Consider the following 257,029-nt stretch of genomic DNA (forward strand, 5'->3'; position numbering starts at 1 on the left):
GTGATAGTAAATTGACCAATGATATTTCAGGTTATCTCAAACAGGTTATCTCAAACATCTTCACACACACACACACACACACACACACACACACACACACACACACACACACACACACACACACACACACACACACACACACACACTGCTTTCATGTTTTATGGGGACTTTTCATAGATGTAATTACTTTTATACTGTACAAACTGTATTATTCTATCCCCTATTCTATAGCCCTACCCCTAAACCTACTCATTACAGAAAACTCTGCATTTTTACATTTTCAAAAAACATCACTTATGATTTACAAGCTGGTTTCCTCATGGGGACCAAAATTCCCCCCAAGGACAAGGATTTCGGATATTGCCATGATCTTTGTGGAGACATTTTGTCCCCATAATGTAGGATTTACCAGGACACACACACACACACACACACACACATACACACATACAGCGTATTCGGATAATATGGTGTTTGTACATCTCTGTATGAGCTATGAGCAGCATGGATGTAAATGTGAATTAACTGTTTGTGAATCCATTTGCTTAAGTTGATTGTGACCCAGCAGCATGCTCTGAATTGTTTTTCTTTATTTATCCCCCCCCCCCACTTTGACAAACAGGAGGCAGCTGGGTCTCAACAGTTCTGGTCAGATGAGTGAGGTTTGTTTTGGGGTTAACGTTGGTTTAGAGAGCCCAGCAGGAGATTAATGTTCCTTTATGGGGGACATTAAATCAAGTAAACACTGGAGCACATTGATTGATTTGAGGGCATTACAGATCATTCCACTCTTAAAGGTGAACTCAGTATTTTTTTTTAGCTAATTAGAAATGTTTTGAATAAAGAGAAATTAACAGAACTTTTGAGAAATGGCATTACAAAACATTCACTCGCATGATATGAGGACTTCAGGCATGTCAGTTCTCTAGAAAAAGTTGATTTTATTGAGCGGGTTGCTCTCTCATGGCATGGGTGCCGGCATTTTGACATCATATCAATGTTATGAAATTAATGTAGTTATGGTGTGTTCAACTATATCAGACAGATTGCATTTATGAGTCACAGCAATGTCATAATTACAAGTGGAAAACTCTGGATTTTCTTTGAGCCTTGAATTTCCAAGGTGGGAGCGTCTTAGTTAGAAAACATAGTGGATGGGATGGAGCATCTGTAGTTGATGGTAAATTTATTGAAATGTATGAAATGATTTAATTTACAATAAAACTAGCTAAGTTCCATGAATAAATAGTAAAGATGGTATTGTACAATTATGATAGAAAATACATAGATAACGATTCAGTTTACAGCATCTCCATAAATTTAATAAAAACAAATGATGTTTTATTAACAAAGTTTGGGAGGAGCACGTTCAGATAATTAACATAATTAACATGGGTGGAGAGCATTCAGTTAATCAACGGTAGCAGACCTACCTCCATTCATTGACAGTTTATCAGCATCCCTCCACTACCCCTTCTCCACACTTCTAGTTCTAATCACTTCGATACACGAGGGGAATACTCTGGGTTTGGGCCATATTCCGAGCTCGGAGCCCTCCCCCTGGACAGCACGCCAAATACAAAGCTTTACTCCATCTAATTATATGTAAGTGTCAACTCGTGAAAAATGCAAAAACACACCTGATCTGTACAAGTACAGTTAAAAACCTTGACTGTATTTTTTGTAGAAAAGGTACATTGCCATCTTGCTCTGACCAAAGTGATTTGAACGACACTGACCTTGTAATGATTACACTTCCAGGGAAGACTTGAACTCACAGTTACTGCTACTACTATTTATAACCACAACAACAATATAAACGTGAAGAAATACTGATTCTATTCTGATGAATAACAGCTAAATGTAAACAAAAAGTGCACCTTTAATCCACCCAACAACTTTCGCCAGTATAACTTCATGTTTTAAATCTGGACCTACTACTTGAGGGCTGACACGTTTTTCATTACGACACAGAAACACACCTTGTCCCTGAAAGCCAGACATCACACACACCTGGATTCAAACTCACCTGTGTGACGTCAGAGGTTCTAGTGTGTCATTGGGTTGATTAACACAGCATAGTTAGTCTCACAGAAGTGTGTGATTTTGTCAAAACAGATGTGTGTGATTCCAATATGACAGTTTATGATCTTTCTGTCTGTCTATTGATGATGAATCCATTGTCTAGGTTATACTCTGCTGGACAGCTGGAGCTCTGTGTTTGTGTTGTGAGAAAGCATGTTTTTCCCTTGAACTAGGTTAATATGACATTGCACTCAGACTTTTTCTTTGGATTAACCTAACCCCCCCACAGATTGTCTCCCCCATTTCCATGGGGATAAGTGGAGTCAGGATGAAACGGGCTGTTATTTCATATATCCCGACTCTTTTCCACATGCAAAACACTTTTCAAGTTGCTGTCAGCACTCACTCCAAGTGTCTTTCCCCAAGTGTCAGTCACAGACAAAACCATTAATGTCTGCTTTACATAACTCCCTCCCCCATTAGTTTTTGTCCCCTTTCTCTCCCTCATCACACACGCAAATACCGTCATACTCATTCACACAAACTCTCTACCTCCTAACAAACAACAGATGGCTGTACCCTCCTGGACAAGAGGCATGTTAGTTCTGCAGGGAGGGGACTGGGTGAAAATGGAACATTGGTTACTGTTGGCTCTCATAATTTCATCTGAAAATCTGTGGAGGTGCATGATTTTGCGTTTGCTCTCAGCAGGTGGATTTGATCAAACGAACACAAGTACTTTTTGGTATTGCAATATTGTAGAAAACCAATTCCCTAGATCATCTTTGATTCATACTGGTTCTTTAGCTTTGATTTTATATTAAATTACATGCAAATGATCGTATTTCAGACAGTAGAGAACATCTTCCAAACACTGAGTTTGGACGCAGGGGAGCTCAAGCGTTTTTGAGGAAATGTACGTGCATGAACAGCTTATTTCCATATGCACAAAGGTGTACAGTTTGTTAGAGAAGCAAACATTATATTCAGGTTCTCATTCGGAGTGAAATGCTTCCCACCACCCCCTGTTCCTGTGATATTCTCTAAAACTGCTCGCAAAACAGCAGGAGAGGCAATAAAGACTTTCCTCGTTCACGCAAAGTTAATAGGCCCACAAACTGGTAAACACTACTGTAAAAAGCTTTTTTCTTGGTATTGTCACTGTTGTATTTATAATTAGCTTTCCTCACTCATGGGAAATGCTTTTTTTAGGACCACCATCATGTGACATGAATGCTTACATCAAGATGTTACACTTGTCGTATTGTGGTCTGCGGATAGGTCCAGTTTGTGTGTGCTAGCAGCTAGATAGTCTTGAACTGTGTTTATCTGATCACAGTGTAATGCAAAAAAGTGGTACCCAGAAGAAATGTTATCCCTTTTGAAAAACACACTACTACACTAGGCCCATACAGTATGCTAATTGTAACTACTTTTCATCCTTTTTAATTCAGCTGTTTGAACACCATAGAGGAGGCTGTCACAGAGAATGATAGAAAGGAAAAAAGGTGTGTGCTAGAGAGTGAGATTATTCAAGGTGTTTGTCTGAAGTCTTTATTAGACTCCCACTGACTCCGGCGCATTAGCCGAGCTTAGCTTCCCTGCATGAAGTATACCCCCCCCCCCCCCCCCCCCCAATGCTCTCATTTCCCGACACTCACTAGGCTGGCCTTGTTAAAGCCTCACTGAGTGGATTTTGGTTTTATTAGAAATATAGAGGAAATTAAAGGTGCTGTAAGCATTTTCAGCCGTTTTCTTACACCGTTTTGCTAACTTCAACTAAGCTACACGCCCTTGTCATACAAGATCATACCCCCCTGAAGCATCATATCCGCCATCTGCAATGACTGTTAAAAACATTGCATGTTATTGTGATATTTTTTTTTCTAGCTCATCAAAAAAAAAGCTGTAAGCTGTACTTAGTATGACAAACTAGGCTATAGCTTTCTAACCAAAGGCAAAATGGTCACAAAATGGTGAAATGTGTAATTAGCTTTGCTTATGTGTAATCACATTTCCATAATTAAGAATAAATACACCATCAATTAATTTTCTCCTATTTCTAATTCAGAATCACACAGTGTTCTTGTTTATGGTAAAGCTGCTTGTTTTCAAACTTATTTATTAACAGAAACTGGGAATATTGATATATTAAATTAATTAACCATTCATTTTGTGATGATTTTCATTTAATGTTTTTTTAGCATTAATAATAATAAATCATTTTAAATACTGTTACGTCATCCTGCGGCCCCCTTTGGATGTTTGCTGAGGACCGCTGTTTAAGAACCACTGCCTTAGAGAGATTCAAATTGTGTATCCTTTTGAATTTTTTTCATTAGGGGTCCTATTATGATTTATCACTTTTTCAACTTTAGTTAGTGTGTAACGTTGCTGTTTGAGCATAAAAAGATCTGCAAGGTTACAAAGCTCAAAGTCCACTCCAAATAGAGATATTTATTTTACAGAAAACACTTCAAGAATTATAACAAATGGCTCGTTGGGACTAAGTCACAATGTCACTCATTTAAATAATCCCTGCCCACATAATATGCAAAAAGGGGGCATTGTCTTTATAAAAGGGGGCGAGGGCGGGTTGAGCTGCACTAGAGAAAACAAAGAAGACCTGCTTTAGCGCCTTGCTACCATTCATAGGGATGCTGTTTTTTCCACCCCGGGTCCAAAACCCCTTTGTTTGGTTTTCCTAAGGCGGACAAACTTAGAAAAGTGTGATTTAAATTTATTTTTAACACTGTTCCTGAACATTTTAACCCCAACGTTTATCTGTGTGTTGCACGTTTTACGGAGAACAGCTTCCAGAACCTAAGAGAGTACAATGCTGGCTACACACAAAAGCTTCTCCTGAAAAACAGCAGTTCCCACTTCGTCGGGACAATCAGTTGTTTATGGATCACAACCTGTATGTTTTATTATTTGTTGTTGTGTTTTCTATTATAACTTTTATGTTGTTGCTACGATGTAAACAACAGGCAAAGCTGTTTGGCTCCACTAGCCTGCTAGCTAACATTACAGTGTTGATGTAGTGTTTAGCTACGGGGCTCTTGCTTTTGTAAGACTGTTCACAGTTCTTAGGAACTTACCACTCTGAAACGTCCTGTAAAATCCTGTGCTTGCAAAGGTTCTGCACAATCCTCTTGTTCACAAAGGTTCTCAGCATCTGAATCTGGCTCGAAGGGGTATTACAAAATTGATGCCACCATTAATATTTACACCTGAGCAGATGAAACTCGCGGTTATGGTAAGGGACGTGATTTTACAGAACACACGCAAAGCGGTTCGCCAATAACAACACACTGGGCCAGCTAACCAATCAGAGCACATTTTGTATTTTGGAAGGAGAGGCTTCAACAGAAACTAAACAGAGTGTTTGAGACAGACTGGAAAGAGAGGTGCTGCAATAATGTAAAATATGTGACACGATAATGTGTTTTTGAACAGTCAAGCATGAAAACCTATTCTACACCCCAAAAACAAAATTAAGACTTTGTAAAAGGGCAAAATGCGACCCCTTTAAAGCAAAAACAACAACTTTTTTTCCACAGTACTGTATTCAGCTGTGGTGGCATAGATAGAAAACCCTGGCTTACTCCAAAACTTCCATCTTCCAAAGACCTGTCAGCAAAATTAATCTCAGACAGGGTTTCTGATTGGTTACATAGCCTAGGGCTGTCACAGAGACAGGTTGTCATTACTCAGGACACCCAGTGATGTGAATCAGGTAGAAGATTCCAGAAAATGTAGGCAATCAAACCCAGCACTGTTGTGGTCCTGCATTTCTAAAGTCAATTTTGAAGTTGTGTATCTGTTGTATCTTTTTAAATATTTTTTTTTTATATAAAGTTTAAAATTTATAGATTTATAGATGGATTTGGTCAGAGCGGGGAGGACAGACTGGTTGACTGCTGAAACCGTAATGCTTATTCTATAACCGTGCCATGTTAGCGCTCTATAAAGCCGTCAGTGCTGTTTACACTCAGCATTCAACTTCAACACAATGGAGTTAAGAGTCCCAGTGGTGTGTAAGATTCTCGTAGAACACAGATTGCACAGATACACACTGTGTTCATAGGGACATGGTCATTGCACTCTTTCTCAAGAGGCTATTTACACCTCCCACACAACACTCTGCTATCTTGCCATGGCTCTTCAGTCACTCTAGTGTTACTCAGTTGTTGCAGGACATTGTCGTCCTTCGAAAACCTGACAATGTCATGACAGTTGAAGGAACTCTCAGCTGCCTGACTCCCGAATGACCTGTTGCTCCAGAATGCTGATCCATGAATGTTTAGCTATGAGTGTCTAGCCAGGGTCCCAGGCCCCTATTTGTCATCTGTCTGATACATCCTGTGTACGTTCAGGACTGCCTTGAGATGAGGCCAGCGCTACACGTGTTTATAAATTCATGGCATACTGTTCATTTTCCACGCTTCAGGAGATTATTACCGTGGTGAAGATCTGTAGTATACACTTAAAAAAGCAATTACTTTTCACAAAGTAAAGCTTTTGAGTTATACATAATAAAAATGTGAATTAGCCTACTTTGAATCAACATAATAACCAATATTCTTAAATCTTGTAACAACTAGTCTAACAGAGTTGTCTGAACAAACAATTGCATGTTGAACACTATTGGAGATTTTTTTTAAAGGTTTACAAGCTCCCAGCATGCAGTGTGTATGTGGTAATGTTAAGGGCTTATCTTTTTACATGATGTTTGTTGATTGGTGGAAACTATTGGACATAGGCCTAGTTAGGGCTGGGCGATATGGAGCAAAAAATATATCTCGATATATTTTGCTATATCTCGATATTCGATATATATCTCGATATCTTTACAGCAAAATGGATGTGAATACAACTCAAAATATAGGCCTACAATCAATAGAAAATTAATTTTCCATAACAGAATGTAACCAAATGAGAAAAATTAAACACAGGGCCTGAATTTCGTCATCATTATTAATCACGTGATTCATATACAGAAACTGAATAAAGTAATCAAATGGAAAATAACACTGAGTAGTATTTTAGTCCTGAATAAATTAAATACATAGGTTATTAATCCTGATTCCTTTAACTTAAAGCTATCTTTTGTTGTATTGACAACAAAATGAATGACACACATATGGCTGCCGTCACTTTAAGAGGTAGTGCACGGATCCTGTGTTCATTATACTGGCATGCGTTTTATGCTTATTAAAGACAAAACCGACTATGTTTAGAGTATACTCACGACGACCGAAATTGACAATTTAGCGTGTTAAAGCAATATAATCCGCGAAAAATAACTTTTGTTACTGGCCAGCTGTTCTTAAGGCGGATTTTCTATGAATGTGCGCATAGAAAATAATTTCTCAGAGAGCGCGCGAGGACTGATTAGTTTAAAATCGCTTGAATGTTTAAACTGGTAAGACTTAAAAAGACGTGCAAATGGTAAACTTCAGTCACGATGCACTGCTGGCCCGATTGTGCGAGTGAATATCCATCATGTCCCGACTCCTAAACGCGAGTGTGTTTTATCGCCGCAGCTCTTGATGCTTGCCTTGCACAACACATTATGAGAGACGAGAAAGAACCGGCACCGCTGAACACTCACGCTGTTTGTGAAATTGCGTCTGGCAGATAGTTGTTAAAAGAATGATTTGATTTTATAATCTGTGTGGATTACGATTGCGGGAATTTCCCGCATTATAAATGGGAGACCTGCGGGAATGATTAGAATTATGCGCAATACCCGCGCCGAAATTCGAGCCCTGCAATAGTTTAAAACAAGACGTTTGTAGTAGCCTTCTGATTACTGGAGTCCATTAATCGAACTTCCATGCCTCTTATATAGTAATTATATATTGTAGTATGTAGGCTACCAATTTACTAATGCAATTAATGCTCACACTCGGTTTCTCTCGTGCTCTGTCGCTCGCGCACAGACACACTCGGAGTTCTGTAGCCTCCGGGCTGGTTGCGGACATAGACAGTAAAAGAAATGGACAGAGCGATCTCATTGGAACTCAGTTGAGACAGTTGAAGCCCACTTTTAGCGATTTTTGAGAACTTCCGTTCCTGACGCGCAGACTCAGACCGACTCAAACTAAGCTTGATGACGTGAGCAACCTGTCTGACAGACGTTAATCTTCTAGTAGCTGTGCGTGAAAACTGCCAACGTTAATCTTGCAGAGACGGGGAACTTGAGCAAAGAGTTCTTTGGCGTGAGTGAGCAGGAGTAAGAATTCCGTTGCTTTTATGGACTCATTATCTATGGGCTTCTCCCTTGACGGGACGTCCCCCCGATTGCCTGCGAGCTTCTCCTCCTGTCTGTACGGTAACTTCTGTACAGCGCGACAGAGAGTCGAGTGGTTATGACGCAATCGTTAGCCTATTTTTACTAAATCTGTTTCTACGGGGCCATAGTGTAACATAGAAGGTAATGGAGCCCTTTATACATTGTCGTGTTTCTTTAGAAATAAATAATGGACAAATGGAGTCTTTAAACGCCTCAGATGTAAAGTTATTCGCTGTCAAAGTGACGCAAAAATGAATGGGAGTCAATGGAAATGCTAACGCAAGTGAAGTTCTGCTACAACATGGCGGCACCCGGCCGGCTTCATTTTCCGGTCGATGGATTACCCCCTTGGTTGCGGATGAGACAATTGTTGAATGAGACAACACGCGAGGTGAGGGGGAACAAAAGCAAGGAGGCGGGGGCGAGCACAGCACAGAGAAGGCAAACAAGCAAAGTGGCGAAATCAGGATTAAATATAAACAATATATCGATATATACGATATGTCAAAATCCATATCGTGTTTAAAAAATATCTCGATATATTTTAAATATCGAGATATCGCCCACCCCTATGCCTAGTATCATATTTTATACAAAAATACGGTTAAGAATGTCGGGTCTGGTTTCAGATGGGATCAGACATGTTTACAAGTTTTTTCTCTACATGATGACATGAAGTTTTATTTAAGAAGATGTAAAAGGTCCAGTCATGGATCTGTTGTGTGTATTTGTAGATGTCCCACAGTGGATTAGCTAACAAGGGAAGTGCTTGGAGGCTTGAATTTTGGTTACAGTTTCAGACTGAAACAAAAAGCAGTGGAACATGTAAAAAAATGATCTAAACAGTAATCCAGGTTTGGAGATTTTCACTAGTGATTGAAAGATTTCATTTTCACATATTTGACATATGTATGGTGTGTGTGTGTGTTTATAGCTGTTTGAACAACGTTCTAGAAGAGGGAACGAGTGTTGCGTAAGCCTTAAGTTATTAAGTTAAGTTATCCTTATAATTTGTATTAATTTAAAACGCATTTGCTGCAGCGAGCAGACCTAGGCGAGGCAGTTTGCGTGCCTATTGGCTGCTCTGCGGCAACTGCTGCAACCTATCGAGGGACTGCTCGTGACGTAAGCACCAATGAGGGCGCTGGCGCCCTCAATCGTCATGTCCCGCATGAATGGGCGTGGCTTATGCCTATATAAGCCAGAGCTCGATAGGATGCACCTTGGTTTTCATCAACTGAAGCGAAACCAGATGGTAGTACAAGCACGGCAGGGTTACGCAACACTCTTTCCCTCTTCTAGAGAGAACCGAGGTTACATTAGTAACCAAGACATTCTCTTACGAGAGTACTCTCGTGTTGCGTAAGCTAGCTTGAACAAGGGTGCTTAATACTGTATAACAGTCAGAGAAATCCCACTAGACCAGGCCCACGAAGAGGCAACGCCTCTAGTGGAATGAGCTCTGACGCCCAGAGGGCAACGAAGGCCCTTAGATGTATAAGCCAGTGAGATAGTGTCCACTATCCACCTGGAAAGGCTATGTTTTGAGGCAGCTAGACCTTTAGATCGGCCACCAAAAGAAACAAAGAGCTGTTCTGACTGTCTGAATGCAGCCGAACGTTCCACGTAAAATCTCAGGGCCCTAAGTAACTGGGCAAAGGAGATTCACGTCAGACTCGCTCTCAGATCCGGAGAGGGCTGACAGGGAAATTACTTGCGCTCTGAAAGGAGTGGCAAGTACTTTGGGGACATAACCATGTCTCGGTTTGAGGATGAACCGCGCTAACAGAAAGTGCATAAGTCACCCACCCGCTTGACTGAGGCGATAGCCACCAGAAAGGCGGTTTTCAAAGAGAGATACTTAAGGTCCAAAGACTGTAGAGGTTCAAAAGGGGCACCCTTCATGGCCTCCAGGACCAAAGAAAGGTCCCATACGGGAACCGAGGGGGGTCGAGGAGGGTTCATCCTTCTAGCTCCCCTGAGGAAGCGGACTACAAGGTCGTTCCTACACAGTGAAGATTTTGGTGGCACAGGATCCAGCGTGATCTTGGGCCTGGGTCCCCGAGGAGGTGGCGGCCTGTGGCGGACAGCGGAGCTCGAGCGTTGGCGCTCTCTTGATCGCTGACGCTGAGAAGCTGGCGGTGGAGGCGGCGGGGAGGCTGTTTTCCGGGCAGGCGGCTGTTTCCTAGAGCGTCCTGACGCGGAACTGGACCGTCGAGGGATGAAGCATAGCCTGCGACGTCTTCTGGACCTCTGAAAAACGCTCCACAAAGCCATCAACAGCTTGTCCGAAAAGCCCGGAAGGAGACACAGGCGCGTCAAGAAAGGAGGCTCTGTCAGTGGCCTTCATATCCGACAGCGTCAGCCACAAATGTCTCTCGACAACGGTGGAGAAGTTCGGCGTCTACGCTGGCTCTAATCCCACTGGACTCCTGAAGAGAAGGGGTGGGGACCGGAACGAAACCCGACCATTCTTCACTCCCCGAGGCGAGAAGAGAACAGCCGTCCTCTTCGTCGTCCCCGTCCTACTCGTCACGGGAGATGGGAGCGGCCGAAGTCGGGCGCTGGCCATCCGTGAGTGAAATGGGGGAAAGCGGGGCACGCGGGGATCCCGCCGGCGTGTACTCGTCCACCGGAACCTCCTCAGGCGGCGCTTTTTGCGGCGCAGAAGAGGGAGGCGGAGGCGCGGAATTCACGTTGAAGATGGCCAGTCGAGCTCGCAGGGTCGACAAGGCCATGGTGTCGCACTCGGGACATCCGCCCTTGGACAGCGCGAGGTCTCGGCCCAAGCAGGAAGTGCACAGGATATGGCGGTCCCCGTTGGCGAGAGGGGCTCTGCACGAGCCACAGGAAATACGAGGCATTTGTAGCAACGCCTCGGCTCTTTTAGACAGAGAAAACGTGAGTGTCGCAGCAGCGAACACACACAAAGCGAGAAAGGATATAGGCGCCGGATAGCGCAGCAGGATTAAAGATTCTAACTTTTTTACTTTTGAGATGATAAATGGATGCCACTCAATGAATTAAATGTGCACCCGTGAGGTCATGTGAAAAAGTAGCATACTTGTATTTGAAATGTTCATCTTAGCATAGATGTAGGCACTGGCAGTATAGTTCAGTAGTTTTATAGACTTAATACATCCCAGAAAAACTAATACAACACATTAAACACATTAACAAATGCTATAAAATTAGTCAGATGTAGTGCCAATGCACCAATGATCTGGTAGGGCAAGTAGTATTCTCACTTTTATACACTAAATACACTCACCGGCCACTTTATTAGGTACCCCATGCTAGTAACGGGTTGGACCCCCTTTTGCCTTCAGAACTGCCTCAATTCTTCGTGGCATAGATTCAACAAGGTGCTGGAAGCATTCCTCAGGGAGTTTGGTCCATATTGACATGATGGCATCACACAGTTGCCGCAGATTTGTCGGCTGCACATCCATGATGCGAATCTCCCGTTCCACCACATCCCAAAGATGCTCTATTGGGTTGAGATCTGGTGACTGTGGAGGCCATTTTAGTACAGTGGACTCATTGTCATGTTCAAGAAACCAATTTGAAATGATTAGAGCTTTGTGACATGGTGGAAGTAGCCATCAGAGGATGGGTACATGGTGGCCATTAAGGGATGGACATGGTCAGAAACAATGCTCAGGTAGGCCGTGGCATTTAAACGATGCCCAATTGGCACTAAGGGGCCTAAAGTGTGCCAGGAAAACATCCCCCACACCATTACACCACCACCACAGCCTGCACAGTGGTGGTAACAAGGCATGATGGTTCCATGTTCTCATTCTGTTTACGCCAAATTCTGACTCTAACATCTGAATGTCTCAACAGAAATCGAGACTCATCAGACCAGGCAACATTTTTCCAGTCTTCAACTGTTCAATTTTGGTGAGCTCTTGCAAATTGTAGCCTCTTTTTCCTATTTGTAGTGGAGATGAGTGGTACCCGGTGGAGTCTTCTGCTGTTGTAGCCCATCCGCCTCAAGGTTGTGCGTGTTGTGGCTTCACAAATGCTTTGCTGCATACCTCGGTTGTAACGAGTGGTTATTTCAGTCACTGTTGCCCATCTATCAGCTCAAACCAGTCTGGCCATTCTCCTCTGACCTCTGGCATCAACAAGGCATTTCCGCCCACAGAACTGCCGCTCACTGGATGTTTTTTCTTTTTCGGACCATTCTCTGTAAACCCTAGAGATGGTTGTGTGTGAAAATCCCAGTAGATTAGCAGTTTCTGAAATACTCAGACCAGCCCTTCTGGCACCAACAATCATGCCACGTTCAAAGTCACTCAAATCACCTTTCTTCCCCATACTGATGCTCGGTTTGAACTGCAGGAGATTGTCTTGACCATGTCTACATGCCTAAATGCACTGAGTTGCCGCCATGTGATTGGCTGCTTAGAAATTAAGTGTTAACGAGCAGTTGGACAGGTGTACCTAATAAAGTGGCCGGTAAGTGTATAATGCCCAGTGTTGGGGAAGTTACTTTTAAAAAGTAGTGTTTTCTCGTTACTCGTTACTTCTTAAAAAAGTAATCCGTTACTTTACTTAGTTACCCCCTTTGGAAAGTAACTTTTTATGTTACTCGTTACTTTTACGTTACTTTTATGTTGCTTGACTTTGGGCAGAACCCAATATCTGTTCCTAAATGTGTAGGCCTACATAAAATTCTACCATGAACTCTACTTATTGAAAAACTAGAAAAAAAAACTAAAAAAAGAGAGAGATTTTGAGATAGAAAAAAAAAATATATTTATTTAAATAACATTTGAAAAACCTGTATAAACTGAACACCAAAGCACAATATTAACTATTGAGCGGTGGTGACGCGTTCATGAAAAATGTCACAAAGAACCGGCAAAAGAAATGATTATGAATATCGAATATCAAATATAGCAAGGAGACATTTCAATTGTTTATTAATAAACAAGTGTTTTCTTTGTCAGTCAGTGTCGGCTGCAAAGATAAAGTTGACGATGCTGACTCGCAATCTTCACAGTAGTGAACGCGCCAGAGAGAAATGCACATTTCATATGGATTACATAAGCAGAGAGTCTGTTTTCTCTCGTTTTGAATAGTTTTGTTTTAAAGTACACATTTCAAGCTTTCTATATATTTCTCAGATCTTTGAGGCAAGTAGCTTGCGCTAAGTTTCGGTTCATTTATGAGACGAGCTCAGTCCACGCGCCGGCACGGAGCTCCTGAGAAATCCTGATTATATTGCCTGCTATATTTACTGCTTATTTATTAAAGACAATTGGTTGATGAAACATTGATTAAAATTAAGATACAATTAATACAAAACGAAATTCACTTTAAAGAAAGGCTTTCTACAAAAACAAACTTAATGAAGTGGTCAAAATCATGTCTGCCCACTCCATTTGTCTCCCGATTGCGCATCTTATGCTCTTACTCATGCTTTTAACTTTTCATATAATCAACATTGATGAAATTAAAAAATAAATTATTTTATTTAAACATAAATATGAAACTAAATCGTTTTCTTTAATGACTAGGCTACAACACGCAGGTCTATACAGAGAAATTTAATATCGGAGCGGGATTTGAGCGAACGCCGTCTTACTGTAAGCATGTGGGGGTAGAGGTACGATTTTCGAGCAATCATCGAATATTATTTTGCTTGATATGCCAATCCTTAATATTTGGTGTTTTAAATGCCTGTTTGAGGTCTCTGTGAAAGATTTAAAGCAGTATTTTAGTGCCGCTTTCAGAGCGGTCAAGTCCGAAGAACTGTTACGTCCATATTGTTTCTTTCCTCATACACGAAAAATTCAATACAATTAATATTTTATGTTCTGTGGAGAGCCAACCCTTCTTCATCCGGTGGGAGTATTACTTTTGGTTTGCGCAGTGTAATTCACAGAATTGATTGCTCTGCTACCAGCCTCTGTCACGTACCATGTGGAGCTTGTGACTATTGCAAGCGCGCAGCTGAGGAGACACTGTTGCTGTCAAATCTGTCCATGGGAAAAGTAACGTTGTGCGGAATAGAAAAAGGAACTACGTTTCGTTACCAAATTCTCAGTAGTAACGCGTTACACTACTTTTTACCCGAAAAAGTAGTTACGTTACTGTAACGCGTTACTTTGTAACGCGTTACACACAACACTGATAATGCCTATATAATACAAAATTGGTTCACAGTTCCAATTATTTATTTATTTTGCAAATTGTGCTTGCAAATTGTATAATATCAAATGTAAAAATTTCTAGTAATTGTGCAGTTAATTATCATACTGTTTTTACAGAAAGTTTGGGAATATATCCCAAATGTGTCACTAATAAAACACAATACAAATAATTTAAAGACGAGGGTTATATTGAACTTTTAAGATTTACCATAAGATTTATTTATATGTAGCCTACATATATTTTTGCTATTTTAATAAAAAGGTTACAATTACAACAACAATTAAAATTTTAACTATATTTCAAATGTAATCTTTCTTTGTATATACTAAAGTATACATTTTATCATATTTCACAGTTGCGGATTAATTAGTTTGAATATAGCCTACAATCGAACAAACACTATAATAACATCTTAGCAAACAAGCTTATTTGATGTGGCAGTATTTTACAGTAAAAGCGACATCTTGTCTTTCATATGTAACATCGTTTTTATGATTAGGACATATAAATGTTAATTTGCAGTTTAATACGTTGCTAATACAAAAATATTTTATTTCAACATATTTCAGTCGATTTTTACTCATCTCAGTATTGGAATATAGTTAGGTAAAAGCTGTTCATTTATTCACACACAAAAACGCGATTCAAACAGTCTTTTTGTTTACAGACACTATTCCATATCGCGATTAGAACAAAGCACTTGAAAATAAAGAATGTACCTATTTCCTCGGCTGGATCCGTTGCTCCTCCAAATTAAACTACCTGTACTTCTGAGGTAATTTTTTCCAGGATTATTATTAAGATAGTACTATTATTCCTCACAGCGTCGTAAATATGAGTCTCTTTCGGTGGGTTATCCAGCTGATGTGGGCGTGGATCGCCTCAGAGCATTTGTGTTTGAATAGAGCGCGCGCTCCGTGGGCGTGGTCAAATTAACTTTAATGAGCTGAGACGAGAACGACTATCATCTCTCTCTTTTCGTACAGATTACATAAAATGAGACAATTTGTTTTTTATATAAGTTACTTCATTTAAAAGAAGATAATTCAGGCTTCATGCCTGTGTGCCTGTATACTTGTTTGACTGAGTATTTGCAAAGTTACAGTTCATTTTTCGGACGCGTTTCAGAATGGACTTCACTGAATGAGAGAACGCAGAACGCGCATCATGTTTATTTTTCTTTATTAGGCGAAAAGCACAACACTTTGTTTTTATTATGAGGTTCCACAAAAAAAATACAAACTTAACAGGATCGAATGATGTACAACACTTATATATAAGATCAAAATCAACAGAGTAATTTGAGTCTCTTTTGCACTGATAAGGAAAAAAGTGAGCTGGTATCGCCGGCGAGACCGCCGACCCCAGAGGGTTAATTGGAAAAATATATTGTTCACTCAATGTGTTGATGTTAGATAACGCATTAAGTAATGTTAATGAATGGTATCTTATTGTAGTGTTACCAAAGATAAAATGTGTTTTATTTGACTTGACTGTACTTTTATTTAATCCAAAACTGTGTTCAAATTTAATTTTAAAAGGGCTTTTTAGAACTGCTAAGAGTTATCCAGGCAAGAATAAGCCTAGAACTGCTTTTCTGACGGACTAATATTAATGACATAGGCCTAAATTGGGATGCACCGATACTGATACCAGTACTCGGGTGTCAGTCCGATACTGTGCTCATGTAGGCTACTCGTACTCGTAAAACTACCCCGATACAACCACACCCGAGTCCACTTTAGGGGCCGTTCACATATCACGTTTTTTGCGCCCAAATTCGTTATTTCAATTGTAGGCAAGCGGGCTCATAATAGAAGCGACGTGGCGAGATGAAAACATCTCAACAGGTCATGTGACAAAACCCAACCGATCAGCTTCGGCTTTTCCGTAACAACATCGAAAGCTCGGCCAAACAGCTGATCAGAGCTGTACAGGGCGGCTTTTTATTTCTCATATCCATAATATATCTAGTAGTAAAGCTAATGCAAGGGCTAGAAATCAATTAATTATTTGCTGATACTTCCTCGTCCTCATGGAGAGCGCAGTTCTTACCGCTTTCTCCTTTCCACAAGTGCTTGCTCTCCCGTGGCGTCTGTCGTTGCTATGCAACCATGAATGAGCGCGCTTGCCGCGCCTACATTTGAAATAACAAATGTAGTGACATTAGCCTAATCGAAAATATTTCCATATGTGGCTCTTTCCTCCTTTCTTGTCAACAATTGGATTCAGAGCCACCGCATTAGCAGTGCCGCCGGTTGCCATGTCTCAGTGTTTTTAGGTGTGAGTGAATGAAGTGAATGTCGTGATATTACTGATCATGTGAAGATTTTGCAGCGGCGCTGAAAATCCAGCGGGGAAAATCCTGCTGAATACATGGTAGGGGAAACATTTCATCTCTGTGCGTGCTGTAACTCTGTCTGATGCACCCACCGCTAGACTAGCTTAGCACAAAGACTGGAAGTAAATGGCTTCAGCTAGCATACTGCTCCCAATAAGTGACAATGTAACGCCAACATTTTACATATATGTTGTGATTTGTATAGACACAGTGTGTACAAATAACAAGGTCATATGAGACACAGCCATCTTTTAACCGTATATACTGGGAACTATATTCTCAGAAGGCGAAGCACTGCTACTTGGGCGGAGTGATTAGTGCAACACTCTGAGCGAACTCTCTGCTCCTCACCACGGGACTTCTCAGGTGCTGCGAGCAAATCACTCCGCCCAAGTAGCAGTGCTTCGCCTTCTGAGAATATACACTCACCTAAAGGATTATTAGGAACACCCGTTCAATTTCTCAATAAGGCAATTATCTAATCAACCAGTTGCAGTTGCTTCAATGCATTTAGGGGTGTGGTCCTGGTCAAGACAATCTCCTGAACTCCAAACTGAATGTCAGAATGGTAAAGAAAGGTGATTTAAGCAATTTTGAGCGTGGCATGGTTGTTGGTGCCAGACGGGCCGGTCTGAGTATTTCACAATCTGCTCAGTTACTGGGATTTTCACGCACAACCATTTCTAGGGTTTACAAAGAATGGTGTGAAGAGGGAAAAACATCCAGTATGCGGCAGGCCTGTGGGCGAAAATGCCTTGTTGATGCTAGAGGTCAGAGAAGAATGGGCCGACTGATTCAAGCTGATAGAAGAGCAACTTTGACTGAAATAACCACTCGTTACAACCGAGGTATGCAGCAAAGCATTTGTGAAGCCACAACACGCACAACCTTGAGGTGGATTGGCTACAACAGCAGAAGACCCCACTGGGTACCACTCATCTCCACTACAAATAGGAAAAAGAGGCTACAATTTGCAAGAGCTCACCAAAATTGGACAGTTGAAGACTGGAAAAATGTTGCCTGGTCTGATGAGTCTCGATTTCTGTTGAGACATTCAGATGGTAGAGTCAGAATTTGGCGTAAACAGAATGAGAACATGGATCCATCATGCCTTGTTACCACTGTGCAGGCTGGTGGTGGTGGTGTAATGGTGTGGGGGATGTTTTCTTGGCACACTTTAGGCCCCTTAGTGCCAATTGGGCATCGTTTAAATGCCACGGCCTACCTGAGCATTGTTTCTGACCATGTCCATCCCTTTATGGCCACCATGTACCCATCCTCTGATGGCTACTTCCAGCAGGATAATGCACCATGTCACAAAGCTCGAATCATTTCAAATTGGTTTCTTGAACATGACAATGAGTTCACTGTACTGAAATGGCCCCCACAGTCACCAGATCTCAACCCAATAGAGCATCTTTGGGATGTGGTGGAACGGGAGCTTCGTGCCCTGGATGTGCATCCCACAAATCTCCAACTGCAAGATGCTATCCTATCAATATGGGCCAACATTTCTAAAGAATGCTTTCAGCACCTTGTTGAATCAATGCCACGTAGATTTAAGGCAGTTCTGAAGGCGAAAGGGGGTCAAACAGTACTAGTATGGTGTTCCTAATAATCCTTTAGGTGAGTGTAGTTCCCAGTATGTATACAGTTAAAAGATGCCTGTGTCTCATATGACCTTGTTATTTGTACACACTGTGACTATACACATCACAACATATAGGAAAATGTTGGCGTTACATTGTCACTTATTGGGAGCAGTATGCTAGCTGGAGCCATTTACTTCCAGTCTTTGTGCTAAGCTAGGCTAGCAGTGGGTGCGTCAGACAGTTACAGCACGCACGGAGATGAAAAGGTATGCTATGGACACTCTGGTGGATACGGTGAATAAGCTAAAGTCCCAAAAAGTCGGCGTGTTCCTTTTAAATTAATGGGGTTGTTTGGTGTTTGAAATTGTCCCTGTTTTTACACTTTCATTCTAATACAGAAATTTTTATTATTGGCCTAGTGTTCTATAAAAATATGTGGGGAAAATATCTCTATCATATCCTAGTCTATATAACTTCATCTAGGCCTAACTCCTGTAACCTGCATATAATTTAGAATTAACAATGTTCAAATATACATTTAAACATGCAAGGATTAAAAATTCAAGTTATCTTGATGCACTTCAGATTCTCTTAAAATGTGTTTATAAAGACAGCATGTCCTGGATGAACTCACTATTATGAACATTTTAATGTTTAACTCAAAGTTTTGTTTTAAAAATGTTTGAGAATTGACTGAAGTTTTAGTGTGCTTTATGTTAGGGTGGGAACTCAAATATAGTAAACTGTCCAAAAAAGTGAATATATTTTATTCATGGACATTTTAAAGGAAGTGTGTCATTATGTAATGATATTTATGTATTGACTGTTTTGCCTTGCTATTTTTGTTGATAGGAGTATAGTACAGTGCTGACATAAATTATGGGGAGAAGAGGGGGGGAAGTGAAGCAGAAATGCTACACTTCTCAACGTATTGGAGCATTTGGGCTAACCGCTAAGCCACAACTTTATAGTTTACTTGAATAGTATGCTGGAAGGTTGTGCTATCAAGAGTGAAAAGTCAAGAAGTTTTGTGTGGGTGTGTCACTTTCCAATTGTTCGTCTTTATCAGGTCTACTACTGTGAGACTTTATCAGCTTCAATTGTGTTGTACTTTGAATCACTAGTGTTTATCATGACTCGTGTGTTCTCTCAGGTTCTTTGTTTATAGTTTATTTTTAGTTTTTTCCCTGTGCATTTGTGTGTGCTGGTAGGTGTGTGCTTGCCTGAAGTGGCTCAGATTAGATCTAAACAAAATGGAAACATGCAGCAGGGGGTTGGAGTTGGTAAGCTCTTTTCTGCCCCCCTTAGCTATTATACATGATCTTCGTAGTTGGCTCTGATCCTTGCCTGGCACCTGCCTCTGGCTCTTCCACATTTACAGAAAATCATGGAAGACCAAACCACCTCTCAAGATCTGACCAAGAAACTGAGGCATAAAAAGTCTTTCCTGCATGTTGGAACTCATTCAAGTTGCTTTGTGTTGCAATAACTTCTTTGAATTTCTCTTTAAGAAATCTCCTCCTCCTCCCCCGACCTCCAAACAGCTGAGAACACACACAATTGCTTGACCCCCAAACACCCACACCCCTGAATAAACCCTTCCACCCACCCACACAAGACATTTAAACAATTTAGCACCTAGGGGTGGATGATATGACCAAAATCTTTTATCACGATAATGATATCACAATATAATTATTTTTGCTTTAAATAAGGCTTTTATGATATAAATATTTGATCCCATTAAAATTTCAGAATTTTTGTCACCAATTTCAATATCACAAAAACTTAATACTAGCCCAAGTAAAAAAAACAAAGTAAACAGTGACAAAATTGATCTCAGACAGCGTGCCATGCACATATAGTGAAATGAGTTCTCTGTCACTGCTTATTGCGCTTCAACAGTTTTTAAATTATTTATTTTTAAACCGCAATGCTTGAAATGCATGCAAATGATAAGCTTTCGGGACTGCGCAGGACAGCAATGTCACATGAACAGAATCGCAATAGTATGCCAGTAATCCACATGGATTTTTGGTCATACCGCCCAGCACTAAGTGGAAGCATACTGGATTTTGTTCTTGTTTGTGAGCCCTCTATGAGTTCAAAAGATGTAGCCTAGCAATTTGAGCCAGAACAGACTGAGTTTGGTGGACATAACTTGGAATCTCTAGGTAAAATTACAGTCTGAAGTTTTCATTGGAAACCCATGGGATTTTGCTCCTGTTTGAGGTGCAATCAGCCAAATAAGATGTAGGCTAGCAGTAGGGCTGGGCGATAAAACTATCTCGATATGGCATTGTGATAAGATTTATGTAGACTACGATGATAAACTTTGGACACATTTTACTCAATATGGAGGATAGACCTAACAGCCTTATTACAACGCAGAAATAAACAGACAACAGCCAGTCAGAACGCAGATTTTGGCTTGTGCATCTAAATACATGCCCATTTGCTAGCAGAGCACTGTTTGAGCTACCGGCAGTGAAGAAAGTGAATGTAAAGAAAAAATGAGTGAAAGTGAACTCGCACTATCTTCAAAAGCTGAGGAAATTGTTGACAAAAAAGGTAACAAGATGTCAATTATATGGAAGTGGTTTGGATATCTGAAAAGCGACGAAGCGCAAATAAAGACGGTCTGCAAAATATGCCGTCGGTCGGTGATAAAGTCGGGAAACACAACAAATCTTTTCAGTCACCTGAAAAGGTACCATCCCAGCGACCATATATGAGTCTGACTATTCATTATATTGACGAGGAGTGGGCTCTTCAAAGCAGATGCTTGCAGACGGCCTATTTTCCGGAGGACCATACTGCCGAAACGATCAGCCAGTGGGTGGAGGATGCACTCGCATCTTGGTGCCTTAGCGAAGACAGACAGGTGTGCATCACCACGGACAATGCGGCAAACATGGTCAAAGCTGCTTCCCTTAAAGATTGGACTCGCCTGCAGTGTTTCGGTCACAGGCTGCATCTAGCCATTGGTAAGTTAATGAACACATCTTCTGTGTATGTATTTATGTATGTATGTAATAGAATAATGAGAATAATGACAATAATATTCATACTAATATTTTATATATTAAAGAAGTGTTTAACATTTTTTATTAGCAAGATAATTATATATTTTTATACCCAATTTTTTTTGTATAAGTTTCACAACATGTATTTTGTTATATATTGAAAATATTTTGTTTTCTTTTTTATCTTTAGATGGAAGTGTGAGAGATCAGAGAATCCAAAGAGCCATGGGTGTGTGCAAGAAAGTGGTCAGTGCTTTTTCCTTTTCATGGAAAAAAGAGAGAAAACTAGAAGCCGCTCAAGAGGAGCTCAAACTACCCAAGCACAAGTTGATCACAGAATCACCCACCAGGTGGGGGTCCCGCCATGCAATGATAGCACGAGTGCTGGAGCAGGAGAAGGCCATTGCAAAAGTTTTATCAGCTGATAAAAAAACTTGATGTCCTGGAGTCTGTCCACAAGGCTCTTAATCCACTTGAGTTCACTTATGCTCTTTCTGGTGAAACTTACGCGAGTGTGTCTTACCTGAAGCCTGTGCTGCAGCTCTTCAATGAGGAGGTCTTGAAGCCAGAAGCTGATGACTCAGAGCTCACCAAGACCATCAAGGCTACTGTCATCAGCTATCTGAATGATAAATACGATGATGCTGCCACTGATGACCTCCTGAACATGGCATCCCTAGTTGATCCTCGGTTCAAGACCCGCTACATCAAAGATGACAAGGTTGAGGCTGTAAAAATCCAGGGTTGTGGTTTAGATGCTGGAAGAATTTCAGAGCACATCACAAGCTTCTCTCACATTCAGATGTACTGTTCCAGGGGAGGCAGAGGAGATGCTGCAGCAGCTACACCGTCACCATCCAAAAATGCAGAAGAAGACACTGGGCAGCTTTTTCAAGAAGTCCTACTCTGTTGCTACTTAGGGTCTTACAGACCAACAGGCTATTGAGGCTGAACTGAACAGCTACCTGGTAGCTCCTGATGCAGACAGTGAGACCAACCCCCTGGCATGGTGGAGCATCCGCTCAGCAACTTACCCCAGAGTGAACCTCCTGGCAAAGCGGTACCTGTGTATTCCTGCCACCAGCTCACCCTCAGAGCATGCTTTTAGCACTGGTGGCAATATTGTGACCTGCCACAGGGCAGCTTTAAAACCAGATGCTGTGGACAGACTAGTCTTTCTGGCAAAAAACCTATAATAGGGTTACATATGATGAGCACTTCCTAAAAGGTGTAGCATAGTGACTGGTTTACAATTACAATGTTTACATTTTGCACTTTTTAACTCAGATTTCTACCTCTAAAACATTCAAGATATGTAAAACCAGTACACAATTAATATTTTATTTACCTGACAGTTGAGTACTTAAATGTGCCAGGGACTTTGTGGTCCACTTGTTCACTTTTGTTGTCTTGGTTGTACCTCTACAAACATTTGAAATGTTTGCTGCCCTGCCAAAGAAATTTAATGTGATAGTAGTCACAGCTTTTAGTTTTACATTTTATAATAAGTTACAAGGCAAGCTAACTTGCATTGTTTTGTCAAGGCATATAAAGCATGTTTGCTAAAAGTAAAATGTTAAAATTTAGAGAAAAATTTAATCTTATTTATCAATATTATTTAATAACAAAATATATTCTCAACCAAGCCATGTTTGCACAGTTAAATGTTTGCATTATGTTGTTCAATTTTTCTATGTTAATAAACTATATTAAGTTCAACTATTGAACCTTCTGGTTTCTTCAGGCATCATTATCAGTATACTCTTCAAACGGGTAGCATTATTAAATTATATATCGTAACAAATATTGATATCGATCAATATGGAAAAAAAAAGTGATAATATATTTTGCCATATCCCCCAGCCCTAGCTAGCAGTCTGATTCAGGACAGTTTGTAGTAGGCCTACTCTGCCGATTTTGGTGAATGTAGGTTGAAAGGTGAGTATTAAAGTTTTGTCTTGAGTTAGAGATATTGAAAGAAACCTAGGCCAAATCGTTTGACTTTATTGTGGTAAGAGTTCCTGTATGCCCTTATACCAGATATTTCCAATAGTCCTGACTCGCCTCTGTGTAAGGTCCTGAATACCAGTCACAGAGCCAACCCTAATAATTAGCATCTGTCACTCCTGAAACTGCTTTTGGAAGTAGACGAAAGCCTGACTCTCTTGAGAAACACTGCCATTACTGCTTTAGCAAACCCTAAGCATCTGAGTGATCACACTTTAAAGGACAGAATAAAGCAGTCAATCAGGAGCTGTGTGTTGACAGGGCTTCATTAACTCCGGTTAGTAACTCTGGTGTCTGATTGGTTTTCTTTTAGAACAAACGAGTGAGTGGACGGGCAAAAATGGCAGGGTAGGAACGAGGGTTTAGAGGATAAAGGCTTCTACTTTAGGCCACACTGCCATTCAAAGACAGAACGTGACTGACAATCAGAAGAGACTTAATTAATTGTTAATTAGCTTCCTTTCTAATGTTTTGCTTTATGCCCAAACATGCAGATGGAGATTTTGAGTTGAGTTAAAATCTAAAAGTGTCATTCACACAAGATACTCAAGTTTGGTTTTGCATGGGATTCCAGGTCATCTTTTTAAAAGGAATCAGTCATTAGTTTACTTATAATGATTAAGTGCTTTAAAATGTGTCTACTCGCCCCTCTGTGCTGCCATGTAAACAAAATGGGGCAATGGAAAGGGGGTAGGGAAGAAGTGCTCCTGTAGCAAGTGGGGAGAGGGTCTGTGGGTGGCTAGACTAGACCCTTAACAGACGGGAGTGGATTGGTGATCCCACTGGGATGTGGGGGTACTGTTAAAGCATGGTCGTGTCGACTGGTCACAAACACTAAATATTTTAGCATGTCCACGGAACTGATGGATGGAACTGTGGAGTGCAGTGTCTGCAACCTGCTCATGAATAATTCAAAGAGGGACTTGAGGAACAGTGAGAAGGCCGGTAAGTCTTTGAGTGGGGGTTGATTAAATAAATAGAGTGATAAGATGGGGTGCAGTGAAGAGACAGATTGTTCTTGGTCTTAGTGATTGACCGTAAGTAAGACACATTCCTGTCAAGTAGGGGTTGGGTTTAGGTGCTTTTACTACGCTAGTAACACACTGCATTATCCATAATTTCTCTGAGATTTTAGGGGTTCAGTATGTAATTGTACACATTTACAAAGAACCAGAAATGTCGTACTTGCCTAAATCAAAACTTAAGTTGAGTTTACTTTACAGCCCTGTTATGTCAGTCGAGACATTACCGTTTCCACCTGCTATGAACATGCGTTTCAAATGCATCTTCTGTGACCACTTTTGTTTGGATATTGTCAAGACACTCCTCTCTTGCTTTGTCACTCTATAGCTGTTTTTCTGTTGTCTCTTCTCCCGTCCTGACGATACAGTAAAATTAGCAAGTGGAAGCTACAGTATGATTAATATTGATCTAGACTGAAATTAACTAGTAAATGAGCTAGCCAGATCAATAAATGTTACAGCTACATTTAAAGCATGCAGTTTGAATCACTGCTGACAATTTGAATCTGTTGGCCACTTCCTCTGCCTGTAGCTCTAATGACATTTACTGCTTCCTCTGCCTCAGGATTAAGTGAAAGCTGAAAGAAGTATCTGTGTATTGCAAAATACAGTTTGTGCTTTAGCCTCCCCTATTTATCTTCTGTACCCTGTTATTCTATGATGCAAGAAACTGTTTTTGGAAAGACCTCTGTGCTATGTTTCTTGTTTTGGTAATGAGAATGGTCTACTTAATGGAAGAGTATACAACATTGGGATGCCCATGACTCAACTCTGATATCCTCTGTAAAGTCTTTGTAACAAATGTGCGCAATGAATATTTAAAATGTGTGTATCAGATGTGTAGACGTCAACCTCTCTGTCTCACCTTTGTGTTACACTGTGAAGAGCTAAGTGTTAGATGGCTACATGGATTATTGATGGAGAAAACAGTGCCCAGCTGAGCAGCAGATGGTTCTGTGGCCTGTATGTTCCTGTCGGGGAGGGAAGAAAGATCTCTGATTGGCTGTGTTCGCATTAGTGTTGTCACAAATACTGGAATTTCAACTTCAGTACGATACCTTGAAAAATATCGATTTTTGATACCATGGAGAAAACTGACTACTAACGAATACTAACGCGCTCTATAAATAACAAAAAAAAAAAATATTTTAGCAATATTTATTTTGTTATTTAAAGAGTGCGTTTATAATGTGCACCTATAGACGGGTCCACAACGCGCGTACACTCTGCTTATTACACACACAAGTAGGACACAAACTAGCCAAATATTAAAAATAAAAGGATCACAATGTAAAAGATTAATATTGTGTAAAGATATGGTGGAATCTGGCTTGTCCCGTAGATGGTATGCTTGCGTGCTCTAACCTCGTCCACGAGCAGATCCGTTTGCGCTCTGGAGACGCGTTCAGTCAGCAAATTTTGTCATGTAAATAGCAATCCGCCAAGGCGCGTGCGCAACTGGCTTTTAAAGGGAATGGGAGATGAGACTCTGTTTGGTTTATTTCACGTTACGACCAAAGCACACCCACTACTCATTAAGAGAATAGGGACAACCCTTTTAGACCATTTTAGACCCGCGTGCTGACCATTTTTCCCGTCGTTAAACTATTTGGACACGCCCCAAGTGCAATTGCGACCTGCGCTTTAGACCATGCGCTTAGATCGTTAAAATAGGTCGTCCCAACGTCTGTAAACTCTTGCGTTACCAAGGGAACGACTGACGTTTTTGTATAACATTCTAAGCAGCTGTTATCAGATATACATAATTAAGGCTAGATGTCTCGTCTGCACTGCTGGCCAATGGAGGTCGACGTCCGCACCTGGCGGCCATCTTGTCACAGGCAGCTCGCTCACTCGTAACATTGTGTTTTAATGGTGCATGTACTTTTTAAATAACCATAACTTGCTAAATTAAAGGTTTGTTTTTTCATAAACGTCAGAGATGTAGTTATGACACTGCACACTTTGAATAATAAGTGTATCAATAAATAATCATCCAGAATTATATCAAGATTTCAACGAGATAAGAGTGTGTTCGTGCTGATCACTCATCTTACATCAGGTACCACAGAGCCCGCCAGAAAGCTTGCCTGTGACAAGATGGCCGCCGGTGATGACGATAGAGACTCTGCTGTAAGACATCTAGCCTTTATTATGGATATCTATGGTTATCAGCCCCACAATGGAAAATGAAACCCTAACCGTTACGGTTGGCACGGAATGGCACGGTTAAGCCATAGATATATACACTAGAAGTCGCCTTGGGGTTCTAAGTATGCGTCAAAAACCGGCACCATTTTGGAACAGGGTTCTTGTCATAGGAAGTAGCTAGGTAACGCTGCTATCTCCGCCTGTACTTCGAATTCATGGATTTTTGGACTTTTGTGCTGCGTATGGATGTTCACACGAATGAAATCTGAACTAGGAAGAATGTTTAAATTTTTTTTTTCTTTTTTTCTTTCCTCTGGACTCAATGATAAATACATGTCTGACCATTGGAACGAACCAAAAAAACTAGAAAATCGCATTCATGACGATTTATGGTGATTTTAATTCCGTTAGACCTTTGCCTACATTGATGCTTATGCATTAAAGAGGAGGGGCTTCCCTGTTCCATGATGGCGGCTCTATTGACGCATTCATTCCAATGAACTGCCGTAGCCAAGGCGACATCTAGTGTATATATCTACTATGCGGTCAGTGTTGGGAAAGTTCATTTTCTACATGAACTAGTTCAAAGTTCAGTTCACAAATTTTAAAATGAACTAGTTCAGTTCATAGTTCATACTTCAAAAAATGAACTAGTTTTTTTTTTCCATATGCTGCGAGCTTTTTTTTTTATTATTGCCACAGCCCATATACAACCACAGACAGCAATTATTTTATCGGCGGGCAAAGTTTGCACAGAAATGTAAGATTTTTCCCATCCTCACCGAACCCTGTCATAAAACTCGTTTAAATGATCATACGACGCCTCCTCACTCGCTGCTTTGTCGACTACATGCTGCTTCTTGTCTTGATGACGCATGCGGCGGCCGCGGTGCAACAATGGTGGCTGGTGTTGCCAGATTGGGTGTTTTTTTCGCTACATATTAAGGCCTGTTACGTGTGTTTTAGCCAGGTTTTCGCTTGGAAGGTTCTATAGAAATCTGGCACCCTATTGAACGAAGTTAAACTGAGAGACCGTGCGTTCACAGACACCAGAATGAACGCTTTCACAGTAACGTTCATCGGGCAGTAAGTACGTTCAGTTCACGTTCGCCCAAAATATGAACGAGTTCATGAACTTTCGTTCATTGAACGCGTTCAGGCACAACACTGCGCAATGAGAACCGCTTGGCTCGGTGGTGAAAAAGCTGCTAATTATTTACGTTCCAAAACTGACTGCATTGAATACTCGGCAAGACGGTCATTTTTACTTTTTAAATACTTTTTTATGTATTTGACCGTTTAAGCGCAATAAGCCATGAAAAATAAGCCAATTTGGTTCTCACGAGCTGTTTGAGAGGCGGCTTTATGAGAGTGCCACTTAGATAGATCAGACAAAGCGCGAAACCTGTGGGAGTGAGTAAAATTATGCGCAATACAAGCACTATTTAACCGGAGAGAATGAGACGATGATGTGAGAGTGAGAGGAGATGGGTGTGTGTCAATTGACCGTCGGAGAGAAGAGAGAGCGCAGCTGGTATCGGTGAATCGATATTGCAGGAAAGGAGTATTGGCACCATTTCACATATTTGCCCATGTTGTGTTTTAGGGTGTAGATAGTCTTACAAACCAGACTTTTGGCATACATTCTGGACCACACTGCAGCTGATTCTGGCCAAGAAGCACCTACTCTGTCAGTATTAGATTAATCAGAGTGTATTTGTATAACCGAGCCCTTGCAAACACTTATGTACTAACAGAGTCCCGTGCTTCACTCAAAAACATCCAGCACATATATTTATTTAATTCAATTATTTATTTATTTTGCTTAGGCTATTTGTGCAGCCCTAATATACAGTTTGCTCTCTCAGGACGTTTTTCTATGCAGTCAGTGTACTATAAATTAGGATTTGACTGATATACAGGATTGCAGATGCGTTTGTTTTGACCTTTGCCCCGACTCCAGCTTCTTATGTGTTTTAAGTATCCATTAAATGTAACAGTTTGCATCTGCGTGAAAGAACTTGCTCGTTCCATTGAAGTCACACACATGTTTTGTATCAGGCCCAGACCTTTTAATTATATTTAGGACCCTTGTAATTTTGAGTCAGACTCATGTTGAGCATCAGGTGTCCTGTTTTTGTACACATGCAGCGTGTAGTGGACCGTAGTAGCCAACACCTCCTGTTCATGTGTCCCGAGGATGTTGTTCAGTTTATAGAGTTTGTGTGTGCATGAAGGCAGCCTAACACAAGCACTCTGATTCGTCTAAGACCCTGACCCAGAGTCCTGAAGAGAACCGCCCCTGCCCAACAAAGAAAAAAGAGCTTCAATAAACAGCCAGCTGCAAAATCCATGAACTGTCTTATCTTCAGGGTCGATGTTTTTGCTTCAGTTCTGAAAATACTCTGAATGGGTAACTTTAAATTCACAGCATGCTCGTCTTTTGAAAGAAATGAATCCGTGTTAAACAGAGGCCAGCTCTCTCACCTATTGTGTGCAGCAGCAGGCTTCCTTTTGAAACGAAAGATGGAGTGGCTGTAGAGGGCTAAATTGTTGCCAATTACAGGGATGGGGCACAGAATAGCCTTTACTCTTCTGTTTGTGTGATACATCCATTAAGGAGGAAGGGGCAGAATGCTCAATCCTAATGACTGGCTTGCCTGTGTTGGCCTTATAAGTGCTTTTTTTGCTTCACATTGGCTAATGCATCAGCAGTTTAAAAGGCACATGCTAATGTAGACTTCAGTGCCTAATGCGGGATGCTGTCTTCACAAGTGCCAAGCACTTACATATGCGCATAGTGGGGATGAGCTAAACAACATATTTTCAAAATAGACTAGTCAGTGGGTTGACGGAATAACTAGTCGGAAAACCTGTATAGTTAACCCAACACCAGATGCAACAGTGTGACATGATAAAACACATCTTTTCCTTGTTAATGATTCATTTTTATTTTGCACTCATCCATTTCGTTATAAGTGCAGTGCGCTTGCAGAGAGGGTCCGCCCACACGCTTCTCTTATTGGCTGGTATCTGTGAATGATCTTGTTGTGACTATAGGCTGTCTGTTTACTCGAATCAGTCCATATTTGATTATTGATCTGGCTTGCTAATTTTTTTCATGTTTTTACACTGAACAAAATTATAAACGCAACACTTTTGTTTTTGCCCCCATTTTTCATGAGCTGAACTCAAAGATCTAAGGCCCTGTCCAGACGGAGACGTGTTTAGCTGTATACGTACAAATTTTGTGTCGTATTGGCGTTTCGTCCAGACGGATCCGGCGTTTTGGGACACTGAAACCGGGTCCCAGAGTGGATAAATCTGAAAACGACACCCTTGCGTTTTCGTGTGTAGGCTACAGGCAATCCGTATATTTTGTGAAACGATGATGTCATCACCCCACGTGTCGACTAGTCAGAACTGCTTGTATAATAATAATAATAATAATAATATAATATAATATAATGCTGCAGAAGCTACTGAGCCTCTTGTATTCCTTTATTTATTATTTACTTGAATGTATTTTTATTTTATTTATTTATTTATATTTTCTTTCGTATGCTGCTGGTCTGTTGTCTGATTAAGACACTTCTAAAACCAGTCAGTATCTGGTGTGACCACCATTTGCCTCACGCAGTGCAACACATCTCCTTCGCATTGAGTTGATCAGGTTGTTGATTGTGGCCTGTGGAATGTTGGTCCACTCCTCTTCAATGGCTGTGCGAAGTTGCTGGATATTGGCAGGACCTGGAACACGCTGTCGTATACGCCGATCCAGAGCATCCCAAACATTCTCAACATGCCTCAAAAATGCCTATGATGAATCCAGAAGCTGTATGAAAGGCACCTGAAGATTTCCATCCTCTTGGTTTTTCATTCATCTGGGTCCCCTGCAGCTGAGGCTTGGAGGATATTGCCTTTCGGGAAATTGAGTGGAAACAAATTAATTTGGTAGTATGTGAGCCTCTTTAACAGGAGGTCAGCAGCTGAAAGAGCCCAGCACTGCTGACTGGAGGCTCCTTTTCTTCATTTTCTCAACATTACCAGCACTCCCGTGGCTGGTTTATTCCTCTTTATTCACATAAACGGGGAGTCGCCAGGCACGCTCATTTATGACACGTTTCATTTAAGAGCTGTGTTCCCTGTCACACACAATCTGAAGGCAGTAGTCAACCAATTTACAAGCATTTACCCTGTTTGCTGCTGACCTTTTCATGTGCAACCAATGATTACCAGACAGTATACATGATGTATTATTACATGGGTTGCCGCCGCATACAATGCAGTATGAACTGTGTGTACTTCCCGATTTATTGCTTGTACACCCTCATGTTGTTCCAAACAAATACTTTCTTCTGCAGAACATGTTATGAAAAAATTCTTTCTGTTTTTGTCTATCCATTGAAAGTCAGTGCGGTCTAGTGCTGTTTGTATAGAGAAAAACATTTGAAACATTCTTCAAAATGTCGTCTTTTGTGTTATGCAGAAGAAAGAAAGAACATCATCCATGTTTTGAAAAAATGTTTTCATTTTAGGCTGAACTATCCCTTTAACATTTAATTTTAAACTCTGAGATAGAAGGTCAAATACACTACTGTTCAAAGGTTTGGGTTCTGATTTTTTTATGTTTTCGAAAGTTTCTTATGCTCTCTAAGGTTACATTTATTTGATCAAAACTTCAGTAAAAACGGTAATACTGTGAAATATTACAATTTAAAAACAATTTATCTATATGAATTTTAAAATATTCCAATGTATTCATGTGATGATAAAGCTGAATTTTCAGCATCATTACTCTAGTCTTCACTGTCACATGATTACAATTTGTTAATTTTTTGGAAGTATGACCAACATAATAATTTTCACCGGGAAATGTCATCTGAACAAGTAAGTAACATCCACTTTTGTTCTGACCAACTAAGGGAAAAAAGCATTGCAGTAAATCGTGCTGATTAAATTTAACGATCGCTTATCATATCACGTCAAACTGTGCAAATTATACTTTGTTCTCAAATTGTTAATGTTAGCATTGCGTGACTACATTTAATGCCCTTCCGATATTATCCTTGTTTTCGCATGGGTCCGGTTGCAGTCTCTTTTTTTCTGTAGCCACTCCGAAGTCCGAACAAAGTCTTTTGCATTTTACAGCAGTGAATCTGCAGTTGTCACTGGTGATTGTCGTTTGAACCTTTCTGGATCCGTCATCAAATTGATGTTTAATTATATCAAGTGCTGTGAGAAAAGGCTATAAATCTCCACCTCCAACATCCTCGCATGCAATATAGCTTATACTAGCCTAGACTCCTTTTTTATGTGTACAGATGTGACGTAATGACGCAAAGACATGCTAGAATCTCCCGCGGAAATCCACCAGTACCACTGGAATTAAAAATGTAAGCTTACCGTTTTGAATCGAGCTAAGGCAAGCAGATAGTTTTGAACACTGGCTGGTAATGTACTTGCTCAAATTATTTTGGATAATTTTTAACCCAAAAAAGTTGCAGCTTTAACTTATTTTGATGAGTTAAAGCAATGTGAAAACATGTTATAACTTATTGATCATAAAATCTTTTACAGTGTGTGGTGCTACAAAGGGATTGATTTTAAAGAAAAAAAATCTCAATAAATTAGTCAACCTTTCTAGTCAACCATCCTGACCCAGTTTTGCTAGCAACCTCGTAAAATATCTCTTCCATGTCGCTATTTGCAATGCTTGTCATGTTGAGGTCAAAGCCACTTGCGATGAGAGTCTTGTGAAGGGGCCTTTGCATGGTTTATCACCTTCTATGACATTTACAGTATCTAGGCCTACTGGGTTGAAAGATAAAGCGCTCAGGTGTTATTATGACTTTATTGTAGAAGAGCGAGTGTGATTTTATGGTAATTAGACTTCCCTGTCTCCTGGAGGGTGCCTGTGTGTGTCTGTCCTCGCCTCTGTTTGATTTAAGTGGAGCACGTCCAGTGGATTTTCTGCCCTGTGCTTGTTATCCCTCTCGGCCAGCCGTATCTGGCGGCACCGGTGTTTATTCAAGCACAACGCACCACTTTGTTTGAGCATGTTTGCGCATTTGCTCTTTTCTCTTATGTGTGGATAAAATGCAGTTGAAAGATGGTAAACAAGGTTTGCTCTGTGGATCTCCAAATTTGGGAGCTTGTATTATGAGAGCGTTTGAAGTAACTTCTTTGTGCACCTAAGAGAGAATGGTTTACACAGAAACGGGGCGTTCTTGTTAACTCTTGGAGTTACAGTGAGTCCCAGACACTCCAAGGTGCACGAGAAGTGGGATTATCCACAGCCGGTTTAAGAACATGGTGTCACATTATAATGAAGCTGTGAGATTGTGCCTCTGTGGAGGAGACGTGGCGTGCTTCTCACTGGATTAGTTCTTTATTCCCCTTATCTTTGCCGTGTGCATAATCCTCACACACACATCCCATGCAAATGTTTGTCCTGGTTCCCACTCTCAATGGGACACTGGCATTCAGAGTCCAGCAATCACAAGCTAGATAGAAACGAACAGTATGTCGGCTCGGTGAGTTGAATAGATTTATATTGGCAGCAGAATCAGAGCAGGTGAAACTAGATATTAGATGTGGGTTAATGCCGTGTTAGGATGGGCAGCTGTGGTCAGAACATAGGTAGAACGCCTCTGATGAGGGATTTAGGACCTCATTTTCTGCCTATGTGAGCCGTCGATGTGAGCCGTCGTTTCACTTTGAAGTCTCTCTGAGCCCGTTAAACCTCGCTGAAAGGGTTCAAAGATCTCTGAGACAGACACAAGCAGCGGGGATTCTCACATGTGGTCATGGGCAGAACGAACGAACAAGGGGGAGTGAGGAGAAAAAACAAGGGAACCTGATTCTGGGAAAAAAATACAAATGGAGAGAGTGATGTTGCTCTGTCTGAAAGGATAAAATATGGTGTTTGACTTCGTTTTAGGTTGCTTCAGCTCCTCTGAACATATTTAGCACTAAGTGATGACATTTTTATGAGCAGTCGTGTGTGGACCACAATTTGCCGTCATTGTCTCACTGACTGAAGCAAAACTCTGCAACCACTAACAGAACTACTCTTTGAAGAGGTATATGGGCATTATGTACTTAAAGGATAATTTATGTCAAAATGAGAAGTCTGTACTCAACCTCTTGTCTTTTGAAACTCATATGAGTTTCTTCTTCCTTTGAACATTAAATTAGTTATTTGTGGGCCATTTGTGAGAGTGTCCACCATTAAATAAAAAAAAAGGTCTCTTAAAGGGGTCATATAATGGTACATGCACTTTTACAAGTTGATTGTACTGAAATGTGTGTTGGCAGTGCCTGTACACAACCATCATATAATGATAAAAAATCCATCCAGTGTTTTTGTTTTAATCTCCTTATATGTTTTCCCCTGTCTCAAATCGAGCCGTTCGACCGTGTGACGTCACACGGTCGGACGCCCCTCCCTCGATTGTTGATTGACAGCAGCGTTTCAACACATCCCCGCCCTGAGCGAGCTGTCATAGTCCGCCATTGTTGATACGCTGGAGCAGAATGGCGTCTAAGCGATTGTGGTGTTCTGTTCTTGCGTGTAATAACGAACACAGCAGTCATTTTGATGTTCCTAAATCCTAACCGCTGAAGACGCAGTGGCTGAGTTTTGTTTTCGAAGGGAATATTCCCCACGAGCAACGTCAATGCGTTCATGTTTGTGCATATCATTTCTCACCAGACTGCTTTATAAACGAGGGTCAGTATGAGCTGGTTTTGCTAAGAAGCTGCTCCTGAAAAAAGAATCGGTAGCAACTATTTATGTTCCCTCTGCACCTCCAGAAGAAGTAAGTGTAAAGTTTTATTAACCTTTATATTAATCTTTGCAAATCGTGAAAAAAAGTTTTTCATGACCATTAGTTGTAACGTCAATCTGTCAATGAACTAACGTATACATCAGTAAACACATAGCGTTCGTATCTCACTACTCTACCCTGCCAGTACATACAAAGATAGATCAAAGTGACATTACGTTAACCAACCATTCAGAAACGCCCTGTTCGAGCCTTAATTATCAAACTTCTTTGCGGCCGTCATCTTGTTCCGGGTGCGACTCCGGTTCAAACTTATACGGTTGCACAGATGTGTCCTCAGAGACTCCCGCTGCCATTCTCTCTCCAAAATATACCCTCAACTGTTGTCAAGGCAACACTCCACGTGTTGTATCAAAACGCCCGCAGAACAGAGGGGCGGGGTGAGCGAAGCTCATTCTCATTTAACCCTCATGTGGTGTTCGGGTCAATTTGACCCGGAGAAGATTTTCTTTTTCCCGAAAATACTAGTTAATGTTGTCGCTTTGGACTGAAACTTAGTGACTTTGTTCCCAAACGGTATAACTAAATCTCAGTGTTTTTTTGAAAATTTTCTTATTTTTTTGTGGGAGTATTGTTACCTTGTTACACTTGTGGTGTTCCCGGTCAAAAATGACCGGCCTATAAAAAATAGCTTATAAGTCACTCATTATACCATATTTTCACCCAATCTTGGATTCAATCTTTTTGTCAACTTGTTCTCTTTCAATTAGGACTGGTTTTATATTTCTGTTTGAATCTGATTAATCGTGGGCCTCATTTGTCTGAGAGTAGGCATCTCATTTTTTGAGTAAAAAACAAATAATTTATGAGTAAATTTGGAAATATGAAAAAAAAATATGGAAAAAATGGCTACGGTTGATCACACTAGTCTACTCTAATGTTTCACCAGGAATTTTGTTTTGAAACTTTTGTTTTGTAAAAAATATGGCACATAGTCACACTTGTGGTGTTCCCGGTCAAAAATGACCGGCCTATAAAAAATAGCTTATAAATCATTCATTATACCATATTTTCACCCAATCTTGGATTCAATCTTTTTGTCAACTTGTTCTCTTTCAATTAGGACTGGTTTTATATTTCTATTTGCATCTGATTAATCGTGGGCCTCATTTATCTGAGAGTGGGCATCTAATTTTTTGAGTAAAAAACAAATAATTTATGAGTAAATTTGGAAATATGAAAAAAAAATATGAAAAAAATGGCTACTGTTAATCACACTAGTCTACTCTAATGTTTCACCAGGAATTTTGTTTTAAAACTTTTGTTTTGTAAAAAATATGGCACATAGTCACACTTGTGGTGTTCCCGGTCAAAAATGACCGGCCTATAAAAAATAGCTTATAAATCACTCATAATACCATATTTTCACCCAATCTTGGATTCAATCTTTTTGTCAACTTGTTCTCTTTCAATTAGGACTGGTTTTATATTTCTGTTTGCATCTGAATAATCGTGGGCCTCATTTATCTGAGAGTAGGCATGGTCAAAAATGGTCACAATGGCCGACCATTGAAAGTGAATGGGAGAGACTGAAAATAACAGAACAATTTAGTTTTCAGGAGCATTTTCATTATTTTCATGTACACATATGAGCATGTGTGCTTGCAAACATTGAGCCCTTGGACCTGTGCATGTATCGATACATTTATACACACGCTACCCAGACACACACACGTTAAAACACACAAACTTTTTTGAGTATTACACACATTCTTTTCCACAGAGAGAAATTTGATCCTACCCTAACCTGCATCTAATATACATTTATCCATCTGACATTACCACACACACACACACACACACACACACACACACACACACACACACAAACTGGCCGTGACTGCAGTGACCCGGCTTCAAAAGAATCTTTCTTTCATGGTCTTGTTTCATCACAGCTTCCAGACAAAATATTATGACATTTTGTTTTGGAACTGTGAGGTTCTCACACAGAACTAGACAATATTTACAAATATACATCATGTGATAGCACAGGCATATATAAAATGCCTCACAGCATTTTGCTTGTCATTCATTTGTGGCAGCACAATGGCAAAACAGCTCTGCACATGATGTTATTCATCAGATTTTTGACTCAGAAACTAGTGAGGAGGAGGACATGCAGGATGCATCTTGCAGTGAAGATGTTTCTGAAGAGGAAGGCCTTCAGAAGAAAACCTGCCTTGCCTCATAGGTGGGGATGAAGGCCAGGACAAAGTTCCATCTTTTGACCAGAATGAAACGGTAACCTCAGCTGGGCCCTCATCACTGGAAGACTGCTCCTCATCAGTTGTTTCAAGCTCCGTAGCCGATTCAGTGGTGCCTTCCTCTTTAGAAACATCTTCACTGCAAGATGCATCCTGAATTTCCTCCTCCTCACTAGTTTCTGAGTCAAAAATCTGATCACGGCCTGTGTGTGTGTTGTGTGTGTGTGTGTGTGTGTGTGTGGTAATGTCAGATGGATAAATGTATATTAGATGCAGGTTAGGGTAGGATCAAATTTCTCTCTGTGGAAAAGAATGTGTGTAATATTTAAAAAAGTTTGTGTGTTTTAACATGTGTGTGTCTGGGTAGCGTGTGTATAAATGTATCGATACATGCACAGGTCCAAGGGCTCGATGTTTGCAAGCACACATGCTCATATGTGTACATGAAAATAATGAACATGCTCCTGAAAACTAAATTGTTCTGTTATTTTCAGTCTCTCCCATTCACTTTCAATGGTCGGCCATTGTGACCATTTTTGACCATGCCTACTCTCAGATGAATGAGGCCCACGATTATTCAGATGCAAACAGAAATATAAAACCAGTCCTAATTGAAAGAGAACAAGTTGCCAAAAAGATTGAATCCAAGATTGGGTGAAAATATGGTATAATGAGTGACTTATAAGATATTTTATATAGGCCGGTCATTTTTGACCGGGAACACCACAAGTGTGACTATGTGCCATATTTTTTACAAAACAAAAGTTTCAAAACAAAATTCCTGGTGAAACATTAGAGTAGACAAGTGTGATCAACAGTAGCCATTTTTTTCATTTTTTTTTTTCATATTTCCAAATTTACTCATAAATTATTTGTTTTTTTACTCAAAAAATGAGATGCCTACTCTCAGACAAATGAGGCCCACGATTAATCAGATGCAAACAGAAATATAAAACCAGTCCTAATTGAAAGAGAACAAGTTGACAAAAAGATTGAATCCAAGATTGGGTGAAAATATGGTATAATGAGTGACTTATAAGCTATTTTTTATAGGCCGGTCATTTTTGACCGGGAACACCACAAGTGTGACTATGTGCCATATTTTTTACAAAACAAAAGTTTCAAAACAAAATTCCTGGTGAAAATGTTAAGTTGACTAGTGTGATCAACAATACCAATTTTCTTCAGATTTTATTTAATATTTCCAAAATTATTAAAAAATTTAAAAAAAATTACTCAAAAAATGAAATGCCTACTCTCAAATAAATGAGGCCTATGATTATTCAGATGCAAATCAAAATATAAAACCAGTCCTAATTGAAAGAGAACATGTTGACAAAAAGATTGAATCCAAGATTGGGTGAAAATATGGTATAATGAGTGATTTATAAGGTTTTTTTTATGGCCCGGTCATTTTTGACCGGGAACACCACAGGTGTTATAGGGTTTTGAACACCACATGAGGGTTAAAGTCATATGCACTGAAACGGCGTGCTGAAAACAGATCTGTTTTTGACCAGGTAAAATGAGTGTTTTCTTAAAATACTAATGAGAATTTTTAATAAAAGTATATTACAAAGTTTTCATTTAGACCCTAAACATTCATATTAACTTGTACAAAAATGGCATTATATGACCCCTTTAAAAATCTAACACACTAGTTTTGAGAAATGTACTTTTTGTATTTTAAAATACTTACTGACCTTGGCACAAACAATCATGAGGATCTGCAAGGCTCTTCTCTATGATATCATTGTTTTGTTCGTTTTCTGCATGTTGGATGATGGGCTTGGACCATATTAATGTAGTTGGTCGCACCAACTGAGTTTTTCAAATTTTAGTAAGCAATGAAGCAGTTTAATTTTTTTTAAATAAATGTCTTTACTGTAATTTGTAATTCATTTAATGCATCTTGGCTGAACGAAGTATTAATTTATTTCTTTCAAAAACAAAATAAAACATGCCTGTTCCTCACGCAGCCAGTGTATTTAGACAACTTGTTGTGCATAAGTATTAGTAAGTAGTATGGATGGACTACATTTAGGATATTTTTTATGGTACTTTTTGGAGTTTGACAGCACCTAATCCCTTATCCAAATTCATTGTATGAATATAACAGCTTGTACATTATGCTATACTACTTTTGTGTTTCAGGGAAGAAAGTAAGTTTGGAATGACACGAGGATGAGTAAATGATGACAGAATACATTTTTTTTTTTTTTTTTTTGGCTGAACTATCCCTTTAAATGAACTATTCCTTTATAGTGCTCATTGTTACTGAAACACTATACTGAGACTTCTCACAGTCTCACTCAGACATATATTTCCCTCTGGTCTCAGAAGGCTCAATTTATGGACCTGCAATGCTTTGTCACTCTGGTCATTTCTTTTAGCATCGGTCAGACAGCGAGGCGCCATGTTTTCTGTCCTGCAGTGGTTCTTAAATGCCCTTCTGGAGAAAGAGACTCTTACTTGCCTTGGCAGACAGCTCTCCAGAAATGTATTAAATTGTGAAAGCCATCCCACAATGCACCAGGACACGGTTAAAATGAGGTCTAAAACCGCTTGCATTCCTTTGGGCATCCTTTTTAAAATCGTGCTTATTGCATTTAATTCATTTAAATAATATCAACAGCACTGTTTGAGTTTATGGGAAGATTTTGTCTCATCTTAAGGGCCTTGAGCAGTGATGTTTCTGAAATTATGTCACACTCAGAATGCAAATCCCATTAAACTGCGCTTTTGCAAAAAATAGAGTAAAAAAACCCCAGAAAGAATTCAAGATGGATTTATGAGCTCAAGGAATAAAAAAGTATCCCGAGACTGAGGGCCTGACAAAACAGCACAATGAAAGTGCTGGAGGGGTGGGGAATAAAGATGGAGTAGCTTTGCATATATTGTAAATATGGCTCCACACACACGGAAATGTGTTCCATTTTATATCGTTTTTTCGACTGGCTGGGTGCAGCTCTGTGTATGAGGCTGTTCATTTTTCATCTAAATGGCCTTTCCGGGCATGTACGCTCCTGCTCGGAGGTGCAAGTCCATTGACTGCCAGTGTGATGGAAGTGAATGGGAGACTGAAAGAAAGAGTCCAGCATGCATTAACTTAAAATGTTATACTATGGTATTTTTATTTACAAAGGGAATTGTGCCTAAAGACATGCCGTTTGTGCTAATGTCTCACTTGAACTTTATTTTTTTGCTAGAATGCATTTTTGCCCCGACCCAGTGCCGCAACCATGCAGCGCTTGCACAAATTACATCCACAGTCTACTGGCAATGTTTTTCCCGACTACTTTGTGCTCCTACAGTCTCCTAATGCATACCTATTTTACCTCATTTGGTTTATCATGATGCTCTGTGTACCTCTCTTTATTTCCTGCTGTCCTGTTCTGTTCTCTACCCTAGAAACCATGCAGCCCGTTTCCCTCTCAGGATATTACATGCTACATGTTTTTCTCCAGACACTACATCTGCATATGACCCTCTTTCACGTACTGTACACACACACACACACAGACACAGTCCCTAGATTACTTCCTTGAATACAGACTCACTTCCTGCATATCTGACCACGTCTCATTGTTCATTATTTGTCTGTCCTGTTCTGGTTGGGGTTTCTCAATACTTAAATAAGCATAAAATTACACAACATATTTTGGTTGGATAATACATTTTTAATTAAATTATTTTTTAACCCTGTTTAAAATTTTGGGGTCTAAGATTTCTGAATTTTTTTGAAAGTACTATAAACAGAGTAGAAACTAATATTGTGAAATATTATTACAATATAAAATTAATTATTATTACTTACAATGTATCACTTCTGATCAATTTAATGCATCCTTGCTGAATAAAAGTATGAATTAAAAAAAAAATCTAATTCTTACTGGCCCCAAACTTTTGAACAGTATACTGTATACACTGTAGTGCATATTTTATGGACACTTATAGGTATATAATCAACATTTCTCATGTTCTGCCATCTTGAGCATCAGCATGCATTCTGGTATTGTTTTTTCTCTCTACATAGAATACAAAGGTGTTTCTTTCCAATAGAAATTATCTATGAAGGCATCTCATAATTATGTTACCTACCTTATGAAACAGCTTTCACTGTGGGAACACTCCTGTGATGCCTTTGAATCATTTTGGAACAGAGCCTTAGCCTTACTAGTACAACCCACTCAACAGAGCAACGTGACCAGGATTCACCTCTTCTTACATCCCCACAGAGCAGATATCAGGACTGCTGTGGTCTTGTCTTGTTCACAGAATGCTTTTGTATTGATCGAATCAAACTCAGAGCATGCTGTCTTACTCCTCATTTCCTGTCCTCCCAATGGGGGTGTAGCCCACATACCATTTTTTCCTATCTGTCTGCCATTGAACTGTTAAAAAAAAAAAAAAAATTCTTATTGTTAATAATTTTCAAAACTCATTCATCGCCACACACACCAGTACAGCTGTGCTGCCAGCTGCTCACTCGCGCACACACACACACACACACACACACACACACACACACACACACACACACACACACACACACACACACACACACACACACACACACACACACACACAGGAAGCAGTGTGCCCCCCCCCCCCGTCTGCCTATACTAAAAGACCTGTGTTGTTTTTAATGCAGCACAGCTGAGGTGCTGACTGGAGTCCCTGTCCTGGCCTGGAAGAGGCAGCGCATATGCTTTTCTCTTTCTCTCTCTCTCTCTCACACACACACACACACACACACACACACACACACACACACACACACACACACACACACACACACACACGTTTACTTGGCTAGTTTAATTGGAGACATTCCATATACTGGGATTGTTTTTTTCCCCCTGCTTTTTTATGATAATAAAAAAACTTTAAAAAGCGCCATTTTCTTTATTTTTTAACACTTTTTTTAAATTTAAAGGTTCTCTAAGCGATGTCGGGTGACGTCACTTCTTGTTGACGTTTAAAGTATTGTCAAACAAAACGGAGGCTAGCTAGACCCTCCCTCCTCCTCATCCGGGCACTAACCCCCCAAACCCCGCCCCCAAGTCCTTCTTGTCGGTGATTGGCTGGAACTGTTTGTCATGTTTCGTGGAGCGGGTTAGCCCAGTTTGTTTTTGTTGCTGTTTGTGGAGCCTGGGCTGTCTACAGAGATCGCGTTTCTTTACAGTGTGTTCAGGGGACAGGCAGCCAGCGGTTAGTGAGGAGATGTTTGCTGTATGTGACAAAAAATGTTTTGACCTAAAACACGCGTGACATCGCTTAGAGCACCTTTAATTTACTTTACAAATGTGGACCGTTCCTAATAATCCTTTTATCTAACTTCTAAATAATTTAAAATATTGTAGAATTTTAATTTAGCAATTGTCCTTCCTTCCTTCCTTCCTTCCTTCCTTCCTTCCTTCCTTCCTTCCTTCCTTCCTTCCTTCCTTCCTTCCTTCCTTCCTTCCTTCCTTCCTTCCTTCCTTCCTTTCTTTCTTTCTTTCTTTCTTTCTTTCTTTCTTTCTTTCTTTCTTTCTTTCTTTCTTTCTTTCTTTCTTTCTTTCTTTCTTTCTTTCTTTCTTTCTTTCTTTCTTTCTTTCTTTCTTTCTTTCTTTCTTCCTTCCTTCCTTCCTTCCTTCCTTCCTTCCTTCCTTCCTTCCTTCCTTCCTTCCTTCCTTCCTTCCTTCCTTCCTTCCTTCCTTCCTTCCTTCCTTCCTTCCTTCCTTCCTTCCTTCCTTCCTTCCTTCCTTCCTTCCTTCCTTCCTTCCTTCCTTCCTTCCTTCCTTCCTTCCTTCCTTCCTTCCTTCCTTCCCTCCTTCCCTCCTTCCCTCCTTCCTTCCTTCCCTCCTTCCCTCCCTCCCTCTCAGACATGCACTCAATAGCCAATATGTCTGCTGGCTTGCATTTTTCTGTTTATGTACTTTGGCACTGTAAATAGATGCATGGTCACTGACTTCTATGTTTTATGTGACACTAATCTTGCACCTTTCCTCTGAAACCTCATTAGCCCCTGGTTTCTTCTTATCTCTTGCTGAGACAGGCTTCTTAAATCTGTCTCTTTACACAGCCAAACTCTGTTAAATCTTATCAAAGTGCTCCTTTTTCTTTCTGATTCAGCTCAGCTCTAAGACAATAGACAGAAAGCCAGCACCTTAAAGCATTACTATATTTTGAAGTTAAGTGACTACAATCACAAAACAGGCTTAAATTGTTTAAAAAAGTTTGAAATGAGTGGGACAATTTCCATTTGTTTTGTGCCCTTTTAAGCTCAATTCAATCATATTTAAAAAAAAAAAATTGCTCATATGTAACCGTGTTGCTTTGAAATTGTTCACATCACAATTATAACAGACTTGAACAGCAGCCACCATGAAACGACCCTCATTTACAAAAACTGTACGTGCATCGCTTATGTGTACATAACAAAAGAAAAAAGGGGTTAAAGAAACTATTCAATTCCCATCTGATAGGTCATGCTCAGGTCAAATTGCCATGGACCGGACACATAATCGGATTAAGGACCACATATCAAAGCTGCCCAAATCGGATTGAAAAGATTGGATTTTTTTTGTGTTCACACTGCTCAAAAAAATGAGATCTATGTCACACATAGATAAAAGAAATTGGATTTTGGGTTGCCAATGCCAAGTGCCATGGACTTGTATTCCTTCTCAATATGGTCCCCTCTTCTGGCCATTTGACTTGCTGCAGCCTCCTCTAATTGGCTACCGTTTCCCGCCAAGCCTTTTTGCTCTCCTTGGGAAGTAGTGCTTGCACTCTGGCCTGCATCAAATGAGCAGAAGACATTTTTGTAATTGCTCCACTGGGTTTGGAGCTTGTGAGGTGTGGTGATGGTGGTAATGGTTTGGGCCAATTTGTTCCATGTGTGAGTCCTGTTAAAACACCAGAGCTGTGTGTATATGAGAATGCCTTTTGAGGGATATTAAGTTACTCTCTTGGGCCGGGAGGCGCGGCATCATGTCTTCTGTCCGTATACACAGCGGCTCCATTAAAGTGCTTTAGGTCTCGATGTGTGAGAGGCAATTAAAGCAAGACAAACAGCAGGCTTGGGAAAGTGGTTGTCTCTCATGTACCAGTATTTATCAGAGACTTTTGTGCTGACCATAGACTGTAGACACACCTTCCAGGCATATTTTCTTTTGATCTTTGCAGTTTTGACCGCATTTGATCCAGGGTGATCTGTTTTGCTCTTTTATTCTTTGTCTATTATCTACCCACATTGTCTTCTTTCTTTAATTGTCGTTGTGGTTTTGAAGTTGTTGTATGTTTTTGTGTTCTCTTCATTTGTTCCCGTGGGACTTTTTACATTTGTAAGGTAATAATTATGGTTGGCAACCGAGAACTGATTCTTATTCAGTGTATTCATTTGTCAAAAAATACTGGATCTACTGGATCTAAATGATTTGACATTCAGTTTAGTTAATGAAAGTTAAAGTTTAGTTAGCTTTTCCTAGCGCAAGCAAGGCCCCTTCTGTTGCGAGGCCCGTTTCAAGTGAAACGGGTGAAACATAGCAAAGGTTGCGTTTACTGTATCTTATTTGTGACTGATCCATTCTTTTGTGTACAATATTTTTAGTTAATTGGTTGGTCCAGTTCAACATGTGGACGGTTGCTTTTATTGTGCTTTTTTGGTCTTTTTTGAAAGCTAAATATCTCCAGTTCCCGTCCGTTATATTTGACTGAAAAGTAATATTGCTTTTAATAATTTTTTTAAAAATATATAGTTAGGACTAATTATTTTATAAAAAAGACGTTGGCTACTAAAGAAAATGGTTAAGAAACAGATCCAATCTCTAAAATAAATAGGATAATAATTGCCTGTATATGATTAATGTATATCTAATTAGCAGGGTTTTAGAATTGGTGGATGAGTTTAAAATGTTTAGTGAGGTAAGGTTTATTGCTGTCAACAGTATAAGGTTGTTCAAGATTTTAAGAGCAGAAGCTAGATTGTGAAATGAAACTTTAAGAAATGCTTTACTTGGCATTCAGAGGAGGAAAAGTTCCTGTGGTGTACTGCAATAAAGTACTTTAAACTGGTATTAAAATGTACTGTATTTGAAACGGTTACAAAACTCATTTATGCCCCTCTCCTCCTCCTCCTCTACAGGAGAAAGAGCACGTGTTGTTAAAGAAGCATGGTGTTTTATATGTGATCCATATTTAATGCTGCAGAGCTGATGGCAGGCCAGAGCTGGTTATTCTGGGGAAGTCTTATGTGACCCACATGAAAACGCTGCTTTCATCAGTTGAGCTCAAAAAGGCGAATGAGCCTGACATGAATGTTCCGGTTAAATTTCTCCGAAATGTCTCTGGTTTTAATGTCATATGAAATCTTCATTCTGCAGAAATCAGACTGATGATTCATGGTCTAGCAGGCTGTCGCTTCCACCCGTTGAATGACAGGACTTAAATGCTGGCCTGTCACTCCAGGCGTGGACCCTGGTGCTCTTACAAATCTAAACCCTGTTTGATTACATTTCGTTACCACATACTGTAAAGACCTGTTCACATCAAGGACGATAAAGATATAGATCTAAAAATCATTCTAAATATAAAAGAATAGCGCAGTCCACTCACAGTCCATATCATTGGAATCACTTTCAGAACAATTTTGTTCCAGCTGAAATACAATAAAAACATTGACAGCCAATCTGAATGCCATCCTGCTTCGAGCTCGAGTACCTAAAGTGGCAGACGAGAGGACTGCAGCGTTTGTTTATATATAATAAACAGAACGATATTGTGCGTTGGTGTGGATGCTAATATAGTTATCGTTCTGGGTGTGAACAGGCCTTTAGAGTTTTTTTTCTTTGAAACGATGAGACTGCATTGTTTATTAGTGTACATAAATGATTCTGTGTAGAGTTTGAGACTCCCTAAATCACTCTGACAGATGTATGAGCAAACACAAGCTCTGAGTGCTTGGTGAACTGTGTAACAACCAGAACTCTTGCAATGCACTGTGCTGACAGGTAAAGTCTTGTTTCAGGGGAACTGTCTCCTAGCCAGTCTTTGAGTCTCGGACTTATTGAGTAGCATGAACGGTAGCTCTAAGGACTTTGGCACAGCGAAGCGAAACTTTAGCAGGCAGGCAGACCAGCGGCCACATCCTCAATAAGGCAAATGGTTGAAACGAGAATACTAAAAGTGAGAGTGACAGATATGGAGTGCCAAAAAGGGTGAATCTTTAATGGTCTGTGTGAATGTAAACAAGACAGAGAATGGAAAGAGGGTCAGTTTGGCCCTGGGATCAGACCTAAAGTTGCAGAATACAGACAGTTCACTGAATATCTCATTCTTCACTACACAAAAAACTGTAATTTTGCCAGTGGTTGGTTGGTTGTTATGTAGCTTATGAAGGCTGAATTGCATAGTTTTGTATACTATAAGTCCAACAATGTAAAAACAAAAGAACCAGGATAATATACACTTCCGCTGTATATTAAAGGTTTAGGGTCTCTAAGATGATTATGATTTTGATATACAGTGCATATACAAATAGAGTAAAAACAGTGATCTTTTGAAATATTGCATTTTACATCAATAACTTTTTTATTTGAATATATTTTACTATGTTATTTATTCCTGTGATGCAGAGCTGAATTTTCAGCATCATTACTCCAGTCTTCAGTGTCACATGATCCTTCAGAAATCGTTCTAATATGCTGATTTTCTGATCAAGAAACATTTTTGATTATTATGGATGTTGAAAACAGTTGTGCTGCTAATGTTTTTGTGAAAACCATGATTTTTGAGTAGAAAATTCAAAAGAACAGCATTTATTTGAAATAGAATTCGTTTGTAACATTAAAAATATATTTACTATTACTTTTTATCCAGTTAATGTATAATTGCTAAACAAGTATTAATTTATTATCCTAAATGGTAGAACAGTAGTGTAAATCTTTAAAAGGTATGAGGGATTTTATTTGAATTGAGGAATTTATATTTTCAAGCACAACCATATAAATTTAGCTTTGTTATGAAGTTTTTGCTTTTGCCTGTTCTACATATAGGCTAACAAATAACATAACATTACATATAACATTACATAACAACAAGTACATGCATACATAACATAGCATGTACATGCATATATAACATGACATGTACATACATGCATAACATGTACATTATATACATAATGTTGCTAATGTTAAATATTGGAGGGGTTTTCTTGTCTCCCCCATTTGTAGATAAGTTATAATTAGTTGCTTTACATGTCATCAGACGGCTCCTACCCATCGATGTAGGCGGTTCTTGACTTGCAATATGCCACACTGTGGTCTAGAACTCGTGCCTGTCTCTGTGAGACTACAGTTTGACATAGTTGAGCTATATCTCAGACGGAATAGAGAAAAATCTATTGCACATGAAGGTGTGGAGCCAGGTTGGCAGAGCGTAACATTGTACTCACAAAGAGCCAGATGTCATGGAGTGAGAGAAACGCAGGGCATGACAAACATCAGATCATCTTAGGAAGTGTATATTCCCATGTGCATGGTTGTGCAATAGTGCAACACACAGTCAAGCTAACCCCTCCTGTCTGGAGCTATTCTATAGACCTGTTCGTACTGACAGAGCACTAGGATGCGGTTTCATTGGTGTTTTTTTTTTTTTTTTTTGGAGTGTATTAGTAAAGCACAGGTGTGTGTGGGCATACAAGGGTTACGGGAGGGAAGGAAACGGATAAAGAAAGTGCTAAAAACCACTTTCAGTTCATTACGGGATGGCCTAGAGATACAGATGCATGTGCATATTTAGGAGTAATTAAATCACTGACATCTCTTTTGAGGCATGGGGAACGTTCACCCACGCACGCTCACTCATTGTCACATTCCCATACCAGACGGGATGGGCTAGCAGATGGGCTCTCCTTTTTTTTTTTTTCTGTTACAGATTGGACAATGACATCCGAGGAATGACTTTCTCGCTGTTCCCTCAACTCCAACTGTTCACACTTGTCTTCCTTTATCCTATGATTTTGTCAAACTAGGATGCCGTTTACATATCAGTCGCCATCTTTCACTCTCTACAGACCATTCATTATTCTCAGAGAGGTGTTGTCATTGTCTCAGAGATGCAGATGCTGTAAAACTTCTGAAAAGCAAAGGAAGTAATGCCACTTTTGTGTCCCGTGGAAAAAAACCCATCAGGGTAACACAACACTAAAATAATACAATTAACATTAACTAAATAGAAAGAAGACTCAAAGAAGAAACAAAATTATTTAAATAAAATAAAAATGTACAGTAAAATTACATATGTTTAACATGAAGTACTGTTGTATTGTTCCTGTTTTCTGAAAGAATATTTACATATACAGTAGGTTACTTTTTCTACAGTGTAGATTACAATTAATCAACAAAATAGTTCCTTAATTCCCTCATAATGCTAAAGCATTAAAAAAAATGTTTAAACTGTCTGATGTTAATTAATATGGTTAATAATAATTATAGTTAGTCATTGAACTGTAAATTAATTACAATCATCAGGAGCAAATGTGCAAAATATATTCCAAATATTTAAAACTATAAAAATAATTTAGCAGGAAAATAACAACTCCACACACACACACACACACACACACACACACACACACACACACACACACACACACACACACACACACACACACACACACACACACACACACACACACACACACACACACACACACACACACACACACACACACACAAAAAGATGAATAATTGCTACTTTCACACATGAAACACATTAAATTGCATTAAAATTACCACATTATCTTTTCTAGAATGTATTCCGCATCTGCTAATCACGTTTCGCTACCGTTCACTCATCTGCACCAAAATGCTGTTATAACTTTCTTTTTATGTCATTTGTCTTTGGTCCTGTGTATTGCTTGTTTCCAAAGGAGGATAGTTATTTTGTCATAAATAAGATGATAATCTTTAGTTTCAGTATTCAGTCGACTGATTTCTTTATCTGCTCGCAAGGAGAAAAGATCTTGCGTTTCAAAGTCTGTCCAACTTGACAACATATTTTTTACGTTTACCTATCCACACAAACCTACTAAACAGTACATTTTAGTAGAAGTGTTATTCGGTAGGCCTGTCTTCTGCATTAATTAAAGACAGGTCAGGGCTGTCAGTGGAAAAATCTCAGGTCTGTTTAAGCACATCTCTTGCTTAGTCTTGCTTTTATCCCTTGTGCTTTCTGCACAGCTATATATATATATATATATAAACTCATTATGGGCTGCTCGGGCTTTGCCCTTTATTTGTGTCTTAATTGTAGCAGTTACAGTGTGAGTTTTTTTTTTATCTCAGCAGACATACAGTGTGTGTTTCTTGAAGGGTCTGTAGTTCAGTGTAATTCTTTTGAGTGGCTGTGTGTAATGGGTCTCTTGGCTGAAGGCCACTTGATTTCTTGAAGAGCCGATGGACACACACACACACACACACACACACACACACACACACACACACACACACACACACACACACACACACACACACACACACACACACGCGCGCACACACACAGCACTCAAAAGTGGGACTTCTTATCAAGATTGTAACAATTTTCTGAAATAGATTGACTGGTTTAGTTCTTACTTTAAACATTCTGAATCTATTTTCATAAACAGCTGTTTGGTTAAAATTATGGTTTACCTGATGGCAAAAACACATTTAAGTCATTTCAGATCAAATATAAAAATATTGAGAAGATGTTTATATTTAATATAGTCATATTTGACCATTACTGACCCCTCCTTCTGTCTGCCTTACAGTGGGCTCTTGCTCAGCCCAGCGGCAGGTCACAGTTCAGCCAGGGCCCTTGATTCGAACGGAAGGATCTCACATCACCATCTGGTGTAATGTGACCGGCTACAAGGAAGGAGTGGAGCAAGACTTTGAGTGGTCCATGTACCTTTACACCGCTCCCGATCGAGAGATCCGTATCGTGAGCACGTCCCAGCACAGCTACGCCTACGCCTTGTACGCCCAGCGTGTCAACAGCAAGGAGATCTACATCGAGAGGCTGAGCGGAGACTCTGTCGTGCTGCACATCACCAAACTGCAGGCCGCCGACCAGGGCATGTACGAGTGCTACACCCCAAACACAGACAGCCGCTACCTGGGCTCCTACAGCGCCCGTACCAACCTCACCGGTGAGCCCTCCTCCGAACTCTCACTTAACACTCATTTATAATATAGTATGCTTCCAACAGCACTGTTTTTGCATTCATGAGCCATTCTTGCACTCAGACAGGACAGGTTTTCCCACAGGAGATTGGGTAAATGCGGGTTTCACAGATGTACTTGTGATTTTAGTCTCGTCTGAATCAAACACATCTGTGATTTTCTTTAACAACCTTGGTACAAATTACAGAGGAAATTACCTACTGTTTTTAAGATAACTCGGGGGTCCTCTGAGAAATCAAATAGCAATGTCTTGGATTTGTGAGATATTGTTATATAATTTTTTCCCCACACAACTTCTCATTTATTTTGACCTTTCATTATAAACCATAACTAAAGCTGTCAGTCAGCTGCTCAGCAAGATAGTTGTAGTTATGGTATTGTCATTGGGTTTAGAACCTTTTTTTCCCCGCTTTCTGCGTAAAATGGTTGGTAATTCAAACACGCCATCCAGTTTAAAAAGAGAATTAAATCAATAAAATATTAAAAAGAGATTTAAATCAATCAGAGACAAGGTTTTAGTCCCATCTGAATTTGTACATGAAATGATACACTGTTATGGAATATCGGTTATTGACTAAGATTTATTTTTATATGATTGATTGTGTATTTTATTGTTCATGCTCATTTCCCATATTTGTACATTTAGATGAGGTTTTACCATAATCTAACTTGATGTTAATGGTTAAAAACACGATTTAATAACGCTGTTAAATCTTTAGCAAATCTCAAAAGGAATATTAATTTTTCGTATGGTACTTTGTACTGTTGCGATGCCTGAATTCATTTGTAGCATTTACAAATGATTCATTTAAGTTTTATTTTTAACTTATTTAGACAAAATTGTGTTAATTTCTTCAGACAAAATTTTAGATCAAAAGTATCAGCTTATCGATGTCAGCCAAAATTTGAATATTGGTGCGTCCTAATTAAAAACTGTGACTAAAACATTGTTTATTAAACAAATCTCATCTGAATAGTACTACTTATAATTGGTTCTTTGAAACTGATTTTAGAGTTTATCTCCAGGCAATTCTGGCAATGCAGTCTTGGATATGCTTGGAAAGTCACGTTTGGGATCTTTTTTTAAAGTGACATTTGAAGTGCAGCCTTTTTTTTGGAGCCGTCAGCCTGAATCCTCTCCAACTCGTCATTGCTCATGTTAATGGATCTGCGCTAATTGGTGGACTTTTAATGCCTGAGTGGATTTATGCTGCACAAATCAGTCACTGTTCTGGTGGTGTAATAGAGAAGCTACCTGACAGAATGCCAGTCCATCTGTGTGCCAGCCCACCCTATTATTAAGTAGGGCACAGGCTTGTAATGCTGCCTTGCCACCTGCCACCATGATATCAGTATCAATAGTCCTCTTAATTATAATTGTAATTAAACTTTATCCTTCCAGCTCTGCTCACACACACATACCGCTGATGTCTCATCCATTTGTTAGCATAGTCACATGGGCTTGTGAGTGACCGTAACTTATTACAAAATACTCATTGTTAACAGTTCGGCTGTTGATTGTGACTAACCGTGTGGGCTGAGTTGTCAAATGCCAGGCGTTGCTGCATAGGCTCACATGCACCGCATGTCTTGAGAGGCTGCACAAATGGACATGTGGACCAGCAGGAACAGTTTTAATATGGGATCAGTGAGTCATGAGTCGTGTATGGTGTGGGCTGGAGAGCATCACACTGAGAGCCACCTGTTTAAGGACAGGCATGTCCTTGCTCAATACCCCATTTCGAGATCTCTGTGCTTCTTTTAACACACCATCATCCTTTCTGTTGCCTCTATGTGCTAACAGACCTCATATAAGTGCTCCTTTTTAACTATTCCCAACATCACAATAACCATGGTTGTGGGTTGAAAAATAACCCGAGTTAGTCATTGTCACTAGATCAAACCTGTGCTAAACAAAGGGTTGAGGTAGACTCACGTGACATTTACGGCTCAGTGTTCTAATTCTTCTTAAAGGTGCATGTTTTGGCCCTCTAGCGGTTAAAAAACAAAACTGCATGCATTTTGTGGAAGAACATTGTTTTGGTTGTGCTTCGGCTCTGCGTGACTGTGAAGATAAATACGAACAAGACAAAAATAAGTTTTGGAAGAAGATACGTTAAAGTAGCCGGAGCAACTTTTACTCTATTTACGGATATGATGAGACGCACAGGCGAAAACCATCCCGTCAGGTCAAAAATATAAGTACTTATAATAGGCTTACCATAGTGAATCAGGGTAGAACAAAAACACATTTAGGAAGAAGGATTGATGATGTATTGACTGATTATTCAAATTAGAATTTTGAACCAAAAAAAAGTTACATAGTGGACCTTTAATTTTTTGTTTTTAAAATACTCTTTAAAAAAATATAAGAATGTTTTTGGGAATACAAACTTTTTTAAAAATCTTTATTCTTTAGTTCTTAAGAATATTGCATGAACCAGGTGATTGGTTCAAAAAACAAACAAACAAAAAACCCAAAGAAACAAAAATAAACCTGTATACTAAATTGATTGCCCATTAACATAGATAGCAGAATTCAAATTGCAGAGATATTCTAATGTTAATAGTAAATAATTTGTACTGTTCTGTGTCAGCTACTAACACTAATACTGCTGTATTTCATATGAAAATGAAAAGCAGGTGTTGATTTAAATTTAATCCCTTCTCTTGGAACAGTGTGAATTGAAACTATTAGTGTGTTTTAGAGACAAAAACAGTGTTTATATGTCAGGCAGCAGTGACCTTTGCATCTGCTCTTCAACCTGATCTTTCCTCACATCCTGAAATTCCCACAGTGCACCAGGATCTGCTCTAAAACCTCCTTCAACCCTTTATGTTTCTATCAGACAGGATTATGCTTGAAAGAAAAGCTAAGGTCAAAGCTAAAACCTGTGGCTAAGTTCACATGCTCTGGTAAAAACAGATAACGACGTCTCTGCTGCAAAACATAGCGAGCTGCTCTCCACACAGGAAGCTACCTACACGAAAAGAGACTTGATTAATATTATATTAGCATGTTGCTAAGCTAACAACTCAATTTACAACAATTAAATATTGGACTATTTCACCCAATTGTGTGCTACTTTTAATGTAGATTGCCAAAGGATAGGCTACATGTGATTGTTCTTTTATTTAAGGTATCAAAGGCAAAATAATTTTGACACCCACTGCTTAGAAAAGCCTTAGATTAGGAGTGCCTAAAAATACTGTTAGCAAGCTCACTAGCATTTAGAACAAAGCCACTGAAACGACGCAGCATATGTTTGACCTTCAGGGATTTTCTAGTCATTGACAGGAATAACTCGGCTAATCAAAATTGTCAGCCATACACGAGTGTTAGTGTGTGTAGGATGAACACAGTCTGTAGCCTCCTGATGCTGTTTGTGTGTGCGTTTGAGCTAAGCTAACAGCTGAAGCATGTGATTGATCGAAACTGTGGAAGCTGGCAAGGGCAAATGTGATGCCATACATCCTTGCCCTGTGTAATAATTAGTATGCGTGTTTTCATGGATTAATGAATGATCAGTATGCTTCATAACTGGGTTTGGAATGTGCGAGCTGAATGTAGGCCATGACTGGGCTGCTCCCAGCTGCTGACAGGAGTAATGGCTGTGCTCATTGTAGGCTGTATTTTTAGGCAGTGTACATGAGGTGAGGGGAGGAAGCACAAATACTCACTGGAGCCTGTGCGTCTCTAACCTCTTAACCCATTTCCCCATGGCCTTGCTCGCATAACAGGACTACCCCACCACCTCCCCTCGCATGCTTTTCAATTCTTCACCGCCTGCCATCTGTACGCATGCTGTCATCGAAAATCACTCAGCCCTCTCTTTCCTACACTCTTTCTCAGTTATGTTTATTTTCCCCCCTTAATTCGTTCTCTAATCACAGTGAAACTCAGTATATACATAGCCACAGACAATTCTGTGTAAATCAGTGAACCGGTCAAGAATGTTTCAGATCATATTTCACCCCAAAATCGAAATAACAAAATAATTATGCTACACTTCACAGGCAGTTCATAAAAATAAATTAAGTAAAATAAATATATATATATTTTTTTTTAAATGAAGCGTACCCACTACCCACACAATTGTTATTAGTAGGTATAATGCAAAAAAAAGAAAAATTAAGTTATTTATAAAATAAACGTCTTAGGATTGCTTCGTATAAGAGTAATGGTTTTTTTTCTACAAATCTCTCTCTCTCTCAATTTTTTTCTTTCTCTAACCTTCTCACCCAATTATTACTGTAATGCAGGAAATAAAATATGTAATATTATTTGTATAAGTCTTTAGACAAAATTTAATTTCTTGTACTAAGCTAAAGTAATTAAAATTTGGTGGATAAATGTGGTTATTTATCAAAAATAACATTGCAAACAAAAAAAAATTAATGAAATGAAAATGGGCCTTTCCCCAAATAATTGGTCCTGGGGTGAAATGCGACTCAAGCATGTTTCTGCGAGATTCACTCTTCTAGTGTTGTCAACTGCATCTCTGTGATATGAGCAGTCTTATTACCTCTCCTCCGTTTGTACTCTGTATTTTAAAAGCTGTCCCTGTATCTCTGGTGTTTATTGTGCCAATCTGGTCTCTTTGCATGATGGAATGATGAAATAAGATGATCATTTCTCCTGAATAAACGGCTATCTGCGCACGTTCCCTTGGCTTCTTGCTGCTTCTGAGATCAGTGGGAAGAAAGGAAGCTCTCCTCACTCCTGCCAAAGAAAAATGGTTCAAGCAAACGGGCATAACATCCTCTTTAAATCTACTTCACTCAGCTGCAGTGATTTATGTAACAGTTTGCTTCTGAAGAACATTTTGAGTTTTGTAGTTGTACATTTCAAATGGTTGCTTCTCATCCCTAGCTTGGTGCTTTTTTTCAACCCGGTCCCCAGTGATGCAACTCATGCAACTCAAACATGAGCGAGACGATCACTACTGGGTGTTTGGCACTGTGTTGTTTTTGTTTTGGGTTTAATTTATTTATGTGTTTGTTATTTGAAACATTGTATAGCTTTGAGCTTTCAGGCTGAAATTCTGTTCCTCTAACAGTTTAGTAAAATAGGCTGCATTTACCATATTATCAGAGCAGACCAGATTTGGTTACAAAAAAAAAAAAAAAAAACTACAAAAACACTTCTTTTTTTTTTTGTGGGCCAGGCATATCCAGTATATAAACACTCGTCTTATCCAATACACATTTCACAATTTTCTGTAATTAATTTTCACTGTAATAGATTGTAATGTCTGTGCATGTCCAAACAAAGTATTTTTGAGTCTCTGAGTGTCAAGCACATATTTTGCAACGAGTAGACATATTTTGTAAAATGAAAAGAAATTAGTATAAACCAATTAAATGTGTGAAAGCACCATAAGTCACTCTTTTCCAGTTTTACGATACACTCAAGACTAGTTGTGTGCACATATTTTAACAGAGTAATGGATGGCATGAGTGAGCATCTTCAGTATTTTCAAAAGAGAATAGTGGGTGAAGAATGATCTTGGTCTTAGTTCATTCTGAATAACTGTATACAGGAGTGCTCTAAATAGATGTAGGCTCTATGAAGTCACATTATTCTTCCCCTTTTTAGACTTAATTGCAATCCTGTAATGTTTTGACGACATGCAGGTTAAGGTTGTATTCGATAGAGTAAAGTGAAACATTTGAGGACAGCTTAGTACTTCTCGGTGGGTCATAAGTGTTAACATGGCTTTGCAGTCTAAACGCAGCCATATGGACCAAACACCAAAGGTGTGTTTGTGTGTGAGGATGTACTGACCTGAATATTTCATTTTAACCTTTAATTTTTGTCTCTTTTGTGGTGCGGTGTTTGATCTTAGGCCCCTATAGATCTCTTGTGTGTGTGTGTGTGTGTGTGTGTGTGTGTTTTCATCATCATGTGGGCGTGCTTAGTTCTGCTTTGCAGGATCAGGGTTCACTGTGACATTCAGTGTCATTGAGCTCTCACAACACACATACATGTAGCTTTACGTTACGTAGCTTAATCAGGAGTTCCCACTGTAATCTGTTGTTCTCACTTAAACCAATTATAACTGAATTGAAATATGCTTTATTGTCCATAAAGAGAAATTTGTCTTGGACTCCACAGGGGTGCATAATATATTACCATTTAAATATCATTATATAAATTAGATAAATACACAGCGATACAATGTAAAACATCATTATATAGCCTTTCATACTCCCTACACCTAAAATCATTTTTTTTGTCACCATGAAATCAAAATGGACAAAATAGTTTTTTTATGGAATATTGCAGTATTATTATAAATATTTAATCCGTGCACATTTTTCATGTGCTCTTCTCTGAATCTTTAATCAAAATAACTTCACCTCCCTGTTGCAGCAGCATCTCTCCTCTTCTCTTTTACTTACGTGTTCTCTTAAGTGTTTACTGGCGCAAGGGCGGGATCTACCTGTCACTCACATGACATCACAGCAATAGCAAAACACAAACATCCAATCAATTCCCAATGAACAAAATCAAGTCCCGCCCTACATTTTTTTCTTGTTCGAGAAGCCGTTTCACTCGTATACGTCGCTATAGGGAATAAAAGATGATCACAACTTCAATTTCATGCCAATTTTAAGATATGGATAAAGACATTATTATCTTATTGAAATGTTTTTTTTCCTATTCTAGAATGTCCTCAACAGAGGTTTTTACTATCTTCTGTGCTTATTTTTAGCTGTTTCATCACCAGGTGTTTTGAAACACGCAGACTCTTGCTGCAGACAGCTGTGATCTGGACTGTATCTGAGGCTCATTTGCTGGAGAGCTGAGCTGATATGCATGTAGGGTGTTATATCCTCTGAAGTTTCCACTGGATGTGCATGCCAACATATCCCTCCTTATCTGCTCTCCTCTAAAGCCCAGATCAGCTGTCCTTCAAGACGGGCCCAGTCCTGTAGTTTGTCAAAACTATGTCTAAATTTATACTAGTGTCTGAAGTTTAATAGGGAAACATTTCAAACACTTGCATTTATGAGAATGTGTAGAGAAAATGTTTATAAATGAGTCAAATTTATTCTGTATTATTCTTATGTGGGCTTAAATGAATGACTTGCAAAACATTTTTATCTGCATTTTTCTATAAAAAAGTTAAATTACACAGTAACGTGATTTAAAAACCATTAAGACTTCCAATCAGAAGGTAAATGCTACTCAAAGAAATCTCATTTGAAAGCATTTGCAGCTTGTTAGCAATTAGACCTTTTTGGTTATCATCACCTTTAGTACTGTGACCTGAATTAATACTTAAATAAATTAACTAACTAGCTAACTCGTACTGGGAGCCGCCACGTGCTTGGGATGGCCCTGCCTCCATAGACTTACATAAAAAAAAGAGCAAAATCTGGTCTGAATATATGGGAGACAGTTGCTAAGGTAGAATTGCTCAGTAACATTTTAAGGTCAGGACTTTGAGAAGGGTCAGTTTTATTCTCTTTCATGTGCTGCTGTTGTTCAAAAGTGCTACGTGAGCAATTGCAGGGACAAAGAAGGTCTTCTCCTCTTTAACCTCACGTTATTCAGGCCCCTGGCACCAGACTATCTCAAACAACCTGAAATGTGAGAAGAGAAAGCCAGAGAGAATAGACTCAGTGGTGAGTCAGGCTGAAATCAGGATGCGAGCTGCATCAGTTTCGTATCGTCAGAAGTGTGTCATCTTCATGAAAAGGGTGATTGCAGCAGAATGAAAATGTATACCCGAGTACATCTGTACCCTCAGCACACCTGGACATGCTGCAACATGATATACCTATAAACCACACTCACTTTACCCCGCAGGTTTCTGCCTACAGTGTTGAAATTAATCTGTGAACATTGTCATTAGTGGCAGTCTTAATGTGAGGTGTCACTCTGAATTTCACAAGAACAAGATGATCATTCTTCTCTTGTCTGTCTTTATCTGTTTGTCCAGATTTGGCAGTGTTTTGAACCCTCATTCCCATCGCTGTGAACACTGGCTCTTTCACTGTAATCAGTGTTTTGCTGACCTTGAGAACAGTTTGTATGGAGTTTTTTCCCAAAAGGAAATCGTATTACAAACATTGAGCATTATATATTCTGAATACGTTTGTGACGCTACGATTAATGTTACTCTTTAAATTTACATCATGATACCAAAAATAGTTGGTTTTTTTATTTATTTTAAATGTACTCTACCATTCAAAAGTTTGTGGTCAGTCAGATTTAAAAATAAATAAATACTTTGTTCTGCAATTACTCATTAAGTTGATCAAAAGTGACAGTAAAGACTTTTAAATGATAAAAGATTTCTATTTCAAGTAAACGCTGTTCTTCTGAAATTCATCAATTCATAAATTCATCAAACAATCCTGAAAATGTATCTCAGTTTCCACAAAAATATTAAGCAGCACAACTGAATTCAACATTGATGATAAAAATAAATGTTTCTTGATCAGCAAATCAGTATATTAGAATGATTTCTGAAGGATGTGACACTGAAGACTGGAGTAATGATGCAGAAAATTCAGCTTTGACATCTCATATTAAAATAAAAAACTGTTACTTTAAATTGTAATAATATTTCACAATATTACTGTTTTTACTGTATTTTTGAATAAATAAATGCAGCCTTGGTGAGCAGAAGAGACTTATTTAAAATCATAAAAAAATCTTATTGACCCCAAACTATTCAATGGTAGTGCATAACGTGTTACTTTTTTGTTTATGTAAAGTGTGAAGTTATTTCAACTGAAGCCAGTTTCCACCTCAGAATAATAATAATAAAAAAATATTGCTGGCAATTGCTACTTTATTTCTCATAATTTATATCACAATGGCAACTTTATACCTCACAGTTGCAACTTTATTTCATTTTTTGCAACTTTTAATATAGGCTAACTGTTGCAACTTTACTGTATTTCTCGTAATTTAATTGGATGTCTCTCAGTTGTAACTATATCTCCTACTTGTAGCTTTATATTCTGTAATTGTGAATAATTTGTAACTTTTTTACAAATTTTTTTGTTTGCATTAAAAAAAAAAAAAAGATAAAAAGTTGCCAGTCGGCACCAACATTTTCAATCATTCTCACAAAACGTTCATGGTCCCCATTTTGTTGTATGAATATCTGAACAGGAACTTCACCAGGATTAGATTCAGAATGATGATCAAAACATAGATGTAGTAGATCGAGTCCATCAGAGCTGCCTCTTCCTGGGTCGACATTTTATTCAGGAACATTAGGCAGTTTATACTGTTTTCTGTGTGATGATCACGTTACATGTGCGTAAGCAATCTTCTATCACTTGTTTTTGCTGCTTCCTTGTTCGTTTTTGGATCCAGAGATTCTGTACGTGATGCGTAATAGCGCTCTCTACCGTATAACAGAGACAACATGGATTGCCAGAAACTCGTCAATGGCGAGGAAGCGTTGTCATAAATAACAGAAAATCTCGTTCAATGGTGGGGAAAGAGTTAATACTGTCTCACAATGTGGCATTTTCTTACTTTAAAATGTCTCAATTCATTTTAGTATACAGTTAGACAATTTTTTGTCTTTACTCTTTGGGGTGAAAAAGGCAATGGCGTTACCAAACTGAATTTCAATATTGTTTTCAAACCAGTAACTCCCCCAGCTCCCACCGTCTTCCATTAGTTTGACAAACAGTTGCCAAACTAATGCCATTGGTTGATTCTGTGTTGCTGTGTTGGATAGTGTGAAGAAACATTAATTTCCTTAAACTGTAACAATATTTGCTTTATTGGGAGTAATAATATATAATGTTAAAGGTAACGTTCCCCAATGCTTGTTGCAATATGTGTCGTCAGCATGTTCAATACTAGCATTTGCGAGGTTTTGGAACATCACTTTCCCAGACTCTCCCAGCATTGATCCAGCAGAGTGGGAGAAGATCTGGAGCCGAGCTTTACAACCTACGCGCCATCCCTTTCAAGAAACACAGAAAAACGACAGCCTGCACTTTATAGCATGCGTCGCTGGGAGCCCTCCACCCCCAATAATCACATGCTTGCTACTTCACATTAGGCCGAGAGGGATATTAAACGCTGAACCAGACTATCAGCATGTGCATGAGCTGCCGATGAGAGACCTCCCCTCTCTTAATCATGGCAAAACACATGAACAAGTTGGGCAGCAGCGCCTGAGTCATAAAGGGCTACTCCGCTTGCCCTTCTTCAACGCTGTCAGCGAGCCTATTCCGACAGCAAGGGGAGTCCAGAGGGGCGTTAGTAATTTAGTAGCTGAGCTTCTGCACTGAGAAGTGTGTTAGCGTGAGTCAGAGGTTGCAGGCTGGTGTTGGGCTCGATACCTCATTAGAGTGTGAAGAGCAGCGCGGCCTGGTCTGGCTTTCAAAGAACTCTGGACAGCAGCCTAAATCTCGGAGTGAAGCATCACATAGTCTTGAGAACTTCTAGTTTAATGAAGTTCAAATTTCTGGACCTGCTGTGGTGTAAAGCGGATGTGTGTCATTTCAGAGCCACCAAAATGGCAACATCGTCGCTACGGATGCACAACATTTTCATAGTAGTGACTGGTTTCAAACTTTTTGATGCTCGAGCCCCAAATATTATGGCAAATACATCTTTTTATATAACAAAGACAGCAAATAAAATAGGCTACATTTGTACATTTTTAGAAGATGCTTCTAGAGACGGTCTGTATTCTGTTTTTTTTTTTAAATGTTGAGGATCGAGTTATGAACCTGCTAGGAAGGAAATTAGTTTTTATGAGAATTTGGTACATTGTGTGAGCAATGTTTGATACAGTGAGGTCTATGTTTACTCCAGCAACATCCTGCATGATTCTTACAATGAATAATATTGTCTGGAGAGGCGTAGTTGTCACATTGTTACTTCGTGCCCGATTCTTTGAATAAGAAGTCATGTTGCCTCAAATAAGTATTTTGTACAGTGCTTTTTCCTGATTACAGAGAATTGTACTCTTGAGTGTTTCCAACGTGTTTTTTAATTGACATTTTTGTGGGATTGTGTTTTCTTTCACATTTTATATGTTGGGCATCAGTGTCCATGTGCATATCTTATGATTACTGTATTTTTGGCCAGATGTTTTTAATGACCACAGAGAGTCAGACCTCAGTTTAACGTCTCATCCGAAGGACGTTGCTTTTTGACAGTATAGTGTCCCCGTCACTACACTGGGGCGTTAGGACCCACACAGACCATAGGGTGAGCACCCCCCTGCTGGCCTCACTAACACCTCTTCCAGCAACATCCTGGTTTTCCCATTAGGTCTCCTATGTACTGACCAGGCTCAACCCTGCTTAGCTTCAGTGGGCAACCAGTCTTGGACTACAGGGTGATATGGCTGCTGGCGGATTGTATGGGTCTATGAAGTTAAAATGTATATACACTACCGTTCAAAAGTTTGGGGTCAGTGAGAATTTTATTTTTATTTTTTGGAGGAAAGAAATCAATACTTTTATTTATCAAGGAATAATTAATTTGATCGAAAGTGACAGTAAAGACATTTATAATGTTACAAAAGTCTTTTGAACTTCCTATTCATCAAAGAATCCTAAAAAAAAACAAAAAAACTGTACAACTGACAGACGAACATCTGTTTCAACATTGATAATAATAATAAATGTTTCTTGAGCATCAAATCCTCATATTATACTGATTTGTGAAGGATCATTTGACACTGAAGACACTGACACTGGTGATGCTGAAAATTCAGCTTTGATCACAGGAATAAATTACACTTTACTATATATTCACACAGAAAACAGCTGATTTACACTGGAATAATATTTAATACTATAACTGATTTTTTGTTGTATTTTTAATCAAATAAGCGCAGCCATGGTTAGCAGAAGAGAATTCTTTTAAAAGTATTTAAAATCGTACCGACCCCAAACTTTTGAACGGTAGTGTATGTATATATTTATATGAATGTGCATATATATGTGTGTGTGTGTGTATGTATCTCAAAAAGTTTTTTTTTTTTTATGCTCACCAAGGCTGCTTTTATTTGATCAAAAACAGCATTTATTTGAAATTAGATTTTTTTTAAACAATGTAACAGTCTTCACAGTTTAAGGCATTCTTCCTTAATAAAATATTAATTTCTTTCAATAAATATAATAATGATAATAATAATAAAAAATCGTATCGACTGCAAACTTTTAAATGGTAGTGTACTTGTGCAATTTCTGAAAATCCAAGCCTCAGAATGTTGGTTAGCCAAACAGAATGAATCATTCAAACATGATGTGGTTTAAGTATGAAACCATAGGACCGAGTCAGCTGTATTCCTCCTCACAAAGAGGACATGGTACTGGAATGATTGTTCTAAGGAAAAGAGGTGAAGAGTTCACTTGGAGTCCTGTAGCGGAGGTAATGTAGCATAATAGAAGCGAGTTTTAAATGCAGTTCTGCTGAGATCAGCGGGAGAGCTAAGGCTGGAGATAGCTGTTCCTCTCATCTCTTTTAAGGAATCAGTGTAGAAGAAAGCAATCAGTTTCTCCTTTATATGTTATTTTTCTTTAAAGCTCTTTTTAGCCAACTAAAATGTCCTTTCCCATTATTCTGTGACTTCAGTACATTTACGTCTATGAGGGAAATTGATTTGAGTGGTTGTGAAGTACTAAATTGTCTTGCCTGCCATAGTTAGGTAGACGTTTGGTCTTTTCTTGTGTGAGGAGAGGGGTGAGGAGTGTCACAGTGAGAACATTTTTCTTAGTCGGTCTCTATTCCTTTATTCTTTTACTATGTGTGTGCCACATCTTGTTTGCTCTGATATTTCCAAGCCTATGCTGTGAGTTCAGATCTTGTGGCCAGACTGAAGTCGGAGAACTAGAATTGCACCTCTTGTCTTAGAAAAGACACAGAGTCTTTATATTAAAAGACTGCTTGTACAGGATCTCTCAGAGTCACGAAAAGGCCCTAAAACCAGCCAGACAGGAGAAAGAAGTTATGGAGACCAGAGGAGAAGAGTACAAGAAAGAGACCTTCTAGATGACAACAGAGGAGAACTGAAAAGGGAGGCTGCTGAGAAGGAATGAGACAGGCAAACTGAGAGAGTGGAGGAGTGTTGGAGGTTATTCTCTGGCTGTTATCAGCCAGTTATCAGACTGTCAGAGAGCTGGTCAGTGTCTGACCTATGTACATGTCTTTCCTTTGGCGGCTGCAGATGTCATATTAACATTTAGTGGGGGTTTTTAAAAAATTATTTTTGGTTGAACTTTATCAGAAGCATCTGGATGTAGTTTAGTGAAAAGGATTTGTTCAGCCATAAATACGAAAGCTGGTATTATTTACTCAAGCGTTCCAAACCCGTATGCTGTTTTACTGTCAAACACACACAAAAAAATCTTTTGTATACAAAGAAATTCATATTTAATTTCATATTCAAGTGACTCTTCTGAAGCTTTACGGCAACTTGGTAATTGGTTCTCCGTTGTAAATTCTAACCAAATGTCAGGATATCAAATTATATATTGGATGGGAGAAAATATTTCTATAAGAATGCAATTTAATTATTATAATTCCTCAAACAGTCCTGACTTCAAAGGACTTGTTTAGCTCACACTTTTATTAGTGTCTTTTTATAATGATTATTTTTTCTTATTTTTGGCACTCGACAACTAGTGGTCACTCTGAACTACCATTGTATGGAAATAAAATGTTAAAATATATTTTAGTGTTCCACAGAGAAAACTAATGACATGAGAGGGTTTGAAATGACACGAGGGTGAGTAAATAAGCATTTAATATAATTTTTGGATGTATTGTTCCATTTAAGTAGCCTGGCATGCCAGACCTACATCAGGATGTTAGGTCTGGGAACTCACCATTGACAGGGCTCAATAAGAGGGGCGGGATAAACAGTTGTCTTTCAAATTCCCTCTGCACGCAATAGCATAGCGCTACAACCAACCAGAGCAACGAAGAAGGTGACACATCTTCCTTTTTTAAAAATGACTCAAGTGCCGTTCTTTGTTCATGTTTCAAAGAAAAGCTTAACTTTAAATCATCCAGAGTCGCGGCCAAAGCCGAATCGAAAGACAGCTGTTCGCCAGCAGCAGCAGCCATTCTTTGTTTTCAAGTAGCAGTGAACCGTCGCATCTCTGTCATCATTATGTTAAGCCCGCCCGCCGACATATACACGATGTGATTGGCCTGACTAGAGTTTGGTTTTTCCAGCTCGAAAGTCAACGGAGAGTTACTAGACTACACTGGCTGCAAAATAATTTTTGCAGCCGCTAGGGGTAGTCTAGATTTCTAGGCTACCATTTAAGGTGATCCAGATGTTTTGCTAACAACTGCCACACTTAGCCATTGAATTACATCCCCTATTACAACTGCATGTCTTCTTTCCAAAAGCATGCATAATGATTTTCAGGCGCAGAGCGAACTTCAGATTTGTTTTAAAAAAACAGCTCCCTCAACTTGTTCCTTGTTACACAGGCTTAGGTTGTCAATTGTTGTTTAGGTTGTTAATTTCTCAGGACATTTATTAAAGTGAAATCTTTCAGGTAGTAGAACCATTTTAAATGTGATGTTCCAAGAAATCCCAGAGATCAGTCGTTTGGATTTAAAATTCTGTCGTGCTGATTATATAGTCATGTACGATAGGTGTGAGTAGTCCTTAACACTTTTCAGTTGTCTCTGCTACTTTTTTCCACATTCTTTCATTTGGCACGTATGATTTGCACTTTTTGCTCTGTTGGAGAGATTTCTTTCTTTCAATTTCCCTGACAGTCCCTTCGGCCATCGAAGGGGCTCCTGAAGTAATGACATAATGGTATAAAGTGTACTGAGATGCCTCCTACGGCACGGACAGATTGGCTTTAGCAGGAATTGAAAGATATTAAAGCTGTAATTTGCTCTGAACAATCTCCACCGTTACCAATCAGGAGCTGCCAGAAGGCTATCAGTAGATTGAAGTGGACTGAACGGTAAGTGGCTAAGAGACCTATTAAGAAAAAATGCATAAGGAAAGAAGAAAGTTTAACAGCATGATGGAGAAAGAGCAAGAATTCAGTGAATCAACCTTCTGTTCTCTTACTACCATTGGGTTTGGTTGATCAATCCAGCATCATGGAGCTGTTCCTCAATTAATGGGTGCAGCAGGGAGAAGGGCCTCGGTTTTAGCTATTTGCCTCTATGTGCCTCCACTTGGAACCAACATAGGCCTTAACATGAACAATAACAAGCTCTCTGCTAATAAGAGTGGCTTAATGGGTTTATATTACGAGGGTGTCAACCGGGTTTGTCTTTACATTGGAAAAATGGGCCAAAGTATTCCTCTGCTGCATAGCTTTAGATTTGATTTGCTTAAACCACTAAACCCCAGGCATTCTCTCCTCAGCAGTGTCTAATGAATGCAACAAATCCTGTGGAATAAAAAAAAAGAATATGAATATGGTTTGTAAATGAATTCAGTAACTGCTCCTTTACCATACACCGCATTCGGGCATCTATTGACAATTCCTCGCGCGTGATCTGCGTTCCCTCAGTTTACTTCCAAGTCTAATCAAATGATACTCATCCAGCTAATCAAGGGTTGTAATTTAACTCTGCAGGACTGTATATCTCCATGTGAAAGATTTAACGCCCTTGGTTGAACGCAAATGAATATATTTGTGTTTTCTTCCTGTGCGCATACGCAAACGTGGCGCTCAAGGTGCCCTTCTCTTCTCACTGTGAACTTATTTGCATACAGCCCATCAGTACGTCTTTTCCCTATCTGCTCATCACCGCACATGCTTTTATGATGCTCACCAAAGCTTATAATTATTCCCAGACGGTTCACCTTTCTGACTGCTGCTCCTTCAGGTCAGTGGAGAGTTATGAAGCAATAAATGAAGCTGAAGAATGGATGATTAAGATACCTATAAATCAGATAAATCATTCCAGGCATATCTGACTCCCAGTGTCTGCAGCAGCCCATTAAAACCTGTCATGCCATGATCATGTCCCCTGAATGAGCGCTACGTCTTCCGTTGGGGTGACCTTGCTGTCACAGACATTTTGCTCGTCATGTTATTTGCGACATTGAAATGGTAATGCCTCTATAAATTCACATGCTATTGTTGCAAGCAATCCCCGTGCATTGTCTTGTACACAATCACACTCTCACCTTTGCTTTGTGTGTGTGTGTGTGTGTGTGTGTGCAAATGCACACCTATGCAAATGCATAATTGCATAAGCCATAAAAAGGAGGCTGTCGAGGTGCACTGGTGCGTGGATAACGACACTGTAGCCCTGAATCAATAATCAACCTTCCCTTGAGTTAGTAAAAGATATTACCATTTCACCCAGCTCATTAAAATGTTAATCACTTTTCTCATTATTTGGAATTGAAATTTTTGATTTACTTAAAATGTCTTACATAATTAGTTTAAATTTGAGTTAAAGGGCCACAGTGGTTTCTGTGTCCCCTTTCAGTTATGATGAATAACTCCACAATGAGTTTTTTTTTTAATATACTTTATTAGGGACAGCTTGCTAGTACCGGGTTAGACCCCTTTTGCCTTTAGAACTGCCTTAGTGGTTATTTGAGTTACTGTTGTCTTTCTATCAGTTCCAACCAGTCTGGTCATTCTCCTCTGACCTCTGGTGACAAGACATTTTCACCTACAGAACTGCTGCTCACTGGATATTTTCTCTTTTTCAGACCATTCTCTGTAAGCCCTAGAGATGGTTGTGTGTGAAAATCTGAGTATCAGCAGTTTCTGAAATACTCTGACCAACCCGTTTGGCACCAACAACCATGCCGCGTCAAAATCTCTTAAATCACATTTCTTCCCAATTCTGATTCTCAGTTTGAACTTCAGCAGATCATCTTGACCGTGTCTACATGCCTACATGCATTGAGTTGCTGCCATGTGATTGGGTGATTACATATTTGCATTAATAAGCAGATGAACAGGTGTACCCAATAAAGCATCTGTCTATATATATATGTAATTGTGCTGATGTCCAATGCAGATGAAAGAGAAACAAGTAAAAACAAAATATCACCAGTTTTGAATAACAATTTGAATGCACACTAAACATAAAATTTGCAATATTCAATATTGCTGTATTGTGACCCAGATGTCGATATAATATGGTATTACTGATTCCCACTCTTAGCAGTCAGCCTGTAGCTCATTTAACTGTATAACCGGGACAACACACCCTTAAAACCCCTCTTTATCAGCAGCCCAGCCAGCCAGTTCTTCAAAGCCCTGAAGATAAGTGCATCATTTACTCAGTGCAGATGCGTCCTCTCTGCTTGCATCATACCAAGCATTTATGCACACTTACTGAAAATCTCCAGCATGTCTCATTTTCTTGAGGTAAAGAGCTGGGTGAGTGTGCATTTGAAATCCAAATCAACCATGTCCGCATCCAAACCAACTATATTCACATCCTTAAAACCTGTCAGAGATTTTCACCTTATTTCAGTTCTAATCTAAAGTACGTTTTAAACCACTCAACCCAAGACCAGAAATTCTAAAAGGCACAATTTACATTCAGCTGGAAAGAATCTAATTAAAATGAGAGAGGGAATTTAACTAATTAATTAACCAAACGCCTACCTATTAAGCTTATTCAGCCACTCAGGCTTAAGTATTTTTTTTCTTCCGTATATTACAGGTCACGTTGCAGTGCCCAACACAGGGCAAAGTTGACAATCTGTTGTCTTTAAAAATCCAACTCATTAAAGCAATGTCACGCTCATGATTTACCCTAAACTCCTGCCAGCACTGCTTTCCAATTTCAGCTTTTCAACATGAATATTAGTGGCCTGACAGCAGACAGGGACAAATAACAGTCCATTTTCTGCTTTTTTGAGCCCTTCAAAAAACTGGGCACTGGACCGACATCTACATTACGAAATGTTAGCGATTTATAAATAGCTTGAATGATGTAGAAAGATGGTCTTTGAAACCAGATGGTATATTGTTAAGACAGCAGAGGCTAACTGGGCCATGCTAACCTGCAAAACCTTGACCCATTAGCCAAAAGTCAATCTTTGACTTCGTTTTCTATTCAAGGAATTCTACAGCCAATACATTAAATATGACATCTGTATTATTCTACATTTAAATCATTTAATTAATTTAAAAACATGACAGGACAGTTTTTGTTGAATCTAGTCAATGTCAGAAGTCGTGGGACCTTGAATAATGTACATGTCTCTCCTGCTCCCCTCTGCTAGGCATATAAAGAAGGTTGTGGATGCTAATCCCCTCAAGCTTATGTCAGCCATATTCAATAGACCAGGACAGTGCACATATGCTGCCACCTGTGCCCGCTCAGAGACTCCTCCACCCAGCCTGCTATTCTGTAGGAAAATTCATTCACCCCATCCGTACATCCCACCCTTCTCATGGTTGAGATGGGACGGGTGTTCGTTGGTTGCATCTGCTGCCCACCTGGATGTGTGCCTCTACACCCCTCCCGTTTTCTTGCCTCTCGGCCAGACCGGTGGGCATCCTCTTACTCGCAGACCCTGCCGTTCAGATACTCTGCTGCTGCTCTCAGTACCACCCATGATCCTGCAGTCTGTCTGGGCATTAAAGTAATAGGTCACCCACAAATAAAAGTTCTGTCACTGTTTACTCACCCTTATGTCTTTTGAAATCTGTGGAACACAAAAGGAGAAAATTAGCAGAAACCCCAATCTGCTCTTTTTACCGATTTTACATCTTTTTACATCTTTTACAATGAAAATAAATGGTTACCGAGGCTGTCTATCATATTATTTCAGAAGTATGGAATGTAGTGAACGGGTTGTAAAAACTACATTTATGATAGCGTGTTTTTTTTTGGAACTTGACAGCAGTTGGTCACCATTTAATTTTACTACATGCAAAAGACAACCTAGGCTCATTAGAAAAAAGTGACTCTACCTAGATTTTTGCAGAACTCCAAAAACATATCTATCACTGCAGTTTCCAATTGAAGTGAACTATAGTGGCCGTAAAGAGTAAACAAAAATCGGCACACTGCCACTGCTGCTTCCAAAGAATTAATTTATTGAAAAACGGTTTGACCCGAAGGTCTTCGTCAGGCATGCTTGACGAAGACCTTCGGGTCCAAACGTTGTTCAATAAATTAATTCTTTGGAAGTAGCAGTGGCAGTGTGCCGATTTTTGTTTACTCTCTAGTGAAGTGCTTGATTTGATAGCGCACCTGCCTAAAGTTTTCTGGATTTGCGCGTACTACTACTTTGAACTATAGTGGCTGTAAAACACCAACTTTTCTTCCTTTTCACACAAACTATTATTACACAGGCAGATTAATAAATACTTATTTTCATGCGGTTATGTAAAATAATATGTTAAGACCTCAAAACACTTTTACCATAGTGCATGATTTTAGAACTAATACATTTGGACATTGAAATCACATAACCAGCTCTATATGTAGCTCTACATCTGTATTTCGGATGTAGTAAACTTGTTTGTTAGCTTACCTGGTACAGGATTTCACTTGCAATACAGAGCACCTGGGTACGAGTCTTGGGAAACAAGAATCACGATAAAAAACCTCAAAGACTTGTAGAAGCAAGCCAATATGGAATGGTTGCTTCAGCAAATGCTTTTACTTCACATTTGCTTTTGTTAACACTATCCGTTAGGCTTAGGATAGGGTTTAGTGTAGGTGGTATCGCTATTTTCAAACACGATAAAGCATTAAACTTTTAGCTCCACTTACCAGACATTTCATTTTTCAACTGTACAGCAACCAAGTTAATAAAACTGAAGTTGCTTTTACTGTAGATCCACTCACTGGACATTTCACTTTGAAAGTTTCATGAAACGTGCAAGAAGCAGTGTAATATCATTTTGCACAAGTGTCACTACAGGCACATTTTTGCAATGAGCCTGGGTTGGGAAAATGACAATTTGGACATTCTATTAAATATCATATTTTATGTTCCGCAGAAGAAAACTCATACCGGTTTGGAATGACTGTTCCTTTAATTGTGTGATGTCCTGTTTATTTTGCCTTCACAGTCCAGCTGAAGGCTTGCCCTGTTTGGATGGCTTCCTTCTGTTTCTGTTCATGCTACACAGCCAGTTATTATATTAGCTTGGCTCTTCGTATGGCTGATTTTTCACCGTGAGTCCACGGTGGTTGCTCAGGCTTGCAAATAAATGGATTTGACCTCTCCTGATGACTCTTTTGTACTTCTAATGTCCAGACTGGCTCAGTCTCTCTATAGTATTTGTGGTTGTTTAATCAGAGGGATTTTTTTATTGGCTCGCCATGAAGGATATCACACAATTCCATTGTGGTCTGCAACCAGCCGCCGCATTAGTGCCATGCAGCCTTTGTAGCCTTTGTCGCCTTAATCCTTCGGCGAGGCCTCGGTTCTCCCCACGCATGGTTTATGAGAGCAATTCCTCACCCACACATATATGCTGTCACACTTTGGCAAAACGAACTGTTAGTCACACACCATGGCACATGTAATGAATCATAAACTCGTTTATTCTCACACTTTCTCACAATGTAAAATTTTATGCACTTGCACACCTAAACAGACTGATCAGATGGTAAAGCCTGTGACTGTGGCCATCCTGAGGAGTTGTTTAATTGGTCACCGGGGTTGCCCATCTGTGGTAGGCGGTGCTTTTGAAAAGACAAATGGAAAAGTTAGGAGAGACATGAGCAGGGGCGGGAGCTGCTGAGGGTGCAACTGAGAGATGGGATCGAAAAAGAGGAGCAGAGGAGGATGGAGAGAAAGTGACAGAAGGACTGTGAGGGGGCACGCTGATAGGGGAGGTAGTGGGTGCCAAAAACCCTGGAGCACATGGGGCAAAATCTTTGCCTTTATACTTTTTTTTTTTTTTTTTTTTTTTATAATCCATGTCACCATGTTATAATGGAGCCTTGAATAAGCTAATCATGAATTAATTCATTTTATTTATTAATCATGTTTAGGCAGGAATGCTAATTTTGACTGTGGAGGGGGTGTGTAAATAGGAGCAAAATCCTGCTCCATGTCACAAAACTATATAAAAAAAAATCCATTACATTTATTTACATGAAATTCCTGTAATTGTTGTTCTAAAAGGATGGTCTGATTTAGTTTTATAGGTGAAGTTTATCTTTTTTTTCTGTTACTTTCTCATTTCTCTATTTAATACGCCTATAGTCAACTACATAGGTAATTGTCCAACATAGCAACAATGGCAGATTTCCCACTATTTTTAAGCAAATTAAAAATGGTGGATGGAAACACCACCTTAACATGGAGTTAACTGTTTGTTTTCAAAAATAGTTTGGCATAAATAAATTTAGCAACTCTGTTAATTTCTCAACGTCAACATAACCTGTAGCAGATTAAGGATGTTCTTGGGAAATCTCTTTGAAAACAATTACTGTACAATTTTGCTATTCTGCTTGACATTTCACACTTTATCTTCATCTAAATTGCTGTGAATATATCACATCAATCTCTGGTTAAAAATATAATCATTTGTCCAAAAATGAACACGATCCTTATGGGTTTGGAACAACTTGAGGGTGAGTAAATGATGACAGAATTTTCATTTTTAGGTGAACTGTACCTTTAAACAGGCCAGATAAAAGCATGATGTTACATGCTAATGCAGAAGTGGACATTTGCTCACTGTAAAAGTTGTGCTGTTTATTAGCTGCAGTGCGGTGATCTGATTGGCTCTCTGCTCCAGAAGGGAGGCAGTGTAGATGCGGGGAGGATGTTCATGTGTTTTGTGGAGGATAGTGGCAATCACCTTGTGTGTTTCTGCTGATCCAAGCAATCGTATGACGGGGAGACCAGCCCGATTTGCTGATAAACTCCAGCAGGACAGCTGAGTTAGAGCTCGAGAAGAGAGACAGATTCCTGGAGGGGGTTGGAAGTTATTGAAAAATATTGAGAGCAGAGAAGTACTCACTTATGTCCTCTGCTGTTTACTTCTCTTTTTTTCTTCGTCTTGGATCCATTGTCCCATTGTTCTACATCAATCATTTGTGCCCTCTCATCCTTCTGCCTTCCTATCTAGCTTCCCTTCCTGCTTTTGTCATGTCGTTCGTGTGCGTGTTATCCTCCTTCCTCCCCGTTCTCGCCGTTTCTTTAACGACGTCTTTCTTTGGTGTGTCTGGGCCTTGCTTCAAGTGGGGTGTGTCTGGGCCTTGCTTCAAGTGGGAACATCAATTGTCTGATTCATTTCTGAAAGGGCCTTGGAAGCCCCAACAACACACATTATGGTAATGAAACGGTGACTAGATGTCACAGATGTATTATCAGTAATTATTTTCATACTTTCAATTACAGCACTAAAAATTCTTGATTCGTTTGATGAGATTTACAGATTACCGCTTGCCTATTGATTTGTTGCGGTCCTTATTGTTTCCCTGTTCTGGAAATCAAATTGCAGAACTTTGCTTGATGTTTTGGGGAATAGAGGTATGGCTAATGAGCTCATCGCTGTAATCGGATTACAGGGCTCTTGTACCCCTAACATCCCATTAGATTTCCCCCTTAATGATGGGCTGATTATCCCGATGATAAAGAGCTGGTAATGCAGCACTAATCCCAGCTCTGAGAGCAAACTGGGTCCAGACGTGCAGACTCTCCTGACAGACCTCTCCATGTTTATCTACATTTCGATGATGTTTGGAATGGTTATTTATGATGAAATTATCACATACTGAGGTTTTTAATTGGAGAACCTCCTGTGTCTGTTGTTTGTTTGTATGGTTTGTTCCTCCTGCTGGAAAAACTTTTCCTGGTGATTTTCTTCTTTTGACTTCTGAAAGTTTATTGCTAGCTTAGTTTAGCCTTGACACATTTTAGCAGAGTGTAAGACTCTAGCAGTCGCCACATGACAACAAACCTCATTTTCTAGCCATGGCCATGAAATATCATTGAATGAACTGTCAATCTTAATCTTTGCCTTATTAGGGAAATACATTTATTTAAATGTGACATGTGTGATGCTAACATAATCATTGTTTCCAAACGTGTCTTAATTTTTGGTCAACAAGTAGATAGTCCTGCCCAAAACTGCCATTGGAAAATTTAGTTGGCTCCTTCCTACAATTGAGTTCCTGTAACTAGGAAAGCCCCTATACATATACCTATTTTAATTTCAGCAAACTTGGTCAAGTTCAGTGCTTCATCAACTGCCACCCACAACAACATAGTACTGTAACCTATTTCTCTGCCATCCCTCTTTCTCTCCCCATTTATTTTTCTTCCCACCCTCTCTCCTGTTTTGCCTCGAGAGTGTATATGGTAATATGACTCTGTCACATTATCCGCTTCATAAACAGATTTTTATATTTTGTTTGAGGTGCTGGACAAGCGCTAATGAAGTCCAAATATCTGCCAGTGCTCTTCACTGTGTCAGGCGCCGCCTGGCTGTTGTTCGAAAACCCCAGACTTCCCTCACTGACTCAGCACTCTGGTTAACTGTGTTACAGCTCCAGTTGTCTCTCTGGCATCAGCAATCTTCTGTTGAGGCGGACCAGTTGTCCTGTTTCAGGTCTATAAGCATCATTTTTCCATGAGAGGATTTAAACAGAAGACTCACAGTTGTTCACAAGCTGAGGCTGGGGGAAAGCCCCCAAACACCCTCTCAGATTTGTTTCCCTCTTTGTGTGGCGGCAACAAAGCCAGCAAGCTGACCGCACTGCTCACTGCACCCATATAGACACACAAATGTGTATGTACACAAATACAGGTTGTGTGCCCAAGGCTAGGATTGATGAGACCATTTCTAATTGGACATTTTATCTCCTTTCTTTTGTTGTTATCCATTGTAGTGTTAAAAACGAACAGCTGTTCCCCCTGGGGTCAAGGACGGGCATATCAGGGTGTGGCTGTCAGTTGATGAGTGTGACAGGTCTTGTTTCTCTACAGAATGAGAATAGCCCTTTTTACCCTTGCCTTTAACATCAGTCTCGATTATCCGATCACAAGTGGTTAAGGGAGATATATTTACACCTGTTTCGATTGAGTCTCAGGTTACCACTTGTGATCTGATATTGAGGGGATAGTCATTATTTTGTGACTACATTCGTCACTTAACGCAGTGTGACAATTCAAAAAGGAAAGAAGTCTGCACATTTTTGCTTCTAAATATACTTATTTGAATCAAAACACAAAAGTGACCTTTTGAGCAGAACACTGTTATTTTAGTCACACTGTGTAAAATAATTCATTGGTTTGAGAAGAGCAAACTTATATTTAACAAAATCGTAACAAATTAACTTTTATGAGTATGTAGAACTTCCTTTTGAGTTCACGAAACCGACACATTTGAAGTAATCTGAATTGTTTAATAGTTTTGAGTTTAATGATCTTGTTTCTTTTATTTAGACTATAAATTTAATTGAAAGTGGGTTGAGGTTTATTTTTCTCAGCATGCTTTTTCATGGCACTTGAAAGGGAGAGTAAATGCTAAAATGGTTATATATGTTGCATCCAAAATCGTGTACTGAGTAGGTATTACATTTGAATTTGAATTTACTTTGCGACCGTTAAAGAAGCATGCTCTATATAGCATGCATATGTGTAGTGTGAACGAAATTCGGACGTACTACATCCGCCATGTTGTTACTGTCACGTGACCTATCAGCATTAGTTGCGTCACTTTACTTTCATTCCCAAATCCCCTCCTGTGGCCTCATGGGATGGTAAAGTGTCCATTGAATCTTCACTTCAGAATCTCGCCAAAAGTAGTAGGTCGTCCGGGTACTTTTCACCTACTGTTTTTTGAATACTAGGGATTCAGACATACTACTCTTTTGGCTTCCCCTTTTTTTGCATACTATATAGTAGGGAAGTATTTGATTTCGGCGCAGTAATGTTATTTTGTGCAAGATAAATGCTAAGTGTGATATTTAGTAGTGTTTAATGTTATGCTGTGCTAATTTAAAGAGTTTCTGTTATGTCAGGTTTTTTGGGGGGTATCATCATGGTAACGAGTACAGCATGAGGTTGGTTTGAGAACAGATATATGTTAAATGTTCTATATTGTCTTACTCATTCAGCAATTGCTATGCTAATCAAAACATTGTGTTACCAATTAGCATGGTAGCGTTTGCTGAATAAGCTAGTTATGTTTCCACTACTAAAATATTTAAGTTGAGATTACATGATAATTTTAAGTTAAACGTTAGATTACTCAAATACTTCAAGTTTATTTATACAATTGTTATTTAGACAATTAACATATGTATAATACAAAATACAAATCTACTAGTTCTGCTTGCTTAAACTTTGAATTTCTTAACTTTAAAAAAAAGGAAATTGATTACCTAAATTGTTTTGAGTTTTGCCAACTTATTTGGGTTTACACTGAACTTAACTTTTTGCTGGGAGTCTTAAGGACTGATTAGCATTTGCACTACAAATTTAATGTGTTCAGGCTTGAATTATAAAGCATTTCGAATCCCATTGACAGCTACATTTACCACAATACTGACCACTTGTGATCCGATCACTTCAGAAGGATGTAGATACCAGCCACTGCTGCTTGACTGCAAACATTCTGACTAAAATATCTCTAAATCAGTGGTTTGCAACCTTTTTTGAGGCCCCCCATTGTTCTCAACAGCATTCAAAGGCCCCCCAACCCTAATTTAGTGTTCAATTTTTTAAAGTCTGTGTACTCCTAGTTTCTGTCAATTAAAATCAAAATAATTAAAAGGAATAATTAATGATTCCAAGAGCTGAATGTTCCTCCTACTCTTTTTTTTTTTTTTTTTTACCTATGAATTTGCATGACTTTTCCAGCCACTGTGATTTACAGGATAAGGATTTAAAAATATATATTTTTGCTAACAATTTCTACCCGATAAGATACTTTAGATTTGGCATAACCAGAAGAATGTATATTCATTAAAACTCCTTTGGCACAAGTATTTGTTCATTTGCACTTTTTCCAGGTCTAGAAATCACAGTTTCAAAATGAGGCAACCCTGGGGATGAATTAAAATAAGTAATATCTAGATTTTTATGTCCCCTTGGTAGTTTGCTGAGGCCCCCTAGTGGGCACTGGCCCCCTTGCTGAGAACAACTGGTCTAGATATTTTCAGAACCATTACTGTGAAAGTAATGCAAGGTTATAGATATCTTACTATGAATTCTCCGGTTAAATTGAAAGATTTGTTAGAATAATTTCACAGTTTGTTCTGCATTGCTCTAATACAAGAAAATACTTTTTATAGTACAAATAGTTGTACAAATGTAAATATTTGTTCTAGTACAAAGATTTACATGTTCAGATTATACCTCACTGTGCAGGTAAAGATATTGAGATGTTTCTGAATTCCCCATAGCCTTTTTCTGTTCCCTCTTTTTTTAGTGCATTAGTAGCATTCCTTACTGAGCACAAGAGTAGGGACATCCACATTCAGAAAGCAACAGGTATGAATATGAAAACATTAACAGACAGAGAGTTGGTTGCTATGGGCACCCTCTACCAGCAGTGTTTATGTCAGTGATGGTGTGTCCATGGGATTACAGTATAATTAGCTTGACATAAACTTGAGAAAAGTATGCTGGGTAAAAACGGGTTGTGGAGGATTCAACTAACCAATTTCCAGACACCTTTCACCTCGCACCACACAGGGTAGCTCAGCTTGTCAATACTTCCATCAGACATAGCCACGCAGGGATGTTACTCTAGTAACTTCTACCTACTGCACTCACAGCCGACAGTGAATGAATCTTATGCGCAGATTCTTTTTAGTGAATCAACAAATTAAAGCATTACGAGTGTAGTCCTACTCACAAATGAATTACTTTTATGTCAGTTCTTTTTAGTGAATCAAAAACATAAAGCATGACCAGTGTGGTTCAATTACCAAATAAATGATTCCTTATGAGTCAGTTCTTATAAATGAATCAAACATACAGCATGGCCATTTTAGTCAGATTCATCTAAATAATTTCATCATTTTAAAATGGAATTGCACTTTTTTATCTTTCTTCCTCAAAAGTACTAAAATGATTGTTAATAGAACCATTAAGGAACCAGAATCGTATCTGAGATAAATGCCTGATTTTATTTTGTTTAATATGTATTCTAGTCCGTCTATGCCATTTCATGGCTTTGTAGAAATCATCACCACACTGCATGCTGATAGTTTAAGGGGAGTTATTAATCGTTCATCTTTCTTCAAAGGATGCCTTTCGCATAAAATATGGTATCAGAGTTTCTCTGAGGTCATATTTTCTCCATCAGCTTCACTGCAGATTCATCCGCTGATTAGTCAGAGTAGAGAAAATCAAAGTGATTTGATGTCTTCTGTTGTCTTTGATTCACTCCACAGATGCATCTCATCTGCGAGAATGTGTGGGTTTTTGTTTGTAGCGTGTGTGACTGACTCATACCGTCACTCTAAGTATCATTTTTGTGACTAGGGTGGTAATAGATGTCATATGCTTGACAAATGTATATCATGTAAGATGGTTCAATTGAGTGTCAAGTTGATGCTTAAGTCACAATGTGAAGAAGCTTCATGTGTAGGTAGCGTAATGTTATATTGTTTTACCTTTGGCTTACACATCCGTGGTAATTCTGAATTCAATGCTATATGTGTATACAATCAGAATCGTCATGCGCATGCACAGTGAGAATATTTGAATTGTACTGACTGTAGGTCTGCAGGTTTAATCGAATTGAAACCGAAATCGTGATATGGTTTGAACATGTCTACATGCTTGAGGCTTGAGGCTGTCTACACTGATGCGACAAAGCAACCGTTGCAAATCCATTTGTTCCTCTTGTCAGAAGTAGTGCGAGCACTTTTGAGTACGTCAGAACTTGGCATCAGTTTACTTTCAGGAATTTGTTGTCTCGTTGCATCCAGTGTAGACAGCATCAATAAATTATTATAATGGGTTGCTTTTGTCATGCTGTGTCCTGTGAGTTTGGGTCCTTTATAATCTTGGCCATTTCACCACTGCTTAGCTATAATGTGCATTTGGAAACACATACACCAACCATCTTCCCCAAACTTTTAATGAGAAGCGCTTCATTCTAGTGAGTTTAGTTCAACTTGTTTACATAGCAAACACTGATCTATAATGGGTTAAACCAAACTAGTTCTTGGGCATCAGTAGTGAATCTGTCATCTGCGGCACACTATGTAGTATATTTGTCTTCCTGTAACACCTCAGTATACAGATCAGCATTAAGTTGTGCAGCAACTGGGGACAGATGGCTGCGTGCAGCAGTGTTTGATGCGCGGGCTGTCTGGACCCCTGCAGGGCAGCTCTGTCTCTGGGGACACGCAGGCCCGTCTCAGCCTGGTGTCTGAAGCCTGTCTCCATCTGCACACAGGTATAATGAGCATGAATATCCACGGTGGTGCATGCAGGGCCGTCGCTAGTGGGGTGAAAGGTGGTGACAATTATAGGGGCCCCCGCTGCCCAGGGGGCCCCACAAAATCCAGCAGTTATACTATATTTAGGCCCCTGTTGTATGAATAATTCTAATATTTATATTAGTTGTATGCCTGAGATTTAAATGAAAACCACAAAAACGTGCAATTTGGGTAAATATTTTTCCAAATATCTGCTTCTCTTACCCTCCATAAAAATGGTTTAGTCCGACCTAAAGTATTTATTAATTATTCAGTCAGAGTCAGTGACAAACATCAGATGGACCCAATAAAATTGTAAGTCCCACCCCAGCTCGTGAACAGAACCAATCAGAGTTGAGGCGGCAGCCTGAAGTTAACGATGAACTTGGTGAAAGAGCAGGAGACTGACTGACTGAAAAATGTAGAAAAAAACAAAACATAAATCAGGTACCAGAAATGCCAGGAAAAGACGGAGAGGGAGGCAAGGAGAGTGGTTGTATCCCAGTCGATCAAGACGTTCTTAAAGACCGGTTATGTATTGTTATTTCGCTGGGAATTAGAAAACTTCCGTCTACAGTCTGCCGTGTACAGTCATTTTTTATTATCGGTGCGCGCCACAATCGACCGAATGATTACGTGGTCTAAATTCCTGTCTTTTTACACTATTGTAAATAGAGTTTTAAAAAAATTACACGAGTCACGACGCATTGCATTATGCATCTGACCTGCCGGCTGATGATATTTAAAACATCGAGAAAACACGAATACAACACACTGCACTTGGATGAATAAATGTATTCGCTTTATTTAATAATATTACCAGTTCCATATTATCTTTATTAAAAAATAAGGCAATAAATGGTTTTATTTTTTTAATTAGACTGCATTCTTGTCAATTTCTAAATGTTTACTTTTTGATTTATGAATTATAACAGACTGATGGGGGAAAAAATATTACTTTTTAATAATTGGTTTTTATTATTATTTAACAATTTATTGCTTTTTGTTATTTTTTATTAGTTGTAATTTTTATATAAACATTTAACTTTTAAAATAAAGGTTTTACAACAACATCACCATCTCCTGTTATATGTGGGCCTCCATGTTCATCTATTGTACAGTATATGATATTGGTGGAGGGTGGTGGGGGCCCACATCAATATTTTTTCAGGGGGCCCCGAATCCTCTAGCTACGGCCCTGGGTGCATGCATTTATTTTTTGCGTCACCGTGGATGTGAATTGTAGATGCGTGTACATACATACACATAAAACCAGAAACAATCACAAACTGGGAAGTTGGGTAACAGCAAATTGGTAATTTTGAAAGCAGCAGTCTGTGCATAGATTGGAAGGAAGAAAAGAGAAGAGAGGGCTCTAAATCTTCAGGCTGGTCTGATGGATGTGTAGATAAATGTAATGGAAATTAGAGTGTCGTGACTTTGCAGATGCTGTGTTCTTTTTCAGTGCAAAATGGGCATCACTCTTCCACCGACAGATAAGATGTAAGGAAATGCCATGCTTAGGGGTTCTGCAGACTGTGAATGCATGCACAACTATCGTGGGTGTAGGTGTCTTAAAATGCATCTTCTGGTGTTTATTAGAAGTCATGCTCTGTCATATTTCCGATAAATCCTGATGTTGGCAGCTCTGGGGTCATCAGTGTTGGACTAAACCGCTCTCCTCCTGCAGATGGTCTAGCTCTGTTCTGAACTCTAGTGAGCTGCTTTGCTGTCTACTGCCTACAGCCTACATAGGCAGCTACCTTCTGAGACAGCATCTTAACTGAAGTTGGACCTCAAAACTTGTCTTGTTCAGACAGGCAGCTTTTTATTTTATTTTTTTTGTTCTGAAGCGGAAAAGATTTGTTTAATGCATCTCTATCAACTTAATTAAAATAGTTCATTTTAATTAGACTGGACTTTTTGACACATTTTATATACTATTTATTGAATGATACATTTATAATCAATGCATATTATTTCCTTCTCTGTTAAAGGATACATATAATGCTGCCTTAGAATTCTGCCAAAAATGGGTATGTTAGAAGTAGAAACTTTTGGAACAGGTTTTGCCTTAGAATACTGCCGACAGAGGCGACTCATTAGGTTTTGTAATTCATAATGGTTTCCTCAGAAGGTCTTCCCTTGTGCCTGGAGGGTGATTTATGTCATTCCTGATGAATGACCACCAGTGAAAGGGAGACATAACTGAAATATAGCTATAAATCGCTGTAACACTGGAGCGAGACATACTTTTGAGGCCTCTGACTGACTGCTTGATGAATTTGTGGGAATGGAGGTTATCCCACTCTGTGTCGATTTATAAAATATTGTGTTTGACTTAGTGATGCGAGTATTGCTCTTGTTGAAAAACATTGCGCGCATCTCATCACTGATGTGTCAGCACAGCTTCACGATAGAGAGATCATGGCCCGATGTGTTTAGTTTCCCAACCACTGCTTTATAGCTACTCAAGAGAAGCATTTCCTCAGCCTTCGCGCAGCCACTATAGCCATAACTCTACCCAGACCAAGGTTTCTTTCTCAGAAGGGAAGGCCAGATTCTGTACAGTGATATGCTTGCAACCGCCTGGCACAATTTTTTACAGAACTTGAGAGCTATACTTTGTGGCTATTGATTACTTAGACTGATTTAAGGGAAGTGCTGACATCGATGGATGCACTGTGGGTAAGAGTGCATCCTGTTACTTTCAATGACTTTTCACTACTGGAAAGAGTTTGCTTCTGCACTTGTGCGCCTCACAACCGAGAGAGATAGAGAAGGAATAGCAAAGAATATGAATAATTGGATGTTAAAGAACGAAAATGGAAAAGGTAATGGTGACTGAGGATTGGAAGGTAGTTCAGCTTGAAGACTGATATTATGACAGGAGAGAGAAGAATGAGGTAGATGCACAGTGAAAGGGTAACGGTGCCCTAGAGAATGAGGGAGACAGACTTCCTGCCAATAGAGCAATTTCAGGTTGATGAGTCCTGAAAGAATAATAAACTTACCAAGTTTCACAAGAGTCAAGATGACTATCATGTGTAGGGATGCACCAATTTTTACATTTTGGCTGATAGTTATGTGATGATTCAATAACTATTTTCAAATTTTTAATATTCAAATTCTATACTATTTTATTTAAATAAAATGAAAACACTTACAGGGGACATATCATGAAAATCTGACCTTTTGATCAGTGCATCTACCAACCCAGAAAACATGAAAAGTGTCAACCCAGTAACTTTGTTTTGGTAAGCCTTTCTCTGCAAGCATGTCAAAAAATAAGCCAACCAGATTTCGATCCCCTTCTGACGTAGGAAGGGACTCTTATTATAATATCACCGCCCCTTAATCTGCACGTTTTTACCCACGGCACCGCCATTTGGTTTTCGCATTTGACAACAGTGTAACCAGTTCTAACGCAATGGCACAAGTTCGAGCAAAGCATGGAAACTGTTCTGTCGTTGGGTGCACAGACGAGCACACAACACTATTTGACCAAAAAAAATGTCACAGCTGTCTTATAAAGACCTCAGGGAACTGTGTCAACTTGTGTAAAAGTTAAACATGACGGTATGCAAGTCGATGAGATGAATCAATGTAACTCCACAACAACTAGGATATACATGTATCCACTAACCATTCAGAAACGACCAGGTGCAGTTTAAAAGTTGCAACCTCTTCCTGAGTCTTCCTGAGATTTTGGATGAGTGAAATTCACGTTTGTTATTGCTGGAGTATCTGAAGCTCGTGTAAAAGGATCGACTGTCTTCTGAACGGTGGCGGGGAAAAGCGGCAGCTCATTTGCATTTAAAGGGACACACACAAAAAGGCACGATTTTGCTGACACCCGAAAAGGGGCAACTTTGACGAGCTATAATAAATGATCTGGGTGGTATTTTGAGCTGAAATTTCACAGACACATTCTGGGGGCACCAAAGATTTATATTACATCTTGTGAAAAGAGGAATAATATGTCACCTTTAAAACTAAAATTAGTTTATTTACATAGCATATTTCATACACAATGGTAATTCAAAGTGCAATATACAGAAAATTAATTAAAATAACAAATAAAAGCAGAGAATAAAAATTATTAAATAAAAGTTAGGCTATAAAAAGAATTAAGTCTAAAAAAAGATACATAGGATAAAGTACAATTAGTCGGACGTACACCGACGCCAAAATCACACCAAGATTCCTGACTTGATATTTTTTTGTTTTTTGACCCCTAGCATCAAGGTATGCATTCACCTTGAGATCTTTGTTTCCAAATGCAATGACTTCAGTTTTGTCTTTGTTTAACTGAAGAAATCTTTGGCACATCCAACTGTTAACTACATCAATGCATTGGCACATGGAGTCAACGGGGCTGTAGTCGTTAGGCGATTGGGCAAAGTAGATCTGTGTGTCATCTTCATAGCTTTGGGAAGAAATTTGGTTATTTCTCATTATTTGGCTCAGTGAGAGCATATACAAGTTAAACAGGAGTGGCACAATAATTGAGCCTTGAAAAATTAAGGTTGATTGTGCAGCCATAGATTAACCTCTCACACAAACAAGCACACAACAAACGCTCACTTCACACTGTCTCACACCAACGCATTCTCATCCCAAGGCGCTTTTGACATTTCGTCTAAATCCAACGCACATGGCACCCTTTAGCGTCAATATAGTTATGGGTAGGTTTAGGTCTGGGTTAGGGTTAGACCACTAGGAGGCACCTTCTGGCCCATATACACTACCGTTCAAAAGTTTGGGGTCAGTGAGAATTTTATTTTTATTTTTTGGAGGAAAGAAATCAATACTTTTATTTATCAAGGAATAATTAATTTGATCGAAAGTGACAGTAAAGACATTTATAATGTTACAAAAGTCTTTTGAACTTCCTATTCATCAAAGAATCCTAAAAAAAAAAAAAAAAACTGTACAACTGACAGACCAACAACTGTTTCAACATTGATAATAATAATAAATGTTTCTTGAGCATCAAATCCTCATATTATACTGATTTGTGAAGGATCATTTGACACTGAAGACACTGACACTGGTGATGCTGAAAATTCAGCTTTGATCACAGGAATATATTACACTTTACCATATATTCACACAGAAAACAGCTGATTTACACTGGAATAATATTTAATACTATAACTGATTTTTGTTGTATTTTTAATCAAATAAGCGCAGCCATGGTTAGCAGAAGAGAATTCTTTTAAAAGTATTTAAAATCGTACCGACCCCAAACTTTTGAACGGTAGTGTATATCTGCGTCTCATATTGACACTAAAGGGTGCCATGTGCGTTGGATTTAGACGAAATGTCAAAAGCGTCAGTTTATGACGCCTTGGGATGAGAACGGGCTCGTCTCACACACATGCAAAACTGTATCGCACCTGTGCTACTGTGGAGAATTTATTCATAGCACAGACTGTTTTTTCCTTAGTACGTGTGACATATGTCGCACTGTACAGCCCTGACTTTAAGTAAACGTTAGATGTTGAAGGTAATCTAATAATAGGGGAAATGAGCATGAAATATTTAAATAAATATGATCTAACACCAATTGGTTAAAGGGGTCCTATTATGCCCTTTTACAAAGTCTTGATTTTGTTTTTGGGGTGTACACTAGAATATGTTTTCATGCTTGATTGTTCAAAAAACGCATAATTTTTCACATATTTTACATTATTTCAGCTTCTCTCTCCCCAGTCTGGGTCGAACGCGACGTTTTCGATGAAGCCCCTCCTTCCGAAATACGAAATGTGCTGTGATTGGTTAGCTGGCCCAGTGTGTTGTGATTGGCACCGATTAGCGTCTGTAACACTCTTAATCTTCTCTAGCTGCAGGTTAACCTGGCCTCGCCAACTTTTTTGGGTATTCTGTAGGCGGGGATTATTTAAATGACTTCATAAGACGTTCATAAGCGTTGTAGTTCTTGAAAAGTGGATTCTGTTCTAAAATATCTCTCTTCGGAGTGGACTTTGAGCTTCGTAACCTTGCAGATATTTTTTTATGCTCAAAGCCTCAAACTGCAACATTACACACTAACTAAAAGTGAAAAAGCATAATGGAACCCCTTTAATGCATCCAGGGATGCACGATTAATCGGAATAAAACCGAAATGGCAATATAGCTTAGTGTGATTATCAAATTGCAAAGGCTGTGATATTTTAATTTTGTAAATATATGCACAGTGTACTTCAGAGTTAAGCGCGGCACAGTGTTCTTTTAAATGCAAGCAGCCTACACTATTCCGTGTTTACGGAGTGGATTGGTTAAAAAAAAGCTTGATGGTTTAACTTTTGAAATAAGAAATGAAGACAGTCATATATAGTATTATTTTGTAGGAATATCAGTATTGTAATATTAGTATTGTAATTTTACAGTTGTACTATAAAATAATTATTATATTTTACTGTGAAATTACATAGGAATATTACTTATTGTTTCATTTTATTTATTAATAATAACAATAATACTACTAATAATAATATTGTTGTGTGTTTGTTCTTGTTTGTTTAAAATTTTGGGTCAAATTGCGGAGCCCTAGAAAACAAGTACAGCAAAAAAATATTCTGTGGCCCTGACATTGAGCGACGGCCCATTGTGCCAAATGAATTCCCAGGTGCTCTTCCTCCTGATTGTGGACTGCAATGAATAGACAGCTGAGGGAGTTGCAGGCAGAGGGCAGATTACTCTCTGTGAGCTGTACGTCCGATGGGGGTTACAGGTGGATGCAATGGCTGCTTGAAGGACGGTCTCCACGTCTCTGCCCCACAGAGTGCAGCACTATAAGTGCCTCACAAGTGGGGCTTCTGCCGACAGCAGGGCACAGTCTTGTCGAGTTCCCTGTCATTATGAGTCTCTTGGCGGTGGAAAGCCTTTTAACCTGTGTCATGTCTCTGTTTATCAGATTGAAGCTATATGACAAATGTTGTTTTCCTCAATTGAGTTCCCACATGTTTGTCACACAGGCTGAAACAATATAATCCATCAGTATTTGTTTATATAGTGTTTGTATGAGAGGTGATTTGCTAAAGTGAGTAACTTGATTATTATTATTATTGATTTAAAGCTGCAGTCCGTAGCTTTTTTGGGGTTAAAAATGATCCAAAATACATTTTTGAAAAAATACATAACCCGCCAGTGTTCAAAACTATCCGCTTGCCTTAGCTCAATTGAAAGCGGTAAGCTTGTAATAATGTTTTTAATTCCAGTGGTACTGGTGGATTTCCGCGGGAGATTCGAGCATGTCTTTGCGTCATTACGTCACATCTGTTATAAAGAAGGAGTCTCGGCTAGTAGGCTATATTGCATGTGAGGATGTTGGAGGTGGAGATTTATAGCCTTTTCTCACAGCACTTGATATAATTAAACTTATCAATTTGATGGCGGTTCCAGAAAGGTTCAAACGACAATCACCAGTGACAACTGCAGATTCACCCGCTGTAAAATGCAAAAAACTTCGTTCGGACTTTGGAGTGAAAAAAAGAGACTGCAACCGGCCCATGCGAAAACAAGGATACATATCGGAAGGGCATTACATGTAGTCACGCAATGCTGACGTTGTTAACATTAACAATTTGAGAACAAAGTATAATTTGTACGGTTTTACGTGATTTGATAAGCGATTGTTAGATTTAATCAGCGCGTTTTACTGCAATGTCACAACCAGAACAAAAGTGGATGTTACTTACTTGTTCAGAGGACATTTTCCGGTGAAAATTATTATGTTGGTCATACTTCCAAAAAGAATAATCTGTGATTCTGAATGCCAGTATCCACACCGGCGCGGTGATTGACAGCCTCACACTCTCCTCAAACATTGTGTTCATCCGCGCTGTGCCGTGTCGAAGTACAACTCCGTAAAGTTGATAATTCCGCGAATAACTGTAATTGCAGATTTCGAACAGAGATGGCGACAAAGAGGAAAAACTGCGGACTGCAGCTTTAAGGAACAACATTTTTTGTTTAACCAAAATAAATAAGGTTTCCTCCTGGTTTGAATGTGATGGAATATTAGATATTTTCTATTCACAATATTTTTTATCAGTATCTGCTGATAACTCTGCATTCTTATTTCTGCCTGTTTTTTTTTTTTTACATTTAGATTGCCTTTGCAAAACCATCTAATGCTTGCTTAATCGTTAAAAACATTGATCATTTAATAATAGTGTTAAATGTAATCTTTAGCAAATCTTAATGCCTTTCTAAATGCTGATCCATTTTTTATATTGCCCATAATTTTGTGATGCTTAAAGGGTTAGTTCACCCAAAAATGAAAATTCTGTCAGTAATTACTCACCCTCATGTTGTACCAACCCCGTAAGACTTTCGTTCATCTTCGGAACACAAATTAAGATATTTTTGATTAAATCTGAGAGCTGGATCACTCCTCCATAGGCTTCTATTGTAATTGAAACTTGCCGGCCCAGAAAGTTAGTAAAGACATCATTAAAATAGTCCAAGTGACTACGGTGGCTCAACCATAAGTTTATCAAGCGACGAGAATACTTTTTGTGTGCAAAAAACAAACAAATTAACTATTCATTTTCTTCTGTGTGGGCCTCTGAGTGAGTTCATGTAGTGTAACAGCGCAGCACTTCTGGGTTGTACATCAGAATGTAGGCTCACTATTGTTGAGCCACTGTAGTCACTTGGACTATTTTAATGATGTCTTTACTAACTTTCTGGGCCGGCAAGTTTCAATTACAATAGAAGCCTATGGAGGAGTGAGACAGCTCTCAGATTTAATCAAACATATATTAATGTGTGTTCCGAAGATGAACGAAAGTCTTACGGGGTTGGAACAACATGAGGGTGAGTAAATACTGACAGAATTTTCATTTTTGGGTGAACTAACCCTTTAAATTAACTTGTAGCATTTAAAACAATTGATTTTAGCAATTTATATTTTTTATTTATAATTTATTTACAATGTAAATTATTTAGAATTTTAGTTTATTTAATGTATATAATTTTTTTTTTTTTTCACCAAGTTGTACAGAATTTTAATACGAGCCATTTACCCGTAATTAGCAATAAACCGAAATAATTATGAGTATGACTTTACTGCTATCGGCTAGAATACCATATACATATAATATACATATCATATTCTGGTCCCTAGATTCTTGGAATATGAGTCTTGAGAGTGGCTTTAATTGCCAGTAAAAAAAGAAAAAACCTAAACAGAAGCCATCCTAGCAACAACCCAGAAAAACCTAACAACCAAATAGCAACACACTGAACACATAGAACACTATCATCATCATGGTGGTGATTGTTGCACGGACAATCACTGCTCACTTTTTTATTTTAATTCTTAATTTTTTTTAGAAAATGTGAAGATGTCACATCCGGGCAGACTTTATGAGTCTGGGCGAACAGGCTGTTTTTCTCCACACTGTTTCTCAAATATGCACAACTTCCTCTGTCCAAAGAGGTACTGGCAAGATTGTTTTTGCTATCTCTTTTTCTCTCTCTCTCAGAAAGCCGAGCAGACCCCATGCTGTTGAGATTAAAGGCGATTGGACATGGTGTAATTTTAGAGTGAGTGTTTCTGGGTCTTTGCATGTAGATGTATGTGGAAGAGAGAATTGCGACGGTGTGAATGGCGCAGATGCTACAGAACCACAGTGACCTTTTTACAGGACTGGATCTAATGAAGTGTGAACGGCAAAGTGAGATTTAAGGAGCTGTTGGTTTTGCACTGTGGGAAATGCACATGCACACCCACACACACATTGTGAAGATGCTACAGCGTGGCTTCTTATACTCTATATTTCATTTTGAACTCTTTAGATTGCATGCATTGTTTAAAAGAGCTCCTTGTAGTGCTTCATGTTAAAAGGAAAATAATAAAGTACAGGGGCCAATAGGACTGTAGATGTGAATGAGGATTGACAGCCGCTCTGACAGCACTGGGGATGCTCTCTTTAGAGGGATGGCTAATAGTCTGTCATTATATAGGCTGCTATGAATTATAGATGGAGCCTGCGAAGCCTGCCTGCCCTTAACACGACTATCGATCCCCACTGCAGCGGCAAGCGCCAGCACAATTAAGACCCTGACAAATTAATGTGCTGTGGAACCTGTGTCAAATATTCCATTTTCAATCTAGATATGCTTTGTCAGATGAAGGGAATTACCTCAGGCCTCTCTAAAACTGTGACAAATACTTTCAGGAACAGGTCCAGTGTGATTAGTAAAGCACATTAGGACTATCTGCACCAAAGATATATAAAGCTCATTCATATATATATATATATATATATATATATAGCACTCTTTTTCATATCTCTACTTATACAGTATACAGTACTGTACAAAAGTACAGTAATTCTCAATGTGCCGACTTAAGTTTCCAGACTCAGTTCAAGAACCTTTTTTTGCTTGCTTTGCTTGCTGCACGATTAATCGTTAAAAGATTGTGATCTCGATTGAAACACCCACACGATCTTATTCCTAAATGGCAATGTCACTGAGTGACACGATCAAAGCATTGGATTCCCTATTTGCACGTTGCATTTACTCAGCATAGTCTTGAGAGATTAACTGTGAGTGCTACTGTGAGTTTGCAGTCTTTTCTGCTTTTGTCAAGACTGTCCTGAAAGAAGACAGGAATCAGTCCGTGGACATACAAAAGGAAAGTTCAGCATTTACTTTCAGTGTTTGATTTATGACTGAATCAGCTTTTAGTTTGCCTATGAAAAGCTGTGTGAACTTTCAAAATTTAGTAAACAGTGGCGCCCTATTGAGCAGCAGTCTGATTGAACCTGAACTTGAGCTGTTTCGCCTGTGTTTATTAAACCTTTGACCGGAATCACACCGGAACATTCAAATCTGGGTTGATGCTGCATCCGCTGACCAAAAAAGAGCAGTTGTCATATATAGAATCAGCTTCACAGTCTTTTCAGCCACACAGTATCGTTCTCTGTTACAAATATTCATATTATCACAGAAGTACTGGGATAAAAGTTTATATAAACACTGATGTTCACGGAAGCGATCAAAATAGAGCAAATCACCTTTTTTGAAAGTAATAACATGGCTCTCTAAATAACGATTGTAGTGATTACATCGTTACACCAACAGGTGGTGACAAGTGAATGTTACAAAATGTATTTGTCATTGAATCATTTATTCAAGAGATTCGCTCAAAAACGCTGATTCATACAGTAATGTAACAAGGGAAGTATTTCTCAGGGAGTCAATGAATCATTCATTCAAACTGATTTTTTTTAAACAATTCATTTAGATTAATTAAACATTAAATAGACCACAGCAATTAACATTTTTTCAGAACCTCTAGTAAATTACATGTTGTTGTTGTTTTTGTCTAGAATTGTGTGATCTGTGTTTGAAACAAACAAATAAACAAAAACTCGTGATTTTCAATTTATCCAGAATTGTGCAGCTCTAGTTTTTAGTTCTGCTAGTGTTACGGAAATGATGTACTGTGCATGTCTTTTTTAATGTACATTAAAGGGACGAAAGATGCACTGTGTACTAGAACTTGAAGGTGCACTGTGTAATTTTTAGCCGCATCTAGTGGTGAGGTTGAGAATTGCAACCAACAGAAGTTATGGTGGCCGACAATATGTCGTCGTTTGAAACAGCAGAGAGTAGCCAGTTAAGTAATGAGGTTTCTTTACAAAGATAAATTAAGAAATTAGGTTTACTTAATTATTCAGTAAAACGATACGTTATTGCGAATATTATTGTTACCTGTTCATCATTGTGTCAGTGTTTTATTCGCTGACTTTAGCTAGCTTCTTTGCACGAAGAACAACATAGTGGCGAAGCGCGTTTGTCCGTTTACGGCTACTGTAGAAACATGGTGGTACAAAATTTCAATGTAAGGAGACCCGCGGTGTATGTAGATAGAAATGGCTCGTTCTAAGATAATACACATAACGGTTCATTATGTAAGGTCTTTATACACCAATGAAAACATAGTTATGTATATGATATTGCATTTCTGTCAACAGATCCTCCTAAATATTACACAATGCACCTTTAATGACAGGCATTCAGAATGTGCTGAAATCTGCCGAGCTTTCTGCATGATTCTGTTGGTTGTACCGATTCTCTGCAAGCCTGGCCTACTCATAAGTCCAGCTGCGGTGTGTTATATTATGGATGGATTCCCCGCTGTGACGACCGCTCTCATCCCAACTCCATGGGTTAAAAGCCGAGCCAGCTCACCGCTGCAAACAACATGAGAGCATTCTGTCTCTCTCTCTTGTTATCTCTTTACTCCTCTCACTTCATTACTCATTTGTAGCTCCTTTGCTCATGTTTTCTTTGTGTAACACTCTATTTGGCACCTTTCTATAGGAGACGTGCATGTTTTTGCGCAATTATTTTCTGTGTATTGTCAATAGAATCTTGAAATCACAGTATGACTTGACTCAAACAAACATCACAGTAACATTTTTGGATTTGTTCGTGAAGCCGCAAGGGACAGTTAAAAATACATTTCTTTAGATATCCTATGGAAACCCGACAGCACAGAATTCAACAAAAACAAGAGTGATGGAGAAAGGAAGTTAAAAACACCTGTTACCTGTCCACCGAGAGACAGTTCCTGCTTGTCCATCACTTTTGATAAACCCCAGACTAATGGCGCTTTTCCACTACACAGTACCAGCTCGGCTCGGCTCGGCTCGACTCGACTCGACTCGCCTTTGTTTGGTTTTCCACTGTGTAAAAGTTGTACCTGTACCTGCTTTCGGGTACTTTTTTTCGTACCACCTCCGGTGAGGTTCTAAGCGAGCTGAGGCGAGCTAAGCCGATACTAAAATGTGACGTGAAAACAATGCCGACTGCTGATTGGTCACAGAGAATCTGCGTCATCATTGCACGCGCCAGATGGAGTATCCAGAATAACCCCGCCATTTTTAAATAGTTTGGCCAGAGATAGTTACTAAACTTACTACTATTATTATGGCAACTCGGAAGAATACGCCGTGGTCAAATGAGGAGGTGCAGACATTCCTTTGTTTGGTTGCCGAAGAGAGGATCCAGCGAGAGCTTGATGGGGCAACGAGGAACGAAATGCGTCGCTATGACGACCGGGTACTATTTGTGGCGGTACTTTCTGCAATGGAAAACGGAGCGAAAAGCGAGCCGAGTCGAGGCGAGCCAAGGCGAGTCGAGTCGAGTCGAGCTGGTACTGGTAATGGAAAAGCGCCATAAAGGTGCAAAGCTGGAACTTCTCAAGAGTTTTTACCTGCTTGTGAAGGTATTCCCACTGTCCCTCTGGAAGAAAATGGATTAAATGCGGCAACAAGTCTCTCTGAAACTTTTATACATAAACACTCACACTCAGACACATCTCTCGGCGAGTCACTGAGTGACACAATCAAAGCATTGGATTCTCTATTTGCATGTTATTCAGCATAGTCTTGAGAGATTAACTGTGAGTGCTACTGTGAGTTTGCAAACCCTTTTCTGCTTTTGTCAAGACTGTCCTGATAGAAGATAGGAATCAGTATGGACATATAAAAGGAAAGTTCAGTGCTTTCGGTGTTTGATTTGTGACTGAATCAGCTTTCAGTTTGCCTATGAAAAGCTGTGTGAACTTTCAAAATTGAGTAAACAGTTGAGCAGCAGTCTGACTGAACCTGAACTTCAGCTGTTGGGTTTTGCGGAGCTAGATGGCATAAGGTCTGGTCCACATTGCAGCTTATTCTGGTCAAGAAATGTAGAAAGGAGGTTGCCATATATCTGACATGTAAAGCAACCAATCACAGCTCGTTTTGTTGAAAATGTATTAATCCTTGTATACTGGTTAATTAGTAAGTAAAGTGGTTATATTAACTTGGTATTGTACCTGGTAAAACACAACTTTGTTCCCAGGTGGATTAATAATAACTGTGATTTTACTCATCCGATTAGCTAACTACCATTACACTAACATAAGGAAATGGCAGTTTCAGCCAGCTTTTAGCATTTTTGTGTGCAGTATGCATCAGATGGTCATTGAACAGACGGTGGATGTGCTGCCTAATGCTGAGACTTGGTAGTCAAATACTGTTGTCAGTTTTGTCTTTAGACCTCTTGATCGCATAGATTTGCGTACTGCTACATAGTGCTTGTGCTTATGTGGACACTACTAGGCCTATTACTCCTCAGTAGCTACGTTTACATGGACAGCTTTTGTTGAATGTTGAATTGATGAATCCGAATGTAGTGTTTACATGATCGCTAAATAAAGTGATCGGGTTGATGTGAAGATCCACCAACACCTGTGAGGTGGATGGATTATCTCAGCAAAGGAGAAGTGCTCACTAACACAGATTTAGACAGATTTGTGAACAATATTTGAGAGAAATAGGCCTTTTGTATACATAGAAAAAGTCTTAGCCTAGATCTTTGAGTTCAGCTCATGAAAAATGGGGGCAAAAATGACATGCCGTGCTGCTTATATTAATCAAACAGTAATAACGCCAATCCCGCTCTCCTAAAATAAAGCGTCTGTGGATGAGAGTCCGAAACAAGGACTGGTGGGACGTTGTCCTGCTCCACTTCACAGATGAAGGAGAGTTTTAGAATGACACGTAGGTCATTTATGACACTTTATTTAACAACAACAACAATTTGTTCCTTGCATCATACGTTATTACGTCATTTCTACATCATTGCACATGCGCAGTACTTTCCAGCTTTGGTTTTCAATCCAATCAATTGTTTACATGTCCTCTCGATCGGATTACAAAAGTTTTAAACCACCCCCTTACAATCCGAATTAAATTTTAATCGGATTTTGCCAATTCATTCTGATTTGACGTGGTTACATGTGACTTTTCTTACTCTGACTGTGCTAGTAGTCTGATTACAATTGGACTATTAGGGTCCATATAAGCACAGTTAGTGTCACATGATTCTGCTCAAGAAACATAATTTATTAGTACCAATTGTGCAAACAGTTAAGTGCTTCTATTAAGTGCTGCTTAATATTTTGGTGGATTTTTTTAAGTTTGATTGAATAGAATTTCAAAAGAAACAGTATTAATATAAAATGTCATTTTTTGTAACATTATTAATGTCTTTACTGTCTCCATTGATCATTTTAATCAATTAAATGTCCTTGCTGAATAGAAGTATTCATTTTTTTAAACTTTTGAATGGTAGTGGTTGTAATGGTAATGGTAGTGGTCGCATGCATGAATTTTAAATGAATAAATACTGGTACATGGAGTATTGTCTTTATTTTTTCACTGTTGTATTTTTTCTGTTTTTTTTTTTCTAAACAGTTCTGTTTTTAGGTTTGAAAAGTTTGTGGAGAAAGGAGAAATATCTTTGTTGTGTATTATTTTTGAATTCAGTAAAGGCGCTGTCTGAAAGGCATATTTTAGCAGAGCACAGCTGAGCAGCTTATGACTGTGACACTGTATACTGAAGCACATTTCCTCTATGATTTACACTTCCTCCTCTATGCCTCCCATGACCTCCACCCCTACCACACACATGAACACACCATGCATCATCTATTCTTTCCCTTCTCCGCCTCCATCGTTCTTCTCTCTTTGGCCTTATTCTTTCCTCCCATATCCACCCTCCATCTCTGATTCACCATCCTTTCAATGGTCACATCCTTTCTATTCCTGTCATTTGAGATTGTGTGTGCAAAAGAATTAGTGGGGATGTGTGTGAATGCAGTGGTTTGTGTGTGTTCAATTGGCCATGTGTAGTGATTCTTTATGAGATCTAAGGCTTCATAGTTATTAGAAAGTAGATAACAATGATTACCAGAGTCTGACTTTTTCTAGGCAAGAAATTGCCCCCCCCCCCCCCCCCCCCGAAACACGAAACACAAAACTTTTGAACGGTAATGTGTTATGTATTTAATCCATGCATATGGTAGAACCCAGCTCATACACATGGATTTTCTTTGAAAAGACATCAAATAAAACTGTTAATTACAAAAAGTGTCATTTTAAATAATTATGTTTTTGTACCAGGCACCTGCTGCTAAGCATTTTGACATCCTAGGCACTGAATATTAATGTGAGATTGCTTTCCACTATTTTAATTTTCATGCACGTTGCAGTCTGAGAATTCACTCCAGCAGCGGTAATAGTACTTTTCAATTAACCTCAGTAATAATATTCATCTAGAATGGCCCTCGATCCATCTCTACCAGACATCAAACATATTACTTTTCCACTTGCATCAGTTGTGTGTGTACGTGTTTTGTGATTGCCCTTTTCGTGTGTCTTGTATACATTGTTTACTTAGTTTGCCCCAACACACATTTATGAAAAAGCTGTTTGTTTCTTGGGGGCAGGATAAAAAAAATGGCCTTATTTACTCTGTGTTTCCACTCGCCAAACCAATTACTCCACCCTCATTGAGTTCATATTGTTTGACCTTTATCAGAGAGAGAGAATGAGAGCAAGTCAGAGACGAGGAGAGACACCTCATGTTCCTGGAGGAGAAATAGCAGTGTTCATTCTCATATCCCTATATTCAATATTTCAGAATGCAATTAGAGGAGCTAATTACCTTAGCAGCCTTTACAATGGCTACGGCTCTGATGGTCTCTAATTAGGTTTGGAGTGGAGAGAAACCCCCATAGAGTTCCCACATACACTCCAAAAACAGCAGAGAAAGCCTTAATTCTTCCATTTCAGACATGGGTGAAGTATGTTCGCTCAAGCGTATCGTAACATTGTTCGTTCTTTGGTGTTTGTTTTTTTGCATGTCAGCCCCTAGTATGCCGTTCCATGTGTCACTTGCTTTCTCTTCCTCGTCATCAGGTATACACAAGCGCAGTGTGCTGGTGGTTACTGTCATCTCTGAGTTCAAGAAGTCAGGATCAAAGACTGTGTCAGGCTCAACAAACACACTGGCTGTAAACAAAGCTCAAATAAAAGCCCTGCCCATGCAAACAATGAGCTTCTAGTTTTGACTCTCCTTTTATGTTGTCTCCATCCTTTTGTTTCCTCTCTGTTTGTTGCTTTAGGCCTTTTGATGCGCTGCTCCCCCAATCTTCCATTTAACTCACATTTGTCTCTGGCCCTGATCGTCAAACATAAAATACTGGTGTTGGCAGGCAGGGTTTATTATGAGGCTTCTTTCACACAGCAGCAGGATACGGTTGTCAGTCCGGTTTTAGAAAGCTAAATGTGTTTACTGCCTGTTCACATACCGTTCAGTTGTGAACATAAAATGGTTATTAACCATGACAAGACTTTGGCCAGGAAGATCGTTTTGATATTATCGGCACAGGACAGCTTCTTAATTTATTAAAAAATAAGTGAGAAATGAATAAATAAATAATATTTCACCCAACATTTTTTTTAAATGATACATTATATGAATATATTATTATTAATAATCATAAATGGTCTCATATTAATTGATAAAATTTTTGTGAAATAATATAATAATAAATCATAAAAAATGAAATTATTTTTATTATATATTATATTCTGATATGTTATATTATATTAATTATTTGTTTGTCTAAAATAAGTATTCATTTCACTTCAGACATTTTTGTGAAATGATGACAATAATACTAATAATAAGCTATTATTATTATTTGTTGATTTACATTTTTTTTGCTGCTTTTATTAAACTAGCCTAATTGAAAACATTCCAAGGAGTCATCACAAGACAATCAAATATTATAAAGTTTTTACTCTCTACATATGGCCATCAATCAAAAAAAAAAAAAAAAACATTTCAGTTGAGTAACACAAACCAACACCCAGATATACCTCTGTGAATCATATTCTTCGTCTGCGCGCATTGTGGGCAGAGTGGGACTTAATTTAGGCAGTGCAAACAGTACGATTGAAGAGGGCAAGTCAACCTAGAGATTTATTTCTTTAGGAAGCCAACAAAAATTACATTTACTGTCTAAACACAGTGGAGTATATCTCAGGAAAAGAGGCAGCGATTCAAGCTGATAGAGTCTAAAAATGTAAAGCGAGTTAATCTGCCCTCCTCACAGTTCTGTGAAGATTCATTAGGTATTCTTGTTCATGATTGAGTGTTTGAACTCCTGAATAAGCAGTAAGTGTCGGCTCGAGTGGGTTTGCGTTTCTGTCGTGGTGTTTGAGCTGGTGCGTATCAATCTTTTTGTCTGTGTTTCCACTGAGGGTGGGCTGTCACACTGCTCTCAGCAGAACCCCAACAGAATGCTCCCTTAATGTCCGAGTTGAAGACAGGAACCGCGGCTTTCCTCTCTAGGGAATACAGCTGAATGTTTAGCTCTTTAAGATGGTGTTTTCAGAAGGAGTTGGGGGGGAAACCGACGGTTGGTTTTGAGAGCAGATCTCATTTGAGTCTGGCATACTGATGTCTTCCCCTGGGCAGGGAAGGTTTAATGACAGCATGGAAGCACTTTCAAATGTTCCCAGCACTCAATACTCAGAACAGGCTTCCGGAAAGCCTCGTATGATTGCACATAGATCACGGGATAGTGACTAATGACTCCAGTGGTTTGGAGGTTTTTTTTTTCTTCAATGCCTGTTATGAATTGAGAGCTCTTGAATCTGATTCATGTGGGTCTCCTTTCCCTATCAAGACCGATTCTCCACGGCTTTAATTTTTTAAGATTGTGTGGCGCTATGTGCTCTCGATCACAATCTTCTCTTTTGTGTGTGTGTTTGTGTGTTCGTTAATGACTGTGTGCTGGTTTGATCATTATCTGATTCATCCTGAAGCTGTTCTCTGTTGTGGAAACCGATGGGTCAAGGTTTTGCTGGTTAGCATGGTCCAGTTAGCCTCTGCTGTAATTAAATCATTATTGTATCTTTATCCAATTACCGCCATTCAAAAGTAGACTTGTTTATGGATATCTTTCTAATTATTGTATTATATTATATTATATTATATTATATTATTATATTATGTTATGTTATAAATAATGCACTTCTAAGTAATTAAAAAGAATTACATTCTTGTGTTATTATAATATAATTATTATAATAGTAATTATTATTATTAAGTTAAAAAAAGTTAAAGTAATCTAAATGAAAGCATTCCATCCTTCATGAAATATTACGAAATGATGTTTTACCATGGATCAATTTATTTTTCCCTGTCTGTTTGCATTTGAAAGCTCCTGACAATCAGTGTTATCATGACATCACATTCCTGCAACTTGTGATTAGTCACATGACATATACGGCTACCTGTATCTGAAACTGAGCACCCATGAACAAAGATGGCCTTGGTGGAAACCAATTATGCATGTGTCTGTCTCTCATAATCCAGAGGTCCTTTAATCAGCGCTTTCTATGATTTAAACCAGTAATGAATAGGGATGGTCTTTTTCCTTTTTCCTTTTTTTTTTCTTTTTTTTTTTCGAATACTGATAAGTCATTTAAAAATATGAGTAGAAAAATAGCACTGCTAGATTATTAATAATACATTGCTGTTTTTGAAAAATAAACTTCTAAAAGGAATAGGTGAAGCTAAAGAGTGAATGAACACCAGTAAACCGAAGCCTGTTCTATATGACACATCCTATATGAATATTAATCAGATATTCTAGATACACAACATAAACGTAACATTACAACTTGTTTCTGCACAAAAGGACACAAATGCAAGTGAACTTGTTACGTGCTTACCATAATGTGTAACTCCTGTTGTGGATGCGCTCTTCCAGTAACAATGCGCAGAAACACGGGCATCTAAAACAAATAATTTACAACATTCTATAGTGTTCTCATTATAATGTTAAATGGCTAATTGGCGCTGCACATCTTGCATATAACTGTATTTTCATCTACTTTATCAAGTGCTTCCAGACAGGCTACGCGTTTTCTAAGCCATGGCGAGAAAAAATAACACTGCTGGATATAATTATTCATGTTTGAAAAAGACATGTCTTAAATAACCCAATCATAGTCAATAATGGGCATTGCCGTTTGAGCTGATGCTGAAGAGTGAATGAACATCACTAAACTGAAGCGCTTTGCTAGTGGGTTAATGAACTCCACCAACGCATATGAGATTAATCAGAATTAGGTAATACACTGCATCTTACATCTGCACAAAAAAAAAACGCAAATGCGCACGTGAACTTGAACATGCTCGCACAACTCCCATTGTGGGATATGCTCTTCAACAAGGCTGAAACATTTACACATTAGATTACAAAAGTGTTCTCATTATAATATTATATAAATGCCAGATTGGCTCTCCACATCTTACACTTTACTGTATTTTCATGGTCAAAGTGATTCCATTGCGGGCTTTCAAATCCATAGTTTTTTTTTTTATTTCGCCGGTCTGGTTGGCATCCTAACGTTAACCAATCAGACCTCAGGTACCGCCCAAAATGCTGCAATAACCAATCAGAAAAAAGAAATATATTTTTTAGAGTCACGGATTATTTTTATGATCGATCGTCGCTGTCGTGTCCGAGTACTTGTTCACATCCCTAGTAATGAACATTACATCCCATTGCATTACATTTATCGCAACTTCCTGAACTTCATCCTCCAATCCAACCCTCTTTTCACTTAGCTGTGTGCAGGTTGTGTGATAGGATGCACTTATCAACGTGTAACAAAACATAATGCTTAGTTTTCTGTTTGCATGATGTCAGTCACATCTCAGTACTCGATGACATCCTAAAGCATTTTAATTGAACTGTGCATTAAACACAAAGTGTGTGTTCAAATGGCTAAACAGAGAGCAGGATTGTGGGGCAGAAGGGAAGGGACGAGACGACAATGTTGTATTGGAAGAGACTATATAAATAAAAGTCTGGTGGTGTGCTGTGCTGACAGATGTGGTGGCTTCGCGTCTGTAACAGGGAACGAGAGACTGAGAGTGAATAGATGTACCATTTTCTTCCTCTCTCACTTTCCGCTGTGCTTTTGATGTGACAGGCAATTGCAGCTCTCCCACCGAGTGTGGGGTGTAAAGTTGTTGTTCTGACGACCTCTTTAAATCTCTTCTGTCCCTGTCTATCTACTCACCTCTCTCTCTTTCAGTCACGCATTGCCAATTATTTTGCTCTCAGCGGCTGTGTGATTGCACTTAAAACGTTGGCCAGAGGGAGGACTGCTCACCTTTTGAAAGAGGGCAGAATGAAGAAAAAAGGAAGGAAATTTTATAGATAATGGGATTGAATGAGTCAGGGCAGGTGAAAAACTGGAGGGTGGAGAGGCGTTTTGTTGACATAAGCTGCAAACCCTAGTGTGCTGCTGCTGCTGCTGCTGCTGCCTACACACATCATTTCAGACATCATACTCTGCTGAAAAAACAACTTAAACCAGACTAAGATGTGTTGTTGATCTTTAAGATTGTCTAGATGATCTACAATACTGGTCTGCAGTTGGTTTAACTGGTCTCACAGGCAGCCAGACAAGCTGACAAGTGTCAAAAACCCTTATAAACCAGCAAACCAGTCCAGACTGGGTCATTGTGAACAGTTTTTTTTTGTTTTTTTGTTTGTCATGCCTTGTAAGATACATTGACCAAGATGCAATGTATTAAGACAACATTGTGTACAGAGTGCTGCAGGGGCGGCATATTTTTTTAGACCAACCTGGAAGTTAGTATCACCCTGGTTCCATTGACAAAAAAGCCTATAGGATTTTTCCATTGGATTTTAGATTGAGGAAAATAAGCTCTGTGACCAGCAAAAGTTTATGATTCTGACATGTTTTTACATCTAGATGATCTTCACAATTGAACACTTTTATTAATTGTATGTCCTAAATACAATTGAGTTTTCCTGATTGGGCGTGATGTTTAATATCCCTGACAAACTTTAGTCTCATCGGTAGTCATTTGTCAGCAACCTCCCTTTTCAAAACACAAAAAAGCTTTAAAAAAAAAAAATAACCGAGTCGAGTATTACTAATGTATTTCATGTTGTACAATAAGATGTGACAATCTTCGGCTTAGGCTTTTGTTAACCACAGATGTTTTTCAGGCTTTTAACCAATAACTCATTCAAAAAACAACTTTGATGCAACTGAAAACAACTAATTTCTGGATTTCGGGACTCCTAGATTATTTCCTTCTCATTTTACCATACAGGCAAATCTTCATTTAAGAGTTATAAGCCATGAACCAAACTAACCAGCTATGAGGTGAATTTCAACATTGCAAACTTTGATTTGTAGCAAAAAAGTATTTGAAAATCAGACAAAGGTATAAGACTGTATACTTATTGGTTTTAATGAAGGAAATAACTGAAATCCCATGAAGCACTGTGAATGACATAAATTAAAAAATGATGGAAAAAATAAATTTAAAAAGATGATATATTTTAAGTTTATTGCAAAAGATCCATATAATGCTTACAAATATTGAAGTAGTTTAATAGTGTTATTCGCAGTGCTGCATAGGAGTGGGCGGGCGGTTTGCTTATCACATTTTGCTTGTAATTCTTTGATTGGTGGAGATTTCTCTTCAAAATCCTGATGTAGTTTTTCACCAGGAATTGTGTTGTTGAACATTGTTATTTAAAAAAAATAAGTTGAAATAATGTGTACTGATGGCTTCAACAAAAGCATATTCCATCAATTCACAACCTCGCAGCTCACAGTAGGTCTGTCTTTAATGGTTTGTAAGTTATCTTTCAAAAGTTGTTTCCACATATGGAGAAAATTAATAGCCTTTTTACCTCAGGAACCCGACAGAACTTCCCTCTTGTATGTAATAGACTCAATTTCAGTTGCTTCTCTTTGCTATTAAGGGTCGTTTTCCTTTATCTCATGTTTTGAGGATGCTGCTGTGTTATTGAGAAGTGCAAGGTGTTCCCTGCTTAACCTTCCTCCACTCCTCTAATTGTTAAATGAATCCTTAACTTGTTTGCATTTGCATTAACTGCTAGATTATGTTAATTGCCAGGCTTCACTTGGCAGAGCGGTTGTTTGATATTATAATGGAGATGAGGTTAGCAGAGAGTAGTGCATTTGCTGGAGCACTAGGAGGGATCAGCACATGCTCTTTAGCATTTGTCTTTGCTCATATGCACGTCAAATTGAATTCGCAGTTGCCGATAAGAGGATGCAAGTTGCCCGTCATGTTAACCTCTGATACACAGGCAGGTTGCTTGCTTGTCAAGCGCTGGAAGGGGTTTTGTGGGTTAGCACCTCATCTAAGAGCTCCCTCATCACTGCCAGCTCATTCACACATAGTAAAGCCAGGTTCTCAGGGAAGTATGTTTTTTTTTTAGCTCTATGCACGGACACTTTTCCTAGGTAAAAAGCCTGCTCCTCACTAACTGACCTTTCTGCTCATAATAATCTTTCGAAAAGTGACCAATTATCTCTTTTTCAAATGCAAATTACACAGATAGATGCCAAATGGTGCTTGTATGTTTGTATGGTGGTCTGCTTTTATTTTGGCAAGACTCACTTTGATTTACTGTCAAAATGAGGAAATATGTGAAAAGGTAAAAAGTGAGCATTAAAAATCATTTAATTGATCAACCCTGTTGCATATTTAAGCTGTGAGGGTAAAGGACCCGATATATACTTCAAGTAAAATCAAAGACGAACTTGTTCATGGGTGCTCTTTTCACTTTCGCCTCTGGTCCCGGTTGAGACATTGGCCGTCAACAAGAGCTCTCCATTAGTTCCGGTCCTGGGCCAGTCTCTCCAGTTGTCCCCATGACAGTCCCATTTTTTTGGATTCTGCCTCCAAGTCTCGTCGCCAGGTGTTTCGGGGGCGGCCCCTTTTTCTCTTGCATTGAGGGTTCCAGGTGAGCGCCTGTCTGGTAAAGCTGTTAGCAGGTTTCAGAGGGTATGGCCAATCCAGCGCCACCTTCTTTGAAGGATTTCTTCCCCTACAGGCTGCTGTCTGGTTCTCTCCCACAGTTCCCTTTTACTGATGGTAACTGGCCATCTGGTTCATAGTATTCGCCTGAGGCAGATGTTGATGAACGTCTGGATTCTCTTCATGCTTGAGGCTGTTGTTCTCCATGTTTTTGCTCCATATAGGAGTTGGCTTCACGATGGTATTGAAGACTTTGATCTTGGGGTGGATGGTCAAGGCACTAGAGTTCCATACCTTCTTCAGCTGCTGGAAAGCTGTTCTTGCCTTGCCGATACACACTCATACATCTGCATCGGTGCCTCCCTGCTTGTCAACGGTGCTGCCGAGGTAGGTGAAGCTCTCCACCTCTTCCAGCGCCTCGTCCTCCAGCTTGATGGGTGCTGTGTCAGCTGCGTTGACCTTGAGGACCTTGGTCTTCCCTTTGTGGATGTTCAGTGCATATGGAGTTCTCTGCCACGGTGTTAGTCTTCTCCTGCATCTATTGCTGGGTGTGTCGTCCAGCTGTTTTCATAGGGTCCACTGTATACCGTTCCTTCTCTGTGCTGTTGATGTCTTCATGACCCAGTCTATGGTAAGCAGGAACAAGAAAGGAGAAAGCAGGCATCCCTGTCTTACGCCAGTCTTCACTTGGAAGTTGTCCGTGACTTGTGTGCCGTGGATCACTCTGCAGGACAGTCCGCCGTATGAGTTCCGGATGATATCGGTTATCTTTATGGGTACTGCATAATGTCGTAGAAGCTTCCAGAGTGTCTGCCTGTCCACGCTGTCAAATGCTTTCTCATAGTCAATGAAGTTGAGGTAGAGAGGTGAGTTCCATTCGAGTGACTGTTTGAGGATTATGTGCAGCGTTGCGATCTGATCGGAACAAGATCTATCTTTGCGGAAACCAGCTTGTTTATCTCTAAGACGAGGGTCTACTGTCTCTTTCAACCTGTTGAGGATCACCCGGTTGAATACTTTGCTTGGTATGGACAGCAGTGTGATGCCTCCGTAGTTGGAGCAGCTGCTGAGGTCCCCTTTCTTTGGTATTTTAACGTGGCATGACTCAAGTACCGTATTGCAGAGCTCATGCAAACATATCCACATCGCTGTGATCTGATGCTTCCTTGCTGTTTTCTCACTGCTGTAATTTTTGTTGTTGCATTTATTTTGTTATTGAGAGGAAAGAGTGCAGCACTAACTTGCATATTCATCTAACAGCAGTTAGCGTGGGCACTGGGCAGTGTTAGGAGGTTTGCTAACAGTATACTGCTGAAAAGGTATTTAAAGCTTATTTTTACCCCTAACCGAAGAACACAAACGACTTTGGCAAAAACAACTTCAACTGTTGTTCTTCAAAAGTTGCTAAATGGGCAGCTGGCTCAAGAGGGAGTCTTTGGAGCACCTGAGTTATAACATCTGCTCAGGTCAGGGAATTGACATAAAATTTAACAAGGTTCAGCTGCACACTGTAGTGAATTTTTCTCCTCTGATAGTTTTTAAGTGAATAGATGCATGGTGAAGAGCAGTGGGATAAGAATGGCCTGAACAGAAATCACAAACCAAGAGCAAGCCTTTTCTAGAATCTTCTTCTTGCCCTGCAGGCTGCATCTCATCTCTGAGATTGTGCCCCTGGCATCACGTCTGGATGTTTGCCCTAAACCAGTCCAGATTGGGGTTACAGAATCTGAAAATAGATTCATAGATGCCTGACATCAGGGTTCAGTGCTATTACGTGACAGTAGAAATGTCAATTGTTATTTGTTATATCGTCATTTTATTATTTCCATAGTGGGATTTTAAAAATCTGACTCCAAACAGAATACCATAGAACAGTATTTCCTGACATTTCTTTAGTCCTGATTCCCCCACAACCTCATCAGTAATGCTCAAGTACCCCTTCATCTGGAGCAGCACATTTTTTTTTCTTTATGAATTTAACTGAATGCATCAGCTACCAAAAAAAGGCAGATTGTTATATGCTCAATTATAGTAGCGTTAAAAAGTTTTGGGTCGGTACGATTTTTTTAAAAAGTCGTCTCTTATGCTCACCAATACTGCATTTATTTGTTTAAAAATACTGTAAAAACAGGAATATTGTGAAATATTTTAAAATGTAATTAATTTCTGTGATGGCAAAGCTGAATTTTCAGCATCATTACTCCAGTCTTCAGTGTCACATGATCCCCCAGAAATCATTCTAATATGATGATTTGGTGCTCTAGAAAGATTTCTTATTATTGTTATCAATATTGAAAAGCTAATATTTTTATGGAAACCATTATACCTTTATTTTCAAGATTCTTTGATGAATAGGAAGTTCAAAAGAACAACATTTATTTTATCTTTTGTAAAAGTGTTGTCACCTTTGATCAATTTGCCGAATTTAAGTAATTTTTTTCTTTCAAAGAAAAATAATCGTACTAACCCCCAACTTTTGAAAGGTACTGCATATTTCCTATTTTATTGCCAAGCATCGGTGCAACTTTGCACATAGAATTGCAGGAGTCCATATATCGACTGTTTTACAGCTTTGAACGTGACTCATCCAGTGGTATTTATAATGTACAATGTTTCAAGTCTTTTATTTTTAACTCAAGTGTTATGTAATGTGTGGCAGCTGTTTTTGCACTGATGCCTGATTTATGACTTATCTTTCTATTATGAAATATTTACTTAGCTGAACTAGGCTATCTGAAAGAAAGTGTATATTGTGGTACTTAATAAAATGACCTGTATGCCTGTATTTTTAGTTATTTTCCCAGGAGGATATCCAGAAGCAGGGATATGACTTTGAGCTTGGACAAAATGATGGTAGTGTTAGACAATCATCGATGACTGAGATCCCTCTATCTCTTTCTCTCACAGCCCTGGTCCGCTGGTGAACTGAATGCTAATATCATGAGATTAAGGCTTGATTTGGTGACTTAACTTGGAGAGGTTGTAGTTTGATGCCATCAATATCTTTATGCTTTTACAAGTTGAGGATGTAATGTTGGCATGGAAACAGCTAGCTGTTTCCATGGGACCTTGTTGAGTAGTTGTTATGGTAACGAACTCGTTTCTGTAGAATATGATATCTAATATTTAAGTATCGATCATGTTTCTTCTAGAGACTGTGGGTTTATTGTTTGTTTAGGATGCGTTTATGCTAAGATGAAGGACCCTTATTGAGTTTTTCCATTACTTGCATCATAACGCATGATGATTATATGGAGTCAGCGATGAGTGTGTGGGCGTATGTGGTACTACTGTAGTGAAGATTGTCCCTCAGGTCCTCGCCTACATAGGAACACACACTCACACTCCTCCACAAAGGAATCTGTGTTAGCAGGTTCTTTCTATCTCACTCCTACACCATCATCTACTCTTCTAGACACACAACTGAAGAGTGCAAGAATAATCAGAGATGCCCGAATGGTAAAAGTCCCTCTATTTTTATCCTCGCCCCGTCCTTTCCTTGTGTCTCCCCACCTCTGTTGTGATTGCTAAAGTGGTAGGTCCCTCCGGCTTGTTCGTCAGGGTGTGAGAGACACCGTTGGCTTTCCTATTAAAAAACCCAGCGGACGGCCGCCACCTCAGTCTCTCAGCCCTCCCTCGCAGCCTCATTTGACTATTTTGCTCTTTTATTCTCACTTTCTGTCTTTGTGTCTAACATCTGTGATTCTTCAAAGCACTGCCGAAGTAACCTGCTGTTAAACAGTGCCATCTTTCCTCTGTTCCTTTCATTTCTTTCCCCTCGTTTCATTTGCATGGCTGCCGTCTGCTGTTCCTCCTCTGTCAATCATCTCTCTCTCACGCAGTCTTTCTCCCATTTCATAAGTTTTATATAAGCCGTTTTCTCTCCCCACCCGTTCGCTGTTGTTTCATTAGTGTTGCGTACCTTTTGTGTGGCTTGTGCGCTCTAGCTCAGCAGTGATAATGTGTGAGCAAACATGAAGTTGAATAATTGAGTTCTTATGTGCAGAAGCTCCTAATGTGTATCCAGGTAAACCAACTTGCTGAAACCTAGTGGATTCATTTTCACATGTGCAGTAATGCCGAAGCAGCGCATGTATGAGTCTGTTCGCTCGAAGCTTACATCTCAATAGGTTTTTATTTATTCAGGGCCAGTTGCAAAGAAAGAGACAGACTGATTGATTCAGAAAGGCTTTCATGCAGCTCTCTGGAAAAAAAAACTCATTTTTAGAGTGAGTTTGAAGTCCTCTATTTAAGATTATAATGTCAAGTGGCTCAGTTGAACCCAGTTGCACATTTCTTAGTCCCCGACTCCCAGATTAAATCTGCAAACTTCTTTGCTGATTTTCAGGAAGAATTTGTAATATAATGTGTTAAGTGGAGCAGAGAGGACTCTTATTGCTACAGTAGCAGAAAGCATAATCAAATTTGTTATCATATTAGGACTTGCATTTATGCATTTGACAGGATTTTGTTTAGGCATGCACTATATATCCTTACAATATTGATTAAAGGCAACTAATATATAATAGTGGCCATTAACCAATATTGTAAGGATATGCAGTATATGTTATATTAGGTATATTATTCATGTTCATAGATACATTAGATTTTTAATTTCTAAATTTTATTTTTAATTAATATAATTTTTAGTTGAAAAACTCTGGATCTGGATTTTTAAAAGATTAACTAATTAATCACACATTTTTCTGTAATTAATCGCACCTAACATGAATGTTTTTAACATATTTTTATGTTGTAATAATTTCACATTTAATCTCCACATTAATGTATAAAAAACATTAAGACAGTATATTGTAAATATTGTATCTAACAGATATTGCCCCGAATGCATCGTTTTCTACAGTACATTATGGTTCTAATGGAAAGCAGTATGTTACTGCCAGAATGTGGCAGATATTTACAGTGTAGGAAATACAGAAACTGAATAAAGTTGTCAAACACTTCACAGTCTTCACTTGATAAATTAGAAATTAAATATAGATTAATCATTATTAAAGCTACAAAAGTTATTCCGTCAAGAGCAGTCAGTCATTTGTTCTTTGATTTACATTAATAAAAGACATCAGAGCAGCAGGTTTATTAGGCTGCTGTCACTTTAAGATCTGAAGCATGAGCCATGACACAAACAAGGCAGAGCCAATGAGAGCTCTCACCGACTGCATATCCACACATAACATAACATGAAAGCACGTGTCCGAAATACAAACTGTGTGCTCACAACAGACGACAAACACACGGAGCATGAATGTCCGAACCCCGACACCGAACCGAAACCAAACTAGCCCGAAATGCCAGGATCTGCACACTCCGCACACAAAACGACTCGCCTGGACAGAAGAGCGTATGACCCGAGCGAACTCAGGACCGCGGCACACACTCACAATGACGAGACAGTAGGAGTGACAAGGGGCCTGACTGGTTCATTTTAATGTATTTCTTTTTTTTCAACATAATATTATATCATTTTAACCATTTATCAGTTATGGCCAGGCTATAATATGAAAATAACTGTTGTCATATTAGTATCAGCCCCAATTTTATTATCAGTGCATCCCAAATTTTCACCAAAGCAACTTACAGATTGTGTTTGAGCAATTAATGCATTCCCTGCCAAACAAACCAATAACAATAGGTTACTGTCGTAACCCCGGTTCTCTGAAACATCGAGTGGAGAGATCCACCTATAGGAAGGGCATCCGTACCTGACCTCTGCAGAAGCATCCAATTGCACCAAGTCTGGCTAACAGACAGAAGCGCGCAGCCAATGCCAGGTGAGGCCACACCCCCTTACCTACGGGCATATCACAGCTGGGCGCGCTGCTATTCCTCAGTCAGTATATTCGCTTCTCGTGCGGCAAGCGGGGCAAGGCTGGTGGATCTCTCCACTCGATGTTTCAGAGAACCGGGGTTACGACAGTAACCTATTGTTCTCTTTCATCATCTCGTTTCGAGATCCACCTATGGGAGAGACATGGACAGCTCCCCGATTGCCCAATACACTCACAGTGAGGTTCTGAAGGCCAGAGAAGGACGGTCACCTCAGAGAGGCGGTGCCTGACACGTCCCACAAACATGACCCTGCAAGTTTTCCGCCACGCTAACTGCTGTGGACAAGCAGGGCATGAAACATGCATGAGACACATACATGATAATGGCCCCCGCACCACCAATGCACATAGCTAAACCCAAGAAGGAATGCGAATGCTTGGTGACAGGAATGAACATGGCCAGCCGGCCCATTCACTCCTCGTTGGTTAACCAAACGGGGCTGTGGGAAAGGGCTAAGAGGACCCTACCCCTAGGACCGAGTGTGCCACCGAAGTTCTGGTGACATCCAACCGGTAGTAACGCTCAAAGGTATGAGGAGAGGCCCAGCTGGCCGCGGAGCAGATGTCCTGCAGTGGCACTCCCCTGAACAAAGCCCAAGAGGCGGCTAAGCCCCTTGTGGAATGAGCTCTGATGCCCCTTGGGGCTGCACTCCCTTTGCTTCATAAGCCATAGTATAGCGTCCACAAGCCAATGTGAGAGGCATTGCTTTGAAATGGGACTCCCCTTGTGCAGGGGAGCCCTAGAAACAAAGAGCTGGTCGCTCTTGCGGAAAGCACTGGTCCTGGTCATTATGCTTGCAGAGCACGGACGGGACACAGAGCATTCAGCCCCTGATCCTCCGGGGAGGCAAAGGGTGGAGGGTGAAAAGCCGACGTGAACGCAGGAAAGCATTTCGGCATGAAGGCCGGGTTAGGCTTAAGGAAAACCTTATCTCCACTTAGGGAGAATTTGGCGCACGAGGGGTGAACCGAGAGTGCATGTAGCTCACTGACCCGTTTAGCAGATGCCAAGGCCGAGAGCAAAGCTGTCTTGAGGGACAGCAGCTTAAGGGAAATACTCCCCAGAGGCTCAAAAGGATACAGAGACCGCGCTTCCAGCACCATGGAGAGGTCCCACTCTGGGACAGATTCAACAGATCTCCTGATGACCAGCAAAGAGCGGCGTGCACCCTCCATAAATCTGCGGGTTAGAGGGTGCTGCCTGACGGTGGAGCCCCAAAACCCACATGACAGGCTGAAATCGCAGCCAGGTAGACCTTAATAGTGGAAAAGGACCTGCCTCTTTCCATGAGGTCTTGCAGGAAACACAAAATATCAGGCACCGAGCACTGATAAGATGTGAAACCACGCCCATCATACCACCCTTCGAACACTTGCCACTCACAGCCATATAGGGATCGCGCGGAAACGGCCCTGGCCTTCTGAGTAGTGGCGATTACACGCGGCGGGAGCCCCAGTGCATTTTGGTTCGTCCTCTCACGGGCCAGGCCCAGAGAGCCACCCTGTCCGGGTGGGGGTGGTAAATCTCCCCGTTGGCTTGGGACAGTATGTCCGTGCGAGGGGGGAGGCGCCATGGCTCGGCGTATAACAGAGGGATTATCTCTGCCAGCCATGGGGCTTTGGGCCACCTGGGTGCTATTAGAGTGAGAGACAGGCCGTGCTCTCTCACCCTGGCCAGAGTGAAAATTATCAGGCACAGGGGAGGAAAAGCATACAACAGCACTTTGGGCCATGGGTGGGCCAGTGCGTCTGCCCCGAGGGGCGCGTCCATGTCCTTTAGCGAGAAGAACATAGGACAATGGTGATTTTCGCGCGAGGCGAAAAGATCTACGGCTGCCTGTCCCATCTCATCCATAACCTCTCCACTATCTGCGGGTGAAGACGCCAATCCCCGTGGATTGGGTTTCCCCTCGATAGCAGATCCGCGCCTCTGTTCCGAATGCCCGGGACATGAGTCACGCGTAATGACAGAAAAACCTGTCTGCTCCACACCAAAAGCCTGTAAGCTAGAGCGTGGAGTTTTGACGAGCGCATGCCACCCTGACGGTTGATATAAGCCACTACCGTGGTATTATCGCACCGTACTAGAACAGGATGTCCCTGCAGGCAAGGCAGAAAATGATTCAGAGCTTTCCAAATAGTAAAAGCTCTAAATAGTTAATGTGCGCTGAACGTAGTCTGCTCAGCCACAGACCGTTCACCGTTCTGCCTTCCTGGGTGGTTCCCCAGCCTGTTAAGGACGCATCTGTCGTCAAAACTTTTCGCATCGTACCGTCCCGAGGGGGGGTTCCCCGTGCGTAAAAGTTCTCGCTCACCCAATGGCGCAAGGCCGCCGAGCAGGCGCGCGTCATCGTTACCGAGCGGCAGAGATCGCAAATCGGGCTGAAATGTGGTGTACAAAACCCATTTCGTGAACGTTCTCATTCTCAGGAGACCAATGGCACAACTTGGATAGATGAAGCCATGAGATCCTGCAGCCTGAGGCATGTGCGATATTGTACTCTCGCCCCTTCACTGAACTGAGACAGACAGTCCATCAGCGAGCGAACGCGCTCTTGAGAGAGACGCGCTCGCATGGAGACTGAGTTCAATTCCAAGCCCAGGAAAATGACATTCTGACTGGGAGTCAGATTGTTTTCGCTCGCATTCACCTTGAACCCGAGGGATGTGATGTGCGCGAGCACCCGGCCGGTGTCCAGCGACACCTTCTCCTTTGATTTGGCTATGATGAGCCAGTAAGTCAGAATTCTCAGCCCTGATAGTCTCAGGGGCGCCACGCCCACCTCCACACACAGACAGAAAGTTCGGGGACTCAAATTGCACCCGAACGGAAGAACTGTGAATTCGTAACAAACGCCTTGGTAGGCGAAATGAAGATATTTCCTGTGTGGAGGGTAGATGCTTATGTGAAAGAAAGCATCTTTCAGATCGACTGATGTGAACCAGTCGTTCTGCTTTATGGCACAGGCGAGAGAGGCTTGTGTCACATTCTGAAATTGAATTTCCTCAAATGTTTGTTCAACACTCGAAGGTCCAATATAGGGCGGGGGGGCGCCACGCCTTTTGGAACATGAAAATACCAGGAATAAAAACCATGGTTTATCAGATTGGGTGGCACCATCTGAATCGCTCCCTTGTTAGGAGGGAGGAAATTTCCTCTTTCAGAATGTGTGAGGCGTTTTCTTCTGTGTGAGAAGAGAGAACGCCGTTGAAATGCGGAGGTTTTATTGCAAACTGCAGCTTGTAACCCTGGGTTACAGTACGCAAAAACCCACTCGGGCGCTGAAACGGCTTGCCAAGCCGCTTTGTGACTCGCGAGCGCCCCCGCTCGGGCCGGAGCGGAGCTGTATGGGCCCAGCTGGTTCATTTGTGATGCAAAGGCGCCATCTAGTGGGAACACTAGAGGCAACATGCAGGGGTTTGGAGGGATTTCCTCTCTCTGCAGTGAGAAGTTTTCTTTGCGGAGAGAGGTCTTCTCTCCAAAACGAATTCATTTGATTCGTAGCTTTGTGTGTTTTGTGTTGGGCAAACACTGGGGCCAAAGCCTTTATTGACAGAGTGAGGGAAACATAGTGTGGTGTCCACTGTACTGAACTTTCCCTCACAAGGTGTCCCCAAAAGTGGGAAAAACACATATCTCCTGAACACATGAACTGGGCAGTCTCAAGTGCAGGCAGAAAAATAATATCCGCGGAGAGAGATACTCTCTCTGTAACGGATTTATTTAATGCGTTTTTTTTTTTTTTTTTTTTTTTTTTTAAGTGTTATTTAGTTATGTGTGTGTTTTGTGTTGGGGAACACAGGGGCCTACACACACAACGTCCACTAAAAACACATCGGCTGGACAGCCGCAACTGAGCTGTGTGAGCCCAGTTGGTTGATTTATGAGGCAATGGCGACCTCTTGTGGACGGACTCAGGGCGACATGCATGGGATCAGAGAGATTTGCTCTCTATGTTGCCGCTGGCAGATATATAAATCTGCACGAATTCATTTGATTCGTTTATTAAATGTGTTGTTTAGTAATGTGTGTGTTTGTGTTGGGAAACACTGGGGCCGAAGCCTTTTGATAACTGGGTGAGGGGAACCAAGTGCGTGCGGTGTGGTAACACTGCTATGTACTTTTCCTCACGACAGCCCCCCTCCCCCGTAACTTGTTGTTGTGGGGGGGAGGGGGACACACACACACAACGTCTACTAACATACGGGCTGGGCAGCCACGCGAGGGGATTAACCGACCGTAGGTGGGAGACCCTGTTAGTTAACGTTACTCCCAATGGTCGAACAACAGGCAGGCCGCTTGCGTTCGGGACCGCCTTCCTAGGAAGGCATACATTGAAAACCTCAACACGTAATCGTAACAAATCAAGGCCCGTGAGACCGTGTTAACAGTCTAGCGGGACGCTCCGGCCGTTCAGACTGGGCGGTGGTCCCAGCGTTTACCCGTCGTACATATTCCTATCCTGGTCGGTGCCGCTCTGTGGAGCTGGCCACACAATGTTGAAACGAACGGCCGCTCGCTCACAAACTTCCAGGAGGATGGACGGAGGCAAAGCCGCGTGAACGCTAGCCTAGGGAACGCTAAAAGGACCGCGTCATCCCCGTCGCCGGAACCGACCGGTTCGTCAACGAGAGTGAGGTTTTCCCGCGAAGATGTCCTCTTCAGGGAATGCGGATTGGGCTGATGTCAGCTCAAATATTTTAGAGAGGTGGCGCTCCGGGAGTCCCCCGGTAGCGCGTCATCATCACCGTGTCTCTCCTCCGAGTCAGAAAGGCCGAGCACGGCGCGCTGTGTCGTGCAACTAAAAGCCGGCTTAGTAAAAGCTACATGGGCAGCAATTACAATGACCGCAATTCCCCGGGTTCTCCAAAGCTTGAGCGTGTTAAGCCCAAGCAGACCGCGCAGAACGAGAGGGTCCTTATAGCGGCGATGAGAGCACCACACGCGGCCGGGCAGGCTCGTCGTGCTAGGCTGTTCCCCGGGGGAAGCGGCTGTTTAGACGGTCACATAGCCATGGGCGGGCCAGCGGTGAAGAACTCGGAAAAATCCGTGGCGGGCAGCCATGTAAAGGAGGAGCAGGTGAAGGACAGCGAGAGCTCGGGCGGCTCCGGATGCAAAAAACACAGCGGATAGGCTGAAGAAACGACTGTCACTCACGTCTGGCGGAGGCTGATCTGGCGAATGCGATATGTCCTCCTGAAGACTCGAAAGTGAGCAGCGTAACGTTAATCCAACCGAACTGTGTCAATGCAGAGATCGCGAGAAGCGAATGTCAACTGAGGAATAGCAGCGCGCCCAGCTGTGATATGCCCGTAGGTAAGGGGGTGTGGCCTCACCTGGCATTGGCTGCGCGCTTCTGTCTGTTAGCCAGACTTGGTGCAATTGGATGCTTCTGCAGAGGTCAGGTACGGATGCCCTTCCTATAGGTGGATCTCGAAACGAGATGATGAAAGAGAACCTTGCCGTTGCTAGCCTTGCAGCATGCGAGTCAAACTACAGGAATGTGTTCCAATCTCAGGTAGAAGCTTATGTCAATTTCAGCCTTGAATAATTCGATGTTAATTAGATATTCTTCAACTTAAATGTTATCTAGCTGTCATAAGCCAGGTACATGCACTTAAGTTTACCTCAGGCTCTTCAAAAACCATTTTACCAAGGTGGCAAGGTGCACCAGGAACATTTCATTACCGTGCTCCTCCAAGTGCTGGCTGGATGCATTGACATTGGACCCGCTTCAGTGTTGGAGACATGCAATGCTGGATTCACGGAATGGGTGACAAGGTGCAGGAAGCACCAGATACACCTCATCACTCATTGCCAGCAATATTAAATTTCCATGCATCTCCTCTTGGCCTATGATCAGCCCGGAACTGACCCAGCGATTTAAGATCCATCCATAATATACTTCAATTAAAAGCACTCTTTTGTGTTATACTTATTACCTTTTATGGCCACAATTATTTTTGGAAAGTCATTTAAATAGTTTTTTTTTATCTCTGCTACAGTTTAGAAAAAGTTCTAGTTGGCATCTACAAATAGTCATGCTCAATTAACTCAAAAGTTCATTTTTATTTTGCTAAAGGCCTGCTAAATCAGGATTTGTAATGTTTTTTATTTAATTTTTTTTATTTTTGGAGGCATTGGAGCCATTGGCAGCTGTCAGCACCTCATTCAGATACAGTAAATATTGCGGCTGCAGTTTGCAAGATGTCACACAGATTTATTTCCAGGATTTTGGTTTGTCACGAAAATCCATTTCTCGCACAGTGATGTCAGAGCTGTTTTTTTCACAGCCTGTGAGCCGCCGTTACCGGGCTGAAGATCTGACTGGTGCTAATCAATGCTAGCACCGCACAAAGACATCTAGCGGTAATGGGATGCAGTATATCATGTTGTGTCTTCTCGGCACTACAGGATGGAACCGCGGTGTCAGAAATGTGCTGGAATGCCCTGCTGCTGAGCTGGAGTGTGCAAGCGTGGTTTCGGGATGCACTTTCGCACAGCTAGCTGTCCATGAAAACGAAATCTATGTTTGTATATTGGTTTATCTGCGACCACGGGTCTGTTCTTCTTTCATGCTTCCCCAGCTTCATGCAAACATGTGTTCATGACATGTGCATCTGCAGCAAGTTGTTTACATATGTGAGCCTATGGCACTGTACACAAGAGAAAGAGAGAAACCGTGTCGGCTAAACCCATAAGGGTAAGACCAGAAACATACTTAAGGCAAGTACACGAGCGCATACTTATTTTGTGCTCTTACAAATCCTAGTGTTCTAGCAGGTGATACATTTAGATTTAAATGCCTGTGCCTTAAAACTGATCTAAGTTACTGTAAGCATGTTGACTGTTACTTTCTACTATTATACCTGTAGCTGTATTGTAAAACAAACTATTCTAAATAGTTTTTATAATTGTAATAATGCAAATAAAATTATTTGATTCATTTAAGTTTTGTGCATGCTAATTTGCCATATTGTTGCATTTAGATTACCTTTGACGTAATCTAATGATTACCTAAAGTTAATATTTAAAAACACTAATAATTTAATAACTTAATCTTAATCTTGAATATTCATTTTTCATATAAATTCATAATTTTTTTTTGTATTTATTTTTGACAAAATGGTATATATTTTTGATTGGTCATTAATTGGTTGTCAGTTATAACATAAAAATCATTTTTGGCTTATCGGTTTCAGCCAGAATTTTAATATATCGAATGGACTTGTGCACTGCAGAGTACATTCTGACCTTAGGAAGCATGCACATATTTCATTTTTTTTTTTTTTTTTTTTTTTTTTTTTATATAAATTCTGTTATATTTTATTGGAAACCCAGAGGCTGACAAAGAGAGAAAAAGAGAAAGGGGTTGTTGAGGACAAAAAGAGGCTTGTTTTTTCTGGAGGCTATAAGTTAATAAAAGGGTTGAGATTGCGCTACCCTGCAGGAGAGAATCCTGTTTAAATGTTAATAGGACACGGACTGAATGGCTTTAAGGGTGTGTTTTGTTGTTCATGAACTCTACTCTCAAACTAACCTCATCCCTTGGTTTCGTCCACAGTGATCCCAGACTCTTTGACAGTGACGGCCACTGCTCAAACTCTCTCGAAAGTGGAGGGGGACACTCTACAGCTGAGCTGTGAGGTCACACGTCAGACATCCCAGCATACTCATGTGTCTGTGGGCTGGTATCTACGTCCTGCTGATGACCCCAATTCTGGTCCACGTGATCTGGTCACTCTGTCACGGGACTTCGTTCTAAGGCCGGGGGGACAGTACCGCCAACGTCTATCTTCAGGAGACCTGCGGCTAGACAAGACCAGCGCCACATCCTACCGTCTCACCATCTACAAACTGCAGCCCACAGACCAGGGAGAGTTCTACTGCGAGGCCTCTGAATGGATCCAGGACCCGGATCGCTCCTGGTACGCCATGACCCGGACGGAGTCAGAGAAGACGTCTGTCAAAGTTCAGCCCACAGGTGAGTGTGAATTGTTTGGGGGGGGGGGGGGGGGGGGGGGTCCAACACAGCATCTTTCAGAGAGAAATTGCTTTTTCAGATCCTAATTGCTAGTTATACACTGAGGTTGATTTAATTTAACACATTGAATAGAAGAGGTGTTGGTAAAGAAAAGCATTGTTTTCTTCTCAGAGGTGGAAAAGCACATATGTGAGCCACATTCAGTTGCTGTGGGAACGTAGCCGAAAAGATTTTTTTACAAAAGTGAAGACTTTGGAAATTAGTCAAAGTAGACATCATGTTTAATGTGATATGAACAAAAATGAGTCTGTGAGGGATTGAAGTACTGTACAATGCTTTCAATTGGCCTCATTCATGAAATGTGAAAGAATTTGCATATACTTTGCATAAATTCAATCTTATGTAAACTAACATAAGAATGGTTAATGAACAATTTACAAAAAAACATGTCTTCAATTTGTGATTCTTGAAGGATATGTATTGTGTATCTGGGTGTTATTCGTTCAGCTGATGAAACATGGAAAACATATCTTTCCAAAACATTTCCAGTGGACAAACAACTTTGAAATTGGACCATTATACATGACCTAAGACTGGATAATTATCCAAAAATGTATATTTTTACATAATTTACTCACCCTTATGTTGTTCCAAACCTGAATGATTTTCTTTCTTTTGTGGAACACAGAGTATATTCTGATAAATGTTTCAGTGTTTTTTGTCTAAAGAATGGAAGTCTTTGGTCACTAAAACGGTTTGGTTGTCAACATTCTTCTAAATGTCTTTTATGTTCCACAAAACAAACTCATACAGGTTTGGAACTATCCCTTTAAGACAGTGCGACTTATTCAACAAACTGTACTATCCTTCACAATCTTGTTTTTGATTATAATAAATATAAAGAAAATATAGTGCTTTATATAAATTAAATATAGTGTCTGCTCTAACTAAGGTGATAATTTCTTCAAAAACTTTCCTCCACAGATATCTATATTATAATTCACCCCCACTAAACAAAGCATGTCATGCTCATGGTTACCATGCTCTGTAAAACAGGGTATACATGACTTCCCTGCAGAAATGCTTCAATATGCCCTGTGAGCTGATCACTATCTAAAGTTAAGCACATTACCAGTCCCTGAGCTGTGGTTGCTGGTCCTCTTAACATTGAACTCCCTGTCATAGAGGACAGAGCAGGCATTGGCTCTCACATGTCCACTCCACTCATTGATATTGTGAGTGTCATGAGGGTTATCATAGAGCACTGCGTAGTGCAGTCTCAGTGGTCTCTTAGCATTAGGTAATGAGCCAGTCGCATTGACTCATGACACCAACCCGTCAGTTGAGTAACCACCAATGGCTGACATCTGCTTGATGACCAACATTTTTATTGGAAAAAATGTAAATTCTGTCGTCGTTTACTCACCCTCATGTCATTCCAAACTCACAATGTTGTCACAAAACGCAAAATGAGGTATTTTGAAAAATGTTTCAACTGTTTTTGTTCCGAACAATGAAAGTGAACATAGTACAGAACGAGAGTAAGAGATAAAGGATATTCTGAGAAATGTTTCAGTGTTTTCTGTCTAAACAATGGAAGTCTGTGGTCACTGAAACTGTTTGGTTGCCAACATTCTTCAAAATGTCTTTTATGTTCCACAAAACAAATTTATACAGGTTTGGAACAACTTGAGGGAGAGTAAATGATGACAGAATTTTCATTTTTGGGTGAACTATCCCTTTTAGACGGTGCAACAAATTCAAAATGTATATATACTGTACATATTTTGTGTTCCACCGAAGAAAGAAATGTCATAAGGGTGATTAAATGATGACAGAACTTTAATTTCTGGATGAATTTTTTTAATTTTTGAAAAACGCCACAACAAACTTGTAGCAAATTAGCAGTAGGGGTCGTGTCCAGTCATGATGGGAGAGGAGAGAGAGTGAGCTGAGCTGGAGGGAGCATTTGAAGAAAGACTAGAAAGAGATATGGCTGAGAGACATTACAAAAGAGAAAGCTCAGAGGAATATCACTGGAAAAAAATGGCTATGATCAGGCAAGAGGTCTAGGACCAGTGATGATGTTAGAAAAGCTTTCCAGTGCTGGAGAGACCTAAGCAGTAAGGCCTGAAAACAGCCGCTGAGGTTGCATTGTTTCTGCTCCATACGCGAGTAACATTGGTTTTTAGTGTCATGTTTGGAGACGGTGTGCGGCTGGTGTCAAACAACAAACTCTTGCTTGTACACTATGTACTCTTGTGTACTGTATGTTATTTTTTGTGCTTCTATGTCATTTGTTCGCCATCTTTGCTTTATTTTTCACAAATATTTCTGCTTTGCTTCTGCAATGATTAAAGAGACACTCTTGCATTGCATGTTTGTGCATTTTGGGGGTGGAGCAATGAAGGGAGGTATGTGTTTGTTTGGGTTGATTTCGAATATTAACAGTGTTCAACAACGATTTTGAGAAATCGCATACTGCACCTTTACCTATCCCTTTCAGTTGTCAAATCAAATATGGCACCTTTAGACACTGTGCCAGGCTTTTGGCCATTAGATCCGATGATGTTTGATATCACTGGTCAAACCTCTTGTGGCACTAAATTTTGCACTGTGTGTCTCACAGCTGTCATATTATGTGAGATATTCTTTAACACAATGTAGAGGGTGTCATAGATCTGAACTTTTTCTCTCTCCCCTTCTCCAGAATAGCTATATTTCATGGGACAGAGGCTGGGGCTGAAAAATGCCCCCCTCATCTCTGGCTTTAGTCCATTACTTTCCAATTTATTACAGAGCCGTAGCTCCATCCTGAGCATAAGACGGCATGTACAGCAGACATGAGCGCTGTCTCTCTCTGACTGACTGAACACAGGGCAGTAACTCAATCTCAAAGCACGCTGGCCCGGCGGTTTGATGGGAATGGGAGGTGACAGCGCACCTCCTCATCAAACACGCTGCGGGACGGAAGCTGCGAGTGGCATGTTAATTCAGACCTGTTATTGGTCAAGAGTCCCAGGGGTGGGCGGATTGGACGAGGAGAGGACAGGCTGTGATTTTAGGGTGTGGATGTTGGATGGTTGTCTCCCAAGGGCACCTCCACAGAAGGCTGCAGATGGGGACCAAGTCTAATGCATGTGATTTGTGTGTAGGATCAGGGTGCGATGAATGCAGACCAGACAAACTCCTTATAGAGACAGATTGGAGACTCATCCACTTCCCTTCAGCTTACCTGATCAATTATTCTTGTTACATGTGTCATGTAACACTAAACACCTTGACTGTAAGTGGAGTTTGGGTATATCACCAAAAAAAAATGAAATCCTTTTAATCTAAAATCTTAAAGTAAATCTTTTACTCACCGTCATGTTGCGCCAAACCCTTATGACTTTGTTTTGAGGAACATAAAAGAAGATATTTTGAAGAATTTTGGTAACAATTGAAGTAGGGCTGGGCGGTATGACGGTATATATCGTTACCGCGGTAGAAAATGTCAACCGTAACAGATTTTTTTATTCCGTGTATACCGCGACATGTAAATAAGTGGGCGTGGTTAACTCCCGTGCAGCGTGCATTAGACTGAGACACCAATTTTTATTTATTTATTATTATTTCATGTTGTTATATGGTTACCATTAACTTCTATTATAATAAACAAACTGAACCAAATACAAAATAAGAATTGTTTATTACATATTTTAGATCCATTTTAATACATACGCTTGGGAAAAGAAGCTAGTAATAGATTAGTATCAATGAATAGAATACACAAACAAATAGTATAATACATAAGCAACATGAATAATCAACCATGTATATACAATAGGCTATACAAGAAAAGACATCTCAACAAAATGCATGGAAACATGTAATAAATCAATGTAAAAAAAAGAAAGTGCATCTTCACTTATGTTAAGTTTTGTTAAGCTTGTTAAGTCTGATCCAAATCCAAAAGCTCTATCAGATGCCAAAAACAAACAACAAACGGTGCTAATATACACTCATTGTGCTGTAAAATTCCTGAAAATTATGATCCTAACTTTTATCTCCGAAAACTCAGATGGTTAGTTATTCAGCTATTTTGAATCGTAAAATATTGAAGCCTGGGATGCCATGAGACTGGAGACTGTAATGAACACTATGGCTTTTGAAAAGCTTAAATGTGTGACTTGAATCAACAGGACTCATAAATGGTTGTTGAGTATTCTCACTAGAAACCAGATAGATAGTTAAGGTGCAGTATAATTATCTGTTGTTCATTGAATTTTCACTGGTGAATTCCAGTCATTTCAATAAGAATCCACACAATCAGCAGTTTTGTGTGTGGTCAAAAATGTCACTATGGAACCAAGTTGGTCACTGGAATTGGCTGGGTTTGACCAACAGAAAGCTGCTTGAAAGTGCTTCCTGTGTGAGCTGTGCTTCATACATTACGTCACTACACTGCTGACAATGGTCAATAGACTTTTTTGCCAGTGTAATTTCACGAATTTCACAAATGTGACCGCACCTTTACTCGCTGCAACATAAAATGCAATCAACAATAAAATCTTCCCAAGGGACATGTGAGGTACTCAACGAGTAAAAAAAAGTGAAAAGATGCAGCAGCTTAATTTTCCGTTTGTTTTTCCTCTTTTCTGGTGAATGGTCCAGGCACTTCAATGATTTTCAGGTCCACAGGAGGATTTTTATTCTTGTTCAAACTTGTATTTCAGCTTACCGAGGTCCCTGCAAAGAACCAAAATTACAATGTTATTAAAGTGATAGTTGTGAACTTAAAATAATTTCCTCAGCCTTGTGACATTCCTAACCTGTTTGACTTTCTGTCTGTGGAACCCAAAAGCAGATCTCGGGCATAATGCAACCCCAGTCATCATTCAATTTCACTGCATGAGACAAGCAGAACAAAATTGTGTAAATCATTCATGAAACCATTCTTGTCTACACTTGTCTAGTTCAATTCAATGCAACAATTTTTGTAAAAATGGTATAATGTACTAAATATATAATCAAATATAAATGAAAGTCAAAAGCACATTTTTAGTCATACCTGGAAACAAATCCTGTTCAAATAGGCTATATGGGCCATTCTATAGAATTGGTTCAAAGTTAGAGTTGGAAACATCTTGAAAAGAAAATAGTCTTTTTCCACAAATGTCTTATAAAATATTATTTTATAAACTAGGCCAATACATTTTATCATATTTCAAAGTTAAGGATTCATTATTTTTATATAGCTTGCATTGGAACAAACACTATAACAGTTGATTAGTTTATTTTTGACAACACATACTATATATTTAACATATTGAGCAGAAACTGTTTAACAAAAGCTTATTTGATGTCTATTTTAGAGTAAAAACTTTATAATCTATCCAAAAACTTGTCAACGAAATGTTGTCATTACAGACACTATTCTATATCGCGATTAGAACAAATCTCAGTAGGCTATAGCAATATAGTTTGGATGTGTTCATGTAAAAATAATGTTTACTAATGTAGGAGCGAGAGTGAATGAACACACAGATGCGATGTACATCAGTAGTAAACAACATCGCAACGTGCGTCTGTGCCGTTCATTCATTCACAGACAGACACGCAATTTATATTTAAACAGTCTTTGTGCAGTTTACAGACACTATTCAATAATGCGATTAGAACAAAGCACTTAAGAATAAATAACTTACTACATCAGCTGAGTCCGTGCTCCTCGAAATGAAACTACCAGCACTTCTGAGGTAACTTTTCCAGGATTATTACGATAGTATTATTCCTCACAGCGCAGCAAGACGAGGTAAAGTACAAGATTCGTATTAAACTGGATGTTTTATCCAGCTGATGTGGGCGTTGGCATGGCTTGCCTCAACATTTGCGTTTGAATAGCGCGCGCTCTCCGTGGGCGTGGTCACATTAATACGTAATAAACTATAATGAGCTGAAAGGAAAAAGACTGACATCTCTCTCTTTTCATACAGATTACATAAACTGAGAATATTTGTTTTTTATATAAATTACTTCATTTAAAAGAAGAGAATCTCAGCTTCATAACGAAACCTCTCTCGTGTCTGTGTGACAAGTATTGACTGAGTTACAGTTCATTTTCGGACGTGTTTCAGAATGAACTTCACTGACCGAGAGAAGGCAAAATTCGCATCATGTTTATTTTTCTTTATTTGACAAAAAGCAGAACACTTTGTTTTTATTGTGAGTATCCACAAAAAAATAGACACTTAACAGGATCTAATGATGTACAACACTTATATGTAAGATCAAAATCAACAGAGTAATTTGAGTCTCTTTTGCACTGATAAGGAAAAAAGTGAGCTCGTCGCGCCGGCGCGATAGCCGACCCCAGACGGTTAAATTACATTTTAAGTTCCTTGAGTATCCGACAGGATATTTGAGGCACCTTTAGTTTTTACAGTGTGGTTATGATGTCACAATCATGGGCTTTTTAACATTTGACCACCAGATTTAATTATTTATGCATATTCAATATTCAACACTTTGGCCGATCTGATTATTAAAGTTATGGACACATTTTGCTGCAATTTGGGCAAAAAAAGGTCAATTAGTAAATAGTGTAGCAATGTATGAAGCACCACTCATACAGAAGTCCCTTTAAAATCAAGCAGCTTTCTGTTGGTCAACAGTGAATTTGCATGACCAACTTGAACAAAATCTGCTTCTGGAACATTTCCGCCCTTGCGCGGATCTTCCATTCACATGGATTTCTTTTGAAACGACTATATTTTGTCCGTGAAATTTCACCAAGCAATGGTAAATGTGACTCCACCTTAACAATGTTAACTACATCTGTAGTCTAGCAAATTGTAACATTTTTAAGTCTTAAAGGCACTGTACCAAAATGCATTCCGCTTCAGAGAGAGTGAAAAATGTTCATGTAACACTAAATAACCGATGTTTTGGTGCAAGAATCCTTGACTCTGAGTGGACATCAGAGAAGACTTTTAACAGAGCTTAGAGTGGATTTGAAACAGTGAACTGAATCAGTTGCTTATAATAAACTCATTTATCATGTTTATTGGTAAGTGCCTTTTTCAAAGTTTCAGAATTTGGAGCCATTTACAGTAAATGGTCTTTGAAAGCCTTTAGAGATAGTCATCTGTTTTACTGTAACTTAAGCACCTTCTGGTCAAGTTTCCCAGTTCCTAACAAACAACACTAACTAAAGACACATAATGATTTTGTTTGTTACAGCTCACATTTTCTTTAAAAGATGCTGGCAATGTTGTTTTTAAACAGATATTTAATGGATTTTCAAGGTGAAGTCATTACGACCTGATCCTTCAGTATGCAAGCCAGGCTTCACCTGACTGAGATTCCCATTAGAAATTCCAGAGAGCATTTCAAGAGCAACACTGAGACGAGAGAAGACAGATTTGTCTGTAATCCCCTTTTCTAGCTGGCTGTGTCCAAGTCCCCTTCTAGCTAGACAAGATTCTCACTGTGTTCTGTCCTGTTAGGCACAATTGAAAGTGCACTTGTCTGTGCAGGAGTGATTGGGTGGGTCTTTTTTTTTTTTTGTGGGATTTGAGCCAGTTTATGTATTTTCATTTTTAGTTGACTGAATTCATTGACTGGGCTGGATTGGCTGGAAAAGTCTGGTTTCAGCTAGTAGCTGTGCTTTGTAGCTGGTCATTAGCTTGTACACCAGCTTGGACCAATAACAAACCAGTTACCAACTGGTCATGATGCTCAAGCTGGTTTTTGGAGCACAATGGCCGGTCAACCAGCCAATAACCAATTTGGTCCAGCTAGAAACCAGTAACCATTTTCCAAAAAAACACATTAAACTGGATTTTCCAGCAGGGGAGCTCAAAGCTGGTAAAGAGAGCCACGCGATTACGCGCTCGGTCATGTGTAATTATTCTGTTTTGCATATTTATGTTGACATTAGCTCAATGCACACCATATGTCATGTTCATAACATGTGTAAACGTTTGTGTGTTTTCCCTCTTCTGTCTGTTAATGTGTTTATTGCTCTGGTGAACTGTGGGGGAAAAAACAGAAGTTGTGCGGTAAGCATTAATAGGACATCAGACGGCTCATTGAAGCACATACTACAGCAGATCGATGGACTCATTTTGTGACGAAGCTTTTGGCAGCGAATCCCATACAGCAGCTTGTTCGTACAGCCCTCTTCCAGCTACCACAGTTATTACCGCTCCGTTGCAACACAATTGTTTCTTTTTCTCTCTCTCTCTCTCTCTCTCTCTCTCTCTCTCTCTCTCTCTCTCTCTCTCTCTCTCTCTCTCTCTCTCTCTCTCTCTCTCTCTCTCTCTCTCTCTCTCTCTCTCTCTCTCTCTCTCTCTCTCTCTCTCTCTCTCTCTCCACTTAGCTGTCATACAAATCTATTGTGCATACTAAATTCAAATCTAATGGCATCATTCATGCTGTGAACCCTCAATCCTGACATTTCCTTCCCATTCTAAATTCTTTATTCATGTGACTTTGAGAGTATCCCTCTCCTTATGAATGCCACATTTGTCCACAGTCATCTTATTGTACTGTACTTGACTATAACAAAGCTGTAAAAGGAGGTAGAACGTCTTCATAATTAGATTCTAATAAGTTGCCAACCCCTGAGGTCTTGGGTTCTGGGAACATAGTTACTTTGTGCGACTTTAGTACAAAGCACTTTTGTACTCTTGTCTGTCAATCATCTCTTTCAGGGCACATGGAGGAGAAATTGTGAAGTATACTGTAACTAGTGTACTCTTGCTGTCTCCCTCTCTGAGCTCTCGAGCAAGCTGAAACATCACTGCAAACTGTGGGATGATTTGTACAATTACTTGCTGAAAAATTCAAGATTTATTTTTAAAGCGGAAATATTTTTTTGATAATTATTATTATTATTATTTTTTTGCTGTACCATCTCCCTTACATTTTTTGGCTTTGATTACATAGTACAGTGGGTCCTTGATCAATGAACGAATCCATTTTATTTCGCTTTGCAAATTCGCTTCCACAAATTCAGTGGTTCAAATTCAACAGTAAATTTAACGTTGACATCCAGGAACTGCAGGAAAAGCAGTAGATTACCGAGCATAATCTCCATCTGCTGTTAGTCGACCTCACCAGCAGGAGGTGCAAAAGCGCGTGTTGTTGACGAAGACCAGAGCAACAGTTAGAGCAAGCCATTCATTCATAAGTGTGCATTATTTTTCTAATAATTCAACGGCCCGGAATCAATTAATCCACTTGTACTATGGTTACCACACCTCAAAACATTCTTCAGATGTTGTATTGCAAGAGATTTGTCAGGTTCTTGTCCTTATGCTCTTGTGTGTAGGACTAATTTCTTACGCATCTAATCCCTAGCCTCCGTTGCTAATTCCAAAATGTAATTTTAGAGCTATTAACGGAGACTTGAGCCACTGATAGCAGCCTAATGCAGTTATTAGAGAGAGAGAGAGAGAGAGAGATCAAGCATGTGTGAATTACCTGAGACTGTGCGTCCCTCAACAGTGTTCAGCAGCAGCGTTTTTATTAATAGCAAAACTTTTAAGTTTATCTGCTCCAAGAACAGAGCCGTTATTACATTGCTAGTGACAAATGTCATGTAGCTTTTAAGTTGTTATTTAATAATTTAACTTTACATTAAAAACCTTGCAAATGTTGCTTCATTCACAATTTAATGTGAATATTCAGTGTATATCCCAACGCTAATTTATGCCCATTGATTACCACCCTTTTAATCCAAAATGTACTAGGACTGATAATAGATGTAAAAAGTATGAGTTTAGAATATTTATTGATATGGAATGTGCTGATTAGCCATTGATGCTTATTATGAAAGACTGATCTGGCCATGAAAAAAAAAATCAGTCAAACAGCAGTCATCTCACAAACACAGACATAATTAAGATTTGGATGACCTCTCTTCCACAACAGACTGATTTAGAATAGAGGGGTATATGTATTCGCCTAATGTACTGTATCCTGTTGATTTTCCATTCCTTTCCATGTGCAGCTCTTCATCTCCACTGCTAATTAATCTGTCTAAAGCGTGCTGATTTAGTCCTAATACGCAGACCGGCTCCGCTCAGGCGGGCAGTGATGTCCTAATGGAGCATCACGCTGCTTAAGTACCACAGGAGAAAAGGAAAAACAGCCACTGGCCTTTGTTTCCCTGTGATCTGTGAATTCCTCTTTTAGCACAGGCCTGTTTACTGTGCTGTTATTTTGGAGAGCAGTGCGCAGCATGAAACGCAAATAATGACTGCATGTAAAAACACACATCATCATCCCCCCTTGTACATTTCCTGAGTCCTGTCTCTGTGTCAGTGCCATGTACTTATGTAGTTAGAGTGTTTCTCAGGAAGTGTGTTGTAGTAATTAGAGCCCAGGGGCAATCACCTCTGAAGAAGCCAAATGAAGTGAAGAAAGTGCTTTACTGATGAGGCGCGCAAACTGCATATCATAAGAAAATTAGTCCTATAAATGAGGATTCGTTTGCGTTTGATGTGTGTGTCGGTTTGAAGTTAGTCTAATGTGGACTGTTCTTTCCTGGCTAAATCATCTTTTCTCTCTCTTTCTCTCTCAGATCGGGACTTTAGTATCCAGGTGAACACCGAGCGCCGGGCCTACACGGCTGGTGAGCCGCTGGAGCTCCGCTGCACCATTGACGCTCAGAATGTTCCAGAGCGCTTCTTCTCGGTGTCGTGGGTCTTCAGCAGCTCACCCGTAGCCGTGATCGGGCCCAGCGCCGTGCCCGTACTGGGACCCAACTATGTGGAGCGAGAAGCGTCCGGCCTCCTGACCGTGCGAAAAGAGAGCCCCTCCATCCACCTGCTCAAGTTGCAGCGGCTACTGCCGGAGGATTCTGGGAAATACATCTGCAGAGTGACGGAGCGGGAAAAGACCCCCACTGGAGATTTCATCGACCGCAGCAAGCGGTCCCGTAACGTTCAGATCACTGTAACCCCTCTGAGTGAGTATCACAGTTCTTTATCGGCCCTCTGTTTCTGACTGGCCCCTAGAGTAGTTGGCTGATACCTCTCAACAGCTCGCTTATTAAATGAAATTATGAACCTTTCGGCCTCACTTCTGATGTTCATCACCTTAAGTGGATTATTCTGATCTAGTTTAGCTTATAAGCTAGCAGTTTAAAAGAAGTAGAGAGTTCAGAAATTGATTTAGTAATATCGTGGAGGTAAACTGCCAATAAAGTTCTACTTATTCTTGCTGATGCTTTCTAAAGTATACACTCAGTATCACCCAATATTCTGTCTGCTGTTTTTTTAGTTCTTGTGCCAGGTGTTCTCTCATAGTGCACAGACTCCCAGGGAAGTACTAAGTAAATGGGAGGAAAAAATAACAGTGGAGTAAAAGTAGTTAAGCTGTTTTCAAAATAGCAAAACTTTTCCTGTAAGGAGTGTGTGTGTCTGAATGCTACATTGGTTTTTGTCACGTGTGTGTGTGTTTACTTGAACAACAAAATCCTGATAACTTTCAAAATTCAGCTCATTCTAAAAGCCTGACAAAACATGGAAAAACGTGTTGGCATAGGATTTTTAAGTTGAGTTTTACAACTTTTTACAGTAGGCCTACTTGAGCTTGTTAATGTACATCAAATAATCTGACAGAACGTTTTTATAGAGGTTTACACGGCTACTAATATTGGAGTAATGGGTAAAGATCTAGGTTACTTATTTTATATATATATATATATACACTCACCGGCCACTTTATTAGGTACACCTGTCCAACTGCTCGTTAACACTTAATTTCTAAGCAGCCAATCACATGGCGGCAACTCAGTGCATTTAGGCATGTAGACATGGTCAAGACAATCTCCTGCAGTTCAAACCGAGCATCAGTATGGGGAAGAAAGTTGATTTGAGTGACTTTGAACGTGGCATGATTGTTGGTGCCAGAAGGGCTGGTCTGAGTATTTCAGAAACTGCTAATCTACTGGGATTTTCACGCACAACCATCTCTAGGGTTTACAGAGAATGGTCCGAAAAAGAAAAAACATCCAGTGAGCGGCAGTTCTGTGGGCGGAAATGCCTTGTTGATGCCAGAGGTCAGAGGAGAATGGCCAGACTGGTTCGAGCTGATAGAAGGGCAACAGTGACTGAAATAACCACTCGTTACAACCGAGGTATGCAGCAAAGCATTTGTGAAGCCACAACACGCACAACCTTGAGGCGGATGGGCTACAACAGCAGAAGACTCCACCGGGTACCACTCATCTCCACTACAAATAGGAAAAAGAGGCTACAATTTGCAAGAGCTCACCAAAATTGAACAGTTGAAGACTGGAAAAATGTTGCCTGGTCTGATGAGTCTCGATTTCTGTTGAGACATTCAGATGTTAGAGTCAGAATTTGGCGTAAACAGAATGAGAACATGGAACCATCATGCCTTGTTACCACTGTGCAGGCTGGTGGTGGTGGTGTAATGGTGTGGGGGATGTTTTCCTGGCACACTTTAGGCCCCTTAGTGCCAATTGGGCATCGTTTAAATGCCACGGCCTACCTGAGCATTGTTTCTGACCATGTCCATCCCTTTATGGCCACCATGTACCCATCCTCTGATGGCTACTTCCACCATGTCACAAAGCTCTAATCATTTCAAATTGGTTTCTTGAACATGACAATGAGTTCACTGTACTAAAATGGCCTCCACAGTCACCAGATCTCAACCCAAAAGAGCATCTTTGGGATGTGGTGGAACGGGAGATTCGCATCATGGATGTGCAGCCGACAAATCTGCGGCAACTGTGTGATGCCATCATGTCAATATGGACCAAACTCCCTGAGGAATGCTTCCAGCACCTTGTTGAATCTATGCCACGAAGAATTGAGGCAGTTCTGAAGGCAAAAGGGGGTCCAACCCGTTACTAGCATGGGGTACCTAATAAAGTGGCCGGTGAGTGTATATATATATATATATATATATATATAATACACAGTGTTGGGGGAAACGCATTACAAATAACTTGAGTTACGTAATCAGATTACTTTTTCAAGTAACTAGTAAAGTAATGCATTACTTTTAAAATGTACAACAAAATATCTGTTACTTTTTCAAATAAGTAACGCAAGTTACTTTGTTTTTCCATTTATTAACTGACAGCTCTCCTTTCCCATTGTTAAGAAAAGCTGCAGAGGCTTTGTGTAAACATGATGTTTATTGTAGTTCTAGACTAAATGTGAGCGTGCATTTACTCATCTCACTTGCACAAAAAAGATTCAGTATTCCTCAAAATTAATAAAATCAGTCAAATGTAAAATCAATCAGTCTATGCAAACCTCCAATAATTAAATATGTTAAATGAAACAAATATTTTATGCATTTAATCTCAGTTTATTGACCAATGTGCTTGCTGCTGAAGCAAAAATTACTTTATATTTTTTGTTTTTATTGGTGGTGTTAAACTTTTTTCTCCTTCGTCCTATTCTTCAGTTATCCAGAATGGCAGCAGAGCTGAAAGGTTTGTTTGAACGGCGCCCTCTACTGTACAGGAGTGAATGTGCACTTCCTTCAGTCTTAAGGCTCGTACACACCGGGACGAATATCGGCGCGCGTTATTCGCCAGCATTTTTCAACGCGTTTTTTGTGTTCACACCCAAGCGATTTTCGCTGACGATGAGCCGAGTGGACATGCAAATTCATTCCCTGACATTAGATGGCGCCCATTTGCTCTGCAATACCACTCCATAACAGTTCTCTTTTATCAAGATTTTTGTAGTCGCTGTCGCGTTTGTCATATAGTTCTTTATGTTCCGACACCAACGAGACCAGCAGCTCTACATTCATCTTGCCTTGCATCTTCCTCGTCTTATTTCTTCCCGGCAGTGTAGACGCTACTTGGCGTACATCCTCGCCGTTACGTATGTGTGCTCGGCAAGACCGTTTTGTGTTTGAGCGCCCCCAAGTTGTGTTTTACCTGGTTTTACTGTAACTTCAGAAGCTCCAGACACGTGAGCAAAAGCGCCAATCTCATTGGTCGGATAGTTTTGGACGCGGCGCGTCAAACTAAAAAAACGAACCCGAGGCGTTTTAAAAAAAATGGCGCTTTTACGCCTGGCATTTTTCGCAACGGTGTGCACACTCACATTGCCGCCCTTTGTTTAGTCACGAGGCGTTAAACGTCGGCGAATATCGCGTGCGAAATTCGTCCCGGTGTGAACAGGCCTTTAGGCTGCTTATTTGACTTTTGGTGTGAAAGGGTCTTTACATTTGCCCAAAAATAGCACTTTTTTTTTTATAAAACACCCAGACCAGGTGAGAAAAAGTAACGCAAAAGTAATGTAACAAATAACTTATCTTAAAAAATAACTAAGTAACGCAATTAGTTACTTTTTAAGGGAGTAACGCAGTATTGTAATGCATTACTTTTCAAAGTAACTTTCTATATATACCAACAAAATATATATATATATATATACACTCACCGGCCACTTTATTAGGTACACCTGTCCAACTGCTCGTTAACACTTAATTTCTAAGCAGCCAATCACATGGCGGCAACTCAGTGCATTTAGGCATGTAGACATGGTCAAGACAATCTCCTGCAGTTCAAACCAAGCATCAGTATGGGGAAGAAAGTTGATTTGATCGACTTTGAACGTGGCATGATTGTTGGTGCCAGAAGGGCTGGTCTGAGTATTTCAGAAACTGCTAATCTACTGGGATTTTCACGCACAACCATCTCTAGGGTTTACAGAGAATGGTCCGAAAAAGAAAAAACATCCAGTGAGCGGCAGTTCTGTGGGCGGAAATGCCTTGTTGATGCCAGAGGTCAGAGGAGAATGGCCAGACTGGTTCGAGCTGATAGAAGGGCAACAGTGACTGAAATAACCACTCGTTACAACCGAGCTATGCAGCAAAGCATTTGTGAAGCCACAACACGCACAACCTTGAGGCGGATGGGCTACAACAGCAGAAGACTCCACCGGGTACCACTCATCTCCACTACAAATAGGAAAAAGAGGCTACAATTTGCAAGAGCTCACCAAAATTGAACAGTTGAAGACTGGAAAAATGTTGCCTGGTCTGATGAGTCTCGATTTCTGTTGAGACATTCAGATGTTAGAGTCAGAATTTGGCGTAAACAGAATGAGAACATGGAACCATCATGCCTTGTTACCACTGTGCAGGCTGGTGGTGGTGGTGTAATGGTGTGGGGGATGTTTTCCTGGCACACTTTAGGCCCCTTAGTGCCAATTGGGCATCGTTTAAATGCCACGGCCTACCTGAGCATTGTTTCTGACCATGTCCATCCCTTTATGGCCACCATGTACCCATCCTCTGATGGCTACTTCCACCATGTCACAAAGCTCTAATCATTTCAAATTGGTTTCTTGAACATGACAATGAGTTCACTGTACTAAAATGGCCTCCACAGTCACCAGATCTCAACCCAATAGAGCATCTTTGGGATGTGGTGGAACGGGAGATTCGCATCATGGATGTGCAGCCGACAAATCTGCGGCAACTGTGTGATGCCATCATGTCAATATGGACCAAACTCCCTGAGGAATGCTTCCAGCACCTTGTTGAATCTATGCCACGAAGAATTGAGGCAGTTCTGAAGGCAAAAGGGGGTCCAACCCGTTACTAGCATGGGGTACCTAATAAAGTGGCCGGTGAGTGTATATATATATATATATATATATATATATATATATATATATTCAAATATATATAAAATTCAGCTTTGCCATCACAGGGATAATAAAATGAAAAATGGCTACTTTAAATTAATAATACTTCACAATATTCCTGTTTTTATAAGAGACTAAGAGCATAAGAGACTTTTTGACCCCAAAAATATGAGCAGTAGTCTAAATGCTACTCAGATTGTCAAAAAACGGATCATCTGATGATCATGCTATTTATTTAATAAGACGATCCCCAATTAAATACATTCAAAATAGCTCTGTTTGAAAGGGTAGCTTTACTGTTGTTTATATTCTAAGCTGCACTTTCAGAGTAGCTGCCCTGACACTGGTGGTGTGTGAGTGGATAATACAGGACTGTGTAAAATTGTTTAATGCACAGCATTTTTTCACAACTCGTTTTGTGGAGTCCTGAAAGCCCTTGAAATAGCATTGCATTTCAAGCGAGAGCTACTCGAAAAGCCAAGTCTAACAAGCATGAAATGATGGTGGGAACTGGGAATACCATCGCCATCAGCACAGCCTTGATAGATCCCCAAGGTGGATGTGACTGTGCCCAGGCAAATAAACCACAACTGGGCTCAAGGAGTTGATGAGAGTTAGATGGGGGAGAGGAGGTTAATCAAAGGTTAGTAAGAATAGATCTGTTCTGCTTGGACCATGGTTACCCGAATCAACCCCTTTCAGCAATGGTCCTATCACACTCTATAGGTTGAGGGAAATCCTTCCTTCTCCCCAGGGGATCTGCTTTTAGAGGGTTTAAAAGGACCTACAAGTTTCTACAAGAACCTTAATAAAGGCTACATCAAGAAACCGTAATTGGTCCTCTCATATGATAGTGGCAATTTCCTTCTGAAAGTCCCCCTGTAGTCAATAATTGTATCCCTTAAAACTCATCTTTGATCACCAAAATTACATATTTAAAAGTTTTTCCTTGCCTTAAAATAGCTTGAATGTAACTACACCCTTGCCTCATTTAGTATATGCGGGTCTATAAATATGCAAATTAGCCCCGCCTCCACTCACTCACACCAGCTCAGAGGTCTACTCATTGACGATCACAAGTTCGCGTGATTGGTTACAAGGTAGTTTGAAAGAGAAAATACTCTTGGTGCAATGGTGCTGACTTATGAATTTGCACATGGTTTGTCTTAAAGCATATTAAAAACACCACATAGACATATAAACAACATTTAAAAGCTTAATTTACACCATAGGGGGACTTCAAATCAAAAGTTCACCAAAAAAAATGTAAATTATGTCATAATTTATTAACCTTGTATGTTAACATGTATGACTTGTTTTTTTCTGTGGAACATAAAAAAAAATGTCTTGGTGCTTTTTGTCTATACAATGAAAATCAATGGGGTCCAATGTTGTTGTTTAAGACCTCATGGACTTTCATCGTATGGACAAAAACCTTCTTTAAAATATCTTCTTTTATCTTTCACAGAAAACAAAATCATACAGGTTTGGAGCGACATAAAGGTAAATTGACACAATTGTCATTTTTGGATGAACAGGCCTGTTCACATCCAGGATGATGATTAACAAAGGTTTTAAAAAAGCAGTGTCCACACCACAACTATAACTATAACTGCACAGAGAAACGATATTGTTATAATCACTTTCAGAACAATTTTTTCCAGCTAATGAACAACAAAAACATGTACAAACTATCAAAATCACAAAATTTTACAAAAATCACTTGCACAGTGTGATCTATTTCCTGCAGTTGTGTACTTATAATATCCCAAAAGTCTCCAAAGGTTTTTTATTTCAGAGAAATTCCCATTTTAAATAAGTGGCCGTCCCGGAAAAAAATGTCGCCTGTCAATGACGCAATATTCGCGCTATCCTCGGTTTCCGTTCATACTGCCATAGCCATGACGTAACCATGGCGACAGACGTGGACAACTGCGTAGTGCGTAACGTTTAGCGGCACGCAGTTCTTGTTTCTTTCAAACATAGACCATGGCAAGCAGACTTTGGGACAAACAAGGAGAACAAAAATGAGGATCAATATCAGCGTGGCGTTTTTGAGATGCCAAGAGCTCCACGTCCGCGACTAACTTGGACTTGACAGAGCTTCACGAGTCAAGACTTGACAGCTTTATTAGACAGGTGAGCAAATGTACATAAAACAAATCAATGTTATATAACGTTAGTTCAACATGATGAAATGTTAGAATATGGTCAGTATGTTATTCTAATGTTGATCTAGCTTACTGCTAGTTTCGTATAGCAAACGAACTAACACGTAGTATAACATTATAACTTTCAACACACATTTAAATGCCGTTTAGTGTGATAGTGTAACGTTAGACCAAGTGAAGCAGCGCTGCGTTACCTCACAAGTTTAATTCGTCTAATAAACTGACCTGTGTGAGTAATCCAGCACTTGCGGGTAGTTCGGTAGAATTAAATGTCCTTATTCCTTTGTATCCGCGGGACTCGCGTGTGATATCTGTCTCTTTAGCAATCGCGACCTGCTTCATACCACTGTAATGTTAAAAAAATCAGCTTGACAGTAAGTCCCATCATTCAGCTCATCACTGCGTCATCAACCTACGCCTTTGTTATTGTTGGAAACTGCGCCCTCTTGTGGCGAAAAAATCTTACATATTGTGCCTTTAAAGAGCTGGAGCATTTAAAGTGGCAGATGACAACTGCATCACATGCTTTTAATAAACAATGTTATCATCTGTTGGTGTGAATGCTAATATAGTTATCACTATAATTATTGTCTTTGGTGTGCATTGGCCTGTACAAAAAGGGAAAAGACCCTTGGAAAGGTTGAAATTATTACAGCTTGCTTTTTTCTTTTTCTCTTTTCTTTTTTTTCATCTTTTTTGCTTTGCCCCTGCAGAAGACCATGTGCCATATTTGCAGGGTTATTAGAGCAGTAGATTGATAGCTACAGCATGGAATCGAGACAACACAGTGTTCAGCCCTTTCTTCACACACTCACTCACTCACTCACTCACTCACTCACTCACTCACTCACTCACTCACTCACTCACTCACTCACTCACTCACTCACTCACTCACTCACTCACTCACTCACTCCCTCTCTCTCTTCCTCTCTCTCTCTCTCTCTCTCTCTCTCTCACTCTCTCTCTCTCTCTCTCTCTCTCTCTCTCTCTCTCTCTCTCTCTCTTATGATCAAGGCCACACCAACTATCTAAGTAGGTCTTTCAGACAATATATGAGACTGAGAGACTAGGTTGGGTGACGGTACATACTGTACTCCAGCTGATCATTGTGTAAACTTCTATTTCATGTCCTCTGAGAAAAGGAGCACATTATCAATTGAAGAGGTTTCATCCCCAGATGTTTCGCTTTTGTTATGCATGAATTCAAAGCCTCTTGTGTTCCTTGCCCAATTGGTCATGGCGGTTTTCTTCTCAAGAAGTTCTGCTACAGCCTCTTTCTGAAGGGAGGCTCGGGTGACCCATGGGAAGGGTGCAAACTTTGTCTCTTTAAAGTTCTATTTTTTGTTTTATCACACACTGCTTTTATAGGGATGTGGTGGTGTGAAATCCCTGTCGAGAACTCTGGAGATGTCTACGAAGGCTTTGATCTACACTCATACTTACAAGATCTCTCAGGCTCTAGACCTCTTGATGAGAAAACTACCCTAAAAGTCCTGGTAGTCTGAGGCCTTGCCTGCTGTAGAGCACGACAGAAAGATACAGTATAAACCTTTCATACCTAACATGAGCTCAAAGGTTGTCAAATTATTTTATGTTCTGTAGAAGCCACTTTCAACTTCAATCAAAAATAATTATTTAAATTAAAGAGATGCACTAGCCATAGCCCAATAGACTTGCCCACTCCCATAAAGCATTGCAAATTTCTTCTTACTGTACTCTTAATCAACTTGGCATCACAGAAATAAATTACATTTCAAAATATAAATAGAAAACAGTTTACAGTACTTTTTTTCTGACTTTTAAATGTTTTATTGCTTTGAATTCATGTGTGATTCATCTGGGTGGCTAGTTCATGTCTTACAACTCTTTAATGAAGAATGCGAAGAAAATGAATGGGAAAAAAAATACACTGTCCAGTAGAACCCAAAGGAACCTGATGGAGAACTGGAACTGTGTGTTTTTGCTTCAGGTATTATCAGCATCCATCTGCAGTGGTTTTTCCAACTGACTCACAGCTATAGAGACCGTATAAAATGAGAAAACGTAGGTAAATTAATGAGAGAAAGTGAAGTGCTGACCTTTCCATTAAAATGAACCTGTTGCCTCATTAGTAAAGGAATCACCTCATCATATTGCTCTAGAATGTGCATTAGCTTGACTAGGCTTAAATTGGGCTAAAGAAACTAAGTGGACGATACAAATGTATTGCTAATTTGATGTGTTAATTAAATGTATTGGTAACCTGCTTTCTTCATTCAAGTAGATACGGGTTGCTCGCCTAATGCATACACAGAAAATGGTGTTCTTGTGTACTTTCCCTGTGGTGAAAATCAAGTTTTTAATTTTGCTTATGTGTGCTCTATGTGGTGTTTTAATATACTTTAAGACAAACCATGTGTAAATACATCAGTCAACGACATTGCCAAGTATTTTCTCCTTAAAACTGCAGTGTGCCAAAGAGAGTCTCAAAAAACGCGGTTTCCTACCGTCACAAACATGCAACAAATCCCGTCAACGTGCGAGAAAGGGTTTTTCCTATCATTCCTATCATGCTCTGTGGGAATTTTAACACGGTGAGCACAAGAAACCTTTAAAAAGGGACAGGAAAATATGGGTACATATAGCAATATAGTGGGTGAATAATGTATATGATGTTATGATGAAGTCTTTCTCCACTGACTTTCTATGATGTTTGTAGCATTTCTAAGGATGCTGATTTTTAGAAGGCAATTGTTGGTGAACGGGAACATGGATTGTGTAACATTAGCAATATAAGCTGTTTGATAACATAGTCAAGCCAAAGGGTAATAAAATGAATTACCGTTACCCAACGTTCTAGAGAGCAATACATAAAATGTGTTTAAATATGTCATTTTGATTTGAAAAGATGAAGATGATTGAGTGCAGTGCAGGAGGACTTTAAAAGTACTTTAAATTTTCACCCAATGATAATTTGTGGAGTTTCTTGTTCAGCTTGTCATGAGTAATTTACTCATACATAATGTAAATTTACTCTACTATTATCATGATAAACTTGCACTAGTGTCATGTTTCCAAAGAACAATGTCTAATTTCCACTCTTGTTTGTCTGTCTCTCATAGGAAGTAACATCACTGTGTCGTTATCCAGTAACTCTTCAGAGATTATGGAGGGGGAGACCATTCAGCTGACCTGCGTTGTTAGCAACACTCTGGGTCCCCTGTCAGTGATATGGCAGTGGACGGATAAGGAGGACGTGGGTCCTGCCGTGAACGTGGCTAATGTGGATCGTGAGGGCACAGTCACTCCTGGGCCCACGTTTAGGGAGCGCAGCAGCTATGGAGAGGTTCGGGTGGAGCGGGTTCGGCCCGACACATTCACCCTGTTGCTGTATAATGCCTTCCCCACAGATGAGGGCCAGTACAGATGCAGCGCCACCGAGTGGTCCCAGAGTGGAACTGCACCTGACTGGATTTGGCAGCAGATTGGAGACGAATCCGCCATCAAGACCACTACAGTAAAATCAGTTGGTAAGACCACATACACAGTTTGAGGGGAAAGAAAAAAGAGAATATATATGTATATGTGTGTGTGTGTGTCTTGGGGTCTGTAAGATATTTTTCAGCAAGGGTTCATTTAATTCAATCAAAAGACTTTGAAGACATTTAGGGCCGGATATATACTAAACAGGACAAATTAGCGTAAAGAACACAGACGCAGCTGGATCATTTCTAGACATGCTTAGAAATGCTTATTATTTAATGCTTAGAAATGCATTAAGACATGCTTTTTTGGTCGGTAAATAATGGCGCAAATACCAGTAAATTGATGAGCGCAAACCTTAGTAAATCACCTTGCTTGAATCATTTAAATATTCTCCTCCCATAAATTGTGCGTCTGAAAGGGAAACTCCTAAAAATACATATGCAATAATGCCAGCCGCAAAACTAACCCTGTCCACATCTTTTCAGCGCTTATTTTTCACTGCGTGTCTTTAGTAAATCCTGACAGTTATTTTTTAAGGCCAAAAGAGGGTTTGCGCTGATGCAAGCTATTAGTAAATCTGGCCCATATAATGTTGCAAAATATTTCTATTTTAAATAAGTGCTGAACCTTTCTTTCATCAAAGAAACCTGAAAAATATATCAATCACAGTTTCTACAATACACACCAGGCAGGGGACAAATCTTTCATATTAAGTAAATTTCTGACACCGTATTTGCATATATATTTGTACTCATGCAGTGTATTTTTACTGTCAGCAACACGTCATATTTATGACATCATAAATATTCTGTTGTTTTCTGCTTTATACACACAAGCATATGCAAACTCACACTTGAGCTCACACAGTGACAGGAAAATGTACTCACTCAAGTGGAGTAGAGTGAATGTTGAAGTGGCATGTGCGCTGTAAAGCTGGATCCTCTATGAAGTCAATCGCTCAGTCATGATCATGCTTACATAGCATCATGTTCATGTAGCGCAGTGGGACAAGCTGTCTGTCAGCTTTCCATCAAAATCAATAGCCGTGACTTCCCAGTCTGCACTTTAACTGTGTGTGTAATGAGAACACATTCATACGCACATGCTTGCACATGGCTGAAAAGAAAAACATGACTGAATAGCAAGCTGGCAGATGCTCTAAATAAACACATTGTGTAACAGCGTGTGTTGCGTGACAATGAGTGGTTTTTAGAAAAGATACTCCATCAGTTCTTGATAACATACAATATGTCTTCTGCTTTGAAGGTGAAGTGTGTAACTTTTTTATACTTCAAATACTTTCTTCTATTCCAACCTAGTTTGCAGAAACATCTGTAAGTCAGTCATTTATAGACTGTCTTTCTCTAAAAAGCAGTAAAACGTAGCTCTTTTTTTAGCATAGCAATTTCTAATGGTGTGTCTTTGTTTTTTATATATATGCACTGTGTATATAATTATTTCTATATATATACACTCACCTGAAGGATTATTAGTAACACCTGTTCAATTTCTCATTAATGCAATTATCTAATCAACCAATCACATGGCAGTTGCTTCAATGCATTTAGGAGTGTGGTCCTGGTCAAGACAATCTCCTGAACTCCAAACTGAATGTCAGAATGGGAAAGAAAGGTCATTTAAGCAATTTTGAGTGCGGCATTGTTGTTGGTGCCAGACGGGCCGGTCTGAGTATTTCACAATCTGCTCAGTTACTGGGATTTTCACGCACAACCATTTCTAGGGTTTACAAAGAATGGTGTGAAAAGGGAAAAACATCCAGTATGTGGCAGTCCTGTGGGCGAAAATGCCTTGTTGATGCTAGAGGTCAGAGGAGAATGGGCCGACTGATTCAAGCTGATAGAAGAGCAACTTTGACTGAAATAACCACTCGTTACAACCGAGGTATGCAGCATTTGTGAAGCCACAACATGCTCAACCTTGAGGTGGATGGGCTACAACAGCAGAAGACCCCACCGGGTACCACTCATCTCCACTACAAATAGGAAAAAGAGGCTACAATTTGCAGGAGCTCACCAAAATTGGACAGTTGAAGACTGGAAAAATGTTGCCTGGTCTGATGAGTCTCGATTTCTGTTGAGACATTCAGATGGTAGAGTCAGAATTTGGCGTTAACAGAATGAGAACATGGATCCATCATGCCTTGTTACCACTGTGCAGGCTGGTGGTGGTGGTGTAATGGTGTGGGGGATGTTTTCTTGGCACACTTTAGGCCCCTTAGTGCCAATCGGGCATCGTTTAAATGCCACGGCCTACCTGAGCATTGTTTCTGACCATGTCCATCCCTTTATGGCCACCATGTACCCATCCTCTGATGGCTACTTCCAGCAGGATAATACACCATGTCACAAAGCTCGAATCATTTCAAATTGGTTTCTTGAACATGATAATGAGTTCACTGTACTAAAATGGCCTCCACAGTCACCAGATCTCAACCCAATAGAGCATCTTTGGGATGTGGTGGAACGGGAGCTTCGTGCCCTGGATGTGCATCCCACAAATCTCCATCAACTGCAAGATGGTATCCTATCAATATGGGCCAACATTTCTAAAGAATGCTTTCAGCACCTTGTTGAATCAATGCCACGTAGAATTAAGGCAGTTCTGAAGGCGAAAGGGGGTCAAACACAGTATTAGTATGGTGTTCCTAATAATCCTTTAGGTGAGTGTATAATTACTTTTAAGTCATCCTCCATCCTGCCCTGGATGTATGCTGAGACTATTTCTATAGACTACTACAGAGTCTAAACCACTGCGAATAATTTCAGATAATTATTATTTTTGCATTGCCATTTAGTGTCATAAAGATAATACACATCTCTGACTTTTTCACAAACTTTGTTAAAGAGAATGTTTGGATAATTTCAGTTTTAAAATGTTTTTATTAATTAAGTTAAGAAAAGTTTATTAAAGGACATTTAATAAAATATTAAGTCATGGAAATTTCTATATTAAATAAATGTATCATTTATAATTTGATCTTTGTAAGTCAAAGCAAGTTTCCGACCCAAAGTAAAAACAATAAAAAGGCAATTGTGACTATCATTTTGTAACTTTTAATTTTTTTTCTTTGAGATAAAAAAAAACGTGTTTTTTTTTTTGGGATGTGGTTCCATGTATGTGGTAATCACAAAGGATTGGGAAAGTCATTTGTCGAAGCTTTAAGGTTGAGAATATTATCCTAGCCTGGGTCCGCCCTCCTACGTACTTCCGCTCAATTTTCATTTTCCTTCAGTTCTACAGAGGACAATCTATCTCTGTACAAATGAAATGTACGAGAGTCTGGTGGGACCAGGCTAATATTATCCAGCATCTAGTCTTAATGTTTCCTGCGTATCGAAGCTTTGATGAGATGACAAAGACACAGCTTTTTATTCCTCTTAATTATTTATATCTATGCTCCTCCTCTGCGATTGACATTGATCATTTTTACTTCCTCTGCTGTCTGGATCAGCTTTGTTGAAGTGTTTCATCAGCTCTGCTTTTGATTTGAAGCTCAAAGAGTAGCAGCGTGATGTTCTTCATGTCAGCTGCTTTGCCTTTACAGAGTAAAGTACAGACTTCTCCAGGTGTGATGCAGCAGGAGTCACTTTGTTCGAGTATGATGTGCACGTGATCTAGTGCACATCTAGTTCGAGTATGATGTCCATGTGGCTTAGACAGTGTTTGTGTCCTTTGCTCTTGCCCTTTGACAGGTGTGTTGGTGGTGATGAGTAAAAATAGCAGTGGTGTGTTTTTCAGTATTGACTCTGGGTGACTGTATGGATGGAGGATCAGGACGGGATGTGAAGCAGGTTATTCTGTTTATGGAGTGTCTTAACATGCTCATTAGTGTCTGGCAGTTGTATGGGTGCTGACTGGCTGCAGGCCACCATGTAGTGGTGGAATCGTTTGGCTGGGTTACACATGACACCCAGAGGTGAGCCCAGACAAACATTCTGCCACAATTTACTTTTTTATTTTTATTGCTATGAAAGCAGTTAGAGCTCCCAGCATGCTAATTGGATGACGGATAAATATACATTTTTAGGTTTAATGGTACATCTGTCCTTGAGCACACAATTTTAGATGATTAGGTGAGATATTTGTGAGAAACTTTTTCTTTAGTTTACAAACTTTTGGTGATTTAAATAACAAACATACAAACTCTGCCCGCTTTAATTCCCTGAATGTATAGCTGTGTTTGAGAGTGTGGTCTCACTACAATCTTCATTCCATTGACTTCTATTCGTACACATGCAAATGTAAGAGACAGGTGAACCAAAGGTGAACTCTGACCTGCGAATTCATGTCACGTGAATACATGTGAACAATAGAAGAATAACGTTATGGCGTGACCTCTCAGCTGAATTAAAAGAATGCAAACTTTAAAGGGTTAGTTCACTTAAAAAAAAAAACTTTTGCTGATAATTTACTCACCCCCATGTCATCCAAGATATCCATGTCTTTCTTTCTTCAGTCGAAAAGAAATTAAGGTTTTTGATGAAAACATTCTAGGATTTTTCTCCATATAATGGACTTCAATGGGCCCCAAAAAAGTTTATAAGTATAAAAAAGTTTAAGTTTTATAAGCACAAATGCTCGCCTTGCTCTGTTCTGTGAGAATTGCGTATTACGTGATGTCACGAACGCACATCACAGAACAGAGCGATGCGAGCATTTGTGCTTATAAAACTTTAACTTTTTTATTAACTTTTGAAATGACCGATCGTTTCGCTAGATAAGACCCTTATTCATCATCTGGTATCGTTTAAAGCTCTTTGAAGCTGCACTGAAACTGTCATTTGGACCTTGAACCGTTTGGGGCCCATTGAAGTCCATTATATGGAGAAAAATCCTGAAATGTTTTCATCAAAAACCTTAATTTCTTTTCGACTGAAGAAAGAAAGACATGGACATCTTGGATGACATGGGGGTGGTCAGTAAATTATCAGCAAAAGTTTTTTTAAAAGTGAAATAATCTTTTAAATCTGCAGGAATGCAGCATTGCAGTAAAGTGGAGTAAGTTGGATATTTTTTAGTCTCAGCCTCAGACGTCACGCCCACGGAACGTTGGCTAAACGTCTGATGCATATGGTACACTTAACTGGAAACACTTCAGGAATGTCGAAGTCGTCATCTGATTGGTTGAATTTTATCGGATTTCCGGGGGGCGCGAGTGTCGCGTTTATTTTCGGTCCGCCGGGAAACAAAGCGCAGACGTGTGATTGCGGAAGAAAAACTGTTGTTTACATGAGTGACAATGAGCATTTATCAAGATCAGCTAAACGTAGGATTCTCAAAAGTATGCGAGGTTCACGGCATAGACTCTTTAACCCTCTGGGGACCAGAAACGCGCCGGCGCGTTTTGCTCGTTTTTTTTCACATAGCAGAAAAATAGACTTAAAGTACTACCATAATTTCTGTTCATATAGAGTTAAGAAATATGAAAAAATAATCTGGTAAAAGTCTACTTTTTTATGTGCCCACATACAATCGAAATAAAATATTGTGCTTTTGTAAAATAAAGAAAATAAACAGGGTGTTCCTTTTGCCTCTCAGTCACCGTGAACTTTTTTTCTGGAGCACGTCTCTAATCTTCAACACAACTCAGCTAATACTATTCACCCAGCCATAAGCAATATATCTTTTAAATCATTTGAGTTTGTACTTTTAAATGATCCGATTCAAAACTAAAATTAATATTTTCCGTTTATGTCATCTATATAAAAAGAGAGACGTGTCAGCCCGTCTCATTATCGTTCTCGAGCTGATTATCTCTGGTAATGTGACACGCCCACGGAGAGCACACGCTATTCAAATGCAAATATGTGAAGCAACACATTGAGACGCGTTAACGCCCATAAACTCTGAAAAAACACATTATTTTTTAGTCAGATTAATCTACTGTCGTCTTGCGCGGCTATATGAGGAACAATCCTGGGACATTTACCACTGGGTTTATTTTCACTTCGAGGATGAACAGATTCAGCTGAGAAGTAAGTGTTTTTTGCAAGTGCTTTGTTCTAATCGCGATATAGAATAACGTAGTGTCTGTAAACGGAAAAATAGCATACTGTTTAAAATGTGAATCATGTTTGTGTGTGTGTGTGAATGAATGAATGAATGAACGCACAGATACGCACTGTTACAGACTAAATAACAGACAACATTTCGTTGACTCGTTTTGGATAAAGTTTTTACTCTAAAATAGACATCAAATAAGCTTTTTTTAGGAGTTTCTGCTCATATGTTAAATATATAGTATGTTTTGTCAATAAACTAATCAACTAAGATGTTATAGTGTTTGTTCCAATGCAAGCTATATCAAAATAATGAATCCTCAACTTTGAAAATATGTATGATCAAACTAAGACATTTATGGAGAAAGACAATTTTCTTTTTTAAGATGTTTCCAACTCTAACTTTGAACTGAAATAAAACCATGTCTATATGGTGAAGGGTGTGTGATAGAAGTGTCCAGACGTATGCACCCTGTATTTTCCTTATATAAATCCAAACAATCTAAAAGCCATTCTTTTTTAAATCTCCTCATTCTTTGTGCAAGGCTCCTGTAATGATATGGCCTGATAGCACCTAATAGGGTCATTATGGGGAGGGTCTTTGTCTTTCTCAGGTGTGGAATGCCACACATATTAATGAGAGATCACGCCTCCTGCATAAAGCTTTCTCAAACAAAACACGTCATTAAAAATGTAAAAGACTTTATTGACTTATCTGAATGAGTAGTCAGGATGATTCTCACATAGTTTTGGAGCAAATATTCTAGGCTATGTGATACAATTTTCAAAAGTCTTGTGAAGAAATAATCAATATGTGTTTTGTGGTCTTATTTCTGCAACTTTCATTTTTATTTTTTTAAATAACCACGCATAAACATTATTCTATTAAAAATACAAACATGTACATACATGTTGCTCAGATATCATGGTAGCCAAGTTTGTGCTATATAGAGTGAATTTACACCTTTGCCATTAACATGTTTATAAATAACTGAAAAAAGCACAAATGTCAGTGCATGTCAAAACATCCCAAGGGCCCCAAAAACACTCTGGTCCCCAGAGGGTTAAGAGATGTCCAGGAGTTTTGTTTGAGGCACTTAGTGGAAACAAAAAGAGATATTTTAGCCTGTTTGCCGACGGGATTTGGGAAGAGTATTATTTTCCAAGCCTGGCCGACCCTTTGTCAGCATTTAGAAGGATTCCCAGCAGATCCAATTTTACTAGTTGTGTGTCCCCTCCTATCTATTATGGAAGATCAAGTGAAGTACCTAACCGCGAAGGGGATATCAGCCGCGTTTGCGGGCAAACGTGAAACAACGTACGCTGACATCGCAGCTGGCCAATTCAGTATTGTGTCCGGTTCTCCAGATTTGCTTGTGAGTGTTAAAAAGTGGAGAGATATGCTTCAAACAGATGTTTACCGCGAGCGTCTCATCGGTATGGCTGTTGATGAAGTGCACGCCATTGTTGTTATATGTGCACGAACAGATCAATGAGTTGTGGGGACATTTCCACGCCCCGAAACGTGACGCTGAACGAAACGAACTGTTGTTTGACATGTCGGTCAAACGGCCTTATGGGCGGGCCTTGGCCAAAGAAAGCTGCTATGAATTCCAGACCTTCAGCCGTCAGTCTGAAGGTCTGGCTACGCGAGACTAGATATTTTTATACTTCAGGTGTATTATGTTTTAATACGTTTTTTTAAAAGAAATAAATACTTTTATTCAAGAATGATGAGTTAAATTGATCAAAAGTGACAGTTAAGACATTTATAATTTTACAAAAGCTTTCTATTTTAAATAAATACTGTTATTTAGAAATTTCTATTCATCAAAGAATCCTGAAAAAAATTAGTAAAAATATTGAGTTTTTTTCTTAAGCACCTCATTAGCATATTAGAATTATTTCCGAAGGAATGTGTCACTGAAGACTGAAAATTCAGCTTTGCTTTCATAGGAATAATACACATTTTAAAATGTATTGAAATAGAAAACTGTTTTTAGAATTTAGAATTGTAATCATTTCTTCAGAATATTACTATTTTTACTGTATCAAATTCCTGTAAATGCAACCTTGATGAGCATAAGAGACTTCTTTTAAAAAACTTTTGAAAAATGTACCCGGACCCTATAAGTTTCACGTCCATCCTGATGGCTTGTGGAATGGACCCTGAGTGGCTTCACACGGGCCTCACAGATTACCTTCGCTTGCATGTGTTTCCTGAAAGGTTTATTACCTTATTATGAACCGTACAGTTTCAATAATAATACTCATTTACAGAAAGGAAGAATTTGGATTAGATATCTGTAATAAACAGTTTAACAGCAAAGAGAAGAAACTGCAGTGACCAAAGGAACAGCCAGTTGTAGAGGGCCGGTTCTTGACATGAAAAGGCATCCAGAGGCCGACTGAAGCCTCCCCTTGTGTCAGGCTACTAGATTTGAAATCTCTATTCCCACTGTGCGTGAGGGTGGGTGTACGCCACATGTTTTTCTGAGCATGTCTGTGTGTCTGGAATAATCAAACACAATACAGCTCTGTCTGCCTGGGCTCGCTCCTCTCAGACGGCAGCTCATGCTGCCCGTTTCCCCACTTCTTCAGGTGTCGTGATTGTTCCTGTGATCATTGATTAGTTATTAAAACTGTGTGCAATGGATCACACAAAGTAACAGTGGGGAAAATGTTGGAATTTGAGAAAGGTTGTGTATGTGAAAGCTGTTGTGTTAGTGTTTCCATAAATAATCACTCTCAGCATATGTCCAATAGCCCTGCACTCTAGAGAAGATGGCATTGATCATGGTTCCCTGCTGTCTGCAGTCAAACACAGGATGGATAGGAAGCCGTTTCTGATCATGTGTTTACAAGAGACTAAAGCACTGGAATCCATCAAAACATGAAACGTATGCCTTTAAAATGCCGCCTTCTCTTTATTTCTCTCTCTTATCAATCCTGGTAAACATCATATCATTCTTTGGAGATCTGTGAGTCACACATGCTCAAGCCTGTCCTATATTTTTCAGAATCTCCTCTGTTCATTTCTCTCTCTTCTTTCCACGTCTGATCATCCAATAAATGTTGTTTACGTTTGTGCTATTTTAGTAATAAATGTCAATGTTTTAAAGGAATATCTGTCGACTTTGACTCACCCTGTTGTTCCAAACATGTATGACTTTCTTTGTTCTGCGGAACATAAAATAATATTTTGAAGAATGTAACCAAAGTTTTGTTGACCATTGATTTCCATTGTTTGGACATAAACACTGAGACGTTTCTCAAAATATCGTCTTTTATGTTCTTCAGATTTTCTCCTTTTATGTTCCACAGAGTAAATAAAGTCATACCGGTTTGGAACGACATGAGGGTGAGAAAAAAAGATGGGTGAACTTTCTTTTTAAATATAATAGTGTAAATGTTTGTTTAGGATAGGAACTGTTTATCTTTATGCTCACCTGAAAAGGAGTACGCTCAAACAAGTAGGTGCTTACTTGAGGTAATGACAGAGAAAACTAGCTTCATCTGGAGTTATTTCAGTCCATTAAATAACAATCTAGCTAAACCTGACATGTATTATAGATTAATTAGTTTTTGTATTGTTTGATATAACAATCATTACCCATTTTATTGCCAGGAATCACAACATCTCTCCATTTGATATAAGTTTCGGTGTTAGGATCAATAATGGCATTAATGACACTTGGCTTCATGTCTGAAAGAATATACTGTAAGTGGTATCGCCCATCCCTAGTGACTGAAAGCAGGGTTCCCGCGGATCCTTAAAAAGTCTTAAAAAGTCTTAAATTAGATTTTTAAAATTTAAGGCCATAAAAAGTCTTATAAAGTCTTATTTTTACTTATGAAAGGTCTTAAATTTTAGATGACACTTTGACTTAGACATATCTAAAAGCTTTCCAAATTAAAACCATCTAATTAGCGTACGTATTTTTATTTATTTATTATTCTATCTTTGTGGATTTGCTAGTTCACGTGACATTTCGCGTCACTCGCGAGTCGCGGGCTCGCGGCAGCATAACTGTCTCCTGCACGCGAGAGGAGAGAAGGAGAAGAAAGGTCGTAAATGTCAGTTCAGTTGTAAGTTCATTCTTTATGTGCGTATGGTGTGCGATGTGTATTGTCTTTTATGATATTGTAATCATTGTTTTAACAATGTACGAGGCACTGCGAGCTGACATCGCATTTGTCTCTCGTGCTTTCACTGCGTGATGTGTGCAGTGTAACTGTTATGTCCCCAAGTTAGTTTTTGTCTTATATTTATATCATATATTAGAATATCACATCAGAAAGAGTGCCGTTTTCCCGTGCATAATTCCAATTGTGATATTTATGTTATACAACTGTTAAATTAACAATAAGTTAACATTGAGTTACTTTTTAGACACAATATTGTCAATATTGTTTGTTTTCCCTTTATTTCGCCGACTATAATTTCAAAATGAAACCGTAGCAGAGTCTCAATGCAACCGACAGCGATGATTTCTTGACTGAAATCCGCGTTTTGAACGAATCACTTGCTTCTTTCTCGAATGAATCAGCCGTTTGAACGAATCGGTTGAATGAATGACTCCCTCAACTCACTTATTAAGACAGTGATTTGCCGCTGCGGTTTCATATTTAAAGTACCCTTTAAATAAAATGTTAAAATTAGAAATCATTTCATATTTAAATATTGAATATTGATTTAAAAATATATATCTCATAGCTTTATTTATGCAGTTGTAAATGGAGTGTAAATAAATTAATGCCACTTCTGATGCCGCTTCTGTCACCTCTGCACTGCAAAGATGGATTTTGAATGAATGATTTAATTTGACTGTAACAGTGGTACTGTATGATTATTATATAATTAAGTATTATTGTATAATTACTGTATAATTTAATTTGAATGATAGTATTTGACATTAAAGGTGGTGCATAACTCTAAATAAGTTTAGAAAAAATGTCCATATATAGGTAAAAATGCCCCTGAAAAAATCAATTTAAGGTGGCAAATATTGCCCCTTAATTAAAATATTAATTTCTGTCACTGCTGTGAACTGACCACTGCATAGAATATGAAAAATATGAATATCTTCGTGAGTCAGCTGTCAACAACAGACCCCAACAGACCTAGACCTAAACAGACCAAACCTATAACACAATCAGTAAAATATCATCTAATTATTATCAACAAAACGTTGAAAATATCAAGATATATTTTTGTCAATACTGCACAGCCCTAATGTACGGTATTAATTTTGATTTCTTCAGGTCTTAAAAAGGTCTTAAAAAGCCTTAAATTTGACTTTCAAAAGTGTGCAGGAACCCTGTGAAAGTGAATTAGTTGACTAGTGATTGATTCATTGTTTAATTTGGTGAAGGATTCCTTAGATTGATTCAAACGTTTGCGTTTCCTGAATTGGATCACGCAAGTCTTGCTTAATGTTTGTTTTTTAGTGCAGCTAAGACAACACGATAGAAAGATGTGTTTTCTTGGCATTATTTCATAGTACACAATCTTTTGATCTGATCACATTCAATTCTGACTGCAATCTCACAACTCAGTGAAAATATGATTACTTTTGCTATAGCACAGTAGTTTTAGCTGCTGAATGGCTTTGCCGAAAACACTGTTATAAATCCACCAATAATCCTCGTTTGAGACATTTTTTTTCAATATCTGAGCAAAACTGAGCTCATTAAATGTAAAAAAAAAAAGAAGAAAAAATAGAATCCAGCAGTCTACTACATTTTTTTTTTTTTCTTGCAGGATTAGTTTGCATGTGCTCAATAAACAGGGGATGTGTGTGTAATCTCCTTTTGGCTGCTTTCCTCGGTTGCTGCCCGCAGGATTGAGTTGGCGTGCTACAGGTCACCTTGTCCATATTTTATCAAAATAACGCAGAGTAGATTAACTCTACTGATCTCAAGCTTTCCTCCCAAACAGAACAAACTCCTGCTAGCCTTTCTCAGCCCAGTGAACGTCTGAACTTTGGGATTTCTCCCAGGAAGTCTTTGAGGCTTATTAGCATGCAGAAAGAGTAGTCTGATAATGTAGACATCTAACTTTACTGCCCCGTTCCTTTAATAGTTTGCATAATTGAAGGACATAGAGGGTCACCAAATGAAATTTACTTCCTTAACTTTGCCAGAGCCCTGTGGTACTGCTAAGATCTTGGCAAAAGTTGTGCCCAGCAGGTTTTGCGTTAACCTGCCCTCTGTTACAGCCCAGCAGCGTGGCATCATTAGGTAGGCTGGGAATGGATCTGGCCGTCTCCCGGCTCCGTATGGCCTCCAGCTGCTGTCATCCGTATCAAGCGCAAACACTCAGAAGTGGCCAAATAATGCTTTACCCTTCCACAGGAAAAACTATTCGAGTTCCAGAAATCTCATGCAGAAATTTCCATTTGCCCCTGCAAACGGAGATGTATGGGAATAGCCAGGGAATAGTCTTGTTGTCTATATGCCCATTAGCAGATTCAGAGACTCATCAGTATCAGCTGTGAATTCACAATTAAGTCACCCGCAGTTCTCTCAACATGTTTACCTGTGTGACAGGCTTGGGTCTGGGGGGCAGCGCGTTCAGACCTCAGTTTTTACTCTCACGCAGAAATAGGAGATCCACTGGAGAGAATAAGTACTTAAAGGGTTAGTTCACCCAAAAAAAATGATGTCATTAATGACTCACCCTCATGTCGTCCCAAGCCCGTAAGACCTCCGTTCATCTTCGGAACACAGTTTAAGATATTTTAGATTTAGTCCGAGAGCTTTCTGTCCCTCCATTGAAAATGTATGTACGATATACTGGCCTTGTCCAGAAAGGAAATAAAGACATCATCAAGTAGTCCATGTGACATCAGTGGGTTAGTTAGAATGTTTTGATGCATCGAAAATACATTTTGGTCCAAAAATAACAAAAACAACGACTTTATTCAGCATTGTATTGTCTTCCGGTTCTGTTGTCGATCCGCGTTCAGTGATGCTGCTGACGTAAGACACTGCTGACGTGTTATCAGTGCGCCGAGCTTCGTTTACAGTCTGAGAGAGACGCACGCTGTAAACAAAACAATCTTCGCAAACATGTCTAAGGATTTCGACACAGAGGAAGACTTGCAATTTTTGCCCAGCCATATTTATTTGAACCCGAATACACGGACGCACCAGATACACGTCAGCAGCGTCACTGCGGACTCGTGAACGCGGATTGACAACAGAACCGGAACTAACCCTTTAAACAGAATGGCAATCATATTGCAGTGGAATATAAAAAACAAGCATTATTTTGTTTATTTATTTATTTATTGTCAATTCAGTTAAAAAATGGTCTGTATATGTAATTAAAAATGTATGATGGTGATGATAATAATTATTATTATTATTATTATAAGATTTTGATGAACACAAAACAAAAGATGATTTATCATTCATAGTGTATTATATATGTGCTACTTAATTTTATTTATCTGAGCTTTATATGCATTTTATCTGTATTGTTGTATTGTTTCCTTTTGTTTTCTGCCGAATAACATCAAACAAAGTGACTACCGATGGGAAAATTTGCCTTTCGGCTAACTCTAATGTTGATTAATGTACATTGTCCATTTTTAAATAGATCAGAAGTGCCCAAACTTATTATAACCAAAGGCCAAAAATCAAAATTGATTGAGGTCCGGGGGCCGAAAGTAAAAGGTGCATTATATCAAACTGTTATATTGAATTTAAAGTGGTTAACCTTGCTTCACCTTATTTATGATTTCATCATTTGAAAACATTAAGCAATCAGCTTAACTAATCCAGTTTTATTTTCAGTTTTATAGTACAGTGAGGCTTTATTGTTGTTTTTAATGATGTTTTAGTTACTTTTTAAACACCAACTGACATAATAAAATGAAATAAAAAAGAAAAGAATCTTGAACATTTAAGAAACAAAATAAACGTTTAAATTAATTCACAAATAAATTATGATTTATATTATACAAATGTGCAAAGTAGATTTGTATTTCATGTGACTGAACATTTACTGATTAAAATATAAAAATTAAGTATATTATTAATAAGGGAATAATAACCATCTTTAAATTATGCATGATAATTAAATGAACAACTAAAAGGCTGCAGTGTGAAATTACTTGCCTTAAAGGGACTCTGGACACTTGTCCATGGCAAAGCTGTATCTTGTTTCATACAAATGCAACTGGCACCGTCTCGGGTTTCATTTATTGATTACATTGAAACAAAGTGAAATTCAGTTCAGTATTCAGTTCACATTATCTCTTTCATAACACATAATAAACAAAAGACAAGTTACAGCACAGTGTATTCCCGCATACCGGTAAGCCTAATATATTGCAACTCCATGGGGACAAAAAACAAAAATGAACTTTGTTAAAAATTGACGCACACATTTAAGGATAATAATGCAGAAATTCAAACTTGGCAGCATGATTTTTCTTCATTTAACGTGTGCATTTGTTTCCTCAATCTCACATGCTCCACGTTTGTTGTGGCAGTGCATGTGTACATGTAGACGGCATCTGTAATAATAATACGCATAAATTATTATTCAATTTCATAATGCCCTTCATGATCAGATATATAATTTTTTCACTATTTTGAAGTGCCACATTTTAACAATATTTTGCATATAAATTGCTGTGATTGCCAACAAACGTCTATTTCAATGGCATGTTTTTTTTTTCGATGCTATATTTTTCCGCTCATGGCATGGGTCAATCAAATTTGGCCCATCGGCCCAGGTTTGGGCATCTTTGAAATAGATAACTAAAATGACAAATAACTAAGTCTGGCATTAGTGCAGAACCAGTTTTGAATTGTATTACACTTTCAAAAGAATAAAAAAAAATGAATACAAAAGGAAACGAATATCATAAAAGCATAGTTCTTATTAGATGAGTTGATATACATGCTTATCAGTGCATGAATTGAATTGTGTAAATGCATTGTGGTGAATATTTGTAATTGCTATATGAATTCTCTTTTGTTGTTCTTGTTCCAGAATCTTTCTTCTTTGTATCGGCGTCCTCTCGTACGCCCAGCGTGACGTTTGGTGACTCGTTTGACCTACAGTGCATCGTGAAGCCACGGCACAATCCCAACGTTCCTGCTGCGGTCACATGGCGCTTCCAGCCAGCAGAGGGCGATGGAGAGTTCCGAGATTTGGTGACGTTCACGCGGGATGGCACTCTGCAGTGGGGCGATCAACTGCTGGGCCTTGGCACGCGTACCACTGTGGATCGTACGCCCACTAACACCAACTTCCGTCTCAGCATCACCCGAGCCGGACGCAAGGAGGCCGGGACGTACCAATGTGCTGCCTTACTTTATCGGAGGAATTACGATGGCACCTGGAGCACGGTGGCCAACCGCACCTCCAACCCGCTGGGCATCAGTGTACTGCAGCCTGGTGAGTCTAAAAACCGCTTCTGTCGCAGGAAAGGTGCATGTTAGGCTACCTGACTGCTTGACGGAGGGCAAGAAACAACCATGACTGTTCCGAAGCCACTAAATTACAGATAAGTTCCACTGACACCCTTTAGGGTTTGGGTTTATAACTTTGTATGCTCATGGCAGACTGCTGGAGTCACTCCCCCAGCCTTAAAAATTAGCATAAGCATTATAAAGAAGCACAGATGACAACTCACACTTTACTGTCACTACAGAAATAAAGATTTCACTGATAATGCACCATGTTGTAGTCTGGCCTAGTTTCACAACTTCCACCCTCACTAGTCTTCCACCCTCTTTTGTCATGTCTGCATGTGTGTGTTTCCTGAGATATTGGCCTCTGTGTGCTCATAAGAGTAATTGAGATGACTGGCGTGTGTGTGCAGCTGAGGCAGGCCTTCCTAATGGCCTGGAGTGCACAAAGAAGAGGTTGTTAATATCCTCCACACCAGAGAAAGCGAATAGAACAGAAGAATATGAATGGGGTGGGGGGGTCATTAGAACAAAAATTGGAGCTCATTAAATTTAGTCCCTCTGGACTTCAATCTCCGGACAGAACAATGTCACTCACAAAAGGAAGACCTCCTCACTGACCTCACACACACGTTTGTTTTTCTATCATGGTGGAACTTTCCATTGACTTCTGCTGTTTTATACTGAGCTAATTATATCATCCATCCTCTTCATTAAGACAATATTTTGTATATTTTTCAAGCTGTTTTTCTTCTGGGGATCACTGTCTGGTACCCACAACGTGGTGATTTCAGGTTTTACTGTCCTTGCGGGGATATTTGGTCCCCACAATGTAAGCATTTGGTCAGGTTGACCAACACAGAGAGTGTTAAATGGACCTGTGCCGGTGCCCATAATGAACCAACATTCATAATATACCCTTGTCACAATACCAACATTTCAGTAGTTAATACCAATACCAGTGAAATTTTACTTTTCCTCGATACAAATTGCACAGGAAATGCTAATACAGTATGTTATTGAACACATTGCTTTATTTAATTTTTTTTTTTTTGTAAATAAAAAGGTTTCTCATTTAAATTAGTATTAATGACACAGATACGGTGTACATTTTATGACATCCTCAGACCTCACTCGTATGACGAAAAGGCGTCATGCCTCACACTAAAAGGCTTCAGTCATTGGACAAAAAGGCATCACACCTCAGACTGAAAGGCTTCAGGTCTCAGGAAAAACAATGTCAGGTCTCTTACAATTAGGCATCGGACCAAATAGCCTCAGACTAAAAGGCATCAGACAAAAAGGCATCGGATGAAACGGACGCTGACAAAAAGGCGTCAGACATAAAGGCATTGGACGAAACGGACTCAAGGCCCCGATATATTCACTGCGAAGTTCTTTTTCTTCTTTGCTTAGGGGTAAAACATAATTGAAAATACCTTTGCAGGTATATACTGTTAGTGACCATCCCGAGACCATCCACGCTGCTGAGAGCGGCGTTTCTACAAATTTGTGCACACAACAAAAATGACAGCAGTTAATAAAGCAACTGATCATAGTGATGATATATATCACATCACTATATATATATATATATATATATATATATACTGTACATATAAACACACACACACACACAACATATAAACTACTGTTCAAAGGCTTGTGTTCAGTATGATTTTTTAGCAAGGATGCATTCAATTAACCAAAAGTGACAGTAAAGTCATTCAAAATGGTACAAAAGATTTCTATTTCTAAAAAATATTAAGCAGCACAACCCTTTCAACAGTAATGATGAGTAGTGATGATGTAATGATGCTGAAAATGCAGCTTTGCTATCACAGGAACAAATTACAGTTTAATATATATTTAATACTTTAGTTTTAATCGTAATAACATTATTTACAATATTACTGTTTTGCTGTATTTCTGATCGAATAAATGCAGCCTTGGTGAGCATGAGAGGCTTCTTTCAAAAACGTAAAAAAAAAAAATTTGTACTGACCCCAAACTTTTGAATGGTAGTGTAATAAAATAATTAAATAAACAATACACTGAATACAATGCTAACAAATAAAAAGATGGGGGGCAATATCATTTTTTCTTCATATCTCTGCATTAGCACTTGCAGTTTAAAAGCGGCATAACAAACTCTGCTCTTAGTATGGTGTACAATTTGGGACATCCTCAGACCTCACTCATATGACGAAAAGGTGTCATATGAAGGCATCAGCTTTTTGTTATGAAGCAGAGGTGTAGTGTACAGGTACCTCATTCCAGCCACTATATTATTAGAGATAATAGAGCTCACTGGCATGGAAACACACTCCTGTCTGTCCTTTGTCAAGCCGTGGTCTCTCTACAGACTAGTCAGTACAGCAGCAGATGTGTTTATTCCACACCATTTTTTTCTATTTATTTTGTGCATGCAAGTGTGGGTGTATGTGTACATATATATTTTGTTGACATTATTTGTAACCTTGACCCTATGTACCATAAAGTTTGTTTTAATGTTTGGATGCATGAGACCTCATACCATTGCCTTCCATCTCTCCATTTCAAGTTGTGTTTGTAACTGTTGTCTAACCCGGTGTGGAGCTGAGCCCCTTAGTAAGAATCAATGCGATGACTTGGCAGGAGTTAATGGCTGGAAGACAACCCTGGGGGAGAAACATGCTCTGCTTTCCCCCGCAGGCCTGCTCCCTGCCCTCCGGCAACACTCAAATCAGTGCAGCCCGCTGGAGACTTGCTTGTAGGTACACTAGCTCATTTCAGCCTGAGGTTCCCTTGTTACAAAGCTCATCTAAACAGGATTGTGCTTTTGTGCTTGTGATGCCTTTTTGAAGATGGCTCAAATGATACAGACAGAAAAACAAATGCAATTTAAAATGCCATGCATTTGGAATATACTGAATGCATCAAAATATCCTCAAATTGGTTCTATTAACATCACCATTATTAGGTCTATTGGCATTGACAGTATTACCAGCATCATTGCCAATTTACCCCTTATTATACTTTAACTTCCTGAAATAATTTTTTTTATTGGTGCTGATGCATCACTTAAATCTATCAGGGGAACTTTTAGGGAGGATCAAACAACAAACACGTGTGACTTCATTTCTTCCATGGAAGACAAAAGGAGAATTTAATTGGTTGTTCTTTTCCATGCAATTAGAAGCCATGGACGTCTCCTTGGAGAAAACTCTCAAGCTTTTTAAGAACCGAAAAGCACCGTAAAAGTATTGATCGTTTTCTGAATCCATGTGACAGACAAAAACTATAAGTATGTGATAAACAACAATCCGTGCATTAGTTATTAAAGTGACAGCAGCCTAATATTCCTGCTGTTGCCTATATTTGTAATGTTTTAATATTTTTGATAGACAAATAGTATTTGATACACAAGCACTATAACGTTCTTTACTGAGAATGTTGCCCCTCTATTGAGCATGTAAATATGGATAATTTAGTCAGTGAGTTGAACTGGAGAACTAGATCAGGGTGATTTCAATAAAAGAATGAGTTGTCCTTTTTAAATCTTTGAACGATTTGCCAGGGCAGTTCTTCAGAATTTCTCCTTTTATGTTCCACAGAGGAAAGGAAGCCATACATGTTTGGAATGACATGAGGTAAGTAAATGACCAAATCAAATTTTTTGGGTGAATTATTTAAGCCTTTTTTAGCAATTAATATTTTCTGTATTATTGTAAGTTTTGTTGACATTACCTATTAGCTCCAGTAAAATGATAGCTGAAGTTGAAATATACCTGAAGGTCCTTTTAAAGTGAAGTGTGAGTTGTTGTGGATGTAAAGGCAGGGTGAGAGCCCAGATTCCTGTGAGCTTGTTTGACTTCCTGCTGGGCAGTCTGACACATTGATGTCTGCGAGACAGGAACTTCCACCTGATGCTTTGAAATGCAAGATAAATTGCCTTACGGTTTTGTTCCAACAAGGGTCATACAGGAAGTATTAAACCAGATAGAATAAAACAGAATGCATAGACTTGTGTAGGTTGTGTAGACTGTTAACACTTTGCAATTCATTGAGTTTTACTTCTATACTAAACACTGTACTACATTTGAAAATAATTCAAGATGCATTTTTTTCTATATGTATTATTATTGGGTTATTTTCATCCTACTACACTCATCATAAGTTGATCACTAAGAGGAACACTGGATCCCACAATGCAGTGCTTTTAACATTCTAGTTGTGTCTCAAATGACCCATTATACACTATGTACTTATGCACTATGCACTCAACTGTGTAGTGTATATGAACTTTATATGGTTATTTTGTCATTCAACATGATCAGAGTCTGTAGTTGCAACAGTTGAGTGCATGAAGTGTCCAACATTCCCCACTTTGTTTTTTTTTGGTTAACTAATTGCATCACCCGGGTATTTAAAGTGCACTTTTTCTTTTTGTAATTTTCAGCGTGAACGCACTTTTCACACTATGTATCCTAAGTATGTGAATTGGGAAGGACCTTCTGTTTGTTTTTAAGTAGCATAGTCAGTAAATCAGTGTAAGTTGACTACAAAATGAAAAAGAATCATTTAACTCTTGATGCTATTGTTAACTAAAACTAAATAAAGTATAATAAAATATAAATATTAGATGCATAACTTAAACTTAAAAAACAAACTAAATTGCTGTCTGGGTAACTAATTGAAATAAATAAGCTGAGGTTGAAGTACTAAAACTGAAAACAAAAATTAAAATAAATTAAAGAGATATATATATACACTACCGTTCAAAAGTTTGGGGTCGGTACGATTTTAAATACTTTTAAAATAATTCTCTTCTGCTAACCATGGCTGCGCTTATTTGATTAAAAATACAACAAAAATCAGTTATAGTATTAAATATTATTCCAGCGTAAATCAGCTGTTTTCTGTGTGAATATATGGTAAAGTGTAATATATTCCTGTGATCAAAGCTGAATTTTCAGCATCACCAGTGTCAGTGTCTTCAGTGTCAAATGATCCTTCACAAATCAGTATAATATGAGGATTTGATGCTCAAAAAACATTTATTATTATTATCAATGTTGAAACAGTTGTTGGTCTGTCAGTTGTACAGTTTTTTTTTTTTTTTTTAGGATTCTTTGATGAATAGGAAGTTCAAAAGAACAGCATTTGTTTGAAATAGAATCTTTTGTAACATTATAAATGTCTTTACTGTCCTTGATAAATAAAAGTATTGATTTCTTTCCTCCAAAAAATAAAAATAAAATTCTCACTGACCCCAAACTTTTGAACGGTAGTGTATATATATATATATATATATATATAATTTAAATATAATTAAAAAAAAACTAATTAAAATGACAAATGCACATAAAAGTACCGAAACTTAAACTAAATTAAAAACTGAAAACATAAAAATCAAAGCTAATTCTAGTATAATAATAGTATATCAATATCGCTAATAATATAATTAGGGGGCATGCAATGCTGCACACTGCGTTTTATAACTTTAAAAGCTAGTATGCAGTATAGACTGTATTATTGGATGTTCTGTATAGTGAGGTAATCACTATATTAGTTTGCTAGGGATCTGTTACAAAGTTTTAGCAAAATGTAGCCCCTCCCACAGGACAGATATTTCTCAGGGGTGTGTGGCCAGTGACATCAGGGACTGATGTGTAAACCCATTCTATGGTCGCAGTACTTTTTCCCAGTAAGATTCTTCAGTCTTACTACTCCTTATGTGCCAACGGTTTGGTTTACACAAGTATCACGCACATATGTTTAAGATGCAGAGCGAGGCAGAGCTCTTTGCTCCACTGGCTCCGTGACCTTACTCTCTCAAGGGGAAAGCCACACGACCCTTCAGCATGCATTTGGGAATCAACTTATCATCCTGAGCACTCGTTTAGTTTCCCTGGTGTATGCTTCACTGTGTTTATTACACTGAATGGTAGGCCATTAGAGAGCAAACACAGAGACGTTTGAGCAATGGCTCGTGACTTTCCACAGAGATTTTTCTTTAAATCCATTTGAATTTAAAAGTGTAATTTTGAAATTTTGTAGCTACCCTCCAGCCTCATGAAGAACTTCAACGCAGAGGCAGTTTCGCAGCTATACCGAGTTAAAAAGGTGTGATTTCTTAACGCAGTCCTGGTGGATATTTGACGTTCTAACATCATAGAGTTGTATCCAAAAAAAACATTTCATAAACATAATCAAACACGGCCCTGCTGTTGATGTTTACTTCATTATTGACATTTCAGAACAGCGCTGATGGAGTCCCGGAGTGTCTCTGTCATCATCTGTCTCTGAATACAGCTTCTCCAGTCTCTCTCAGCTAGGACGCATTGGAGCGTTTGATCGGAAGAGAAGTTTTACACAAAGACTGAAAAGGGCGAGAGAGAGAGAGAGAGAGAGAGAAAGAGACCTCCTCTCTAAACTAACTTGCATCTGCTCTGTTTGTAGTCCAAAACTTTGAAGAGAATTAGCAGTTTTGAGTTGTGTGTTCTCTTGTAAACTTTAAACAGATTTTTAAGAGTGTTATGAGTAAAATAAGGTCTGTTAAATTTACTTGAAGAGACTTTTACATTTTGTTGTCACTGTGTTTAAAAAAAAAAATCCACTTAGCAAAAGTTTCTACAACAGGACTGGAACTACCATTATGTGAGTTTATATGCTTGACAAATAGAACATTGTAGTTTGGTTTAAAATTTAGTTTTAAAATTCATGTTTAAGGTATGAATGTGTGTAATTTATGTTGAAGAAAAAAAACATGAAACTTGAAAGACTCTTTAAAGAGAAAGTTCGCCAAAAGATGAAAATGAACTCCAAACCTGTGGTGTACAGTAAAAAGATGATGTTTTAAGAAATGGCTCAGTGTTTTGTTTTTGTCCGTACAATTAAAGTCATTGGGGTCCAGTGTTGTTTTCATTGTATGGACAATGACATTTTTTTAAATCTTATTTTATGTTTCACAGAAAAAATAGTCATACAGGTTTGGAACGGCATGAGTAATGATGACAGAATGACAGTTCACCTTGAACCATCCCTTTAAATACCTCCCAGGCATGAAAACTTACACTGCGTTATGTGTTATAACTTATTTTATCAACGTCACAATATCAGATTAACATTTTTATTAATCAATTAGAGGAAGTATTTATTTTAGGTCCTGTAACTTGTCATTTAATATGTTTCACCTTTTAAAAGAATACCTTCAAAATTAAAATTTCTTCATTTACCTTCATTTAAAAATACCTTCATTTTAAATAGTCCTGCAGTGTTCATTTTTAAGTACAAATATACCATGCAATAAATTAAAATGAGCAACAATGCTGTTTAAAATAATGTTAGATGGAGTATAGCATGTCAAGCCACCGAACTTCCCTAAAGTATTTCAATGCAGCCCATATGCTTCATAAACAATGTAGAACATGAATTCTCTCTGCTTTATCTTCATATCTGTTTGTGCTAGTTTTCTAAATGTTAAATACTTCTGGCTAAATGTTGCGAGCTGACATTTGGAGAAACGGGTTGCGTGGAGAAAATTCTCTGAAAGAAATGGAGAACTGGAGTGGGGTAATGATGTGTGAAAACATCATGCAACTGACTGAATGCATTATTGAGAGACATTAAATCATGTCTCCAGAAGTGCCTGTTTAATATGTATAAGGCAAAGCGCCTTCTCACCGCGTGAACGTGAGGAAGAGAGTGGCTCAGTATAAATACAATAAATTGAATATTTTTTGCAAGGATGGCTTCGTTCACACGGTGAAAACAAACACTACACATTCCTTGTGGTCTGAAACAAGTTGGATGTTTGTTTTGTGTGCTCAGGGAGCTCGAGAAGGTCTGCGCCTGGCAGTAAAAAGGTAGATGCGTATCTCGTCTCATAGGACAGGTCGTGTCTGCTTTAAAGCCTTTCAATTCATATTTAATATGTAGGCCGGCTCGTGTGCTTACCTCAGCACTCACATCTGGAGTTCCTCACAGTATCATGGGAACAGACTGTGGTGCCACAGCTACACCCCTTAATTTCTGCCTCGCGGCTCGTGAAGACATCACACAGTCTCTTGCTTTTCCCCTCACCCACTTGTATTTTTCTCCTAAACTCTATTCTCACATTTCAGATTTGGTACCGTTAAATCAGCTCCTTTACATTGAGATTTCTGTTTATAAAATGGCACAATGCGCATTTCACCAGACATTCAGAATATTCAAGTCCAGCAAAACGAAAACCATTAACACTGATGAAAAGTGTACTACGTTCTCTGTCCATGTGAAAAGTCGACCCCAAGTGGCTGTTTTGCTTTAGTAGGAAAATAATGAATTTTCTTCAAAGATCTGTCTTTTTCTGTCACTATATGTCTATTTCAACCAACGTAGACAGTGACCATATTTATATGCACGCTATTTTCTGAAAGAATTCCATTTTCTGGTTCTATTCTGAATAAGACGTTTATTTGCATTTTAATAATTTGGCTGTAATCAATGTGATTTTTAATCAATGTATTAAAGGGAAAGTTCTGTCATGGCTACTCTGTTCATGTCGTTCGAAACCTGTAAGGCTTTTGTTCATCTTTGAAACACAAATGAGGATATTTTTGATGAAATTTGAGAGATTTCTGTTCCTCCATTGACAGCTACCACTTTGATTCAAAAAGTTCATAAAGAGATCGTAAAACTAATCCATATGAATTGAGCTGTTTAGTCCAAATTTTCTTAAGTGACTCGATCACGATCATATTGTTAGTGTAGCAATGTGCTAACAAACATTTCAACTAGTAATCATGATAAACAGATTGAATTTAGCCTTTTATTCACACATAAACATTCATCAACTCACACATCAGATGTGCGAGAGCCAATGAGGTTCATTCTCATGTGTTACGCAGCACGTTTGAGCTTCAGCAAGAACCAATGAGATTTCATTTAAAAGAAATCTTCATTCGTGTTCCGAAGATGAACGAAAGTCTTACGGGTTTGGAATGACATGAGGGTGAGTAAGTTCAGGTTGTTCAGTATTATTCATGCGTGGTGTCAGAGAGAGAGATAGTGGGATTGTTTGCTGAGGTATGGAAGAGATGGATGATTAATATAACAGGCTCTGAATGCTAATGATAGCGCATATTCCCGGCGCATAGACTCCAATGATTCATAGTGACCAGTGGTACTGCTTTTCTTGCTGCCTTCATGCATTAAATAGTGTGCAAATTAAAGAACTCAAGTATGTGTTATCCTATAATTGCTTATCATGCTGATTTATTTCATTTTACAAAAAAAAAAAAAAAGAGTCTTCGATTTGAAGTAATATTTAAATAATTCATGTAGGAAGGTATTAAGTTGTGTTTCTCCCAGAGACAAGGAAGATGTCAACAACATGTAGGCGATAGTGTGTGTGTGTGTGTGTGTGTGTGGGCTGCAGGGTGTTTCTGGGGGCAGGAATTGGCAGTGTTAGAGCCGGAGGTCTTGTGTGCGTGTGTGTGTGTGTGTGTGGATATGGCCTGAGGAAAGGTGTTTGGTACTGCTGTCAGGCTCTGGTGTGATAGCTATTCTCGATAGCATTGATCGCTATTCTCTTTTAATGGAATATTATAGTATTTATTAAGATAAAATGATTTATCCGTGCTCATATTTTTTAAAATCAAAAATGCTGCATGGCGAGGAAGCCACTTTACTTGGATATATACCATAATAGGGAAGAAAACATTGCAATTTCCGTTTAAACGTTTTACATTTATGCATTGGGCAGACGCTTAAATCGAAAGCGACTTACATTGCATTCGAAGGTACACATTTACATTCTTATCAGTTCTTGCTTTCCCTGGGAATCGAACCCATGACCATGGCATTGCAAGCGCCAACGCTCTACTGTTTGAGCTACAGGAAAGCATTTGTCAGGTCCATCTGTCTGTAGAATTGACAAGAAAAAAAAATTCTGCATAAAACTAAAACTGCATAGCAAACTCATTTTAAATACTTTAAATATTAATGTATCCACATAAACTCCTACACTGGACAGTTGCTCATTCCACCCCTTCCTCCTCATGGATTCCTGTCGTAGATCCGTGTACATTAGATGTGGGTTGTGAAGCCAGTTTATGTGATTCAGATTCTCAGGAGGATGCCAGCACTAACGGCATGAAGGTGGACGTATGAAGTTTCCGAGAGTAGGTTGTTTCAGGCGTTGCTCTGTGTTCATTAAACTGTCCCTCTGTTCCACTTCTGCCACTTACTGAAACAGCACCGGCAGGTTGATCCAAAGCTTTGTGGCGTCGATATTCATCTTCCCTTAGTGCTCACACTTTTGCTTGAATTAGAATTTCTGTCTTCAAGTGCAATAGAGGCAAACTCCTCTAGCTGTGATTTCATCAGAAATCCACGACGACTCCACACACAAACACTGTGTGCAGCATCTCAGCAGGGGCTGCAATGTGATTTTCTCCTGTTTGAGCTCATCTTTCTAAATCTTTTTACATTTTAAAACTAGATTCGGCATTTAAATCTGAATATGATGGGTTGTTTTTCCTTCCATGATTGCGTTTGTGCTTTTATGGCGAATGTGAAATGCAATAAGAAAACACATGTTCATTTATGACGATCTCGAGGGACGCTGCCTAACCTTCCAACGTTGTGACACAATCTAATCTGTGTGTGGTAATGCCAGTGGATGTGTCCTAATGGGACCATTGCCACTCCAGATTAATGAAGCAGTCAGATGTGGAATATGAACATTTTTTCATTAGTTTCTCAGCAGAAACAGGATTTAGTGTTGCCCTACATAGAATACTGAACCAAAAGAGTTCACCTACACAACCAAATATAAAGCACATGCTGTTTGCACATGCTTTCGTCACAGAAAACAGACAAATTGCCACTGTCAGAGCTGTGGTGGGTGTGCATGCTGACGTATTAGCTCTGTTTCAAAAGCAAACCCGGTGAGCTGCCTTCCTAGACAGCGTTTTAAGGCATCATGCTGTTACAGCATTATTATTCTGCCTTCAAAGATGTCTTTTTGGCCGTGTTCGAAGGCAGCATCGCCTGCAGAGAGAGAAGAGAATCCCGCAATGCATTGCACTGAAGTCAAATATCCTTGTTTTTCATTCGATACTGCAATATATTGATAAAAAGCTCCATCTCATTAAATATGTGTGCATGTTTTGTATTTGTTTGCACTAATCAGCACATCATATTGTTAGTGTAGCAATGTGCTAACAAACATTTCAACTAGTAAGTATAAAGTAAAAATTAATACTTATATTCAGCAGATATTAAATTAATCAAAAGTGGCATTTATAATTGTTACAAATGATATCTATTTCAAATAAATCCTGCTCTTTTGAACTTTCTACTCATTGAGAAATCCTGAAAAAAAAAATGTATAAAAAATATTAGGTAGCACAACTGTTTTCAACATTAATTGTAATAAGAAATGTTGGTTGCACTTTATTTTACAGTACATGCACTTACTGTGTACTTGCACAAGTGTGTGCTGAGTATTTTAAGGTAACCTAAAGTTAAGTTTAGGATTAGGTTCAGGTTTAATTTATAGTAAGGACATAATCAAGGACAGGACTGTAAAATAAAGTGCTTCTTCCAAAATGTTCATTGAGCAGCAAATCAGCATATTAGAATTATTTCTGAAAGATCATGTGACACTGAAGAGAATGAGTGTTGATGTTTAGCTGGGTTTTGTCATGAAGCATTCAAACGTACGTACACAATTAGTTAACCTAACAGTCTTTAAAGTCACTGTAAGCTCGCGCTCGATCGGCCCAAAGTCCGGCATCCGACCAGCACGGAAGGTCTTTTACGTGTTACTGTCTTTTCTCGTGGCAAAGTATTTTTGATTAAATACAATACATTTCTCATATGCATTTTCTCATTATTTCATCTGACTCAATAAATGAAAAGGGTTTTAATGATATCTGTACATCATTAAATGTGAGCGAATGTTTGACTATTCTTTTAACTCTTTACTGGAAATAATGTCAGAGTCGATTAGAATAAAATCAAATGTTTACAATTTATTATGTCCGGTAAATGTATCATGCAAAGATAATCAATACAAAACATCAAATGCTCTGGAATAAAGAACCCGACATTAAGAAATACATGAAGCTGAGAGTCTCGGCCGCTCTCACGGGCTCATCCGAAGTACAGAAGGCCCCGAGCCTCTTGCTACATTTCATTATATAGACAGAAACTTCTTTCACATGGAAACATGTGCTAACAATGGATATTTGCATTCAGAGGTTACACCTTCTGGGGGTAGGACACCATTTGTCTAGAGACCACATTCCTTTGTGTGCCAGTTATCTCTAAACTCTTAAAAACCTTATTACCTTTTGTTTTACTTATTTGGGAATGAGACACTTGTACCAGTCACCCTGAGACATTTCAAATGATACTAAATATGTATAATACTCGATAATTATTCACATTAAACCATATAGATTCTTGTGTGAGTTTGGGTAATCTCTGCAAGAGTGGAGGATGGGGGGAAGAAATGTAGATTAGGATGAGAGAGGTGAGACCTTCGTCTCAATAGTGCACGAGGGGGAGTTCAAATGTTAATTTTCAGCAAGGTCCTTTGTCCACTCGAGGAGTGGTCGTTCCTCAACTAGTTTTTCCAGTCTTACATCACCATGAAGTCAAAATTGACCATTCTAATTCAACTTAGACCTCCCTCTTGCAATGACATCTCTACTCTTCTCTGATGATGTGTTTTCTGTCACTCACATTCACATGACATCACATTGATAGCAAACCACAACCATAACCATCCAATCAATTGACAATGGACAAAATCAAGTACTGCCCTACATTTCTTCTTGTGCCGTTTCACTCGGATATACATCACAACAGGGAAGAAAAGACAAACGCAACTTCCATCTCATGCCGACTTGAACACACTGACAAACCTGCTTTTGTTGTAGTTGATAGAGGTGGTGCTTCATCTGCTGAGCATTACTTTCTGTCAGCCTACATCTCACTGTGTTACTTCCCTCCATTAATCAGCCATGACTGGATCCAGTCTTACAGGAATGTGTCACCAGACCTGAGGTGGTAGTCAGCTCAAAGCTTTCTCCTCCAGTCAAATCCTTACCTTCAGTGATGTGTGAGAAGACGTTATGGCTCAGTCATCAGATTTTAAACAGCTTCCTCTTGTCTTAGATGCGAGGAAGCACTGTGGAGTACTTGCTAGAGTGTTATCTCACTGTTTGATGTTGAGATGAGTATTATTAGCTTGAAAACAAATCAAAGGGTTATAATTAACAAACAATCAATATCGGTTTCCTTCCCCTCTCTCTCTCATTCGTTCTTGTACCCTGTTCTGTTGAAACTTTCTCATTAATACAGTGCTGTCCCAGCGGCCCCTGTTAAAGTTCCAAGTGTCCTTTACATTAATGGGTCCTGGCACTGACGGATCAATGCTCTCCCACACCTGTCGTGCCCAGTGGGCACCAGCCATCCTGCCCACTGATGGCTCTCACCATGCCTGTTATTGATGGCATCTAAATTGTCATGGAGAACCGCTATCTCTTTGTCCCACGGATGGATCTCTGCTGTCCATCTTCATTAGGAGCATAGTCTTCCAACATGCACCACAATCTCCCTCCAGGACATAGAGGATTAATCAGCCTCTCTCTTTCCTTTCCCACACACATTCTCTGTTTCTCCTTTCACGACACCCTGTAGCTTCACGCTTTCTTACGCTCTCCCACCCTCTGTCTGGTTTGCTCCTCCTTGACCATCCCTACTAAACCAAACTAGTGAACCTGAGCAAGTGTGAACTGCAGGTGTTTTCATATCTCCCAGAAAAATGAGAGGAAAACCACTCCCGAGATCCAGCATAAAAATCTGTGAACCTTATTGGCTGCATGATGACACTTTCTGTGCCGAATTTCACTGTAGAATGATGTGACCTACAGCGGTGGTTCTCTGATTCTCGTATATAGTTTCTTAGCCTGCATGCATAGTCATCTGGAATGTGGGATGTTGTGTAGCCGTGCTGATCAGTGTGTGTGGGCCACACTTTTATTCAAATTCGGTCAAAGGAGAGCAGCAAGCAAATGAAGGCAAAAGGCGAGATATGATTTTGTTTGCCCTCTAAGTAGAATCTAGATGCTCGGTTTCATGAAGGGAAGCTTTAAAAGTGGCTTCTGACTCAGAAACAACAAGGCAGATGGGAGAGGTTTTAAGATCAAATTTCTTTATTTAGTACTAATTAGTCTAAATTAAAAAAGTATGTATATTAACACATGCAATATGTGTTTTTAACGTTATTTAATTACAAATATACTACAATGGTTCAAAAGTTTGTTTTAAAAAAAAAGTCTCATGCAGGCTGCATTTATTTGTATACAGTAAAAACAGTAATATTATGAAATATTTCAGTTTAAAATAACTTTTCTATTTTAATATATTTTCAAATGTAATTTATTCCTGTGATGGCAAAGCTGAATTTTCTGCATCATTACTCCAGTCTTCCTTCAGTGTCACATGATCCTTCAGAAATCATTCTAATATGCTAATTGCTGCTCAAGAAACACAATGTTGAAAGCAGTGCTGATTAATATTTGTGTGGAAAACGTGATGTTTATTTTTTTTTTGCAGGATTCTTTGAGTAATACATTCAAAAGAACAGCATTTATTTGGAATAGAAATCGTTTGTAACATTATACGTGACTTATAATTATACGTCACTTTTGCTCCATTTAATACATCATTTGCTGAATAAAAGTATTAATTTCTGTAAAAAATCGTATTGACTGCAAAATGTCCATACAAGGATAGTAATAACAGATGGGTAAGTTTAGGGATAGGTTACGGTTAGGGGATAGAATATATATTCTGTACAGTATAAAAATTATTGTCTATGGAAAGTCCCCTTAAAAAATGGAAACCTAACATGTGTGTTTGTGTGTATTTAGATGCTGCTTTTGGTTACTTCCATATAGCTGTGCAAAAGGGCCAGTTAAGAGACTGATTAGGGTCATACAGTACCAGTTTTTCTTATACAGGAATATTGATATTAATTCAAATATGGCATTATGCTGCTCACAGTCCTTAATATTGCTTCTAGAGTTATGTCAGTTTCATTGAGTTAGTTGGCAGTACTTGGATGTTCTGCTTTGATCAAAGATGGTACTTGGCCCGAGAAGCTCTGATCTGCAGTATTCTCCAGACAGTATTCCTGGAGTCTTTATGTAGAGCACCTTATATTTCTTGCAGAGCCAGAAACCACCAGCTCTTTGCTCCTAATTCAATCCCTAGAGCTTGGTGTGCTCCCTTATTTTCCATCCCAGTGCCCAAGCAATAGACCTTACTCCATGACATTCACTGACACAATGGAAGATTGATGAAGCACATTTGTTTCTGAAGCATTCATATTCAAAACCATTTCATACGGGTTTGGTAATTAATTAGCTCTGAAATGATGTTCAAGGTCAAAATATAGGGTACTGTCTCTCACCAGATTCACACAGGACCCCTTCAGCACACACACACACACACCTGCATGTGGTTTAAAACCTAGTGAAGTGCCTACATAGACAGGCTAATGTGGGAAATTGGCATAATTCTAAAGCAGCACTGCAGGTATAAATCTCAAAGATCCCACTGTGACTTCAATGACAAAAATCCATCCAAATGTTGGACGAATAAAGAGATAAGTTGATTATTTTTTATATTTTTGCTATTTGTATGAAGTATAAAGTTTGTCACTTTTTTGGGCTCTATTTCAGAATGCTGCCTATGTAGACAGTAGATAGCCAGGCATCTCTCCAGCCTTGTTTAGAAATCTTAACTGATGGTGCTCCAACTGTCATTTAGCATATTTTAAAAAATGATTTTCGCTCAAACATCTTTTTGGACCACTTGAAAAACACTTTCAACTCTCAAAAATATGTCCTTATTCATCACCAGCACTTCTTAAATATGTCTCTAATAATAACTCATATTTAGCAACTCTCCCCTTTCTATATCCATAAACACTTCATAGCATTTTTAATCAAAGTCTCTGAGGATGTCACGCATCTTTTTCAAAAATGTCTCCTCACTCACTGAGCTTGTTAATGTCACTTGATTTCTTCACTCTTCAGTGCCTGTAATGTTTCCATTCCTTTTTACTTTTTGGATGAGTTGTTTTTGCTGATTATCATACAGTACATCCATATGCCCTCTCTTGTAAAACGACAGAAAGGCCTGTGGGTAACATGACCGGAGCATTAACCAGATGCTATTTAGCCTCAATCCTCGCCAGACACTCGCTCCGGCCAACATTGAAAACATTGAATTTAGTTGAATGCTCTCTCAGTGCATAAAAATACATGTCCATATGCCCTCTCTTGTAGACCTGAACTTATGCTTTGTGGGCTGTTTTTTGCTGTGTCACAGACCCGAACCCCTGCATGTGTAGTATGTGAAGGGAGGGGGGACACGTCTCAGTTGAAGTTGGAGGATTAATGGAGGGAGGATATGCCCAGGAAACATTGAGGACTCATCTGCGGACTCCCTGCCCGAGCACAGATTCACATAATTACAATAAACCCCTAATTGCATTATAGAAGACGGCTGGAAATCCGTCTGCAACACAAAGGAATCAGAGATGTATCAGCCTCATTAGCATAGATATTAGGCTTCCATTATGTTTTTGTAGCATACGGAGGGCAGCAGTGCTCAAGCCCCATTCTTCAACTGCTCTCCTGAGGGAAGACAACCTCCCACCCCTCAAAAAACACACACACAATCTGTTTCCCTGGTATTAAGCACATATCAGAACGTTAATATGACACATTGCAGGCTCTGCTGCATGGATTAACAGTTAATGGAAGAGCAGTCAAGTTTGGACGTGACTCTAAGCTGGCCTTCAATGTGCTTGAGTTAGTGCTTCATAAAAAAGAAACACTATTTATTTTTTTGATGCGTTTTCACTTGCAGTCACACTACTCCACAGTCCATATGTTTCACTTTTCCTCTCACAACTCTGTGTTCAGTTATCCACCTCATCTCTGTTCAAAGTGAGCAGCTCTTCCACCTCTTTGCGATTTGAACAATCACCTCTTAATATTTCTGCGCCGTTTACTCATTCTCTGATTCACCCTCCCCACATTTTTTTGTATGTTGTGCTTTTTTCCTCTGTTCTTCTCTTCCTCTCAGGCACTCCTCTGCCTCCTCTTTTCATCTCTGATGATTATCCACCTCCACTTGTCATTGCTCCACTCAAAGCCACTTTACATCCGCAAGGCAGCAAATGGATCCCCTCTCCCTCCCTTTAAAAAAAAAAGAGAGTGCTCCAAAAAGACTTTTATGTTTACAGGTACATCTCAACCATTTCTCAGTCTCCACTCGTGCTCGGGCAAATAGACGTGCGTGTGGAACTCATAAATATGCATGAACGGGGATACTAGTATGTTGTACGTGATTGACAGTCGTAAGAACTCTTCATCTGTCAGTGGGGGTTGAAATTAGCAGCTACCGATTAACTGTTCATCCCTAATGACTGCTCATGATTTTGTGTCATCAACAGAACTCTTGAAACGTCGCTGTTTTAATAAAGAAATAAGACTTACTTTGCCGCATAGATTCTCTTTCTCTTCGCAGGTCACATAAATGTTAGTTTTAGTGTTTTTCCTATACTGTTAAATGATATGGTCTTGTCAAAGAAATCAAGGAGAGAGCCACATTCTCAGTGTGCATTATGTCTTTAGTCTGCTGTGCATCAGTAATCAACATTCAATTGTGGGATTTGTTGTTTCCCTTGATTATGATTCCTGTGTAAGTTATTTAGACCACCACTGTGCAGCATTAATAAGTGTTTTTCTGCAATTACATAACACCTGTGGTTTGCTGTTCAGTCTAATACAGTTTTTACCTACTCTATCCTTCAATAACTGCCTTTTTGCAAAGCCTGCTTTACATTTGACATATTCACAGAACAATCTGTGCTCAGATCAGATTGAAATCTGTAAGCTGCTCTTTCCAAACATTAGAATCCTTTAGAAGAAAGTGCAGAGTGGAAGGTGTTACACCCAGTCAGGAACAGCATAAGAATTGGTAAGCATTGCCATTTGTCCTCATTAATTCCTCTTTACCTCACTGTGACTGAGTGGGCCTGATGTATTGCCTTTGCAATAAATTTCAGCTTTCGACAAAGTTCTGGCAGTGCCATTTAGTGTGACATTCGTGCTGCTTGACTGCTCCTACGAGCTGTCAATGGAACGCACATTCTGACTTTTACCCAAGATCTCACTGGGATCAAAATCTACAGGATTTAGTTTCAATAAATGATTTTTTGGACCTGCAAGGACATTTTATAGTTTATAGTGTTTTCATTGTACAACCTACATTTTTTTATTTTTTTATTCTACATGATAAAAAATGTCAGTGCGTTACAAAAGTGGACGCCACCACAATAAATGTTTTCTTAATGTAATTATTAAATATGTCTTTCTTGATGGGAAGGCTGCATTATCTTTGGAGATTGTGTCATCAATAAATAAACCAAATAAAAGCATCTTTATCTCGGCAGCGCAGCGTGTTTGTAATTAACTGGGGCTAACAAATTGGACACACGCAGGAGGAGGGAGCGCAGCTCGCTGTCGTCTTAGAAAGTCACAAATGCACTCTAAACATTTTCTCTGTTTGCTTTTTCCGCTGCCAACCTCCCCCTCCGCACCTCCTCGCCCTCCGTCTGAGAGCCGTCACAAACTGCCTGTAATCAAGCTCTGAGCTCTTTAAAATGTGCTGCTTGATTTGCTTCATTTCTGCAGTCTTACTCTCCCATCTTTCTTTCCTTCCCCCTCTCTTGATTTTCATACATTTATTGATTTTCCTAATTCGATTTACAACAGAAAAGAAATGGCTTGCATTTTTGTCTAGAACACATATCTTGTTTAATTAAATTGTTGAATCATGCCTGATGGAGTCAGAGAGGATCCTGTCAGAATTTAATTGGGCGCTTTCATTCAATAGGACAAATGTAGAAGGCCCTCTGAAGGATTCAGACCTAGTAAGGGTAACCCTAAAAGCAAGTGAATGGTGGCAAACCCACGCAAGATTATTCATAACTATGGCTAATTTGAGTGGGGAGATAATCTTATCTGCAGCAACTCTTGGGAGAAAGAATGAAAGAATAGCTGCTCCTGTAGGACAGAAAGTACAAAGACCAATGGACCTCATTTTGATCTTGTCAAAGGCTCCCTGCTCTGCTCATTTTCTTTATTAGAAAATTGAATGGGGAAAGAGAGAGAACAGAGCATCAGTCCACTTATGCTGAGAGAAAAGCATGAATAGGAGTGAGCTTAAAACAGAGAAGGCAATTGTTTCCAATCATGTTTGCTGTATTGCTTTTCTGTTGACCAGGAGACTAAACTGCAGCTCAAATGCAAGGTGCCTTGCATAACTTTTTTCCGATTTCAAAGCCTCCGTAAATAACGTAAATCTGAGAAATATTAAATGCTTGTATTTAATTGTGCCCCAGTGCCTGAATCAAGCAACAGTATTATTCAAGTCACCTTACAATACTGATTGTTTCAAAGCAGCTTTACAGTGATAACAGAAATATTATGCATTTCGGCTGTGATTATGCATCAATTATTAACTTAGTTTATTGCATCTATAAAGCAGTTCTCCAAAAAAAAAGATGTCATCATCCAGCTCAGTTCAGTTCTTATATAACAGTATCAGTACAGGCAGATTAAAGCAAGCCAGAGGCTGCAGTGGCAAGAAAAAACCAAACTCCATCAGGTGACAGAATGGAGAAAAAAACCTTGGGAAAAACCGGATCGGTCTGGGGGCCAATGAATGAAAATAATTGTGTGATTTATGATTCAGGATCACAAGTCAAAACACAAGTCAGATTGGAATCGGTAGCATTCAAATTTCCTTTTGCTTGAAAATTGAATTCATTATGTCGGCTGGGTTTTGAAATTAAAATGTTGATAATATCGTCGTAATCCTAGTTATTGGTTAGTTCTATTTCAAAAGATAAAAGTTTCAAGGTGTGTCCTGTCATCTTTGTCTAGACGCGTTTCTTTCATAAATGTGTCATAGATAGCGGTTTGGCCATTTTTGTAATAACATAAAAAGGGCGCTGCTGCTAGCTGGAAACTGGATATTGGTGTGAAGAACATAACATTACTACTGGCGTGACATAACTGAAGAGACGAATTAGCATAATATTGTTACTATTAGAGTTCTAATTAGTGCTTCAGTCAACTAAAATTTTTCAGACTAAAATCACAGTTTTGTTACACTTATCGTGAAATGAACACATTCATTTTGTCATCATTTGCTATATCCAGCAAAGTAAACAATCAGATTGGCCTATTCTTAACAAAAATGTATTTTCTGCAAGCTTCAAGGAACCTTGGAGAAGGACACCAATAACCAAATAAGCACCCATGAAAAAACATTACAGAAAAAAAAACTTCACAAATTCACAGTGTATAGTAGCCTATGTGTAAAAGAGCAACAACAAAGAGCTTGTTTTCATTTTAGACGAGCTGCGATACTGAACAGGACCACGTGGAGACGCCAAAAACTCCTAAATCAACTGCCTTGACTAGACTGCATAAACCAACAATTACTAAACACAGCAAAGTACACATGACAGATCAAACATTATCCTGAGTGTGTCTGCTCTGGAAACAACACAAATATACTGAAATATGTCTGTACATAAATGCCACGTACGATCAATGATCGAGAACGCACATACGCGGTTTGTTGTTTGAGCATCAAAATAAAAGACTCTCACATGCTTACTGTACAACTCCTGTACGTGACTAAAATCACGCTCTTCAGAAACAATTGAATATGACAGAGCTCGTGTTTTAAAGCAAAGCACACACTGGAATGAATAATTCACTAAAAATGCAATGTGAGTCTATATTTTCCATAGACAGTATTAGAAGTGGACAGAGCCATCTCATTGGAACTCAGTTGAGACAGTTGAAGCCCATTTTTAGCGATTTTTGAGCACTTCCGTTCCTGACGCGCAGACTCAAACCGACTCAAACTAAGCTTGATGACGTGAGCAACCTGTCTGACAGACGTTAATCTTCTAGTAGCTGTGCGTGGAAACTGCCAACGTTAATCTTGCAGAGACAGGGAACTTGAGCAAAGAGTTCTTTGGCGTGAGTGAGCAGGAGTAAGTATTCCGTTGCTTTTATGGACTCATTATCTATGGGCTTCTCCCTTGACAGGACGTCCCCCCGATTGCCTGCGAGCTTCTCCTCCTGTCTGTACGGTAATTTCTGTACAGTGCGACAGAGAGTCGAGTGGTTATGACGCAATCGTTAGCCTATTTTTACTAAATCTGTTTCTACGGGGCCATAATGTAACATAGAAGGTAATGGAGCCCTTTATACATTGTCGTGTTTCTTTAGAAATAAATAATGGACAAATGGAGTCTTTAAACGCCTCAGATGTAAAGTTATACGCTGTCAAAGTGACGCCAAAATGAATGGGAGTCAATGGAAATGCTAACGCAAGTGAAGTTCTGCTACAACATGGCGGCACCCGGCCGGCTTCAACTTCCGGTCGATGGATTACCTCCTTGATATTTTCTCTGATATCTCTGATGTAATCAGGTTGTCGCTCCTCTTGTGACATCATGGACCATCGTCATCCAATGAATTGCTGTGTTTTAGACATGAATGCTGAGGGCATTCCCCATAGCATCATTATCAGACACAGCGTTGAAGAACCACTTTGAAAGGGAAAAGATTCATCTCACCACACTACTGAGGATCCTATAAAATCTCTTGATCATTTTCTTTTCTGAAATAATGCAAGACCTCCTGCCTAGGGATTCTGTACAGATGAATTTGAATTGCATATATCTTCTAAAAGTGAAATATCAACATTGATGAGTACACTAGCACATAGATGGCTTCAAATCTAACCTACATGAACTAAAAGCCACATACTGTAACTCTAATTTTGATTTCATGGGGTCTTTAATCCCTGACATCTCTTTTTCAGCTTTTGTTTTCTGTCGAAACCGGAGAAATTAGAAAGAAAACTAAGAAATCTGTTGTGTGGCAATCCCATCCATTGGTGGTTCTGCTTTAGAGGATTGAGGAATCATTCTCCTGCAATTAGTCTCTTGCTCTGGAGTCTTCTGTAGAGATTCCCTATGGAACGACTGCCAGCGCTTTGAGAGCATCTTTAGTGTGCACCCAACCAGTAATGCCACACAAGATGACATTTTGCACTTACAGGAGAAATGACAAAAACTAATGTTAATGTTCATTGTTGTCGATCTGAATTAAATTCAGCCCCATTGCAGTTTCTGAACGTACTCTTTATAAGTACCCTAAACACTGCAGTTCAATGAAAATAGACTGGTGTATAAAGGTGTTAACCTGGCCCTAGCCAGATGAATTTCGCTCCGCCTAGCTTCACTCACATCCATCTGGAACCTCTTCCATTGAGAGTGATTTCTCCAACCAACTTTATGGTTTAGCCAATCAGGACGCAGGGCGGGAGTTTCATAGATGTGACGTAGTGGAGAAGCGACCGTGAGACTGTTTTGATTCCATAGACAGTATAAGAAGTGTACAGAGCGATCTCATTGGAACTCAGTTGAGACAGTTGAAGCCCATTTTTAGCGATTTTTGAGCACTTCCGTTCCTGACGCGCAGACTCAAACCGACTCAAACTAAGCTTGATGACGTGAGCAACCTGTCTGACAGACGTTAATCTTCTAGTAGCTGTGCGTGAAAATTGCCAACGTTAATCTTGCAGAGACGGGGAACTTGAGCAAAGAGTTCTTTGGCGTGAGTGAGCAGGAGTAAGTATTCCGTTGCTTTTATGGACTCATTATCTATGGGCTTCTCCCTTGACGGGACGTCCTCCCGATTGCCTGCGAGCTTCTCCTGCTGTCTGTACGGTAATTTCTGTACAGCGCGACAGAGAGTCGAGTGGTTATGACGCAATCGTTAGCCTATTTTTACTAAATCTGTTTCTACGGGGCCATAATGTAACATAGAAGGTAATGGAGCCCTTTATACATTGTCGTGTTTCTTTAGAAATAAATAATGGACAAATGGAGTCTTTAAACGCCTCAGATGTAAAGTTATTCGCTGTCAAAGTGACGCCAAAATGAATGGGAGTCAATGGAAATGCTAACGCAAGTGAAGTTCTGCTACAACATGGCGGCACCCGGCCGGCTTCAACTTCCGGTCGATGGATTACCCCCTTGTTTGATTCAGACAACAATGGCGGCTCGCATCGAGGAAGCAAGCGTTAACATTGATGCTGCTATTTCATCCGTGTTGTCCAATCTACCTAATATTGTTTAATTAAAAGAACATCAGAGAACGGCTCTTAAGGCTTTTGTTGGTGGAAACGATGTTTTCGCCCTTCTCCCGACCGGAGTGACTTCGGTGTGAGTGGATGAAATAGCACGTCGATAAAGATGACAGACAAGTGGCTTATCCAATCATATGCAAGGATTTTTGATAAGGCCCAGCCTTCTGAAACGCCATTTCAATGGATCGGTTCCAGATGGATGAGTGAAGCTAGGCGGAGCGAAATTCATCTGGCTAGGGCCAGGTTATAAAAGTGTGGGGTTAGTTGAATTTTTTAATGTTTTTGAGTCCCTTTGAAAAACGTGCTAAACAAAGCTGCATTTATTTAATAAAGAAATACAGGAAAAACAGTAATTTTGTGAAATTTAAATTGTAATAGCAATCCATTTAGCTATATAGGTTTTAAAATGTAATGTATTCCTGTAATGTCAAAGGAAGCTGAAGTTTCAGCACCATTACTCCAGTCTTTAGTGTCACATGATCCTTCATAAATCATTCTTTTATGCTGATTTGCTGCTCAAGAAACATTTCTTATTATTATCAATGTTGAGAACAGTTGTGCTGCTATATATTTGTGTATGATATTTGTCATATGATAATATGATTCAAATTCTTTGTTGAATAGAAATATCAAAAGAACAGCATTTACTTGAAATAGACATCTTTTATAAATGTCTACTGTCACTTTTGATCAATTTAACGCATCCATACTGAAAAGCATTTCTTTAAAAAAATCGTACTGATCCCACACTTTTGAACAGTAGTGTACATGTACATGTGTGTGTACGTGTGTCAGGAAATTCCTCATGTTGGTGAGTAAACGTTATTAAAAGGTGACTTTGAATCTGTGGTTTTTCTACATGCAAACAAGCAACTGATCTAATGTGACTACCATAAACTGAAGGGGTACTGACACTTTCTTGTCAGTATTGTTGGAGTCTTGAACTGCGGGGAGATATTAACTATGACAGCCCTGCAAGAGTGAACACACACAACCCATTTTGCTGTGTGACATTTTAATTTAAGAAGCTTGGTCTGATATCAGATGCGATGACAACAGTATGCCAGCACAAGACGATTATACTGCAAACTCCTCAACATGTGTCACATCAAATACAATTATGATCATTAATTATTTGTAGGTTTCGCCGCATTTTTGGAGTATGTTTATACTTGGCTTTTCGAGAATATGGAACAAAGCCCATATCAGTAAATTTAATAGCCTAAACTGAGGAGCAATTCCTTATTAGTTTGCGGTTTCATTTTTTTAAGTCTTAAACCTTAGGAATTTAAAAAGGGGGAGGGGAAGTGTTAAATCGGTGAGATTTGACATTATAAAATTGAGGAGCTTTCCTGCAGGGATTGAGTTTAGGCCTACTGGTTAGAAGCATGAGTGTGTTCATGCCGCTGTTATTCCGGAGAAGGTCCAGGCTTAGGGATGAATCAGGGGACTTTGCTGGAAGTGCAGAAATGCGTGACGGGATTACTGGAGCCAAAGTGTCAGTGGAAAATTGGATTTTTAGCAAAGAGCCATTAACACAGAAAAAAAAATGGAATGTGAAGTTTCACAGATGCTCATTAATTTGTGGTATTAATAAATGTAAAAGAAACAATCATATGAAGTCCCAACAATTTATTATTTTCTTGATAAAAGGCGCCGTGTGTGTGTGTTGAGGGAAATGGAATGATTCAGTGGCATATGTTTAATGTGTTTGAAAGTGTGCCTGAGCCATTTGCATGTTCCTATGCCAAATAGCAGGGATTCACATAGGACATCTGCTCTCTTTTACTTTTAAGCGCTTCTCTGTTGCACATATCTAATGATCCACATTTCTAAGTGTGTGAGGCCTAGTATTTGCAGGTGTGGAAGTGTGTCTCACGTCTTCATTGTGTCTTCCTGAGCTCTTCTGGTGCTCATAAATCCACTCATGGTATGAAATAGCTGATGGCGGTCACACCTGACACACCTGTAGTAATCCAATGTGTATGCCCAGGATCCGGCAGCCTTTCTCTTGTTTCTGACATCTTATTTCTGCCACATGTAACACGAATGATACCAGCATCCCCTCGGCAACAACATATGTATACATCCGGATAAAAGGGCTATTCACATCAGAATAGAAACAATAGATTCCCATGCACCTACCCTTGTGAATATTCAACACAATTAAACACACTTCTTTTTAACAAGGATACTCCCATCAGACAAGAACAACTGACAGAAGTGTCTTTTTGTTGTTGTTGATATGCATTCAGTCTAAATTCGCCGTAAATCTCAGTATTCACTGTTCTAACGTTTCCCCTTTTTTCTTTCTCCTCCTTTAGTGAGTAAACTGAAGGTACACAAGTCCAACCAGAGTCTGCAGTTTCTGGAGGACAGTCGGGTGCGTGTCAACTGCTCCGTCACGTCTCAAACCAGCCCGGATTCTCAGCATGCCGTGCTGTGGTACGCCCGGAAGGCTGAGGCCGGAGAGCCGGATGAGCTGCTGTTGAAGATCAAACACACTGGAGCATTTGAGTACGGAGCTTACGCTGAGGAGGAACGTCTGCGCAGCCGTGTGCAGTCAGAGACACTCTCTCCTCGGCTATACGGCCTCACGCTGCATCGTGCCGAGACCAGCGACTCTGGAACATACTACTGCCTTGTGGAGGAGTGGCTCACGGACCCTGATGGAGCCTGGTACCGTCTGGCACAAGACTTCTCCGGCTTCACACATGTGGTGGTGAGACAGCCAGGTAAGAAGGTGGTTGCTTGTGAAATTGATGTATATTTTTCTATGTAAAATTTCTGTGAAAAATATATTTACTTTTTAAAAAAAAAATGTAAATGTATTTTTCTGTGTCCCACGTTTTGTTTGCAACCTTGTTACTGCATGATTTCCCATTACTAGAAAATGTGACCCAAGAAATTACATGATTTGGAGCACTTTTTTTGGTGTGTGTGCATTCATCAAGTTCATCTATTCAACACTGTTCCCCAAAGAAACGATATCAAATGTTTTCCTTCAATTTATGGGAAATTTATCCACAATTGGCTTTATGCACAGCTGCACTACTTCCTGAACTTTAGCCAGCTCCTTTGTTTCCTGTCTGCCATTATTGGACAAACTGATTAATCCAGGTGTGCCTGGCCTCAGTAACAATAATCAGGCACACCTGGATTAATCAGTTTGTCCAATAATGGCAGACAGGAAACAAAGGAGCTGGCTGAAGTTCAGGAAGTAGTGAAGCTGTGCATAAAGCCTATTGTTTCCACAAAAATATTAAGCAGCACAACTGTTTTCAGCATTGATAATAATAAAAAAAAAAAATGTTTCTTGAGCAGCAAATCAGCATATTAGAATGATTTCTGAAGGATCATGTGACACTGAAGACTGGAGTAATGATGCTGAAAATTCAGCTTTGCCATCACAGGAATAAAATACATTTGAAAATATATTTAAAGTTGTAATAATATTTTGCAATATTACCGTTTTTATACTGTATTTATCATCATAAGAGACTTCATTCAAAAACATTTTTTTTAATGGTATTGTGTTTCCAATTTTGGTGTGGTTTTCTTTCTTTTTTTCATTTATTTAATTGATTAAATTTCTCCATTTAGTTGTAAGCTCGTTTTTTTTGCAAGAAAATGACAAAATTACACAAATCATGCTTTTAAACTTTAATTTAGTGACAGGGTTCCAAAAACTGCTTAAAATGAACAAAAGCAAACAGCTCTCCTGAGATTGACGATCAACAATTTCTTTGATCAAAGATTTCTCTGAAGAATTATTTAGTCCTTTTTTTTGTATCCTGTTCATGGAAAGTGTCGGGCAGTATTTACAGTGGCACCCAACTAGCAGAGCTGGCCTTTATTCCTACAGCAGACTCGGGAGCCTTTGAGATTTAGTTGTAGGTGTTGCCTTCCCATGGGCTTATCAGGCCATCTGGCATGAGAGGATCGGAAAGAGCAGCATGAAAACATTCTCCCCCTGAGACCGCCATGGAGCGCAGCCATCCTGAGCTCATGCCTGCCCGAGCTGAATCATTCATCAGCATGTGTGCATTTATGAGAGGAAGACATAAAGACGGGAGCTTTGTACGTGTGACTCCTCAAATGCAAACGTACAGGGTATCAGCCCCTTAGGGAGCCCCCCCCCCCACATGGGCCACAGACCTTAGCAGTCACGAGGGGCAGTCAGAACCTCATAACAGACACAATCACGGCTGCCGGAGCCCAGAGGCTTTACTTATGACGGCTGTCTGAATGGCACACTGCTGCTGCTCCTCTATTCACCCCGCGCAGCTGCCCATGAAGACCCCTAATGCAAACTGCCTCGGCTATTCATCTATTCACCCCCCTCTTTGCCGATAATGTCCACTTTTTCCAGTGACATCATGACCTAGCTTCTGTATGCAGGACTAGCATGGTTCAGGGGACTATGTCTGCGAGGTTTGCACTACTCTGAGGCCACCTGTGGTCTTTGGCAGCACTGTATCAAAGCTTTGAGAAGCAGGGAAGACAGATCTCATCTCCACACAACACTCTTCAATATTACTGCCCTACACATGGGTCGTCGGCTCACCGCTGTTACACAGACACGTTTTGTTGTGTAGTTTGTCCTCGGGTCTGTTAAGCAAGTTGCTTTAGGAGCACAGGTGGCCAAGACATCTGCTCCTCTGAAACTCATCAAGGTCAAGAAAAGTGTGTTTTGGCACACTTTCTGTTGGTTTTTACTGGTCAGATAACTTCAAAATATAATAAATTATTCTAAATAATTAATGCAAATCTCAAATTCACATGAATATGCTGATAATTATGGAAGTCCTTATTTTGCATAGTTGTTTATGCATAGTTGTTTTATTCTTCAGCATGAATGCGTCTCCCTTTGCATACGGCATCTAATCTTCTTCTCAGCACTGCTTTAGTCGAGCTGTCTTTTATGAACTTCGTGTTTTATATTTCTTTCTATTTTCTCATCTCATTCACAGTATATATCTCTATAATATATCTAAATATGTGCTTGAAAATTCCAGTCTTATTTCCCTGGGGATGCAAGTGTGAGTGTCAAATCACCTCCCCGCTGCATGATTGCCTGAAATAGCATCCATATAAATGTATTTACAAATAGATAGTTGATGAAAGGTTCACCACCTCCTAATCTGCCATCTTCAAAGTCAAATTGCAGTGCTTTTACATGAGCAGAAGATAAGAGGAGCCCTTTAAATTCTGCCGGAAAATGCGCTCTTATTTTTAGCCTGATGCAGCTCAGACCCTGCTGAAGTATCTTACGACTTCTCGCGCAAAATGTGATAATTCTCACCTTCAGTTGAGAGTGACATATTGAACAGCTAGTTCCATATGTTCTGGATGCGTGATGCCCTGCTAGAGAATAAAGTTCATTTTAGGGTGTGAACATTTCATGAGTTGGTTCTCTCATTATTTTCTCACCCTCATGCCATTTCAAACCTATATGACTTTCTTTCATCTGTTGAACACAAAAAAAAAGACATTTGTTTTGGTAAATTCGTATTGCTTTCTTTAAAAAGAATTATGTGAATGGTGACCCGGGTCACGCTCTTAAGGCCCATTCACACCAATAACTATAACGGTAAAGATATAGTTCTAAAAATCGTTTTAAATGTAAAAGAATAGTAGTCCACACCACAACTGTAAGGATAACGGCACAGATAAACTATATTGTTGGAATCACTTTTAGAATGATCTTTTCCAGCTGATAAATGATAAAAACACTGACAGCCAATCAGAATCCATGCTGCTTTAAGAGCTCAAACATTTAAAGCGACAGAACTGCATCGTGCACTTAGAATAAACAGAACGTTATTGTCTGCTGGTGTGGATACTTATATAGTTATTGATGGTTATCTTTTTTAGATATCGGTCTTGGTTTGACTGGGCCATTTTAAAGGACAAAAAAGCACCATAAAAACATCATAAAACCCAATTTATACACTACCGTTCAAAAGTTTTAGGTCTGTAAGGCCTTTTTTTTTTAAAGGAGTTTCTTATGCTTATCAAGGCTGCATCTATTTGATCAAAAATACAGTAAAAACAGTAATATTGTGAAACATTATTACAATTTGAATAACTTATTTTATTTTAATATATTTTAAAATGTAATTCATTCCTGTGATGTCAAAGCTGAATTTTCAGCATCATCACTCCCGTCTTCAGTGTCACATGATCCTGCAGAAATTATTCTCTTTGAAAGAAAGTTTTTTAATTTTGGGGTAAATTATTCCTTTAATTAAACCAGAGTATTCTGCTCTAAATAAATGTAACAAGTAGTTTGCAACAGATGCTACCCCAGTCTCTGAGGAACCGAAATGTTGTCATGCATTTAATGGTTTTTATTGCAGTGGTGAAGTTACAGGTGGAGGAGGCAGAATCCAATATCACCGTACCTGAAGATGGATCAATCCGGCTGGGCTGCAGCATTCTGTCTCAGTCCTCAAAAGATTCCCGCTTCTCTGTATCCTGGTACGTGTACCGTTTGGGACAAGAAGAGGAGGATGAGCAAGAGTGTGTCTTTTCCATCGGCCATGATGCAGTGTTCGGTAATGGGAACTGCAGCCCTACAGAGGAACCCGGTCCAAACTCTCGCCTGCAGTTTGAACGCACCACCTCTGACCTGTACAGTCTGACCATCCAGAAAGCTCGGCCCAGAGATGCAGGCAATTACTACTGCCACGTGGAGGAGTGGCTGCTGAACCCACGCAATGCATGGTACCGCCTCGCCACCAACAACTCAGGAGTCACCATTGCTAATGTTATGGAGCAGGGTGAGGTTTTGCACTTTATAACCACTAACCACATCAACACAAAGTACTTCTGGTTTTTAATATTTTCTTTTGCTTTTACACTGTCCACCAGGCCCTGTTTAGGCCTGGTATGAAGATGTGCTTTAGTCAATTGGGTCACAATTGTACAACAATAAATACAGGTGTAAACGGGGGCTAAAAGGTTTTGAGCTTGTCCACTTTCGACCACTTCCAGAGGTAGTCGAAAACTCATTTAACTGGATTGCTGTCAGTTTGTGGTCAAATGCGTCCGAACAGCCACAAAAGACCGTCTATTCTCCGATTACTGACTTAACGTGTAAACATTATGGGAAGCGTGCTAGCCAGACAGGATTTAAACTTTGTCGGCTGAAGACCCAAGTTTGGACATGAAGATGTGCTTTAGTCAATTGGGTCACAATTGTACAACAATAAATACAGGTGTAAACGGGGGCTAAAAGGTTTTGAGCTTGTCCACTTTCGACCACTTCCAGAGGTAGTCGAAAACTCATTTAACTGGATTGCTATCAGTTTGTGGTCAAATGCGTCCGAACAGCCACAAAAGACCGTCTATTCTCCGATTACTGACTTAACGTGTAAACATAATGGGAAGCGTGCTAGCCAGACAGGATTTAAACTTTGTCGGCTGAAGACCCAAGTTTGGTTTGAAGACAAAAAACGTAGGAAGCACAATGTTCTCTCACCATTGATTTCTAACACGCACTCACAGCGTTCTGCGTGGTCTTCCGGGCTCCGGCTATCAGAGCAGAAATGAAAGCTGCTGCTCTCCGTATGTTTTTCCATTGTCTCCTTTCAAGTTCACATGTAAATTGCGTGAGCTTATTTTGTCCAATAGATCAAAAGATCTGAAAAACCCCATACATTTACCTGCCCATAGACTCTCCTCTCAAAGAAATCAGGACAGAAGTGGTTGAACGTGGATAAAAGAGATGGATTAAAAGTAAACAAGGTGTAAATCGAAATGTCTCCCTCATCTACTTTTGATCTGATCGACCAAGACGCATCTTAATACTAGGTGTAAACAGGGCCTCACAATGCAACATTTTGCAACAGATAGATAGATAGGCTCCAAACTGCACAGGATATTGTAATCTCACAAAATGCCCCTTGATACCTCTGACAAGTAACATTTATGAGGTCATGGGACAACAGTATAGTGTAGAACTTAAAACATTTTGTTGCACAATGCCTACTGTTTCACCTTACTTTTTTAATAAATAGTTGGCAGTATGCAATGTATAGTACACAGCATTGTAACAGTTCAGGCTTCAAGCCCAGATAGTCAGCTTGTGTTAGAGCTGCATTAACACGGAAGACAGGATTTATCGCTTGTTATTTTATCATGTTGCTTTGGACACAGTGTTCACAGTGCTCTCTTTTTGTTTTAATAAATATTTAACTCACAGGTTAAATTATTCTAACTCTCTGTCATGCTTCTCCCTCCTCTCTAGTCTCTACCCTACAGTCAGTGGTTTGTTCCAACGACTCCCTCTTCTACTTTGTTTTCTTCTACCCCTTCCCTATCTTTGGCATCCTCCTCATCACGGTCCTGCTGGTGCGATACAAGAGCCGCAGCTCCAGCAAAAACCAGGAGGGCAAGAACGGAGCGCCGCTCCTGTGGATCAAAGAGCCCCACCTCAGCTATTCCCCAACCTGTCTGGACCCCCCAGCCCTCAGCCTTCACCCTGGCTCTGTGGAGTAACAGTGACACAAACACGACCCCGTCTCGCTCTGAGACTCGCTCATCTACACTCTCTCTCTGACTCCCTCTCTCTTTTTCGTCTCTCCTCGTCCGTGATGAGGCCACCAGAAAGTAATCTGGGCTTCTAGCCTGGCCTGACCTTCCTCAGTTGAAGTTGCGGCTACTGGTGGTGATGCCTAGACGTTTGCTTTGCTTTCTTTTTCCTGATCTTTTTTTTAAAAAAAAACATGATTTTACTTTTCATTCATGCTCTTTTGTGAGAACCTTTCCTTTGAGGTGGCAGTATCCGTGAGCCTTGATGTATTTTACCTGACTGACGCCAACCTCGTTTTCGTTTTGCTTTTTGTATTCCCGTTAATGAAGTCTGGTGGAAACCATTGCATATTATTTGTTATTTTGTCTGTGCTGATATTTGCTTCAGAAGACTGGAAGGTCATTGCTGGACCATGAACGTTTCTAGTGACAATGGTGTATTGATGAAGGAAAAAAGGGACAATATTTCCTTGAAAAACCTTGGAAAGCTGACGATAGGATGTATATTGATTTTGTTTGTGGGCACGTGCCACAGAACTGCCTGTTTAAAAGGATACAGAAAGCCCTCATTGCCCACCGACTCGAGGATATACATGAACCCTAGCTCATCCTCACTGCCAAAGACCAGTTCAACTTCAAAAGCCACAAATTCAAATTCAAAGACTCCGAATAGGATTAGACGTAGGTAACGTGAGCCATCTGATGTCATCCAGTTGGAAAAGACAGTCTTGACACTGACATGTTTCCTCATCACTGGAGCTCAGATGTTTCCTCATGTCCTCAAATTTCACATTTCATTTCTAGTTATTCTTGACCTTCCCAATGTTAAGATCAATTTATCTCCTGAAAAAAAGCTTTTGTATTTGTGTCTGTGTGTTTGATTGTGTATATACAGTATACACAACTGACCCCACATTTAGTGAGCGTTCGCCTCAGTGTCCTCGAATTTTCATAATGCAAGGTTGAATGGAAACAAAAGGGGCATGAAGGGCTCCAGAGTTTTTGAATTTCTTGTAAAAACAATGTCTTGAGGGAGACGGCTGACAGGACACTACCTACTCAAGGGACATTCTCAGTGCCAAGACCTTTTTATCATCATACGTGCCCTGTAATGATCCAGGAGGAACGCAGAAATGGGCAGGCTTCTGAATATATGAGTTATGAAGGGATTAGACATTTTGTTTTATCTATATTCTACGTCACATCAAGTGTTGTTTTTCTTCTCTTTATGGGTTTGTGTTTAAAATATGGTGCCCGATTTGTTACCGCTAAAAAAAGTGAAAAGATTGTGAAATCTTAATGCGCCGTCTCATATCCTGTAACCTGTGAAGACCTAATAGTGTGATTATATCTCTTGAGGGTGAATTTACCATCTAAATTATTGTCGGTCTCCATAAACATTTCAAAAACACTGCCATATTTTAACACTGAAGATGCTATAACAATACTTGATCATCGCATTTGCTCTGCAATCCACACTAGTCCTGTTTCATTAAAGAAGGATTCAACCTCCATACTGAAAGCATTTAGAGCTAGCTGTAGCGTGAATTAATGAATTGTATGTAAAATTTTCTTTCCTGTTCAATTTAAACACGGACTACCAAACATAATGTGTTGTCTAGTAACAGCAACATGCGTTCTGACACCAAACTGGATGGGTCTCACTTGTAGACAACATTGGTGACCTTCTGACAGTGCAACTTTCACTCTGTTCTCACAGTCGCTCAGAGTGTCACTGCCGCCCTCATGTGATCTCGATAGTCAACATCACAGCTTTTCTGTAAATGAAATTTAGATCCACTTGAAGCTTCTGGTCGTCTTATTTATTGAATTATAAAACTCCTAGATAGAATATGTGAACTTCATAAATCTGCATAGACAGAATGTGGCAGAAATAGCAGTGAACATTTAGGCAACTACAGTATAATATGGCTAATTAGCGTGTCTAGAGGCTTATGAGACATGATTCTGAACCAATCTGTGAATCTTCATAAAGATGATACAGTGGTTTAGCTCTCTTTATCTACTAAATTTTGTTGAACTGTACAGTGCATGATGAGTAAGGGGGTGATGAAGCTGTGTGTTGTGACATCATGTCAGATCAATGGCATCTTCATCATCTCCACCTTGTGGAAGGCCTCGCTGATTCAACACACCTGTTCAATTGAATGAATGTTAGCCATTCTAACACAGCGACCCTCAAATGTAATGTAAAATGTAATTATTTGATCAATAATGTCAGCCTTCCTCAAGCAGGAGATGTGTAATGTGGCATTGAGTGTGATATTGCAGTTCTGCTGTCATTCCGTCTGTACAGAATTATTCAGAACTCTAAATAGTGTTTTTGTAGTTCAACATGCCCAGCTGAATCATAATGTTGTAAATGCATTTCGAGGGCTGCATGTCATGGCTGTGTACTGGCAGTATAGCTGCAGAAAAACAAAACAAATGACAAAAAATATTGTGTTGATGTGTGTTCAGTTCAGCCAGTGCTGCTTTTTCAAGTGGTGATTTTTATGTTCTTTTTTATAACCAAAATAGTGCACTGAATATTTAAAAAAACTTGCCATGTTTTTTTATGCTTCTGTGTTTTTGTTGTACTCCATTGTGTTTTTTATATCGATACTTATTTTATTCAATTGTAGCAATTGCTATTATGAAAAGGCACTTTGCTATTGTCAGTTGATTGCAATAAAACGTTCAGTGCACAGCATTTTAGATTGTGTTTATATAATGTATCAATTTACAAATGTTAAGAGTTACAGCTGTTAACTGAAATATCTTTTCAAACCTGTAAGACTGAACATTCCTACATTGATTTTGATTGTATTTTTAGACATTTTTCAATATCTTTGTTTATGTTCCACAGAAGAATGAAAGTCATACAGGTTTGGAACAACATGACAGAATTTGCGTTTTTGGTTGAACTGTCCCTTTAAAATAAGCTTTTGAATTTACCATTACAATTTTTAGTACAGTTGCGTTCAGCTAAAGAATAAGGTTTCTGTACTTTTCTTTCACACACCTTAATAAATAACAGAAGCATTTGCGAATCTCTTCACTCCTTGACCTCCAGGGCTTTGAAGAGAGTGGAAAATCCCGTCTCTAAAGACACCATCTTAAAGGTGAGAATGGGATCTGACATATCTTCCAGTGTCTTATCGGGTCTGTTTGACTCAGATGCTCTGGGTTGTGGGGTGGATGAGTTGGGTGGCTGCAGGCTGGTGTGTTATTATAACAGGCCAGTGCTTGTTAACCTCCAGAGCAGTGTGGAGGAATCATACTGAGAGTTGCTGTCCCTTCCAGCTGCTCACAAACCTGGTTTAATGATGGACAGTGGCCAGTTTCAGCATCTGGCTGAATTATGATGTCTGGATGAAGACGAGCCTTTGTGCTTTGTTTACCTAATGTTTTGTGATGGTCTGTTCTGTATGTGTAATTGCAAATTATAGCAGTTATCTCCTAGCCCCTCAAATTTAGCATCCTGGCTTTGCTGATATTTTACCCAAACTCAATGGAATGTTTCACTTTTGTAAAACTATTCTTGTTTTACTCTCTTCAAAGTCTGTGCGCTGCTTGGTGACACTTCTTTTGTAGCCATTTTCACTGGCAGAGAAAAGAATATACAATATAACTGCATGGCCAATTTTGTCAGAAACCCAGTTACTTCAGTAGGTCTCTTACACCCTTAATGAAGCCCATTTAAATGATGAGAAAACACTTTTGAATTTAAAGACCCATTGAAATCGATTTGCAAGCAGAGTTTGAATGGGGCATATCAAATGCTCATTTTTGGCTTTTGTTAGGTCATGGTCATTAACTATAATTAAGTTGTAACTTGCTAGTTAGTTGCAGATTTTATTTGGCGGAGAGATTTTCTCATTCTAGAGAGCATTTGAATTGGACAAATATTTGAGAAAGACTATAAGTCCTAAAGGTGCGGTATGGGATATTTGGTACTCTATAGCGGATGAGGCGAGTTACTCCCGAAAGAACATTGTTTTGCTAATTACATGAGTTGGGCTTCGGCTAAGCTATTCAGCGTAGATGAATATGATGATTTGAGGTGATGATTATGATTATAATAATATTTTTCAACTGTAATTTATGGCAAAGCTGAATTTCAGCATCATTACTCCAGTATTAAGTGTCACATGATCCTTCAGAAATCATAAATCATTATAATATGCTGATTTGCTGCTCAAGAAACACTTATTATTATCAATGTTGAAAACAGTTGTGCTGCTTAATATTTTTGTAAAAACAGTGATGTGTTTTTTATAAAAAGTTCGAAAGAACATAATTTATTTGAAATATAAGTCTTTTGTAACATTATAAATGTCTTTACTGTTACTTTTGTTCAAAAAAATATTTACTGACCCCAAACTTTTCAATGGTACTGTCTTCCACTTTTGTTTTGTCTCTTTTAAAATAAATAAAAGAAAAATGTCAAACTGGCAGCTCAAATTATAAATCGTTATAAGTTATAACTATGTATAATTTGAGCTGCCAGTTTGACATTTTTCTTTCATAACATTATTTATTTTAAAAGAGACTGTAAAAAAACTGTAAAAAAAAAATATTGTTGGTTTACCTTAAAATTTTAAGTTAATTAAAATTAAAAAATTGAGTTGATACAATGGAGATTGGTTTAATCGACAGAAACTCAAAATATGATGTTATATGAATAACATAAATTAGACAAGTTGATTAGACAAAAGAAAAAATGTTGTGATAAATCATGTACATCATTTTTTACAGTGTACAGTTGTGAATCTGAGTATGGCAAGGAGAACGTTTGTGCTTGTTTAAAGATTTGTGTTCATTTTTAACCAAAAAATCTTGTACATAACCTAAATATCTGCTAAATGTAAACATTTTGTAAACGTAATACGAGTACACTAGAATTTACACGACATCAAAGCAAATACAAATGAAGTGAAAGCCACAAACCTCTCATTTTAATTTCACGGGGACTTTAAGCTAAATCAGGCATGCAGTCGTGCTCTGTGGCTCATTATTTTATTTTGCAACGTTTGCAGTGGGTGTTGTTTTATATATTTTGCTCTATTTGTGAAGCAATGGTGTGCTGTGTATGAACGGTAATTAATGTGTTTGTGATGATGGCCTGATGTGAGTATAGCGAGAGGTTGTCATGCGGGATAGATGGTCCTGTCCCCTGTTGCTGTCCTGTCTGCTAACCGAGCGTGGCGTGACCACCAGGGGCCAGGACCAAATCACATCACACCTATCATAACTCATCCTGACTCGCCAGCTAAAACTCCATTCTGCTCATGAATATTAATACTTCTCTCACGCCATGATGTATGTGGGATTGTGTTTCTCATTTCTGGGCCTGCGGGAGAAACTGCTCAGAGAATTTGTAAATACAGTCTCCCCGCTATCCTTCATTACATTACCTGTCTGAACGGTGTCGAATCAATTTGCTGACACCACCGCCTGTGCTTTGTGTCACAGGACCTATGAAAGCGCTGAATGGAATGGGAATTACTTTCTGATGAAAGCAAACCTGTGCCACAGGTGTGTGCCTTTGTGTCATTTGTAATATATCAAAAAAAAGCATTCAAGGGGAGAGCAGACACCACGCCTCTGTAGGATTACAATGAATCACGGTTCTGAGCATTGGGATGCACTGCTCAATAACATCCAGAGCCGGGGTCATGTTTCTGACAGACCGCGGCAGAAATCAGATGGATGGATTAAAGAAGAGTGAATAAAAATGGATAAAAGAATACAGACAGCTGCCTTGGGAAAAAGATGGGATGGAGAATAGAGATGTAGATTGTATGTTCATGTTTACAGCAGCGTGATGCAAGTTATTGTGTCTGCTTCAGCTGCATCCCAGCCTCTTAGCAAGGTCGAGCTGTCTGACAGGCCTATCAGATGAAAAACAAAGAACAAGTCTCTATAATATCTCACAGCTGAGCAGGAGAGGTGTGTTCGTCTAATAAAGACCATAGAATGTAATAATAATAAAAAATGATCTTTCATTGCAATAGACACCAGTGGAGACCTTGAAACATGTCTCTGTAATTACACAATTGCCTTTGTGATATATTATATGTGAACGTGATATTTTTCTTTTTTTACTGACGTCAGAGCTCTATGAACAAATTTTATGAAGCTGTAAGCACATGTTTTTCCATTGACGTCAATTTAAAAGTTTAAGACAATTTAATATGTTCAGGGAAATGTAGTCAGCTGGCCATATTATTTCGCAAAATAATAATTTTGACTGTACATTATATATATATATTATATAAACACTACAGTTCAAAAGTTGGGTCAGTAAGATTAAAAAAACAATACTTTTATTCAGCAAGGAAGCAATAGTCAAAAGTGACATTTACATTGAAACAATTCTATTTCAAACAAATGCTGCGTTCTTTTGGACTTTCTATTCATGAATCAACTGTTTTCAACATTGATAATAATAAATGTTTATTGAGCACAAAATCAGCATATTAGAATGATTTGTGAAGGATCATGTGACACTGAAGACTGGAGTAATGATGCTGAGAATTCAGCTTTGCCATCACAGGAATAAATCCAATAACTTATTTTACATAGAAATAATAATTCACAATATTACTTTTTTTTTTAACTTTATTTTGATCCAATAAAAGAGACTTCTTTCAAAAACATTAAACCAATCTTAATTAAGCCAAATGTTTGTGTATTGATTAATTCACGCTAAATAGTAGTATGTGATGACCATTGAAATTCGATCTCATATAAATAAACAAACCTCACATGTTGCCAGCTATGATCACTGCTAGATATCACCGAAAACTGCTGTATTTATGTTCTCTGATTTTGCTTGGTTGTTGAACACCCAACTCTTACTACAATCTACAGCTATCCATAATAGATGAGCTTTAAAATGTGTGGTTTTCTATGGGGCCTCAGCACTGCTTTAATGAGCTCTAGTTCCAGGCAATGTGAAATCTAAAGCATTTCAGGTGAGTTTTACTGTCTTATTCATTTGCCTCAGAGAAAGTGTTTAGTTTACTTGTTATTGTTATTACAGAGGGAATGTTCCCACCATCTCATTTAGCTGCTTGACGTGTTTTAGATTGTGCCAAAGGGTTTCATTATTAACCTCCCCTTTAAATTCAGTCTCATATTAGCTATTGTTGTTAAGTGTTATGTAAATGAAGGGTTTCATTAGAGGGAAAGCGAGGTCATTTAGACTGGTTAATACTATTGATTTCTGTGCATCACAGTGGTCTTCCCTAACCTGAGTTTCAAGTATAAACATATGAAGCATGTCTACATCAACCCTTCTGAGAGTTCACAGTTGAATAAAATCCCTTGAAATGCTGGATTTGAATTGATTTAAATTCTCATACATCCCAATTAGTGGTGTTCACAAGAAAGAAATGCCTTTCTTTAGTAAAATTGCTGTCATTAGGCAAATGCAACTTCAGCTACCCTTTACAGGTGCACCGCTAACCCTGTGATTTTCACCAGAGGAGGCCAAAGAGGAGGAGGAAAGTGAGCAGCAGAAGAAATGTATTAGTGACTAAAAACTGAAAACACTTTCATTTGTTAGTTTCATTTGCCTCTCTCTGCTGAAATAAAAAAACGACTTAAGCCAGCCTCTGTGGTCAGCTGATTGATGGTTTAGAGATGTACTTTTAAACTGGTCAGGCGGGCATTTTCTCTCCACATAACTCATTGCTTAACTACCTAATTATAATAAGTTGTTGGAGAAATGAACTAGTCACAACTGAGAGTGAGACCATATAACTTTGTCGCATATCCATCATTCAAACCAAGTTGATTCAACACGCAGGTGGTGGAGTAATAATTTTTGCTAATTAATATGTTTGAGATTGAATTAATGTCAGGATATTGCTGTAAATAATGAATGTTATCTATACTTTCCTGTTTATGTTATCTGTTGTTTTGCATTATTTGCAGATGATTGTTTTAATTGTGGGTTTCCCACAGATTATATACTCATGATGGCACTCTAAAAAAAATATTTGAAAAACAAAACTGTGCAAACTAAAAGATTGTATTATACACACACAGTATATATAGAATGAAAGATATAGATTGTACTGCATGTTATGTTGCTTATTTGTAGCATGATCTATTTACTTGCTGACTAATAATGCTTTTGGGAAACGCACTCCAGACTGGGAAACCAGCTTAGAAACAGCTTGGCAGCCACCTAAACCAGTTAAACACCAGCTTAGTCAGGCTGGAAGACCAGTTAAACTAGCTTAACATAACCCAGCCCGGAAGATCAGCTAAACCAGCTAAAACCCACCTTTGGCTGGATTTGTTTATTCAACTGATTTTGGAAGTTACGCCTGCTATAGCTTACCTGAGTGTGTCTACTGGCTAAAAATGCTAATATTTTTAGATACTGATCTATCCATGGCACATCAAAAGAAGGTTGTGTTATTTATGCTCACACTATTGCTTTTGACCACATATTGTAATCTCTGGATAAAAGCATCTGATAAACGCATAAATGTAGATGTTTATCCTTCATGTACACACGCATGAAGAGATAAGATGTTGGCTTTGTAGTTGCTAGCATACCTGGAAGCAGATAGGTTACTTTTCATACTCCGCATGTCGAATGATGTTCAACCCTAGTGCACATTTATCAGCTCTTCTGTAATGTTGTTTGTAGTTCATATTTTCCACTGCTGCCACAAACTGAAGTAATGTTTCTACATTAAATGTTGTCACAACACCAAGCTAATAAGCTGAGCTCCATTTACTTGCTCTTCTGGGGCTGAGTAATTCTGAATGATTGTGAATTAAATGTGCTAATAATAAAACTACTGATCGCTTTTGCTAAGAGTGTTAATCAATTCCATAATACTATTTCTGAAATCATTACTAACATAGAGACAGATTAAATGACTTAATAATACATGCCAAACTAGTTTTAAGACTAAAGAAATTACGGTACCAATATCAACTACATCATTTTTGCTGAGGTATTTTTTGAAGCGATTAGTTTCTGCCTCAGCTGTCTGAATACACAACCATCTTCTTCATATTTTTGTAGCATATTCTAATTTTCTGTTTTTGTCAATAAAAACAAAAACTGATGTAACAGTTTCGTCAACTGCTTTGTGAACGATTACACTGATGAAATGTTATACTGTATATCTTTGGAGTTTCACTTTGGTTTGTCTCCATAAGAGAGATGTGCTAATATTGTTTTAAGCTATACTGTAGTTTTTTTTTCATCTGGTGGATGATACAATTCCCACACAGATCAAATAGACTTATGTTGCATAAGAAAGAGATGGACTCTTCGGAGACGAACTTTTCATATGCGAACATCACTCATATTTTGTAACACAGACATCTTTTGTCATGTTGTTGAGTATTTTCAGTTGATGCAAATCATTAGAATTATTTCAATTTTGTTAAATTAATCTAGCTAATTCTGTATAGCTAAAAAAAGAGTTAATAATAAGAGTTAATAGCAAACACAAGGGCAAGAAGCAAGGCTATGATTATAATGATTATACAAAATGCGAAAGTTCAGCAACAATATCAAAAGATCTTTTTTTTGTTATTCAGCAAGTAGCCTACCCAACATCGTATAAAACAAGTTTACATCATATATATTTATTAACAATGTCAAAACCGAGAGGTGTGAAAGTATCAGATATGGAAATGAATGGAAAAGTGCAGCAAAGTGGGACAACATGTAAAAATCAGAAAAAAGTGTGAAATTTTGAGATAACATAATAATACACCGTATAGAGAAAGAATATGCCTGGAGCTTGGGTGGCTTCTGTTTTAAGTAAATGTAATGCTTTAATATTCTGATTTATATACACTCTCTTTTTCTCCTGTCTCTCACACGCTCCCCAGAGTCAAGCCAACCATTCACTCCAGCCCTGTCCTCCTTCAGGGCTGTTGTACCTTGGGGAAGGAATGAGTGCGAAGCTAAGCGTAGAGAAGCTGAGAGCACTTGCCACTCTCCCTAACAGGATTATCCCTCACTGACGCTGCTGCTGTCTCCACTCACGAGCGGATCACATTCTTAATAAACGTGTTACCTCACACTCTGAGCGGCCGCAGGTGATGTTATGTGGATGTGGCGGTGAGGGGGTTCTCACTGTCACGGTTAGACATGGAAGCTTGAATTTGTTTCACTCTCTCTGAGTACCCGTAGCATTATGGGTAGGGCTACAGTATAGCTGCAATCCCACATAATCAATAATTCATTGAATAACATCAGCTAAGTCAAATGCTCTGTGACCAGCTCAAACTTTAGGGAACGTGTTTGGATTTAAGGAGTCGGCTGTTGTTGTGCTAGCACTCATGGTCGCTCAGCACTAGCTGTGAGCTAAACTCTGTTTTTGTAGCCTACTTGTCATTTCCCTGGTCTTTCAGGGAGCATATGACTCCCAAAGCGAAGCACAAACAGACTGTCTGCCTAAATACAACAATTTCGTCACTGTGTCATCATCACCACCAGTTTTGGTACACAGAGTTCTCTGTTTATGTGTTTGTGTTACCCATGGATACGGTCACCTGCTAAGGTCAGTATTTAGTTGCTTTCAGTGGTACTCTGACAGTTATTCTTCCTGGTATAAAAGCACAGAAAAAGTCAAAACATGTTATGATAACACTTAAAATCCATATTCTAAATGCCACTATATCTCTGTGTGTATGTGGCTTTAGCAGTTATTAACTGCATACTGATGGGTTTTCACTCATCCTTGAAATGAGTAGCACTCGTCCTCTTGTGTCCTTTTCATGACTATGAGAAATATTGCTGCTCCAGATGGCATTTCAAATAATTCATTAATTCTTTCTTCGGAGAGCAGGCAGAGATGGTATACCTGCCTGGTTAAAGGAGAAACTTCAGACGAAGCGTAAGCTGAGCAGATGCTTAAATTTGTATTGTCAGCATGTGCTTTTGAGGTGTTTACACACTCCTGAGAATGAGACTTTAGATACTTCATTGTTTATACATAATAAAGGAAAATACAAATGTTGTTTGGAGGACACAAATAACTGCAGTAATGTTCTAATGAACTAGATGAACTGCCTAAAAAGTTTTACAGTCATGACATAACACAAATAAAGCCTCTTCATTTATGTATTTTTATTATTTTTGTTTTATATTTATTACATTACATGAAAGTGGAATCATGTGGTTCAGGTTATTCATTCATTTAGCATATAGTAGGCAATACATCTGTAAATTTTAAGAAAAATAACGAAAATGAAAAGCCCATAGTGGCTTGTACGGAATATTTTCCAATTATTATTAAAATTAGATTTTCCATACAGTGAAATAAATAAATATATATATTTTTTTAATTATTAGGAATAAAAAAGTATAGCAGTGTAGGCTAATTGAAGAACCTCTATGTGAAAAGGTGCACTGTAGAAAACTGGATGAAGATGAATATATTTCTTTGGGGTGGTGATGAACCTAGAAGTTGTAGTGAAAAACTGTGAAGCATTGTGGGAGATATTTGAAGGTGATTTCAGTGCACAGGAGAAAACTGCCCATAACAAAACGTTTCTGGTAAATATGCAGAACAACGGGTAGGCCTACTTTATTAGCCCAGACTATGTTAAAATGTGAGGTATATAGCTCAATATGAGGCATGTATCATGGATGGATTATAGGCATATTCGTAGCACTTTAGCTATATGGAAATCATTAGGTTATCAAAGGTGTATGCATATTCACGCAGATCAAATTCATGATTTCCCCCTGCTGTTAGCAGGGAACTAGGCCTACCTACAGTATGTGTGAGCAGCACAGTGACAGTAGCTCATACTTAACAGTTAACACCCTTAATCATATTCAAAACACCAACTAGACACGTCACTTCCATTCATGTGCACATGACTCCACCTACTGGAATATCTGAAGAAATTATTTGGCATTTATTTGTTTGGTCAATAGGGCAACATGCCCGTACAAAATGTACCATATAAGCTTCTGCAAAAATACCAAAACTACTACTAATTTAGTTACTGATGTGCAAATTTAATTACTGTGGTCTTTTCAGTAATGCATGTATTGGCTACATTACAGATTACGTCATCAAAACCGCGACAGCGGCGGCAGTTGTGTTCATATTGAAAGTGAAGCCGGCGAGTGAATGAAATAAGCCGCTGTCATAAGAAGATGGAAAGAGTTTTGTGTAAAACACACGGTGAGTACCGTACACGTTTATCAGTGTAAAGATTCTTGTTGAACAGTTTTACTCTGTACGCAGTATGTGTTCACAAGCTGTAGTCTAGCTCCAGACAACGATGCATGGATGCGAATAATAATAAAAAAAAGTATAGAAAAAAAAATGCTAATTCTATTTGTGTTATTCAGGCAGTACATGTTTGTTGAAGACTGGTGTAAAGGAAGGACCGAATAAAGGCAAAAGTTTCTATGTTTGCACTGCGCGTGATGCAACGCCCTGCAACTTTTCACTGCCCACAGAGTGTGTACTCACCTTTTATATGCATTATAATAATGTTAGCATCATTTTATTTCCCCTATATCCATGGACACATTCACATTGGAATAAGTGGTTTTGTTTCTCATCTGTATGGGTCTGTGTGTTGTTGCCCTGCTCTGAGGATATGTATGTTCTTCAGGATCCCCCCATCTCACTGCCTTCAGCATGAAGACTCCATGGTTGAACTTCAAACACTAATTTACAGTGAAAAACAGGACAAATATAAGTAAGGATTATGCTTTATACCGATCTACTGTGAGACTGAAAATTTGAATTGTTGGGGTCCGGGGAGGACAGATCCAGTAGAAACAAATATGAACAATGAAGAACTTGGTTTGGTCAATTGAGAGGATACAGCAATGACTAATTAAAATAGTTATTAAAATCATATGCAAACTCAGTTGGTATTATTTCTACAATTCTGATAATTCTATAAATGTTCCATACAAGGAGTTCTGTTCCACTACATGTCATGAATGTGGTTACTTGGAGATAAAAGAGACTCAATCTCCTTAATTCATAAGCAAGTGTTATAGGTTTGTCTAGTCATAAATCCTCTGAACATCTATGACAGCTACTGAACACATGGAGACTCGTTCTTTTGTTTTGGTCATGTTTTTCAAATCTCCAAACAATCTTTGTAATATAACAGTGAAAGGAAGAGAGGGAAGGATTATGAATCCATACCATTAATACTTTATTTCTTTCATAATAAGGTTGTTTTATCGCTGTATGCTTGGAAAAACTGAGGGACAAAAGTGGTGTGGGTGTGTTCCGTGGAAAGAGGTGATTTTTAAAATATTTTTTATATTTGTGTCCACAATATACTGTATAAGTAAATCAGTCTTAAGACTTTATGAATATATTTCTTGCCACAATTCAGTTGTTTTACAACCTTCTTGCAGAAAGACCCTGAGAGACGGACTGATTTGTCAGACAAAGATATTCAATCCTCCAGCCTCACTCCAGTCAGGAACCCTTTCAAAGTCAAGACAAAACAAGGCAAATCTTCAGAACACAGGAGGGATCCAGATGCTGAAAATGATAGAGGAGAGGTTAAAGGTGAAAATAAACATGTGAACGGTGAAGATCATGGTAGTGCTAAAAAGAAAGAAGGCCGTTTCAAGACAACAGAGATAGAAGGGAATAATAAGAATGGCCCGGTTCGTCAAAGTGTCTTGGACAGAGAGGGGAAAGACTCTGGAGGTTCAGAGTCCTGGAGGAACAAGAAGCTTCCCGCTGGGATAAAGATAAAGAAGAGAGTGTCTGATGATGAGAGACCGAGGAGCACAGCTGAGGACGAGACGTGCCCTGAGAGTCCAAACTCTGTGAAGGAAAGTGTTCAAGGACCGGGTGAATCTGAGACCAGCATCAAAGTCCCGCAAGAGCAGAAGCCTACAAAAAAAACAAGCAGCTCTCCCCAAAGCCCTTCAAAAAGCTCATCTGGATGTGATAAGAAACCTTCAGTAGAGAATAAAACCAAGGATGACTGCTCAAACAAGCAAAGCACTTCTAATTCAAAATCAGTCACAGATAAAACTCAAAGCCTGGAGAGCAAGAGCCAGTCACCTTCATGCTCCACATTAGGGGATGTGCCAGTTCCTGAAAAGCCCTCAGCACTCAATGTTCAGAAGACAGTACCAAACCAGAGTCAGGAGAAGGACCAGAAGGGCATAGCGCGGTTCGGTGAGTGGAGTGATGAGGATGATGATGTTCAGCTGGTGTCGGTACAGCTTCCCACCCAGCAGAGTGCTCCGACTCCAGCTGCACCTGTTCAGAAAACACTCACCTCTTACCCTGGTTTCCAGCCTGCCTCTAAAGGCCAGGGTCAGTCTGAGGACCTCCACAACCATCTCACAGCCCAGCTCAAGCAGAAGAAGGTTACTCGCTCTTTATTGCTTTTTTTCTTCTTAAGTACAGTTAGTATTCTGTGATAGTTACAATAATAGTGATATAATTTACATTCGATTTAACTTATGTTGCTTAACAGTCACTTTTTATCCCTTTATCGGTGCTTCATCTTTTCTCAGGCCACTCTTTCAGTGGTGAATGTATCTGCTCTGCCAGATAAAGGAGAGCGTTTGAAGAGTCAGGTGAAGGAGCTGGAAGAGGCCCTGGAGTCTCTGAGCTTGACCACAGCTTCTCTGTCTGGTAAAACTGATGCTATTCATATGTGACTTGAATATCCCTCTGCTATGAGCATGGTTTTTATTTAAATTTAAATTTATTTTGGTATTTTTTTAGGGGTGGGGTGCACTACTGTTCCAAAGTTTGTGGTCAGTAATTAAAAAAGAAAGAAAGAAGAAATCATAACTTTTATTCAGCAAGAATGCATTAAATAATCAAAAGTGACAGTAAAGACATTTTTCCCCAGTTTCACAGACAAGGCTTAAGCTAGTCCTACACTAAAATGCATGTTTGAGCTGTTTCAACTGAAAGAAACTTGCACTGACAAATCTTAAAATGTGTGCAATTATTTTGTGTCAAGATGCACACCAGTTATTTTTCTAAGACACGTTGGTAACGCTTCATTTTACAGTCCTGTTACCCATGTACATACTATGCACTTATTATAGTAATTACAATTACTGGGTAATAACTAGGTACTAACCCTGAACCTACCCCTAAACCTACCCCTAACACATGTACTTTCTAGGTAAGTACACTGTAAGTACACGTAAGTACTGTACTGTAAAAGGAAGCGTTACCCACACGTTTATAAAAGTTACTTAAATAGCCTAATTGAACTAAGGCTTAATCCTAGCTAAGCCCTGTCTGAGAAACGTTGTTAAATGTTACAAAAGATTTCTGTTTCAAATAAGTTCCTTTTGATCTTTCTATTCAACCAAGAAACCTGAAAAAAAATATTAAGCTGCAACTGTTTTTAACATTGATAATAATATTAAATGTTTCTTAAGCACCAAATCAGTATATTCGAATGATTTCTGAAGGATCATGTGACACTAAAGACTGGAGTAATGATCCTGAAAATTCAGCTTTGCCATCACAGGAATACATTACATAAAATGTATTAAAATAGAAAACAGTTATTTTAAATAATAATACTATTTACAATATTACTGCTTTTACTGTATTTTTGATTTAAAAAATGCAGCCTTAGTGACCATGAGTGACTTCTTTCAAAAACATTTAAAAAATCTTACAGACCTCCAACTTTAAACGGAAGTGTAAATGTGAGGGTGAAACAACTGTCCCAATATGATAATAAATGAAAAAGCCTCAATATAGGAATTACATTTTTGAAACCCTGATCTTTTTATGATTATTTCTGAAACAAAAAATATATATTACCAAAACTGATTTACAGCGTTTTTTCAATATTTGAAAAAAATGTTTGCCTTCGCAAAATCATTTGTTATAACTAACATGCAGGGGGTACTCGATCTTGACCTTTCTATACATACTCATTGACTCCTTTTGATGTTACATCAGCCATAAGGTAGTCCATATTTGACCTGTTGAACATATTTCTGGCCAAAGGGTACACAAAAGGGTATAACCCTTTTTCTTTATAAAAACTAAAGGTTAGTTTAGGTTGTAAAATATAATTTGGTGCGGCACCCCAAAAATGTAATGATTTTTATGCATTGATAATAATTTATCTTTATAAACTTAATACCCTCATACTGTGGAAAAATTGTTGAAATATAAATGAATTCATCTAATTATTTAAATGTAGAGTCTCAAGATAAAGACAGAGCAGAGGCAGAACATAAGCCCACACACAGCCTGTCCAATCCATTCAGTCGTCCTGGTGGCACCATCCTCCTGCCCACAGCTCCAGCTCCCATGCTGAAGGAATCTTCTGGTGCCTCGCTGGGCCTGAACCTGAGCCAAGGCTACACCCAGATGTATGGAGGTATAGTGTTTAATCTCATTCTCTTACAAATTGGTGTTTTCTGTGCCCATTTCATTAGTAAGTGTATTGATGTTCTGATTTGGCCGGTTGTCTCTTCAGTGAATCCTCAGAGCCAGGCTTTCTATGGTGGAAGGATGACTGAGAACAGACTGCTGGCTGTACGCAATGCCACCACTGAGGTCATCGACCATCTGCACGACTCACTGGAGTCCTGCCCTACAGAAGACACAGAGGTACAGGATCCCAAAGGAATCAAGGTAAGTCAGTTCAGACTATAAATCAGTATTATTTTGTTTATCCCATTCATTCATTCTTAAACTGTTTAAAAGGTGACTAAATGCACCATAATACCATAGTCTAAATTACAGAAATGTTATTATACAGCTCTATTGCTATAAAGAGATATTAAAGATATTAAATTTGTTTTGTGAGTTTTTTTAGTTTTTTTTTTAGTTAGGAGTCATTTATACTGTACTCTTAAATATTGGCACAATTATTTTTATTTAATTTTGTCAATTGTAGCAGATATGCACTTATGCAGATATAAAACGTACATTGTTTCTCTTTGGAGGAAACCAAATCAAAGTATTGATGATCTTGTACGTGAATTACCTTAGTATGTAGCACCTTACTATGAGTATGTATTTTAAATAAAAGATAGTGAGTGTTTGAAACTTGTTTTTGAAACAGCTTTAAGAGAGATGAGCATACTTAGCTAGTTTCTCATTTTTTGTGCAATAGTTGGAATGGTTAAATAATGCTTTTATAGTAAGATGGTATATGAAAGTCACTTCACATCATTTATACCATCTTACTAACTAAAACAGCATTATTTAACCATGACTTTGTCATGATGATCTTCACAAGGTGGAGCTGTTGCCTCATCAGAGGAAAGCTTTGGCCTGGCTGCTGTGGAGAGAGACACAGAAACCCTGCGGAGGAATTTTGGGTAATACTCAGTGCTCTTATAAGAATGATTGGTGTTTCAATTTAACAAGTATTTTAGTGTATTTCTATTTTATTTATTCAGCCAGTCATTACTGGAAAATAAGCCCTGAGAAGATGATCAGGATCCCAATGTGATGCAGAAGGATTTTGCATCATACTGTCAAGAGTTTTGCAACATTACATTATTCATTAATTTTATTTAATTATTTATAAATCATTTTACTACTGCACATGTAGACCCAAATTCTACAAACACAAAAAATACAATAAAATATAAAACATAAAACAAGATGAACCATATATGGTATCAGTTAAAGGGATGGTTCACCCAAAAAATAAATATTCTCTCATCATTTACTCACCCTCATGCTATCCCCAATGTTTATGACCTCCTTTCTTCCGATAAACAAAAACAAAAAGTTTTAGGAAAATAATCAATTTGTGTGAATCCATGTAATGCCACTGAATGACTTCTGTTTATGATGCTTAAAAACCACACACATCGATCATGACGGTAATCCAGATGACCTCAGTGGATGAATCTTCTGAAGCAAAATGATAGGTGTGTGAAAGAAAAAAAAATATTTTTTAACTTGAACTATAAATCAATGCTTCCAGTGTTCTGTCATATGAGTGATCACGAGAGGGACTGAAGAAAGAAAGTCATATACATCAGGGATGGCATGAGGAGTAAATAGAGAGAGAATTTTCATTTTTTGGTGAACTATCCCTTTAAAAACACACACACACTAGTCCTAACTTGTCCTAAAAAGATTTTTTTTTTTACACAAACTTTAAAACTATTGACAGATGCAAGCCTCAGACCCACAATGGAAAAAAAACTTGATCCCCTTTAAGGTTTAAATACATCTGTGAAATAATAAGTGTGTTTGTTGATGGCAGTGATCTAAACTTCTGGCGAAGAGTGATGGGCTCAGAAACAAATGCAGGAGCCATTCCATGCACTGCTTTAAAAATATACAGCAGGACCTTATATTTTATCCTGAGCTCAACCAGCAGCCACCTGAGTGAGGCCAAAATAGGAGAGATATGTTTACTCATAACTAACTGCAAGCGTGAAATAGAGGCCTGGTAGGACCCCACATAAAGAACATTACAGTACAAACACAACCCCCAGATTGCTTACTTGATCGTGAAGAGAGGCTGACCACGGACCTAAATAAGTCTTAATCTCTGTCTTTCCCTGAACAATACTGTGAGCCATCCAGCTCTTAACCTTATCCGAACACAACAAGAGTTAAATAAAAGTAGAATTATCTCCTGGGGCCTATACCATGAAGCCGGTTTAGGTGGCTAGCCAGATATGTTTCAGTTTAGTTTGTGCCAACCCTGGGTTTTAGGCACCATGAAAGTGGTTTGGCTTTTAGCAGTGTTCATCGCCATAGTAACTTACGCTCCATGGCTAACCTGGTTCGGGGCAGGTTATGTTCCAGGTAAGAGGTTGCAAAACGAACTTGGACCAATCAGCTGTGAGCACAGTGACGCATGTCTGATGCGATAAAGTCACTCCACCTGTTTCTACTCCAAATTAAAGGTCACTACATAGCAAATGATTTTTAAAGACAAAATCATCTGGCTTTTAGTAATGCTTATTTAGAATAATAAATTTGTATGATTTAGAAATTATTTATGTAATTATTATACCCTTTAACAATCTCACATGTACAATTCAGTTCATCAATTATTATTACGCAGATTTTAAATGAATAAATATATAAAGGTAATATAAATACGCTTTAGAATCTATGAAAGAAAAGCTATAAAAAAAATAGAAAGCTATAAAATGACTACATGTGAGCTTAAATGTTCAATTCTCTCTATACCTTTATCGACTGTATAAACTAACTTCACAACTTTTAATTGCACTGATATACAGTAGCGAGACTTTTTCTTTTAGTTGTCCTCTTTCATAGACAGCTATTTTCTTCTTGCTGTGTAAATTTGTTTAAAATTCCTAATATTTAAATACTTTTATTTAATAAGTGAATTGCGCTTCTTCTCTCGCGAGAAATGAATTTCAATGAGTTTTGAATGAGTTTCACTCTTTCTCAGCATGTGATTGGCTGTTCGCTACTGATGTCACACTTAAACTCCTAATCTCAGGATCAAAGCCTGAGTTGACAGAGAAAGTTGATGATCAGCATCATGGTACCAACAAAGCCTGGTTGGATTGGTTTGGTTTTGTCAACTCGAAACTAATCCTGCAACCCTGAGTTTGTTCAACTACCATCATGGTACAGGCCCCTGGTTTCAAAGGGAGATATATTTGTATGTGTTGTATATTTGTATATAAAGTGGTAGGACGCTATATTAAAAAATAAAATAAATCAATCCCAGAGGCAGCATATACATATTATACTTGTCAAATAAATAAGTGGAAATGGTCACTAAATATTGATTATACAGCTTATACAACCAAAGATATGTAGCAAAATGGTTTCCTGAGTTTTAGTGGTATTTGACCATGGAGTGCTGTGATTGACCAATAACAACCCAGTATTCTGGAGAGCTGAGCAATAATCTTTCATAATGCAGGAAAACTCTTGAAGCCTAATATTAAACTACAGCTAGTTCAGTTTACAGTCTGCATAAAGACAATTTTTCACCATGAAATTAAGTCATTATGATTTTTCTTTTCCCATTTGCTTCAGTAGCAAAAGAATATATCCATGACAATATTTCCATAACTTTCTCAAAGTGGCAAAAAAAAAAAAAAAATTATTATATCAGTCAGAAAAGGGAGAGAATTTACTGTCACTCCCTCAGCTTTTTTGTATTTTAACACCAATGTAATGTATAACACAAATGCACATTTAAAAAACTGCTAGATTTATGATGTTAATAACTGTGGAAATGTCATCATAGTCTGTGAAAAGGTTTCATTGAACTTGTTAATATTATTATTATTATTTTTTTTTTAAGCTGATGACATGGGCCTGGGAAAGACCCTCACAATGATCTCCCTCATTCTGTCTCAGAAGAAGAAGGATGAAAAACTGGAGGAATGGATCTCTAAAAATGGTATCCATCAATGATTAATAGCTCAAACTCTTAGATGGTGTGTGAGTGTGTGTGTTTTGATTTTCTGCCATGCCTGCTATTTTCAAAGCTGTTGTATACTCTAACAGATGCAGAATTGTATGTATCATAATTACCATCCTCAGATTCCACCATAGTGGCTTCTCAGGGGACGTTGATCATCTGTCCTGCTTCTCTGGTGCATCACTGGAAGAACGAGATTGACAAGCGTGTGAAGAGTAGTCGCCTCAGTGTGTATTTGTACCATGGTCCCAACCGACAGAGGAGTTCAAGCATGTAGGCCATGCACTTACATACACACCAGCAGCAGAAGGATCATATACACATATATCTGTGAAGCATTTAACGAATCATACATATTGCATGATGAAACTCACATGCTGAAAAATCTTTTGAGTCTTCACTCTAATTGTTAGTTTTGGTTTGGCTGAAGGCTACAGTTTGTCCGGTCAGAACAGTGATGTCTCACTAAGGTAATAATCCAAATTGTTGTTAAACGTGCAAAGATGTGTGGTTAGTATGATGCACGCACACGCAAAATCGATAGAAACTCCTCCAATTTGGACTAATACACTATATTTCACTCTATAAACTACATACAATAATCAGCCTATCTTCTTTTTTCCTTTATCATCCGTCTACTCTCTTCTCCATCACTTCACGAACTCCGGTGGAAAGTTTGGAATAGTCCATTTCTTGCTGAATGACTGGGAGACTCCATGTGTCAAAGGGGGTCACTTTCTACAGCCACCCCCAAATTGCTTAGCTTAACTGAATATCTTTGGAGTCATTGGAATGGTTATGACTTTTTTTCAGGTTGAATGGTGGCCGTCTCGCTTCCCCCTGGTGGCTGTGAGCGGAAAAACCCCCCTTGCAACTTTGGGCCGACGGGCTCTTGCTTCTTAGTCTCTCGTTTCTTAGTCTCTTGTTTTTCACCATAATGTTATGGATTACGTTTGATAACACAATACAAATATATACTATCTCAACATTTATATGCTAGCCTTCTGTGTATCATAGCCCTCAGTGGACATGGCTCCATGCGTTCGCCAGCTTCTGTGAAAACAAATGCACATGGCCAGAGGGAGAAGATGGGAGGGAAGAGAGTCGCCAACGAGTTTTTATGACAGTGTTGTCAAATATCTATTCCGAAGCTGTAGGGGGAGCTCTATAGAGAAACCTGTGAGCAAAAAGCGAGAATACAGCGAAGAAATTGCCAAAACTGCATAGTGCCGCTTTAAATTTAAATCTAGTTGGGAAGGGAGTGCAGACAAATAATCTTGGCTACAGGTCGGGTGTAATTTTTGCCATTAACCTGTATTTCCGCAGATCTGACTCTTGTCCAACCCAGGAAAGACCTGAACAATTCTCCCTACAGGCCAAAGAGCGCGGGGCAGTTGTTATGACTGTGTCACCGACCTGCAGGTCAGCTTCAGTCTTCCATTTCTGTCTGATCTGGAGGTTGGGTAGGTAGTGCCAAATAAAGTGCCTCCATTAGTAGTCAGCCAAGAGATGGCTATGTCTCCATCTCTTACGGCTTAGGAGTTCAGAGTCTTGGTATACCACTTGCGGTAATGAGGCATCTCGCCACCCCATCAACAAGAGTTACTGGATCTAGATCCGTGATGTCCGAAGAGGTGTAACCAGTGGGTTTGGAGTTGAGAATTCCCTCTATTTCTATGAAGACAGTTCTCAGCACTTCTTCTGTAACTGTCTGGCCCACCTTTATAGTGTAAGGTCCAAAGCAATCCACACCTGTTGAGTAGAAGACGGGTTGATGCATCCTCAATCTGGTAGGTGGGAGGTCCGTCATTCTTGGTGGATGTGGTTGTCCCTGCCATCTCTGACATTCTGCACATTGTCGTTTGTGGTTTATGACTGCGGCTCGTCCCTGTATCACCCAGTATTTCCTCCGAAGTTCAGCAAACACTCTATCTGGTCCTGGGTGATGTAGCCGATCATCATGGTCCTTGATTATCAGTTTGGTGATTGGATGAGAAGAGTCAAGGACAATAGGATGTATCGTATCATCCTCTAGCTGGCTGATTTGACGGAGACGACCGCCAACGTGTATAAGTTTCGAGTCCTCATCAAATTCCGGGGCTAAGCACAGCAAGCGACTATTTTTTGGCTAGGATTTACCTGCTCTGAGGTAGGACAGATCCTTTGGAAATGAGTCAGTTTGGCTCTGATGAAGTACTGCAAGTTCTTCCGGTTATCCCAACAGTGGCCGCCCCGTTGGCATGCTGGATCTAGGCCTTCAGTAACTCTGGAAGTGTATGGTACTTCTGTGGATCGGGAGTAGGTGGAGTGGAGATTGATAGACCGCAGAAGATTGGCTTTCTCAGTTCACTGTCCTGATCAATGGTCGTAAATGGTGGCATCTCTGGCCAGTGGTCAGTTGTCTGTCTGAGTAATTTTGGTCCCTTATTCCATCTGCTTTCCTGGCCTAGGTCACAGAGCAATTTTCCCTTTGTGATGTCATCTGCGGGGTTCTCCTTTGATGGAATGTACAGTGGGGAGAACAAGTATTTGATACACTGCCGATTTTGCAGGTTTTCCCACTTACAAAGCATGTAGAAGTCTGTAATTTTTATCATAGGTACTCTTCAACTGTGAGTGACGGAATCTAAAACAAAAATCCAGAAAATCGCATTGTATGATTTTTAAGTAATTAATTTGCATTTTATTGCATGACATAAGTATTTGATACATCAGAAAAGCAGACCTTAATATTTGGTACAGAAACCTTTGTTTGCAATTACAGAGTTCATACGTTTCCTGTAGTTCTTGACCAGGTTTGCACACACTGCAGCAGGGATTTTGGCCCACTCCTCCATACAGACCTTCTCCAGATCCTTCAGGTTTTGGGGCTGTCGCTGGGCAATACGGACAGGACCTTGAGATGCTTCTTACGGAGCCACTCCTTAGTTGCCCTGGCTGTGTGTTTCGGGCCGTTGTCATGCTGGAAGACCCAGCCGCGACCCATCTTCAAAGCTCTTACTAACATCCCCTGATCCTAGAGTTCTCTAGACTGAGAATAGCGTTAGAGAACATTTTGCCTGAGGATGCAACAGAGCGATTCAAGTATCAGATCCTTACTGACCATCTTAAGTTGGAAGAAGCCCTACTTGTGGCAGACTCATACAGTAACTCAAGCTTTCCTTTCACAAACACCATGAGAGCCCTCAATGAAAAGTATGGCCAGACCCATCAACTAGCCTTACAACGCATTGCAGAACTGATGGATGGACCAAACATTTGCAGTGGAGATGTGAAAACTTTTCGCATGTTTGGACTCCAAGTGCATTCCCTGGTCAGTATGTTGGAACAGCTGTGTCAGAAAGGCAATGTCGAGTTTGGAGTGTGGGTCACATGTCCAGACTGATGAGCAAACTGCCACATGATCTCAGGTCGTCTCATGAGGTACACACATCCTCTTCATGTCACTATTCCAATATCATTGGACTTTGCGGAGTAGCTTGAGTACGAGCTACACTGACTATATCAGTCAGTCTAGAGTTTCGACAGTGCAGAGGAGGGAGCTGAGGAAAGACTCAAACCAACTGCTGCTAAGAAAGAAGGGGTTAATGTTTACTGTCCATACTGCAACAACAACAGACATTTCCTGAACGGCTGTGAGGACTTTAAGTTACTCAACAAAGAGCAGAAGGTGAATTGGAATAAAGGCCAAAATAGATGCTGGTGCTGTGGCCGTAGTCATCATGCTGCCAATTGCACACTGAAAGCCCTCTGTCCATCTTGTAAAGAAAGCACGTGCTGGCCCTACACAATGTAAATGACCAAAGTAGAGCCACCGAAGAATCCGTTTCAGCCAGTGCAGTCTTGTGTGTGGATTGTCCAACCTGTGACAATAAAATTTTGCTGAAGGTGGCTAAAGTTCTGCTCCAAAATGGCAACACATCCATGGAAGCATATGCAATTCTCGATGATGGGTCAGAGCGGACCATTATCCTATATGAAGCTGTGCAGAAGTTGAATCTGAAGGGACAGCCAGAGGACTTGGTTCTCCGTACAGTCAGGCAAGATACACAGACCCTTCAGGGGATGGCTGTGACCTTCACTGTGTCTTCAGTGGCTAACCCTCGTAAGGCTTTCAGGATACGGAACGCATTCACAGCCAACAGCCTGGGTTTAGCAGAGCACAGGCATCCCGTCAAGGTACTCCAGAAGAAGTACAAGCACCTTGCAGGCCTGCCACTACAGCACCCTCACAAAGTGAAACCAGTAGGTCTCATTGGTTCTGACTGCCCTCACCTCATCACACCCATAGAACCAGTCAGACTGGGTACACCTGGTGGCCCTGCTGCTGTGAGAACACGCCTAGAATGGACACTACAGGGCCCAGCCCAAGAACTAACCAGCAGACTTTCCCCACAGCAATGTTTCTTCACCAGCTTACAGCCCACTCAAGACGTTTATGCGAATGTGGATAAACTGTGGAAAATGGACATTCTTCCATAATGAAAAGGTATCCATCCAACTTCTCCAGGACAGTGAGAGAATCCAGCACTATGCGACCCCTCTCCTACATGCCAAAGGTATGCCATGTCTACATGCACCCAAAGAAGCTGTCCTGGCACAATTAAGGGGAATATAGAATCGGCTGAACAAGAATCCTGATCAAGCGTGGCCTACCAAGAGAAAATAGTCAGGTTACAGCAAGCTGGCTACATCACAAAACTCACTCCTGAGCTAGTGGACTGTTCCGAAGAGAGCTGGTACATTCCACATCATTTGGTGGAGCATAATGGAAAGAAAATGGTTGTCTTCAACTGTTCGTTTGCTTACCAAGGCCACAACCTGAACGAGTACTTGCTCCCTGGTCCACCACTCAGTCCTTCTCTTCTGTCAGTTCTTCTGCGATTCAGAGAACATTCCATCGCCATTAGTAGAGACATTCGTGGGATGTTCCACCAGGTACGCCTTTTACCTGGTGGAGGACAAACCGCTACTGAGTTTTATTTGGAGAAATCTTCAGAGAGACAAGGCCACCAGATGTGTATGAAATGGCAAGTACTTCCATTTAGAACAATGTGCAGTCCTTGCTACGCAACATACGATTTACAGAAGCACGTCCTGGATCACAGTGAGTCTGAAGACACACAGTTCTCAGTAGAGAAATCTTTCTATGTTGACAACTGCCTTCAGAGCTTCACTTCAAGTGAGACAGCGAAAGGTCTTGAAGACAGACTCCGCAGCCTCTTAAAAGTGAACTAAGTAACTTTTTTACCTTAACCGAACAGCTTTGGAGTCATTGTAATGTTTATATTACTGATTTCGTGTTGAATGGTGGTCGTCTCGCACCCCCCTGGTGCCTGTGAGCCGCAAAACCACCCTTGCAACTTTAGGCCGGCGCCCTCATTTCTGATAAAATGAGCATCAAACAGAAATAACCCGGCGCCGTATACATGTGGTAGGGCGCGCGCAGCTCCTAAAGGGGCCATAGCTTATTTCCACTCGTTACAGCGTCCATCCTACTGAACAGGTACCGTGTACAGGGGGAGGGGATCCGGCCGTGAGTGCGAGCCATCTCTGCATGAGTGCTATTCACGACAGTATAAGTACTCCACAGCGACTCTAGGGGTCGCTGTTTGACAAAAACGGAATTCCTACTTAGTGCTGCTTTAAGTTCCAGAGGCTTTGACCTAAGACGGTGGGCGAGCAATGATCCATCAGCCATCAGTCATCAGCCACCTGCCAGCTGATGCTCGTTCGCAAAGCAGCATCCAATGGCTCAGCGAAGGTCATCAAGATGCACAAGAGTCAACTCTTGGGTTAGACTGGCATTGCTCATCAGACACTCTCTCCTATAAGCAGCGTAGGACAGACATATACCATATCCTCGCTAGCCAGTATGACCCCATAGGCTATATTGTGCCATTCACAATATGGGCCAAGGTGATCTAACAGAAGTTATGGGACAAGAAAAGAGAGTGGGACCATCCCCATCTGCCTGAGAACCTGTTGAACTTGTGGAAAGCATGGGAGAGTGAGCGGCATGGTTTACAGCACGTTGTTTTGCCGAGGTCTTACTGCAGTTAAGATCTGGATCACCCTACCAGCATGAGGAAGATCCACATTTTCTGTGACGCTTCAGAGCGAGCCTACGGTTCTGTGGCCTACTTACGAACTGAAAACCTGGAAGGTAGAGTGGAAGTAGCCTTTGTAACCGGTAGATCTCGGGTAGCCCCGAAAAAACAGCAAACCATTCCACGGTTGGAGTTATGTGCAGCACTCACGGATGCACAACTCGCAAAGTTCTGAAGACAGAGCTAACTTTGCCCATCCACAGTGTTACTCTGTGGTTTGACTCCACAACTGTCCTTACCTGGCTGCTGTCACACTCATGTCGTTTTGAAGTTTTCATAGGCAGCAGAGTGGCAGAAATACAGGAACTCACAGAGTATGATAACTGGAGATACAGTGGGGAGAATTTGATACACTGCCGATTTTGCAGGTTTTCCCACTTACAAAGCATGTAGAAGTCTGTAATTTTTATCATAGGTACTCTTCAACTGTGAATGACGGAATCTAAAACAAAAATCCAGAAAATCACATTGTATGATTTTTAAGTAATTAATTAGCATTTTATTGCATGACATAAGTATTTGATCACCTACCAACCAGTAAGAATTCCTGCTCTCACAGACCTGTTAGTTTCTCTTTAAGAAGCCCTCCTGTTCTCCACTCATTACCTGTATTAACTGCACCTGTTTGAACCCGTTACCTGTATAAAAGACACCTGTCCACACACTCAATCAAACAGACTCCAACCTCTCCACAATGGCCAAGACCAGAGAGCTGTGTAAGGCCATCAGGGATAAAATTGTAGACCTGCACAAGGCTGGGATGGGCTACAGGACAATAGGCAAGCAGCTTGGGGATAAGGCAACAATAGTTGGCGCAATCATTAGAAAATGGAAGAAGTTCAAGATGACGGTCAATCTCCCTCGGTCTGGGGCTCCATGCAAGATCTCACCTCGTGGGGCATCAATGATCATGAGGAAGTTGAGGGATCAGCCCAGAACTACACGGTAGGACCTGGTCAATGACCTGAAGAGAGCAGGGGCCACAGTCTCAAAGAAAACCATTAGTAACACACTACGCCGTCAAGGATTAAAATCCTGCGGCGCACGCAAGGTCCCCCTGCTCAAGCCAGCGCATGTCCAAGCCCATCTGAAGTTTGCCAATGACCATATGGATGATCCAGAGGAGGAATGGGAGAGGGTAATGTGGTCTAATGAGACAAAAATAGAGCATTTTGGTCTAAACTCCACTTGCCGTGTTTGGAGGAAGAAGGATGAGTACAACCCCAAGAACACCATCCCAACCGTGAAGCATGGAGGTGGAAACATCATTATTTGAGGATGCTTTTCTGCAAAGGGGACAGGACGACTGCACCGTATTGAGGGGAGGATGGATGGGGCCATGTATCGCGAGATCTTGGCCAACAACCTCCTTCCCTCAGGAAGGGAATTGTTGTACATTTTCTCCTCCATTGATAGAGGCTGATAATACACTTGTCTGTGGCCTGGATGTGCAGGTGGCATAGGCTCATATGCTGGGGTCTCGGACTGATGAGCTGGAATGTGTTGGGAGGAACGAGAGTACCTGTGTTCAGAGGTGGGTCAATGTAACGCACTTGTGGTGGTACTATATCATGTATTGAGGAGGAAATGTCCATGTTTCTGAAATCCTCAGCTAATCCAGGGCGCTCATCCATTATAGCTGGGCACAGTTCTCTCATGGCAGTAGGTGGTGTTGGGTTTGTCCGTGGGGCTGGAGTAGGACTGAACCGCTGTGGAGTCTCAGGGCTCACCACTGGAGAAAAAGGGACCTGGAGACAGCACTGGAAAAGTCACTGGCCTGGAGGGGGCTCCCCTTTCTGCCTTAAGACTTTGAAGTTCCTGATGTAACATGACATTCTGTTGTCGCATCAGAAGCTGGCTGGTTTGTAGCCGCAAGTCGGCATTCTCCTGTTTCATCACCTGTAGCATTGCTGTAAGCTCTACTACTTCTCCTCGCCAATCGGATCTTTCACTTTGCCATTCATCTCTCAGTGTCCACTTATCATTTTCTAACTCTTGACTGACAGGAGAAGACGATCGGGTCCGTCCTACTATACTTGGTGACTGGACTCTGCTATGGCTGAAGTCTGGGAGTGGCTGTCGATGTGGTAATGGCTCACCAAGCTCGTAATCCACTAAATGAGTCGGTGGGTTGATCATTCTTCGTGGCCGCACGACAGGCACTTCTCCCTTGTGTTGAGACATCTCTGTAGCAATTCACCAATCCGGCTCGAAGGACCATGAACATTTCTTGTGAGTCTTTACTCTAATTGGTAGTTCAGGTTTGGCTGAAGGCTGCAGTTTGTCCGGTCAGAATAAGGATGTCTCACTGAGACAGCGATAATAATAAGGTAATAATCCAAATTGTTGTTTATTAAATATGCAAAGATGTGTGGTTAGTGTGATAGAGGAGATTCCCCCTTCTATGTAAAGCGCTTTGAGTGCCGAGAAAAGCGCTATATAAATGTAATGAATTATTATTATTATTATTATTATACATGTACAATCAAAAGAAACTCCTCCAATTTGGACTAATACACTATATTTCACTCTACAAACTATATACAATATTCAGCCGATCTTTTTTTTCCCTTTATCATCCGTCTACTCTCTTCTCCATCACTTCGCGAACTCCGGTGGAAAGTTTGGAATAGTCAATTTCTTGCTGAATGACAGGGGTAACTGGGAGAGTCCATGTGTCAAAGGGGGAGACTTTCTACACATGCATACACATTCAGTGGTGCCAAAAATGACTTGGACACTTCAGTTGCACAAACTTGTAAAATTGCTATTACGTGAAATACAAATAATCAAACCATGTGACAATTATTTACTCCAACAACTGTGCATTTTTTTGTTGATCTATGAAGTCTGCTCCCCTCAGGTTTTTGCTACATTTATTTAAAAATAAATTCCACTGGGCTATTGGTATTGGTTATTTGATTTTTTTTTCTTTCTCAAACAACATTTATACATTTCTAAGTGTCCAAATACTTTTTTGGTCACTGTGCAAATTAGCTTCAATCAGCTCTCATAAATTCTATTTCCTGTTGTCTTTGTCTTTTTTTTTTGCTTTTGCTTGTCTTTTAGCTTAATCTCTCTTCCTGTCTTGCCGTTCTGTGTCTCCACCAGCCTTGCTGAGCATGATGTGGTGATCACTACGTACAGTCTGGTCTCTAAGGAGATCCCTGTGCAGAAGGAGGATGCGGATAAACCTTCTCGAGACTCTGATCATGTGGTATGAATAGAGACCACAACATTTGAATGATTCTGAGATGTTTGAGGGCCTGGACCTGTTAGTTTTGTTTTCCCAGTAAGTTGATTTAAGTAGCTATTTCTTCTGGTTGTAGGTCTCAGACCTGCCGCCTCTTTTACGTGTTGCCTGGGCACGTGTGATTCTCGATGAGGCTCACAACATTAAGAACCCTAAGGTCCAGACGTCCATGGCGGTGTGTAAGCTGCGGGCCCGATCCCGCTGGGCTGTCACTGGAACCCCTATTCAGAACAACCTGCTGGATATGTATTCACTGCTCAAGTATGATTCGTTTTGACTCTTTCTTGCTACATTTTGAGACTTATCCCAAGACTTTGTTCAGACAGGCAGCAAAAATGTGTAGGCATAAGGCGAAAAATAAAAATGTTTGGCATATCTGATTCATATCCATTTTTTGTGTAGTCTGAGCAGAAAAAAACTGATAAGATCAGATTTTTTTGGAATGTTTTTTTTTTTTGGGAGACTTAGAGACTAAGCTATACATTTGATCAGATCATGCAATGCCTCTGATGTCTAACATCTGATCTCGGCTTTGTTGGCGTCATACTCTATTGTTCGAGCTGAGGAATAGAGTGCATCTCAATTTGTTCAGTCATATCTGATTTTAAGTAGATTTTTCCATGGTTCAGGACACAACATATATGTAAGGCCACACACCGTGCTCAATAGTGTTTACAGCTGTGTCTGAATACACGCATTTTTACTATTTCCTCATATGGAGATTTGACATTGACTATGTAGTAAATAGAGAATTAGTGAATGATTTTGGGCAGAGCATGACTTATGCCTAAGTCATAATCTCTGTCTGTCAGAACCAGACTGTGAGCCATCCAGCTCTTAACCTTATCCGAACACAACAAGAGTTAATTAAAAACACAATTATCTCCTGGTTTCAAAGGGAGATAAATTGTGTACATATTGTATATTTGTATATAAAGTGATAGTTATAAATAAAAAATGTAAAATAAATATAAATCATGTCCAGAGGCTGCATATACATATTATACTTGTTAAATAAATTAGTGGAAATGATCAATAAATACTGATTTTAGTTCCATATTTTTTTTATTATGTGAAAATAAAAATACAGCTTAAATGAGAAAAATGCAACAACCAAAGCTATGTAGCAAAATGGTTGCCTAAGTTTTAGTGGTATTTGACCATGGAGTGCTGCGATTGACCAATAACAAACAATTATTCTGGAGAGCTGAGCAATAATCTATCATAATGCAGGAAAACTCTTGGAAACCTAATATTAAACTACAGCTAGTTCAGTTTACAGTCTGCATAAAGACAATTTTTCACCATGAAATTAAGTCTATGGACCATTCTCACATTTCCGTGGTTCTCAGAGGTAGGAGTAAATATGATTTTTGTTTTACCATTTGCTTCAGTAGCACAAGAATATATCCATGACAATGTTTCCATAACTTTCTCAAAGTGGCAAAAAAAAAAAAAATTAATTATATCAGTCAGAAAAGAGAGAATTTACTGTCACTCCCTCAGCTTTTTTGTGTTTTAACACCAATAAAATGTATAACACAAATGATAGTGTAACAAATGTGTACATCAATTAAAAATATATATATAAAACATTGTTAGATTTATGATGTTAATAACTGTGGAAATGTCATCACAGTCTTTGAAAATGTTTAATTGAACTTGTTAATATTATTATTTTTATTTATTTATTTTAAGCTGATGACATGGGCCTGGGCCTGGTATAGTTTAGTCTCTTTGGATAAAACTGTCTCCCAAAAAACAAACGTTCAAAAACGTTCCAAAAAAATCAGATTTTATCAGATGTCAAACAACATGTGGGGTAAATTTCAAGAGCCAAGTTTTTTTCACGACTTATGCCTACACATTTTTGCTGCCTGTCAGAGCATGCTGGACAGTGAGAGACAATATATGCATGAAGATTTTACACATTCAATTAAACCTGACATCAACATGCGTTTTGTATTTCGTAAGATGTTTCTGGATATAGTTTAGCAGAGTTACACCTTCATTCCAATCCATATCTTGTATGATCAGAGAGAAATCCGATCTCACTTACCTTCACAAAATGAAAGTCATCACTTTGATATTAAATAAGAGATTGCATTAACTGAAACATTTCATTTCTCATGTTTTATTTCTTTATAAACCCCTCAGTAAAGGATTGGATTGTAAGTGAAGAAAAGAGGAGAAAGTTTGTAAAATTCTCTCTTTGGAGAGAAATGAGAGAAACAAGATCCCAAGTGTTATTAAGTGACATAATTTCATAAATAATCTGATATTGTTGATTCAGTCGAGTGAGTGAATAACAAGAGCTGAGTATCTGTTGGCCAAGATTCTGCAGCACAGTGATTGAACGTTTCAGTCCTTCATAGAGATGTATTATGTGGCAGACTACTTTAACTGCTGTTGTTTTTGCACATGCTGTGCAGGTTTTTGAGATGCTCTCCTTTTGATGAGTTTAAGCTGTGGAAGTCGCAAGTGGATAATGGCTCAAAGAGAGGAGGAGAGAGACTGAACATCCTCACCAGAGCACTGCTGCTTCGCAGGACCAAAGACCAACTGGACTCTTCTGGAAAACCACTGGTACACACACACACCACAGACAGAGACACAGACAGACACAGACAGACACAGACAGACACAGACAGACACAGACAGACACAGACAGACACAGACAGACACAGACAGACACAGACAGACACAGACAGACACAGACAGACACACACAGACACACACAGACACACACACACACACACACACACACACACACACACACACACACACACACACAATGTGTAGTTTCCATAGTCTTGAAATTAATATAAACCTCAGGCTTTGAAAAGCTTTATTAGGGACATTTTAAATTGTGGTTTCCTTACCTGAAAATTAATAAAATCCTAAAATGTCTTGGAAATTTCTATAGAGAGCATAATTTTTTTTTAGTTATGCTCAGACTATTTAATCAACTAGAAATTGTTTTTTTGTGAGTGTACTCTTAAGTGATCCGTTATCACAAATGACAAAAAAAGATTATGCAGATTTATTGGTTACCTGAAGGAATCTTGTAACATTTTTGCTTTTGTTTCAGGTGTCTCTGCCTGATCGGACCTGCGAGGTTCACAGGTTGAAGCTGTCTGAAGATGAGCAGGCTGTATATGATGTTGTGTTTGCACAATCCAGGTATACCGTGTCAATGCACCCCAGTTTTTATGCATATTCAGTACATTACTTGACATTTTGCGTGCATGGTGTCTCATATGGACATTGGCTTGTCTTTTTCCTCCCCAGGTCCACACTTCAAAACTATCTTAAAAGACATGAAGAAGGAAACACTAAAAAGGCAGACAATAGTAATCCTTTTGAGAAAGGCAAGCAGTCTCTATCATAACATGTTCTTAGCTAAGGACTGAGTATTATTAAGTGTTTAGTCTTACGTTTTCAGACTTAAGCTTCAGTTACATATTCCAAAATTGGGAGTTTAAATACGATGAGGTTTAACCATTGACTCGCTAAATTGTTAATGGCATGTACACCTGGCTGGTTGTACACATGAGTGGTCATGAAGAGGTGTGTATGCACACAGTTAATACAATGGGAAAAAAACAAAGGCACTTTGTCTAATTTATCTTCTCTTTTCATATTTGTAACGTGATGGACAATAGAAACTGTTTTATGTAGATTTATTGGCATTATTATAGTTTCCCTGTAATGATTGTGCCTGTGTCTCAGTTGCACGGGAGTTTGGGATGTCTCAGCAGGACTCGCTGTCTTCCTCTCAGCAGCCTCAGGCCTCCAGCACCATCCACATCCTGTCACTGCTGCTGCGTCTCAGGCAGTGCTGCTGCCACCCGTCTCTGCTCAAGAAGGTGATGTTCCCTCACTGTCTCACACACACTTAATACTCTTGTTCACATACTGATGTGTGTTTTTCCAGACTCTAGATCAGACAGAGCTCCAGGGAGATGGTGTTGCTTTGTCTCTTGAAGAGCAGCTGTGTGCTCTGTCTCTCTCTGAGCCCTCAGACTCTGACCCTAAAGACACCGTCTCTCTCAATGGCACTCAATTCTCCTCTGAGCTCTTCCAGGACGCTCGTGAAAGCACTAAGGTGAACATCCTCTGCCGTACCCTGCTGCGTCTAATGTATCTGCAGTATCCACCTTATTTTTAATGTAAGCGATCTCTGACACTATGCTCTTTGTGATGTTATTTATTTATTTCAGATTTCAGCCATACTGACAAAGTTGAGAGAAATTAGAAAGAAAGATCAAAAAAGGTATGTCAACTACAGTTTTAATTTAGGTAAACAATGAAACCTTTAAATATCTTTTATCAGTAGTAGATCCACATGAATAATGTGTAGGAATCATGAATATTCTGCATGTCACCATATGGAGTTTTAAAGCGGAAACTAACAAAAACTAATTTTAGATCAACCTGAGAGTAATTTTCCACTGAGGAAATTGTCATTAGAAGACAAGTTGCAACATGTTTTCTTTACTGTGTTTTATTTGAATTACTATCATTCTTTCATGTTGAGATTCCTTACCCAAAACCACCTTGTACTTTTTGTAATTCCGCTTGGCAGTGTGATTGTGTCTCAGTGGACCAGCATGCTGAAAATTGTTGCTGTTCATTTGAAGAAAATGGGTCTGACGTTTGCGGTAATTGATGGCACGGTCAATCCCAAACGCAGAATGGACCTAGTGGAGGAGTTCAACACTAACCCTAAAGGACCACAGGCATGTGACTTATTCCTTTTCATTGAGATCACAGAGGCTCAAAGAAACTTTTCATTTATTGTATGATTTATTGAATGTCTGTAATCTCACTGACTGTTAATGTTATCAGTTGCTTTTCCCACTGACTTCAGGAAGCGTTATGTTCTTTGTTTGTATGATTTCGCAGGTGATGCTGGTGTCTCTGTGTGCTGGAGGTGTGGGTATCAATCTGATTGGCGGGAATCATCTGTTTCTGATTGACATGCATTGGTGAGCCTCTTCACAGGTCCTCAAGAGATTTTAATGATGCTTAATGAACATTTATTAATGATAGTGTCAGTTATACACGGAAGATCTTTATGTAAGTGACTCTTGTCGCTTATTATTTGAATGCTGGTCACACCATCAGTCTGAAGACTATTTTACAAAATGAACAGGAAAATGCAAACAAAATGGCTTTGGTTCATGCTGCAAACTGGTATGCAAGTGTAATGATTAAGAGAGACTACAGGAAAATGTATATGAACTGGGCCTTCATTCACAGGAACCCAGCACTAGAAGACCAGGCATGTGATCGGATCTATAGGGTGGGACAATCCCGGGATGTTACAATTCACAGGTGAGGATTTGTATTCAATAATAGACAGTTACACAGTCAAGGAGAGTTTAATACTGCCAAGAAAAAACAGCTGTTTGCTTCATGAATGAGGCCCTGTTTACACCTGGTGATACGATGCGTTTTGGTCGATCAGATCACAAGTAGACGAGGGAGACACATTCCCCTTTACACCTGGTGTTTTAATCCGTAAATGTATTTGTATATGCAAGTGTTTTTTTCTTTCAATCTATTGGACAAAATAAGTTAGCTAAATATACATATGAACGTGCCCGGAGATGACGTAAAAACATACAGAGAGCAGTAGCTTTTGTTTCTGCTCTGATAGCCGCAAGACCACACCGTACGCGGTGAGTGTGTGTTAGAAATCAGGAATGGTGAGAGAACATTGTGCTTGACTTTTCGTCTTCAAACCAAACTTGAGTCTTTAGCCGACAAAGTTAAATCCCTTCTTGCTAGTGCACTTCCCATAATGTTTACAGATTAAGTCAGTAGACGGAGGAGAGTAGGTGGTCTTTTGTGGCTGTTCAAACACATTCAACCACATAAGCGTCATAACTATGAAAGTGAAAAAAAAAAAAAATTCAAATTTTTGAAAGTGGTCTAGCTCAACTTTTTAGACCCCATTTACACCTGTATTTAGCGTCACATACGATCCGATCGACCAAAACGCTTCTTAATACCAGGTTATGGCTTTCAGCATAGTTTCCTATCATGCAAGAAAACATTAGCAGGTGATAAAAATCAAACAATCAGACTGATTTCATACTGTCATGTGGGTCAATCTCTTTACAGGTTTGTGTGTGATGGTACAGTGGAAGACAAGATCTCTTCACTACAGGAGAAGAAGAAGGAGCTGGCTCAGAAAGTCTTGTCTGGAACTGGATCCTCATTCACTAAACTGTCTCTGGCAGATCTCAGGGTCATCTTTGGTGTGTGATGTGCATTTTATTTCAGAAAGTAAATATTAATCTACAGTCTCAACTTCATTTTATCTGCTTTTGTTATTGTATTGTATCCTGTTTTGTATCACCAGGAAAATGTCATGAAAGCAATGACGTTATATTCAAATGCTGCATGTTTATATAGAATAAATTAAAAGGATTACACTGTTATTATCTCCTGTCATACAATATTCTTTTTATAATTTCTCATTTATGCTATTTATGTGCCTCTTATGTTAAAGGTTCCTAATTTGGTTTTAAAACTAAGTTGAAATAATGTGGGCTAACGGCTTCAACAGAAGTAAATACTATCGATTAACAGTGTTTGTAGCTCACAGTAAGGTTGTCTAAGTTATTCTAAAAAATAAATTATATGGGGAAATTGAATGGAATTTTTACTTGCATTTACCTGACTTGCATTTATTCCAAACAACAACGATCCAATCAATTCCAGATGGACAAAATCAAGTCCCACCCTACATTTTTTGTTTTGTTTAAAATGCCATTTTACTTATCGCGACTTAGACTATCGCGACTTCCATTTTATGCCGATTTTAAATTCTTTGGTCAGTTTTGAAAGAAAAAAATATATAAGAAAATGAGAATACGCATACAACCACAATATAAATATATAATTTAACTCTCCTATCACTAGAAGAAAAAAATCATCCTGCGTCAACATTCTTAAAAGAGAATGTTCGGCCGTTTAATGAATATGGTTGCTGTAGCATATGTTCAACTTAGGCATGGGGTCATTGCTGCTCGAATGGTAGCTTGGTCAATTTAATGGCCATCAAATATTCAATATTGATAACCTCCATAATTAAGGTAGTTCCCACCCAGGTTATCAGCCTCTACGATGATTGGTTGATATACCAAGAGAATCTAGCCTTTTTTTTTTTTCAGTGGTGGACGAAGTACTCTCATCAAGTACTTGAGTTAAAATATAGAAACTCTAATAAAATATTACGCCAGTAAAAGAATTAAGTACTCCGTTTCAATTTTACTTGAGTAAAAGTAGGGGGTTAATGTACTTAAATGGGTTACAGCTCAGTCTGACATCTCATTTGAATTATTATGAATTGTCAATAAGCCAGCACTAGTCAATAAAGAAGATTATGCAGACACTTAATATGTATTGATTAGCGAGTAAGAAAATGTTTTTATTTTATTACCAAAACTTGTCATACACTGATAACTACTGCTAAAACTGACTGATAATTGTGTGCAAACAAGTGAAAATAAAAAAATATACCAGATAATATTTAGAAAATGTATACAATATAAAAACAGACATCACATATTGCAAAATATGTTAACCTTTTAAAAAGAACACTATGCAAACATAGTTTTACATCATTTGAAACTGCTAAGACAGTGGAGAAGCATGGGCATTAATCTGCATTGTTTTAACTAAAGTTTTTACATAAAACCTAATATAGGCCCATTACCATAATTCTAAAATTGGTTAGGGTGCTCTAGTAAAGTGCAGATCTAATGTGTAAGCAACAGCTTCACCAAAAGAAGAATAACAATGTACAGTGAGCCATATAAGATTATTTACAAGTCATTACTTTTACAAATAATTGGAATAAAATTTCAAAAATATTATTAGTCTGCATTTGCATAGCTTAATGCGTATCTATTTTGACATGTCGTGTTATTATCCCTATGTCAATCATTGCAAGTTCAAGAGTGAATCCCATGCATTTATATGTAGATGACACTTTTGAAATTTTGCAGGTTATTTTTATTTGTTAGTTGCACTGCAAGGTCACATTTCCCGACTCTTCACCCTAGTGTACCGACATAATGTTTCTAGCATTTTGGGTAACATTTTGAGGCCAACCCATGCTTTCAGCAGCCTTGGTTCTGTAACCATAGGTTTTTAATAGGTAAGTTTTCTATACCTAAATGATAATCTATGGCTAGTTGTGCTTTAAATGAATTTAATGCATGACATGGAAGCACCACTTGATGAAGAGTGCATTAACGTTTTTTAATCTGGGCTGGTGTTAAACTGGAAATGAACTTGTGGTACTTTGCAACCCTCACTCTTTTCTCCTTCTGATTTGCGTGAACGAGTGGGTTACTGTTTGGCTGATGAGTGTTCTGGCTTGGCTGAGAAAGGTTCTGGGGTGGCTGAAGTAAGTTCTTGTTTGGTTGAAAATGGTTCTGGCTTGGCTGAGGAAGGTTCTTGTTTGGTTGAAAATGGTTCTGGCTTGGCTGAGGAAGGTTCTTGTTTGGTTGAAAATGGCTCTGTCTTGGCTGAGGAAGGTTCTGGCTTGGCTAAAGAAGGTACTTGTTTGGTTGAAAATGGTTCTGGCTTGGCTGAGGAAGGTTCTTGTTTGGTTGAAAATGGTTCTGGCTTGGCTGAGGAAGGTTCTTGTTTGGTTGAAAATGGTTCTGGCTTGGCTGAGGATGGTTCTGGCTTGGCTAAAGAAGGTTCTTGTTTGTTTGAAAAATGGTTCTGGCTTGGCTGAGGAAGGTTCTTGTTTGGTTGAAAATGGCTCTGTCTTGGCTGAGGAAGGTTCTTGTTTGGTTGAAAATGGCTCTGTCTTGGCTGAGGAAGGTTCTTTTTTGGTTGAAAATGGCTCTGTCTTGGCTGAGGAAGGTTCTTGTTTGGTTGAAAATGGCTCTGTCTTGGCTGAGGAAGGTTCTTGTTTGGTTGAAAATGGCTCTGTCTTGGCTGAGGAAGGTTCTTGTTTGGTTGAAAATGGCTCTGTCTTGGCTGAGGAAGGTTCTTGTTTGGTTGAAAATGTTTCTGGCTTGGCTGAGGAAGGTTCTGGGGTGGCTGGAGAAGGGTCAGGTTTGGCTGTGGAGGGTGGGTGGCTGGCTGTGATGCATAGTCGTCTTCAATTATTAAGTCAATCAGTTCGCTAGACAAATTAGTCCAGTTAAAATTATCCCCATTTTTGTGCTTATTAAAAATGTTCTCACTTTTTGTTTTTGCACTTGTTTTTACCATATTTCGCATTTCCTCCTCTAGAGACGTCATTGTCTCCTCTTCATATACATCTTCATATCGAGACTTGAGGGGTGTTTTACAAAGCACACAACAAATAGAGACCGACGCCCAAATTATTGGTATGGCAAAGAGAAGTATCAAGCCGGATACCTATGGACAAAACACAAATCAGCTAAATCTGTAGCATTACATTTAGTAATATTTGTATAGCTTATTATAGAAAAGACTATAGGGTTAGAAAAGTCTACATCTATAGTAACAATAAGGTTTTGAATTAAAAGTATAAATATGCAAATGTAGGTTATATTCATGAAGATGCTATATTTTGCTTTTGTGGCTCAACTTTCTTGAATTAGTTTTCTTTCTTTTCTTTTTTTTGCTTCTGTCCTTCAAACTAAAATTGCAGTATTATATTTTAGATACAGCTGAAAGTGAACACAATAAAACCACTCTCTGATCATTTGACCAACGTAACAGGGCTAGAAACATGTTCAGTTATTTATTTAATTATTCTACTGTCACAAAATTTGTTGAAATGATTTTGCCTCTTTTTTTTCCGTTTCGCTTATAACGTGACAATTTTCATTTAGCTACCCATTTTGTATAACTCGGTGAAAGACTACTGATGAAAATATATTTTTAAATAAACCCTGGCGTAAAATGTGACAACTATAGCCTAAGGTTTGGATCGCTAATTTCTTATTCCCACTTTATTCTAGGCTATTGTGGAGAGACTAGTCTTATTAGTCTTATATAGAGTAAAATATTATAAACACATAATCACAAAACTAGCTAAAATATTGGCCTAATATTTTACATATAATATTTCCCTTGCATAAAACATACTTATAAAAGAGTTGGTTGGTGAACGTTGGCCTACCTGTGATATAAACTGATAATGTTTAATGCTCTTGGACTCCTCAGCAGTAAGTTTGTCACGCTCTTTACAAGGAATTTGATCGTACCAATCCGTAATGTTTGTATTTGTTAGGTTCCAGCAAACCAAAGCGTCTCCATCAATCAAAATCGTTATGATCCAAATTGAAGAAATAAACACGTTTCTCAAAATGTGTTTGTATACAACCCTACGGCATGCCCAGGATTTACAACAGCTGCAGGGAGATTTGGAAACTCGGATGAAGCTGGAATCACCGCGGCGAGGTTCATCAGATTGGGATACCCCGGAGCTGGAATCACCGCGGCGAGGTTCATCAGATTGAGATACACCTTAGCTGGAATCACCGCGGCGAGGTTCATCAGATTGAGATACACCTTAGCTGGAATCACCGCGGCGAGGTTCATCAGATTGGGATACACCGGAGCTGGAATCACCGCGGCGACGTTCATCAGATTGGGATACACCGGAGCTGGAATCACCGCGGCGACGTTCATCAGATTGGGATGCATCAGAGCTGGATTTACATTTACATTGACACAGTGCACACATTATTGTACTCGTTTTAGCAGATAATGTCAGTAGTACTGTAAGTCCAAAAAATGGGACTAACAAATATAACGGACAGAACACCTGGTTGTTATAAGCATCACATGGGCATTTAAAGTCAATTTTGAAAATGTACTGAAAAACAAGAAATAGAAAAGTAATTGCAAATGCACTGCTCGGGGCGAGCAGATTTTTCAGTAAAGTGGATTCAAAGGTTGGATGTGGATGTCCCATGTTGACAGATCCTTGCATCTCAGACTTGTTTGCAGTATAGTACAAGTTCATACAGTAGTCAAAAGGTATTCTCTTCTCCCCTTATTATCTCATGACAGCAGATAGGGTGTGTGTGTGTGTGTGTGTTTTACATACAGGGTGCAGTCTGGCAGTGAGATTAAAGATCTAGATTAAAGACATCTCTTTAGCCAAGCATTCACATAATGCATCTCATAACCTTATCCTCCAGTTATATCAGATCAAAGAAGGCGGTGGGTTACGACCAATCTTGGTTCTGTGAGTTTTTAACCGGGCCCTTCACAAGCTCTCGTTCAAAAAGCTGACGCTTTCAAGGGTCAGGCATACAAGTATAAGGTCCTCCCCTTTAGACTGACCCTGTCTCCCCACATCTTTACCAAAGTTGCGGAGGCTGCCCTTGCCCTGCTAAGGGAAGTAAGCAACTGGCTCATTCTAGTTCACTCTCGAGATCTGTTGTGCAAACACAAGGACCTGGTGCTCAGGCACCTCAGCTATCTGGGGCTTTAGGTCATAATGTTTAATGCTCTTGGACTCCTCAGCAGTAAGTTTGTCAGGCTCTTTACAAGCAATTTGATCGTACCAATCCGTAATGTTTTTATTTGTCAAGGTCCAGCAAACCAAAGCGTCTCTCTAACTACTCGCTGGTTATTAAACAGTCCACGCTTCCAAAGTACTGATGCCCATTTTCATTTATTGATCTGAGACACCATGAAAACTAGACACAAAAGAAAACAAACCATAATTTTACACACAACACCACTAAGGACTCAAAACCAAACATAATGTACAAAATATTAACACTTTTACCGTGTTCGCCTCCTAACCAGTAGTAGTAGCGTTAGAATGGTCAGGAGCACTAACATGTGTATCTGAATTTATGTCTCACCATTCAGTTGATGCCAACACGTCCGGGTGAAATAAATCAGCAAAAGTCGCATGGCACTCGACTTGGATATCAACAACCATTTAAAAAAAAGGCATAATTCATAATTGCACACTTGCACAGACAAATTGTTCACCATATATCACATATTTTAATATTAACCAATGTTAAATATAGCACAAAATCCACATGTAACCAAGATACCAACTAATACCAGCATGGTACTAATATGACTAAACTTCTAATAAGTGATAGGGCGATTTTCAACTTTTGGCTACAACTAACAACTTTTGGATAGGGCGTTCAACAATAGAGGGTTTAGTGAGGTGTTCACAACTTTTTCCTAACTTCCGTTTCCTGATCTGTATTATGACTATTCACACCAGTCCATCATCTGTTCACTCAAATACTGCACCTGCCTCCACCGTTTCTTCGCATAAAGATCTTCCTTAACAAATGTACCTGGTGGAGAAAATGTAACAGATGACTTCATTGTAAGCAGGTGGTTAGCGGTTAGAGGCTCTAAGCGTGGGATCACTGAGGCCTTCCACTGTCAATGGACGGTTATTGACTATAGACATAGCTTCATAGAAGAACGTACGCAAAGAAGCATCATTTAGTCTTCCAGTACTTTGTGCCAGAACTGAGCTCATTACACCCTTTACAGTTCGAATCTGCCGCTCCTAGACGCCTCCAGCATGACTTGAACTGGGTGCATTCAGACAGAAATCGCACTGCACTACTTTATGTATGTGTATGTTAGAGTAGTTTAAATGTTTAGTCTAGTTAATAAAGTATTGTTCATGTCACACGTAAAGTTGTCCATGTCTCAAGCTCATATGGAGTCCTTAATCATAGATTTTGACTACAGGCTCCGAATAGTACTGTACAGTAAGAAAGACATTTTCCTTGCCCTGGAAATGTACATTTCTTAGAATTAATAAACAATTAACACTGAGTGTTCTCGGCACAAACAGGTTAATTGATAATATTAATTTTACTACATTAAGTTCATTATATTAAGTGATCCAAATATTCATAATCAATATAACAAGTTATTATTGATTATTAATATTTTTAGAGCTAATTTGCTACATAGCAGATTTCCATTACACGAGAGTAGATGTTAAAACTTCATGCTGATTTGTACTCGGCTTTCGCCAAGATAAGCAACACTAAGACGTAGTTTTACAGTAAACTATGCTTCTCCATCCATTTACACTTCTTTCCATATGGTGGTGTGACTCCCCTTCTGTCCGGCGTTAACGGCTGCAGTGTACTTGTCGCGTCAGCACACGCGACGGCTGCAACTACAGTGGACCAGCACGACAACCGTCTGGATTGAGCCGAGTAGGGAACATCTCTAGGGTCTTCAAGTGGGCACCTTCCGTCCTCAGTGTTTCGTCGACTAGCCCACGACACCTCAAGAGGGCTCGACAGTGACCCTGGCGTCCCAGAGTCACCCCCCTCCGTCCCCCACTCAACTCAGCCCAGCTTACTGACCTCTACATCCCTCCTGCTGCTGAGACCTAACCACAATCTCACAATCTCTCCGCAACCCAACCATACGCGCCAACCCGTTTGACTAAGGCTGTCGAGCCCCACTGGTGTGTTAATATGCAGTTTCAGTGGCAACGGTTCCGTATGGCATACCACCTACCACCGAACGTAATGACTGTAAATAATATACAACCTATACAAATAAACCAACAGACTCAAGTTTTTCAAGAATTCTACGAAAACGTGGCGTGGCGGCCTGTACACAGCCAGCTAGAATCTTTCCGTCTCAACCACAGCCAGTTGCTGCTCCTTTCTGCTGCTTCAGATAAGTTCTTTACTGTGCGACGCAACTCTTGGCCACTGAATCCGACGTCTCTGAAGAACCGGGTTGTAGAGTGTGCCACAAAACTTCGAAAACCCACTTCCACTGGATAAACCTGGATTCTCCATCCTCGCTGTTCTGCTTCAGTGGCCAGATGAGCATACCGCAGTTTCTTCCTCTCATATGCCTCATCTACCGCATCCTCCTATGGCACTGTTAACTCTATCAGTTGAACAATGCGTACTGATCCAGACCACAAAACAATATCTGGTCGTAGGTTAGTGGTGGCAATCTCAGGTGGAAAAATAAGCCATTGATCAAGATCAGCCAGCATCTTCCAGTCCCTAGCAGCTTCCAGTTGTCCTGGGCGAGAATTGGTGTTAACACCTTTTCTTGGTGGTTGCTCGCCTGGGCGGAGGAATATTGTCTTCTGCGTGTAATGTTTTGCTAGAACAGGCGGCAACTTATTGGTCATTCTACGCTTGCCTTCCAATGCTAAAGCCAAACATCGCAGTACGTGGTCATGGCGCCAAGTAAACCGACCTTGGCTAAGAGCCACCTTACATCCTGTCAAAATGTGCCTTAATGTGGCAGGTGATGAACACAAAGGACAAGAGGGATCCTCTCCTACCCAGAGGTTTAGGTTCTGCGGTGATGGGAGAACATCATATGTTGACCTAATAAGGAAACTGATCCTACTCTCTTCCATTGACCAAAGGTCTTGCCAGCCCATCTTGCGTTGTTCCACACTCTCCCATCTCATCCACTCTCCCTGCTTGGCCTGAGAAATGGCCTTTATACACCTCATCCTCTCCTCCTGCTTTCGCACCTCGTTGACTACCAGCTTCCTCCTTTGAGCTGGGCCTGCCTTGTGCCATTTAGGAGGAGCTAAACTAAGCCCAAAACCCCCTCTTCCATGCTGTACCTGTCCCACGATATCCCCAATTTGAAGGTCAGCCTTTGCCTCTACTACAGCTTTCTTTGCTGACCACTTTCTACCAGTTTTTAACACAGGGGCTGCCTCCCTTACACATTTGTCGCGTGACTCTACTAAGGTCATTTCCAGTCTGACCTTGGCACATTTAAACTCCTCGGTTAAAGCAGAGACTGGCAGCTGCAATATTCCTTTACTATAAAGTCCCACTCTGCTAAGGCAGCATGGAACTCCCAACCATTTCCAAATGTATGAACTTATTAACGCTTCCAGCTTATCCACTGTTGTCAAAGAAACCTCGTACACAGTCAGTGGCCACAGCAACCTTGGCAGTAGACCAAACTGAAAGCACCAGAGTTTTAGTTTGCCTGGTAGAGCACAGCTGTTTATGCTCTTCAACCCTTACACTGCTTGTCATCTAACTTCTCCCACTCGAACTGTGTCCTTTAGAACCCCATCGTACCATCTCCCAAGACTCTTCACTGGCTTCTCAGAAACTGTTGGTATTGCCTCACCATTAATGGAGAATGTTTTATCTACTACCTTTCCTTTAACCTGTTAAGCTGCAAGCCCACTTTTGAAAAATCCCCAGAAATGGCATTCCCAAACTGAAACAGATACAGTTCATGAACCCTTTGCACTAAAAGCACAAGTATGATCTCATTTGAAAGCTGACACCTGGTAGTTTATTGTAAATGTAGAATTAATTATTGTCATAAGGATTTTTTCTTTTTAAATAGCTTCAAAGTTTTGTAAAGTTATTAGAAATTTATTTTTATGAAACATCTTCATGAAAATAAAATTGAAGTTGGCCCTGGAGCAATCTAGAAATGCACTGCAGCTAAAGCCATATGTGTGACCATTTTATATTTAAAATCTGAAAATGATAAGTCTAAAACTCTGTATTTAGTTAAATGTTTTTCAAGATCATGTCAAATTACTTTATTTTGATTAGACTCAAAAATGCAAACTGATGTTTAGTCATCTATTCAGTCTATTGTCTAGCTATTGTTTTGTGGTGCAAACGAGCACCATTCAGTCTCAGTCTCCCCTGCACACATTTACACCTCTCCAGACTGGTTATGGCTCTAAATATGCATTTCTTTTGTCTGCATTATAGCTACTAACGACTGGCTATTCACAGGCTATTCATAGGGTTTCAAACCCTAATTTCTTTTATCAAAGTTCTCACTAAATATTTGAAACTGGTATCAAATGCACTGAAACATTTCAGTAAGCATTCCTATTTAGAAAAAAAATCATAAAACAATAACTGCTGGTAGCAGGTGCACCCAAGGGGGTAATCCATCGACCAGAAGTTGAAGCCGGCCGGGTGCCGCCATGTTGTAGCAGAACTTCACTTGCGTTAGCATTTCCATTGACTCCCATTCATTTTGGCGTCACTTTGACAGCGAATAACTTTACATCTGAGGCGTTTAAAGACTCCATTTGTCCATTATTTATTTCTAAAGAAACACGACAATGTATAAAGGGCTCCATTACCTTCTATGTTACATTATGGCCCCGTAGAAACAGATTTAGTAAAAATAGGCTAACGATTGCGTCATAACCACTCGACTCTCTGTCGCGCTGTACAGAAATTACCGTACAGACAGGAGGAGAAGCTCGCAGGCAATCGGGGGGACGTCCTGTCAAGGGAGAAGCCCATAGATAATGAGTCCATAAAAGCAACGGAATACTTACTCCTGCTCACTCACGCCAAATAACTCTTTGCTCAAGTTCCCCGTCTCTGCAAGATTAACGTTGGCTATTTTCACGCACAGCTACTAGAAGATTAACGTCTGTCAGACAGGTTGCTCACGTCATCAAGCTTAGTTTGAGTCGGTTTGAGTCTGCGCGTCAGGAACGGAAGTGCTCAAAAATCGCTAAAAATGGGCTTCAACTGTCTCAACTGAGTTCCAATGAGATGGCTCTGTCCACTTCTTATACTGTCTATGGGTGCACCTGGGCTAGCTAGCATGTTAGCTTAGCACACCATCAATAATGAGATTAAAACCATGTTTGTGAACCAAACTTACTTTATAACGCAAGTAGAGTGTTTTAAATAATCTTCTGTGATCTGATTTGGCTTCAGATAAAAAAAAATCCGACAGGAAATTTATTATTTATAGTGTTCTGCACGATGATGAAATCTATATCGATTAGCATTACATTTTAAATATAATCTATTATTATGAAATACCTGGCATGGCTTGAAGAACACAGGTAACTCAAATATCATTGCAATCATGTTTATTGTCTTCAAAACATCTTTATCTGCATGTTACAGCGATCTCTGTAAGCTACTTTCTGTATCAGTGACGTCCTGGAATGTCACATGACTAGGGTCTTCTTCATGATCCATATATGGACTATTATTGTGCACACAGCGCCCTCAGGCTATTGGTATGAATTGAAAACACAGCACATCTCAATAAGAAGCGATCATAATGATTACATCGACGCATTTGGGTATAAATTCAATAAATATTATTCCTGTCTATAGAAATATGATGTGAATCTATGAGAATATATCAATATTTCTCCAAGTCTGCACATTTTTGAGCTAAAGCCCTGAGGGACGTTGTTTTGTGAATCGCTTTCATTACGACAGCACGGAGTGTTTTTTCCTGAATGGATCAGCTGACGCTCATAATTCATATTAAAGGTATCGACTCATTTTTTCATGTAATAACTCCTGACACAAATTAAGACATAACTGTCACTATAAGTTTCTCAGAATACAATAGTGGTCAAATACTGAATCTTGAGTCTTATATCTGTTTAATCATGTATAGTTTGTCAAGGTATAACATTAAATCTGATAGAAAATTTGAACTAAATAAAAAAAAAACGCTTCAGTGCGCCGACGCACTATCGAGATGCTCCTTGATTTATGGCGCTTTTCCATTACCAGTACCAGCTCGACTCGACTCGACTAGACTCGCCTTGGCTCGCCTCGACTCGGCTCGCTTTTCGCTCCGTTTTCCATTGCAGAAAGTACCGCCACAAATAGTACCCGGTCGTCATAGCGACGCCTTTCGTTCCTCGTTGCCCCATCAAGCTCTCGCTGGATCCTCTCTTCGGCAACCAAACAAAGGAATGTCTGCACCTCCTCGTTTGACCACGGCGTATTCTTCCGATGTGCCATAATAGTAGTAAGTTTAGTAACTATCTCTGGCCAAACTATTTAAAAATGGCGGGGTTATTCTGGATACTCCATCTGGTGCGTGCAATGATGACGCAGTGAATAGTGACGATTCTCTCTGACCAATCAGCAGTCAGCATTGTTTCACGTCACATTTTAGTATCGCCTTAGCTCGCTTAGAACCTCGCCGGAGGTGGTACGAAAAAAGTACCCGAAAGCAGGTACAGGTACAACTTTTACACAGTGGAAAACCAAACAAAGGCGAGCCGAGCCGAGCCGAGGCGAGCTGGTACTGTGTAGTGGAAAAGCGCCATTAGAGGGCTTAAACTGCATTCGTGCCCATTCAATATTATCTGTTAACTTCCCCAATAACCGATTAGTGCAGGCTACTGTTGTAGTCATGGTTGTCATGTCATCCATGTATGCTCTGATTGGTGGTAGTCGCATCCTAGAAGCCAAGCGCTCTCCTCCTACTACCCATCTTGATGCCCTAATGATTACTTCCATTGCCATGGTAAAAGCCAGTGGAGAAATGGTGCATCCTGCCATAATTCCAACCTCTAAGCATTGCCATGCAGTGCTGAATTTTGGAGTTGAGAAACTAAATTTCAAATCTCCAAAATAGGCTTTCACTAAATTTGTTATTGACATTGGTACTCTGAAAAAATCAAATGCTGCCCAAAGAAGCTCATGTGGCACTGAACCATATGCATTAGCCAAATCCAGGAATGTCACATGGAGCTCCTTCCTCTCCTTTTTTAGCTGACTGAATTCGTTGCCAGATAACATTGATGTGTTCTAAGCATCCTGAGAACCCTGGAATGCCCGCTTTTTGAACTGAAGTGTCAATGAAGCCATTCTTTAATAGGTAGGGGGACAATCTCTGGGCAATAATGCTGAAGAAAATCTTACCTTCAACGTTTAAGAGTGAAATCGGACGACACTGACTGATGCTTGTAGCATCTTTTTCTTTAGGTTTAAAGACCCCACCTGCTCTGCGCCATGCTCTAGGTACAACCTGTTTTTCCCATGCCACTTTTATCAATTTCCACAGAATTCGCAGAACTCCTGAAGCACTCTTGTACACTCTGTACGGAACTCCATTAGGCCCTGGAGATGATGAAGCCCTTGCCTTTCTCACAGCCTGCTCTACCTCTTTCCACTTAGGTGCACATACCTCCATTTGGTATTCTGGTGGGTTGATAGGTGGTATGTCTGATGGAATTGACATAGGCTCATGCCTTTTTGCATCTGTTTGCGTTTCCTCCAAATATCTCTCTAGCTCAACCCTAGATGCTTTTAAAGTGCCATTCTTCTCCCTGGTGAATAACTTCTTTACGAATTTGAATGGGTCTTTATAGAAATTAGCCCTCGCACGATCCTTCTTTTTGTAGCGTTTCCGTAGGCGCTCAGCTCTGCGTAATGTTGCCAGCTTATCTTTTATGGCCCTTTGTAAGAGATTGAGTCCCTCCTTCTGACTTTGTTCTGCTCTTTTCCATTGCTTCCTCAGCTGTCTCCTTTCTCTAACTAACCCTTCAATTTTCTGCTGCCGTATAGACATTCCAGGAGTAGTTTGTACTTTTTCCTTCCTTTTTTCCACACCAAACCTCTCACTTCCATATGCGTAAATGATGTCCCCAAATGTATCCAGCTTCTTTTCAACTGTACCAGTTAATCTTTCCAATGCAAAGCATAGATCTGTGTTTACCGTGTCCCATGCCGTTTTCTCACAAGCTCTTGGCCATCTAACTCCAGGCCTATGCCCGTTGAGGTTCTTTTCTCTCTTATGCTGGTTAGTCTGACCGGGTTCACAAGTATGAATATGTTCATCACTAACTGTGCAAGCCCTCCTCTCCTCTATGACAGGGGTGCTGATATCCTGCGAGCTGTGGTTTGCTTCCTGTCGCTGGATTTCATTCGACTGACCTAACTGACTTCGTAAGAAGTACTGATCAATGCGAGGCCCTTGTCCCTTCTCCCTCAAGCATTTCATTTTCCCTTGATGAACCTTCAAACCCCTGACCATTGTCGCCTTGCTCCAGCCACAGACACAAATTGGAGTTCAATGACTTTACTAACTGCAGATCTTGAACTAGTCTTACTCTCCATACTCATATCCGTTTCCATTCCTAAGTCGTTAACCATGTTGTCCAACATTGAGTCATCTTCCGCCCCCGCTCTCGCAGACTCTAGGGGTATTTTTCTCTTTAATTTCTCAGAAGCCTTGGGCAGGTGTCTCTAGCATCCTGTAAAAACGGAGCTGGATACTGCCGACAAGGGTAGCTAACCCTTACCAGCCCCATTGGGGTCTCTTTCCTCCTGTCAGCTGTCTCTCCAGGCTGTTACAAGGTCTTTCCCTTGTTGCCAGCAGCACTATTCACCGCAGTCACTGGACGTATCCAGATCTTCATGACTTCAGAATGAAAAATGAAACTTTTATTCAATGGTTTATATAGAGAATGTGAAGCTGACGTCACGCCGCGTTGAGTTGTGGGTAACTGTCTTGTTTAGATGCCATATTAGGAGGCCTTTCTGCTAGTGAGTTTAAGGCAGTGTTTTGTTAGTGTATTGTAGGTTATTCATGCTACATCAAGAATTTCCATAGTAACTCACATCATCATTCAGGGAGATAACTGAACACTGTAATGTGTTTTCGCCTTTTCTACATGTAAAAACACTAAGGGAAGCATGTTGAGGGGATGACGATAAGACAAATGATAGAAAATCTAGCAATAATGTCACTCTCATTCATCTCTGTAAATTGTGAGCCCAACGTTAGTTGCACTGCAAGGTTGCATTTCCTGACTCTTCACCCCAGTACTGGTCTATAAACGTAGTGTCTTTAGCATTTTGGATAACATTTTGAGGATATGTCCATAGAATCTTACCAGCCTACTTGAGATGACCTACCAGTGGTTTAGAATGTGTATTTAAATGAAACATAAAAAGTGTAACATGAAGCACATTTTATCACGCAGGAAATAAAAAGTAAACCCTGCTCAGATGTTGTCCTGCACTGTAGAGTGCAACAGTGCCAACCCATGCTTTCAGCAGCCTTGGTTCTGGAAGTACGTTTCCCATTAATGTTTCCCATAGGTATTTATTAGATAAGTCTTCCATGCCTAAATTATAATTTATGGCTAGTTGTGCTTTAAATGAATTCAATGCATGACATGGAAGCACCACTTGATGAAGAGTGCATTACATTTTTTTTAATCTGGGCTGGTGTTAAACTGGAAATGAAGTCTTTTCTCCTTCTGATTTGCGTGAAGGAGTGGGTTACTGTTTGGCCAATGAATGTTCTGGCATGGCTGAAGAAGGTTCTTGTTTGGTTGAAAAGGGTTCTGGCTTGGCTGAGGAAGGTTCTGGGTTGGCTAAAGAAGGTTCTTGTTTGGTTGAAAATGGTTCTGGCTTGGCTAAGAAAGGTTCTGGGGTGGCTAAAGAAGGTTCTGGCTTGGGTGAGGAAGGTTCTTGTTTGGTTGAAAATTGTTCTTGCTTGGCTGGGGAAGGTTCTGGGGTGGCTGAAGGAGGTTCAGGCTTGGCTGAGGAAGGTTCTTCTTTGGCTGAAGAGGGTTCTTGTTTGGCTGAAAATGGTTCTTGCTTGGCTGGGGAAGGTTCTGGGATGGCTGAAGGAGGTTCTGGCTTGGCTTAAGAGGGTTCTTGCTTGGCTGAAGAAGGTTCTTGTTTGGCTAAAAAGGGTTCTGGCTTGGCTGAGGAAGTTTCTGGGGTGGCTGAAGAAGGTTCTGGGGTGGCTGAAGAAGGTTCTGGGTTGGATGAGGAAGGTTCTGGGTTGGCTGAGGAAGGTTCTGGGGTGGCTGAATGAGGTTCTGGCTTGGCTGAAGAGGGTTCTTGCTTGGCTGAAGAATGTTCTTGTTTGGCTGAAAAGGGTTCTGGCTTGGCTGAGGAAGTTTCTGGGTTTGCTGGGGAAGGTTCTTGTTTGGCTGAAAAGGGTTCTGGCTTGGCTGAGGAAGTTTCTGGGGTGGCTGAAGAAGGTTCTGGGTTGGCTGAGGAAGGTTCTGGGTGGCTGAAGAAGGTTCTGGGATGGACGAGGAAGGTTCCTGTTTGGCTGAAAAGGGTTCTGGCTTGGCTAAGGAAGGTTCTGCAGTGGCTGAAGAAGGTTCTGGTTGGCTGAGGAAGGTTCTTTGGCTGAAGAGGGTTCTTGTTTGGCTGAAAATGGTTCTTGCTTGGCTGGGGAAGGTTCTGGGGTGGCTGAAGGAGGTTCTGGCTTGGCTGAAGAGGGTTTTTTGCTTGGCTGAAGAAGGTTCTTGTTTGGCTAAAAAGGGTTCTGGCTTGGCTGAGGAAGTTTCTGGGGTGGCTGAAGAAGGTTCTGGGTTGGATGAGGAAGGTTCTGTGGTGGCTGAAGAAGGTTCTGGATTGGATGAGGAAGGTTCTGGGTTGGCTGAGGAAGGTTCTGGGGTGGCTGAATGAGGTTCTGGGTTGGCTGAGAAAGGTTCTGGGGTGGCTGAAGGAGGCTCTGGCTTGGCTGAAGAGGGTTCTTGCTTGGCTGAAGAATGTACTTGTTTGCCTGAAAAGGGTTCTGGCTTGGCTGAGGAAGTTTCTGGGTTTGCTGGGGAAGGTTCTTGTTTGGCTGAAAAGGGTTCTGGCTTGGCTGAGGAAGTTTCTGGGGTGGCTGAAGAAGGTTCTGGGTTGGCTGAGGAAGGTTCTGGGTGGCTGAAGAAGGTTCTGGGATGGATGAGGAAGGTTCCTGTTTGGCTGAAAATGGTTCTGGCTTGGCTATGGAAAGTTCTGCGGTGGCTGAGGAAGGTTCTGCGGTGGCTGAAGAAGGTTTTAGGTTGGCTGAGGAAGGTTCTAGGTTGGCTGAGGAAGGTTCTGGGGTGGCTGAAGAAGGTTATGGGATGACTGTAGAAGGTTCTGGGTTGGCTGAGGAAGGTTCTGCGGTGGCTGAAGAAGGTTCTGGGTTGGCTGAGGAAGGTTCTAGGTTGGCTGAGGAAGGTTCTGGGGTGGCTGAAGAAGGTTCTGGGGTGGCTGAAGAAGGTTCTGGGGTGAGTGAAGAAGGTTCTGGGTTGGCTGAGGAAGGTTCTGGGGTGGCTGAAGAAGGTTATGGGGTGACTGAAGAAAGTTCTGGGTTGGCTGAGGAAGGTTCTGCTGTGGCTGAAGAAGGTTCTGGGTTGGTTGAGGAAGGTTCTTGGTTGGCTGAGGAAGGTTCTTGGTTGGCTGAGGAAGGTTCTGGGGTGGCTGAAGAAGGTTCTGCGGTGGCTGAAGAAGGTTCTGGGTTGGTTGAGGAAGGTTCTTGGTTGGCTGAGGAAGGTTCTGGGTTGGCTGATGAAGGTTCTGGGGTGGCTGAAGAAGGTAGGGTGGGTGGCTCACTGATGCAGGGTCTTAAATTAAGTCAATCAGTTCGTTAGACAAATTAGTCCAGTTCAAATTACTCCCATTTTTGTGCTTATTTTTTTTTGCACTTGTTTTTACCTATTTCGCATTTCCTCCTCTACAGACGTCATTGTCTCCTCTTCATATAGAGACTTGAGGGGTGTTTTAAAGAGCAGACAATAAATAGAGCCCAATGACTCCCAAATTATTGGTATGCCAAAGAGTTCGTGTTCTTGCATCGACACTCCATATACAATGACGTCGTCCATGTACACTTGGACTCCTTCCAGACCTAACAACAGCTCTTGCATTTTCCGCTGAAAAATCTCAGGTGCAATGCTAATGCCAAAAGGAAGTCTTTTAAAACAATACCTGGCAGATGGTGTGATGAATGTTGTTAACCGGCTGCTCTCAGGATGCAGCGGTATCTGCCAAAAGCCACTTGCGGCATCTAGCGATGTGAACACTTTGGCTCCTGTTAGTTTTGCGAGAATTTTATCTGACGTCGACAGCATGAATCATTCTCTTTTGATGTTTTCTTTCAGTCTTTTCAGGTCAACACATAATCTCACCTGTCCGTTGGGTTTGATGACGGGCAACATAGGCGCGCACCAGTCTGTTGGTTGGGTGACCCTCTCAATCACGCCACTTGCTTCCATCCTTCCTAATTCTTCTTTCACTTTCTGAAGCAGCGGGCAATGGGACTCTACGGGCAGTATTAAAGGGATACTCTACTGGTTTTTCATATTAAACTATGTTATTCCCTTAACTAAGATGAGTTGATACATACCTCTCTCGTCTCAGCGCGTGCACTAAATCGCTGTCTTGCGGCGAAACTTTGTTAGATCTTATCTCAGCCCTGTTCATTCAATACGTGCCAAGAAGAGAAGCGACCAAACACCTCCACGTTTTCCCTATTTAAATACAGTTACACGAGTAGTGTAACTCGACCTAAGACGGTGACACAAAATAAAACGCTGCGCTTTTCTAAACGTGTAAAATGGATAACTATATTGTATGGCAGAATACCATAGCAAGTGCTTGGGAGCACTTCGACTCGGCGCAGTAATATCATCTCTCGTGAAAAGTCCTCTCCCCCTGAAATGAGAGGGAGGAGGAAAGGGAGCGGGGGAGAGGACTTTTCACGAGAGATGATATTACTGCGCCGAGTTCCAGTTAACAATTGGCAAGCCACAAGTCATATTAACAGCTAAAAATTCAAACTCCGGGTCACTTCCCATTGACCCGGAAGTCATAGCGTCATTTAAACCCCACAATTGCGGCAAATCTTCCTTTACACAAACAAACCGGAGATGCCAGTAAGACACAAAGATGGTATGTCAAAGCTATGTTCCTCTTAAACTAAATAAACAGATGCATAATTAACAAAGACATGTGTTGCGTGGTTATTGTAACTGGTTAGAAATGTGAAGTAAATGACATGGTTTCTTTTCTTTCTTTTTTAAACAGCAAGATATGTATTGTTAGTAGTAGCTATAGCATATGAATCACCGTAGTATTAGATGTTAAAAGTGTGCACACAAAAGCTACGGGATAACTATGAGGCTTTGTGGTGAAAGGCTAGGTTAACCGCTGATTTGAAACAATATGAGGATTAACAGAACAAATTGATACGCTAGACAAATACAGGCCACATTTGTACTCAGTCTTTGTGCACTAGAATAGGTAACGAATCGCTGCCATGACGGTAGCTATGCGCCCCGTCACCCCCCGGGTGGCCCCCCCACACACACCCCTTAAGAGAGAACGTCCAGGTCCAGTTCATGACGCGAAAGAAAGTCAGCAATAACGTTATCCTTTCCCATGCAAGGCTTTAAATACAAAAGTCAAAACCTTGTACTCAATTCTGTACTTGACCGATAACCAATGCAAATGTGATAAAATAGGGGTGATATACTCACGTTTTTTCTTCCCCATTAAGAAACGAGCTGCAGCATTTTGTACCAGTTGCAAGCGCATTAATGAAAACTGGTTGATACCAGCATACAAAGCATTGCAATAATCCAGCCTTGTTGAGATGAAAGCATGAATGACTGTCTCTAGGTCGCCAAAAGATAAAATAGATTTCAATTTCCGTAAACTCCTGAGCTGGGAAAAACTGCCTCTGACAACAGAGTTTATTTGCTTGTCAAATTTTAACTCGGAGTCGACAACGACACCCAGGTTTTTTACATGAGTGCGAATATTGGCTTTCAGAGGTCCTAAATCAGAGATCAGGCCATCTACCACCGCCGAGTCCGCTGTTGAAGGTGACGATCATCCATTTATAATCACGCGTAACGACACAGAATAATTGTAATTTGACCATCGGGTGCGGATACTTAAATCAGAGAACATTATTGGGTCGGGTGGATGATGTGTTTTTGGCTGCGGATTCGGGTGACGTTTCTCATTGAGTATGTGCGCGAGTTTGTGTGTGTGTGTGCTCGCGTCTCATACGAGTATGTGCGTGGACAGTTTGTGTGTGAGCGCTTGTCTCATATGAGCATGTGCGTGGAGAGTTTGTGTGTGCGCGTCTCATATGAGTATGTGCCTGGGGAGTTCCGCGCATGTCGTGTGTGTGGAGTTTGCGTGTATGTGCGTGATCCGGAACATTTCACGGACCTCAGAAGGCGCCACGGGCTTAGCGCTACGAGCCACCAAGTACGCTGCACAGGCCATCGGGAGGAACATGGCGTCTCTCACTGTCACTGAGAGACACTTGTAGCTAACTTTGTCCGACATGAAGGAGTCCGACAGAGCCACTTTCCTCAATGCGCCTGTGTCTCTGTCCGGTCTCTTCGGCCCGGCGGTGAAAGGCTTCACCGAGCGCTATTCGGAGGTGCAGAAGACGTCGCAAGCCATGCGACACTTCATTCCTTGGCGCTCCAGTTCTGCGACAGGTCGCTCAAAACAGCAGCCGCCTAACCGGAACACAGCGCCACCGCCACCTCCTCTGGCAGCTTCACAGCGCCGTCATACGAGGGGTCCTCAGCAGCGCTCGCGCTCTTCGAGCCGCCACAGGCCACCCCCCCCCCCGGGGACCCAGGCCCAAGATAGCGCTCAAGCCTGAGCCCTCAAAGTCTTCCTGACCACCCAGAGAAGACAAAGATGGCTGTGTCCCGCCGCAGCCGGACCGCCATCAAAGACAGCACGCTTCACTCTCTCAGTTCCCTCAACAGAGGCGACTGGAGAAGTGTATTTTACAGCCAACGAACCCGTCACACGACCCGCTCGCCTGTACCCAAAGGCCGTTTTTACGGCCACCCAGATCAATCTCAAAAAGAGCATTATGTCTGTTTGTCCGGCACACGCCGATAGTGTTATAAATGTAGGAAATGTGCCCACTTCCCAGTGTTCACCCCTACACATAAGCACGGCCCGTTCAATGACACACACTCATTCACGGCCCACATCAATAAAGCCGGCTCACGCCGTGTGTGTTTTAAATGTAGGAAATGTGCCCACTGTGCAGTGCTCACCCCTACTCACAAACACGGGTTGCCCTGTGACACACACTCACTCAGAGCTCTTATCAATAAACACGAAATTCAGGATATATTCACAGAGTGCACGCTCGCTGGCAAACACTGCATGCTGTGTGTCACCCACGCAGCGGCCAGAGCCCAGATACCATTCTCCCTCTAGCTTTATGTATGAAAGCATGTTAAATGATCCTGGGCGTGTCAGAATGGGTACTGAACACTATAAAGCGAGGCTATTCGCTGCAGTTCCCTCGCAGACATCCGCGCTTTCGAGCCAGGGTCGAAACTACGGTGAAAGCCGAAGTAGCACATCTACTTCGTGCCGAGATAGCGAAACTGCTGAAAAAAGGGGCCATAGAAACCGTCCCTATGATACAGAGCGGATCAGGATTCTACAGCAGGTATTTCCTTGTCCCCAAAAAAGATGGGTCTCAGTCTCAGACCCATCTTAGATCTCAGGCGCTTGAACAAAGCCCTAATGCTGAGATCGTTCAAAATGCTCACGACCAGACAAATCCTCGCGCAAATTCGCCCGAGGGACTGGTTTATCTCAGTGGATCTGAAGGATGCCTGTTTTCAGATCCAGATAACGCCCCATCACAGGCCTTTCTTGCGATTCGCCTTCGAGGGCCAGAGCTATCAGTACACCGTCCTGCCGTTCGGTCCATCTTTAGCACCCCGTACATTCAAGAAGTGCATGGACGCAACGCTCGCCCCCCTGAGACTACGGGGATGTGAATACTGAACTATTTGGACGACTGGCTTATTCTAGCCCAGTCAGAGACAGAGCTGATAGCACACAGTGCTTTATTACTCAGCCATTTGCAAGTTTTGGGCCTCCAAGTCAACTGGACCAAGCGCTCGCTGTCTCCCAGCCAGAAAATGTCCTTTCTGGGAACAGACTTAGACTCTGTATCAATGATATGAAAGCGGATACAACGCTCAGCAGCGTCTTTCAAGGTCGGCAGTTTACTCAAAAACTGGATGTTAGGCCTTATGGCTTCGGCCTCGGCAGTGCTTCGGCTGGGCTTACTTTACATGCGCCCCCTCCAGCACTGGCTGAAAACGCGGGTCCCGCTTCGAGCATGGACCTCTGGCCGTGTTCGCCTCAAGGTGACCCAGAACTGTGTTACAGCACTGGAGCCCTGGAAGGTGTCAGACTGGTACCAGTCAGGCGTGGATCTGGGAACGATCTCGAAACGAAAAGTAATCTCAACAGACGCCTCCACCTCAGTTTGGGGCGCCCTCTACGAGGGCAGGCCGCTCTTCGGCCTGTGGGCAGCCCAGGAAGGGCGCTTACACATGAACTGTCTAGAGATGAAAGCGGTCGAGAACGCCCTGGGGCATTTTCTCCCCTTCTTAAAGGGCCACAATGTCCTAGTCCGCACAGACAACATGGCGGTGGTGTCCTACATAAACCGCCAGGGTGGTCTCAGATCTCGGAGCCTCCACGCACTGGCAGAACGCCTCCTCGTGTAGTCTCAGCACAACCTGCGCTCGCTAATGGCAGCGCACATGCCAGGCTGTCGGAACGTGGGTCCGAACATGCTGTCCAGAGACAACGTTCCCCCAGGGGAATGGTCCCTGCACCCTCAGGTAGTCCAGTTACTATGGGACACTTTCGGTAGAGCGGAAATCGATCTCTTCGCGTCATCAGAGAACGCGCACTGCCCAATATTTTTCGCAAAGGACAGGGACGCGCTGGCCCACAACTGGCCCAGCCGCCCGCTCTATGCGTTTCCCCCGACCGCGCTGTTACCACAGGTGATCAAGCGAATCAGGGAGAACAAATGCTCTGTGCTCCTCGTGGCACCGCTCTGGAGGAACCAAGGTTGGTTCCCGGGGCTGATGCAGTTAGTGAACACGGCCCCGTGGTCTATCCCAGTGAGAAAGGATCTCCTTTCTCAGGCCAAGGGCGCGATTTGGCACCCGCGCCCCGACTTATGGGCCCTGCATGTATGGGCTACCCGCTGATCTCCCAGTAGGAGTGCTGAATACGATTACACAGGCTAGAGCGACCTCTACGAGACGGCTCTACGCTTCATAGTGTTCAGTGTTTTCCGGCTGGTGCTCGGCTCTAAACCTAGATCCACAATGCTGTGGCGTTACGGAGATTCTCTCCTTCCTACAAGAGCTTCTGGACGAGGGCAGGTCCCCGTCCACGCTCAAAGTGTATGTCGCAGCCATAGCACCGTTTACAAAACCCTTGCATGGCCAGCCATTGGGATGGAACGATCTCATCGTCTGCTTCCTTAGAGGGGCTAGGAGACTAAACCCTCCTCGACCCCCTCTGGTTCCGGTCTGGGACCTTTCCACGGTCCTAGACGCTATGAAGGGCGACCCCTTCAGGGGACGAAGCTGAAGGAATTGACCTGGGTGACAGCTGTTCCATCCTGGCATCAGACAGTGAGGAGTGGTCGAGTTCTCATCACTCCAGCCTCCTGTCCAAGGCCGTCGACCCCCCCATTCCCAGTAGTCGGGTCATCACAAGTGATACAGACAGTCTACGCTGTCAGCGAGCCGCCGTTCCCGAGATCCGAGGGGGTGCGCGCGTCTCGCACACACCTCCGGTTCAGTTTCCCGAGCCCGCAATGAGCGGCGATCGGAACCCGGAGTCCATTCTGCCCCTAGCTATACATGTAAAAGCATGGGAGGCTATTCCAGGAGTGTCAGAATGGGTGCTGAGCACTATAAGTCAGGGCTATTCGCTTCAGTTCGCTCGCCGTACCCCTCGCTTTCGAGCACGGACCGAGACGAAAGTGAAAGCGGATGTAGCACATCTACTCCGCGCAGAAATAGCCACACTGCTGTGCAAAGGGGCCATAGAACCAGTACCTCCTTCTCTGAGCGAGTCAGGCTTTTACAGCCGCTATTTTCTCGTACCCAAGAAGGACGGAGCTCTAAGACCTATCTTAGATCTGAGATATTTGAACAAAGCTCTCATGAGACGGCCGTTCAAAATGCTCACGACCAGACAAATTCTTGCGCAAGTTCGCCCGAGAGACTGGTTTATTTCTCTAGGTCTGAGAGATGCATACTCTCGCCCCCTTGAGAGAAAAAGGGCTGCGAATCCTGAACTATTTGGACGATTGGCTGAATCTAGTGCAGTCAGAGATGGAACTGTTATCTCACAGAACTGTGCTTCTCAGTCATCTGGAAAGCCTGGATCTCTCGGTCAACTGGACCAAGAGCTCATTACTGTGCTCATAAAGCGTCAACAAGCTTCCCTGTACTTTTTGACAAGCGTCCTTGACACGGCGGCCAGAGCTTCTTTGCCGCTCAAGTCGGCGGCAGTGTGAACGTACAGTAACATCGGTTAATGGAAACGCCGTCATTTCGCAATAGTTTTTTATCGACATTTAGGGGAATCTGTAATGGAAATGCACAAACGAGCGAAAGAGAGAGAATGTTGTTGCAGCTGGAGCTAATCGACGTTGAACAACAAATTATTTTATTGCAAATGTTTAATCGCAGAAGAATCAAATGTTCCTCAACTTGATCCATCGTTGAAACAAACAGTGCAGTGGACACTTTAAAAATGGCGGTTTAGCGGGAGGGGGAAACCGGAAAAGCTACACTCCGGAAATGATGTATTATCTGACCAATCACAGCCCTTGCGGTCTGCGTCGCCTCGACGCGTAGTTAAAATTTTTCGGAGGTGCACGTCGAGCTACGGCGGAGTCGTCGAAGAGGGGTTTGCGGGGGTCTGCGGGGGTACGCCGTCGATTCGACGCAGAAGCATAAAACAGGCTTAAGAGTAAAGGTAGCTGTAACTCAATCAAAGTAACTTAAGCAATTAACTAACAAAACACTTGTAACTTCTGTTACAGCTGTTGAGACATCAATTAGGCATGGCTGATACAAATGAAGGTTTTCAAATAAAATATATTTTTTATTAAACAATGGCAGACAACAAAATTGTGTGCTTGTGTGAGTGTGTGTGAACAAGAAAAACAAAAACCAGGGCTGAAGGCAGATGCAAACATGGGGTTTCAAATTATTAAAAGTATTTAACTTTTGGAGAGGGAGCCTGAAAATATGAATATTATAAATATTACAACTATTTAAAGAAACAGCCGTTGAACCAAGGGCAACAAAAACAGGTTTTTCAACAAGAAAAATAAAAATGACGAGGCCACTTTGCCAGGGGGAGGTGAGTTATCCAGCGACCAGACTGCCAGGGGCCATAGAGGACCTAATGGAGCAACTCAGAATGGAAAAGGAGAGAAGAGAGGGTGTTACACAACAAAACAAAATAATACATGAAATGAAAAGTTAGTATATTCCAAAAAATGTAATTAAATAAAAGTTGCTATAAAGGTGGAAGCGATTCATTACCGAACTCTTACTGTCACAGCTGACGAAGTCGCGCTAACTAACTAGCTAGCAGTCAGTGCTTGAAAATTGGTTGAAACAACCAACATAAAATATAAAGAATTGTTAATATTAAAAATTTAAATTAAAAATTAAATATAATAACAGTTGACAATTCAAAAGAGGTCGATATTTCAGAAACTTACGTTACCTCTGGAACAACTCGACCTGCAGCATTCACCACTCAAAACTCAGCCAACACGTCACATAATGAAAAGTTAGCATATCCCAAAAATTCAATTAAATAAAAGTTGCTATAAAGGTGGTAGCGATTCATTACCGAACTAATTAGATGCTACCTTCACAGCTGGCGAAGTCACACTAGCTAACTAGCTAGCAGGCAGTACTTGAAAATTGGTTGAAACAACCAAGATAAAATATAAATAATTACGCTGTGCATATACAAATGAAGACCAGTATAATCATCGCAAAGGGCCTCTGATACAATATAGACAGTTGACAATTCAAAAGAGGTCGATATTTCAGCAACTTACCTCTGGAACAACTCGACGCGCACCAATGTAAGTGAATGGAGTCCAACGCCCAAATTAGTCCAACGCCCAAATTAGTCCAATGCCCAAATTAGTTCCAGTGTTTGGAACTAATCAGATCTTCAAATCCCGGAAGTTGGCAGTTAAGCGCCGCCGTTTTTTACAACGGGGGTACACTGTAAAAAAAAATCCTAATTTTACAGAAAATAACTGTGATTTTTTGACGATCATTTTCTTTCATTTTAAATTGTACTCAAAACACTGTAAAATTACAAATAATATCTGTAAAATAAAAATTCAGCTGTTATTTTAGGTATTGTGACATTAATGACAAATTGCAGTAATTCACATTTTTTATACAGGAAATTGATTGTATTTTTCATACAGTATTTTTTCTGTTTTCTTAAATTACATAAAAATGTATGTAAAATTACAAATATAATCTGTAATTAAACAGTAACAAAACAGTTAAATGATAAAACTGTCAAATGACTGGCAGCCCCCAAAAAACTGTAACATTAAAGTAAAAAATCCTAAATTAAATAAACTGAAAAACACTGTGATAATTCAGGATATACCTGTAAAATAACAATCATATACCTTCAGTGAAAAAAAAATCGTAAAAAAAGGGTCAAATGACTGGCAGCTACGGCTGCCAAACAAAAACCATAAAATTAAAGTAAAATCTTCTAATTCAAATAAAACAAAAAAACACTGTTATTTCACAGGTATTTCCTGCATTATTATGATCATATACCTTCATTGTAAAAAAAAAGGGTCAAATGACTGGCAGCTACGGCTGCCAAACAAAAACCATATAATTAAAGTAAAATATCCTAATTTAAATAAAGTGTAAAAAACTTTAATAGAAATGTGATGTCACCATGATTGAGATCAGTGTTTGCTTTAGTTGGGCTCATGACTCTTGAGTTTCAACATTACTTTTTCTCTGGCTGCTTTAACTGTGTTTTGATGCACATTTATTATGGCAATAATTGCAAGAGAAAATATAAGATGATCTTGGTCATTTATTGATGATTTTATAGTCATACGATGATCTGATTCACTGATATGACAGTCAAATCTCTATTAGCTGTGAATACATTATATATAGATGGACTTTAGTGTTATACAAAGGCAATTATTATCATACTTTTTTCACATGATTTGTTGAAATATTGTGGATCAGTATTATTGCAATCTCAAATTTAAAAAAATTATATATTCTACATAATTTTTTTTGAGTTGGTTTATTTTGTTAGGAGTATAGAGACATCAAGAATCAACATATGAATCTCAACAATGGTGACAATCAACAAAGCCTTTTTGTGACTTTATAATAGGTCAGATTTTTTTTCATTGTCACCATTGTTGAGATTCACACGCTAATTCTTGATGTCTGAGTGAGTCTGTATGATTCTGTCAAAACATTTTTTGCATAATGACTTCATAAAATCTTATATCACAGCATTGTATGATCTTCTATAGTAATACTGGCATTCTAAATTAACAATTAACATTTTACAACTTAATCAGCCATTAAAAAGTCATACCAATCAGGTGGTATCAATACAGCAGACAACTGCTTGATGAATATTATCACTATTAAGTGACCAACATCATTTGATCTGAGTTTTTCTCAATTTCCTACAATAACAAATATGCATCAAAGACATGCACAGTTAAGAGAACAACTAATGTTAATATATGTAGGGTCAAGAGCCCAACTAAAGCCAACACTGACCTCTATCATGGTGACATCAAACTTTATTATTTTCAATAAAATATCAACTTCTAAACCTCTGTTATTTCTCAATAAGAATGAGTATGAAAGAAGGATTGTAATAAGTGAAGATGCTGAGATCTTGAGAGATCTGTTAGTGTTTAATGTTCTGTTGGGATGTAAAGTGTTTCTGTATGGTGTGTTTTGTGTGTCACCATTGTGTTGAAGAGTTGAGCCTGAGCTTCAGTCCAGGATGAGCAGAGTAACACTGATGAAATGCTGTGTGTTGCTTTATTTAACAGACAGTAACTGTGTAGTTGCTGATGACGTATAATCACAGTAAATCATGCATGTAGTTTATAGCAAGATATTTACTTTTTACAGTGAATATGTTTTTTTTTTTTTTTAAATATGTTTTTTTTTTTAAATATATATATATATATATATATATACGTGAAATAACTGTGTTTCTGTTAAAAAGCTTAATGAAGATTTCTGCAATAGTATTTATGATTTAAATTAGGATGTTTTACATTCATTTTATGTTTTTTTGTATGGCAGTCATTGCTGACAGTCATTTGACCTTTTTTTCACAGTGAAGGTGTTTGATCATAATAATTCAGGAAATAACTGTAAAATAACAGTGTTTTTCTGTAAAACATTTAAGGACAAAGTTTGGAAAAGTTTTTTGCACTCAATTTAAATTAGGATATTTTACTTTATTTTTACGGTTTTTGTTTGGCAGCCATAGCTGCCAGTCATTGACCGTTTTTTTACGATTTTATTTTTTACAGTCAGGGGTCTATGGGAGTGTCACAACTCTTTCTCTCTATGGCTCTGGGCCTACCCAGAGAGACAGAGTTGCGACACTCTTTGATGTCGCCACGATGGCTGTCACGTGGTTCATGTAAGCCCCAATAGTTCCAAAACATACGCTGGCTGTCATGTTCTTCTATCGGACAGACAGCAGCGATTGCATTATTGAGCGGTAAATATAAAATAAAACACACACCCAAGTACTTTTTCAGCTGTTACTGCATTATTGCAGTGTGTTAATATCAGTTTTGCATTTGGAGAGGCAGGGTGACAACGAAATAGCCTACTGTATATTACTTAGATAAGTTTTAGGCTTCTTTTTTTTGGAGGGAAAAGCTTAGTGTTCATGTTCGCATGGGTAGTAGCACTGGCTTTAGCGGCTCTAACTTAACTTTTCCATATCATTCATCTGATGATGGACGTCTCGTGATATTTATTTTAGCACAACTGGGCTGTATTAGGCTATTGATTCCCGTGATCTTGCTTATAAATTCCGATTCAGCCATTAGCCTACCTTCGTGATCACGCAAAGAGGTCTGCAGTGGCGGTCCGTTCGGTACAAATGAATGATTTAGGAGGGAAATGGACTGCTCCCATAACGTAGAAAGTAACGACTATATTTGCAGCAATGTTCGGTAAATATTAACTTCATAAAATGAAACCGGAGAGATAGTTAATGAGTGAATTAACTATGTTCCTAAATACGATCCATAACATGTATGTTTTTAACATACGATCCATAACTGTTAACGGGATTCATTTCAGTATGGCTAATGTACCCCTAATGTACCCCTTCATCAGAAAACACACACAAATACATGTGCACAGTACACATGTACAGTATATATATATATATATATATATATATATATATATATGTGGAGGTATTCAAGGACTTTTATTTTGAAAGTTTTTCTCGGAAGATACGGCAACCGTGAGGGAGAGCGCGAAGGAAAAAATTCGGAGAGCACGAGTGAGACGATCGGGAGCGCGAGTAAAGCTGAGTGAAAGACGAAATAAACTGTTTACTAGTGATTTATTTTCTTTTACGTGAACCGCAGTTGACAAGTGTCGAGGTGAGCGGACGAGAAGCTGTACCGAGCTTGTGCTGTCAGTGTCACGAGTTACAAGTGTGATCGCAGCTGAACTACATGGCGGTGTGATACGAAGGGAGACATTGCTCATCGTGCTGACAGCTGTGTGTCCAGAGTGTTTGTCTCCGAGTTAAGGGAGCTGAGGTACTGTGAGGTTTCTTCACTGTTGTTTCAATACAGTTGACATCCAGAAGAAAATCACGGACATCATTTTTTTTTTGTGGTTGTTGATGTAGAATAAAGCCGATTCAGAACGAGTGGTTTTTCCTGTTTTTCGAGAAAAATCCTCGCTAGCCTTTTTGACACATTAGCGCCGCTCTGTGGACGCAAGCGGCATTACAGACTCTTTGAAATTCTTTTGATTTAATTTTTTTTCCTCCCTATTTTTGAGTATATAGCCTCTTTCCTGAGAATTGCTTTTCATCTTTCTATATTTTCTCTATAATACATTTTTGGACGCTTTGCAGTATTTTTGTTTAACAACTTTGTAATTCTACAACAATTTAACACTTGCATGGACTTGTGTACGGACAATTTAGTTTGCACAAGTGAGTGAATCTGCATTTGGAGACTGCCTCTTCGTGGAAAATAATATTTTTCCTTTTATTTTTTTTTGAAAAACCATTCATTTCCTGTGTTTGAAGAAGGAAAAGACTTGCTATCTTTGAACAAGTTCCGTATAGCTGTTCTGATTTCCCTGCCATACCTGGACAGTCCAACGCCAGCCCAGTTCTGTGGTGAGGTAAAATTTAAACATTGAGTTGTGAATATTACTCAGGTATGTGGATTGACAGAGACAAATATCTGATGTGAAATGTAATATTCATTATGTACTGCTGACTGAACTGGTTCTCACCTGAATATTCTGTTGGAGCTGTTGTTTATTTTATTTTGTTTGACTTGAGTATTCCTGCATAAAGGAAAGAGACTGAACTTAAGCTTGAAGCTAAGTGAAGCTTTAATTCTGATATTGTTTATTTTTCATTCATACGTGATGTGAAACAAAAGTTTATTTTTTGCACTTACAATCATTTCCTTTATTTTATTTGATTTAGAATAAATACATCTACAATCTCTGTCATCTTGGAGTAGGGGCATTTCTCCTGTCTTGTAGGCTGGTAGTAGAAAAAAGGGGTTAATTAATTTTATTACACTCTGGGAAAGCTACCGTGTACACTTTAAGTCCTGGAGTCGCCTTCTCACCAGTCATTGCTAAAAAAGCACAGTTGATCAAGACAGATTAAAACATACTTATTTATAATAAGTAAAGGAGTTAATTGTCCTAGGGGTGGGGATTTAGATCCTGCCATTTCCTTAGGCGTCCAAGATATTCAGAATAGATACATACCCCTACATTGTAGTGAAATTTCCCGCTACATTAATTTGGCGTCACGAACAGGATCATACTTAGCCTAGTTTTTGTTGTTGCAGTATTCTGTCCCAGGTCTGTGAGCAAGAAGAAAAATGGCAGAACTGGAAGAACTGAAGAAGGAGTTCGCTGAAATGCAGAGGAGGTTAGCGGAGCAAGCTGGGGCATTGGATCATGCCAGAACAGAACAGCGAGAAGCCCTGTCACTGGCCAGAGCAGTAATGGAGCAGCAAGCATCCACTCGTGCACCCCCAGCGACGATCTATATCCCAAGAGATCATAAACTTACCGATTTCACTGGCACCACAAAACCTGGAGAAGGAAGTGTGGAAGAGTGGATTGTCTCTATGAAATCAGCCTTTCGAGTCATGAAGGTGCCAGAAGAAGATCAGGTGGAGCTGATAAAGCAGCACTTAAAGGGGGAGGCTAAAGATACGGTGACGTTTATGATGGAAGAAGTGGATAACAGTGTGGAGTCCATCTTTCAGCTGCTCCAGGAAACCTATGGAGACAAGGTACCTATTGGCACAAGGTTGAAAGACTTTTATGATCGAAAACAAGCACCTGGTGAGACCATACGCGCATATGCTTACGATTTACGAGAAAAGCTCCACAAGGTGAAGCGCAGAGAGCCCAGACGAGTTTCAGATGAAGAGAGTGTTCTGAAAGAGCAGTTAGTTCTTGGGCTGAGGGATGATTTCCTAAGAAGAGAGATGAAACGAAGGGTCAAGGAAGAGGGAAGTTTGACTTTTGCACAGCTGATGCAGGATGCCATCACATGGTCTGAGGAAGAGGAAGCACAACCTGAAGGTAACCTGAAGACCCCTGTGCGTGCGAGAGTGGCTGTTCACACTACAGTTGCGGCTGGTGACAATTCATCCTCACTGATGTTAGAAAAGTTGCACGAGGCAATAGAGAAGATAGCTGCACGGCAGGAAGAATTGTACAGAATAGTCCATAGTCAGGGGAGAGTCGATCCCCAGCCTGGTGTAACGAGAAGACAGCCACTGAAAAACAGTGAAGGCCAATATATCTGTTACACATGTGGTGAACCAGGTCACACCAGTCGACGTTGTAGGCAGCTTAAGGAGTTGGGTAACCGGGGCACTGCGTCATCACAAATGGCGGAAGTATCTGAGGTGTTAAGAGGAGCTTCGTCGAGTGACTTTGCAAGCACCAATGGGCCTTCAGTAATCCGGAGCCATACAGCTGACTGGAATGCAGATATAGCACCAGAAACACTAAGGGATAGTGCTTTTGGAGACTGTTTGACAGTGGATGTAAAAATAGCAGGGGTGCCCACCAAATGTTTGTTGGACACCGGTGTTCAGAAGTCACCACCATCTCACTTCAAACATCATTTCGGAGAGCAAGAGATACAGCTGTCGTCTGCTAACTGGGTGCGCCTCACTGCTGCAAATGGACTAGACATTCCTGTCCTTGGATGTCTACAGGCAGATATAGAGTGCATGGGAAGTCTGCTTCCAGGGAAGTGTGTTTTCGTGCTCACAGACTCGAACCCCGATGTGAAGGAGATGAAGGGATTGGCTGGAATCGTGGGGATGAATGTGCTTAGTGAATTGAAAAACCTTGTACTGTCTAGAAAGGATTTGGATAAGGAGAGCAAAGTGAGCCAACGTGCAGATGCTAATGTGAGGCGGGTGATAGCAAAAGTGAAAAAAGAGGAAGGACTCTTAGGCCCAGAGGGAAGGATAGGATTTGTCAAGGTGTCTGGGAAGCAAGTCGTGATAATCCCACCCTTAAGTGAGAAGATTGTGGAAGGTCACTGCAGTATACCCCATCAAGTGAAGCATCAAGTGTTGGTGGAGTGCACAGGTTCTGTTACCCTTCCAAAAGGATTGTTAGTAGCCAATGTTCTTGCAAGCCCAGAAAAGGGTAAAGTTCCGGTGCGAGTGTTAAATCTCTGTCAAGAAACCGTCAGGTTGATGCCGAGATCCAGGATTGCAGTTGTGTCTAAGCCTCAAAAAGTAGTCCCAAAGCAAATGGTGGAATTTGAAGAGGATGATGATGAGTTACGTGTTAAGCGACACGTACAGTGCAGCATTAAGATTGAGAGCCAGCCCGAACAACTGTCAATTCCAGTTCAGATGAATCAGGACGGACTGTCTGAGGTGCAACGGGACGAGTTAAATGCTCTGCTGACACGTTATAGTGATGTTTTCTCCAAGAGTGACACAGACTATGGATACACAACAACAGTGACACCTAGCATACCTACCGGAGATGCACAGCCAATAAAACAACGCCATCGACGAGTCCCACCTCAAGTCTTTCAAGAGTTTAAGAGACATGTGCAAGATCTTGTCAGTCAGGGTGTACTGAACGAGAGTCGCAGTCCGTGGGCCTCGCCTGCAGTCATTGTGATAAAAAAAGACGGAGGTGTTCGTTTCTGCTGCGACTACAGGAGACTCAACCAAGTCACATTCAAGGATGCCTACCCCCTTCCGCGTGTGGAGGAATCCTTGGATGCTTTGGGGAATGCACAGTTGTTTTCCACACTGGACCTCACGGCAGGTTATTTCCAAGTGGCGGTAAAGGAATCAGATCGGGAGAAGACTGCTGTCACAACACCGTTCGGGTTGTTTGAGTGGACACGGATGCCCTTTGGTTTATGCAACGCTCCGGCCACCTTTCAGCGATTGATGAGTGCAGCATTAGGTGATCTGGCCTTTGATATTCTCTTGATCTATCTTGACGATATTATTGTGTTCTCTGTGGATTTCAAGAGTCATTGTGAGAAGTTGGAGCTTGTTTTCTCAAGGTTGCGTCAGCACGGACTGAAGCTGAAACCGAGTAAATGTTTTCTTCTGAGGCCAGAGGTCCGGTTCTTGGGACACATAATTTCGCCGAAGGGAGTTCAGGTGGACATGGACAAGGTTCAGTGCTTGGATGCGTGGCCTTCACCGACGAACGTTAGGGAGGTTAGACAGCTGCTGGGATTTATGAGTTATTATCGTCGGTTTGTTCCAAGATTCGCACAGCTGGCAAAGCCCCTACATGCCCTGGTTGGAAAAGGTAACAAAGGCAAGTCGGCAGAAGCGTTCGTCTGGAGTGATGAGTGTCAGTCCGCATTCAACAAGCTTAAGAGTTGTCTCATGTCACCTCCGATTCTGGCTTACCCTGATTTTCAGTGTCTGTTCATACTCACGACGGATGGGAGCCTCAACGGACTTGGAGCCATACTCAGTCAAAAGCAGGGGGGTGTTGAACGTGTCATTGCCTACGCGAGCAGAGGTCTAAAGGGATCTGAAAGAAATGACAAGTATTACAGTGCCTTCAAGTTGGAGTTACTTGCCCTTAAATGGGCAGTAACTGAGAAATTTAAGGAGTACCTGATGTTTGCAAAATTTCAGGTTATTACTGACCACAACCCTCTTCGCTACCTGGAGACAGCCAATCTCGGAGCAGTGGAACAGCGTTGGTCTGCACAGTTAGCAGAGTTCAACTTTGAGGTTTGTTACAAGCCTGGCAGACAGAACATTAACGCTGACGTTCTTTCTAGGATTCCCTGGGGTATGGAACCCGAGGAGGATGATAATGGAAAAGACTTCATTCGGTTGACATCAGACGAGGTACGGGCATGCCTGTGGCCAGGTAAAGAAGAAGGGGTTAGGGAGGTTAGACAGCTGCTGGGATTTATGAGTTATTATCGTCGGTTTGTTCCAAGATTCGCACAGCTGGCAAAGCCCCTACATGCCCTGGTTGGAAAAGGTAACAAAGGCAAGTCGGCAGAAGACAGCCTTCAGACAAGTCTTCTGTCCGAGTGGCCAAACAAGCAGCCATAAGGAAGGGTGTTGATGGTTATAGCTGGTCGTCCATCAAAGAGCAACAGAGGAAGGACCCTTGTATAGCACCTGTGTACAACGCTGTACTCGAGAGCAGGAGGTTTGCGACGCGTAGTTTCCGGGATATGGAAATCCAGCAAAAGAAGCTAGCTAGACAGTTGGAGCGTTTGAAATTAAGACATGAAGTGCTGTTCCGAGTGATTACAGACCCAAGAGACGGAGAGGAGATATGGCAGTTGGTAGTGCCTGAGTCTTTACGAGAGAAAGTGTATAAGGGAGTCCATGAACATGGAGGACATTTTGGTAGCAGGAGTACATTAGAGCAGATGCGACAGAGTTACTATTGGCCCACAATGGCTAATGATGTACAAACATGGGTAACCCAGTGTCGAAGATGTACCCTAGCTAAGGATGTATTCCCCAAGATTCGTGCTCCTATGACCTGCACCAACGTAACTGCACCTCTAGAAGTTCTTGCCATGGACTACACCATGCTTGAGAGATCAGCAGGGGGTTATGAAAATGTTCTAGTGCTTACGGACATGTTTACAAGGTTTACTGTGGCGGTTCCAACAAAAAATCAAACAGCACTTACCACCGCCAAAGCCCTCGTACGACACTGGTTTGTCTGTTATGGATGTCCCGTCCGATTGCACTCGGATCAAGGCAGATGTTTTGAGGCAAGTGTAATCAAGGAGCTCTGTAAATTGTATAGAATCAGCAAGAGTCGCACCAGTCCTTATCACCCGCAAGGGAACGCGCAGTGCGAAAGGTTCAATCGCACAATGCACGATATGCTGCGAACATTGCCTGCGGAAAAGAAGAAGGATTGGAAAACGTACTTACCTGAACTTGTGATGGCCTACAATAGTCACGTTCATTCATCGACCGGTTATTCTCCATTTTATTTAATGTTTGGACGGGACGCAAGGCTGCCCATGGATGTCCTAGGAGGAAAAGACCTAACTGATGATGAGGCGGATGATCTAGATGAGTGGGTGAAAAATCACCATGAACGCTTAAGAACTGCAGTGGAGACAGCGAAGGTAACTGCTCAAGAAGCTTCCAGGAGAAGGAAGAGGGTCTATGACCGCAAGGCTTCAGGAGCGCTTATTAGACCTGGTGACAGAGTATTGTTGCGTAACCACAAGTTTAGAGGACGGAACAAAATCCAAGATAAGTGGGAGTCTGTACCGTATTTGGTAGTGCAGCAAAATCACGCGGGTTTACCAGTCTTTACTGTACGTTCTGAGCAGGGAGGTTCCACAAAGGTGGTTCACAGGGATCAATTGAGACACTGTACTTTTCCCTCACCCACAAGGCAGGTTACTCATGCAGGAAGGGAAAAAGAATTGTCAGACTCAGATTCGCAAGACATTGTCTACATTCCATATACTGCACACTTACCAAACACAGGCTTACTTGGGGAAGTCGGGGGTGGAGTGGTATGTGAGGAGGGTAATGTACCTGGGGGAGAGAGAGTAGACACAGGTCAGGATGGGGAATCTGAAGACTCTGATATTTCAGAAGTAGACACTAGTGAGGTACCTAATCTCAGACGTTCGAAGAGAGAAACCCAGGGTAGAGTTCCTGTAAGATATCAGGATGATTACATTATGTAATTTGGGTTTAAAGTGCCAATATATGTGTAAAGAAAATATCAAAGAATGTGTTATGTTTAAAGAGAATGTCTAAGCAAACGTTGAAAATGTTGTGTCAATGAATCCAATTTAACTGTTCTTGTGTTTTGTTTGTTTTGCCAGGAACTGGTCTGTTTGGAGAGTCCTGTGTATGGCAGGGTTAAGCAGGGGGGAATGTGGAGGTATTCAAGGACTTTTATTTTGAAAGTTTTTCTCGGAAGATACGGCAACCGTGAGGGAGAGCGCGAAGGAAAAAATTCGGAGAGCACGAGTGAGACGATCGGGAGCGCGAGTAAAGCTGAGTGAAAGACGAAATAAACTGTTTACTAGTGATTTATTTTCTTTTACGTGAACCGCAGTTGACAAGTGTCGAGGTGAGCGGACGAGAAGCTGTACCGAGCTTGTGCTGTCAGTGTCACGAGTTACAAGTGTGATCGCAGCTGAACTACATGGCGGTGTGATACGAAGGGAGACATTGCTCATCGTGCTGACAGCTGTGTGTCCAGAGTGTTTGTCTCCGAGTTAAGGGAGCTGAGGTACTGTGAGGTTTCTTCACTGTTGTTTCAATACAGTTGACATCCAGAAGAAAATCACGGACATCATTTTTTTTTTGTGGTTGTTGATGTAGAATAAAGCCGATTCAGAACGAGTGGTTTTTCCTGTTTTTCGAGAAAAATCCTCGCTAGCCTTTTTGACACATTAGCGCCGCTCTGTGGACGCAAGCGGCATTACAGACTCTTTGAAATTCTTTTGATTTAATTTTTTCTCCTCCCTATTTTTGAGTATATAGCCTCTTTCCTGAGAATTGCTTTTCATCTTTCTATATTTTCTCTATAATACATTTTTGGACGCTTTGCAGTATTTTTGTTTAACAACTTTGTAATTCTACAACAATTTAACACTTGCATGGACTTGTGTACGGACAATTTAGTTTGCACAAGTGAGTGAATCTGCATTTGGAGACTGCCTCTTCGTGGAAAATAATATTTTTCCTTTTTTTTTTTTTTTTTTAAACCATTCATTTCCTGTGTTTGAAGAAGGAAAAGACTTGCTATCTTTGAAC

General features: G+C 39.9%; 2 protein-coding genes across 2 annotated transcripts; both read left to right on the forward strand.

The window, feature by feature from the left end:
- Nucleotides 1–24,308: 24,308 nt before the first annotated feature.
- On the forward strand, nucleotides 24,309–184,469 carry igsf3 (immunoglobulin superfamily, member 3). Its single transcript, XM_056242081.1, has 9 exons — nucleotides 24,309–24,405; nucleotides 49,487–49,867; nucleotides 115,367–115,786; nucleotides 126,360–126,746; nucleotides 136,703–137,110; nucleotides 152,097–152,504; nucleotides 178,147–178,557; nucleotides 182,185–182,607; nucleotides 184,077–184,469. The coding sequence occupies exons 1-9, from the start codon at nucleotides 24,309–24,311 to the stop codon at nucleotides 184,325–184,327; spliced, it is 3,186 nt and encodes a 1,061-aa protein (XP_056098056.1). The 3' UTR covers nucleotides 184,328–184,469.
- Nucleotides 184,470–196,446: 11,977 nt separating this feature from the next.
- On the forward strand, nucleotides 196,447–220,554 carry ttf2 (transcription termination factor, RNA polymerase II). The gene is made up of 23 exons (XM_056241601.1): nucleotides 196,447–196,551; nucleotides 196,722–196,833; nucleotides 196,991–197,077; nucleotides 197,568–197,637; nucleotides 197,757–198,731; nucleotides 198,882–199,002; nucleotides 200,552–200,731; nucleotides 200,831–200,988; nucleotides 201,599–201,680; nucleotides 204,623–204,721; nucleotides 204,865–205,015; nucleotides 213,964–214,069; nucleotides 214,182–214,366; nucleotides 216,538–216,691; nucleotides 217,197–217,288; nucleotides 217,397–217,476; nucleotides 217,838–217,974; nucleotides 218,043–218,213; nucleotides 218,329–218,381; nucleotides 218,694–218,847; nucleotides 219,014–219,096; nucleotides 219,371–219,445; nucleotides 220,238–220,554. The coding sequence occupies exons 1-23, from the start codon at nucleotides 196,524–196,526 to the stop codon at nucleotides 220,380–220,382; spliced, it is 3,498 nt and encodes a 1,165-aa protein (XP_056097576.1). The 5' UTR covers nucleotides 196,447–196,523; the 3' UTR covers nucleotides 220,383–220,554.
- Nucleotides 220,555–257,029: the final 36,475 nt, after the last annotated feature.

Source organism: Rhinichthys klamathensis, unplaced genomic scaffold (assembly GCF_029890125.1).
Source record: "Rhinichthys klamathensis goyatoka isolate OS25496 unplaced genomic scaffold, OSU_Roscu_1.1 h1tg000021l_1, whole genome shotgun sequence".
Taxonomy (NCBI): domain Eukaryota; kingdom Metazoa; phylum Chordata; class Actinopteri; order Cypriniformes; family Leuciscidae; genus Rhinichthys; species Rhinichthys klamathensis.

What these genes read in the sequence shown, in the direction of transcription:
- igsf3 (XM_056242081.1), top strand. Translation starts at nt 24,309, where the DNA reads ATGTCCACGGAACTGATGGATGGAACTGTGGAGTGCAGTGTCTGCAAC. An exon ending in TGTCAAAGTTCAGCCCACAG is followed by an intron (nt 115,787 to 126,359) that starts GTGAGTGTGAAT and finishes TTTCTCTCTCAG; the next exon opens with ATCGGGACTTTAGTATCCAG. An exon ending in TGCTAATGTTATGGAGCAGG is followed by an intron (nt 182,608 to 184,076) that starts GTGAGGTTTTGC and finishes CCTCCTCTCTAG; the next exon opens with TCTCTACCCTACAGTCAGTG.
- ttf2 (XM_056241601.1), top strand. Translation starts at nt 196,524, where the DNA reads ATGGAAAGAGTTTTGTGTAAAACACACG. An exon ending in CTACACCCAGATGTATGGAG is followed by an intron (nt 200,732 to 200,830) that starts GTATAGTGTTTA and finishes TTGTCTCTTCAG; the next exon opens with TGAATCCTCAGAGCCAGGCT. An exon ending in CTAACCCTAAAGGACCACAG is followed by an intron (nt 218,848 to 219,013) that starts GCATGTGACTTA and finishes ATGATTTCGCAG; the next exon opens with GTGATGCTGGTGTCTCTGTG.